General features: G+C 35.2%; 2 protein-coding genes and 4 long non-coding RNA genes across 6 annotated transcripts; 2 read left to right on the top strand and 4 right to left on the bottom strand.

Annotated features, from left to right (window-relative positions):
* Window positions 1-29,394: 29,394 nt before the first annotated feature.
* LOC149786372 (uncharacterized) lies at window positions 29,395-36,245 on the bottom strand. Its single transcript, XR_016424914.1, has 2 exons — window positions 30,449-36,245; window positions 29,395-29,772 (listed from the first exon to the last, which is right to left on the bottom strand). It is a non-coding gene; the product is annotated as an uncharacterized LOC149786372 (long non-coding RNA).
* A 9,623-nt stretch (window positions 36,246-45,868) lies between these two features.
* Window positions 45,869-133,550, bottom strand: LOC149786369 (sacsin-like). Its single transcript, XM_089975930.1, has 9 exons — window positions 133,511-133,550; window positions 115,383-115,483; window positions 114,426-114,535; window positions 107,135-107,262; window positions 100,203-100,316; window positions 87,165-87,312; window positions 66,694-68,271; window positions 53,071-63,926; window positions 45,869-47,999 (listed from the first exon to the last, which is right to left on the bottom strand). The coding sequence occupies exons 3-9, from the start codon at window positions 114,529-114,531 to the stop codon at window positions 47,715-47,717; spliced, it is 13,215 nt and encodes a 4,404-aa protein (XP_089832056.1). The 5' UTR covers window positions 114,532-114,535; window positions 115,383-115,483; window positions 133,511-133,550; the 3' UTR covers window positions 45,869-47,714.
* LOC149786371 (uncharacterized) lies at window positions 90,583-93,574 on the bottom strand. Its single transcript, XR_016424913.1, has 3 exons — window positions 93,269-93,574; window positions 92,395-92,492; window positions 90,583-91,561 (listed from the first exon to the last, which is right to left on the bottom strand). It is a non-coding gene; the product is annotated as an uncharacterized LOC149786371 (long non-coding RNA).
* Window positions 93,737-96,894, top strand: LOC149786370 (uncharacterized). Its single transcript, XR_016424912.1, has 3 exons — window positions 93,737-94,036; window positions 94,732-94,825; window positions 96,696-96,894. It is a non-coding gene; the product is annotated as an uncharacterized LOC149786370 (long non-coding RNA).
* Window positions 133,551-139,780: 6,230 nt separating the features above from the next.
* Window positions 139,781-172,946, top strand: LOC149786368 (uncharacterized). The gene is made up of 7 exons (XR_016424911.1): window positions 139,781-139,834; window positions 158,126-158,281; window positions 158,778-159,007; window positions 159,677-159,791; window positions 161,025-161,161; window positions 166,824-166,931; window positions 169,588-172,946. It is a non-coding gene; the product is annotated as an uncharacterized LOC149786368 (long non-coding RNA).
* Window positions 172,947-192,420: 19,474 nt separating this feature from the next.
* Window positions 192,421-237,945, bottom strand: LOC149786367 (sacsin-like). The gene is made up of 8 exons (XM_089975929.1): window positions 237,840-237,945; window positions 230,429-230,556; window positions 228,145-228,258; window positions 225,834-225,981; window positions 217,223-218,800; window positions 201,525-211,775; window positions 200,478-200,583; window positions 192,421-192,553 (listed from the first exon to the last, which is right to left on the bottom strand). The coding sequence occupies exons 1-8, from the start codon at window positions 237,943-237,945 to the stop codon at window positions 192,421-192,423; spliced, it is 12,564 nt and encodes a 4,187-aa protein (XP_089832055.1).
* Between the last annotated feature and the right edge of the window lie 19,657 nt (window positions 237,946-257,602).

The following is a 257,602-nucleotide window of genomic DNA, read 5'->3' as shown; positions in this document are numbered from 1 at the left end:
TTCTGTCCGTTTCGAGACCAGTTTATGTCCATGTTCTTCTGTGAACAGAGATCAGTGTATTTACTTCTGTAAGTTTACATTTAAACCATGCTTGTGTATAGGGTGGATTCCATGCTTTAGGTTTACCGCCTCTGCCAACTCCAGCTTACACATTCGCTATGAACTGAGCAATACCCTTAGTTTTAATTGTTGTTGTTGTTCTTGTCTTTCTGTTTTAACCATTTTTCATGTTATGGTATATTAAACATGGCATAACAAGCCCCTTCAGTGGTAAATTGGCCATATTCAAACAGACATGACCATTTTCCCTCAATACCTTTCGTGAATCAAATTAAAAAATAGAGGCCAAAATGTTCACTGACAACAAAACATTCCAGAGGTCAGGGTTTAAAAAGTTTCCCATAATCGCAACCAATCAGTAAAGAGATTATTGCACAATCATTTCATGTGCTTATTTGGACCAATCAAAATTAAATAAAGTGATATGTTCAACTGTTATAATATCAAAAATATTAAACTGCACACTGTATAGGCAATAAAAACAATATATCTGCCTGATGAACTTCATTGGGCATGCTAACATCAAACAATCCATGCTGAATCATTTTGGGACGTGGCAGATAAATTTGCCATATGGCCTGTCATGACAACCAATCATGATCAATCGCATTTACCGGAAATTTACCTTGTTTTGGTTGATTTTTTTCGTGAAGTCTAATATCAAGTCAGGTTTCAGGACCACAATAATTATATCCCGGAAGATGATTTTCTCCTGGGTATTTAGCCCATGGTGTTCCTCGTAATTTTCCAAGTGTCATAGCAATATCACCACAATGGATCCCAATGCCACAAACTTATATTTTGTATGCCTCATCTTACACACTTTCCTGTGATCGCTCACGCGTTACTTTTCAACGTGGTTGCACTTAACCCAGTTGTATCCGTGACTGTCTTGCTTCGAACACAGTATGAACTCATAACTATAAATAATACTATATTTGTACAATATGACCATGACTGACTTTTCAGGGACATGTGAGCAGGCACCGGTCAAGTATCATCCAATGTTTTCAAATTATATTTGAGTCGTTATAATTGGTCTATCGGGGTCTGGTAAAACATAGCTCTTGCTCAACCTAATAATGAGGTGGCTCAAATGGGTCAAACTTTATTTAGTAGCGCCATCTGTGGATGACCAGCCATGCTATAATGTTTTTAAATAATTCAGTGAATCGGCAGCCGGTTTGAAAACAACAATGTTATTGAATTTATCAGTGACATAGATGATGCGCCTTCCATCGAGGATCTTAACGTGGATATCCATAATTTTGTGGTTTATGATGATGTCATCCTTGACAAACAAACAATTCTAGCCAAAATATTTTCATGAGGCAGGCATAAAAACACAGATGTTACTTACACAGTGGTACACTCAAATCCCCAAAGTGATCATAGATAACAGTAAGTTTTTGATTATTTTTAATGATGTTGACACACATACGCTGAGAAATCTAGGGTCTATCACGCACATACAAACTAACAGCTAATTCTTCCCCAGACGTATATAATAAATTACCGTCTTGGTCGGTTAGACGAAAACGTATTAGTGACAACGACGGATAATGATATCATAAATAAAGAGGATTAACAGGCACTGATACAATCAAATGACCCGGTGAGACCTTCGAAGAAAAGCTTTCCCAGACGCAGTATAACTACCGCGGTTAATTTTATTTTTCTTCATGATCCAATATGAATATTTCCTCGGTATTTTGATTTAACAGAACTGACACGATTCCGGAAAATCTGTCGGTGGAATGACACCATGGATATCACGTAAATATCCTAAATTGTTCAGCGCTAAACACAGAGACCTGTAAACCCTGGTGACCTCAGCGGTATGTTTGATTGAATTGTTTTGCTGTGACCATGTTACTGATCCAGACCCCACCGTGTATACCGCATTGATGAACGGAGTCGTATAAATTACACCAGTGCCAATCTTTTTCACTTTTTTGCCGATGTCAGCCTGTTTAACGTTGATTACCGTTGGAGCTCCAAAGAATTCATTAGCGATTCTATTTATATTTCTGTAAAAGCTCATAAATAAGCCAATCAGAACATCATACTCAGGTGGCATCGCTGTTAATCTACCACTCATTGGCGTTAAGGTGGTATTGGTCTCGGCGTCTTTATCATCCACGTATTTCTTCGTTTCAGCGACATCGCCCGATTCTAGTCCTCTCAAGATAGAGATTATATTACCGCGCATGAGGTCACCAGTCATTGTATCGCCGTCTTTAGCAACACGTTTAAACATCTCTCCTATGGTCCCTCCGATTGAAACGCTTGAGTCTTGGATTTTTCCACCATCAGTAAATACCACGATGGTGTCGTTGGTCGCACCTGAGACTCGCAGGATAATATCAACCCACTTGATATTGCTCGTCTTCAGCCGCCCATGCTGATCCTGAGAAACAGCCAGAATTTATCTGGATCAAACCTGGCGAAACGCGAAAAGATTAGCAAGTTCATCTCTTGTTGCATACGCTGACAAATCAATGTCACCGTGGGTCTTCCTCTTAGCAGATCTTCCGTAAACATCTACCAGTATAAATTATTAACCTGTTTAAAACGATCCGTCTGATGCTATACTCATGCACGACTTTATGAGGCGGCGCTAATGACCCTGACACGGCAGTAAGTGTAGCAGGTTATTCAGGGCCACATATAGGTGGATTTGTTAATGTCTGTGTTGGTAATGTTGAATACCACACCGGAGCCTCATTATCATTGTTATATTGTAAAAATTCTCTGGGTGGCGCCAATCCATACGAATCGAAATAAACAACACTTCGTGGATCAAGCCACGTGTGAAAACCAGTGAGTATCTGGACCAGAACGGCCATCGAGATTAATGATATCAGTTTCAACATCATTTGGTTTTTTCGGTAACTGATCACGCATTAAAACACGTCTGAAGTTTTTTTTATATTTAATCACCGAGAAGCATCAATGAAATCAAATTTGGACTGTCTCAGACTTTGACCGTACCGTTTTTTGGTAATGTTTGACCCCTTCCCTTTTTTGGGGAGGGGGTTCTTTAGACCGGGTACTGTTGTTGCTGTTTTTTCAGTGGCATACCAATAGCTGTTCCAACGGCAGCAAGTGCAGCTGCCTTTGCAACAGCTGGAGCTTCAGCGGAAATCAGCGCTGGTATCATCACTTGAAGCGGAAATGTTTGGCTTGTCTTTGCTGTATCGCTGATCACATTCGCAGACAGATCAAGTCGCACACCAGGTTTTGATTTATTGGTGTCATTGTAGTGTTTAAGCTGACGTTCAATCAACAATAATTTATTTGGGCCTTGCAAAGCCATTGATTTCAGAGATAGTTTTGTCCTAGAATTCTTCTTTGATGCCGCTTGCAGCTTTCTAATCTGACCTGGTGTCAGAGTAACGTTGACGTGATGCTATGACATCATAATATCATGAATGATCGAGTTACATGTTTGGAAAACATTTACATGTTTTCAAACAGGTGCAGCAATGACCCTCATTTGTCCACCAACACATTCAAGCAACATTCTATTGTCCGATAGTATAACAGTGATTGTAACCGCCAGGACTAGCCAGTATATCATTAACAGGAGCTCACGCATGTATATCAACGACAGATTGTCTGAACAAATCCAGATGTTCCAACGAAATTAAAAGATTGGATACAGCGTTGAGAAATCACTCTGAGATATCTGCAAACCAGAGTCGACATTCTGATCACTCTCCATGAATTTCATCAGACTATGATATGCGCGTGCTACGTTGTTTTGTGCGAAACTCAGAATCATGTCTTCAGATGATTCCTGATGTCCCTTTATTCTGAATGAAATCGTAGACACTGCTAATCTGTCAAACACCAGTTGGTTTCTTTATGATCTAATCTTGTGTTACATTGAAACGCAATGAATATATGTAGTGGTGTGCTGAAATTCTCTGTTAAGATGCTTTCTGCCATGGAAATGAATTTGATGTACTTGTAACTGAGTCTGTGGTCATTGTCAGCCACGACAACGTTGACTTACCACCACTATCCATGAACAATAACAATCGCGTTTCTTCTGTTACTGATCAAGTTAATGTTGGCATCCATAATGCAAGTTTTGTTAGTATTACTTTACCAGCAGCTGAAACATTATCTCGCCAGAATGCATCGATATCGGTGGACTTTCGAACTAACTCAACTGTATGTTTGGCATCAAAAATAACTTTTCTAACATGTCTGCAGAATCCGAAGATATGTGACATCGGTATCACACAGCTGATTCTACCCTGAGTAACAATTTGAGATCGTCGTAATGAAAATACGAGGTTAAATTCTGGATTAGCGCTATGGACTACAGGGGCTTCGTCGGCGTCAGCAGCGTCGGCGAAGTTTCTTGGTCGTCTTATGTTATGCTGTGTATGGTTAGGGTGGTCAGTAATATCCTTTGAGAACATCATTGATGGACCATCAGACCTTGAATAATCACTGGAATACCTTGCCAGACCGAGTATCATCGTAGGAACATCGACATCATTGTGACAAGGTTCGATTTGGCAACTATCAATCATATACACAGCACTTTCAAATAACGCCATAATACCATTATTAATGAATCTGCATTTGTCATCTACAACGTATGGATTATTGTTATCTTTCAAAAGTCTACCCTGAACTTCAATTAATGCCTCAACGGGTAGAAGAATATCTGAGTTTTCTTGGACATGTAGTTCGATTCGTCAGCGTTGGTTTAGTTCTCGTGCCTCATAAGAATAATATTGATAATCACGCACAGACTCATTCTTCAGTACTGTTGCATCCATGTCAGATGCGGGATCAGATACATGCTTGAACATTTGATTGTAATCGTTGTTGTCTAAAACGATGTTGTAGCACCAATCAATATCACCGACGACGACATGCCACACCACTTTCCACTATTAGGTTTGCGGTTATATTTTTTCCATCTGAGCTGTGGCTTGTTTTGTCAGAGATGGCTCTCCAGCTATTTCTTTCAACCGCTCAGCTGCACCTTGATTATTTTACTGACACTTGCTGCATCACTTCGGTGCCGGGTAGTTTTACCGGCTGTGGTCTTCATTGTACTAATCGTGCGAGCCTGTCTTTGATCGCTGGAAATGCTTTACCAGCAACATCACCAATATCCTTGTCACGAACAACTTCGACGGCTTTCGTGCCTAAGTGGTTTGCAATTTGGATGGCTTTTGGGGCTATCCTTTAAACAAACCTTGAATAGCATCGCCGAGTCCAACTCCATAGATCGCTTTATGAAACGGTAATCGTGAATTTATTTACCCTGACGTTTTCGGGTCAACGTTGGGCATTGTGTATAATCATGTTATTTTGTTATCGCCGATTTAATTGATCAATCAGTGTAGTGATCGTAGGTAATCTCATCGATTAGTGCCCGATAGACGCTGATGTTCATGACATTACCGGTAAATAAACGCTGACAAATAGAGGCTGCTTCATTGATCAGCGAGGAAATAAAAGGGACAAAGTTTGTTCTGAATGACCGGCGAGGTTTGTTTATAATGACGTCAATCACAAGTGGCAAGGCCACTTGCGGTTGCCTCTTCTTCCTCAATATTAGATGGTCTGAATGGTGATTTTTCGGACGATACATATCACCAGGTAATGGCACTTTTCTAGCTTGTTTGACTTGTTTATCAAACTTGTCAAATTCTTATACTGTTTAGTGATTTTACTTATACCATGGGATTTTCTAGAAACAAAAGGAACCCATTTTGATTCTGGAATATCAGCGGTCTTTGGATCTAACAGGTCAGGACGATCTGAATACCCTGTTGCAGCAACCGCTATATGGTTTTGTCGAAGTATTTTACGACCTTTTTCGGTAAATTGGACAGGTGTTTTTTTAAAAGCTTCTGGTTCTGGTGCAACAAGATCCCTTACATCATCGATGTCAGCACTGGCTTGATCGATACCCTCTATTGTTTGCTGTATTTCTTCTTATTGTGGATTAATGGTTGAACAGCAGCTGTTTCAGCTGGAAGCTCTCGGAATTATTTTTTTTTTTTTTTTGCTGTTCTTTCTGCTATTTTTCTAGTTGCTTGAGCGGTTTGTTTTAGCAATGGAAGAAGACCTTTAGTGCCTTGTGTGACTGGTTTAAATAACTGTTCTGTACCGTCTGTAAATTCCACTGAGCTTGCTGATGCTGTTGCAGCTGTTGTTTGACAGATTTACAAACTGAAATATACTTCTTAACTGCAGCTAGTCATTGTCAAGCTAATTTAGCTGTATGAGAATCACCCATTATTATACTACTACAATAATTTTAATTACACTTCATAAGTCAGTGAGTTTATAAATATAACGTATTTTTCTTAACCAACAATAATTATCGGAAAAGGGTCTTCTAGGCGCAACTTAGAATAACCTGTCATGTGATTAGTAACAAGTAAACATAAGACATGGCTCACATTACTGAACACCGTTTGGCCGACTAAATACAAATTATACCTGTACGGCGGAACAGGTGTGGTCACGTGGATATTTATAATATCTATATATGTCAACAACTAACATTATTTTATTTTTCTGTGTGAATGACACAAAATTACATACTAGTTATAAATAAGTAATAAAAATGTAAACTTTGATTCAGAAATTCACTTAGTTATAAATTATCTGTAGTCCACAGCGTAAGTTCCACATTGACAGCGTACACTGTAGCTCGCACTTAGCCGAATGAATACAAATATACATAGCAAAACGGGTGTGGCTCCGATATTACTATTTTTTGTGTGTGAATAACACTGCATCTATATATTTTATTTCAGCAGAACATTTTCAAGTAAGCGGATAGTTATAATTAACAGATATCCATCAAACTCGCATTGGTCTAATGGTAACATCGTTGCGTTCACATGTCGATTGTGAATCTTCGTGGGTACAAACCCAGAGCCGGGCATGTTGTCAATAAAGTTACAATAAAGTCACTGATAATTCGTGCACACCGTCCATCACGTCAAGCAACGTAGTGGTGCTGTTTTGCACATCGCAGGTCTCGCCTGACTAGGGAGTGGGTTCAAAAACTTATCATAGAATGGGCACTGGATAGTGCAGGCAGTCGATAGTTGTCTTATCTCGCATAAAGAGGTCCCAGATTCAATGCGAAGCAGAAGCCCAGTATTAAGCGAGTTATTGAATTGCTTGTTTAGCGCTAGGGTGTCCATATGTGTAGTAATCAATGTCCCTATATTCGTCAACCATTGGGACTTAAATAAATATTCTCATATATATATATATATATATATATATATATATATATATATATATATATATATATATATATATATATATATATAGGCCAGTGCTTGGAGTAATGTTACATTACTCCCTTTTATAAATAAACCATATTGATTCATTTTACTTTTAATCGAAAGGGACGTGTTGTTAGTTTGTAATTATTATTTGAAACATATCACTGTCTTAGTTTACAATTTGAATTGGAAAGATTTATATCTGTCCTTGCCAGTAGCTTCCTGTAACTGTATGGTTCTTCCTCCACCAAACTGGCCGTTTATCATGTACTGACGAAATATATACTATGTCGTCCATTTTTCAAACTGTAGAATTTTTTTTAATTCTTTTTTATAACTATGAACGGGATCAAGAGTTTGTTGATGAACAAGCTGCATTTAGGTGCTCAGCTACCCTGTAACCATCGCCACACAGGCACTTTCCCTGCAAGACTTGGACTTTAATGAGACGTGACAGTCTTATGGCAAAAATAGTTCAGTCGACTGAAACTGAAAGGGTTGCTTCAGGTTCTGTTATTATCACCTTGTTTGTTTGTTTTTTGTGGGGTTTAACGCCATTTATCAGCACCAGATAGGCTATACATGGCGGCCAGTATAAATGGTGGAGAAAGAACCCGGGAAAAACCCCGAAAGAACCGCTGACCCACGAAAAGCTACTGGCAAGCTTTCTCACATACCCACATTGGCGGAACCCTAGACTCGAACCCACGCAGACAGAGGTGATATGGCAATGATCTGTAGCGGTGAGCGCTTTAGACCACTCGGCAACACGGGGCCCCTTAACATCAAATTGTCAAATATATTACGCAGTTTGCTAAGCTAAATATTGTTATCAATCGTAATTGTAATCGAACACCTTCACACACAAGGACAGAAAATCTATGCTTGTTAACAATTTCAAGCATTCAAAAGAGAAAGAGACAAGAAATTTATAATGATGACATTAGTATCGTCCTCATAATAATCGTTATAAAATGGTACATATCAGGACCTGCGCCAAACTATCTGGCGCCCTAGGCAAGGTTAGATTCTGGGACCCCCTCCCCCCACCCCCGCGGCAAACTGAAGGTTTCGTATACGCGTGATTCCACGGAAAAACTCGTGGCCTATAAAAACACGCGAATGTAATTACGGCCTGAAAGTTTCGTATACGCGCGATTTTCACTCATTTTGCTTGTTCCGGTCAGCCTGGTGTTTCGGTCAGACTGAATCTACCCGATTATTTGTCCTTGTATGAAATAAACCAGGATAAAAGACGACCCTCAATAAAACTGAAATTTATTTATTTATTTTTCAAAACTGTTGTTGATTTGGAGAAATGCGCCCCCTGAAATCAGCGCCCTAGGCGGCTGCCTTGTTTGCCTATATGGTAGCGCTAGCCCTGGGTACATTAATTTGACTACCTAATCAGTGGCGTCGCTAGGGGGTGCGGGGGGTGCGGACCACACCGGGTGACACCATCTCAGAGGTGTGACACCAAAATGAAAAATTGCAAATTTTAAAGAGCACACATATAAAATAACTATAACTTAACGTGGTTACAGTTCTTAAATACTTTTACCTTCTGACCTTCAATTAATTTGTTTTTGTTCTTGTCATTTTTATACTGTGGACTTATTTTAAGAAGAAGAAATCCATGGTGGTAGTCTGGAGGGGTGACACCATGAGTTTACCGCACTGGGTGACACCAACCCTAACGACGCCGCTGTACCTAATAATCCTAGAGTTAAAGAGAATCTCACAGACAGTATTAATTAATTGGTGCTTATGGATGGAAAAAATTCGCACACATAAAAGGAGTATAAACACCGAGAAAGATGATTTCATTTTCCTACTAAAACTAAAAATTTACAGATATTACAATAACTGAAAGAATATCGTTTAATAGAATCGATTCAAAACTCAACAACTCATCGAATGTGCACGCTAGGCTTACGGCTGACAGTCATTTTAGTGGAAGCCATTGACTGACCTGTATAACTTCGAAAATTGTAATCGATAAAGTTTCCACGTTCACACTTACAACAGCATACGTATCAAATTGCAAGAGAAAGAAAGAAAAAATCGACAATACATTAAACTGCAGAGACTTTCGTGAGGCATAATTGATTAAACAGATTTACCCGGAGAACAATGTGTGTACATATGAAAGGTTGACTGACTTGTGAATATATAATTTTGTCACCTTCAAACGGTTGATATGTATTGCACTTTTGCAGGAAAGCTGACGATGGCATAGTTTATGATATTAGACTCAGAAATGTTTTCAAAATGTTTGCATTCAGTGAGCGTATATTCCTTCACAGATAATAATCAGTATTTTGTTCCGACCTCTAATGTATTTGCCTTTGGACGTGAAAATAATTTGCTCTCTCGCAAGAGATCACCACAATGGATCAGTAAATGTATCCGTATAACTATTCTTACAAAATGCATTGAATAACCTATTCAATTATTTTTTCAGTGGAACAAGTAAGTTGTATTGATAAGTTAAACACGTACTATTGACCAAAATATAAATGCGATATATTTGTTAGAGTGCAATACATGCTGAATGAAAAGTCTATCGATTCAGGTTCTCATGTATTCAGTATTGATAAGATCTACGGGGTCTCTCATGAATTCTATCATATGCATAATTGACAAACTATGCAGGTTTACAACCTAGATGCAACTGAATTCAGTCTTCTTTGTCTGATTACTTCCTTCTTTCATGTGACCGTGGGAATGAAGCGTATAGAGTATGAAATTATAAAATATCATGATATGCATCAGTTTGTAGAAAGATTATTTTGACTGTCTACAAAATTAACAGTATTATAAGCGTAAAGAATAATAAATACTTTAAAGTGTAAAATAGTTTTTATCCTTTATAATGACGTTACCCTTGCCAACGAGAAAGATTTTTGAAAACTTAGAATAAATTCCGTATTACTGCACAGAGCGGAGATTAAAAGTCAACATTGATATCACCCACCACCACCACCTGAAACTTAGCAGTACCTTGCATAGTTTGAATCCAACTGCTTCTCTTGTGTATTTGGAAACGCACCATAATTAGTTTTGCTGTTTAGTTTTACATTGTAAATACAATTGTTCAGTTTATTCGGCAAAAAGAGAATCACTGAACACGCTAAGCTAGCATTGTTTGTCTTACATAAAAGCATAAGGAATATAGTTTTTAATCCACTCTTGGATTTACGATAGAAACCTTTTTGGCAAGACTTCGCTTATGGCTGATGGTTGATGTTTTATGAATGTGAGCTCTAAAGCTTTAGGTATAATTTTGCATTTGAACAAGTACATGATGAATTCAGTAGAATTTTTTTTTAAAAAGAATGTACCCTATTATATACGCTGTATGCATATACGCTGTGTGTGCATATACGCTGTGTACACATACGCTGTGTGCATATACGTGGTGTGTGCATATACGCTGTGTGCAGAGGTCAGGAAGTTTAGTATGAGCATTTTATAAAACAAAATTAGAGCGGATATATTTTGGGTTGCTGAAAAATTTAGTAAAATTTCAATAGTATTATTTTGTATTATGTTACATTATGCTGCTGCTGGTTAATGGATTTTTTAATGGTTTTCCAATATCAGTTATATTTTGTGTATTTATGACAGAATAATTTATGGTTTTCTCAGTCATTCACTTATGCTGATTGACCGAAAGATAAATAAACAAACTAGGCATTATGGTGTTTTTAATTCCTGTTTAAGTTGGACATTCAAACTATTAAAAAAATTAAAATCAGTTTGAGCACATATGCCGCAAATATATATAGTAATTCTTGGGTCATTACTGAAACTGGATAATGTCAAAGTAAAAAATGAAAGCAAATGAGAAGTATTTGGCTCATGATATATAGGTAATACATTTCTCTTTTTCAAAATTACTATTTTCCTGCAAAATCATCACACACACGTATATATATATATATATATATATATATATATATATATATATATATATATATATATATATATATATATATATATATATAATCTCGATAATGTTGATATATTCGAATTCGTTTAGTTGGTCAAATATTAAGGCACATATTAGATTAAACAAGTTTGAAGAACTGATATTTAAATCATAATGTGACCACGCGAATTCAGGATAGTTATGTTTATTGCTGTTTAATCCCATCTTTGTATGATGTCTCCCCGACAGCCGAGTGGTCTCAGGCGTTCGCCCTTACATACTACTGACAGCTCACCTCTTTCCACGTGTGTAAGAGTCTCGGCTTGGCCATCATGGGTATGTGAGAAAGCTTGCCAAAAGCTTTCCGCGAGTGTGTGAGTCTTCACAGGGTTCTTCCGATTTCTTCCTACACAAAACATACTTTCCACCATACATAGGTACCATGAGGTGACAAACGTCGTTAAACCCACAAACAAACACTATTTTGTTATGTATGTCCAAAATACTGATCAGAATACTTGTCTCAGCTCTTCCCTGCTCTACCCACTATACCGACATAATTAATAATTTGTTTTTGTACTTAATATCTTGTCTGCTGTTGGACCAATTACATTTTGTAATTTCAGATAACACTTAAAAACAAAAAATACAGATGTACACTCAGCAAACATAACCTATTATTTCTTATAGTTTTAATGTATATAAACTTGTCAACTTTTCTAGAAAAAAAAGATATGTTTGAAAATTTAACAATTTATTACTTACCCGTGTATTTGTTCGTCGGTGCAACTGGTGCGTATATCTGCAGGTTTACATGCAAAGCAGCGTATACAAATAGCGCTTGTAGCTAGCAACCAATCAGAACTTGGCTGGTTTTACTTTCGGTTTCGATTCCAGAAATCGATATAGTAAGCCTTTCATACAAAATCTCGAGTGCTCGGTCGATTCGACATCTCGACGTGATAGATTGGCGGTCAGTCAATATATTGAAGTTAACGAATGTATTATTTGTTTACCCAAGACCCAAGACTACGGTATTTCCATTTGATTTAAGACTTCGAATATTAACTTGTCCACAAATAGTCGATGTGGCGTGTCAATTGGTGTCGGAAATAGTTCACATGAATATATTAATTGAGCGTGCACAATAAATATTGAATATCAGTCAAAAAAAGTAACACTGATTGAACATCAGTAACATTTATTTTATAAATAAGAATATTTTTAATAAAGTCGAAATCACTGAATATAAATTGAATATTTATTACATATATAATTTGAAAGTAGCGAGTATAATTAATTTATATTCCATTTGAACATATCTAATCAGATTTTGCAAAGTTTATCACGCCATAAATCAATATATGATTTCCTCGTTTTAAGATTACCATGTATACAGGTTTTTGAAATCCGGCCTCACGGGTATATTATAATTATGGGATGCTCTTGTAGATCATTCATTTTATTTTTAATGGGCGCAACAACAAATAAACGTTGATCACATAAATAAGTGTCTACATTTGTTCCATGACATTAGCTTATTAGGAAGATGGAGGAGCTCTTTGAACCTGGAAGTTTCAGTAATTTTAATACTGAACAACTTGGTTTATTTTGCTGCTTGAAATACAGATTGCCACTTATCTGACGTCCATGTTCAGGGAGGTTAGAAATTTGTTCCAAGAAGAGAAATTCGGTCAGGTTATTCTTTCGACTAGGAGGAGAGTTGTACAGGCATAAAAAATGACTGGCCTTACTTCCATAGTGAGTATGGCTTGGACCATTTAAAATAATGTGTAGTCTAAAGTGAATGGGTTTAGTGTCGTTACGACGGTAGAGGATGGAGTTCTTAGCAATGACAGCATTTCCACCGATTTCCACCAACTGATTGGGCTAGTAACAATGCGATGAGCTGTGGTTGTTCAGACTTGAATAGTGACGATCGAAGAGGAATTTAAATTAAATTGTTCAAATTAGTTTTCAAGTCGCTGTGAAGAAAAGTGTGAAAGGGGGGAAAACTGAAATGTTTCTCGTTTCCTGAAGAAGTAGATGGAGAAACACATTGTAACATAACAGCTAATGCATGATGAACACAATAACATTCCCAAAGACGGTTAACGAATACGTATATCATAATAAACAACACAAAAATTGGGAACAGCTGCCTTAAGCCTGTTAGTTGTATGACCGATCTTTATCTTCGGTCGAAATTCCAAATCTGTTTGCAGATTTCTTTCGTGACAAAGTATCAACCATCCGAGATCAAATTGACAACACAATTTCGACCGACTAATCGTCTTCGCACATTTGTGATATAGAAATTATAAGGCAGCCTGAAGTATTTGAGCCTGACAGACATCAAGCTGGTAACTTATTACTTAATAAGGAAGACGTAACTACTAGCCAGTTACTTATTCCCGATTAAAAAACTGTCACATCCAGCTGTCTATTTATTCTTTATTCAGATCCAGTTGCCTACTTTTTCCCGATTCAGTAAGTAATAGGTTACCATTTACTTACTTCCAATGAAAAATCCTACATCAAAGTTGAACACTTTTCAGGACATTCATAGTTATTATTCTAACGCAACTGAAGAAATATAAGTGTTCTTTTCCGTGCCAGACATATGAAGCTGCATACAGAGAGATCACTGATTCTATGAAAATTTTCAATGACGTGAACCCTTCCTTAAAGTATTTTCATCTGAACCCCTCTTTGATAGTTCATAGTTACGGATCATCTGGAATAGTGGGAAAAGTTTACACAAAATTTGCCTTGCCTATTTGGAAAACTAGGATGATAAATACAAGACCTATAAAAAAAAATACTAAAAAAACTCACAATGAGATTACCTCTTAAGTTCACATATGGAACAACCCCTTCTTACAAACCTTTGACATGGAGCGATGGACCGATCCTTCGAAATTTATCTCTTGCGATATTTCGACCCACAAAAGAAGTCTTACATATATTAGTCGAGAGGAATCAAAGAAATAAGAGTGTTGTTATTGAAATGGCTATGTAAAGAGGTGAAAAGTGAACCGATTCTATAATTAAAAAAACCTTGTGCCAAATAAACGCCTACCTAGAGGGCATATTGATTTCAACCCTTCTTTGACAATTTATAGTTAGGGACCCACTCCAAAAGTAGTACAATGTTTAGAATATTACCTCATCCGATTGGGTAAAAATATCGGCTAAAATATATGGAGAAAAAAAAACAAGGCCCTTAAGGGGATTGTCTTATAACGACATATATGCACCCACATATACCCTTCCTTCCCTTAAAAAGTACATTTTCTTCAAAATTCACTCTGATACATTCATAGCTTGTACCCATATACTGCTTCTTATTTCTCTGATTCTTCAATACGAAATTCGTGAACAGATCTTTTGTATGTCGAAAATATCTTAAGAGAAAAAAGTCTCAAAGAATGGTTTATTTCAAAACTCTTTAGCGACTGGGTATATTGCACATGTATTCACCTCAATTTTAATCCTCTTTCAGTATGAGTTTAACCCCTAACCCCCATCCCATTATTTAACCTGCAGTTTCTCGAAATCGGCTGGAGGAATTTTTCATGAACTTTGGCAACCGCTGAAACTGATCCCTAACTAAGAATTGTGAAACAAGGGTTGAAATTGTTATGTGCATCTATACTTTTTGTAGTTTTTATTCGTGACTGTGAATTGTAGAGATTAGCTATAGTTAATATTTTATATACGGGTATAGGTTCTATTTTAAGACATTAAGAGTGTACATTGAGAAGACCTATACATAGCAATGGTCAATTTACTGATAATAATATTAGTAGTGAACACGTTTGGTGTTGTTTCTCTATTGGACAAGTTGACGAGTTCTTAGAAGAGTTAAGTTCTTACCATTGTATGGGTTTGGTCAGCTGGGTTCTTCGATGTTGGATATATGCAAATTGTCACATAACAGTACTAGCAAAATGCGTTTCCACCTTTGACTCTTACCCTTGTAAAAGATTGTTAGGCCTGGAAATTTCTTATTCTTAGTTCTTCTTGTAACATGAAGTCTGCAGACGTATTTTATGATGTATGTAGATATTATCTGAGGAGACATTTGTTTGGCTATTCACTGGAATTACAATGTGCTCATTTGACTAAATTATTATTTTGGGACTGTTGAGAATTATTCAAATGAGTTCTAGACAATACGATTTTGACACATCAGAACTGTTGGCGGACTAGTACATTCGCTGATCTTGAATTAACTGAAACATCTGATTCTTTTGGACTTGAATATATCATTTTTAGGATTATTTTGGATTCAGTTCATGATACTGAAAGTTCCTCCTAAAGTTTGATTTTATAACTTTGATAATTTAATTGTTTGTTATGTTCTATAAAACTCTTTTGTTTTACTTCTTTCTGTTACATTACTTATGTCAATAGGGTCGTAACAAAATCGAAATTTTCTAAGTAGTGGTTCACGCTTCAGAAACGTTGACTACAATCTAATCAAAGACTGTAACGCTCAACAATTTTTAAAACAAATTAACTTTGGCCACTGCTGGAACATGTCCCTAACTAGCAATTGAGCAAATGGCTTTAAAATGACTTTCCTTTACGTAGAGTTTCACTGAAGAGAATTTTTTTTATAGATTCGAAGCTGTCATTTCTCTGTTTCCACTTGAGCGAATAAAACATCTTCGTGATTCAGGATAAAAATCAGCTGTTTCCCCAATTTCCAAGGACTTCAAGACAACAGTCGTTGTCAACTGATACCTTCTTAAACATTATGTAGTACAAACAATTCTCTTCTGACCACATTATGACCACTTCTCACAAAATGTTAATTTCACACCAGTATCGTGTGTTGTTGATCCAAAGTTTTATGACTCATTATTAAGCTTTTCGAAGCCGAGCATAAATACTTAACATCAAGTACCAAGAGATAGAATATAAAACACGTAACACAAAAAAAGTATTCCTAAATCAAATTACAAAACACGTGGACGTAAAAATATCCGGCTTCTTTTTTAAGCCAAGAAATTAGAGTTCATCTTTTTTATCATGCTGTAATAAAGTCTCGTGAATTATGTACATTAAATATGACGTCTGTTCCTTGAATTTTTACAAATTATTCTGTTTGAGAAATATCTTCGCAACACTAAGTCCCCATTAACAAATGACTCCCCACCATGAGGAGTGTGTTCCGATGAAAGGGGCGAAACATCCGTAGAAAGATGGGCATTCGGCTGTTGATGTCTCTTTAAAGCAGTTTCACCAACTGTATAAAATAAAAATATCAAAGAAAAATTAGCTAATTGGTTAGTAAAATCCGCGATGAAAGGTAAATTAGCGCTAGGGGCTGGTAATATATAAATGGAATCGATTTATTATTCACCAATTGGATACTGGAAGGGGTAAAGCAGCAATTAGTAAACTCGCTGATGCAGCAGCGGTTAAACATTCTACTGTTAAAGCATGGTTATCCAAACAGGCAATATGGCAAATTTATCTACCGCGTCCTCAGCAAATTCGATTTGCACATTTCAGTGTCAGTGTTCCTAATGAGGTTCATCAAGCTGATATTCTGTTTTTACCACATGATACTGTACGTAGTAAAACGTACAAATACGCGCTAACTGTTGTTGATGTTGCAAGTAGATATAAAGATGCAGAACCGCTATCATCGAAAACAGCAACTGAGGTAGCCGATGCTTTTAAACGAATTTATCAACGAGATGGTCTACGATGGCCACACCTGTTACAAGTTGATCCTGGCAAGGAATTTCTTGGTCCAGTATCATCGTTGATGAAACAACATAATACTAAAATACGACGAGGACATACTGCAATTCATCGTGATCAGGCAATTGTTGAAAGATTTAATCGAACATTTGCTGAGCGGTTATTTGGATATCAATAAGCGAAGGAATTGATTCAGGATAAAAGATCTCGTGAATGGGTGGTAAGATTACCAAATGTGATAGCAGCGTTAAATAATGAGATTACTCGAACAACCAACATGAAACCTATTAATACAATTACAAGCGCGCACATACCTACACAACAACGTGATCTTTCAGCACAACCATTATTAGGTAATATCACTGTTAGGTATTTATACGAGCCCGGTGAACTTGAAGGCGGTAAAAAAAAGAGCAACTGATCCTATTTGGAGTGTTACCACACATAAGATATCCACCGTGACAAGATCCTCAGGTAGACCCGCAATCTACAGACTGGATTCAACTGCTCCTCAACGTGGATTTGTACGTGAATAATTACAGATAACTCCCGATAACACACAATTACCACCCAAATCACTTAACTAGCACCACAACGTCGATTACATTCAAGACAGGTCAACATGATATTTTCTCGTGTATGACCAAGATTGTTATTTTTTCTATCTGTGGTAAATTGTCTTGGATCATTTTTCAGACACCGCCATAGCATTATACAATTACAACTTGCACAATGATTATTCTGGTGTTGTTTCAGCGCATTAATAAATCAACATCAAGATCAAAGTCGCGTTTGTTTTTTTTATCACACTGTTTATAACCAGATAATTTTTTTCTTATTATATCACCGTCAACATCATCATCTCTAATCACTGACGAGTCCATGACGATTCGTCTCAGTTGAGATATTTTTCTAACTCGAGACACTGCGAGATAAACCAAGTTCGACCATTCGATACGATCATCAACGATCCAAACAACTGTGTCAGTAATAGTTAATCCCTGAGATGAATGAATCGTCATCGCGTATCCAAGCGTCCACGGGGATTTATCGGCACGTAGAGCATCTTCAACAACATCAACATCAACTGCAACAATATCATTCAACACAAGATTCTGTGTCCTCTTTGACTCTCCTGGTATATCAACGTCGATATTTTGCCGTCGCGTATCTGCTGGTCGATAACATAACGGAACTGACAACGTTGGAAACTTTTCTCGTTGTAACTGAAACAACTCCCGTTGAAGTTTATCACGAACTATCTTTCTACTTGCAACTATCAAATCGTTTGGTCGCCACGTTTGCAGAAAGTCTTTCATGGGTGTTTCTGAAATTATCTCGCGCATTACTTCACACTGTATTTTATTCGGTTGTAGTCTGATTAATTTTTTAAATTCCTTCAACGTTGCATCAAGTGCTCTATGATCATTAGATACTTCTTCATAGTAATCAACGAAATTTTTCAGCCAATTATGTGGAGATGGTCCAGCTACGGGTGGTGCTTGACCGTGATCGCCGCACATTATCACGGCAGTTTTTCTTGTTAATAACCAATCAAGAAATGTTTTTAATGTTTCTAGCGGTACAGTGCATATTTCATCCCATATTATAATCCTTGGAATGTATTTCTCGCCCATCCTTAAAGATGTCCATGTATCACCTTTCCATCGGAAAAAGCTGTGATAAGTACAGGAATTAACACCGCGTTGTTTCATTACTCTCGCTAGTCTATGTGTTGGTGTTAGCACAATCATATCTGAATTCTGAAATAGTTCGATAGCTCGAGTGGTTTTACCAGAACCGCCAGGTCCGTTTAGATAAACCGTTTTGTGTCTAGTTATTGGATCGTGTACCGATGGTAACAACGAAGTTGTCAACGTTTGATATTTTTTACAGTAAATATCTTTAACCGCAACATCAGCGGATTCGGAATAATCGAGCATATATTCCTTTTTTATTCTCCACGAACCCCACGAAGCATAAGTGCCTATGTTTAATCCTTCTAACAGTATTGAATGTTTTTTACCTATATAAAACGAATCAGTAGCAACTCTGACGGCATGCGTAGAAACCTTATTTATCATCGATAATAGATTTATTGAAACATACGCGAGCATCGATGATCTTAAATGAGTATACTGAGGTGACTCACCGTCCATGTAGCTCACAATGGTACCTAGTTTGTTTCCATTTGACAAGAAAACTGTTTCTCGACTTATAAACGTGTTCTTGTTCGTTGTATCAGCGGTTATAAAATCTAACTCAGTATCGTCCATGATCAATCTTGTACAATGTCGTCTGTGATCATATGCTCCTCCTTGTGTAAATTTGCCAATTATTTTTCTACCAAGATCCTTCGAATCGGTTTCGTCCGAATGTGGTAACCAAACCTCGGTTTGTTTTCGATATGATATAATTGCTTCACTTACAATCAACTGTGGTAATATCGCACAATCAAGCATATACCGTAATAGTACTATTGGTGTCCACATTTTTTCTGAAAAATGTTTTCCAAACCAAACATAACAAATTGGATGAAGTCCTTTAGACATTTCGAATGACTCGATACGAGCAAATCCAGTTAGGTCAAAATCCGGTAATGGTCCATTTATCGATACTCGTGTCATTTCGTGCGTCGGATGACCGAATCGCTCAAAATACACAGAACAATCTCCGTATCCAAGAAAACTTCCGGGATAACACGCAACCATATCAACTGAAATAACATCTCTGTGATCGTATTTAGTATTCCACAATCCGCCGTGTCCATATTCGACACAACTGGATACTATGTCATTGAGAAAATCAAACCGAGTTGGTTTCCACGAATTTTTCTTTCTAGCAAAATGAGCCGCAACTGACGGAACAGTAAAACAGTTGCTCAATAATTCGTCAGTGTCATCAGTATATTGCAGTGCAAGATTTTTCATTTTCTCGTGAAGAGGATTTGTTCGATAAATAACGCCATTTGGTCTCACAAACTGATCAAATTGATTATTTTCTTCCACGCAAGACTGAAATAACCATACTGACACAGGATCGTTTTTACTTATTTCGTTGATGAAATCAAACATATCTCCGAGATAACATTTAACAGTTCGATCTCGTGGAAATATTGATACTGCTTTAGTCCACGCGTGTGCGTTATGATCAATAATTTCAATCGAAGCTCCTTTTGATGTATATTTTGATTCATACAAAATCTCTCCCGTTATCGTCGCTACGGTTATTGGAAATTTTAATTTTTTTCCTAACTCAGCGACATCTTTAATAGACGCACCGGTATCTTTAACCATTTCCCCCCACGTGTTTATTATTTTACGTCTTTTATCCGTTAGACCGTTTCCACGAGTCGAAACGGTAAAATGTTCTGTTACTCGTTCAGCCACACAATTTATTTTTGAAAATTTCATCGGCGCTAGTTTATCAACGCTAGGTTTTTCATTTATCACATAGATTCCATAAATAACCGCGGTCACAGGATATGCTCGTTCATAATACGGTTTGTCAATGCCGGTCAATAGACCTGGTTTGGAATCTTTACTTAGTATGACAGTTTTTTTATCACCGTGGACAGGATCATATTTGTCACGGATAATCCAATCATCTGTTTCTGTCAACACGACGAATTTTATTCTGAAAAGATACTTGCGATTATCAAGATAGTTAATGATAATTGCTGCTCGTTTGTCGTTCATCATAGCGTTAATGATATTTTTGTTGCGTATAATCTTGAACGTTGACCAGACATGAGATGCACCATCTGTGTAAAATTCTTTCTTGGCGTCGTGAATTTTATTAATCAAACCCTTATTTTTTGGATCAACCAAATCTCGTATCGGTAGGTTAGGAGATCTTCTGTCAAGATCAAATCTATCTCCGCTCAAGGGCTTTATTCGGGATAATCTATCGAATTCGTTCATATTATATTTCAAACAAATATTTAAATTAGAATATTATGTATACGATGTCTCAATGCAGATGGCTCATGGTGGGTTCATTGACTCGTTGTAATAAATCCTGTAAAAAGGAATTCTGCGAACAACACATGCTGTGCGTTCACCGTGGAAGCTTAGGACCAATACCATGTCTGCGATGTGGGCGGAGACACGCCTCTGACGTCCAGTAACCCCTCAGACAGCCACAGAACTCTGGAATTATGATTCTCCAAAACCAATTTTACTTAACCTTACCCAGTGACAATTCCATGGAGGTGTTTCCCCACAACACGTTGTGCTGTTACACTGCCAAATTACCTCAAGCCATCCCATTAGATCACGAAGCCCATCGGGAAGTGGCTTTGGTAGAAATGATTCACCCTACACAAATCCAAAACATCACTGAAAAGCAAAACACTTTTGAGGTCGAAATCCTGAACCAACAATTGCAAGAAACCATGAATGAAATCGGTTTTCAGGCGACGTAAAACCAGCCAACAATCCACTCTTCGGTATCTACATCTTGAAAATTCCGGCAGGGTTTTATTTTAGTGGCCAACATTTGGTGCATACCATTGCTTCCAGGTTCGACTTAGCCTTTGGCAAAGCCCTGAACAGAATCAAAAAAAGTGTCACCCTGGAGTACCATAAAGTGGCTCGTCACTTACTGATGAAATTTCAGGATACCCAAACGTTGTCCATCAGTTTTAATCGTGACTTGTTTGATATTTTAGGTGGAGACACAAAAATGGCTCCAAATTTTAAACCGAAGATCAACAGCAATATGGAATTTTACAAGTTTTTCGATTCCCTGTAGAACTGAACCAAGGACTGAATTTGATCTTTGTGTATTCCGATGTGGTGGAGTACAACGTGGTGGGACACACCTCCGTACCGTTACTGCGTGTCATTCCTTTCAAAGTGGATAGTGCCACGTCCAGTGACCAGGAAGGTGGGAACACTTATCACGTTCACCGCGAATTTGTAAATCCTCACTATTTGCCAGTCAGTAAGTCTTATTTGGACACGGTCAACATTGCTATAAAAGGAGATCTGGGACAAAATATTCCATTCACCAAAGGAAAAGTCACGGTGAAACTCCATTTTCGAAAACGGTTCTCTCACGACTCGTAAGTCATGTATCCAGTGTACCGAGGGGTTGCTCGACAGCGAGGACACGGTTTAGGAGATATGTTAAAATCGGCCTTTCGTTCGGTGGCCCCAGTCTTGAAACCGATGGTGACACGCGGATTGCACGCCTTGAAAGATGCGGCATTGACGCAAGGCAAAGAATTTCTCCAAAATGTCATCATCGACAAACAAAACCCTAAAGAAGCCTTCATGAGGGCAGGCAAAAATGTCTTGCTGCAAACGGGCAAAGACATTTTAGGCCGCCGAGAAACACCTATAAATGCCCTGCACGCTACCGAGTCAAGCATTCAGCAAGGACAAGGCAGAAAGAGACGACGAAGAAAACACCCTTTCAACAGACTTCACACGTCTAAAGCTAGAAAGACAAAGAAAATAAGAACCGTTCGAGACTTAGACGTTTTCGATTATTGAGAAAGAGAAAAAACATGATGCACCGAGAGTCTTGTGCTTGTTCCAAGTCGGAACTGGATCTGTTTGCCATGCCACCCACCATGATGACCATGCAAGAATCCCAATGGGTGGAATTTCATCCCGTCTCCTCACTGACCGATTCCGCTCCCATCGAGTTTGAAATCAAAGGACAGCCCGAAGATTACATCGATTTGAATAGCAGTTACTTGTACCTGAAAGTCAAAGTTCTAGATAAGACAGGAGGTGATATAGACACTGAAGCAGTAGCTCCCGTCAACAATTTCATGCATTCCTTGTTTAGTGGAGTGGACTTGTACTTGAATAACAAACTAGTCAGTAGCAGCATGGATACTTACCCTTATCGTGCCTACCTGGAAAATCTCTTGACGTACGGAATAGACGCCAAGAACACTCATCTCAATGCCTGTGTGGTAATGGAAGCTGACGATGCAGACCAGTTTGAAATATTGGAAACTGATACAAAGAAAGACCACAATGAGGGATTTGTAGAACGAAGAAACAAAATCAAAGATGGAAAGAGTTTAAAACTGATGGATCGTTTGCATTTGGACATGTGGTTGCAAGAAAAGTATTTGCTGAACGGGATGGATGTCCGCCTGAGACTGAATCGTAGCAGTAGCGCTTTCCATTTAATGGCTGGTGCTGACGATTACAAAACCAAAATCCAAGAAGCCAGACTCTACGTACGCCGTGTGGAAGTGTTACCTAAAGTGGGAAACGACATCAGTCAGACGTTGAGCAGAACGACCGCCAAGTATCCCATTAACCACTCAAGAGATCCATCGTATCGAAGCTCTCCTGAATCAGAGTGAGGAGACGAAACGAAGAAACGGTTATTTGTCAGACATTTTCAAGCAAAAAGTCAGGATCGAATTGATGACTTATTATTACCTGTGAAGAAGAAAAAAACATGGATACCTGGGAACTTTATTACCTTTTGAACCACAGTTCGTATACGGCTTCTTGGAATCCTGTCGTCTGTGCTAAAGATGAACTCCCTCATCGCAAACGTCAAGACCATCTAGCTTATGTCATCAACACGGACGACAGTCATCTCCCAGGAAGCCACTGGGTAGCCGTCTACCTTTCTCAAGAAGGATGTGTGGAATATTTTGATTCGTACGGATTGCCCCCTTTGGAAGACGATATCATTGACTTTATGAGAAGAAATGTTCAGATCACCCGATTCAATAATGTGAAATTACAAGGCACAGATTCCTTGGTGTGTGGACAGTACTGTGTGTATTTTCTGCATCATCGCAGCCTGGGCTATTCATTAGAACATTTAGTGACTCATTTTGATCCTCGTTCTTCTTCAAGAAACGATGTGAAAGTAGATCGATGGTTTTGTGACCATTATGCTTATCTTTTGTCTCAAGCTAGGAAACGTAGTGTCCATCAATGGCCTAATGACTTCCAACAGTGGAAATCACAATTTCATTCACAACGTTGTCAACCCTGTCCAAAATAATGTGTAAATTGAAAAAAAAATGTTTGTGATTTGAAAAAAAATGTTTGATGTTATATTGTTAGATTATTGTTTAAAATGTTAGAGTTGTTTGTTAGTGTTAAGTGATTTTGAATAAAAATGTTGTGTTTTGAAAAAAAATGATTTTGTCTTTTGTTTGGCTATAAGAATGTTGATTCATGCTCTTTGACTTCTTACTATCCCTCTCATGACACTCATTGAACGTTGCGGCTCAAAAACCGTAGAGGAATGTTTTCCTTCACGTCCGCGCTTTGACTTTAAGAACCGGGGAAGTTTCCAGTCTAACCATCCATTGTCGACTCATCCTCCTACGAAGATGTGCTCCAAACTAGCTAAGCTAAACAAAGCCTACGTGAATTTGCATAGGGTCAGACACAGTCTGATACCGAAGCCAGAAGAGATAGAGAATGTGAGAATGTTAAAAGTCACTGAAGACCTGATAGAAGAGCTCTTCAGAGAAGAAGTGAACAGGGAGAAAGAAGAATGGACAGAGAAGTACAGACTTCAGAGACAGCAGCAACAGCAACAACAACAGCAGCAGCAACCTGAACCTGACAGAGGCTTTGTCGATTGTCGTATCGACACCAAAGAGTTCTTCTTCTCTTTCCGAAGAAGCAGACCTATCGTCAGAAAGTCTATCCTCAGAGGACGTCACATTCTTAGAAACTAAAAGATTGCCATAGCAAACAAAAAAAACAGCCCTTTTCAGGGCTACCCAATACTCTAGAAAAGAAATAACAATCTATTTGCCAATGTGTGTATGTAGAGTAGTGTGAATATAAACACTAACTCTTTTTTTATAGTGTGAGGGTATGTGTTTGTGTATATGATTGTGTGTTTGTAAGTGCTCACGTACGTTTGTGTGGATAGTAGATTAAGATCATGTTTTTGCAGTTTGACGTGTGGGGAGAGTAGATTTGGGGTTTGATTGCTTTGCGTATGTGGATAGTATATTGAAGTGATTAATGAAAATTTTTAAATTAGTAATGGGTAGTATAAAAAAGTTAGTGAGTGTTTCTTTTAGGTCCGCGCGTTGTTTGGTTATGATCTAGGCAAGATCAATTTTGTTTTAGGGGGATGTTTTCCATCACGTCCGCGCTTTCACTATAAATTAAAAATCGTTCGGCAGTCTAGCTACCCATGTTGATTGATCAACACCACCAGAATGAACACCAGACTAGCTAAACTGCTTGAACTTCATGTACACCTGGAATATGCCAGGCGTATAGTGAATGAGCTGGCTGCAGAGGCCATCGTAGAAGAGGGAAGGATGAAAGAGGAGGAGAGAAGAAACAAAGAAGAGGAGGAGAGAAGAAACAAAGAAGAGGAGAGAGGAAATTTCAGAATCCCAGAGACAGAAAATTGGGATTCTGAAGCCACTTATCCCGCCTCAGTTCTCCCCCCAAAAAGAGTGAAAAGAGACTGGGGAAGAAGATGTGTGTGTGGTGCCAGGCCTGGAAGGTGCCATCATTAACCAGGTGTCATGGAGTTCAAAAAAACAAACAGCCCTTTTCAGGGCTATCCCAATCTCTAGAAAAGGTATAGTAATCTATTTGCCAATGTGTGTATGTAGAGTAGTGTGAATATAAACACTGACTCTTTTTTTTCCTAGTGTGAGGATATGTGTTTGTGTTTGTGTGTGTGTGTTTGTAAGCGCTCACGTACGTTTGTGTGAATGGTAGATTATGGGATTTTGTAAGCGCTCACGTACGTTTGTGTGGATAGTAGATTATGGATTTCGTTTTAATGATTTGCGTGTGTAAATAGTGGATTTCGGTTTTGTTTATTGCTGGTTCACGTATGTGGATAGTAGATCATATGAAATGAGAAAAGTAGGGGATGTTTTCCTTCACGTCCGGGCGTTGTTTGATCATGATCTTGGTAAGATCAATTTTGTTTTAGGGGGATGTTTTCCATCACGTCCGCGCTTTCACTATAAGAACCCACAGTATTCGTCGTTCAAACCATTCTACAGAGAATAAAAAAGAAGATGGCTTCAAACCAACTTGATAAAATGAAAACATTGCAAGACGTCATGGACAATTTGGGTATGATGGAGCAAATGTTAGTGAGGCTAAAGGAGGATCACTATTCTTATAGTCCCCATCGAGTGAAGATGGAGATCAACAATTTAAGAATAGTAAAGGACATGATCAGTGCTCTGATGAAAGAAATAAAGGAGGAGAAGGAGGATGAAGAGGAAAGGATAAGGATGAGAGAATGGAACGAAAAAATTGAAAAAGAAGAAGAAAATGAGAAGAGAAAGAAAGAAGAGGAGGAAAAGCCAAAAGAATAGAAAAAGGAGGAAGAAAAGAAAGAAAAGAAGAGAAAAAGTGTAGGACAGAAAATAAGAAGTTGGTGGAGAAATAGAAGAAATTAGAAGAAGAAACCCAAAGGCCCTTTTCAGGGCCACTCATAGGTCTCGAAAAGAGATTGACTTTCAATTGCCTACCCTTTTTTTATTTTTATTTTTTATTTTTTTATTAAAAATATCCCATGTTAAATTTCCCTTGACGCTATACAGTCCCACCCTGTTTAAATTCCCTTGACGCTATACAGTCCCATATTCCCAAAATCTATTTCCCATGTTAATTTCCCTTGACGCTAAACAGTCCCAGGGGTTTTTGTCCATGTTAAATTTACATAGACACTAAACAGTCCCAGGGTGGTTAATGTTAAATTTCCATTGACGCTAAACAGTCCCAGGGGGGTCTGTAATGCTAATTCCCATTGACGCTGAATCGTCCCTATTCACTACTTATATATATATATATATATATATATATATATATATATATATATATATATATATATATGTCGGAAAATGTTTTAATTTATTCGGATTGTATCATTTACCCTGGTATGAAAGTAGATTATACAAATCCAAACAATTTATAATTTAGAAAGCTATATTACCTTTCATGAACAGAGTGAAATGTATGTAAATCTGGATAACATTATTAAGCTCAGTTTGCAATACTCTAACTCAGAAACGTATGGAAGAAATGTTCATGAAAAGATAAGAAAAGTTTTCACAATGTTGTGGTATTGTCAGTGCTTTGAATGAAAGATGGATAATTCTTCAAAATAGTTGCATTTCTCAAAATATCCACATTCTGTCACGAAATGTAGTTTCAAACAAGAATAATAATAATACTCTCTAGTATTATCTGAAACATTTATATCTTGGTTGTCATTATGTCCTCTTTTTTCCCGATTTAAAGGACAACATAATATAAGAACGCAGCATAATTGATAGCCATCCCATGTACGAACTTGGTTAGAAACTTTCCCAAGAAGGATCTTATCTGGTTCCGACGGAAGAGCGCACCTGGTTCTTCCTTTGCAATAACAGATTATATTTACAATGTCCTTGAAACCACATTATCCAGTCTTCGTATCGTATCGATACATGCTTAAATACCAGACGATACTGATATAACCAAATACACAAAAAGCATTAGTTCTGTTTTGCGCCTCGTGTTTTTATTACACATTATATGTCGACACACTTGAAATTATATCACCACCAATACATGCAGTACTATGTACCACGTGATAAGGACAGCACTTGAAATAACTATGTTGATTCTTTTGATTACTCTTGCTATTATGTGTTGTCGCTTGAAATGGAGCACAATATTCAAATTATGCTTCACCGTGAGAAAAAACGTGATCAATTTTACGAAATATATCAGGAGCTGTCGTCTCATTTGTTCTACACATGTCTAGAAAAGTGCATACATTTTATTACAGCTACAGAGCTCATTTATTCATATCGGCTTTATCGCTTCCATTTGTTGTAAGTGTAAATGGTAATGTCATCAGTTTTTGTTAAATAAGTTCTTCATTCATAATGCAGAATATTTGTTTTGGCGCATTTTGGTACGTTTTAGTAATCTCCTAATCTGCAAAGATGTTTTCCGAAAAGTCGGATCTGTTTATCTAATACTTGTAAAGGCGAATTGTTTTCCACAATAACATATATTATCTTGACTTCAGCCTTGGTAAAATGAGAGGACTATTTCTAGCAACTTAACTCAGCGTCAGCTACCCTCTCCTACTAAATTATTTTCAAGGAGCTGCATTTAAATGTGCCTTTTGACATCAGCCTTACCTTGTTGCGATCATCTTATATCTTCTGCGCATACAGTACAGTAGATGTGATTTACAGAAAGTATTGACTTGACAGGCTGTTGCTCCAAACATTTGCTGCTAAATGTTGGCTTGCGTACATCAGATCGCGATAACAATTTGCTTGTTTTCTCTTAATGGGTGAGATCTAATTTTTACGTGGAAATTTACCAGAGATGGTTAGGAAACCATAAAACATTAGTTCAAAAAACTTCCCTGAGTTCCTACTTTCTCCAGTCAACATCGACATCGCTATCAGTATGCTAAAATTATTCACAACAGTTTCTAATAGTGCCTGTCAACGATTGCGCAAAAAACAGCGTATGAACTGGATACTACCTTACACGCTGAAGCCTTGGCTTTTGGATGTTTTACACCCTGTGGCCTGGGTTTTCAGATGTTTTACACACTGAGGCCGTTATCGGGCGTTAGTTGCTGTGTGAATCGGCAACTGACAGTTCATACCACGATAAACTCAGAAAAAAAAAACGTTAAACTCTTACTTAACGTTGGGGTTTATTCTGAGTTTATCGTGGTATAAACCGTCAGTTGCCGACTCACACAGCTTACATATTTCATCATGAGGGTGTAGTCACAAAACTCATCAAGTACTAGTTGCAAGTTGACTTGGGGACACTAAACAACTATAAATTATAATAATTTCGCATCATTAATTTTTTATGAATGATCGTCCTCACAGTCAGCAAATAGGGACCTATTTCTTATAAACTGGACCCACAGAAAAATAGGGCTCCACGCCTGCCCTATGTTACATATTGGTTCACGAGTTGTCTGGGGGACACTAAAACATTAATGTTGTACACATCTGATTTACAAACAGTTTTTTTTTTTTTAAAAAAATGTCTGAACAAGCTTGGTCTCTATCAGAACTTGGCATGTTGTCAACCAATTATCAGCAAGTTTCATTGACAATTATACATCTTGGCTAAATGAAGTGTCCTCACTTCACTGTACATTAGTGTTGGTTTTTTAAAATCAAAATGCCTTAAATGTTCAGCAATATAAGGAGTACATTATCTATATAAAAAAATGTAAATGACTTGAAGTCCTATGTGACTCCCTGTTATGCGTTGGGGTGGGGTGCTCCCAATATTTGTTTGAATTACTGTGGAATTCCCACCCTGGCTCGTTTTTGTAGGAAGTGAAATTAGTGATAGAGAGAGGTAAAGCTCCGAGCCCCCAGTCAGCAATACCGACAATTAAATTATTAAGAACACAAAGGTGAAATCCAAAAGAATAACAATTTAATACAAATTAAACGATATTAATTTCTCAACCAATCTACTTCCTCTCGACCGTGTGACAACCTACTTCATCACGTGATTATAGTGTGAGATGGCTTTCCCCTGTACTTGGTTTCTACTCATCTGTGTTTACTATGCCAATTGCTTTCCTGCTTCCGGCGTTCTCCGATTCTTCATGTCCTCTTCCCCTTTTTGTCTTCTTTTCTCCTCCTCATTTTTCTTTCTCTCTTTCTCCTTCAACGAGGCTTGTTCTCCGCCTACTTCTATTCTCTATTTCTCCTTCAACGAAGCTTGTTCTCCGCCTACTTCTATCTTGTCTCTCTGAGACTCGGGACTTGACTATTCTGTCCCCGAAAGCTTCCTACGAAAAACACAAGGACGTTACCATTTGTGTTAGCCATCTCGCTCACACTAAATCAACAATCAATCAATCATCAGATCAAGGTTATCTACATCTTTGGTCACGCATTCGTGCACATCGAAAAACACACGTTCTTATAGAAACAACGTTGCAATAAGAGCGGTATCCTACTTATCATACAGAAATCACTAAATTGCGTCACATCAATATATATATATATATATATATATATATATATATATATATATATATATATATATATATATATATATTCTTAATCTCATTATTCTCAACAATATCACAATAATATGACGTATTTCTGTACTTTACACTCCCACAAGTGTACACAAATATTAAAATATCCATATTATTTAAATTTACACACTGCAACTATTTCCAAAATTACAACTTAATTCAACAATTGCAAAATCTAGAATATCACATGAATGAATACACTAGTGTACTACGAAGTAACTAAATAGCGTATTACAGTATCAATTCTGACGAGTGAGCAATCTACATAATCATAGCTCATTTCTCAAGTACGCATGTAAATTAAACAATACAAGGGTAATTCTACGTCCTAACGATTCTAGTAAGTAGATATACATACTGCACTTAATTACAATTACAATGCCGTGACATTCTGCAACAATCGAGCAAATAACTCACTGACCTTTACGAAGCTTTCTGTCCTTAGAATGTACTAAGAGTTTTCCCGCCAAATCACGAGTGGCTCCCTCGGAGTGAGTATATTCTGCTTTACCAGTACGACGGCTTACAAATCACTAATTCGTTATCAGTCCGACTGACTGTTAAGTTCTGGTTCGAATTGATGGCCCCACCCTTCCTCAATTCTGATTGGATATCAATTTTACCCCCAGTTGGTCCAGATTAACAGACGAGCGCTCAGGTCATCTGTCAAAGCGGGGAGATTTACAATAACGTTGAGGGTCCTTTGTTCTTAGAACAAAGCTTCTAACATCTATATGCGCGTGTTAACACCTAACGAGGTGGCTTTTGTACAAACAAAAATCGCCATAACAGTGCAGGGTCGACATACTCATTGCACTAACCCATTCTTTGTTCCTGACTTACGTAATCGCGGGCAGGCAAACGTGACAATGACTATACATTATAATATTTTAGCATCATTAATTTATCATGAATGATTGTCCCCGGCATATTCATGATATATAAATTTGTGAACAATTTATCTTCAATCCCCAATCATAACATGTACAGAGGTGCTACAGTCTGCTAAAAATTTTCAAATGGGGGGAGCTGTCCTCACTCCTATATTTGAGGGGGGCACAAGGTGAATGACAGGTGATATATGACAATATTGTTGTTAATTGTATGAATAACTAATTTAAAACAAGCTAATGACTTTGTACAGATTCTTTGACAATATTAATAGTATCCCTACACCTAATTCAGCTTGGTCAGCTGGTAAATATTCTCCATTTTTCTATTCGTTCTACTTCTACAAATCCATTGGAATGTTATAATCATTTACTTGACCCCTATAACATATTTACCGTCTGGCAAGTATTAGCCTATACCTTACAGTAGTGTGAATTATACTTAGAGAATGGAATCAACTCTTACAATAAACTTTTATATAATGGCAGAACCAATGCAATTACAGTAAAAACTGTTATGAGCAACCTCTGCTATGAGCGACCACCTGTCATTTTTGTCCACAATTGTAATGCATGGATTGATTTTATTATATAAATGCTCTGTTATGAGTGACCTCCTTTAGTATCAGTCTGAATAGATATGGGAACTGCTCCTTCAGTCATCCAAACATAATTTTCCACAATTCATGAATGTAATGATGCCATTCCTAGGATGCATTTGTCCATGGATTATATTTTTTGCAATGCCACTCATAAAGATGCTGTTATCAAAGAGTAGTCTGAAAAAGTGTAGAATCGATTGAGATCATGGAAAAAACAATAATGGACATTGATTTAATAAACCTTAATTTAAAATAACATACAAACAAAAAAGCCACACATTAGATATAACAAAATCATGGAAACTACAGGTAAACTGCACAACCTTCCCCCACTCTGGTTTCCAAAATTTGAGTGACTTTATTGTTTTTGAAAGAAACCTGCAATCTCACAGAATGGCAGCATCTTCAAACATACGCATATTTTCTCTGTAAATCTTGTTACGATTTTATCTTGGCTAAAATTCTCCAATTTACATTAATGTATTATTTATTGTTAGAATATATTTTTCAATACATGAATAGTATATCCCCAATGATTCTGAAAGCAGCAAAAATTAGATTTTATTGTGCAGTTTTGTACACCATTGCAGACAAGAGATGTTTGCTTTTATTAATAATATGCAGTTTATTAATGCCTTTATAATTTATTTGTACAACTAAGAATATAGTCAAAAGTAATTATAGATGTTCAATCTTTTACATGCAAAAAAATTACTGGAAATAGATGTCCAATGTTATGCATGCAATGACAACAAAATTATCTGTAATTATAGATGTTGTGTGTTTTGCATGCAATAACAACAAATGTACTGACAATATGATTGGAAACTTTATTTATACTAAGAATGCAGCAGAAAATTAGTGAATAGGTGAATAACACATTGTTCAAATATAAACTGTGAATCAAAAACTGCACCTACTGCAGACAATACAAGTTTGCAAATTCACTTGATGACCTTTGTAGGATCATGCATGGGGTGTGTTACAGCCATTTAATAGTACAGTAAAACACCAATTATCTGGACTCATTGGATGACAAAATTTGCATCTGAGATGACCGAATTTAGGTACAAAAAAACAGAACTGACTGGAAATATTTTGGATTAAATGTGCCTGATGATAATCATACATTGGACTGTATCTGTAATTAAAGAAATATTAGCATGTTGCAGACATTTGACATGTTTAAAAGCAGACAAAGTAGAAACAATCAACTTAAGTATAAAAGAAATTTGAATAAGGTAAACTTGCTGACATGGATTCTACTCACACCTGCTCTGTAGGTGATTAAACTGTTTTCACTCATTATCTGACATAGGCCAGGGCTAAAGAATGCCTTTGATCTATCCACTATCTCTTTAATCATGCAATGATTGGATTTGGATTTCCGTAGATTAGGTAGTCACTTTGGCATTTGCTTCGGCACAGTTGGATGCAAGAAAAATGCTCTGTCCTTACAACTCTCTCAAATAGTAACATTTACTTTGACTGCAGTCCTAATAACATGTATAATCTGAGATGTATTAAATTGTGTTTGTTTCTGATTTCTGTAATTCCATTACACATGACTGGCAAATTAGTCGGATTTATAGATTCATGTACACTAAGAAGTAAAACTTTCAAGGGGCTTGGTTGTCAGGTTCTGAGTGAATAATCCAGATAATCTGGATAATTGATGCTTTACTGTACTCCTATAACATCAGTTTTAATCTTTTTCTCTGGCAACTAGTTATAATTTTGTGTGTATATATATATATATATATATATATATATATATATATATATATATATATATATATGGAGGCAAATGATCTTAAACCTTATTGTGCCACATACCATAATTAATGACAGGAATGGCTGATAATTTTTAAGTTAAAATTTATATTTGATTTCATTTCAGATATTGGATTGATCTATTAATATATCTACGTTTGTACTATATAATATATCTGTTAGTATGTATACTAAAATAATATGGTATCACAAATAAGTCAAGTACTATTTCATCAACAATTGAACTTGCTCTGGCAGATACCTCCATACATTGGGCACCTGTCCATAAAGGAAAGCTGATACTTGTCCCTTATACTCCATGTTTAATTTTTGTAATCTACACACAGAGGACACCTTTCATACAGGTTTTTTGTGATCCTCTGACTGTCCTTTACAGGTTTCACTGTAGAACTGGTCTCTGTACAGTGCAGAAGATATTATAGTCAACCTCCGTTAATATGTACGACTTGTTCTCAGGGAAACAGCTTTTAATTCTCTGAGTCAGTGTCAACCATTTATGTAAATAAAAGTACTTATCAACTGTTTTTCTAAATTATGAAAAGAGATTTATCTGGACCTGGACAAATCTATTTTATATCACATATATACCAGGATATATTATATGTGAGTACAGGTACATTTAAATTGAGATTGAGTATAAAAGAATATCCTGAACTACACAAAAAATGTCTAAATTACAATGAGCAAATTACAATTATCTATATAAAAAATCATTCAAATTAAGGTCATGCAATTTTTTTTATGTATTCCACATTACATACAAGTAGATCTGAGATAATGAATTTTTTTACATAGGTGTCCAGAGGAATTTTTAAGGGGGAAGAGCAAAACCAGAATCAAAGTGAGGAAAGGCTTGCAGCTATATATACACTGCACAGTGGAATTTTTTAAAAAAGGTGGTGGTCTCACTGCAGATGCCCATGCTCATTTATGTCTTAGTTATTCATGATCTAAACAATTAAAATCCAACACCTAACACCTCACATTTATTTAACATTAATTTATATTATAAACTCTTTCAGCGTACACATTTCCACTAAATGAGGTTTATTCTAAATATTAAGAGCTCATTTGCAGGATGTCATGATTTTACTCTCTACTAACAATAACTTAATTTAATAGAGTTACATTTACATTCTTTTATAAATAAAAAGATAACATACTTTATAATTTACAGAGATTTTTCTTTATATAAATTCTCAGAATATGTGAAATAACTGGATTATTTATGGGTGTACAAAGAATTGCTGAAGAACTCAAATGCACATGTAAAGGAATATAATAAACAAAATTCATATAAAAATTGAATATCCCAATCATCCCCTGCTTATGTAAAGACTCCTACTGAAAGTAGCCTAAGGTCTGGCATGCTACATTTATACACTACTTATGCTACAATCTGTATCCATGGTAACATAAAACATTCTGAAGTAAGGAAAATTCTAAGCATAAAAGACACGTCTACACAACTTGATAGATGTGTACAAAGTTTGGCTGAAATACTTTGAATGGTTTGCAAGTTATATTTAAGAAACTGAAAATTGTTGCAGACAGAGACAATCAAGGTGACAATTATATTCCTCTGTATTGCATATTAGGTGGATAACAAGAACTAAAATCCATGGAGTCATCTACATAACTTGTCTGCCAATATTGTCTGTTGAGACAGAATTATTTGTCAAAGATTTCATTTTAGGAAGTTTGCGTGTACAAAATATACAGGGAAGTGATAAGAATCATGAGTTATGCATCAGAAATAAAAGTGTGGATGGAAGAAGAACAGATAAAGAAGTTAAAAATGTTTAAACTGAAGAATTGTGATATCTTTACATATAATGTGTGCATTAAATGTCATAGAAATATCTTAAATGGTTTTTAGGAGTTTTGCCTCAGAAATAAAAGTATGGCAGGATGGAGAGTAAACAGATAATAAAACTACAATTGTTGAAACTGAAAACTTATTAACAACAAAAGGCAATCTGAACCTTTAATACCTGTACTGGACCATTAATAGCTGTATTGCACCATTAATAGCTGTATTGGACCATTAATATCTGTATTGGACCATTAATATCTGTATTGGACCATTAATATCTGCAATGGACCATTAATAGCTGTATTGGACCATTAATAGCTGTATTGGACCATTAAAATCTGTAATGGACCATTAATAGCTGTATTGGACCATTAATATCTGTACTGGACCATTAATAGCTGTATTGGACCATTAATATCTGTATTGGACCATTAATAGCTGTATTGGACCATTAATAGCTGTATTGGACCATTAATATCTGTATTGGACCATTAATAGCTGTATTGGACCATTAATAGCTGTATTGGACCATTAATAGCTGTATTGGACCATTAATATCTGCAATGGACCATTAATAGATGTATTGGACCATTAATATCTGTATTGGACCATTAATATCTGCAATGGACCATTAATATCTGCAATGGACCATTAATAGCTGTATTGGACCATTAATATCTGCAATGGACCATTAATAGCTGTATTGGACCATTAATAGCTGTATTGGACCATTAATATCTGCAATGGACCATTAATAGCTGTATTGGACCATTAATATCTGTATTGGACCATTAATAGCTGTATTGGACCATTAATAGCTGTATTGGACCATTATTAGCTGTATTTGACCATTAATATCTGCAATGGACCATTAATAGATGTATTGGACCATTAATACCTGTATTGGACCATTAATATCTGCAATGGACCATTAATAGCTGTATTGGACCATTAATATCTGCAATGGACCATTAATAGCTGTATTGGACCATTAATAGCTGTATTGGACCATTAATAGCTGTATTGGACCATTAATATCTCTATTGGACCATTAATATCTGCAATGGACCATTAATAGATGTATTGGACCATTAATATCTGTATTGGACCATTAATATCTGCAATGGACCATTAATATCTGCAATGGACCATTAATAGCTGTATTGGACCATTAATAGCTGTATTGGACCATTAATATCTGCAATGGACCATTAATAGCTGTATTGGACCATTAATATCTGTATTGGACCATTAATATCTGCAATGGACCATTAATAGCTGTATTGGACCATTAATATCTGCAATGGACCATTAATAGCTGTATTGGACCATTAATAGCTGTATTGGACCATTAATATCTGTATTGGACCATTAATACCTGTATTGCACCATTAATACCTGTATTGGACCATTAATAGCTGTATTGGACCATTAATAGCTGTATTGGACCATTAATATCTGCAATGGACCATTAATATCTGCAATGGACCTTTAATAGCTGCAATGGACCATTACTACCTGTACTGGACCATTAATATCTGTATTGGACCATTAATATCTGTATTGGACCATTAATATCTGCAATGGACCATTAATAGCTGTATTGGACCATTAATATCTGTATTGGACCATTAATATCTGCAATGGACCATTAATAGCTGTATTGGACCATTAATATCTGTATTGGACCATTAATGTCTGCAATGGACCATTAATAGCTGTATTGGACCATTAATATCTGTATTGGACCATTAATATCTGCAATGGACCATTAATATCTGCAATGGACCATTAACACCTGTCCCAATATTCCTAGAGATATTTTAAATTATTTTGGATTTATAGTAAGGAGATGTAGGTGAGATTAATGGATGGATGAACAAACAGATACATTTAAAAATATTGAACCTGGAAAACTGCAAACAGCAAAGACACATCTGGTCTATGGTGTGTAGAAAATTGTACAGATCTCTAGACTGGTTTGGAGTGATGCATCAGAAAAAGGTGTGTTTGACAGAATAATGGATGAGCAGACAAGTGGATGAAATTTTTTTTTATAAAAAAGCTGAAACTCAAGAATGATGAATAGCAAAAGGCACACCAAGACCACCAGTCTAATGTGTGTATCAAATTTCATTGAGATATCTGTAATATTTTTAGATCAAAACATGAAACATTTAAACCAAAGTAAATTCAATAGCGCATGGCACATACCGACCATTAAGCCAGAAATGTGCTCCAAATTTCAGAGAGATAAATGGTTTTGAGACTTATGCTTTGGACATTAAAGAGTAGTTAAAGGATGGATGGATGGGTGGACAGAAAATGGTTGAAAACAAAAATAATATTGAAACTTAATAAATATTATGAACGACCAAAGAACTTAATCACATGGTTTTGAAAACCAATTACATTAATTAACTTCTTGGTGAGCTCATCAAATTTACGATACAATTAAATATTGATAAGTTGTTTTTCTTGTAGATAAAAAAATGTGAAAGTTTTAATCTTGAAGAAAATAAAACATAGTGTCTTTATTACCTATCTGATGAATATTTGAAGATATAACTTCAGTCATTTATATATGTCATTAATTCAGACATGTATTCAGATCATTGATATATATATATATATATATATATATATATATATATATATATATATATATATCAGAAAACTATAAGTCAAGTAAGATTTAGGGGCAAAGCATTAAAAATGGGAACAAACAAAACCCACATAAATCGTTCAAACTGGGGACAAACAAACCAACATAAATCATTCAAACTGGGGACAAACAAAACCCACATAAAGAGTTCAAACTGGGGACAAACAAAATACACATAATCTATTATGCCAGTAAAATTTGGTATGTTATCTGAACCATGTCAATATATAGTCTCTCTTAAGTTGGCATCCTATGGCAACCAGCAAATAATGCTTTCAACTCTTGAGCAACACAACAATTAAAAATGGATACAAAACCCATTTTCATATGCACTAAGAAAGATACAGTTACAACATAAATAAAACGGACAGACAAGTATAATAACCAGAATATGATATATTCAACAGTTATTGAGTACAACCTACATGGAGTATAACTGTATATAGGATTGTTAAAAAATATACCAGATCACTTGACCTAGTTATGGTTGAAAAAATATACAAAAGATTGGTCAAAGCTTATGAAAAGTGTTCATTTGTCCAATACTTTATATATATACAGACACTGTCCAATACATTATATGTTTCAGACATGTACAGACACTGTCCAATACTTTATATATGTATAGACATGTACAGACACTGTCCAATACTTTATACATGTACAGACACTGTCTAATACTTCATATATGTATAGACATGTACAGACACTGTCCAATACTTTATACATGTACAGACACTGTCTAATACTTTATATATGTACAGACATGTACAGACACTGTCCAATACTTTATACATGTACAGACACTGTCTAATACTTTATATATGTACAGACATGTACAGACACTGTCCAATACTTTATACATGTACAGACACTGTCCAATACTTTATATATGTATAGACATGTACAGACACTGTCCAATACTTCATACATGTACAGACACTGTCCAATACTTTATACATGTACAGACACTGTCTAATACTTTATATATGTATAGACATGTACAGACACTGTCCAATACTTTATACATGTACAGACACTGTCTAATACTTTATATATGTACAGACATGTACAGACACTGTCCAATACTTTATACAAATCCAATACATAAAGATGATCAAGGAAATATATACTGTACTCAAATCATAAATCTCTGGGACATGTATAGAGTCTTGCCTCATTAATCTGTTTTACACTAACCTTTTATAAAATACTGGGTGGACCAGACTAATGAATTAAGAGGTTACATTTTTGCCTGACAATCAATAATATTCCTCCTACCCTTGTGCCCTTGTTTTAGGACAATTGCTCTATTAACCAGATTAGACCACACACACAATATATATATATACATGTACTTGGAAATTGGATGCAAAGTGAAATGAGTGATCCAGCACTAAACTGCAGTGTTATAAAACTGTATATATTAGTTTTCTTGTGTAACTGCTTTTGAATTAAAAGACAGATATGAGCACAGATTATCAATATTTATAACCTTTCTGATGAATAAATTTGACTATTTTATACATGTCTTTGTTACCTACCTGATGAATAATAGTAAAATATAGACTTGACCATTTTATACATGTCTTTATTACATGTACCTACCTGAAGAATAATAGTAGAATACAGACTTGACTATTTCATGTCTCTTTAAGGAAGACGTATATTCAAATAATTTTTATCTACCATATCTAATGGCAGCTAAAAGGGTCAGAGATAAATTGTGAAATTTGTGTGTGCCTGTTTTAGATTTTTAGCATAGCTTAGCAATTTTAATCACATCACTACCATGTCTGCTGTTGGCAATTTATTGTGATGTCTGGCAGTGGGGCATCATGCAACAGACATGTAACATCATGTCCCACTCAGTCACATTATCCTGACACCAGGTCAACCAGTCCTAACACTTAACACTTTTTTCCAAAAAATGAACACATGATCTCTTTAGCTGGCATTCTACGCCTACAGTGGCATTTGTTGTTCTCAGCATCGAAGTACCAAAACAATTAAAGATTGGATAAAACAATATGAAGATTGATCTGCTCAGAGACAAACAGTCTCAACATCAACAAAAATGGACAGCCAAGTGCAATCAAAAGAATACATGTATGCTTAAGAGATTTTAGGTACAACAGAGACTTGTTCACTTCACTAAACAAAATAATCTTCAGAGATTATAAGATCACATGATATGGTTAAGGCTGATAAAATACACAAGATCACCTGACATGGTTAAGGCTGATAAAATACACAAGATCACCTGACATGGTTATGGCTGATAAAATATACAAGATCACCTGACATGGTTAAGGCTGATAAAATACACAAGATCACCTGACATGGTTAAGGCTGATAAAATATGCAAGATCAATTGGCATGTTTATAAGGTTGAAAAATTATACAAGATCACCTGACATGGTTAAGGCTGATAAAATATACAAGATCACCTGACATGGTTAAGGCTGATAAAATATACCAGATCACATGGCATGGCTATGGTTGAGAAGACGTATGAAATGACTGGTCAGATGACATGTAAATTGGTCAACTATTAATACAAACTTAAAAGATAAATATTATCAAGTCACAATGTGCAAAATCTATGGACCTGTAGTTGTGCATGCCTTCTTAATCTGGCTTATACTGAAACTGAAAATTCTGGATGGAACAGAGTGTTGGATTAAAAAGATTGGATTTGAATATATCATCAATAAACTCCGATACCCTCTCGTGCCTTATATTACGACAACTTTTCGATTAACCAATATAAACACACACACCCACCAGTAAAAAATGGGAACATGGAAACTGAATAATAAACATCAATATATCATTACAACTTTGCAAGCGTTTCCATGAGAACCAACTTAAGTGCTGATTATACCTTAATCTCCAGTTTGAGGAAGGCTTTGTTGTATTGTTACAGTTAATTAAAAGTAGACCTGCTTTATATTCTTATGTCAATTACAACATTTGTACTTGATAAAGAGGTTGAGCCAAAAACGTTTAAAGGCATCACATAAAAAGGCAGGCAAATCCCACCAATGTAAGGGCTAGTGATCATGGTACATTTAGAGCATCAGCTTAACTTATTTCAATTGATCAATGGGACAATGCTAGATATTTATTATTGTGAAAGTAATATAATTAATGTATTTAACATTAATCAGCAGTTTATCTTTCAATTCCAAATTGTGATCAAGGATGACATGAAGTGAAAGGAGTACTCAGTGCATGAAAAGTTTGTTTCAGGTATGTTACATCATGGAGAAGCACATTGCAAAGTTTGTAGTCAACTTGAAATTCTTGAATTAGCACTCAGGGGGTTGCTCAAGGATGACCACTATTTTCATTATTATATCCTATAAAATCAACAATAGAATTTAAAAAAAAGTTTCATCATTGATAGTTGTTGTTTCACAAATTAAACATACATACCTTTTTATAAAATTAAATCTAGTTTCATTGTGAAATAACAATTCCACTCAAATATATCCATGTTCACATAAAAAAATGGTATTATGGAGTTACACATGGGATGTTGGTTAAAACCTCTTAAAGTAATATTTTTTATTAACTTTCAGAGGTTAGTTATCTTGAAAAAATACAAGTAGATAGTTTAAATAGACAAGCACACAACTTAATTAGAAAAAAACAATTATCAACAGTTATTTCAAACACAATTTTAAAAGAAGTATTAAATCATCAAACAGTTCCCACATCTCCTTGCCTTCTCATTGTTGATGCTCAACTGAAATGGCATACCCTTAATTTTTTAACAGTGTCTAGGCAACTTGCATCCTGTCTTATAATGCAGTCTGCTTTTGGACCCTGTAGTGTATGTGTTAACAAGGGAAGGGAAAGTAAGTATATATATCTCTATATATATATATATATATATATATATATATATATATATATATATATATATATATATATATGTATATATATTCTGTGTATGGGCCATAAATCAATCAGATTTAAAAAAATAAAAACAAAAGCAAATTTAAGTATCTTACAGGTGAGGTAATCAATAACATACGAATGTTGTGCATTACCTATTATATTAATAGCTGACAAAACAAATCACAGTTAAAGTATGTAGGGGTTACAGTGGGCTGAGATATGGCTCGTACTTTTGGGGTTACAGTGGGCTGAGATATGGCTCATACTTTTGGGGTTACAGTGGGCTGAGATATGGCTCATACTTTAATGGTTACAGTGGGCTGAGATATGGCTCATACTTTTGGGGTTACAGTGGGCTGAGATATGGCTCATACTTTAATGGTTACAGTGGGCTGAGATATGGCTCATACTTTAGGGGTTACAGTGGGCTGAGATATGGCTCGTACTTTAGGGGTTACAGTGGGCTGAGATATGGCTCATACTTTTGGGGTTACAGTGGGCTGAGATATGGCTCATACTTTAAGGGTTACAGTGGGCTGAGATATGGCTCATACTTTAAGGGTTACAGTGGGCTGAGATATGGCTCATACTTTTGGGGTTACAGCTCATAATTAACATACAGCCCACAAAGAGAAATAAATCAAATTATCATATCTGAGAGAGCACTAGACATATTGACATGACACTCTGCCATGATTCAAACACTAGTTTCACTCCAAGATTCAAACATTGTAGTTTCACTCCAAGATTCAAACATTGTAGTTTCACTAGGGTCATACGCTAATCACCTTCTCATATATCATATTTAAGATACATGCAAGATTTCACAAGAGTCTTGTAGTTAAAATGATAAACAGTAAAGAGTGTCATACAAAGACACAATGATCAATACAAACAAACAATAATCAATAAAAACACAATGATCACACACAATGATCAATACAAACACACAATAACCAAAGACTTTCAAATTCCTGTGAATCACCAACAAGAAATTAAGCAGATCAACAAGCAACAATATGGAGGTCACATTATATCCCAAGGAATCTTCACACAAATCCTACTACATTGTGAGACTTTATCTGAACTCCTAAAATAGGTATAAAATAAAAAATACCTGAAATCTCTTACAATGAGAAAACTATTTTAAAAAAAGAAAAAGAATTTCAGCAAGAAAGTAAATTTGAACACTTTCATTCATTAAAAGTTATGCTAAGTCTTCAAAATATTGAATACATTTTTAACAAGTATTCAATACTGTACATCAGTTTGGACACATGTATCTAGTTTTGGACTCTGTACATGCATATCCAGTTTTGTACATTACCTTTTTTGGATTGGAGAAATGCATATCCAGCTAATCTAAACATTTTGATATTTTTGTTAAGTGATATGCACACTGACTAAATTAGCAAAAGAACCCTCTCCAGAGCCCGATACAAAAAGAATAAAAAATGATGAACAAACATCTTTTCATACACAATAAGAAAAAACATGGAATTTTTTATGTATAAAACTGTCAGCATATTCAGCTGTGATTAAAATATTACTCTTTAAGAGAGATCAAATATCCATCCTATGTTGCTCATTTTAAGTCAAATTCATAAAGACATACAACCTAAATAATTAATAGTCATAACGTCAAGATTATTTCCCCTGCACACTCATTGGTTATCAACATGAAAAGAGTCACTTGGCAATCGTATTCTAACCAGAATGTTATGCATTTACAAAGAGTGGTTGATAATCCTCTGTACATAAAATGTAATATGTGGTGTGCCATCTTTCTTTCTTTAACTAAGTGCTTTTCCTAAGATATGAACAAATATGAAAAATATATAACAATTCCAATTTTTCTATCTTCATTGAATGATACAGTTCTTAAATTTATCAAACTATAATTTATGTACACATCTGCTAAGAATGTTTACAACTGTAATTTTATGTAAACATTTGATAAGAATGTCTAAAAATATTTTATGTACATATTTGATAAGACTGACTAAAACTGCAACGTCATGTCCACATTTATTTAAAATGTCTAAAACTAATTTTATGTACATGTTTGCTATGAATGTCTAAAACTGCAATTGTATGTACATATTTGATACGAATGTCTAAAACTGTAATTTTATGTTCATATTTGATAAAAATGTCTAAAACTGTACTTTTATGTTCATATTTGATAAGAATGTCTAAAACTGTAATTTTAAGTACACATTGTATCTGATAAGAATGTCTAAAACTGTAATTTATGTACATATTTGATAAAAATGTCTAAAACTGTACTTTTATGTTCATATTTGATAAGAATGTCTAAAACTGTACTTTTATGTTCATATTTGATAAGAATGTCTAAAACTGTAATTTATGTACATGTTTGATAAGAATGTCTAAAACTGTAATTTTATGTTCATATTTGATAAAAATGTCTAAAACTGCAATGTTATGTACGTATTTGATAATAATGTCTAAAACTGTAATTTTATGCACACATTATATTTGATCAGAATGTCTAAAACTGTAATTTTAAGTACACATTGTATTTGATAAGAATGTCTAACACTGCAATGTCATGTACATGTTTGCTAAGAATGTCTAACACTGCAATGTCATGTACATATTTGATAAAAATGTCTAAAACTAATTTTATGTACACATTGTATTTGATAATAATGTCTAAAACTGTAATTTTATGCACACATTATATTTGATAAGAATGTCTAAAACTGCAATTTTAAGTACACACTGTATTTGATAAGAATGTCTAACACTGCAATGTCATGTACATGTTTGCTAAGAATGTCTAACACTGCAATTTTATGTACATATTTGATAAGAATGTCTAAAACTAATTTTATGTACACATTGTATTTGATAAGAATGTGTAAAACTGTAATTTTAAGTACACATTGTATTTGATAAGAATGTCTAACACTGCAATGTCATGTACATGTTTGCTAAGAATGTCTAAAACTGCAATGTTATGTACATATTTGATAATAATGTCTAAAACTGTAAGTTTATGCACACGTTATATTTGATAAGAATGTCTTAAACTGTAATTTTAAGTACACATTGTATTTGATAAGAATGTCTTAAACTGTAATTTTATGCACACATTGTATTTGATAAGAATGTCTAAAACTGTAATTTTAAGTACACATTGTATTTGATAATGATGTCCAAAACTGCAATGTCATGTACATATTTGATAAGAATGTCTAAAACTGTAATTTTGTGTACATGTTTGCTAAGAATGTCTAAAACTGTAATTTTATGTACACATTGTATTTGATAAGAATGTCTAACACTGCAATGTTATGTACATGTTTGCTAAGAATGTCTAAAACTATAATTTTATGTACATGTTTGCTAAGAATGTCTAAAACTAATTTTATGTACATATTTGATAAGAATGTCTAAAACTGTAATTTTATGCACACATTGTATTTGATAAGAATGTCTAAAACTGTAATTTTATGTACACATTGTATTTGATAAGAATGTCTAACACTGCAATGTTATGTACATGTTTGCTAAGAATGTCTAACACTGCAATGTCATGTACATATTTGATAAGAATGTCTAAAACTATAATTTTATGTACATGTTTGCTAAGAATGTCTAAAACTAATTTTATGTACATGTTTGCTAAGAATGTCTAACACTGCAATGTCATGTACATGTTTGCTAAGAATGTCTAAAACTATAATTTTATGTACATGTTTGCTAAGAATGTCTAAAACTAATTTTATGTACATATTTGATAAGAATGTCTAAAACTGTAATTTTAAGTACACATTGTATTTGATAAGAATGTCTAAAACTGTAATTTTAAGTAAACATTGTATTTGATAAGAATGTCTAAAACTGTAATTTTAAGTAAACATTGTATTTGATAAGAATGTCTAAAACTGTAATTTTATGTACACAATGTATTTGAGAAGAATGTCTAAAACTGTAATTTATGTACATATTTCATAAGAATGTCTAAAACTATAATTTTAAGTAAATATTGTATTTGATAAGAATGTCTAAAACTGTAATTTTAAGTAAACACTGTATTTGATAAGAATGTCTAAAACTGTAATTTTATTTACATATTTGATAAGAATATCTAAAACTGTAATTTTATGTAAATATTTGATAAGAATGTCTAAAACTGTAATTTTATGTACATATTTGATAAGAATTTCTAAAACTATAATTTTATGTAAATATTTGATAAGAATGTCTAAAATTGTAATTTTATGTACACATTTGATAAATAAAAACTGAAAACAATTTAAAGTCTCATAAAAGGGTCATGTATAAGTCATCACAGCTATTGCACCAGCATGTCACGAACATATGCAAGGCTGCATATCTTGAGCTGAGACGCATCAACTCAGTTCGCAAATATCTTTCAGCTGATGCCACTAAAACACTTGTGTGTTCATTAGTACTTTCAAGACTGGACTATTGTAACTCAATTCTGTCTGGTTCATCTCAATATCTACTCCAGAAACTTCAAAAAGTTCAATACACAGCTGCTCGTATCATACTTAGAGTACCACGATCAGAGCACACCTCCCCGCTGCTCTGTACCCTACACTGGCTATCCATTCAATCCAGAATCAAACACAAAATTTGTTCTCTGTGCTACATTTCACTGTCGGACTCTAGTCCAACATACCTATCTGACCTCACCCATGTGTACACACCAGCAAGATACTTACACTCCTCTTCTGACAATCGTATATTCATTATTCCAAGTATGAAAACAAAGTCATATGCACAGCATTCTTTTGCATACCAGGGCCCAGCAATGTGGAATGAATTGCCCAATGAACTTAGACACAAAGACACAGTGATGACATTCAAGAGGGCTCTCAAAACTCATTTATTTCGACAGCATGAACAAACTTAAAGACTTAATAATGTTTCCTACCTGAAATATTCTCAGCATGTTTTTTATTTTTTATATATTTTTTTAAAATTTGTTTTCTAATTTCATGTTGTTTGTTTTTGAAATAATATTATTATGTTTCTTATCTTATAGGTGTTGTCTAAAGTTGTAAAGCACTTAGAGCTTCTAAAGATTAGGCGCTATACAAAGTCCTCATTATTATTATTATTATTATCTACTTTTATAAAATACAAACAAAACTGAAGATACCTCCTACCCTTTGAAAAGAATTCTAATCCAAACTCACCAAATTCATTTTAAATAAATAACTCTTTCAGATTTTCTCTATAAACATATCAGAGCAGATACGCATACTGGAACACTACTGACCCTTGGATATCAAACATTTTCATGCACTCTGCAGTGCCGGATTACCAAATAGGCAGAGTAGGCACCTGCCTATTGGCCTCATGCCTTTTATGGGCCCCGCAACAATAATTATTTAATAATTTTTGTTTAATATCATAAAATGTTAATTTGTTTAATAACATTAATAATTGTTAATACTTGTTTTGTGTAATAAAATTGGTTTATTAAAATTGTTGGTTGGTAAAATTAAAAACGTATTAGGAGATAATTTGCAAGGGGGGCCCCAAGATTTTGATGCCTAAGGGCCTCCACAGGGTTTAATCAGGCACTGGCACTCTCTCAGTAAAGAATATCCAGATTTTTCCTTTAATGATATGAAAGCAAAATTAGAAACATTCAATTAATCTTACTTAGTTTACTATAAGAAAACATACAGCAAGTAATTTGGAAACAATTTATCTTTTATATGAATGTCATTGATATATGCTGAACATACAATAGTTCTACAATTGCTCTACAACATATGTAAAATATATTTACACTCTCTGTCTTGACACCTTTTCTTCCTAAATATTTGTAATCTTGAGTCCTTAATCATAATACATGTAATGACATTTATGGTTATACTGTACTGTATCAAGCAATCAAATGGAAAGTATAATCTCTCCTGTGTCTATTTACACATATTTCTCTTTCTATATAGCATATTATCCTCATGCTTCCAGTAGTAGCATGTTATACCGAGTTACAATTATCTCAGTATCTGATCTACCAAGTTCAAAATCTGTCTAGTCAAGTCGCATGCTTTTGTTGAGTGCTCACTTGAAAAGAAATCTGCAGGAATGGATGGGATGCAAAATCGGTCTGGATATCTCATACGTGTATGTTCCCCGATCAGGTACTGAAGCTGTCCTGCTAATTCGATGAGGTTAGTATTGCTTAATCCACTGGAAATTGAGACAAGGTCATGACTGTGTTGCATAACATTGTTTCCATCAATGGCAAATCTTGCTGCTTTCAGTGACTTCTCTGCAGCCTGAAATCACAAGGTTTTGTTTTAAAAGTTTATAATATTCTAAATATCAGTTCCTGAGATAGTACAATCCAATGTTCTAGTCTGCCTGAGTTTAGTACAGTCTAATATTCTAAGTCTGCCTGAGTTTAGTACAGTCTAGTCTTCAAAGTCTGCCTGAGATTAGTACAGTCTAATGTTCTAATTAAAGTCTGAGATTACTACCATCCAATGTTTGTAGTCTGATTGAGTTTAGTACAGCCCAATGTTCTAACCCAATGTTCTAAGTCTGAGATTAGTAGAGTCTAATGTTCTGAGATTGTGTCCCATATTTTGGCAGAGCAGGGTAACTTAAGGAGCAGACTGTAGACTTGTTTAAGGTCATGATAGTACATGTACCAGTATTTACTATGCTGTACAAGTTAGATCGCCTAATCACTTTCAACTCTTGTGTTGATGTATAATAGCCAAAACATGGCAATTAGGTAATGGTCTGAAATTTCAAAAGGATGTGCTATAAATATATTTTAAGGCATTAAAATACATGTAACACCAGGAACTAAAACATGCTGAATTGCATATATGGGTATATATGCCATGCTATCATTTTGAAAGTCAATAATAATTGTTGTTGCATTGAGCTCAATGCCATTTTGCAGCACATGGAAGGCAATACATGACGAGCAATATATCTGATGGGGAAAGAACCTGGGAAATCCCCTGAGAAGAACCAATGACCCAAGACTAAGCCCATATGGACTGAGTTGAGATGTCAGTGATCTGTAAAGACGAGGGCCTTAAACCACTCAGCCAACAAGGGCCCTTCAAAAATAATAATAATAATAATTATTATTATTATTATAATAACAACACTGAATTCAGCTGTGTGACAAAAAGAACAATAATGGCAACAGAAATTGCAGGAGCAGAATGATTTGTCAATACATGATGACATATACAAATGTACCTAGTATCACAGCCATCCATCTAAACATGCAAAACCAGTGTCATACAGTGCATTTAGCTGAGACAAAAATGGCAATAACTCTAAAAACATATTGTGGGATGAAAGTAACTGGTTGAAATGTAGTACATCTTTAAATGCTGACCATAACAAATCACCAAATTTCAAACCAATCCATTGAAAACTGACACTGGTTGCATTCACAAGATCCATCACAGACTGTATTTAGATGAAAGTCAAAAAGGATAATAATTGTCACAACAATTGTGAGCATACAAATTTGTCCAAAATTTGGTAATACAAAATATTTTCTTTAATGTTGAACTTGATGTGCTTACAAGATAACTGCAATAGTAAAAAATCCTTGCAATGACCTTTGACCTTGGAGGGATACAACTGAGGCCAATAGCTTATCATAGCTAGAGGTCAAGGGCATGTCCACAAATAAATTGATATTGCCTCTAATATCATCTGGAACTCATGTCAAATACCAAAAAGATTAACCTGTGTGCTAAATTTGGTTTAATATATAAGTATATTGGTTTTAAAAAGATAATGAACTGATAATATCCACAATATTTATATATATCCACAAATCAGGTTTTATTAAAATCCATTAATAACTGTGTCATCATGCTCGCAAACTATCACAAATAAATATCAGAGTCTGGCCCCTTGACTTTAAAATCAAAGACCAATCACAAAATATTGTTAAAAGTATATTGTGAAAATTCCATATTAATGCCATCATAGTAGTTATTCTGGAATTCTATCTGCATACTACATGATACAATGTATTATTATAACAAATAAGTGAGAATCCCATTTGTTGATACAACTGTTCATTTAGAAGTAGCCATAAAAATGTATTCACCATGGCCATCAAGGTTGCTATTTTAGAGGCTAGATCAACATCAATGTAAAATGAGTACTGCTTGAAGTAGTTTGGGAAAAACAGTCAATATGACCAACCAATCTGGAAGAGTAGTCTTAATGCAATTTTCATGATTACCGCTGTGGATTCCATACTGGGAGATTATAATGCAGGACTAAGAACATATCATAAAAGATTTTCAGTGAAAATTCCAATGCACATATGACCATCTGTTTTGGAGAAGTAGCAGTGTCAATATTTTCAAGATGGCCTCCATGTTGGCCATGTTGGATTTCAGATTGGCACCATTTAGAAACACCTGCAAGTAATTCTATGTCTTTTAGTGACAAAACACAGGTAGATATGAGAAACTATTTGAGAGGAGTAAAAATAACATTTTCAAGATGGCCACAATGGGAGATTTATTGGATGTCAGATTGGCACCATTCTCGTTTAAGATCATTACAAGTCATAAGAAGTGAAAACTCCATACTGACATGACCAACTGTTCAGGCAGAGCAGAATTGTAAGTATTTCAAGATGGTCACAAATCATGTGAAGTTTCACTAATTCCTTCAGAGTGGTTACGAGGAGTAGCAATAACAAGCACTCAACAAGGGATGAATGGATAGATGCTGGAGGCAGGCCAATTACATGACCTCTACATGTCAGACTGATGAACAGAAAACAATAACAACTTAAAATAATCAGAAATTCAAAATAGAAGCACGATATTAAATTCCTTGCTCCAAGCTCACCAATCAGTTTCCTTTTTTCTGGTAATGTCTAAACCATACCAATAATATGTGATATTCAGACCCATAAATATGCATCGACAAATGAAACAAAGCAATTTTTGTTTGTTAAATTTTAAAAAAAGTTCTTCTTTTCAGTTGTATTTTTCCCTCATGAACAAACTACTGTTTTTGTTTCCACATTATTCAATAATAACAGATAAAATGTCACAATGTAAACAAGGAAACAAACTTTAAATATAGATACCATGCTATACTGGATATTGAGAAGCTCCCTCTTAATTTAAGACCAATCACATCCTGAATAATATGCTTTTAGTGAAAACATCATGGCAATAAGACCATTGATTTTGAAAAAGAAGCAGTAACAAGATTTTCAAGATGGTCACCTTGGTGGCCATATTGGATGCTAAATTTGAACCATTTGCTCAGGAGATGCAACTGTTTAGACTTTCAAGATGTCTGCCAATGTGGCCTTAAGACCATCCAAATTTAACTTTAATCCAGGGAAGTGATGTAGAACTAATATGATTGCAAGGAAACCATCTTTTTTCAGTCCAATTGACCTTGAACTTTGACCTTTTGACTCCAAAACATTCAAGCTTCTTTCTTACCCACCAAGTGCAAATTATCCACAAAGTTTGGTATACCTTTAGATGCTGGAGAAGTAGAGTTATTGTGCAAAATTGAAATTATCAAAAAGACAACATCAAACATATTACCCATCTTCAAATAGTAGTCATATTATTTACATGTACTAAATTTTACAGATATCAACCAAAACCCACGAGACTTGTCATGCCAACAAGATTTCGTCACACAGTACAACCAGGTACAGTCAAAGAAGGGCAATAACTCTAACAAAATTTGCAGGAGTACAGTGATTTGTGAATATGTGCATCTTCAGTGTGATGAACATAAAGTGCACCAAGTTTCACAGCAATGTACACAACTGTGAGACTACCTTGATAAATCAACCCTCCAAATCTATGTTCATACTGATGGACAGTTTTTGGGTCTGATGTCACATGTTTATTAAAATATGCAATTTTTCTGCATGCAGATCTTTCTGGAACACATCTGTGTACAGTGTAGACACTTACTGGTATTTGGTAATAGTGATATCTAGCTCGAATTTCAAAATGGCCACAGGACAGAGGGTTATGCTGCTCAACATCTATTTACATGTTGCCAAATATAGGAATTTATTTGAAAATATTATGTACATGTAGTCAATAAAACCCTTCAGCTATTGGTAGCTCCACAGCTGTGAGAAATACCGGTAAGTGTATACATGTACACTGAAGTGTGCTGACAAGATTGTCTGCAGATGTTTGCAGATTTTAATGAATAGGTGATATCAGCCTTTAAACCACCAGTCAATGTGATCACAGGCATGGGGCTGTTTTATTGGTCTACTATGAGAGTTGCAGCATTAACAAAGTTGTGTGACAGAAACATCTACTGTTGGAAGGAAAGAAAGATGTACACATCAAAAAGTGACTTGTCCTGACCAATTTTTTAAAACTGGTTTTATTTTTACTATAATTTTCTTTACTTTCCAGTGTCTAACGTCTAAGCTAGACTCTAAAGAAAGTAGCACTATGTTTAATTTAAGTATGACTGTATCATAATCTTAACTTAATTTTATTAGAAGCAGGATTATGCAATGTTTGTATCTGAGATGTACATGTATAGTTATGCAGTTTGTGGTTTCTGTATCACTTAATCTCCAACAGTTATGAAGTCAGAGAGTAAAACAGAAAATGCAAGGAAAACCAAAAAATATTAGCCATCCCTTAATCTTAAATGGCTTAGAAGTTATAGACCACAAAAGAATGTGTGAGGAAAAATTTCAATACTGAGCTTAAAGGTTGAGGTCAAAGACAAGGTACATGGTACACCTAACAAAGATGCAGAATTAAGCCAAGTTTCACTACTCAGTCTAAAATGGTTTTTAGGTTATAAAGTGTGATGAAAGTTGGAAGACAGTATCCAGAATGAGGTATATGCAACACTTACTAACAATAATGTATGAGTATACAAAATTTTATACCTTAATCTCAAGTAAAAGCAGATGCAATATTCCTTTCATTTTTGCAAAATGGCAGGCAACAAAGTTTTATCCCATTAAAAAAATCAATTATTTACACGTGAAATAGATTGGTAACAGATTTCAATAACTGCAACTTTACCACTTATTTCCCAATATAAGCCAAACATTCCCTTTTAAAAAAATGTGCAAATTTTCATATTTTCCCTGATATTTTCCCTGATATTTTCCCTTTTCCCTGTTATTAGCCTAATCCACCATCTCTACCAATCCAAAAATAAAAGCTTTTCAAAGTCATACTCTTTTGATCATAAGGGAAATAGTATGTCTGCTGATTAGCAAACTGTTATGTTTTGCAATAGAAATATAAAATTATCAACACAAACAGTGACATCATTTTCTGCAACTAATTAAGAATATGATTGCTGTGCTCTGTTGTATATGCTTACCTGATGACACTGGTAGCAGACCCAGTTGTGCAGCCTAAGAGCTTCAGCATATACGAGAGTCTTTTCAGCTGCTGAAAGGTCAAACCTCGCTTGTCTCTGCCATCGCTGTGCCTCTCTGGGTTGAGGTGATCGTTCAGAAAAGAAATTTGGACATGAAAAGTCTGCACCACTGTATGATCCATACTGATGTCTGTGTTCCCTGGCTCTCCTTCCCATGAAGTCAAAGAAGGAGTCCCATCCACTATACCTTTGCTGTGATGCTGAAGCATCATCATCATTGTCACTATCCTCAAACTGCCCATTTTCAAATTTGTGGATTAGATGTCGAATATACTGGAAAACTTTAGTGCACAACTTTTCATTCCCAGGATTTTTGTCAGGATGCCATTTCAAACAGAGACGCTTGATAATTTGCCGCCTTTCTGTCTCATCTTTGGTCCATGCCTCCTTTACTGTTTTCCTAATAATACATTTGACCTCTTTCAACAGATCAGATGACTCTGATTCAGATGGGGAAGTTTTAAGTACAACACTCAGACTGTCAACTTCTTTTCGAATAAATCTATATAAAAATGTTGCCATGACAGTCTTTGTCTCACTTCCCAGGTCAATATCATATTTCAAATCTATTTCTGTAGAAGACATACTGGCATCAACCTTTTTCAACACCTTGGCAAACACAAACACTGGGCTTCCAACTTCCCATTTATCCTCAATTTCAAAAGCCACAATTTCTCCCATATCAAACAGAATAAAGCTGTTGTCTAGCATGGCATGGAACTTCTCTGGAACATAAGCTCCTAATTCTGGAATGGTCTCCATTTTTTGAAAACTGTCAATGTCAGCTATTTCATAACTGCATATTTCAGCTTCATCAAGAAGCTTTGCAATTCTCTCTGGGCAAGTGACACATTTAGCTATGGTCGTTAGATGCCCTTGGTCACGTAACAGCTGATTAGTACACATGTTTAAAAGTTTACTAATTGGTGACTCAAGTTTTTCATATAGGTACTGTTCACTACACAGATGCATGGTGAAATAAAGTTTTGTCTGATTCTTTTCTCTGTTTATCTCAACCCAATAAATGTTGTTCTCTCTTGTCCCATTAACTTTCTGATCTCTAAAGTATAAAGATGTCCAAATAGTTTGGACATGTTGCACAGTGATATCAGCAAGATTTGATCTCACAATTCTCTCTTCAAGTGTTGCATTTTCATTTTGTAGCAGTCTCATCAGGCCTATCAAAACTTCTTTGGAGGACAAGAATCTTTGCAATTGTTGGGATTTTTCACTATAAACAAGAGATAGATTTGAATTCTCCAGGTCTAGTCTCTTGGTTACAATCTTTGACAGAAATTCTGGTCTCCACTGATCTGGAAATCTAAACAGTGTTTCTTTTTCATTTTCAACCCCTATATTCATTTGCTTTAAACTAAAGAAAAACATCAAATTCTGACAAGCTTTAATTTTCTTCCTGTAGACAATGTGGTCTGATACAATCAGATCTCTCGCATTCACCAACAACCATTTTTCATTTGGCAAATACAAAGTGTCTACCCTGATAATTTGGTCTCCTCTGTTGTTTGCACTAAGGCAGGATATAAGTCCCCTGATTGCATTCTGAACTTTGTTCCTATCATTTGGCAGTAGTTCATTCATCTTACATTTTTTATGAATTAAGTTTAATACTTCTGCATAGTGATTTATATCTGCCCTCTCCGTTGTTCCAAGGTACCTGAAGAGTTCATAGAAGGGACCATATTTCATGGGATACTTGAAAAGGTATGGTCTAATTTCATCTCCTTCACGAATTACTTGAGTGGCCTGAACAAAACATTGCCCATCAGGAATGAAAAGTATTGGTCTTTTATGCAAGCGTTCTTTCATTACTGTTTCTTGCATACCATGTGTCTGGAGAAAGTTGTAAATATCTGTCATAACTGAGTCAATTTTGTACAAATCATGATGATTTCCATGTGACTGTAGGTCCTCCTGAAGAACTTCACATATATTTTGTGTATGGGTGATAACATCATTCAACTGAGGTTGAGAGAGAATGTTTAGTGACAACTGTAAATTTTGGGATATTGGAAATTTCCAATCTGGTAGCACTGGGCAACAAGTCCAAGCTAAATTGACATATTTTGAATAAACGGAACCTGAAAAGGCAACTGGAAACTTTCCATTCTGATGTTGTCTAAAGATATTTCCAAGTAAATGGTCTACCTCAAAGGGTGGAATGAATTTGATGCATGAAACTCTGCGCAAAATGCTCTCCTCCATCAATACTTCATGTGAAAATAAATGTTCACATAAAATCTTTGATTTTCTTGCAAGCTCATCTGGCAAAGAATTTGATCTCTTGTACTGACTGGAAAGATCTTCTGCAAACTGGCAGAACTGATCAGCAGTTACTCCAGATACCATTCCTGCCAGTTCCATAAATTGTTTCCATTCTTTCCTTTTGAAAGGTTGTGGGGGAAATTCATCATCTTTGCACATTGCCTTGAATACATCTATAAATGGACTGACAAAGTCACTTGCCTTTCTCCTTACACAACCTACAGGAATGAAATCCCATTGTTTCATCAAGGAAATTACTTCTTTCTGTTTTTTGGTGTAACCATTTGGAGACTGTTTCAACAGAATACAATCTCTTATGTTTTCCAAATGTGTTAGCTTATTTTCTTCAGGAACATAAGCAAACTTTGGAATAATGAACTTACAGTAGAATTCCTCATGTGTTTCAACTTCAGTTCCAAGGGTCCTTAGAAGCTTGGACAGTATTTCAATCCTTTTCAGAAAACAGACACCCAGACCAGACATCAGTTGATTCAAGCCATCAACTGGAATGCTAGAAGGTGCTATCACTACCTCTGAAAAGGTTTCTAAACTTGAAACATTTCCTGTATGTGTAACAAAGAGGGGAAGGGATTTCAGTGACTTCATGTATGCAGTGTCATCAAACATCTCTGGTCTCTCCATTTGCTGACAAAAGTACTCCAAAATCACTATGCATTCTTCTTTAGACAAATTGTTTTTTCCAAGAATACTCTGTTTATGAAAACATAAACCTTTCAAGAGCTCTGCAGGTCTCTTTGTTTGTGAAACTAATGTTTGTATTATTGTAACACCTGCCTCAAACTCATCTGCCAATCCAAATCTGCAAATTTTTGGGAGGGACAGTTTCTCAAGTACCTTCTTCAGTTCTGGATTTTCAATGTTGGTGGTATCAAACACAGTAAAGGACAAAAACAAAGGAACCAAAAGAAACTTTTCTGAATTATTCTCCTCTATCACTGCTGGTAAAAGGCACCAGTTTTTGTGCTGCTCAAATTCACTCTTCAAAAACTTAAGTACTGAGATGTCATTTATTGATGGAAATTTTTCATTAGTCTGGATACTGATGAACTCCCAAAATCTAATTATCCACTGCTTGCTGGGAAGCTCCTTTGAATGGTTCCACACAATGTACTTTTGCTGTTGGAAGATATCAGCTGGAAGTGTTTGTTTCAGGATTGTCATGCAGTGTTGAATGTCAAGTCTTTGAAACACTCCTGTTTGCCAGATATCTGTTGAACTTACCAAAGGATTTTGAAATTTCATCTGGAAAAAATTGACCAGCTTTTTATGCAGGAACCTTCCAGCACACCCTTTGTGTAAGTCTGCAAACAGTGAGAAATATACTGGGTTGTCCTTTGAGAAGACATGCAGAGTATTGTCATTTGCTACAAGAAGGGGTAGTCCATCCAGTTGTTTAATAAAGCTCTCACTTTTGGCACAGTAATATAGAAGACTAAGTACTCGTGACAGATTTTTTAGAACACTCTGACTTAGATCCTCTCCAGTGTCTAATACTTTGCAAAGAATATTCATAATGAATTGTGATTTCAAGAATTTGATTGCAATCTCTGGGGTTAAGTATGAATCATTAAGGCCTGAATCAACCATTGACTGATAGACTTCAATATTACTATGAATTAACTTCAATCCCAAATCTTTGAGAACAGATGTCACCAGCTGAAATTCTGGTAAAGTTTTTTCATTAGTCTGGGACTGCTTTCCTGAAATTAGAATTTTCTTTGCTCGTGGAATATTCTCTACATCAAAATAGCTTGGAAACTCTTGCTCTTTTTCTGTGAATGGCATCCATGTTATTAAACATTCCTTTCCTTTGTCCTGAACCAATGGAAACACATCTTCTTTATTATTTATGATGTATCTGTACAAATATTGTGTAAGATCTTTCCAATAATCACCCACTGCATTTGTGACATATGGGAAAAACGTGTAGTAATAAGTCAGATGGCTTTCCATGGTGCTGTTCTGTACAATGTGATCTGGAAAAAAATGCCTTCTCATGAACTGGATAAACCTAACATAGGCTGGGCTCACTGCATGCTGCAAAAGTAAATAGTTCCATGTAGTATTGACATCCATTTTTTCCCGCCTGAGATTCCTCCTACCTTCATCATCCAATACAAACTGTCCATTTACATGAACTGGTAACCCTGTAGAAACTGGCAAGGGAAGATTACAGAAGGCTTTTCCTTCTACAATGGGGGGACAGTAATAAATTTCTGATGTTGAAAGAAGCCCAGCTACTCCACCTATAGGCAAACACTTTATAAATCCTGTTTTCAAGGATTCCACAATTTCACTTGGACAATAGCCAAATCCAATGTTTTGGAAGACATGCCATGTCTGTGACACCCCTTTGGAGTCTTCTATCTTCATAACATAGTCCGTTTCATGTTTGGAGAGTAAAGCATTAGTCACATTTGAAACATTTTGCTTGGCATGCTGGAAAAATACTGTGCGTTTTTCCATATCCTCATTTGATAGACTTGCCTCCACTCCATATTCCATCTCAACTCTTCCATCCTCATTTACGTTTAAAAAAACAATCTTTGTGACATTCTTGATAAAAAGAAATGCAGCAAATATTTCCTTCTTGAAACCTTCCAGTAATTCATCCATTTGTGAAGTTGACATTATGTCTTTTGAAATTTGTGAAACTTCAGCCATCTGTTTATTTCGCAAAGGAAACCGAAATATTGTGCCAATATCACTTGAAAATATTTCATTCTCAAGATAGCCATCAAACACATCCGAGCAAGATTCCCGAATCTCCTCCAATTCAATGTATCGCATTCCTGGGTGTTGCAGGGTGGCATCTGGTATATACAGACACATAGGATCAAAGAAACACAATGTTTCACCAGTTTCTGGACCTTTTGTGAGAAAGGAAGGTACATCTGTCAAGTGATAAACTACATTAAATCCAACTCCATACTGGCCTGATTTGAATCTGTCATTCCTTTTGCTACCAAGACCTAGTTTCTGGATTCCCTCTAAATCAGCTTGTGTAAATGAGCTGTTATTGTAGACACACAGAGCTGGACCTTGCAAAGGAGCAAAACATTCATCAAATATCTTATTTGTTCTTAACTGACGATAATCCTTGATGAAGTGTACTTCAGTTGCACTTGCATCATCAGCATTCTGAAGAAGTTCTCTCAAGATTCCAAAATCACAGGGGTATTTCCTCAATATCCCATTAAGACGAGTCAGAAGATCTTCATGCTGACCAAATTCTATCTTCCTGCTGCAGCTATGCAATACTTTCTTCCTCTTTGTTTTGATACCAAGTGTTTTCCCCTCATACTCTGATATCTCAGGATGGACATAGCTCATCTGCTTCCTTGATGTGATAACTTGATCATCAAAGCACAACTGTGACACTGGTGTTAAAACACCTTCACTGTCCAATGCAATCATTTCCAAATTAGAAATGGTTTCAGTTGTTTCGCACAATAATGATTCAGCCAGGCAGTGAAGAAGATTCAAAGTAAGTTTCAATGTTTGTTCTGGAAGTTGTTTATCTTTCCATTTTTCTTTCATTAAACATAAAGCCTTACAAATATCAATGCAAGAAATAGTAGACTTCACTCCTACTGCAGAATAAAAATGTTTGTACAAGTCAAAATCATTGACTCTGTAAAACTCTGGCTTGCAGTCCCACTTATGCTGTGAATATGATCGGCATGGCATCACAAACTTGTCTTCAACAAACACGACCAGAGAATCCTTAAATCTGGTCAGTCTTTCTTTGGCCCATTCTTTTGAGCTTATTCTGTTGAAGTATTCATACATATATTTGCAAACAAGTTTGGTTTGCATCAGAATGTTTAAATCTCCTTGATGCTCTTGCATGGCTTTTGAAATTTCAAGTAGTTGTTTTTCAATCCTTTCAAAAGTCTGCATGTTTGCCCCAATTTCTTGCAAACCAAGTTTAAGGCATATATTTAATACATCCGACTGCTCATCATCAACATCAATAATTAATTCCAAGCAAGATATAATTTCAGGGCTATGATGGCATTGTGAGAACATTTGGTCTGCTCTAGCAAAAGTAACTGATGATGTTGATTCTCTACTGTTATTATATCCAACCTGCTTCAGCTCTTCATCAGCTTTCCATTTAAAAGGCCATTCTTGTGGTTTGGGCATCACTGGCAGAAAAGCAATTTTACTGATATTGGACAATGTCTCCTTTTCCAATAACTCTGCTCTGTGGAGCTTTTCAAGGTATCTCATCACAGCTCTGTACCTTTGCAAGGATCGCTGTGTATCAGTGTATGCTAACACTGAAACAGAATGACATCTATCCTCAAGCAGCTCTGTAGCTATTTTTGATTTCATCATTCCCCAATCTTCAAGTCCATTTAAAACATCTTCTGTCCTGAACATTTCAACTGGAAATCTTCCATCATCATTTGAGAACATGCTAGCAATATCTCTTTGAGGATGGACCAGTTCTTTTGGCATTCGTAAATCACCATTTGGTTCTGTTGGTATGCAGGCTGTATGTTGTGCTTCCTCATTTATGTCATTGTCTCTTGCACTGAGGATATACAGAGTCATTTCATTTCTTTCTTTCTCCTTATTCTTCCAAAATTCTGACCTAGTGTTTGGGAAGAATATATCTAAGATGAAAGATTTTCGTGTCACAGTCATTTCTGTAATCTGCATCTTGTGGCTTTTTCCAATGAGATCATGGATTTTTTCTGGAAGATTAATGACAACATCAGTTTTTTTCTCCTTGAATTCTGACAGTGTTTTCAGTGATATTTTGCATATATTCTTATGTGTTGTAAGTAATTTGTCCAGGAACAGACAATTTGAAAATCCTACCCAGCCAACTTCACCTCTAAATATTTCCCAGTTTTCAGTTACTAACCTTCTGTAGAAGTTCTCTTCCAGGCATAAGACAGATGATCCAAATGGCCATAGCTGAAAACAATCATAATTTACAGATACATCCGATGCCTTGCTAAGATACTTCAAGAGATATAAGTATGCACTACACACAGCATCTCCCAAAAGAGCATCATTCCACTCGCTTTCAACACTCTTATTTTCATCTTGGGTGGATACTCTTAGCTGCTTTCTATCTGAAGTTACTGCAAATGTGGCATTGATATGTACAGGCAGTGTGGTTGTCAATGGCAATGGAAGAAAGGAAAAGAAATGGCTCTCTTTGTAAAACCCGAAAGGAGACTGATTAACACTTATTGGCATGATACAGTTATTTTCATCCTTGTGAATCAACAATGCAATTGCTCCAAGGGGTACAACACTTTTTTTCATCTTCCCCATTAACTGCAGGCACTTATTCTGTCCACTTGTCCATGAAATCAACCAGTTGGTCTCCACATTGCCTATTCTTTTATCTATTTCTTCTATCACATTTGAAGCTTCCTTTTTCATCAGTGTTTGTATGGAAACTCTCTGTATTGCTTGAAATAGGCTGGTATTTAAATATAAACTGTTCCTACAAAGCTCTGTCATTTTTTGAAGCATTGACTTTTTTTCTGACAAAAAAGGATCTATCTGAACAGACTTTTCAATGGAATATAACAATTTCATCTCTGCTGGATCTGTAGATTCTTTAGGAAGATGGAACAATTTCACCTTAACAACATTCTGTGTAAATAATAATATGCTTCCTCCATATTCCATGAATTTTTTCAGCAGTTCAATGCAGTCTTTTTTCAGGTATGGATATGGTTTTATCTCACTTCTGCTGGTAGTTCTGAGTGGAAATCTAAATAAAGTGCCTTTGTAGGGATCTTGAGCTTCCTCTCTTAGGGTGCAGCCAAATACTTTTTGAAATGGTTTGAACTGATGATCCAGCCTCTTAAGAAGTTTACGGTTTTTTTCAGAATTAAGATTTATCCTCAATCCTGGCCTTGGTCCTGGTAATGCTTTTCCCAGATGAGTCTTGTGAGGATCAAAAATAACTATGTCATGACCCGTGACTAAAATCGGGACATCAGTTAGGTTGTACACAGAGCAAAACCCTAGTCCAAACTTTCCTATCTTTGTTGTGTCATTGGCTTTTGTGGCTCCACTTAGTTGAGTAAGATTTTTCAGGTCTTCAGAGGAAAATTCAGCATTATTATAAGCCCAAAGAGCTGGTCCTTGACATTCTGCCATTCCAACATCTAACAATCTTGTCATGGCATCATGATTTTCTCGCTCATCATAGAGAAAACACACTTCTGTTGCACAGGCATCATCTGCATTTTGTATAATTTCTTTTGGAATAGAAAATCCATCTGCATACCCCTCTTCCAGCAAGTTATGTATCCTTCTTGTCAATGGCTCTTCCTGTCCCCATTCCTCAAAACCCTCAGCATCTGAAACCAGATTCTGTGAAAGGGATTGAATTCCAAGCTGCTGGGCAGTTGTGATGGATACATCTTTATGGATGTGGAACAGACCCTCTTCCTCACTGTATCCAGTTTCACAAAGCCATGTTTGGTCTGATGAGTATATACACTCTGTGCTTGGTTTTAATATTAATTGGGAATCATCTTTTGTTTGAACAGGAAAGAGTATTTTACAACTTTCTTCATCACTCAATTGGTTTGCAAGTTCTTTCAGAATTTCAAGAATTCTTATTATCAGCTGTCTATCATGCTTAACTTCATCACAAATGTATGGACTTTTTCTGATAGTTTGATATTTTCCATTCACTTTCTGTTGAATGTCCAGCAGTACATCAGCTGTAAGATTGTAGTGGCACCCCATCCACTCAAATAATCCCTGATAATGTGACAGTTCTGCAGGCAATCTATACAGATAGGGCCTGAGGTTCAAGTCTGCACTCTTGCTGATATATACATTTTTTGGAAATGTGAACCCTTCACCATGCCATATGCAGGGAAAACTTGGTCTCTCCATCTCTGTTCCAGAACTGCTGTACAATTTATTCAGTTCGGTATAAGTATCCAGAACAAGGTGAAGCAATGAAGGTTCATACTGTTGTTCAATCAAATGCTGAAGGTGTGCATACACATTATGAGCTGGTGGGCTAGTTCTCCATTTGAAATAATCAGCAAAGGCAGGTAAATTTTCACAATCAATAAGTGCCATTGCTGACCCAACACTGCCACTATACTCAATACTTCTGATTTCTGTTGGCTTACTCAACACACTTGCTTGACCATACCATTTTAGGACAGTGGGGTAACCATTTACAGGAGACTTTTTATGCAGTATGCATTTCAAGTTCTCTATATGACATGCAAGTGGCATTCCATTTATCTCTTGGAAAAGATAACCTCCATCATTTACAGTTTCCATAAATTGTCTTGCCTTTTGGAACAAAACTTTTGCTTCAACTTCACCATGGCTGAAAGAGTCCAATACTTTTGCTGTTTCAAGAAGATCTGAGGCCCATATGTCTCGTTTTAATCTCAGTCCAAGATCAATCAATGCTTGCCTAATACTACTTTGAATTATGGCTACATCAATTGGAAATCTATCTTCATTATAGAAGAGTATCTTCAAATTTTCATCCCAAGGATCAAATAATTCATCTGGTTTACAGAGTTTCAAAGCAGAATTTCTCATAAAGGAGATTGATTTTGCAGTACTCATGATCTCTGTGCATTTTTTATATAGACTGATATTGTCAAGCAGGTATGTCATGAATGTTGTAACATCTTCTTGAGAATAACAACCTTCTTGTACAGCTTTCAGCATCTTTTGTACTAAACCTTCCATGTTGGCTCTTTCTAAACCAATCAGCGAAGCAAGGTTTTCTCCAGCACTCTCAGTTGCAATCAATCTACATGGAAACTTCACTGGAAACTCACCAACAGGACACTGGATTCCTATGTCATCAGCAGCAACTAACCCCATATTTGTTGTCCCATGTAATGAATCTCCCTCTTGAAATATCTGCAACTTCCAAACAAACTGTCGGCAATGCTCATTCCATTCAGAAATCTGTGACTTACCAAGATATTCCAAAAGTTCATTTCTGCTCGATTCTGGGGCATTCCTGTTAAAATGTTCAATGCACTCAAGTTTCCTAGATTTCTGAATACTGGTAAAAATATTCAACACTGAGGCCTGAGTAGGTTGTCCAATATAGGTTTGTACGTGTTCAAAAGGAATGAATGCGGGTAGTGATGAAAGCACTATTATGGATAGATTTTCCAAAGCTTCACACATATCTACTGTTAAGGACAATGGTCCAAAACCTTTTCGCAAAAGAAGGTTATCTCTTAACTGATAGAATCTGACAAATTTCATGTCTTTCCAGCACTTCCCCTCTTCCAGATCTGGTACAAGTGGCAACTGTTCCACCAGATTCAATGGAATTTTGTTCTTGATCAGATATCCCCATACCTTTTCAATCCAAAGATGGTTAACCAGTAATTTTGAATCTGATGCATGTATCTCAATTGGATATTTATTCCCAAAGTGTATCTGAAATGCCTCTTGAAGGAGATTTAGGAATGATGTGTCTGGTTCAAGTTGATAAAGCTGAAAAATTTCTGGAAAAAAATATTTGAACTAGTTAAAATCATTTCCCACTGTATTTTTATACATGAGCTAACAGCAAGTTCAATGTGTAAAGATAAAACTTATAATGCACATTTTGCATTTGTGCGGTCATATTGATGACTGTAAGATGTTTTTATCTTGAGAACATGGCAGACTCAAACATGCTCTCTATTACTGTCAAACAAACATTCTGAACAATTAACTTTCATTAAATAAATTCAACAAAATAAATTCAACTAAGTGGTAAAGTTAAGACAGACCTTGAATATAAAGGCAATGTGCTTTTAACCCATAATACATTGCCAAGATATGTGTGTGCAAACGAAAGCAAGAGCATCACAACCAGGCAGATGCTGGACAAAATCCAACTGAAAGATGCTCCTTGTTACATTAGGTCAAACTGATTATGCACTGCTGAGATGTCATTTATTTTTAAAATTATTTTAGCAACACTGGTTTAGTCAAATGATAAATCAGAACCACCAGCAGACAATTTAAAAGTTTATTAGCAGCCATCTGTGATGACACATCAGCACTGCTTGTACAGGCTTGAAACGCTTTTATCTTGGTACTTCCAGAATGCTCTTTTCTGCCAAATAACCACGCCTACTATCCTTATTCATAATTGGCCTGTCAGGCTGACAATATTAGGTACAGGAAGTTTCAATAAACATCCCAACCCAAGATGGCATTATGAATAACTTTACTAGATTTCTTTGGAAGCCATGCCATATCTAGGAAAACTACCCCAGACACAATTTTGGTACATTTAAGGTACATTCTTACCAAATAACCATGACTGAACAAAGTGCTAAACTGTTCTGAAAAAGCTGAAAATAGATTTTTCATTTAGTACCTATGGAGGCCACAATGCTGCTTGGTTAGCCACTAAGCGAATAATTTTAGTAGTCAATGTTCTAACAAAACTTCCAACAAAGTTTGATAAAACTTGACCTGGCCTTTAGGGAATAAAGTCAAACTAGATTTGCCATCTGGAAGGTATGGAGGCCAAACGATTGTTAAGGGCCCACTGGACACATTTAAGTAAACCATGTTCTAGTTGTAAACATTCATCAAAAGTGCATTAAAACTGGATACATCATTGTACAGAAGGAATTGATAATTGTTTTGTCACCTGGTTGCTATTAAAGACAAACTATTGCTAACGGAAATTATACAATTCATATGCAGACAATTTGAATTTGGAAAGTTATTCCACACACATTTTTATTTTGAGCATGCCCTAAAAATACTCCTATACAGTTCTGATCACATTGGGCAAAACCCCAAGTTCCACCTACCTATTATTCATTGACTATCATAATAATAAACATTTCTAAATTCGAATGGACTGCTATCAAGTCCCAAGCTATGTTATGTGTAACAGAAATATAGTAGGCTGTGTGTAATTGCAATGTAAAAACAAGTTGTGCATAACTGCAATGTATAACATGTCTGTAATGAAAAGTAAATCATTGTGATCTACTTTTGCCTGGTGAGAAGTAACCTTTTAAGACCGATGCACTGATTGTTTCATGATTTGCATGCATCATTTTTGAGAAACTACCAGTAAGCCAAATCCCAAACTTTAATGTAAACACCTCAGTAAAAAGGTCACTGTGACCCATATTTGTGTGGAAAGTAGCACTATCCAAGATGATTATACTTATCAAGTTTCATGACTTTAGATGCAATGGTTTTGGAGAAAACACTGACGTCTATGACATTCACAACACCATCACCACGATTATCCGTAAGTTCCACTTAAGCTTTGCAGTTAAAACAATAAATTACATTAGATAAAAAAGTGACAAAACTTTCAAATGAAGGTCTTTAATTTTAGAGGAAATAAGGTGCTGATTGGTAAACATAGTTCTGTCTCTGATTTTGGATTTGCTACCATGTTCTAGATAAGAAACTGAAGTTTTAAGATGAGATCTTCATGCAAATCACATTGCACAAAATTTCTGTAAAGCACAAGTAAGAATGAAAATTTAGCCATACAAAAAAGGTAATAAGAGTCCCTAAACGGTAAATGCTCTACATTACCCCTTCTCCAAAACAAGAATTTACTGACAAACTCCATCATACCAATTCAGTAAAAAAACATTTAAATACAAGTCTAAGCCAACTAGTTCAGAGGATTCCTGTATGTGCAACATAAAATTCTTTGTCATGGCCTTTATTTGTTTTAAAATTCATACATCAATTTTCTTTGATGAGTTCATAAGTTAATTGTTTGCATTCATTTGTCTTGAATGGTACATGATTTATTTATTCTAGGAATTTCATGCATTAGTTTTGATAAGAATTTGTAAGAATTGTGTGAATTTATGTTTTAAATTATATAACTTATATATGTAAAGACTTCAATAATTCCTAGGCTACTGTATTTTATGCCAATGAATTATTACATAGCAAATATTGTAGTTAAAACATGAAGTGAATTTCATTAGTTCATTTATATAATTAAGATGTGAATTCTATAAACCAAGAATCAGATTTGTTAGCATTAAGAATGCCTACCAGCCAACATTTAGTCCAGCTTGTGATTTATAGGCCACAGCAGGGTGTAGTACTAGTTTATTAAGGGGTCTAAGTTATGTCATAGTCCAATTAGGAATGCAACTTGCTGTTATGGAAATAATTAATCTTTTGTACTAGGTTTATGTATCAGCTGTCAGGCTGTGTACTGACCCATATTAGCCTTAAAATGAAACTCAAGAGAATATACACAAAATGATTAACAATATTTACCATGATTAACCATTATCATGAAATGTTCCAAGAACTGGTGTGTTGATTTTCCCACATGAATAAACCTTTTTTCTAGTCCAGGAAATAGATCAATCACATGTGGTTTGTCCAAAAAGATTTTCTCATGGCAATCCTGCCTGCTTGTAAAAGGTACAAAATTTCCATCTTGCAGTGGGAGTAAGTGAAGTCCTTTCAGCTTATGGTAATCAGCATCCTCAATAAGGAATTCTAGTATTGAAACCTTTTCTTCAAAACTAAGCTCATGGTACTTGGGTCTGGTTGTGAGAATTTTACAGAAATGTTTTGGGCTCAAGTCCAAGATTTCTGGTCTGTCTAGGAAATAACCTCCCACATGCTGAGGAACATCCACCCAATTCTGACCATACATTTGAAGAGTTTTCTTGACATTTTCCTTACACTCTTTGGATAAGGTAGGATAATCGTTAAAAGATGAAAACAATGCATCTTTTGGAGTAATCCACTTTCCACCATCACTTTCTGTAAAGAGAATATGCATGTCCCACAAACTTTTAATGACTTTTTCAACCAAACTCCTCCATTTTTCATCAACCAGTGCCATATCTGGAAGTGCTGCATACACTAGTTCAATCATGTTCTTTTTATTTCCAAAGTTAGTGCAGTGGTTAACCATCTCCTGTATCAACAAGCAGTAGGCACTGGGCAGTATCTCTTGTACAAGGTACTGGTTCCACTGGATGGCATTATCCTTGTGAAGGTCTTGAGACTCCTGTTCTGCTGATGACCACTTCAAATGACGTCTATTCCGACTCAGTGCAAATAGTCCATTAACATGCACTGGAAGTCCTGTCAAACTTTTTGATTCCTGTGGTAGTGGCATGAAGCAGAAAATATGGCCACCTTTTTGAAAACCATCACTAAAACTTCCACACATTGCAATGCCTACATATGGGCAATATGAGAGTGATCTGTCACTTGAAAGCCTTTTTAGAGTGTCTGACATTTCCCCACCTTTGTAGAAATCCGCCACTATCCAATCAACTTTAGTTGTCTTTGGTTCTTTCTCTTCCCCAGCTTTTGTTATGCTCACACAAACATGCCTACAGCTGGTTAGATCTCTCTCAGAACAGCCCCCATTTAACTCTATAACCTTTTGGACGAATTTTGTCTTTCTGTCCTGAGAGGCTGGATCCATCTCTACCTTGACTGCAAGTAAAGGATTCACCATTCCATGATCAAAATGTGTCCCCGTGTCTGTACAAAACAACTCAATGCTTGCCAGACTTTTTAAAAATATGAGGATACTGTGAGTTTCTGTCTGGAAGGACTTGAACAGATCCAGGACCTTGTCAGTCGTATATGTTGTGTTAGACAGGACAGTGGGCATGTCACGCAGTGGAAACCAAAATAATGTTCCTTTGTAATACTTCTGTTTTAATACCCTAGAAGAGAATCCAAACACATTGTTCAGTGCCTCTAGACAGTCTACTCGTGTGGATTTTTTCATGTCACTCAGTTTTATTATGCTGCAAACTTGGTCTTCTGTTTCATGTGGGTTCAGTAATAGTAGCTGATCTCCACTTATAATGCATGGATAGTCTGTCAAAAGAAAACAAAATTACACATTCATGAAATTATTCTGTGAATTAACAGACTTTGACATTAATATAAAGCAGTGACCTTTATAAATATTTCCTAAGAGTGTGCTGAGTTCAAGAATGTTAACTTAATTAGATTGGTTCAAACTGTTTCAAGGTAATTGTGATTACATGTATGTGCTGCAAGCACCTGTCTGATGTAGGCATTTCATTTCAAATTGGTCTTCATTTTTGTATGACAGCTAGGTTGATATACTGAGAACAGAACATCTGATACACAATGCAGCTTTTATGAATAAATCAAAAGATAAATTAATAAAACAATTTATTTTGGTGCTAAATGCACATACTTTTACTATAGGTATAATCAAACAGAAATTTATTAAAATTTTTACAGAAAGTATGAAATCTGATTCGAAACACTCCTAGCATTGATATTTTGTCCTAGATGAAGCATAATACATACATCCAAATTTCTTTTGTGTGTCTCTGATGTACAACCAGAAATGTTCAATAATAATAATGAGCTTAGACTGGTGTAAACCATACAATCTTCTTCCAGACAGTCAAGCTTAGGATTTTATGAGTTGTTTTTTAATAACCATTGTGTAATAGTCAAGGGTGACTACAATGATGTACCATATAGATAGATAGAATAATTAATCAAGATTCTCCATGACTATGAATTGTAAATAATTATACTAATAATAACAGTCTTGTAAAAAGAAAAAGAATGTTTTGAATAAAAGTTATTGAACACTTTTTATAGAGCTCCATCTGACAAGACTTCAGAAAACCATCAAAAGCCCCCTCCCCCCACCAACATTTTGAGTTTTGTACCCTAGATCAGACTAAATACAAGCACACTATAGCTAAACATTGATAAAAATGATTCAATTATGTTAAATATTTTAAATTTCAAACCACCATTTCATATCTAAATCCGTGCACTATCATGTCCATTCCCATCCCATAACATAGTTTAATCAAGTACCACTATGCCTTGTTCACCTAATGAAATGTTTGATACTGACACCAGTCAATATGATTAGCAGCTTAATTGTATTGTATAAAAATTATTACTTAATTAAGAAAGTGCAAGAATGTGAAATCAGAACAAGATATTTAGACAAATGGTAATACTCATTTAGGAATGGCTAATGATGAGAAGAAAAGGAAGTTAAAGATCTAATGGTTGCTCTATTTCATTTTACTTATTATATCTATGTTTAAACTTGATAGAAAAATATGGGACATTCTAGATGACCAAAATGTAAAGCACAATATTTTAGCATCAGTAAATATATGCTTGTCTTTAATTTTGGTATTTTAGCAGTATTTAATTTTTGCAGCATACTGATTCCAAAGTGAATTTGTTTTGGTGGTAGTTTTTACTTACCTATACCTACTGTGATAGTGATAATAATGATTTTCACTCAGATAGTGATAATGATGATTTTCACTCAGATAGTGATAATGATGATTTTCACTCAGTGATAATGATGATTTTCACTCAGATAGTGATAATGATGATTTTCATTCAAATTGATATAATGATGATTTTTATTCTAATGGTGAAAATGATAATTTTCACTCAAATAGTAATAATGATGATTTTCATTCAAATAGTGATAATGATTTTTACTCAGTGATAATGATGATTTTCACTCAAATAGTGATAATAATGATTTTCATTCAAATAGTGATAATAATGATTTTCATTCAAATAGATATAATGATGATTTTCATTCAAATAATGAAAATGATGATTTTCATTCAAATAGTGATAATGATGATTTTTATTCAAAAAGTGATAATGATTTTCACTCAAAAAGTGATAATGATGATTTTCACTCAAAAGTGATAATAATGATTTTCACTCAAATAATGATACTCATTTTCATTCAAATAGTGATAATGATTCATTTTCACTCAAATAGTGATAATGGTCAATAACCATCTACAGTCCCACTGTTGTCGGATGATCAAGGAGCCACCACAAATGTTCAGCAACTCAGTCTGCCCAAGAATCCATAAAATCCCCTTGTTCCTTGCAGACCCATTTGTCATAAAGTTTTAGTCCTTCAACATGAGATAACTACTATCTTCCTCTTAGCCAATGTCACCATCAACATATATACCTACCCAACAAGTACCACTCTCAGCATCCAAATTAGCACCACAGCAAAGACCACACCTCCAACTCTGTGCAAACACACATCAGAGACCCAACACACAGCACACATCTACAACATACAGAACAGGTCCAACAAACATCACAGACATAGCACAGGTCCAACACACATCACAGACATAGCACAGGTCCAACACGCATCATAGACATAGCACAGGTCCATCACACATCACAAACATAGCACAGGTCCAACACACATCACAGACATAGCACAGGTCCAACACATATCACAAGCATAGCACAGGTCCAACACACATCACAGACATAGCACAGGTCCAACACACATCACAGACATAGCACAGGTCCAACACACATCACAGACATAGCACAGGTCCAACACACATCACAGACATAGCACAGGTCCAACACACATCACAGACATAGCACAGGTCCAACACACATCACAGACATAGCATAGGTTCAACACACATCACAGACATAGCACAGGTCCAACACATATCACAGACACAGCACAGGTCCAACACACATCACAGACATAGCACAGGTCCAACACATATCACAGACATAGCACAGGTCCAACACACACACATACATAGCACAGGTCCAACACACATCACAGACATAGCACAGGTCCAATACACATAACAGACATAGCACAGGTCCAACACACGTGACAGACATAGCACAGGTCCTACACACATCACAGACATAGCACAGGTCCTACACACATGACAGACATAGCACAGGTTCAACACACATCACAGACAAAGCACAGGTTCAACACACATCACAGACAAAGCACAAGTCCAACACATATCACAGACATAGCACAGGTCCAAAACACATCACAGACATAGCACAAGTCCAACACATATCACAGACATAGCACAGGTCCAACACACATCACAGACACAGAACAGGTCCAACACACATCACAGACATAGCACAGGTCCAACACACATCACAGACACAGAACAGGTCCAACACACAATACAGACATAGCACAGGTCCAACACACATCACAGGTCCAACACACATCACAGACATAGCACAGGTCCAACACACATAACAGATATAGCACAGGTCCAACACACATCACAGCTCCAACTCAGTTAAACAGCTCTTAGCTGCCAGACTGCCTAACACAAGGTACCAATAGAATGCAACATTTAAAAAACAATGGCTTCCCCAACAGCTTTTAGAAATCTTTTAGTGGTGACATGTTTTATACTGTTGATATGATGACCAATTCAAAATGATCTACCATGCAAAAATATACAGTTATGGAATTTCACAAAACCAACACCATCTTACTTTCCAGAAGGCAACAAAAATACATGTAATATGCATATAAAACAACTAAACATATTATCTAACTTAAAGGTAAGTGATTTAATCACTCAACCTCTTAAAGTCAAGTCTTGTCACGAATGTCACAGTCCGAAACACACAAGAAAAACATACAAGACCTATGTAAAGTAGTGTTAGTGCTCCATTTAATATCACACTTCTGACACCATTGTAACAGGATGATCCCAGTTATATATCCCCCAATATACTTCACTAAAACATGATTCTATATGTAATACACTAATTATGTTGACCCCATGACCTAAATTATTTATTTCTTTAAATTATTGTATAGAATTCTCAACAGCCATCAACTGAAAACTTTACAGAAAATTAACTATACTTGATCTGTTCACTGCTGAAAACATGTTTGTACAACCAACCTTTGGCTCTAATTAGTCAATATGGCATTAAATGACTGTCAGATTTTGTAATTCAAAGCTGGCTAAAGCACACCCAAAATTCCTCTGATGAGCCATTATTTTAATTAATCTGCAACAAGTATTGCACAGAACTATTAATGTTGCTCTTAACACTAAAACCACTCCTGACCAGTAGATCAGCAACTTAATCCTTATAAACACACCTCAACAATCATACAGATACACTGACATGCTGCTGCTAATCATTTCTGTGATCTATGGAGTGTTTAACTGCAGCACAGGGCAAAAGTGGTTGAATGATGTCAGCTAAAGGTAAAGTTAGAAAAATGTCAAATTTGCACAAAAGGTTAGGAAGATAAACCCTTCCAAATAAATATAATATTTAGAATAGTGTTATGTATATTTATTTATATTGTTTGTTGGCATTTGTCCAAGTTGATATGCTATGTAGATCTGTATTTTGTAACTAACCTTAGTCCAAAATTAAGTTAATGGTCTACCTGACTAGTGACATTTAATTTGTAAACAATAAAATACATAGCTAATATCTTTCTATGATTATATATTAAATATTCAGATCATTATTATTGGTAGTAAACATGTTTATTTGAATCTGAATCAAGGACATTAGTTTTTCACTTGGAAATTCGTAAACTTGTTGGTAACTTTGAATGATTTAGAAAGAAAACTGACCCACTGGAATTCATTTGAAACTCTATGCATTTGGACTTGTATATAGGCCTTTAGGGCCATCTGGGATTTAACACATTAACCCCTGGCGACGAGTATACTCGTCGTACTTTACACCCCTGATCTCCCGCGAGCCTCGCTAAAGTGGCTGAGTTTGCATAGCTTGTCTCCCGAGCGCCGAGTTTAAGAGGCAGTATTTAGCAAGGCCTTTCTCCCGCACGACGAGTTAACTCGGCGCAAACCATTGGTCGATTTAAAGCCATTTCCTACTAATGCAGGCAGTTTAACCAATCAAATTTTAGCTTACATAGATAGAGCGCACATTGCTGAACAGCGGGAAATTTTTTTCACTTCGATATCAGTTGATTTAGTGGAAATATTTCGATTTCAAAATGATGCAAATTGATGAGAATCAGCCTCTAGGAGCAGACTTTTTCTTGACGGATTCTGATGGATAATTTTCTGGATTTTAATCAGACGAGATTAATAGTGACATCGAAAAAGCTACTGAAAATAACAGCGGTAGTGACGAAAATGAGAATGTTGAAGAAGAAGAAGAAAATGAAAGTAGAGCTGATCGATGATCGTAAATGATAAAACACACATTGACAAGAGGCTATACCAACTTACCAAGGACCAGCAACGGATTTAGACCCTGATGCAAATGCATTTGATTTCGTGGAGCTTCTTTTTTCTTTTGAATAATCGTTGAATAAATGTTTGGGAAATATACGTTGTTAACATGAGTGTTCATAGTTCAAGGTTTGTTAAGTGTTTTATTAGTTTTAAAAATTTCAGTGAGAATTCTTAGGAAGAAAGGTAAGTAAAGAGCAAATAAAATATGCCCATTTGTGTACAGTATTCACAGGATGTTTAGTTTACAAGAGACGGCAAGTGGAATTTTTGTGTACATAAAATATAATTATTTCATGTGTTGATGGTGTTAATAATTCTTTGTGAATTCATAATGGATTTTATCGATTATTCACGGCAAGAGAAGCAAATTGGCAAGTACATCATTTGTTTTCACCATCATGCATTAGTTTTATTTCTGCATGTGGCATGAAATTTATACCATTATGTATGTAAGTTTACTGAGAACTGCCGTGCCAAATTTGAGCTGAATTAAATGAATGCAAATAAAATAATAACAATTTTATTGTAAGTAGCCCCTCTATAAAAATCTGCAATCCAATTGCTGTCAGCTAGTCACAGGGATACAGGCACTGGAAAGGCTAACACTGCTCTAGGTGATCTCTGCAAGTATGCTTCAGGGGACTGCCTAGCTGTTTGGCTCAGGGGTTAATGTGTTAACTGACAATACTGTTAGGTTCATTTTCAATGTTCAATTTGTATTCTGAGGAAAATAAATTATTTGTTAAAGTTGACAAAACTTGTTGGTTTTTGCTCTTTTCTGTTACTTGGTTTGAAACCATTGAGTCATAACAATAGTAAGATACAATATAACATGTAAACATTAAAAAAATTTAAAATCTATATTAAATAACAATGGTAACACATGTAAAATCCTTGAAACATGGCTTAAATTTGCTCTATAAATCATATTCTCTTAAAATGATTTTCATGCCTGGTACACCCTTATACAGTTTCTTCATGCATTTTTTAACAAAATACTTCTGTCTCACAAGTTGAAAATCTACATACTTGACAACAATGTGCTCCATTGTCAGTGCATAACTGCATGATATTCATTCCAGTCTCAAAGTCCACTCTTAAGGAGATATGCACAAGTCAGGTATGTGTGACCAATGCATAATCAGCACAATACCACCTCATCTAATTTACTCTAATGCATGAAAGATGACACTCTATAATAGTGGGTTTGCTGTTTTTAAATCTGTTTGTGGAGTTTTCATCCTACATCCTTTTTTCCTGCTGTGAAGCACATTCTGATTTATACATCATTTGAAGTCGGTAATGCAATCTTCCATTCAGATATGGGTGACAACAGGACAGCTTTGGCTGATTTATCTTCCCTTTTATTACCCTTAATATGAATGTGACTAGGGAGCCAACAGCACAGAATACTTTGCCAATATTGTACAAGAACACCACTTTTCTGTAATAATTGGGATATTAATAGGTTGTCAGATTTAAGATTCTGCAAAGCTTTCAGAGTGGAAAGGGTATCAGAAACAATGCTGAAATATGCTTTTTGAGAAACTGTAATGCACTTCAAAACTTTGAGTATGGCAGCTATAATTTCGGCACTGAAAACTGAAGCTTGATCCAGATTTTGCCTCATAAGATGATTTCATGGTGTTGCAGCTCCACCTAAATCTCCATCTTGCGAAACATCTGCATATGTATGGCTTTTGTTTCATTGATTACATACACTGTCACACAAACCCATCAAATTAACAGCTTCTGCGTAACATGTTACTAAGAGTGAAAACAAGATATAGTCACTGAGTAATACTGTGATTTTAAGGAAAAGCATGTGTTCCTGCAAAATACCTGTACTGCATGGACAGCAAATTATCATGTGTTTTGAGAATATAAAGCAGTCAGATAGATGTAGAAGTGCAGAGCAGGTGACTCCACGTGATGGACCTTGACCCCTCACTGGATGAAATTAAGTGTAAATGTACCAAGAAGAGGGGGATGAACGTAGTTTTGGGTGGTGATTAAATTTTATTTATGTAATACTTAGCTGATATTATTACTTTAGTATCTCTTTTCCTGGTGCTAGTCTACAGTCCAGGATCTAATCCCTCCTTGGATTAGTAATCAGGGGGCCATAAAGCAAAAGAAGATATATATATATATATATATATATATATATATATATATATATATATATATCCAGTCTGATGCCATACTTCAGACATTTGGAATATTGTCCTTCTTTGACGTCTACTGAGATTAATATGACATCAGAGCAGGAAGTGAGGAGGAAAAATATGGTAATAATAACAGGTAAGTAATACATAAACAAAATAGTTTTAACCGCCTCCTCATTGTTACCCACCAACCCCCTTATAATTTTAAAAGCAGCAATACAACACTTCTTAATACATCAAAACTCATAGATTCTACTAATGTTTTCAACCTCAAACAGTCAGTTAACCAACCCATCCATAAACATGGTCACATTTTAGACTGGATTCTTCATAGACCTGATGATAACATTCTACGGTCCTCCCTGGTATCCCATGACCTTGCATCAGATCACCTCTGCATTATATGCCATCTTGACGTATCAGTCCCTAACCCTCCACCTTTATCTGCTACTAAGAGAAACCTCCGTATGATAAATAGAACCAAACTAATGCACGACATCCAAGCTAACCTAACAACTTGCTTACCTCCTACCGCAGAACAACTCGATAACTGTCTGCGTTCATTACTTGACAAACATGCCCCAGCTACCAAGTGCAGAGTATCAATTCAAAAGTGTTCTCCATGGTATAGCAACATTAGGGACCAGCTTCACACTGCTAAAAGAGACGGCCGTAAAGCTGAGAGGCTCTGGCTTTCCACCAGACTCACTATTCATAAGTAAATCTATGAAGTCGCTAAGAAGAATGTCATAAATATAGTCCATGCAGTGAAATCAGCCCACTACAGTACTTAGATCATAGAAAGTTCCAGCTGCAAAGAGCTCTTCGAGATTACTAACAAGCTAATGTCAAGGAACAAATCAACACCACTTCCAACTACCTTCTCTCCAGTCGACCGTGTGGGTTTGAGTCTAGGATTCGGCTAATGTGGGTATGTGAGAAAGCTTACCAGTAGCTTCTCGTGGGTCGGTGGTTCTTTCTGGGGTTTTCTCTGGTTCTTCCTCCACCATTAATACTGGCTGCCATGCATAGCCTATCATGTGCTGAAAAATGGCGTTAAACCACACAACAACAACAACTCTCCAGTCGACCTTCCTGACATGTTTGCAAATTTCTTCCGTGACAAAGTACAAACCATTAGAGATAAGCTTGACACCACAATTTCAATTGACTCGTTGTCACCATACAGTTGGGATACAGAATTTGAGCGGCAACCATTAGCAGCATTTGAACCTGTCTCTATGGATTTTGGACGTACAATCCTGATGAAGAGTGCACCAAAATCATGCGAACTTGATCCAATTCCAACATCACTGCTGCTTGAGTGCTTAGATCCAGTATTGCCTTCACTAACTGATGTTATTAATACCTCTCTCTCATCTGGGGAATTCCCATCATTTTTCAAAACTGCCATTGTAAAGCCTCTGCTGAAGAAACCAACACTAGACCATAACGATTTAAAGAACTACCGCCCAGTTTCTAATCTTCCATTCATTTCAAAAATCTTAGAAAAGGTTGTTCTATCCCAGCTTGTATCTCATCTAAATTCAAATAGTCTTTTTAGCAATGTACAATCTGCATATCGCCCTTGCCACAGTACTGAAACTACTCTTCTAAAAGTAGTTAATGACATTCTCTCTCTGTTGGATAGCAGAAAGATTACAGTCCTCACCCTCATTGATTTATCTGCAGCATTTGACACAATAGACCATGATATATTACTTCACCGTCTCCAGCATGTATTTGGCATTCATGATACAGCCTTACTGTGGTTCAAGTCCTACATGGTCAACAGGACACAAATTGTGTCTGCAAATGGAATACACTACAGCCCAGTTGATCTATGTTGTGGAGTTCCACAGGGGTCTGTTCTTGGACCTGTTCTCTTCATTCTGTACACTCAGTCGCTATCAAGTGTCATAGATCATCATCCAGTGTCTCACCAATTGTACGCTGATGATACCCAAATATACAAATCTAGCCACCCAAATGAAGTTGATGCTACCATCCAAGGTGTAGAGAGGTGCATTTCTAATGTGAAATCATGGATGACTTGTAACAAGCTGCAGATGAATGATGATAAAACTGAGGCCATTCTGATCACAACACAAAGACTTTCTCATTCACATCCTTTACCTCAAACAATAAATATCAGCAACACCAACATTAAATTCACACAATCAGTATGAAACCTAGGTGTTACTCTGGACAGTACTCTCACATTGCACCAACATGTCATGAACATATGCAAGGCTGCATATCTTGAGCTGAGACACATCAGCTCGGATGCATCAGCTCAATTCGCAAATATCTTTCAGCTGATGCTATTAAAACACTTGTGTGTTCATTAGTACTTTCAAGACTGGACTATTGTAACTCAGTTCTGTCTGGTTCATCTCAATATCTACTCCAGAAACTTCAAAAAGTTCAAAACACAGCTGCTCGGATCATACTTAGAATACCACGATCAGAGCACACCTCCCTGCTGCTCTGTACCCTACACTGGCTATCCATTCAATCCAGAATCAAACACAAAATTTGTTCTCTGTGCTACGTTTCACTGTCGGACTCTAGTCCAACGTACCTATCTGACCTCACCCATGTGTACACACCAGCAAGATACTTACGCTCCTCTTCTGACAATTGTATACTCATTATTCCCACTACGAAAACAAAGTCATATGGACAGCGTTCTTTTGCATACCAGGGCCCAGCAACGTGCAATGAATTGCCTACTGAACTTAGACACAAAGACACAGTGATCACATTCAAGAAAGCTCTCAAAACTCACTTATTTTGACTGCAAGAACAAATTTAAAGACCTAATAATGTTTCCTACCTGAAAGATTCTCAGCATGTTTTTTTATTTCTTAAATTTTTTTCTAATTTCATGTTGTTTGTTTTTGTAATAATATTATTATGTTTCTTATCTGATAGGTGTTGTCTAATGTTGTAAAGTGCTTAGAGCTTCTAAAGATCAGGCGCTATACAAAGTCCTCATTATTATTATTATTATTATTATTATTACTTTGCTGACTTTTACAACTTGGAGAGACTCATAATTTTATCCCAAGATAAGCTGTCAAAGTGAACTTGACATCATTCTAGGCTGCATACCACTGTGCCCTACTGCAGGATGGCTTGACAACTTGCTGAGCTGACACAACTGGATCTAATGTTACAAATGTATTTGCTCTGGTGCAACACTGACTCTAGGTAGGATGAAATGAAGATTGAGTGAGACTGCCAAAATGCAATATTCATAACATTATCCAAAGAAGAATGGTTAAGAAAGACCTGAGACGCAGCAATTATAGCACCAACTGCACTGGGTTTGATTCTCAAGAAAGAAAGATCTGTCTCAGTGACAGACTGACAAGCATTTGTGATAGTCATCTCCTTGAGATGGGTGGTGCCAACATAACAGTACCTTTGAGAGAGAAAAAGATGGTTTTGACCCTCTAATTTCAATATGGAATTAACCAAACAAAAACATCAAACCCAAACCAAGCAAAGAAGTCTATCTTGATCAACCCTAGAGCACATAGAACTGAGACTGAAAATTCCCACTGGATTGATGATGACCAAAATGTAGCTAATTCCAGGATGACAAAGAAGAGAAACTGAATCAAGAGTTCAACTGTCAAGGCATGTATTCACTCCTTATCCTTACTGATGCTTGGGAGAGAAGTCATCTAAAGGGTAAGGTTCTACAAGGAACATTCACTCAGTGTTCATAGGAGGTTTCAATAACAGCCAAGGAACACACCAAAGGTTTCACATATGCTCTAAAGAGCACAAGATTGTCCTCTTAAGTCCAATTACTGAATCACTTTTGAAAGATGAGAGTCCAACTCTATGTTGGATCCCACTTAGAACTTTAGTGTATTGGAGAGGGTTGCCCATATGGGTAGAGACTGAGCAGTTTTAACTTCAACAAGAGAAAATCCACTGCTGCAACAAAGGAGGCATATCAGAATAATGTGCTGCTTACTCATCCAATTAAAGAATAGTCTTCACTTGGCATAGTTAGTATGGGAGGTCAATTATTGCCTTCTAGCCTGGACAGAACAATCTGCAACCCTCTTGAAAACTAATCTTGGCTGACTGATTTTTTATATGGACTTGAATAAAGGTGGAGAATCAGTGATTGGATTGTTGTGTACAGGGATTCTGTCTTATCACAGTAGATGCCTGGGTGTGTCTACAAATAGGTAAATGAGAGAGACAAAAAATGATCATTAGGCACACAGGGAGTTATCAGGAAAATCCATGATGTAGAATATCCTAACAGTGTGAAGGACACAGGTGATTTATCTTACAAGCTAGAAAGTACAGGCATAAATTTGATTCTATGAAGTCATTCACTACCTATCCATTCTGATTAGGATCTGGAGATATTAAAAGAGAGGGACCTTGTTAAAACTTGTTGCAAGCAAGGTTACCACTGGCTTCCACCACTGTTGAAAAAGCTTCTGTGCTAACAACTGTTGCACAGGCTGTTATGTAAGGAAGGAACCAAACCTATCTGGCCTGTCTGCTAAAATATTTCACTTTCCTAAAATGTGATAGATTCTAAGAATAATTTCCTCCAAAGATGTCCATGAGAGGATGTTCCTTTCATGTTGACCATGGTGACCACAACACTGCAGTGCTTTCTGGCATTGATACACCCTTTCAGTGATAGGAAATCAGTTCCCTAGGTTGTTAATTTGAAGAGAAGATTCCTTCTGAGAGCACAATGCCTGAAGGACTACCCCTCCAGGCAATATTTAAGCATCCCACTCCAAATATGTGACACTGGTATATGGATAGTGTGAGGTTCTGGAATACATGCTGCCACTCCAGCCAGAAACTTCTCCTGATTTAGCCATCAACTCATGTGGTGAAGAAATTTGTATTCAAAAGGAATCTGAACTGAAAGTGGTATATACAATGCCTACTTTGCTAGCAGCAGAAAATGGAGAGGACTCAGATTCAGTCTTCCTAAGAGAACTAGAATTGCTGCCAGTAGAAGCTAGCAGACAAAAAAAACTCTTCTCAAATGCTCTTTTATAGATAGCATCTGTGTGGCCTGAATTGTCCCAGGATTTGTGATGAAATTCATTCACACATAAATGAAATGTTGACATATTTGACTTCTTTTGGTTGAGGATTAGCTACAGACAAGTCACTTTTTTCCAACAGTGTAATATGTCTCTAGGTAATCATCTTGGACATTCAACCTTATGAATGACACTAATGTCTCCATCTTCAAGTGATCTTCCAAACTATTTTTAAATGGATAAGGGTGATAATTTCATAAAATATGTTTGCTTTATATGAAAACCAGAAAGATTCTGGAACAAAATCCTGGACATTGATGCTGCATTACTCTCTTTATCAATCTTCCAACCTCAGGGATTCCAATTTGCATTACCACATTAAGTCCTTTAAGTTTGATATCATTTATGTGAATCACCTTAAAAAAAAACATAAACAAACACTGAATATGTTTAAATATGCTGTCAGTTTGGATTAGTTCATATCTTAACGTACTTGTTTTGATCTGGAATTATATCCCACTTCAAAGAAATGATCCAACTAGTATTAAATCAGTATAGTTCAAGTGACATACAACTGATTATCTTATACAGCCAAGGGAGCTAATTAAAAACTGCAAATATGCTGACATATCTCAGTTTAGGAGAAATGTTGCACTTAGATCTTATGTAAACAGATGCAATAAGTTTGGAAGCACATTAAAAATATGTAGATCATTAAATAGGGCTAACAGTCACTGCCAAATATTTTGTTCCTAGAAAAAGTAATACTCTTGCTACTGGTGAAATGGTCATACATTCAAACATAAGTCATTATTTCTCATTACATAAGAAATTTAGACATGCCTTTTTGCACAGTAACAGAAACTAATTTGTTATTTCTAATGTTACAACTCTATGGTCATAAACCAAGTAACAGAAAAAAGCAAAACCAAAATGTTTTGTAAAACTTACAGTATTATGAATTAAATCCAAAAATAATCCTATAAAGTTCTACTCAAGTCAAAGAAGAATTAAATGTTCCAAATGAATTCCTGATCCTCGAATATACTGGTCTGTACAATTCTGATGTATCAAAATGGCATTGTCCAGAACTCCATTCATTAAATTCAAAGAGTAATATTTTAGCCCAATGAGCACTTTGTAATTCCTATGAATAATTCAAACAAATGTTTCCTCTCAAATCTGTCTAAACAAAAACATTAAACACATTTGCAGACTGATGTTACAACAAGAACATAGGAAATAAGAATGAAATAATTGTCCAGCTCTACCTATTTATACACAAGCATAGAGTTCAAAAACACATTTTCTGCTACTAGCTATGTGGCACTTCATGCTATCCCACATTGTAAAAGAACTCACCTGACAGACCCATCCAATGAGAAATAACTTAATTCTTCTAAGTACCAAGATAACCTTTCTAGCCAATGAGAAATTACATCAAAGTTGTCAAAAGGTCAATGTCTAGGTTGAATTTGCCACATATGAATAGCTCAATGCCTATAAAATAGAATCTATACCCATGGACACAAATTAGCTATCTATTATCTTAATTATAGATGATCACTACAATGTACAGTAATAAACTAATGTTACACAAAAACAGATACAATTGTGTACCAAAGGTTACACAAATATACACATAGATAACACCAAATTGTTCTAATTTTTTGCTGTTGGAGAAAAACGTTTCAGATATATCATAAAGTACAATATTCTGCCAAAAATAGATGACTGCCATAACCTTTTCATAATAATCATTTTGCCTGACATTAATAATTTGCTTAATTTTTTTTACGATTGAAGTTAGTTATTCTATTTGCTCTATTGGCTTTGTATCCCAAATGTCACTTATCTAACACACAAGTCCATGGCAGAAGCTGTTCTACTGGCTGAAACATTTTTCCAGGAATCCAAGATATTGTTATTTCTTCTGTCTTTTTACTATTTCTGATTGTCAAGAACTGAATCAATCTCAGACATTCTTGAGAAATTACAATATACCCAATATTGTAATGAAATTATTTGCTTACATGTTTCTGTTAATATGTTCAAAGTAACGAAACATTTTCTTACATGTTTTAATTCATATTTTCATAAGATAGAAGTTACACATGCAGTGCAAAATTTTGTTACGACCTTTGACCCTGAACATGATATCACAGATAGTAAATCATTGAACCTGTCTCAGAATATATCAATATACTCACATGCTAAGTTTGGTTAAATCTAGACATGTTTTTAGTTTTGCATACTGGTAGCAGCAAAATTGCTATAAGAAAGAATTGCTGTAAACTTAATGTCATATTAGGGAAACAGTGCTAAACCATGTCTGATTGTCTTTTATAACAGTCTACCAACAGGAAGGAACATAATGAACTCGTGGAAAAACTATAAAATTTTGTCAGCCTTTAAACAAACTGACTATCACTTTGGACTTGTGTAGTAATCACTCATGTGACTTATGCATCATCTTGTGCAGTACCTTAGAGTATGACCACTGGCTATCATGGTTAGAGCATATGACTTGGATGCAGGAGGATGCAGGTTTGAACCCTGGCCAAGTCATACCAAAGACTTTAAAAAATGGTATTAGCAGCTGCCTTGCTTGGCATTCAGCATTAAGAGGTTATTGTTTGTCACGTTTACCCCGACCCAGAGTAGCCCCAGTTTGAAACATGTATAATCAAGGTAATTCTGACAAGCCATTGTTTGATGTTAAACATTGCCGCAGGCTACCACTAATCCCTTACGTAAGATTGCCGTGGCTAGAAGTGGAGAGCCAGACCTAGGAGCTGTGAGGCTGCCAGATAGTCAATTATCACCTAGTTGTGGAAACGTTTGTCCAGAGCAAAAGAAGTTGCCTGAAGAAGTGGGAGTGTCTTAACTTCTTTTCCCTGCAGACAGACAGCCAGGTTGAACTGGCCACTAAGACGATTGGACAGGGTCACAGCGCCACCCAATCAGAATCAAGATAGGGAAGAGACCCTGATTTCGGTAGAATGATATCTCCGCGTCTTCCGGCAAGAATTAGTTTGCTAGAAAGTTTGCCCAGAGGAGGATAGCGTAACTCTGAACAGCTATTCATTATTGGCGGGAATATCTTAGAATAGGAAATTCTAACTACAGACAGTTTCAAATAAGAAGCTTTGAGGGACAGACCAGTTACAGTTTGGTCCCCTAGTCTCAGATAGAGAGATGAAGGAAAGGAGAAGAAAGGAGAGAAGTCAGGAGAAGTTGAAGTCTAGGAGGAAAAGGGGAGAGAAGGGAGGAAGAGGTAATTGGGAGCAAAATTGGAGGAGGAGATAGTCGAGAGGGAAATGTAGTCGAAGGAGGTGTTGGAGGAACAGAAGGAAGGAAGGAATTAGCGGTAAAGAAAGAGATGAGTAGATGCAAGGACAGGGGGAAAATTGAACTCACTCTGTAAATCATGGGATGAATTAGGCTGTCACTTGGTCGAGGGAAAGATGGGTAATTGAGAGTTTATCATTTTAAATTATCGAATTTATTAAATTGTTATTAATTGAACTTCATCTTCATGTTCTCTATAATTTAACCATCAGCATTGCTGACTGGGGGCTCAGAGCTGTAAATCTACCTCACTAATTTAACTTTCTAACCCCATGAGACTGAGTGGAACTTTTATCATAATTTACTTAATATATATTGGAAGAACCCCACCCCAATGCGTGCAACCGTCACATTGTTAGAGCTAGTCAGCCTCAGGTGTCAGGATAAAGTGACTGGGTGCAACATGATGCAATATTTCTGTGGCATGATGTCCTAGTGCTAGACATCACAATAAAGTGCCACAATGCAGACATCACAATGCAGACATCATAGTGATATGACTAATATTGTTGTGATAACTATCAATTCTGCTGATTCAAAAGTAGTGATAACAAGGTATAAAACATGGCCACCATGGCCAGAAAATTGTAAATTTAATAAAGACCATTTTTATCTAGGACCAATGAAACAATATGCAAAATTTTACTGGATATTTGAGTAGCAAAAGTGTCATTAACTAACAAACAGACATCATAAAAGTCTTTTAGTGAAAACCTCATGTTCATTGACTAAACCATTCAGGAGGAAAAACATTAACAATATTTTCATTTAGAAACAACTAGACAATCATAATAAGTGTTTCAGTGAAATCTCATTTAAATTTAACCATTCAAAATAAGTAACAATAACAAATGTTTTCAAAATGGCCATACAAAAAATGTGAGTTACTCAAGCTTTTTGGGACCAACTAGAACTTGGTAAAAAAAATGTGTGTAAATTTTCATGGTAATCCTCCAAGTAGTTTAAGAATAGTGGCAATAACAAACTTGTACTTGATTGAAAACAATGGACAAAAGGCAAATGAAGTTCTTCTGGTCTAAACATGAAACTACTCGCCAAATTTTCAATTGCTACTTGTTGTACAATGCAGTGATTACTGACAAGATTGGTAATACACCTTTGGATGCTGTCTTTAACCCTTTACCTCATACAAGCATCTTTGGATGCCTCTACTCCATTCGCATGGAAGCGCCTTTTGACGCCTCTGCAAGATTCGCATAGAAGCGCCTTTTGACGCCTGCTGTAAACATCAGCCATTTTGAGCTAGTTTTCGTAGCGCCACCTTCGGGGAAAACCCCCCTATTACATACTACATTCATTTCTGCGAATGACAATTACGTCAGATCACGTGGTTGCTATTCATGCACTGGTCGATATCTGCTATTTAAAGTAACTGGGTCGTAATATCCACTCTCCAAAATGGCAGCCGTGGATTTCATTCAGTACGTACGAAGTTTTCACGATTAGAATAACAACCACGAAAGATTCAATAAATTAGGTAAAGGCTCTGATATTAATGTAGGCAGCAATTAGTTTTTATAAATTATCAAATTCAGATGACTTAGTGATATAGACGCACACGAAAACCTTGTAAATTTCGAGTATCGGAAATGGCAGCTACGGTTGGTCACGCGGCCTCACGGACATGACGGTGAACGAGTTCTCTCAAGATTTTGAAGCACATAAAAAAATTCTTCTGTGGAAAATAATTACACAGCTATAACAATCAGACATTGCTCTTAAATTTGTCCACATATAATATATGTGTACCAAAAATGTAAAATGGTTAAAATTGTTGTTAAACGTAACATACACAAAATTGCTTAACAGTTCACAGGCAGGATTTCATTCAGTACTTACGAAGTTTTCACGAGTAGAATCACAACCACGAAAGATTCAGTAACTAAGGTAAAGGCTCTGATATTTATGTAAGCAGCAATTAGTTTTTATTGATTATCAAATTCAGATTACTTAGTGATGTAGATGCAGACAAAAAACATGTAAATTTCGAGTATGGGAAATGGCAGCTACGGTCGGTCACGCGGCCTCATGGACATGACGGTGAACGAGTTCTCTCATGATTTTGAAGCACATAGAATATTCTTCCGTGAAAAATAAGTACACAGCTATAACAATCGGACTTTACTCTTCAATTTTTCCATATATAATAGATGTCTACCTAAAACATAAAATGGTTAAAACTGCTGTTAAACGTTAACACCACTACATTGCTTAACAATTCACAGGCATGCCTATGCGGATGCGGTCTGCTAGGTAACAGGTGTTCTATTTATAGCGTGCTGCACTTTGTCACTATGCTCTATGAGGTAAAGGGTTAAACAAAATCAACAAAATCATGTCTGATCTCTCACTGACATTACATCCATGGGACAACATATTGCTTATAAATCATGGCTACCAATATTTAATATCAATTTTATATACACTTTCAGATCTATTCATCCAGGAAGACATCATATATATGATCTGATCACACAATATAATTTGTTTGCTCATTCAATTTGGCAAGATGTTATATTCTCTATAATTTTGTGATTCATATACATGTATTTTACACTCACACTGTGATCCATTTTTTACAGCATATCAACAGTGCTGTCTCTTGAGTTTAGATGGTGTAAAATGACAGTTTTAAAAAACAAATTTGTAAAGCTTCATTAAAAGTGCTTGTCAATCCATGTCAATTCTCTCCATGCCAGTACATATAAAAACAACCACTGTCCAACACAAAATACTATTGCACACATAAATACCTTTACCCTATATGGATGTAATTTTTTAAAGAATGGGACTGACATCCAAGAGCCTTTAATAATTCATGCACATCAGAATCTTTTATAGGTTTATTATCTAAAACTCCACTGGTGGTGGCTAAGGTTAACAGTAAATATTCTTATCTGCATACAAAGTAAGAATTAGATTCTATGTTACTTATCATTGATTTTTTTTATATATAAAAGTGATTACTTGCATAAATGTAAAGGCTTCAAATCAAAGCACTCCACATTTCACTTCACAATTTGAGAATAGAAGATTCTGAGTGACATAAATTAAGAAATTTTACATTTTTTATTTAAATCTTTACAAATACATACCTGTTAAATGATATACAGACTTGAATCCAAGACCAAACCTGCCAACTTTGATAGGGTCCTTTTCTTTCACACTGCTGTTCAACATCCGTATTCCTTCCCAGTCCTTTTCAGTAAATTCAGCATCATTGTATACACAGAGTCCTGGTCCCTAAGGTGAGATTAAAAAATTTAAACTTAATTTCAACAAGAACAATGCTACTACTACTACTACCATCCTTTATTCATCCACAGTCAACCATGACTGCAATAAACGTGATTTCTTGTACATGTACAACCAATGATTTTTCAAGTTGCAAAATATTTTGTTCTTTTTCATTTTAACAATTATTCTGTAAAATGAACTCTCAAAGAACAAAACTTGTCAGATAATGAGCATAAATATCTGTCCAAATAACTAATGAGTTCAGCAATAATGGATCAGTTGTTTGCAGTGTCATAAATCAGGAGTTGAAACAGCCTTTTTTAAAACCAAATTAGAATTCCACAGAATGCTGTCTTATTATTAAAAATCATGCAAAAATATCAGAGTAGGAAAAGCAGATCACAAGAACTTATTTTGCCTGTGGTGAGTAGTTTTCTCCAAGATGAATACACCCAACTTTACTGTAGATAGAACACTGTCAATAGTCTTGTTAAATCAGACTCCTTAGTGTGGGTTCCATGAGAACTCTGTTATATGTGGGTGGTGTAAAATTTTTAAATGAACTCTGTTACTGATAGAAGCCAACGTTTTGTAGACGTTAAACTACAAAGACATCTATGTAAAAGATTTTTAGACATGTTTTCTATAATTGTTCAAGCTTAGATTAATCTAAAAGCATGACAAAATAAACTTAAGCACTAATTTATAAACAGATGCTGATGCAGAAGGTAAGTTTCAATTGACCAGTAAAAATGACCATGCTTATGTGACTGAAACTCTACTGTCCATTTCAAACGTCCAGGAACTCAAGACAATTTCTTTTTTCTAATGCTGAGTACTGAAATGGCCTCTAATAATCTTGAGTGATAATATTATATCACAAATTAGCAGCTATGGTGGCCATATTGGATGTGTTATGTATATCTGCATAATGTACATTATTTGCAAAATAATGAATTTTATTAAGAGTCAATTAGTTTATGAAATGTTTATGCTTGTATTCTAAAAACTATAGAATGCACTTTAAGGGTGAGTTCACTTCATGTGTATAGCACAACTTCATGTGATTTCCAAGGTCATAAACATCACATAGTCCAGTTTAGACCAAGAGTGATGTGAATGGAGGTCATGCTCATTCCTAAAAAAATCCTTAAAAATATGCTTTTGACCGATTTCTTGACTGGTAACATGGCATCAGCTGATGTGTTGGCAATAATTATTTAAAACTTGGAAAAACCAAGTGGTTTTTTTTTCCTACTGCATATAATAGTGAATAGATTAAAAGAATATTTACATAGCGATCATCTTTCTTAGAATTTTTTTCCAGCTTGGAGGGAGCATTGAAGAAAGACATTGAGATTTGATTTTTTTTAACTAGAATTAATACAAAATGATGGAATAGCAGTGCTGGAAAGAAACATTTATTTAAAGATGAGATATTAATAGCTAAACTGAATTATATTTCAAAAGGATCGAAGTGAAATATTCAAGAACATTGAAACTTATATTCTAACCGATCGACAGAGAAACATTTATTCAAGAATTTGGGATTTAAAACATAGTTATTACTTGCATAGTATTGGTACATAATCAATTTACAGACTATAATTATCATTTTGAATATTTGGATTTCTTAGAAATAATATAACCTTTTTAGGATTTAAGGAACCACTGTAAGTTATTTTATAATTCTTTCCTTTGTATTTCAGGAAAATAAATTTATATTTTTGATTTTACAAGACTTTATGGTTGTCACTATTTCTTTGTTACAGATTAAGCCCACATTTATTGAAACAGCTGTATGATGTGCACCATTTTCTTTTATGACAAACTTGTTATCATTAGAAGACCTGGTGAAAACATTATGCCAATATGACCATCCCCATTCAGGAGTAGCAACAAAATGATTTTCAAGTTGACATCATGGCATGTAGCCTTATTTTATATTAAATTGACATCTTTTGCATTTACGAGAACTAGATATCATCAGAAGTCTTAAAGTGTACAAACCCCATTACTCTATGACCTTAATTATGGAGCTGAAATAACATGATTTCAAGATGACCACCATGGTCAGATCAGAAACATTTTCATTTAAGACCATCTAGACACCTTAATAAATCTTCTCTTGAAATCGAAAGATTTAACTTTTAATTCAGGGTAGTGACATTCAGATTTTTAAGATGGCTGCTATGGCAGCCATACTGTAGCTCATAACAATACCATGTTCATTTCAGACCAACTAGATATCATAATAAGTCTTCTGATCAAAACTCTATCTGAAAATCACTTACTTTCTGTACTGATGACATATTTTTCGAGAAGGCAGCCATGGTGGCCATATTAGATATCAGATTAATACCATTTCATTTGCATCCAACTAGACATCATAACAAGTCTTCTGGTGAAAACCCAATGTCAGTATGACTTCTCATCTTGGAGTAGCAATAACAAATAAAGCTTGCTTCTGTGGTGTCCATACCAGTATACCAGATCTGAATAATCTTTATTTAAAAGCACACAGTCATCATAAGAAGTTTTCGGGTGAAATCCCCATGCTAATATGACTTTTAGTTCAGGAAGAGTTAAGCACAATTTCAAGATGGTTGCTGTGGTGGCCATTTTGTGTCAGATTATCACCATTATCACTTCCCGGCTGTACTTTTTCCATCGTATACTCTGGAAAAGGCTGGAATACGATGGAAAAACATGGAAAACCCTGGAAAACAATGGACAAATGAAATATTCTGCAGAATTTAGCATGGAAACCCTGGACACTGTGCATGGAAAATGCTGGACATGCCTGGAAAATGCTGGACATTTTGGACTTTGAAATTTTTCAGCATGGAAAACCCTGGAAAATGATGGACATTTTGGACTTTGATTTTTTTCAGCATGGAAAACCCTGGAAAAGCATGGACAGTTTAGACTTAGAATTTTTTGGATAAATTTCAGCATGGAAAACCCTGGAAAAGGATGGACAGTTTGGACTTAGAATTTTGTGGATAAATTTCAGCATGGAAAACCCTGGAAAAGAACTTAGTCAATTTTCAAGATTGGTACTAAGAATTATTTTTAATTACCTAAAGAAAGAGCAATCATGACTAAACTGCGCTGTAACACAGATTTTTGAACTTGAAACTAAACTATTATTTCAAATCTATGATAAATTCATACTGAGAAATAGAGGACACAAGTCAAATAAACAAACTAAACTAAACCATACACACACACACACACACTTGACCCCTGCTTTAAAAAGACAAACCACAAGTGTTGAAGTAGTACATCATTTATTGTATGTACCACATATGTAATTAAATGTTCATTATCAAAAGAACATCACTATACAAAAATGTTGGTGTAACACAAACTATACATGTATGAAAAGATATCCTGAAAAATTAGTTAAATCCTGACCAGAAAATATCTGGTGCATATACAATCATAAATATGTCCAAATCTGTTCACCACATGAGCTTGACACTACAGTGTATAAGTATGAAATTCTGCTGTGCAATGGTGAGAGCCATTTTAGTCCTTTCATGATGATTGGGAAGAACAGCACCATAAATGGCATTTCCAATTTCAACAACAATAATAGGTTCTTGAAGACACTCTATCCTATTTTTGATGACGAAAGGAAGTCTTCTTTCTTGTCAGAGCCAACTTCATTCCAAAGAGATGTTTGCTCATACTTATTAGTTGCACCTGTACAGCCCCCAGTTTCACACATTTCATCAATTTTTTGCAGATCTCACAATACAAATTGTATTTGAGATACTCCTTACTGAATTCACATTTTTTCCTTCAACTCTTTGACAACTGTTAATCCTGTGTTTGCTGAAGGAAGATGCAAATGAATTAAGTCCAAAAAGTCACATATTTAGCATTTGACAATTTATGTCTTGTTGGCAAAGCCCCAAGGAAAATAACATGTTCAGACTTTGTGATTTCACTACAATATATATCTTGTTATGGGGCTATGACATAAAGATGGGGATCTGTGACATAGGATGGGTAAGACTGAGTTGCTTCATTCACCTGATGATACTGTTCATCGTCTGAACTTGATTAAAATTCTATACTTTCTTCTGAGTCAGATGGAAAACTTGTGTCACTGTCACCATATCTAGTTGGTTCATCTGTTGATATTCTCATTATATTTGAAGAGTTAGTATTACCTGCACTCGTACAGTCACCAATTTCATAATCTCCAAGACCAACAGAACTGGATTCACCTAGATCAACAACACTGTAATGAGAAATACAAATTTTAGTGAACATTTATAATTAATATTAAAATCTTAACATTCAAACATTATTGTTTTGTTGTGGGAATTGAGTTTAGTTCGACAAATCCAATGTTAATGCATGCATCATTTAAACATGGGTAATGCAAACATGATACACAATGAATGCATGTAAATGACAAGTAATTGATACACAATAATAAACTCAATCATACAAAGTACATGTGATACAACATACACTTCATAAATTTATGTGATGTTTTCAGAAACACAACTCAAGTTTCATAACGTTTCAGGGCATTATAAGAAAAATGAAAGTAAAAATCATATTTAACATTTTAAATAATTAAAAACTGAAGTATGATTAAATCACAATGCATAACAATAAATTATTATATCTTGTTTTGCAAGAATCAATACTGATCAGATATTTCCTGGAATTTCTGTAATTGGCTGATTTGGTTGTATATGGTGTACATTGTGCATATATTGTGTATGGTGTGTTGGATAACTCATACAGAGTGAATGTTCTGTTCAAACACGCACATTGAATATTCTGTCTGTAAATACTGAATGATTTCACCATATACTCAGAATTTGTTGAACTCTGAAAATTCCACTTAGTGTTGTATAGTGAAATTTGTTTATTCCTTAAATTATTGATATGATAATGAAACTGTGTTTAAGATATGAGCCATGTTAAGCTGTGAATGTAATAGGTAAGAACAAATGTATAAAGAATAATGCTTATCTTCACAAAAATAAACAATGTTGTGAGAGACAGCTACAGATATTATTTTAAATGTGAAAAACTCTATACTACTCCTTGAATTACCATTGTTTTCTATTCCTCCAGTACATGGTGCTTTTAGGAATGGACTTTGTGGAATTAACTTCATACTGCTTATGTATTTTTTTCCTGAACGCTAGTACCTGTAATACACAAACAACATTAAAACGCTTACAGACTGTACAGTCAGACTGATTAAAACATTAACATATCGTTCAAAAATCATCTTCATGGTAAAACTTGGGTAAATTTTAATCTTACTAAGATTAATGTGAAATTTTTCAAAATTTCTTTTTCCAGGACTTAAGTTATGATTTTACTTACATATGAAGCAGTCTGAAAATTTAGCAGTAACCTAAAGACCTTTTTGGACTTAGATCTACAAATACTCAATAAATTCACAACTTTATCATAATACCAGAGCAGTCCCTTTTTACATGTATCACTGGAGTTAACATTTCCAAGACTGACAATTACAAGGTTATGGCTGTTAACATAAAATTGCACAAATTAGGTTGCTTTGAAAGTTATATATATATTGAAAAACAAAAATACCTACTCTAATTTTAAAACTGGTGCAAGAGGAAACTTGTTTTTGACCTTGTATATCTTTTCACATTTATTGAAAGTAAATCAGTCAGTTCTTTTAACAACTATTTCGTATAACAATTATATAATGAATTTCAACTACGCAGCTTTGAACACATTTGTCAATTTATACCAATGCCAGGACTAAATAATTAGTGCCAAAAGCCGGTGCTAACCAGTGACTATGCTTGTATAACGTGGGCTTCTATACTTGCTTACAATTTAATTACCAGTCATACATATATAATATAGTGCTGGGCGGTTAATCATACAGTCAGTTTATACTTGGGCAAACGAGATAAAGTCGAGACTCCGTTTATTTCATACTCACCTATAATATTTGGGTGTCCAATTTGTGTTGTTTTTCCATTTGTGTTCCACACCTCGACACGATATTGCCTGCCTCTTGGTCGTAAACTTTGTCTTCTAAAACCAATTTACTGTAAACCGATCCATTCCCCAACATATCCAAATCAAGGCATTGGTATCTGATGTATACATATTAACTCTTTAGATAAATCATAAATCAAAAGAGAACAAAATTTCTGATTTTTCTGTCAAGTATTCGCCTTCATGTATTGGAGTCACGTTTTTGTCACACAGAAATAGCCGAGGTTGTTCCGTATGATGATGGCTGATGAAGCTGACTATGATGGGATATAAAATTATGAACTTATTTTTTTTAAAACCAATTACTTCATTGAAAAAGCCGGCACATTTCGATTTCATGCGTTAGAACAAAATATTCTGCTAAAAGAAGAAGAAGAAAAAAGAAAAAAAAACGTTTCTGTAAATTTTGATTCTAAATTTGGCACCGTAAAAGACTTTGGATAACCAGTCTAGAATTTGGGCGCAATTTTCGATTAGAGACTTCAATGACACTGTCATTGAAATTGTACAATATAAAATATCCCAGGAGTTTAAGATGACGACTGAACCTGAAATATCCCTGGTTATCACATTCAGGGAGGCATAATCTGTATGGCTGATTTTCACTCGCCACGAAAAGAAATGAAGGAATATCACACGGGAGAGAAAGTGATGGCAGTTTGTCATGGATTCAAGGGATACCATGAGTGTGTTATTGTGAAAATTGCAGGTAAGTCATTTCTCAGTCCAAATGAAGCAAAATTATTTGCACGGCCACCAAGTACCTTAGCTGCGAAAGACTTCGCGTGACGTAAATTTACGCAAAGCTATTATGAAACATATCCTATGGAACAATTTCTTTTTTTTAATGATGTTTGAAGACATAAATTAAACGTCAAACCTGTAAGGGTACTGAAGGGTATGTGTTATGTTTTAAGCTTTGTTTACATAATTGGCAATATTTTTTACTTATCCCTAATGGCAATGCACAATGAAAAGTCATCTCATGGCTGTCTTTCTAAAAGTTGGTATATGCCGGCCTTGCGAATATACATTTCCAAATTGTAAATTTCACTTTAAATTTTATTCACCCATGATATTATTAATGATCTGACTGGTATTTGTATTTTTTACCTTTTCGTTATTATTTTCCAGACATTGTACTATTTGTAGCAATAAGTTATATTTGTTTTAATTAATTTCAGACTGTGACTCTGAAATATACCGGTAGATCTCTTTTCCAATTAATCTTCGATTCAGGTTATGGCTTGTTTCTGTCTATCCAATTTATATACAGCCATTTCAGTAATATTTAATAGTAACTTATTGTATAATTAATAAGAATGTACAGCTGTAAACTGTTGCAAATGATTATTAATTTTCCTCACCAAAAATACTTGTTTAGTTTGTGTCCTTTAATTTCAGAAAAAAGTTACAAGGCACAGTTATGCAAACAACTTGATGGCGACAGCTTCATTGAAATTCTTCGATCTTTTAATTTGTATCAATCAAGCGAGAGGTAATACCACATTTGTTTCAAATTCAAATGTCTAGAACATTAGCTATAACCTGGAGTTGTGTATGTAGATAAGTAAATGTATCAGAAACTTAGTGCATATGAATCATCATGGTGAAAATCTGGATTAAATTTTTTTTTCGCACCCAGCATGAGGCAGAAATATGTCAAATTTAGGATTTTAACCAAGCTGCTAAATAAATATTCAGAATGCTGTACAGTTCTGGTGATTATATTGGCAAGATGCTAACTTAGGGCAAGAGCCAATAATAAGTACACACAAGGCCACCTCTCCAAGACCAGTCCAGAATTCAAATAATTAATGGTATATTTTAAATTATTAACCATGCGTTTTAAACTTTGTTAACCTATGACAAAATATATGCCAAATTGTAACAACTTTTTTTTATGAACTAAGGCTGGAACATTATTGTGAAATTTAACATATACATAACTACTACTTGAAACATTATAGTGTAGACAGGCAATATTCAAATGGACAATGTAAATATACTATCAGTTTAAATGGTACAATCACAACTGCATGTATATGGTAGCCAGTTTGTGTGTGCATGATTCCAATGTTTAGTAACGTAGCTTTAACAGATATTTGGTCACATCACTGTAACAATGTCTGCAGTGTGGCAATTTATAGTGATGTCTAGCACTGGGATATCATGCCACAGACATGAAGCATAATGTCTCCCACCCAGTCACATTATCTTGACACCATGTTGACCAGTCCTAACACTAACCGTTTACCTTATATTACAAAGTGCAGCATGCTATAAATAGAGCACCTGTTACCTATTCGACTCCATACGCATAGGCCTTCCTGTTAACTGTTAAGCAATGTAGTGCATGTTACATTTAACAGCAGTTGTAACCATTTTACATTTTTGTACACATCTGTTATGTGTGGAAAAATTTAATATTAAAGTCTGATTGTTATAGCTGCGTAACTATTTTTCACTGAAGAATGTTTTATGTGCTTCAAAATCTTGAGAGGACTCATTCACTGTCATGTCAGTGAGGCCGTGTGACCAATCGTAGCTGCCATTTCTCGTACTTGAAATTTACAATTTCTTCTGCATCTACATCACTAAGTCATCTGAATTTGATAATTTATAAAATCTAATTGCTGCCAATATCAGAGCCTTTACCTAAGTTATTGAATCTTTCGTAGTTGTGATTCTAATCGTGAAACCTTCTTAAGTACTGAATGAAATCCGCGACCTCCATTTTGGAGAGTGGAGATTATGACCTAATAAGGGTTTTTCCCCGAAGATGGTGCTATGAAAACCAGCTTAAAATGGCTGATGTTTACAGCAGGCGTCAAAAGGCGCTTCCACGTCAAAGTAGTAGAGGCATCAAAAGACGCTAGCATGAGGTAACGGGTTAATGCTGAGAACCACGCGAGGCACTAACAGTACCATTTTTTTTATAAGTCTTTGGTATGACTCGGTTAAGGGTTCAAACCTGTGACCTCTCACACCCGCAGCAGGCGCTCTAACTACTTAGACTTAGGCCACAGAAGCAGTTAGGTAGCCAGTTTAATTTATGATGGAAACCACAGGTTTTTAAGCCTATTAAGTTAGTCATCAAGCCAAGTGCCTCATTACAATTACCAACCTCAGGGATTGTAAAAGTACTGTAATTGCATGAAATGTTTCAGGCATAACTCTCTCATTCTCTCAACCCAACCCCCCCATCTCTATCTCTCTCTCTATATATATATATATATATCTATATATATACACACACACACATATATATATATATATATATATATATATATATATATATATATATATATATGGGATTGAAATCTTGCTTGATTCTATTTATTAATATACAATGATTTGTATTTCAGAAATCATCAAGAAGTATAACACTGGAGAAGTGATGGCGAGGCAGAAGCTTTGCTATTTGGTTAAACCATCAAGAGTACCATCACTTCCACAGACTCCAGTGGTGACAACAGAAAAATAAGAAATGTGGTGAATGAACTATGAAACAACACTTGTAAAAAATATTTTAAATTTTTTAATTAAAATTGAGATAGAAATTAATGTGAATTTCTGTTATTTTGTTGTTAAGATTGCTTCAGAATAAATTCAAACTAAAACTAGAGTAAGAGAACATATTTTTAGAAACTTGGATGATGTAAGGAGCCAGTAATCTGGATTTTATGACACACCAGTAGAAGTGTCGCAACATTTATGACAATTTAAGCCATGTTATCTACTGAATACTAGTGCACAACCTATTGAGCTACCAGTGACAAGGATAGTTTTTAATTTTTGTTTCCTTGTTCAAAAGTTACTAAACACCTCAGTCCATACAATGAGTTGGTTGGGGTAATTTGGATCATGTTCTTCTTGAAATTATCATCAAATAAAAGTTGCATCACTGTTAAAAATCTCATTTTCATAAAATATTTCAACAATTTTCAGCTAAATTTTAGTGTTGTCCAGGGTTTTCCAGCCTACCCTGGATAAACACTGGAATATTAGTCCAAATGCTCCAGCATTTTCCATGCTAGAATTGTCCAGGGTTTTCCATCGTTTTCCATGCTAGAAATGTCCAGGGTTTTCCAGCCTACCCTGGACATAGGCTGGAATATTAGTCCAAATATTCCAGCGTTTTCCATGCTAGAATTGTCCAGGGTTTTCCAGCCTACCCTGGACATAGGCTGGAATATTAGTCCAAATACTCCAGCGTTTTCCATGCTAGAATTGTCCAGTGTTTTCCATGCTAGAATTGTCCAGGGTTTTCCAGCCTACCCTGGACATAGCCTGGAATATTAGTCCAAATACTCCAGCGTTTTCCATGCTAGAATTTTCCAGTGTTTTCCATGCTAGAATTGTCCAGGGTTTTCCAGCCTACCCTGGACATAGCCTGGAATATTAGTCCAAATACTTCAGTGTTTTCCATGCTAGGATTGTCCAGCGTTTTCCATGCAAGAATTGTTCAGGGTTTTCCAGCCTACCCTGGACAGAGGCTGGAATATTAGTCCAAATACTCCAGTGTTTTCCATGCTAGAATTTTCCATCGTTTTTCATGAAATATGATGGAAAATCTACAGCCGGGTTAGGACCATCTAGACTTGATAAAAAGCCTTTCAGTGAAAACAAGACTGATATGACAATGTATTCTCAAGATGTTGCAATAGTAAATTTTTCACAATGGCCATATTTAATGTCAGAATTGTATAATTTTCATTTTTAACCAATTAAGAAGCGTTCTGGTGAATACCCTATGTCAATGACTTTCCAATCAGAAAGGTAAGTGATAATATGATTTTTAATTTGGCCTCTACTGTGGCCATACCAGATGTACAGTTGGCACCATTTTCATTTATGACCAACATAATAAAAAGTCAATCCTATGCTAATATGGCTTTCTGTTCAGGAGGTGTAGCAAAAACAATTTTTTAAGTTGGCTGCCATGGTGGCCATTTTGGATGTCAGATCAGCACCATTTTCACTTAGAACCAAATAAGCTTCATTAGAAGTCTTTTAAAGAAAAATCTGTGTTGATAAAAGTAGTAATAGTACAAGTACTGTTACCAAGAATTATAACCCGGTCAATGTTATAGCCATATTGGATACCTGAGCAGCACTATTTACATAGTAGACCAACTTGACATTGTAATGACTTTGTGTGAAAAGTTTCATGGGAATTTGCTGAGTAGTTTAGGAGGAGTAACATTAACAAACTGGTGCAGTTGATACATATTTCAAGTGCTAGAAAACAGCACAGTCATGCTTTAGGCTGTGCATGTGAAAGAAAGTTTACTCCTGATGTTGCAGGCTCTACTAAACTACCCATTCTCCAAGCCTCCAGGTGAGCCTGACAGGAATGCATGTGTACATGAAGGACCGAGGTTCCAAAGCATGTATTGGAACTCCAACGAGAGACCTGTTCTCATTTTGTCACCAGCTCATATGTTGATGGAAAGCTGGATTGTAAAGGTCATTGTGAGGTGTCCTATTTTATAAAAGCAAGAGCTTTAGAGGCTACATGTGAAACCTTTCTTGGGGAAATAATCTGCTGCCACATTCGTATTCTCTATGAAAGAGAGGCAGAGGTGAGTAGACAATAGAGTCTTCTTGCACAATCTTGCTATTACAAACAATATCTGTGAGATCTTGCTGAAGAACACAAAGTGACCCTTGACAGATGTGGAAATTCATCTTCATATAAATGAAATTCTGAGAATGGATCAGATTTGAATCCTTCTGATCGATGATATGGCCAAGATAAGTTACTATCTCCCAACTGAGTGACAGGTTCCTCAGGGGGATAAGTTTTTGATGAACCATTGTAGCACTGGTTCATCATGTTTTATTTTTTACCTGGCTTTTAAAGTAATTAATTGTTAAGATGAAAGGGCCTGAGCTCGGTTGTCATGTACCCAATGAATTGTCAGAAACATATTTTTGAGTCTTGCAGCTAAGGTTTCATTTGGCTAACGGCTACAGTAAATGTAGCAAGAATAAAAATATGAAGATTTTCTCATTTTGGATACTACACTTACAGAAATGCTTTTTGTACAGCATGTTTAAATTCAAATACTTTAGTTAATATAATTATATTTTTTACCAGTCCTTTTAAATCATAGACACTTTGTCAGATAAATATGGGCCCAAGAAGTCTTGCAGTGGGCCAACTTCTGTTAAATGTTATAAATTACATTCATGTCTGTTTATTTTTGTGTTTTATTTTTGCTGACTGAAGTAGTACGCAGTCTGAATGTTTGTTGCATTCAATCTTGCCTACCAAATTTGTATCCTGCAAATATGTTCTTATTTACCATTTTGAACTACAAAGGGTGCATGAAAGATCCAGTTATTACTTACAAGAAACTGAAGTAACCTCAATACATGGTTTTAAAACACCGCAGACAGAAAAAAACAGTTTCAATTCTAGACCTCTAGTATGTCAGAAACTGGGGTCATTTAGTAGAAAAAAACAAACAGGCTGCAAAAATCATTTACTCAAGAAATTCAAACTTACCACTATCACAGGCACTTGGGTCTTGGATTTATTCATTTTTGAAATAAAATAATCACTTTGCCAGCATTATATACTTTGACTGGGTCACTTATGGGTTACAACTTCTACATTCATTCAAATTATCAAGTCTACACTTTTGGACACAGTACATTTGTGGGCACAGGAACTGTCAGACTCAACAGCAATTGATTCAAAGTATCTAATGTTAGAAAAGTGAATATTGCAAGAACTGATAAATCCATTACATGGGTGCCTGTAATTGTTCACAATCTCGACTGTCATCATCAGTATGTATTGCACTGTGTAATTATCATAATCACACAGGTGGAAGGATATCCATCTATCCATATATACACACCTTGAAAAACTTTTTGTAAGGTCTCTGAGCACTAAATTCTTGGTTACAGTGTTTTCCAGAAAGAAGCATTTTGACCTTTGTTGCCCCAGCATCTTCAGCATTCTGCAATAGTTCCTGGAGTCAGAAATAAAGCAAAAGATTATGTCTTGATTATGTCCTAATATGTCCTAATACCATGGAGAGAATAACATTAGTCATGTTCATTCATCAATCTATCCAGGAATTTTTTGGTTACCATGTGACTACTAACTCTTGGGTTGAGGAAAGACATAACCAATTTTGAAGGTTGAAAGACCAAAGGCCAATTTCAATGGAACCCAAATTGTGATACAGCTGACCTTCATATAATAAATCATGTCTGTTACACATAAATCTCTTGAACTTTACAGGTGAAAGGTACATTGGGTGGAAGCGACTCACTACCAATTTAAGTAGCAAAAGGTACACAATCAAGGTCAATAGAGCTTTTGGTTGCAACCTGAGATGTAAGTTTTGTGCAGATGCTTTTTCTCAAACTTTACAGTGATTTGGTATAAGGATGAACTGAACTAAACTGGGAATCAAATAAATGTAATCTAATATAGATGTCACTGGAGTCTAAAACTGATTTTGTTTATGCATGGCTGAACACAGTTCTTGTTAAACTTTACATGTTGATTAGAAGCTTGTATAGTAGCATTTCTATTTATTTCAAGGCAAAGGTTGCTGGGTTGAAATCCATTCTTGCTTTTTTTGCTTTTGCATGGAAAGTTAAAAATTTTTTGGCAACAGATCACATTTAGAATTAGGGAAGGAACTAATGATCCAAGGTCATGAAACCTGTAAAAATGATGGTTGGAGGGATGGTGGATGTATGTTTGTTCTTTTTCAATCATTAAGTTTTAATTTCTCTATAATATTATTAATACACACAAGTGTAAAATCTTAATAAAATATAAGATTATTTATAATATTTATTGTCTATATATGACTCTTTATATGGGTTGGAGTATTCTTCTGATGACTGTTCTTTTTAAATTCAGACTAGAACTAGTAGAGATGGAAATATCATGAAGTGCCACACTCCCTACAGCCTGCTTTTTACAACCTTGATGAAATTCTGGCTGAAAACCAAACTTCATTCAGGGGAAAATGATGTCATGGAATGATGGAAATCCAGCTTCTTCAACATCTGATCAATATAAAAGTGTATGTTCCTTATAAAATTATGCTGTAAAAACCAAAGCCTGAAGGATGGGTAATCAGGGGCCATAACTCTTGCAGATGATACTGTTGAATGATTATAATCATAGTCATAGTTTCATCAATATAAAGCTGCATGCAAAATTTTATTCAAATGTCCCTATGATTATTAAAGTCATACTGAAGTAAGCCATGTTATGAGGAGGGGAGATCAGGGGCCATAACTCTGTTATAGAATGCTGGAAATTAAACTTGCTCAAAACCTTATCATCCTAAATTAACATGACAAATTTGGTTAAATTCCAATAAATAATGTGAAGTTATATTGCAGAAACACATCTTAGGAGGACAAGAACTCTGGGGCCATAACTGTTCTAAATTAAATTAATCTCATAAAAGGAATATGTAAGTCTATGACAGTATTTTCACAATCAACTGCTTAAGAATATGTTGATAGGATCTCAAGTCATACAGGTTACAATCAACATTGCATGTGAAGTTAGGAATAATGGACCCAGATTACAGAACATCAGATTGGAGTGGGAAGAGGACATCCTTGCAATTATTATTAGGGAAGTATTACCTAATTAAAATTAATTTTAACTCCACAAAAATCTATTATTCCTATCTGATTCAACACTATGAGACTGTAACTATCCCCATCCATTCTATTTTCATACTGAAGCGAAATGAATATTGATGTTTGATTTTAAGTTTTCTCATGTAAAAATTTCTCAGCAATGATCACAGAACTCTTCCTCTTTTTTGTTCAGTCAAATCACTTTACTTTTCTTTCTAAACTAATGCCATTTTGCTCTTTTTGCAACAATTTGTTCCTTCATTTGGCTACCAAACCTGACTTTCAAACAAACTTGTATTATGGTATATGCTCTTGTCTACCTACATTGTACAAAATGTTCAGTATTTATAAAGGAAGTGAGCTGTTCAAACAATCAACTCATTATAGTCTAGTAACCTTTCTAAAACATTTGTAATCCAATAGAAAGGAGTCACAATGGCTAACATAATAGTTTTACTTTAAGGTGGCTACATATCTTGCTGACATGTTGAGCTTGATGCTGTGCTTCTTGTCATCTTGATAATTTTAAGTGGAAATAATATTCAATAATTATCAAGGTGATAAAATCTGACATTTGAAGAACACACAGCAGGATTAATTACCTTACTGATTAAAGTCCAAAGTATCAGCAATATACTGCAAACAAAATATCAACGAGTTCAACAAATATTCATCAGATTTCCCTCTGTAAACCAGAATATGTATCTGCTAGTGTGGGGGACTTCTTAATGTAAAGTCAATGGTGCCAAGGGATTTTGGCCATAAAAAGAGGGTGACTTGGACGGGGTGGGTCTAGGGGTGGTGCTGAAGGCATTCAAGAGGGGGACCACTGCACTGACTTTTCTCTTCTTACCTGTAGGAAATTCAACACCATGCCGCCATCTATTATGTACATTAGATGGATTCACCCCCAAAACAGAATGATTACACTCAGCACTAGTGATGGCATTGTTAAAACTGCAAAAGTTTGCACAGATGGTGCATTAAGTCATAGATTTAAATTTGTAATGTATAAAGGGGTTATATAACACTTAGCTAGATCATAACTATGCTGGGTAAAGGAACTTTCCAAGATTAGAGTAAGGTATAATTTAGAATGGGTCAGAAGCTGACTTCAGACAAAAGGTAGTGCAGCAGAATACCACCCTTAAAATAATCAATTATAAGTCAATTAACATTCTGAATTGTGAATTACATCGTTCTGTTTATGACACTCTGACCTCCTGATTATGTAATCTTCACTGTCTGGTATTTCTGAAAATGGGCTTGGTATTATAAATGGTGAAGTTTTCCTTTCTGATAGAATCACACAGAATTGTCATCATCATCATCATTGGCGACTTGGTCTCGAAAGACCATGCGAATAGCGCCCTTGGGGTGTTGGCTGTCTCTGTTAGCAATGTCTGCTGTGGCTGTGCAGGCCTATACGTGAGTGACAGTCCCTACTGCAGTTGGTGCAGACATACTGGGAAGTCTGCATTACTGTGGTTGCTGTTGCGTTCTTCTTTCTCTTACGTTTCTCTGCCACCAACTGGCCTCTCCTCGCATCAGCGACTGATATGCCATTGTTTACCATCAGTCTCCAGGTGCCTCGGTCCTCAGCCAGCTCTTCCCAGCCATCGGGTGAAATGTTGCATGCCTTCATGTCCCTCTTGCACACATCTTTGAAACGGAGTGAGGGGCGTCTGACTCTTCTCATGCCAATGGCCAGCTGTCCATATAAGATGTCCTTTGGCAGCCTTCCATCCTCCATGCGTCGGACGTGACCCAGCCATCGAAGGCGGCGTTTAATTAGCAGGCAGTACATGCTGGGGGTACTTGCACGCTGCAGGATCTCGCTGTGTGGAACACGGTCTTGCCAGCTGATTTTCAGGATGCGTTTTAGGCACCGTATATGGAAGGAGTTGAGCCGGCGTTCTTGCCTCATGTAGGTACTCCACGTCTCACTTCCATATAGAAGGGTGCTGAGAACGCAGGCCTGGTAGACTCGGACCTTGGTGTGCTCTGTCAGCGCGTTGTTTTCCCAAACCCTCTTTGTTAATCGAGCCATGATGGTGTTTGCCTTTCCAAGCCTTCTGTTCAGCTCCATATCAATCGAGAGAGTGTTGCTGATGGTTGACCCTAGGTAGGTAAAGTTGTTGACTGCTTCCAGGGTGACACCGTTGATTTTGATTGAAGGGGCAATGGTGGTATCTTGCACGCTGACATTTGTTTTTTCCAAGCTGATTGTGAGACCAAAGTGCGTGCAGGCAACAGCAAAACGGTCTCCCAGTCTCTGGAGGGCTTCCTCGGTGTGGGCCACAAGAGCTGCGTCATCTGCAAAAAGCATCTCCCTGATGAGCACAGCTCTCACTTTGGTCTTTGAGCGCAGTCATGCCAGGTTGAACAGGCTCCCATCAGACCTGGTGTGTAGATATATGCCATCCGTGGACGTGTCGAAGGCATAGGACAGGAGCAGGGAGAAGAAGATCCCAAAAAGTGTTGGTGCCAGCACGCAGCCCTGCTTCACACCACTGTTAATTGGGAAGGAAGTTGAGGATGATCCATCATACAGGACTGTTCCCTTCATATCTGCATGGAAAGAGATTATCATGCTGAGGAGTTTTGGGGGGCAACCGATCTTACTCAGAAGTTCAAAAAGGCCCTTCCTGCTGACCAAGTCAAAGGCCTTGGTGAGGTCGATGAACATCATGTAGAGTGGTTGACCTTGCTCTCTGCTCTTCTCTTGGAGTTGTCGTAGGGAGAAGATCATGTCTGTCGTCGACCTGCCTGCTCTGAAGCCGCACTGTGATTCCGGGTACACACGGTCTGCCAGCAACTGCAGCCTGTTGAGTATGATGCGGGCGTACACTTTACCAACAATACTCAAGAGCGAGATCCCTCTGTAATTATTACAGTCACTGCGGTCGCCCTTGTTTTTGTAAAGGGTCACAATTGTGGCATCACACATGTCTTGGGGGACTACTCCTTCCTCCCAGCAGCGGCAAAGTAGCTCGTGCAGTGGTTTAATCAATGCTGGTTTTCCACGTTTGATAGCTTCGGGTGGGATGCTGTCACTACCTGGTGCTTTGTCATTTGGAAGGCAGTCGATTGCTTTGCTGAGCTCTTCTAAGGTTGGCACTTTGTCGAGCTCTTCCATGGTGGGCAGATTCTTTATGCTGCTGAGGGCTGCATCAGTGACTGACGTTTCTCGGGAGTATAGTTCTGAGTAGTGCTCCACCCATCTGGCCATCTGTTGCCCACGGTCTGTGATCTTCTCTCCCGTCAGGGATTTCAGGGGAGCGACCCCTTTCACTGTAGGGCCTAGAGCCTTCTTGATGCCACTGTACATGCCTTGGATGTGTCCGGACTTGGCACTTCGCTGGATCCCTTCACACAGTTGTTGCCAGTACTCGTTCGCACACTGTCTAGCAATGCGTTGGGTGTTACTTCGGGCACTTCTGAGAGCAGCAAGTGTCCGTTCATTAGGGCATTTTTTGTAAGCTATGAAGGCTTTTCATTTCTCCTCGATTTGTGGTTCCATCCTTGATAGGTGTGCATTGAACCAGTCCTGGCTGGGTCGTTCCTTCTTGCCAAACGTTGACATAGCTGTACTATAGATGGCACCCTTCATGGCGTTCCACTTGGCTGTAGCGGCTGTAAAGAAGACTCCAGCTCTTCGATTTGCAAGCTGGAATGTGCGCACCATGTGTACAGGCATCTCCGACGACCTCAGAGAAGTGGACAACACCAGAAAGACGGCCATCATCGATAGAGAACTCACCAGACTAAATATCAGCATAGCTGCCCTCCAGGAAACCAGGCTCGCCTCTAGTGGCTCCCTCAGAGAGGAAAATTACACCTTCTTCTGGAAGGGTCGAGAACCTGAGGAGCCCCGTCAGCACGGAGTGGGCTTTGCCATCAAAAACAATCTCCTGGCCTCGGTTGAACCTCCAACAGGGGGCACTGAGCGTCTCTTGTCCATCCGCCTCACCACTACTTCAGGTCCTGTCAACATCATCAGTGTCTACGCCCAACCCTCACGTCATCAGAAGACGTGAAGGATCAGTTCTATGGGCAGCTGGACGAACAGATCAAAGGATGCCCCAAAAATGAACCACTATTCCTCCTCGGCGACTTTAATGCCAGAGTAGGTGCGGACCACGAGTCCTGGCCTACCTGCCTCAGATATCATGGCACTGGAAAGACCAACGAAAACGGCCAGAGACTGCTGGAGCTATGCACCTACCATGGCCTGTGCATCACAAACACCTTCTTCAAGTGTAAGCCACAACACAAAGTGTCATGGAAACACCCCAGATCTCATCACTGGCACCAACTCGACTTGGTCATCACCAGGCGCTCTGCCCTTAACAGCGTCCTCTCCACCAGAACCTACCACAGTGCAGACTGTGACTCCGACCATGCCCTTGTGAGCAGCAGAGTGCGACTACAGCCACATGTGCTACACCGCACAAAACCAAAAGGATGTCCTCGCATAAACACTGCACAGATGTCAGTCCCTGCCAAGGTGGAGGAGTATGTGTCTGCCCTGAACAAGGCTCTCCAGGACCTGCCTGAGTATGACGCTACAGCCAAGTGGAATCACACAGAATTGTGATCAATATAAATTCAAAGTGATTATATGGATCGTGAGTGTTCTTACAGTTATCAAGTACTATTAAATGAAATATGCACAGACATGTAAATTTATTAGTTGTACCAATATCATAGTTTATGCTGATCAAACATGCCATCATAAAACATGGACTATGCCAATATGGCAGGAGTAATATACTTATAATTCTTAAAATTAAGTTGTTTTTTATAAGGTGAATGCAAAATTTGTCAAACATGATGCTTATTGAGAGTACTAGTCAGTGCAAGTGTACACTGCAGACTGTTATGAGTCTGCTGCATCCTGCATTATGCCATGGCAGATCTGGGTAATGGAGCACTGTAGACTGCTGTGTGTCTACTGGATCCTGCATTATCCCATGGCAGATCTGGGTAAGGGAGCACTGTAGACAGCTGTGTATCTACTGGATCCTGCATTATGCCATGGCAGATCTGCATAAGGGAGCACTGTAGACTGTTGTGTATCTACAGGCTCCTGTATTATGCCATGGCAGATCTGGAAGTGTGTTATAAAAAGATAGATACATCAGGATTTCCAAACTAGAAATCTTACTTTGATAATTTGTCCATCATCGGGGTACTCTGAAAGGATATTCTTAAGATCCTGGATCAGTGAAGGTCGTATCATACCAGACTTTGTAACTGGATCAGATCCATTTTCATCCGATGAGTCATCACTCCCTGAAGAAGATTAAAAAACATTTTAAAGTTCTTGTGGTTCAAGTAAGTTCATCTATACTACTAAATTTCTGCACTTCATATTTAGTGTCAATACAGTCAACCATCTCCCTGGAAACAAGATAATCACTTTCACTCAAAGTATTTGCATACATATTGTAATCTGTTATACATCTCAGTATCAAGTCTGAATGTCGAGTCTTAATTTCCAGTTCAATTCCCACAACTGGAACTGCCCACATCAGTTACGATGGTTTGTCTATTTTACAAGGGCCTAGGCACTTAACAGTAATCCACTTAGCATTATGATTTGGTGTACCATAAAACACACCAAAAGTATTAATTTCCAGCATATGTAACTGACTTTTATAAGTCATTTTGATTTATTTGGGTTTTCCAAGTGTGTTTTGTTAATGGGAACAATACTTCCTTTTTCAATCATAATAATGTTTCCATAGTAATGGAAAGGTATGAACAACACTTCCGTTTTCAATCATAACATTTCCATAATAATGGAAAGATCTGGACAACACTTCCTTTTTCAATCATAATAATGTTTCCATAGTAACGAAAAGGTATGAACAACACTTCCTTTTTTTATCATAATAATGATTCCATAGTAATGGATAAATTTGAACAACACACTGGTGCCTAACTATAAAGCACCTCACTATATCATGGTTCCTGATATAACACTGGTCTGGTCATTGATCCCACACTGTAACATGGTGCCTGATATAACACTGGTCTGGTCATGGATCTCACATTGTAACATGGTGCCTGATATAACACTGGTCTGGTCATGGATTCCACACTGTAACATGGTTCCTAATATAACACTGGTCTGGTCATGGATCACACACCATAACATGGTTCCTGATATAACACTGGTCTGGTCATGGATTCCACACCATAACATGGTTTCTAATATAAAAGGGTTTAGTCATGGTTATCCAACTAAAACACAATCCATTATATACATGAACTGGCCATGGATCGCCCACTATAACATAATGACTGATTTAACATAGGTCTTTTCATGGATTCCCCAAAATAACATGAAGTCTCTCATATAGAACACGTTTGGTCATAGTTCCCCCACAACATAATGGTTCCTAATATAACACTGATCTGGTCATGGATCCCACACTGTAACATGGTTCCTGATATAACACTGGTCTGATCATGGATCCCCAACTATAACATCGTTCCTGATAAAACGCTGGTCTGGTCATGGATCCCCAACTATAAATCCAAACATTCTGATACAGAATGGGTTTTGTCATGGATTCCCAACTATAAAACAATTCCCGTTATAACATGGTTCTGGTAATGGAACCCCACTATAACACACTGTTCCTGATATAACACAGGCCTGGTCATGGATCCATTATAATTGGTATATTTAATTTACCAACATAATGTGCTTTATCATAAAATATACTCTATTATGTGTAACTTTGCTTGAAGCATAACCATCATTAACTTGCCAAAAAAGCAATATACTGACTTCATTAACCCACCCTGGGGCATTGCAAGAATTGTACAATAATAATAATAATAATAATCATGATAATAATGCAAGGATTGTACAGTGATAAGAATAATAATAATAATAATAATAATCATAATCATAATCATGATAATAATGTAAAAATTGTACAGTGATAATGATGATAATAATAATAATAATGTAGACTTTGTACAACACCTAATCTCTAGAAGCTCTAAGCACTTTACAGTATTAGATAACACATAAAAACATACACATTATGACAAGACTACAAAAACAAACACCATAAAACTACAAAACAAACACATGCTGACAATAATTAAGGAAGTAAATATTATTAAGTCTTTAAGTCTGGTCTTGTATTTGAAACAGGCAAATTTCAAGAGCACCCTTGAATGAGATCAGTATCGTTGTGTCTAAGATTCATGGGCAATTCAATCCATGTAGCTGGGCCTGGTATGTAAAAAAAATGTGTTCATTTGACTTCGTTTAAACAATAGGAACAATGAAAATATGAGTGTTGAAGGGCATAAGTTTTTAGATTGAGTATACACCTGGATATGGTAAGATAGGTATATTGGACTGTAGTCAGTCAATGAAATGTAGCATGAACTGGAGTCAGTAACTGAAATTTAGTAAACAAATTTTGTGTTTGATTCAGGATTGAATGGATTACAGCCAGTGTAGGTTACAGAGCAGGAGAAGGCATACTCAATTACAATCAACTCTTGTTGCATCCGATTGTAGTCCCTATGACAATCATTAATAATTTTCTTTTGATTATTTACCAGAGATCTGCTGACCAGTGATAAATGTTACATGTACATGTATTTAAAGAAAAAACAATAAAGACTAAACAGGAAATGAAATGTATATCTTTTTAATTCAGCCCTTCAGCTTTCATGTAGTAAACAGGTGTGATACAGCCAGTTTTAGTACTGTCACTTGCACCACTAATTCAAGTAAATTCATCCAAATGCAAAATCAGAAAATGCCACACAAACTATACCAGTGGCATCACTAGCGTCGGTAACTCCAAGTGTGGTAACTACTGGTGTCACCTCCATGGACCTCCTTTCTGCACAAAAATTCAAAAATTGTATAGACAGTCATTTTGGTGTCACCCCATGTGATGGTGTTACCTGGTGTGGTCCACACCCCCAGCACTCCCTTCATGACGCCACTGACCTATATTGATTTTCATGTATGTTATATTCAAACTTTGCAAAAGTATGATTAATTGTCATGGTGCAGTTAAACTTATAACAAATGCACTGGATTTAATTAATTAAAGATTTAATTAAAGATCTAGAAATGAAGCCGTGGCTTGTGTATCAAGATTACCACAATCAAAGCATTACTAAAACAAATTGAGCCCACAATCAAAGCATTAGTGTAAAACAAATGACCTTAACCATTTGGCTAGAAGGTTGAATAAGCGTATCTTGAGCCCATGATTGAAGGATTCCTATAAAATGTGTGCTCTTGACCCAAAAGCCAAAAGGTTGAATGAGCATGTCAAGGAATTGTCTTAGCTTCATAATGATTCATCCAAAACGAACAAAATCACAGGATTTAGGAAATATAAAACTTCATGCAAATTCTCTAGCATTGTGAAATTGACCCATGATCAATGGGATGAGTGCTTGTCACAGAATAAATTATCTCACCTTTATAATCATTCATCCCAATTATGAGCAATGAAAAAACTTAAGCCAAAACCCTGATGCACATTTTCTATGACTCTAACTAAATTTATAGTCAAATTGGCAAACATCATATGACCACATGAATTGTCTTAGGTATGTATTGATTCATGACAATTATGATGTGACTTTAGCATGGGGTTTAAGATACAAGCGAATGAAAAGTTTTAACGAAAACCTTAACAAACTCTTGATGACACCATTGCTGCCATTCCCACCATCATCATCGGAAAGTGAGTAATATGGCTCACTACCCTCTATGCAGGCTCAACAAAAATAAGAAAATACAAAAGGAACTTGAGAAATTGAACTGAAGAACATACTGGAAAAGATCCATAATGAACATGCTTATTCTGTTAATTAAGCATCCTATAATTTTGTTGGTTATTATTTGAACAATGTATTGCTAAAAAATGAATCTTTTCCTATGATACCCGGTATGTAGACAGCAACATAGTTAGTAGAGGTTCGCTGTATTTCCAGTATACCAGTTCACCACTGTACATTTTTTCAGTGGTATGTACCATGGTACTTTTTCACTGTACTGGTATGTCGGTAGTTTCTGTCAGTAAGGAATGTATGGAAGTTCCCACGGAAATTACTCTAATGATATTAACAGCATGTTTGAATTATTCATGACAAAATAGCTTTAAAAAAGTTATCTTTTTTCACAAAATGGTTGCATCTGTCAGAAATTAATGGTGAATATTGCAAATACAATTTTAAGTAGAATCTTTTAATCACAAATTTGACACATGTCATGTGTGCCAAATGGAACGTTGTGAAATATATTCAGTCCAAATCTAACTTTTGGTAAAAAATTTAGATTAAAAAAAGGAAAGAACATAAATCCTGTTTTAGTTACTTACTAGCATATTTGAATGTATTTAAGTATATTCATTCATTGGTAATACTGTGAATTGTCCCATGATTTTCAGGTATTGTACCTCGTTTCTGTCTGAACTTTATGTAATTTCTCAAGTAGACTAAATACTTTCTTTTTTGTTGGGTATTCTATAGCAGACGTTTAATCATCTCACTTTAGTTACAGCTTTTAGATTGCAACTTGTACAACAATTAACATACACATAGCACATTCACCTACTAGAATGTACTGGGAATTAAGTTTTTGGGGAGGGGCTGTGATTTTCTTTTGATCTGAAATACCTGGGTATTTTCTATTTTTTTATCTCAAAATAATATTTTTTTACAAATATCATGGATATAATATTGTTATTTTGATAGAAACCAGAGCAAGATATTTTTCCAGTTACTGATAGACAGAAATTAAACAAAACAGTGCCAGGCCCTTTGCCCAAGAATATTGAATTGCTGGTCACTAATATAACTGCAGTATGCCTTGGTACAAATAGTGGTACATTCTTAGATACTGCAGTAAACCATGGTACATATTGCAGTACATTCTTAAATACTGCAGTAAACCATGGTACATATTGTGGTACATTCTTAGATACTGCAGTAAACCATGGTACAGATTGCAGCACATTCTTAGATACTGCAGTAAACCATGATACATATTGTGGTACATTCTTAAATACTACAGTAAACCATGGTACATGTTGTGGTACATTCTTAAATACTGCAGTAAACCATGGTATATGTAGTGGTACATTCTTAAATACTGCAGTAAACCATGGTACATGCTGTGGTACATTCTTAAATACTGCAGTAAACCATGGTACATGCTGTGGTACATTCTTAAATACTGCAGTTAACCATGGTACATGCTGTGGTACATTCTTAAATACTGCAGTAAACCATGGTACATGTAGTGGTACATTCTTAAATACTGCAGTTAACCATAGAACATCTCAAGGTACATTCTTAGATACTGCAGTAAACCATGGTACATATTGTGGTACATTCTTAAACACTACAGTAAACCATGGTACATGTTGTGGTACATTCTTAAATACTGCAGTAAACCATGGTACATGTAGTGGTACATTCTTAAATACTGCAGTTAACCATAGTACATCTCATGGTACATTCTTAAATACTGCAGTAAACCATGGTACATGTAGTGGTACATTCTTAAATACTGCAGTCAACCATGGTACATGTTGTGGTACATTCTTAAATACTGCAGTAAACCATGGTACATGTAGTGGTACAGTCTTAAATACTTAAGTTAACCATGGTACATGTTGTGGTACATTCTTAAATACTGCAGTAAACCATGGTGCAAAATATTTTATGGTACCAAGCTCTAATATTTAGCAAAGATTTATTCTTTGCAAACATAGCTACAATTCAAATCAATTTGTTGCAAGTTTGCATAGTTCTGCATTTATTTACATTTTATATTGATGTAATCAACATTGTAACTGCATATTTGTTACCCACAGTAATTTGTTCAGCCTTTTGGGTACTGCTGCAGTGTGCATGAATAGGCAAATGTAGCTTTGGTTCTACCAATGTGATAAACCTGTTGTATTTTTTCAAGTCTCGATGACATAATGACAATAATACTGAGTGTGTCTTCACAACAATTATCAATCCAAACATTTCTGGGAATTTCCTGTGGAAACAAGTTTGATTTGTCTTGTCCCTATCAGATCATGCAGTGATCCATGACAAGGCATACAGGATTCTGGTCAAACAATTGTGAAAAATACAATCATTTGTTTGCTTTCTTGGCATTAAATTTAAAATATCACTATTCTCAACAGTTTAAGTATATTTTAACCATATAACAATTGACATACAAATGAGTTCACCACATTCTTTTTTAATCCAATGTATGTATATCAATGTTACATCAATTTCTGTTTTTGTATTTCCAGACATGGTTGTTGTATCTCAATACTTGTATTTCACTTATATGTATACCCAATTAAACTTTCTGGGAACAATTTACTTTAAACACCAACCATCAAAGACTGTCCAAAAATTGTTAAATGTTTTTACTTGAATTTATCAAATTAAATATTAAAAAATACACCATATTTAAACATTAGGTCTTTACAACTGAAATTATATTTTTCAATTAAAAAATTTAAAACTCAGTACCAATCCTCAAGGTCTGATGAGAATGGCAAGTGACTTACTAATGTTTAGACCATGCATTTATTAACTCTGGGTGGTTCGGGGCCCCGAGTGGCCGAGTGGTCTAAAGCGCTGTCCATCACGGATCACTGCCATCTCACCTCTGTCTGCGTGGGTTCGAGTCCAAGGCTCGGCAAATGTGGATATGTGAGAAAGCTCGCCGGTAGCTTCTCGTGGGTCGGTGGTTCTTTCCGGGGTTTTCCCAGTTCTTCCTCCACCATTAATACTGGCCGCCATGTATAGCCTATCTTGTGCTGAAAAATGGCGTTAAACCCTATTAACTCTGGCATCAAAAGACACTCATTTTCATGGTATCACTACTGGATTCGGCCATTGTGGGTACGTGAGAAAGCTTGCCAGTGGCTTCTCAAGGGTCGGTGGTTCTTTCAGGGGATTTCCCGGGTTCTTCCTCCACCATTAATACTGGCCGCCATGTATAGCCTATCATGTGCTGGCATTAAACCCTACAATAACAACAACAAGGTATCACTACACTAATTTAGCCAAAGAGCTGTTACTGAATCTTTCTTAAGGCACTAATAAACTTTTTGCTCTGTTTTATTCATATCTGCTGAATGGTGAAGAATGTTACTTGTATTGTATTGAAAAGATCATTAAACCTAAACAGAAAATAAAATGTTTATTTCTTGGCTTTTGTGTAGGATGATAAAGCATGCACACAGGCATATAAAAGATACTTAGAATCCATTCAGCAGTCAATTTTTACTTATTACTGACTTCAATAATTTTTGGCTTGTTTCTTCTACTTCAAAACCCTCTCAAGGGCATAATATGTGCCCTCAAAAGCACTTGTTATAGGTTGAAAATAATTTATGTACAAGGAATTAAAATAAGCAAGGTCAACATTGGACATTAACCATCAGCACTCTCTTCCATTTCTTCAACCTCATCTGTTTCTCCTACAGGGACAACAGCTTGGCTTGGTCTCTTCCCACTCTGACCAAACTTTTCATAATCCTCCATTGACCTGCAAGATGACATGGAATCATGAATCAGATGATATTTAGTGATCATCAAGTAATGTCACTGACTAACCATTAACCTTGCCAAAGTGTAGGAGACTGACAATGCAAGATGCATTGTATACATAAATGATACTGTTAAATTTTCATTAACATGGTTGACAAAACCCATGCAATCTTGAACTTTGAATGAAAAGTACTTTAGTACATTGAGTACTGAGAATTCATTTTAATTCATAGGAAACCCACTTTTTAGGATTAATTAGTGATTGTTACAAACCATGAACATAATCCATACTTAAGAATTATGAACATGATTAAGAATTAAGCTTAAAATGTAAAAATCATCTTTTTACATTGTACATTTACAATAACTCTTACTTCAATGTTTGGCCCAGGTTTATTTACATTATACATTTACAATAACTCTTACACCAATGTTTAGCCCAGATCTTTTGTTCACAACAAGAACAAATGTTCTTGCACCAAATCTGTATTTCTTCTTTCAGTCAATGACCTTGATCTTGGACCTTCTGACCCCCAAATCAGAAGGCTTCTTACATAACCAAAGGCATTTAAAAATGAAGGTTATTGAAGACAAATGAATTCACAGCATTTGGTACACAAACATACGGTCAGCAAAACCAGTCCCAACAGGTTCATGGAAACTCAGTGTACCTGACATTGTTTACACTCCCCATTGAGTTCTGATATTAGGAAGGTTATTCTACATTATAATATTAGTTGCATGCATTTTATAAGACTAATTACAACTATTAAATTCAAATTAAGTCAATTAAATTTCAGTTTGTTGGAAATACAAATAATTAAAATATAAAACTATGCAATTACTTTGTACTACTTGTCCCAATACATCTGATCTTCAAAAAGACATGCCATGGCTACCCCAAGGTCTGTGGAACATGTTTTCATTTAAACATGGCTTGTGACATCTGGATGAGGAAAATAAACAAAAGTGTTAATAAAATGTGATACAACTCCAATCCATATCAAAATGGATATCATAAATTTCATGAAGTCTAATTAAAAAATTATATCTGGATCTTTAATTAGGAAACAATAGTAGCTGCAAAAGTCACATGATTGCCCTTAAATTAAGAAATGAAACAGGTCAATTTATGTAAGTGTCCCCTACTGCCTTAATGTCAGTAAGTCAAGATAGAAGGTGGACTCAGATAATTAGTGAAAATCACTCTCTTCTGCCAGAAATATGGTGCAAAGAAAATCATATGATTATAAATGCAGAAAAAACTGCTACAACTTATTAAAAAAAAGCATTGTCAGATAGCAACAAATGCATTCTATTTGACAATGTTAACCTTCGTATGACTTCACATGATAAACTTCTTGGTGTATTTGTAGATAACAGTCTAACTTGGTCTATTCACATTAAACATTACAATATATTTCAGAAAGGGTTCATTGTTTTCTTATGCTACCGGTACTTGAGAAAATCAAAACAAGCATTCCATTTCAGTAACAGGTCATATTTTATACAAGCTTTATTAAGCCACACACAGAATATTGTAATGCAATTTGGGATAATACCTCCAATTCAAACATAATAAAATTTATAAGACTCCAGGGTGACGGCATGCAATTCAATTAAATTTATTTAAAAAATTACCAGTACAAACAAGAATATTCCTAAGAAAGGCTAACTTTATGTATAAAAGTATCCAGAAAGCCATTCCTGTCTACCTAATCAATATATTTCATCAAATCAGAAGCTGATAGTACTTCAAATGCAATGTATGTTTTAAGTAAAATTACACTGAACCAAAGCCAAAGAAATTTTTTTAATGCTTTTTTTAAAGCCTTAAATCATTAAATATATCTGTCTGCTGGTATGGAACAACATTCCCGGTGATATAAGGCAAGCTGGCATTTCTTCTTTTCATAATTGATGTCTCATGAATTAAATCTTCAGACATTTGAACAGTTCTGAGTAATATAAATACCTCCAAATTTTATTGGCTTACATCTTTATTTTAATCACAGATGAATTTTTCAGTTTGATATGATATTTCATTTATTGCTCATGAATACTGTGACATGAGCTTGATGAGGTTTGATTATATAATAACTAAATTCTTAGTATTTGCCACATTTATTACATTGTGCTCTATATACTGTATATGTCGTAGTTAACATAAGGCATCAATGTAGATTTGTTCCTATAACTAAATGAGTAACATCTAAATAAAATGGTTATTATTTAATATTAATAATATTATATGATAAAATTTATGCAATTTAGCAAAAGTAAAATTGTCACCTCAATCTAATCTTTTTCATATTTTTAATTCAGTTAATTATGTCCAGTGTGTGCGATAATTTGCTTCAAATTCTGCTATGAAAATTCTATTTTTCACTCGTTTTTCCAGAATCATGTGTACATTTTGGGTGGAAATTCGATTGATAACAATAATTATTATCAACTTCGTATTAGTGATCATCACCAAAATTAACTACCAAAACATACAACTTTCTCCCATTCCACCTTTGTCTCTGAAGGGAAAAGTACAAAAAAATAAGATTTTTTAATCTTTTCAGATCACAGAGTTTGGCCCACCTTCCTAACTTTAATTGTACCCATAGACTGAGTGTATCTGTTCAAGGTGAATGCTATTCATTACATTTTTTTAATTATTGTCTGTTTTCTTTAATATTTTTTCCTAGCTTGTATTTTTGTGCCAGTGTGCTTTCTCTTATTGTATGTTTTGCTTGTTTGTTTGTTTTCTTGAAACTTGCATGGGTTGTTTGAAACTTGTATGGGTTGTTTGTGCCTGTGTTCTTTCTCGTATTGTATTTTTTTGTACTTTTGGATCTGTTTTCCCCCTTATTCATTTTCCAATTCAGTTAGACTTGACATCTCAATTATATGGGGTTTTTTTCAAGGTCAAGTTCCTCATCATATGATAGCTTGGAAATCATTTTCCTTTTCCTTTCACTTTCTTCCATAGTAGTTTTCAATTGTTCTGTTTCGGATTCTTGACTTGTAGATGGTTTCACTTTCTTGGTTCTTTACCTGTTCTTTTTTCTGCTCATTCATTAATGTTTTCTTTGGGTTTTCTCTTTGCTTCTGTTGTCCTATTTCATCTTGTGGTTCTCCTTTCTGCTTCTTTTGTTGTTGCTGTTGTTGTTTTTGCTCTCTTGATTCCATTTGCTTTTGTTGTTGGTTCTGCTGTTTGCTCTGTGTTTAATATTGTTTCTCATTTGGTTCTTGTTTTTGTTGTTTCTGTTTATCTATTGGTTGTTGCTTCTGTTGTTTTTGTTGGTGTAGTTGCCGTTGTTTAGACTTTTTTTGTTGAAGAGGTTATTGTCTGCCTTCTTATAACTCTTTTTCTTTTTCTGGAGATTGTTGTCTTTGTTGTTTATCCTGTTTCTTTTTTGCTTTTTCTATTTCTCATGTTGGTTGTGTTTTTGTCTGTTTGGGGAAGATCATAATCTCACTTCTGTAGTGTAACTGCTGTACTCATAGCTGTTGTTTTATTTCTTCTTGTTGTTCCTTGGCGTGTGTCCCATTTTTCCATATTTATGACATTTTCTGTGGAAAATGCATCATTTATACTAAGTTTTTATAAGGAATCCATGTAAAAAGAAGACCTTTTTGATTGTGTATAATTTCTCATTTTCAACTTCTAGTATTCTAATGTCATTTTTTATATGGTATCCTGGGATTGTATCTATTCTCGCCCTCAAGACTTCAATTTGTAAGTTTTGCTGAAACTTTTTCACCATTGCTTCAAGTGGAATTTCCATTGGTATATCGATAATATGTAGCTCTCCTGTTCTCTTTTTAATTTTTCTATGGAATGGTTTTGGCTCTTTTATTACTATTGTCCCACCTGTGATTTCCATATCTCCATATGGCATGATTTAATCTGTCTGTTTGGGTCTTAAAATGAAGCCATTTTGTCCATTCATGTTCAAACTATCTGTTTGCTTTTTAAATTCTTTTTTCCTCATACTTAAAGCTGCAATCATTGTTCCAACTGATGGTTTTTTGTCTGTTGGTATTCTTGTTGTGTCAATTTCCTGGGTCCCATTTTTATAAGAACACTTCAAAAAAGCTCCCTCTGCTGTTTCAATTCTTTCTGTGTCAAAATATTTCTCAAGTTCATTCATTTCTCTGTACCTCGCCATCTTGTTGGATTTATCGTGTTGCTCTTGCAATGCGTTTAGTGCAGTTTGGATTAACGTTTGATATTTGTAAATTGTTTCAATTGTATGGTTTTATACTTGCATATAATGTTCTTGATTCATCTCCATTTCTCTTTAGAGGTAAAGTTTTCCATGGAGGACTGATATCTTTGTTTGTGCCACTGCCAATGATAAAGTAAGACTTTACTTCTCAAAATGGAGTATCAGAACTTTGCTTTTCAGGCCTGCTTGGTGAACCAACAAACTCCAAGGACGCTATTTGCTAGAATCATCCCCTAGCTATCGACTAACAAGTTATTATCTTTCTTTTTATCCTGCCATTACCGATGACGCCACTAGTAATGTCAGAAAAATACTATTTGCGCTCACACAAGGATATTTGTGAAGAATGTGTCTTGTAATATAGACCATCTGGGGCCATTCAAACCCAGGAATGGGTTCGCGTGACTCGTTCAGCCAATGGAATATAATTTTAACCTGGTGTACGAATATATGAGTCAGCATTCTTAGCATCACTTGCAAAAGAATTCTTGGAGATACGGGTTGTATCTTCAGTAATCATAATTTTTAATTCCCTTCTTTCTTCCTTGCAATCCCTTTACTTCTTCCTGTTTCTTTGCACTAATATTCCTCATAATTGTAAGGATCATTTTCTTGCTCGCACTTTGGAAAGGAGAAGGTGAGTAGATTTTTCTTTTGTACATAGCCATTGTCTATTTTTGGAAGGACAATGACACAAGCACTTATTATGGGTCATTACCTCTGTAAATGGTTAGATCGGTATTTGAGACTCGGGACAGATCTTAAACTAGTAAAGTCTTTCAACGTAACAGAAGTATGTAATGTAAACATGAAGGTGTCGACAAGTTTTTGCGCCATGTCACATGAACGAAGTGGGCTTAAGAAGCCCTCATATTGTAATTCTCCTTATTGGGGACAACGATGTAAACGCCGATATATCACCAGAGGTAAATGCACATAAGATGGTTTCAATGCATGTTATTAAATAACACATAAACATCCAACGATAACTAGGCTAGGCTAGCTCTTGTACTAATTTTTCAATTTCAATTGTATCTGCCCACAAAGGGAGATATCAGGCCATGTCTTGTACCTGTTCGTTTGTTTTTGTAAACATCCTTAGTGTCTGCCATTGTGGAGGCACTGGGTCAGGTCCCGTACCTGATCCTTTTAGATTTGTACCTGGCAAGCCACTCTAGCCTACATAATAGGCAATCCCTGTAATATTTTTGTGTCTCCTCCCCAACAACTTTCATGATCATATACCAAGGTATCATTGTTCTTATTATTCACAATTGGTCTTTTAGCATCGGCTTCACGGAACATGTTCCAATGTCTTTTGTTATCTGCCCACCTTGCCCATCTCTGACATGATTGTGTTAGCGCTAACTCACCGGCTTGCTAGAGAGATAAAAGAGCGTGGTGTGAAATCGTTCATGTATCACAGTTTCTTTAAATGGCGAGGTGATAAATAAGATCCAGCATGTATGGGACAAAAATATATACGGAGAATAATTATTTGGGACGAAATATATACTGTGTCCAAAGACACGCTGAAGACATTCCTTGACTACCTAACGATGAAAAGCATGGCAATTTTCAAGTGCGACGATTGAGGACATCCTCCACCATTTACAGTAGAATCCCCGCATGAACGGTTAAAAAGTTAGCCACTATGAAAAAATACTGTATGACCACTGATCGCACTATGAAACATTATGACGGTTGAAGTCACTAATCAGATTACAGCTGGACAAAATTCAATGTGAAATAATGCATACCATAATTCCAGAGACACCAATGTCTGATTTCTGGAACTCATGGCGACGTAATGATCTGATAGTTGTATCCAGGAAAATTGTACGTGATTTACTTCAGCGTAAATTACTTGAGCTTCACAACAACAACAAAATCCAGATCTAACAGTTCCACTATGTTATAAATTTGTTCAAACACGGCTGCGACTTCAGTTGCTGTTTTAGTTGATAGCAGTTCTGCTTCTTAGTATCTGCTTGCAACATTGACGATAGTAAACGTGTATTTGTAAGTGCACCGTTTACGTGATGTTCCAATGATGTCATGTGGTAGACAGGATCACAAATGGGTAATGATATAATATTGAATTTATGAAGTGAATTGAATAATTTTTCAACGAGTTTCATAATTTAATATTAAGTCATTACCCATTTTAGATTTTTTTATCACATAGCTTTGATTTCAGTGGAAATTATTTAGATAGAAAGAAGAACGAATAATTTCATTCATTCTGACAGACGTTGCATATTTCATTTGTTGTGCGTAAAATAGTCCCAAGCAAAGTAGTATTAGCATTTAAAAGTAGATTATACTTTTCTTACAATCCATAAGTCAAAGAACAAGCGTCCTTCCACATAAACAGAACATTTTACACAGACTAAATCATTTTTCAACACAGAGTGTCCAGTGCTCAAGATGTCAAATTGTTTAATGCAGTACGGATTAGAATGCAGTGGACGGTCCATGTTTACGTAACCTAACCTGTCACTTTCACATCTAAACATTACATTGTTGCAATATTCATTTGACAGACGGTTTTCTGGATGAAGATATTCCCACATTTACTGTAATGAATTTGTGACTTGTGACCTGATATTTGAAGTATTTGACGTGGAACAGCCAACTACAGAATATGTAAACAAATTTCATTCTGAGTCGGAATTGCATCGCATATTTACCGCAAAAATATGAAGTGGTTGAATACATTTCTGTCAGTTTGGAGACCAGTTTATGTCCATGTTCTTCTGTGAACAGAGATCAGTGTATTTACTTCTGTAAGTTTACATTTAAACCATGCTTGTGTATAGGGTGGATTCCATGCTTTAGGTTTACCGCCTCTGCCAACTCCAGCTTACACATTCGCTATGAACTGAGCAATACCCTTAGTTTTAATTGTTGTTGTTGTTCTTGTCTTGCGGTTTTAACCATTTTTCATGTTATGGTATATTAAACATGGCATAACAAGCCCCTTCAGTGGTAAATTGGCCATATTCAAACAGACATGACCATTTTCCCTCAATACCTTTCGTGAATCAAATTAAAAAATAGAGGCCAAAATGTTCACTGACAACAAAACATTCCAGAAGGCAGGGTTTAAAAAGTTTCCCATAATCGCAACCAACCAGTAAAGAGATTATTGCACAATTATTTCATGTGGACCAATCAAAATTAATTAAAGTGATATGTTCAACTGTTATAATATCAAAAATATTAAACTGCACACTGTATAGGCAATAAAAACGATATATCTGCCTGATGAACTTCATTGGGCATGCTAACATCAAACAATCAATGCTGAATCATTTTGGGACGTGGCAGATAAATTTGCCATATGGCCTGTCATGACAACCAATCATGATCAATCGCATTTACCGGAAATTTACCTTGTTTTGGTTGATTTTTTTTCGTGAAGTCTAATATCAAGTCAGGTTCCAGGACCACAATAATTATATCCCGGAAGATGATTTTCTCCTGGGTATTTAGCCCATGGTGTTCCTTGTAATTTTCCAAGTGTCATAGCAATATCACCACAATGGATCCCGATGCCACAAACTTATATTTTGTATGCCTCATCTTACACACTTTCCTGTGATCGCTCATGCGTTACTTTTCAATGTGGTTGCACTTAACCCAGTCATATACGTGACTGTCTTGCTTCGAACACAGTATGAACTCATAACTATAAATAATACTATATTTGTACAATATGACCATGACTGACTTTTCAGGCGAGCAGGCACCGGTCAAGTATCATCCAACGTTTTCAAATTATATTTGAGTCGTTATAATTGGTCTATCTGGGTCTGGTAAAACATAGCTCTTGCTCAACCTAGTAATGAGGTGGCTCAAATGGGACAAACTTTATTTAGTAGCGCCATCTGTGGATGACCAGCCATGTTATAATGTTCCTAAAGAATTCAGTGAATCGGCAGCCGGTTTGGAAAACAACAATGTTATTGAATTTATCAGTGACATAGATGATGCGCCGTCCATCAAGGATCTTAACATGGATATCAATAATTTTGTGGTTTATGATGATGTCATCCTTGACAAACAAACAATCCTAGCCAAAATATTTTCACGAGGCAGGCATAAAAACACAGATGTTACTTACACAGTGGTACACTCAAATCCCCAAAGTGATCATAGATAACAGTAAGTTTTTGGTTATTTTTAATGATGTTGACACATATACGCTGAGAAATCTAGGGTCTATCACGCACATCCAAACTAACAGCTAATTCTTCCCCAGACATGTATAATAAATTACCGTCTTGGTCGGTTAGACGAAAACTTATTAGTGACAACGACGGATAATGATATCATAAATAAAGAGGATTAACAGGCACTGATACAATCAAATGACCTGGTGGGACCTTCGAAGAAAAGCTTTCCCAGATGCAGTATAACTACTGCGGTTAATTTTATTTTTCTTCTGGATCCAATATGAATATTTCCTCTGTATTTTGATTTAACAGAACTGACACGATTCTGGAAAATCTGTCGGTGGAATGACACCATGGATATCACGTAAATATCCTAAATTGTTCAGTGCTAAACACAGACAGCCTGTAAACCCTGGTGACCTCAGCGGTATGTTTAATTGAATTGTTTTCCTGTGACCATGTTACTGATCCAGACCCCACCGTGTATAACGCACTGATGAATGGAGTCATATAAATTACACCAGTGCCAATCTTTTTCACTTTTTTGCCGATGTCAGCCTGTTTAACGTTGATTACCGTTGGAGCTCCAAAGAATTCATTAGCGATTCTATTTATATTTCTGTAAAAGCTCATAAACAAGCCAATCAGAACATCATACTCAGGTGGCATCACAGTTAATCTACCACTCATTGTCGTTAAGGTAGTATTGGTCTCGGCATCTTTATCATCCATGTATTTCTTCGTTTCAGCGACATCAACCGATTCTAGTCCTCTCAAGTTAGAGATTATATTACTGCGCATGATGAGTTCACCAGTCATTGTATCGCCGTCTTTAGCAACACGTTTAAACATCTCTCCTATGGTCCCTCCGATTGATACGCTTGAGTCTTGGATTTTTCCACCATCAGTAAATACCACGATGGTGTCATTGGTTGCACCTGAGACTCACAGGATAATATCAACCCACTTGATATTGCTCGTCTTCAGCCGCCCATGCTGATCCTGAGAAACAGCCAGAATTCATCTGGATCAAACCTGGTGAAACGCAAAAAGATTAGCAAGTTCATCTCTTGTTGCATACGCTGACAAATCAATGTCACCCTGGGTCTTCCTCTTAGCAGATCTTCTGTAAACATCTACCAGTATAAATTATTAACCTGTTTAAAACGATCCGTCTGATGCTATATTCATGCACGACTTTATGAGGCGGCGCTAATGACCCTGACACGGCAGTAAGTGTAGCAGGTACTTCAGGGCCACATATAGGTGGATTTGTTAATGTCTGTGTTGGTAATGTTGAATACCACACCGGAGCATCCTTACCATTGTTATATTGTAAAAATTCTCTGGGTGGCGCCAATCCATATGAATCGAAATAAACAACACTTTGTGGATCAAACCACGTATGAAAACCAGTGAGTACCTGGACCAGAACGGCCATCGAGATTAATGATATCAGTTTCAACATCGTTTGGTTTTTTTCGGTAACTGATCACGCATTAAAACACATCTGAAGATTTTTATATTCAATCACCGAGAAGCATCAATGAAATCAAATTTGGACTGTCTCAGACTTTGACCGTACCACTTTTTGGTAATGTTTGACCCCTTCCCTTTTTTGGGGAGGGGGGGGTCTTTTAGACCAGGTACTGTTGTTGCTGTTTTTTCAGTGCCATACCAACAGCTGTTCCAACGGCAACAAGTGCAGCTGCCTTTGCAACAGCTGGAGCTTCAGCGGAAATCAGCGCTGATATCATCACTTGAAGCGGAAGTGTATGGCTTGTCTTTGCTGTATCGCTGATCACATTCACAGACAGATCAAGTCGCACACCAGGATTTGATTTATTGGTGTCATTGTAGTGTTTTAAGCTGATGTTCAATCAAAAATAATTTATTTGGGCCTTGCAAAGCCATTGATTTCAGAGATAGTTTTGTCCTAGAATTCTTCTTTGATCCCGCTTGCAGCTTTCTAATCTGACCTGGTGTCAGAGTAATGTTGACATGATGCTATGACATCATAATATCATGAATGATCGAGTTACATGTTTGGAAAACATTTACATGTTTTCAAACAGGTGCAGCAATGACCCTCATTTGTCCACCAACACATTCAAGCAACATTCTATTGTCTGATAGTATAACAGTGATTGGAAACCGCCAGGACTAGCCGGTATATCATTAACAGGAGTTCACACATGTATATCAACGACAGATTGTCTGAACAAATCCAGATTCCAACGAAATTAAAAGATTGGATACAGCGTTGAGAAATCACTCTGAGATATCTGCAAACCAGAGTCGACATTCTGATCACTCTCCATGAATTTCATCAGACTATGATATGCCTGTGCTACGTTGTTTTGTGCGAAACTCAGAATCATGTCTTCAGACGGTTCCTGATGTCCCTTTATTCTGAATGAAATCGTAGAAACTGCTAATCTGTCAAACACCAGTTGGTTTCTTTATGATCTAATCTTGTGTTACATTGAAACGCAATGAATATATGTAGTGATGTGCTGAATTTTCTGTTAAGATGCTTTCTGCCATGGAAATGAATATGATGTACTTGTAACTGAGTCTGTGGTCATTGTCTGCCACAACAACGTTGACTTACCACCACTATCCATGAACAATAACAATTGTGTTTCTTCTGTTACTGATCAAGTTAATATTGGCATCCATAATGCAAGTTTTGTTAGTATTACTTTACCAGCAGCTGAATCATTATCTCGCCAGAATGCATCGATATCGGTGGACTTTCGAACTAACTCAACTGTATGTTTGGCATCAAAAATAACTTTTCTAACATGTCTGCAGAATCCGAAGATATGTGACATCAGTATCACACAGCTGAATCTACCCTGAGTAACAATTTGAGATCGTCATAATGAAAATATGAGGTTAAATTCTGGATTAGCACTATGGACTACCGGGGCTTCGTCGGCGTCAGCAGCGTCGGCGAAGTTTCTTGCTCGTCTTATGTTATACTGTGTATGGTTAGGGTGGTCAGTAATATCCTTTGAGAACGTCACTGATGGACCATCAGATTTTGAATAATCACTGGAATACCTTGCCAGACCAAGTATCATCGTAGGAAGATCGACATCATTGTGACATGCTTCGATTTGGCAACTATCAATCATATACACAGCACTTTCAAATAATGTCATAATACCATTATTAATGAATCTGCATTTGTCATCTACAATGTATGGATTATTGTTATCTCTCAAAAGTCTACCCTGAACTTCAATTAATGCCTCAACGGGTAGAAAAATATCTGGATTTTTCTTGAACATGTAGTTCGATTCATCAGCGTTGGTTTGGTTCTCGTGCCTCATAAGAATAATATTGATAATCACGCACAGACTCATTCTTGAGTACTGTTGCATCCGTGTCAGATGCGGAATCAGATACATGCTTGAACATTTGATTGTATTCGTTGTTGTCTAAAACGATGTTCTAGCACCAATCAATATCACTGACGACGACATGCCAGACCACTTTCCACTATTAGGTTTGCGGTTATATTTTTTCCATCTCACCTGTGGCTTGTTTTGTCAGAGATGGCTCGCCAGCTATTTCTTTCAACCGCTCAGCTGCACCTTGATTATTTTACTGACACTTGCTGGCATCACTTCGGTGCCGGGTAGTTTTACCGGCTGTGGTTTTCGTTGTACTAATCATGTGAGCCTGTCTTTGATCACTGGAAATGCTTTACCAGCAACATCACCAATACCCTTGTCACGAACAACTTCGACGGCTTTCGTGCCTAATTGTTTTGCAATTTGGATGGCTTTTGGGGCTATCCTTTTAATAAACCTTGAATAGCATCGCCGAGTCCAACTCCATAGATCGCTTTATGAAACGGTAATCGTGAATTTATTTACCCTGACGTTTTCGGGTCAACATTGGGCATTGTGTATAATCATGTTATTTTGTTATCGCCAATTTAATTGGTCAATCAGTGTAGTGATCGTAGGTAATTTCATCGATTAGGGCCCGATAGACGCTGATGTTCATGACATTACCGGTAAATAAACGCTGACAAATAGAAGCTGCTTCATTGATCAGCGAGGATATAAAAGGGACAAAGTTTGTTCTGAATCACCGGTGAGGTTTGTTTATAATGACGTCAATCACAAGTGGCAAGGCCACTTGCGGTTGCCTCTTCTTCCTCAATATTAGATGGTCTGAATGGTGATTTTTCGGACAATAACATATCACCAGGTAATGGCACTTTTCTAGCTTGTTTGACTTGTTTATCAAACTTGCCAAATTCTTATACTGTTTAGTGATTTCACTTATACCATGGGATTTTCTAAAAACAAAAGGAACCCATTTTGATTCTGGAATATCAGCGGTCTTTGGATCTAACAGGTCAGGATGATCTGAATACCCTGTTGCAGCAACCGCTATATGGTTTTGTCGAAGTATTTTACGGCCTTTTTCGGTAAATTGGACAGGTGTTTTTTTTAACAGCTTCTGGTTCTGGTGCAACAAAGTCCCTTACATCATCGATGTCAGCACTGGCTTGATCGATACCCTCTATTGTTTGCTGTATTTCTTCCTATTATTGTGGATTAACAGTTGAACAGCAGCTGTTTCAGCTGGAAGCTCTCGGAATTATTTTTTTTTGCTGTTCTTTCTGCTATTTTTCCAGTTGCTTTAGCGGTTTGTTCCAGCAATGGAAGAAGACCTTTAGTGCCTTGTGTGACTGGTTTAAATAACTGTTCTGTACCGTCTGTAAATTCCACCGAGCTTGCTGATGCTGTTGCAGCTGCTGTTTGACAGATTTACAGACTGAAATATACTTTTTAACTGCAGCTAGTCATTGTCAAGCTAATTTAGCTGTATGAGAATCACCCATTATTATTCTACTACAATAATTTTAATTACACTTCATAAGTCAGTGAGTTTATAAATATAACGTATTTTCCTTAACCAACAATAATTATTGGAAAAGGGTCTTCTAGGCGCAACTTAGAATAACCTGTCATGTGATTAGTAACAGGTAAACATAAAACGTGGCTCACATTACAAAACACCGTTTGGCCGACTAAATACAAATTATACCTGTACGGTGGAACAGGTGTGGTCACGTGGATATTTATAATATCTATATATGTCAACAACTAACATTATTTTATTTTTCTGTGTGAATGACACAAAATTACATACTAGTTATAAATAAGTAATAAAAATGTAAACTTTGATTCAGAAATTCACTTAGTTATAAATTATCTGTAGTCCACAGCTTAAGTTACACGTTGACAGCATACACTGTAGCTCGCACTTAGCCGAATGAATACAAATATACATAGTGAAATGGGTGTGGCTCCAATATTACTATTTTTTATGTGTGAATAACGCTGCATATATATATTTTATTTCAGCAGAACATTTTCAAGTACACGGATAGTTATAATTAACCGATATCCATCAAACTCGCAGTGGTCTAGTGGTAACATCGTTGCGTTCACATGTCGATTGTGAATCTTCGTGGGTACAAACCTAGTGCCGGGCATGTTGTCAATGAAGTTACAATAAAGTCACTGATAATTCGTGCACACCATCCATCACGTCAAGCAACGTAGTGGTGCTGTTTTGCACATCGCAGGTCTCGCCTGACTAGGGAGTGGGTTCAAAAACTTATCACAGAATGGGCACTGGATAGTGCAGGCAGGCGATAGTTGTCTTATCTCGCATAAAGAGGTCCCAGGTTCAATGCCCAGCAGAAGCCCAGTATTGAGTGAGTTATTGAATTGCTTGTTTAGCGCTAGGGTGTCCATATGTGTAGTAATCAATGTCCCTATATTCGTCAACCATTGGGACTTAAATAAATATTCTCGTATATATATATATATATATATATATATATATATATATATATATATATATATATAGGCCAGTGCTTGGAGTAATGTTACATCACTCCCTTATATAAATAAACCATATTGATTCATTTTACTTTTAATCGAAAGGGACGTGTTGTTAGTTTGTAATTATTATTTGAAACATATCACTGTCTTAGTTTACAATTTGAATTGGAAAGATTTATATCTGTTCTTGCCAGTTGCTTCCTGTGACTGTATGGTTCTTCCTCCACCAAACTGGCCGCCTATCATGTACTGACGAAATATATACTATGTCATCCATTTCTCAAACTGTAGAATTTTTTTAATTCTTTTTTATAACTATGAACGGGATCAAGAGTTTGTTGATGAACAAGCTGCATTTAGGTGCTCAGCTACCCTGTAACCATCGCCACACAAGCAATTTCTCTGCAAGACTTGGACTTTAATGAGACGGTACAGTCTTATGGCAAAAATAGTTCAGTCGACTGAAACTGAAAGGGTTGCTTCAGGTTCTGTTATCATCACCTGTTTTGTTTGTTTGCTGTGGGGTTTAACGCCATTTATCAGCACCAGATAGGCTATACATGGCAGCCAGTATAAATGCTGGAGGAAGAACCTGGGAAAAACCCCGAAAGAACCACCGACCCACGAAAAGCTACTGGCAAGCTTTCTCACATACCCACATTGGCAGAACCCTAGACTCGAACCAACACAGACAGAGGTGATATGGCAATGATTCGTAGCGGTGAGTGCTTTAGACCACTTGGCCACACGGGGCCTCCTTTCATCAAATTGTCAAATATATTATGCAGTTTGCTAAGCTAAATATTGTTATCCATTGTAATTGTAATCAAACACCTTCACAAACGAGGACAGAAGATCTATGCTTGTTAACAATTTCAAGCATTCAAAAGAGAAAGAGACAAGAAATTAATAATGATGACATTAGTATCATCCTCGTAATAATCGTTATAAAATGGTACATATCAGGACCGGCGCCAGACTATCTGGCGCCCTAGGCAAGGTTAGATTATGGGACCCCCTCCCCCCCCCCCCCCCACCGCGGCAAACTGAAGGTTTCATATACGCGTGATTCCACGGAAAAATTCGTGGCCTATAAAAACACGCGAACGTAATTACGTCCTGAAAGTTTCGTATACACGCGATTTTCACTCACTCATTTTGCTTGTTCCGGTCAGCCTGGTGTTTCGGTCAGACTGAATCTACCCGATTATTTGTCCCTGTATGAAATAAACCAGGATAAAAAATGACCCTCAATAAAATTGAAATTTATTTATTTATTTTCCAAAACTGTTGTTGATTTGGAGAAATGCACCCCCTGAAATCAGCGCCCTAGGCAGCTGCCTTGTTTGCCTATATGGTAGCGCCGGCCCTGGGTACATTAATTTGACTACCTAACCAGTGGCGTCGCTAGGGGGGTGTCGGGGGCGCGGACCGCACCGGGTGACACCATCTCAGAGGGATGACACCAAAATGAAAAATTGCAAATTTTAAAGAGCACACATATAAAATAACTATAACTTAACATTGTTACAGTTCTTAAATACTTTTACCTTCTGACCTTCAATTAATTTGTTTTTGTTCTTGTCAGTTTTATACTGTGGACTTATTTTAAGAAGAAGAAATCCATGGTGGAAGTCTGGAGGGGTGACACCATGAGTTTACCGCACTGGGTGACACCAACCCTAGCGACGCCACTGTACCTAATAATCCTAGAGTTACAGGGAATCTCACAGACAGTATTAATTAATTGGTGCTTATGGATGGAAAAAATTCACACACATAAAAGGAGTATAAACACCGAGAAAGATGATTTCATTTTCCTACTGAAACTAAAAATTTAAAGATATTACGTTAACTGAAAGAATATTATTTAATAGAATCGATTCAAAACTCAACAACTCATCGAATGTGCACGCTAGGCTTACGGCTGACAGTCATTTTAGTGGAAGCCATTGACTGACCTGTATAACTTCGAAAATTGTAATCGATAAAGTTTCCACGTTCACACTTACAATAGCATACGTATCAAATTGCAAGAGAAAGAAAGAAAAAATCGACAGTACAGTAAACTGCCAAGATTTTCGTGAGGCACAATTGATTAAACAGATTTACCCAGATAACAATGTGTGTACATATGAAAGGTTGACTAACTTGTGAATATATACTTTTGTCACCTTCAAATGGTTGATATGTATTGCACTTTTGCAGAAAAGCTGATGATGGCATAGTTTATGATATTCAACTCAGAAATGGTTTCAAAATGTTTGCATTCAGTGAGCGTATATTCCTTCACAGATAATGATCAGTATTTTGTTCCGACCTCTAATGTATTTGCCTTTGGATGTGAAAATAATTTGCTCTCATGCAAGAGCTCACCACAATGGATCAGTAAATGTATCCGTATAACTATTCTTACAAAATGCATTGAATTACCCATTCAATTATTTTTTCAGTGGAACAAGTAAGTTGTACTGATAAGTTAAACACGTACTATTGACCAAAATATAAATGCGATATATTTGTTAGAGTGCAATACATACTGAACGAAAAGTCTATCGATTCAGGTTCTCATGTATTCAGTATTGATAAGATCTACGGGGTCTCTCATGAATTCTATCATATGCATAATTGACAAACTATGCAGGTTTACAACCTAGATGCAACTGAATTCAGTCTTCTTTGTCTGATTACTTCCTTCTTTCATGTGACCGTGGGAATGAAGCGTATAGAGTATGAAATTATAAAATATCATGATATGCATCAGTTTGTAGAAAGATTATTTTGACTGTCTACAAAACTAACAGTATTATAAGCGTAAAGAATAATAAATACTTTAAAGTGTAAAATACTTGTTATCCTTTATAATGACGTTACCCTTGCCAACGAGAAAGATTTTTGAAAACTTAGAATAAGTTCCGTATTACTGCACAGAGCGGAGATTAAAAGTCAACATTGATATCACCCACCACCACCACCTGAAACTTAGCAGTACCTTGCATAGTTTGAATCCAACTGCTTCTCTTGTGTATTTGGAAACGCACCATAATTTGTTTTGCTATTTAGTTTTACATTGTAAATACAATTGTTCAGTTTATTCGGCAAAAAGAGAATCACTGAACACGCTAAGCTAGCATTGTTTGTCTTACATAAAAGCATAAGGAATATGGTTTTTAATCCACTCTTGGATTTACGATAGAAACCTTTTTGGCAAGATTTCGCTTATGGCTGATGGTTGATGTTTTATGAATGTGAGCTTTGAAGCTTTAGGTATAATTCTGTATTTGAACAAGTACATGATGAATTCAGTAGAATTTTTAAAAAAAAGATGTACCCTATTATATACGCTGTGTGCATATATGCTGTGTGTGCATATACACTGTGTGCACATATGCTGTGTGCATATACGTTGTGTGTGCATATACGCTGTGTGCAGAGGTCAGGAAGTTTAGTATGACCATTTTATAAAACAAAATTAAAGTGGATATATTTTGGGTTGCTGGAAAATTTAGTAAAATTTCAGTAGTATTATTTTGTATTATGTTACATTATGCTGCTGCTGGTTAATGGATTTTTTAATGGTTTTCCTATATCAGTTACATTTTGTGTATTTATGACATAACAATTTATAGTTTTCTCAGTCATTCACTTATGCTAATTGACTGAAAGACAAATAAACAAACTAGGCATTATGGTGTTTTTAATTCCTGCTTAAGTTGGACATTCAAACTATTAAAAAAATTAAAATCAGTTTGAGTACATATGCCGCAAATATATATAGTAATTTTACGATTCTTGGGTCATTACTGAAACTGGATAATGGCAAAGTAGAAAATGAAAGCAAATGAGAAGCATTGGCTCATGATATATAGGTAATACATTTCTCTTTTTCAAAATTACTATTTTCCTGCAAAATCATCATCACACACATGTGTCTATATATATATATATATATATATATATATATATATATATATATATATATATATATATATATATAATCTCGATAATGTTGATATATTCGAATTCGTTTAGTTGGTCAAATATTAAGGCACATATTAGATTAAACAAGTTTGAAGAACTGATATTTAAACGATAATGTGGCCACGCGAATTCAGGATAATTATGTTTATTGCTGTTTAATCCCATCTTTGTATGATGTCTCCCCGACAGCCGAGTGGTCTAAGGCGTTCGCCCTTACATACTACTGACAGCTCACCTCTTTCCACGTGTGTAAGAGTCTCGGCTGGGCCATCATGGGTATGTGAGAAAGCTTGCCAAAAGCTTTCCGCGAGTGCGTGAGTCTTCACAGGGTTCTTCCGATTTCTTCCTACACAAAACATACTTTCCACCATGCATAGGTACCATGATGTGACAAACGTCGTTAAACCCACAAACAAACCCTATTTTGTTATGTATGTTCAAAATACTGATCAGAATACTTGTCTCAGCTCTTCCCTGCTCTACCCACTATACCGACGTAATTAATAATTTGTTTTTGTACTTAATATCTTGTCTGCTGTTGGACCAATTACATTTTGTAATTTCAGATAATACTTAAAAACAAAAAATACAGATGCACACTCAGCAAACATAGCCTATTATTTCTTATAGTTTTAATGTATATAAACTTGTCAACTTTTCGAGCGAAAAAAAGATATGTTTGAAAATTCAACAATTTGTTACTTACCCGTGTGTTTATTCGTCGGTGCAAATGGTGCGTATATGGAGAAATCCTACTAGTCATTAAATATTCATATATTCAGATATGCAAATGTACTCGCTAAAACAATGGCTTTGATTGGTTGTACAATACATTCCCTCAGAAACAATACCATGAATAAATATTTAATGACTGGTAGGATTCCATTATCCCAAGTGATCTGCAGGTTTACGTGCAAATGCAGCGTATATAAATAGCGCTTATAGCTAGCAACCAAACAGAACTTGGCTGGTTTTACTTTCGGTTTCGATTCCAGAAATCGATATGGTAAGCCTTTCATACAAAATCTCGAGTGCTCGGTCGATTCGACATCTCCACGTGATAGACTGGCGGTCAGTCAATATACTGAAGTTAACGAATGTATTATTTGTTTACCCAAGACCCAAGACTACGGTATTTCCATTTGATTTAAGGCTTCAAATAGTAACTTGTCCACAAATAGTCAATGTGGCGTGTCAATTGATATCGGAAATAGTTCACATGAATATATTAATTGAGCGTGAACAATAAATATTGAATATCAGTCAAAAAAAGTAAACTTGATTGAACATCAGTAACATTTATTTTATAAATAAGAATATTTTTAATAAAGTCGAAATCACTGAATATAAATTGAATATGTATTACATATATAATTTGAAACTAGCGAGTATAATTAATTTATATTCCATTTGAACATATCTAATCAGATTTTGCAAAGTTTATCACGCCATAAATCAATATATGATTTCCTCGTTTTAAGATTACCATGTATACAGGTTTTTGAAATCCGGTCTCACGGATATATTATAATTATGGGATGCTCTTGTAGATCATTCATTTTATTTTTAATGGGCGCAACAACAAATAAACGTTGATCACATAAATAAGTGTCTACATTTGTTCCATGACATTAGCTTATTAGGAAGATGGAAGAGCTCTTTGAACCTGGAAGTTTCAGTAATTTTAATACTGAACTTGGTTTATTTTGCTGCTTGAAATACAGATTGCCACTTATCTGACGTCCATGTTCAGGGAGGTTAGAAATTTGTTCCAAGAAGAGAAATTCGGTCAGGTTATTCTTTCGACTAGGAGGAGAGTTGTACAAGCATAAAAATGACTGGCATTACTTCCATAGTGAGTATGGCTTGGACCATTTAAAATAATGTGTAGTCTAAATTGAATGGGTTTAGTGTGGTTACGACGGTAGAGGATGGAGTTCTTAGTAATGACAGCATATCCACCGATTTCCACCAACTGACTGGGCTAGTAACAATGCGATGAGCTGTGGTTGTTCAGACTTGAATAGTGACGATCGAAGAGGAATTTAAATTAAATTGTTCAAATTATTTTTTAAATCGCTGTGAAGAAAAGAGTGAAAAGAGGGAAAACTGAAATGTGTTTCGTTTCCTGAAGAAGTAGATGGAGAAACACATTGTAACATAACAGCTAATGCATGATGAACACAATAGCATTCCCAAAGACGGTTAACGAACACGTATATCATAATAAACAACACAAAAATTGGGAACAACTGCCTTAAGCCTGTTAGTTGTATGACCGATCTTTATCTCCGGTCGAAATTCCAAATCTGTTTGCAGATTTCTTTCGTGACAAAGTATCAACCATCCGAGATCAAATTGACAACACAATTTCGACCGACTAATCGTCCTCGCACATTTGTGATATAGAAATTATAAGGCAGCCTGAAGTATTTGAGCCTGACAGACATCAAGCTGGTAACTTATTACTTAATAAGGAAGACGTAACTACTAGCCAGTTACTTATTCCCGATTAAAAAACTGTCACATCCAGCTGTCTATTTATTCTTTATTCAGATCCAGTTGGCTACTTTTTCCCAATTCAGTAAGTAATAGGTTACCATTTACTTACTTCCAATGAAAAATCCTACATCAAAGTTGAACACTTTTCAGGACATTCATAGATATTATTCTAACGCAATTGAAGAAATATAGGTGTTCTTTTCCGTGCCAGATATATGAAGCTGCATACAGAGAGATCACTGATTCTATGAAAATTTTCAATGACGTGAACCCTTCCTTAAAGTATTTTCATCTGAACCCCTCTTTGATAGTTCATAGTTACGGATCATCTGGAATAGTGGGAAAAGTTTAAACAAAATTTGCCTTGCCTATTTGGAAAACTAGGTTGATAATACAAGAGCTATTTTAAAAAAAATATTTAAAAAACTCACAATGAGATTACCTTTTAAGTTCACATATGGAACAACCCCTTCTTACAGACCTTTGACATGGAGCGACGGACCGATCCTTCGAAATTTATCTCTTGCGATATTTCGACCCACAAAAGAAGTCTTACAGATATTAGTCGAGAGGAATCAAAGAAATAAGAGTGTTGTTATTGAAATGGCTATGTAAAGAGGTGAAAAGTGAACCGATTCTACAATTAAAAAAACCTTGTGCCAAATAAACGCTTACCTAGAGGGCATATTGATTTCAACCCTTCTTTGACAATTTATAGTTAGGGACCCACTCCAAAAGTAGTACAATTTTTAGAATATTACCTCATCCGATTGGGATAAATATGGGCTAAAATATATGGAAGAAAGAAAAAAAACAAGGCCCTTAAGGGGATTGTCTTATAACGACATATATGCACCCACATATACCCCTCCTTCCCTTAAAAAGTACTTTTTCTTCAAAATTCACTCTGATACATTCATAGCTTGTACCCATATACTGCTTTTTATTTCTCTGATTCCTCAATACGAAATTCGTGAACAGATCTTTTGTATGTCGAAAATATCTTAAGAGAAAAAAGTCTCAAAGAATGGTTTATTTCAAAACTCTTTAGCGACTGGGTATATTGCACATGTATTCACCTCAATTTTAATCCTCTTTCAGTATGAGTTTAACCCCTAACCCCCATCCCATTATTTAACCTGCAGTTTCTCGAAATCGGCTGGAGGAATTTTTCATGAACTTTGGCAACCGCTGAAACTGATCCCTAACTAAGAATTGTGAAACAAGGGTTGAAATTGTTATGTGCATCTATACTTTTTGCAGTTTTTATTAGTGACTGTAAATTGTAGAGATTAGCTAAAGTTAATATTTTATATACGGGTATAGGTTCTATTTTAAGACATTAAGAGTGTACATTGCGAAGACCTATAAATAGCAATGGTCAATTTACTGATAATAATATTAGTAGTGAACACGTTTGGTGTTGTTTTTCTATTGGACAAGTTGACAAGTTTTTAGAAGAGTTAAGTTCTTACCCATTGTATGGGTTTGGTCAGCTGGGTTCTTCGATGTGGGATATATGCAAATTGTCACATAACAGTACTAGCAAAATGTGTTTCCACCTTTGACTCTTACCCTTGTAAAAGATTGTTAGGCCTGGAAATTTCTTATTCTTAGTTCTTCTTGTAACATGAAGTCTGCAGACGTATTTTATGATGTATGTAGATATTATCTGAGGAGACATTTGCTTGGCTATTCACCGGAATTACAATGTGCTCATTTGACTAAATTATTATTCTGGGACTATTGAGAATTATTCAAAGGAGTTCTAGACAACGCCATTTTGACACATCAGAACTGTTGGCGGACTAGTACATTCGCTGATCTTGAATTAACTGAAACATCTGATTCTTTTGGACTTGAATATAACATTTTTAGGATTATTTTGGATTCAGTTCATGATGCTGAAAGTTCCTCCTAAAGTTTGATTTTATAACTTTGATAATTTAATTGTTTGTTATGTTCTATAAAACTCTTTTGTTTTACTTCTTTCTGTTACATTATTTATGTCAATAGGGTCGTAACAAAATCGAAATTTTCTAAGTAGTGGTTCACGCTTCAGAAATGTTGACTACAATCTAATCAAAGGCTGTAACGCTCAACAATTTTTAAAACAAATTAACTTTGGCCACTGCTGGAACATGTCCCTAACTAGCAATTGAGCAAATGGCTTTAAAATGACTTTCCTCTACGTAGAGTTTCATTGAAGAGAATTTTTTATTTTTTTATAGATTCAAAGCTGTCATTTCTCTGTTTCCACTTGAGCGGATAGAACATCTTCGTGATTCAGAATAAAAATCAGCTGTTTCCCCAATTTCCAAGGACTTCAAGACAACAGTCGTTGTCAACGGATACCTTCTTAAACATTATGTAGTACAAACAATTCTCTTCAGACCACATTATGACCACTTCTCACAAAACGGTAATTTCACACCAGTATCGTGTGTTGTTGATCCAAAGTTTTATGACTCATTATTAAGCTTTTCGAAGCCGAGTATAAATACTTAACATCAAGTACCAAGAGACAGAATATAAAACACGTAACACAAAAAAAGTATTCCTAAATCAAATTACAAAACACGTGGACGTAAAAATATCCGGCTTGTTTTTTTAAGCCAAGAAATTAGAGTTCATCTTTTTTATCATGCTGTAATAAAGTCTCGTGAATTATGTACATTAAATATGACGTCTGTTCCTAGAATTTGTACAAATTATTCTGTTTGAGAAATATCTTCGCAACACCAAGTCCCCATTAACAAATGACTCCCCACCATCAGGAGTGTGTTCCGATGAAAGGGGCGAAACATCCGTAGAAAGATGGGCATTCGGCTGTTGATGTCTCTGTAAAGCAGTTTCACCAACTGTATATCTACACATATGTAAGAGTTTTTCTCCTTACGGACTGTGTAATACCCCATCCCTCATATTTAGCCCGTTATTTCTCAAAATCTGTCAGAGGATTTTATTTTCGAAACTATTGCTACTGTAAGAACACGTGTCAAAGAAGGCTTGAAATAACTATGAATGGGCTCACGCACAGCAAAATCTGGATATTACACTGTACTTGTACACTTAAGGTAGGTATACATAAGGACCATAGTGCTTCTGCGATTCTTTTGCTATCGAAGAACTGCGTCGATGCTTCTTTTTTGGGTCAAACATTACACGATTTTTAAAATATCAAAGAAAGTTCAAAATCAAGATCTTTTAAATAGCTGGATTTGTGATTGCATATATAGCTTTAAAAGGTAATCCACTTACAGGCTTTGTTTTTTTCTTCCATATATTTATCCCCTATTTATCGCAATCAGATCAGCGAATATTCTGTAAACTCCTGCTACTGTTTGAACGGATCTATAATGTATCACTGTCAAAGAAGAGGTGAAATCAAAATACTCTCTAAGTAGTATTCAATTGGCGCAGTTTTTTTTTATAGAATGGGCACATAATCCACATACTATATATCGCCAATACCGATAACGGCACTCTTATTTCTTTGATTTCTCTCGACTAATATCGCTAAGACTTCTTTTATGGGTCGAACTATCACAAGAGGTAAATTTTGAGGGATCGGTCCATCGGTCCTTGTCAAAGTTTTATAAGAAGAGGTTGTTCCATATATGAACTTTAGAGGTAATCTCCTTGTGATTTTGTTTTTGTTTTTTTTTTTTTAATTTTTTTTTTATAGCTCTTGTATCATCATAGTTTTCCAAAATTGGCAAGGCAGATTTTGTGTAAACTTTTCCCATTATTCGAAAAGATCCGTAACTAGGAACTATCAACTAGGGTTACGATGCAAATACTTTAAGGAAGGGTTCACGTCATTGAACATTTTCACAGAATCGGCAATCTCTCTGTATACAGCTTTATATAGCTGGTACGGGAAAGAACACTCGTATTTCTCGAAGTGCCTTAGAATAATGTCTACAACTGTCCTAAAAAGTGTTCAAAGTTGATGTATAATTTTTTTTCTTCATCGGCAATAAGTGTTAATCTATATTTATTAAATCGGGAATAAGGAATAAGTAGCCAACTGGATGAGAACATTTTTGAATCAGGGATAAGTAACTGGTTACTTATTCCTCGTTGAACCTATAACTGGTTACTTATTCCTTATTCAGTCGGAAATAAGGGATCAGGAAAAAGTAACAAACTTGATGTCAATTATTTGACATGTCTTACTGATATTTTAGAACGTTATTGCAGCCAGGGCGAGCGTGATTTGAAGGTGGGAGTGTGCTGCCCGGACACCACGATTCAGAAAGCCCAGAAAAACAATTTAAAAATAAATATTACCTTCTCATTGACCAACTGAAAATAAGTTATAAATAAGTGCAGGATGTCATTTTCTTTTAACCAATGAGAGGACAGTATTCCATTCAGCGGGATTTCACTTGCATATTAAGCGGGCGCGATCACGACCATGTCGAGCAGTAGCGTGGAAAAATGGTCTAGCATTCCTTAAAGGTATGATAGTAAGCCGAACTTTGGATACGCATACAAGGTCGAATGCCTGAGCTAAACATCGGTACCAAATTTATTACGCTACGCAAAACGTAGCTTGAAATAACAGCGTTTATTCTTAAATCGGTCGCGTGAGAAAGGAGAGAAGTGTCCTCCCTTGTAGTTATTATATAGTACATGTCTGACAGGTAAACCTTAAGCAACGATATGAGCCCCTGTGCTGTATATGATACCACTGCGTGACACATTTATTACACATTTATAACCCTTTGGCGTCGTATATACAAACTACCTTATGGGTCACTTATGCACATTATGCTTGTTCGCCCAATGGTAAGTCCTATAAATGAACGTAGATCCTTTTACCTTCTGGCGACAATAAATGAGCGACTCAAAATATGTTTATAATTACCTTTGTTTTATCCATTTTTAATGCCTCTTAACATTACTTCCAATATTTCCAACACACGGGTACAATAATAACTGGTACATATATTCACATTACCAGGATGTCGATGAAACGTAACAAATTGTATGATATTGCCTATATATTTATCATACCTGTAGGTTTGATCAGGAACATTATGAGATTTAAAGATACCAAATTTTTGATAAAATGATGGAAGCACAGGTGCTTAACGCGAGCTTGATGTTGAAAAAACCCCACAATAATCTGAAGGAAAAAAAATCATACAGTGACACAAGTACCTCAGCAGCAGAGAGGGTGAACAGACCACTTAAGGGTTAGACCAAAAAAAAATAGTGACCCTTCATAGAGGTCAATACCACGTCTACGATTATTGTTTGTCCCAAACAGAATTGTAGACAGGACCCTCTCTGCTGCTATTAGTCTTGGGAATCTTCATCTGAATCATGGGAATCTTTTGTTTTGTTCTTCAAGTAATATTCAAGTTCTGATGGTGGTTTTTCTATTTTTGGATTTATGTTCTTTCTTTTTCTGTAATAGTTCATTAAACTTCTGTATCGATCTCCACCGCAATTTTTGCAAATCTGATACAATCCTCTAACCCCCATTGTTACATCCAACACAACTTCGTGGACCAGCATGAGGATTTTACTTTAAAATATAATTATGCTTTTTACAATATTCTCCACGACACCTTTTGTTGCATTTATCTGTTGTTCCTTGAATTAACCACGCACAGTTGTTCATTATATTAATGATATCTGTTTAATTAAATTTATTAATTTATCCAAATATTTTATCAAGACCCACACGATATCTTGTTCTAGGATCATGTAAATTTATTGTTATAAATCCATGCGGAGTAGCTTGCGCTCGTGAAAAGAAATTTCTGAATTTAATTATATCCATGTCACCGCTGCACCAAGTTTGATGAATATTTCGCAGCGTGTGTGTGTCTACGCCATTAAACACAACTAAAATATTACAATTGTCCCTGATTGCTTTTGGTATTCGTGTATATCGTTGAGTAACATAGATAACATCTGTATTTTTATGTCTGCCGCGAGAAAATATTCTGGCTGGATTTGATTGTTTATCTAGCATCACATCATCAAAATCCGTCTAAAACATCAGCGGACGGTGCTTCATCAATATCTGTTATAAACTCTATGACATCATTATCTTCGTCCAGAAATCTTGCATTTTCGTTAAAATCTTGTAATACTTCATAACATCATTGATCATCAACGGATGGTGCTACTAAATATAATTTATCCCATTTCAACTATCTCATTATCAGATTAAGTAATAACTGCGTCTTACCCGATCCAGATGGTCCTATGATAATCATTCTGATGGAATTCGGTAGCGCAGGATGATGCTTAACAGGTTCTCGCTGCCGAGTTGCTGAGAAATCAATTATATCCATATATATTATAACATGAATTTATATTGTTTACGCTGTACAGTTAAAACTCCAACTACTGATTTAGCTACAGTTATAACAAAAAATAAAAAAATAGCGTACGGTGGAAAATGTTTTTACCTAATAAGCGCGGTGGTGATATTGCTAATTTGATGTCAAAGTTTCCAGGTACTCCATGGGCTAAATACCCAGGAGAAAAACATCTACCAGGATATAATTATTGCGGTCCTGGTACCAGACTTGATATCAGGCTCGATAATCAGGATCAACCAAAACCAGGCGAGGAACCAGTAAACGCTATTGATCGAGCTTGTCATATTCATGATGTAGCTTATAAAAGTAAAAATCTACAGGATAGGCATATTGCAGATGTGAAATTAATTCAAGCGTTAAATTCCATAAAAAATAAAAATATCAGAGAATCATTAGCTAACTGGTTAGTAAGATCCGCGATGAAAAGTAAATTAGCGTTTGGGTCTGGTAATATGTAATGGAATTAATTTATTATTCACCAAGAGGATATTGGAAAGGCAAAGCAGCCATTGGTAAACTCGCTGATGCAGCAGCGGTTAAACATTCTACTGCTAGCGCGTGGTTATCCAAACAAGCAATATGGCAAATTTATCTACCACCACCGAAACGAATTCAGTACGCGTATTTCGATGTCAGTGTTCCTAATTAAGTTCATCAAGCTGATATTTTATTTTTACCACATGATACTGTGCGTGGAAAAACGTTACAAGTACGCGTTAACTGTAGTTGATGTTGCAAGTAGATATAAAGAGGCAGAGCCGCTATCAACGAAAACATCATCTGAAGTAGCCGATGCGTTTGAATGAATTTATCAACGAGGTGGTGGACCACAACGTGGTCTGCGATGGCCAAATCTGCTACAGGTTGATCCTGGTAAGGAATTTCTTGGTCCAGTATCATCGTTGATGAAACGACATAATACCAACATACGACGAGGTCATACTGCAATTCACCGTGATCAGGCAATTGTTGAGCGATTTAATCGAACACTTGCTGGGCGGTTATTTGGATATCAATACGCGAAGGAATTTATTCAGGATATGAGATCTCGCGAATGGGTTGCAAGATTACCAAGCGTGATAGCTGCATTAAATAGCGAGATCACACGAACAACCAACATGAAACCCATTAGCGCAGTCACAAAAAAAAATACCAATACAACGAAAGGATATTGAAAAACAAAAAATATTGGGTGATGTTACAGTTAGATATTTATATGAACCGGGTGAACTTGAAGGTGGTAGCGCGAGAGCGACTGATCCTATTTGGAGTGTTACCACACACAAAATATCCACCGTGACAAGATCGCCAGGTAGACCTGCAATCTACAGACTAGATTCGGCTGCTCCTCAACGTGGATTTGGACGTGAGCAACTACAAATAATCCCCACGGATACACAATTACCGCCGCGATCACTTAACTAGCACTAGCGCCAAGGGTGCCAGCACCCAAGGCGCTGGCGCCTCTACGTCGATTACACTCAAGACAGGTCAACATGATATTTTCTCGTGTATGACCGCGACCATTATCTTTTCTGTCTATGTAAATTGTCTTGAATCATTACTCGAATACCTTCACAGCATTATACAATTGCAACTTCTGCAATGATTATTCTGCTGCTGTTTTAACTCAATAATAAATTCAACATCAAGATCAAAGTCGCGTTTATTTTTTTTATCAGATTGTTTGTATCCGATTAATTTTTTTCTTATTGTATCATCATTAATGACGTTGAATTTATTAACGATTTCAGGAATTATAATTCTCCGTAATTGAGATATTTTTCTGACCCTCGATACCGCTAAATAAACTAAATTTGACCACTCGATGTGATCGTCTACAATCCAGACTCGTGTGTCAGAAATAGTTAATCCCTGAGACGAGTGGATCGTCATAGCGTATCCCAACACCCATGGAGATTTGTCAGCGTGTAATGCATCTTCGACCACACTGATATCAACAGCGACAATATCATTTAATACGAGATTTTGATTCTCAGTCTGTCCTGGAATATCAGCATTAATATTCTGTTTTCGTGTATCTGATGGTCTATAACATAACGGTACGGGTAATTCTGAATATTTTTCTTTATGCAGCTGAAATAACTGCTGTTGTAAATCGTCTCTGATTATTTTTCTGCTTGCTACGATCAAATCGTTGGATCTCCATAAATTCAAAAAATCACTCATTGAGGTCTCTGAGATTACTCCGCGTATTATTTCACACTGAATTTTGTTTGATTGTAATCTGATTAATTTTTTAAATTCCTTTAAATTTGCATCGAGAGCTCTATGATCATCATCTATTTCTTCGTAATAATCAACGAAATTTTTTAACCAATCATGTGGAGATGGTCCAACAAAAGGCGGCGGTTGACCATGATCGCCACACATTATTATGGCGGTATTTTTCGTCAACAACCAATCAAGAAACATTTTTAATGTATCCATTGACACCGTACATATCTCGTCCCAAATAATTATTTTAGGTATATATTTTTCTCCCATTCGCTCAGGAGTCCATGTATCCCCGCGCCACCGAAAGAAACTATGATACGTACACGATTGTACTTGCCGTTGTTTCATCTCGCGTGCAAGTCTGTGTGTAGGTGTCAGCACGATCATATCTGAATTTCTAAAAACATTAATCGCTCGAGTCGTCTTGCCGCATCCACCAGGTTCATTGAGATATACTGTCTTATATCTAGTTATTGGATCACTCAACGATGGCGCTTTCGACATTTCTGATATTTTATTACACTTACGATAAAAATGTCTCATTGGAACATCTGCTGATTCTGTATAATTGTGTAATATTTCCTTTTTCCTATTTCCATCGTTCATCATTACTTGTAAATTTCATAACAGACTCTAAATATTTACTCGAAATATAAAACGAATCTGTTGAGACTCTGACTGCGGTCTCAGGAATCTATTAATCATCGATAATAAATTTATAGAAACATAAGCCAACATGGAAGATCTTAGATTAGTATACTGTGGGGAGATATGATTTATATAACTAACGATCGTACCCAATTTTGTTCCGTCGGATAAAAAAACACTTTCTCGATTTACAAATATATTTCTCGCTGTTGTATCAGCGATTATAAAATCGTACTCGGCATCATCTAAAATTAATCGTGTGTGATGTCTTTTATGATCATATGCTCCACCTTGAGTAAATTTACCTATAACTTTTCTACCGAGATCTTTTGCGGTTTTGAGTTTAATCTCGAGAATTTTAGGAGCTTCTTTGATAATATCATCTTCAGAAACATCAGGACATTTTTCCTTAAACTCGCTAATAACTTCATCAGCACTGATAGAATCTGACATGGGCAACCAAACTTCGGTCTGTGCATGATATGATATAATTGTCTCACTAACCACCAATGATGTCAGTACCGCACAATCTAGCAAATATCGTAATAATACTATAGGCGCCCAACGTTTTTCACAAAAATGTCTGCCAAACCAAACATAACAAATCTTGTGAAGATTTTCCTTAAGCTCGAATGTTTCAACACAAGCGAATCCAGTCAGATCAAAATCAGGTAATGGTCCATTAATTGCCACTCGCGTCATCTCGTTTGTAGGGTGACCGAATCTTTTAAAGTATACAGAACAATCTCCGTATCCTAGAAAACTTCCTGGATAACATGCAACCATATCAACCGAAATAACATCGTTGTAATTATACTTGGTATTCCACAATCCGCCATGTCCGTATTCGACGCAACTTGCGCGTACGTCCTCGAGTAAATCAAATCGTGTTGGTTTCCATGAATTTCTTTCTCTAGCGAAATGAGCCGCAACAGATGGAACGGAAAGCAATTAGTTAGTAATTTGTCAGTAATTTCCGCGTGTTTGTACTTGGAAAACTTCTCCGCGAGATTTTTCATCTCGTCATGGAGAGATTCTGTTCGATATATTTCACCGTTTGGTCTAACAAACTGATCAAATTCACCTTCCTCATTACTTTTAAATAACCATACCGATACAGGATCGTTTTTACTTATTTCGTTGATAAAATCAAACATATCTGGGGGGTAAAATCTAATAGTTCGATCACGTGGAAATATTGTTACTGCGCTGGTCCATGTGTGCGCGTTATGATCAATAATATTTATTGAAGCTCCTTTCGATTTATATTTCGATTCGTACAGTATTCTCCCATTATTGTCGCTACGGTTATTGGAAATTTTAATATTTTTCCTAACTCAGCAACATCTTTTATTGTAGCACCGGTATCCTTAACTGAATCAGCCCACGAGTTTATTTTTTTACGTCTTAAATCAGTTAATCCATTTCCACGCATCGCGTTTGTAAAGTGTTCTATTACTCGTTTGGCTACACAATTTAACCTTGAAAATTTCATGGGTGTCAGTTTATCAACGTTGGGTTTTTTATTTATCTCATAGATTCCATAAATAACCGCTGTTACATGATACGCTCGCTCATAATACGGTTTGTCAATACCCGTCAATAGACCCGGTCTGGAATTTTTACTTAATATGGCGATTTTATTATTACCAAGGACAGGATCATATTTGTCACGGATAACCCAACTACCTGTTTCTGTTAATACAATAAATTTTACTCTGAAGAAATATTTTTGATTGCCCTCATACTCAGCGATGTAGTTAATGATAGTTGCCGCTCGCTTGCCATTCATTGTGGCGTCCTTGACGGTGTTGCGAATAATCTTGAACGTTGACCACGTATGAGATGCACCATCCGTGTAAAATTCTTTCTTGGCGTCGTGAATTTTCGAGATCAAACTTTTTTTTCTTCGGATCAACCAAATCTCGTACTGGTAAATCAGAAGATAGTCTGTCGAGGTTGAATTTATATTTAACAGGCCTAGTTTGGGATAATCTCTCAAACTCATTCATATAATTAAAACAAATATTTAAATAAAGAAAATTATATATATATATATATATATATATATATATATATATATATATATATATATATATATATATATATATATATATATATATATATATATATATATATATATACAATGTCTCAATGCAAATGGTTGATGATCGGCTCAGTAAATCGATGCAACAAATCCTGTAGAGGTGAATTTTGTTGGATGCACTTACAAAGTATACGACGAGAAGTCTAGGACCAATACCGTGTCTGCGATGTGGTATTGGAGTGCGAGGAAAAACAGGATTATGTGGAAAGTGCGGTAGAAAACGGTTCAGAGAACTTAAAAGATATTATGACAAAAAAAATAATAATAGTGAAAACGCTATAAAATCCGTGGAGGATTATATATCAAGATTTCAGACAAACAATGATTTAAACAAGTAATATTATTGCATATATGGAGCAAAATATATCTGTCCCACATCCCACAATAACAAACTATGAATCAGATCGTAATGGCATGATCAGACACTGCAGGTTGAAGAGACCGGTTGGCGTTGTTTCTAATAGTGGCTATCTTAGATTTACAGCTGGGAAGAAAAGATATCTGTGTCATCGATTCACGTATGAGTGTGTCTTCGGAGTGATCAAAGATGATCTTGTTATTGATCATGTTAACGGGGATCCTCAGAACAACTCCTTATCCAACCTTCGTGTTGTCACACAAAGCGTGAACTCTGCACGTGGTAATACTGGAAGATGTAAAACAATCGCAAAGAGGGCGGTAAATTCCACAAACACAGAAACTGGCGAAGTAATTATATTTCGTTCGATATGTTCTGCTGCGAAATACTTTAATATTAATCCACGTTCAGTACAAAAAGTAGCAGAAAATATATATAAAACCGCTTTCTCAAAAAAATATAAGTAGAAAATCACCTTTCAGTACTGTTAACTATCATCACCACCTCGAATTATATTTATTTTTGGGGGGATCAGAAATTGTCATTATTATACTACTTATTTTTTGACTCACGAAAGGGAGGTAATTTATGGTCATAATCATATACAACATCCAAGGTCTGTGATGCCTGGTGGAGCAAGTTGAACAGTATGCATTACAGAAAGGATTTATGATTTCTAACATACAAAAATATAGAGTTCGTGTATTTTTCTGCCCTATTAGAACAGCGCAACACATAGACATTACATCTAAACTACAGAAAACCGACATGTATATTCCAGCCTACTAAGTGCAGAATCCAGCGTCTAGTCTGTATTGTGTGGCTGGTTAATTTTAGATCCAATATACAATGTACTGACTCGATTACAGAAATAGGTCCACGATAGTGTTTGGAATTAAAAATCAGTTGCATTTTCCTTGTTCAGTGCAGAAATATAATGCGAGATTGTCTATGTATGTGTGATTATTTATTTATCGAGTAAACTCCCTTTGACCAGTCATAGAGAGGATGAAAAAATCTAGCAATTACATGATCTAGACCGGATGTTCTATCATACATGGCGTGGTATAGTAAATATGAAATTCCTTAATTTAGCTTTGTTTGGTGAAAATATATCATATAAACGTATTTCTTGAATTCAGAATTGTATTTTGAGTAAATATATTCGAAATTAGTTCCTTTTCAATGATTATTAGCTATATATTAACTTTCGAAACATGTTTGTAACAAGATTTGATAGCTCAATCGGTATCGTATTGGACTGTGACGCTCGCGGTCCAGGATCGAATCCCCATGGCTGACAACATGTCGGTGGTTTGCGCATAATTGCGATTTTTATAATAATTGGGGGCTCCGCCAAATCCCCCCGCTCAGCAAAACTCAACCACGTATCAACCGGTGGTTGATACATATTTTCGTATCACCCACGGGCTTGATTATTGTGGGTAGGTTTTTTCTGAGCGTATGTCCTTCATTCATTATATGTTTGTACTGTCCTTCATTCATTATATGTTTGTACTGTCCTTCATTCATTATATATATATACCCATTTCATTGATACTTAATGAACTTGCTAAAAAACTCGAATAGAAGTTCATGATATATGTTTGTGCCGTCATTCTTTCATTGTATATATCCATAATCTGAACTCATTCATTGTATATATCCATTTCATTGTATATATCCATTTCATTGTATATCTTCACCAAACACACCCTCTTGGGCCTCTAGACCGTTGTTTGACGGGTTAGGGGCTCTCATAGTGGGGTAGTGTTTCGTGTACCTGTACCTTGAAACATCCCTTTATTTTAAAGATTTGTATATTATATAATGAAAATATCAAAGACATTATTTCTGCTTTTAAAAAACTAGAAGAAAACGGAATTAATATATCTGATGAACTAAATCCTGAAAAAATAATATCTGATTTTGAAACGTTAGAAGAACTTAAAAATGAAAATAAGTATGTTCTATCATCTCAATATAAGTTCATAAAGCGGATTCAGGCAGCTATGTTTCAGTGACTGGCTATGGTGAACGATGATCAAGTAAATGAATTTATTCCTCTTTCTGTTGCAATAGAAAAGATCAGGTCGGGATTATCCAGCGAATAAGAAACAAAAAAAAAACAATCAGTACCCGCATAAGATACTTAAGAAAAATTATGTCATCGGGTAACGACTGAATAGTAGTATAATTTCCCTCACTGTATATCACATCAGAATTAATTTACATAAAAAAATAAAATATTTCAGAATCATAATAAAATATTTTTTGGAAAACTGATTGATTTCTATACTTTTGAGTAGCCACCACTCCATCAGATTGATTCACAAAAAAATAAAATATTTCAGAATAATAATAAAAATATTTCAAAATAATAATACAATATTTTTTTTTGTAGTATTTTTTGGAAAGCTGATTAATTTGTATAATTTTCAGTACCAATTACCCCATCAGAATTAGCAAACTGATTGATTTGTGTAATTTTCAGTACCAATTACCCCATCAGAATTAGCAAACTGATTGATTTGTGTAATTTTCAGTACCAACCACCCCATCAGATTGATTCATTTCAGAATTATTTCAGATTGTACAAAATTGATTAATTTGTGTAATTTATCCCATCAGTGATTATATTTATTTATTCTGAAATATTATTTTTTTAAGTTGATCGAGTTTAATACAGGAGTGTGTATAATTTAGAATCTGATCTCTGTTACAGATGATCTCGATAATATGTTCTCGGCGGAGCTCATCTAACTGTTCTCGCCTCCGTATTCATCAATAACTAAATTAACGCTAAATTGCTCTGTGTTTTGAAAACACTGTTCTGATGGCGTTTTTCAAGTGCTTCTTTGTCATGTATAAAAACAATCACGTGCTGGTACATTATATAACATTTACTGGATTAATTAAGATTTCACATACAGATTTATCACAAGCTCTTCTCCACACATGTCAATTAAGCGATTAAGGTGGTCTGTGAGCTTAAAATTTATTCGTGTTAACATATTATTGTGACACTGCAGATACACAGGATTAGTTGGTTCTTGCACGATTAAACTTCCAGGGGGAACTTGTGGTGTAAATGTATATAAAATATATCCTTGTTGAGCCTGATTTGATTTTCCGAGGTCTATTTGATAGCTACCATCGACTACGTCACAAACCAGATTGACCACAATCGTGCTGGTTATATTAACGATTCCCGGAGAAACGTGCCTGCCGCCGCTGTGTGGATCATTATTATGTCAGAGAACAGTTGGAGGTGGTGTTAGTTTTTCCCATGCATCGAGTATTTTAGGAAAATTTTCGTTGATAAGGTCATTGAGTGATTTTGATAGTTCTCCAGCATTAATCCCTGGTATTACAAATGTTGGTAATTGTTGTTCAGTTATTTTGTAATGATTGAGAAACCATTCTCTAGCGTTGAAATTATTAATAATTATATTACCAAGTTCTTTAACCATATTCACAATGATAGTTTTATTAACATATCTAAGATCTGATATAACCTGATTAAGATGTTTTATCGTCTCAATGATTTGATGTTTCACATCATCGCTGTAGCTATCAGAAAAGAAATTTTGTAGTTTGTTGATTGATTGTTTAAATTCAAAATTAACAGGATCAGAATATGACTGAATAAATTCCTCATTGACGAGTGGAAGTATTACAATTTTTCCATCAGCAAAACGTTGACTATCATCTATTATTTTGGGAAGTTTTTCACCATCATCTGCTGTTATAAAAATGGGGAATCCGGGCTGTTTCCACGGATATTTACCTCGATATTCAGGAACTGTTATAAATTTCCTTTCATGTGTGATAAAATCAGCCCGAGTTGGTTCTGGTAGTATCGGTGTTATCGGTGGTGATATTTCAGGCCAACCTAGTACGGATCTTATCGTGGATTGATAAATATCAACGGCATAATCAGGAGAATGTATCTCAACCGTCGAGGACAGCATCGGTTCATGAACCTTAATTGATATTTTTGCTTCTTTTCCGGTTACTGATTTTATTCTATGTTGAAATTCCTCATTGATTTGTTCGATCTCATAACTACCAGTGGGTATTCCAACATCTATCCAGTCAGGAGTACCATCTGGTTTGTTCTTGTTAGCAAATACAAGCAAATTATTTGCTGGTGTACCATTAAATGATTTTGATCTGATATTTGGCCAGCTGTAATATACCCGTAATTGAGCTAATGCTATTTCTTTTACTGGAATTGCAGTAGGAAAGTTAATACTAAATTCAGGATTAGTTGAACTTACCGAGATCATCGTTATCTTTGGCGGAGTTGTGTTAGTCATGATCTGCTGGAGTAATTCTGTCATTATTAGTATTTATGTCTTTAATACCGATACCCTCATGATATATTTTAGTCATCATTGAAAACTCGAAATCAGATATAATTCCATCACTGAGACTCGCTGATAACAACGAGGACAATTTCGAGTATGCGACCGTCGCTGTGTGTAATTTTATTATGTAATCGGATAATTTTTCGTTCGTGCAAGTACATGTTTTTTTTGCGATGATATTAAGCACACCTGCAATCGTTGTTGCTGCTGAAATACAAATAGTTACGGCTGCTGATGCCATCATTGTCACCGCTGATAATATAACACCGGTTCCAGCAACAACAGTGGATACTGAATAAACAATCACGTCCACGATAACTAATCGTCGTCGATATTTATTTACTTTTACTGTATATTGTTCGACTTGATCTTTTAGCGCCTCCTGCCATTCACGCTCTTGATTGTATCTGTATTGTGCACCGTCCATATATTTTTATGCAGTAACCAATTGAGGTGTTTCAGCTACAAATTCCAAACACCACCAGTAAGATGTTGCAGTTAATTTCTTATCATCTGCTTACAGGATAAAAATTTCTTCAGTTCCGCTATTTAATATAACAGATACAACTCCGGAAAACCTATCTGTTGAATGACGCCATGGATATGTTGTAAATATCTCAAATAGTGCACCACTGAACACAGACAACCTGTACACGCCAGTGACTGTTGCGGTATATTTGATGGTTTTATTTTGCTGCGACCATGTTGCGAATCCCGATGATACAGTGCATACGATGTTTGTGATATGCCCAGGAGTTATTCCGGCTGGAATTTTAATCAAATTGGTTTTATTAACGATCTCAGAAATCCCCGCTACGATGTCTTGCTGTGTTCGTTTGATCATGTCGATGTTCGTCTTGATATCAGCGAGATTTATGTCAACGGAGTGTGGGGTGCCGAAGAATTCTTCTGCGGTTCTTTGATGGTTTCTGTGAAATCTTGCAAAAGCGCCCATGTGAACGTCATACTCGGCCCGCAACGTGGATAATTTACCATCTACGTTGTCGACGTATTTTTTTGTTGCTGCATCTTCGTCGGATGTTGGATCCGCTAAAACTACTATTTTATTTCCGCTCATGCTGAGTTCACCTGTCACTGTGTCACCGGTATTTTTCACGCGATTAGCAACACTTGCTGTAATTTGATCTCTAATTGTTGTAAATGATATACTTGAATCTCTGATTTTGCCGCTGTCAGTAAACACAGGAATATTATCCGTAACTGCACCGAGTACTCGTCGAACTATATCATTCCATCTGATATTGCTCGTTTTTAGTTTACCATATCGATCTTGAAAAATAACGATCTCATCTGGATCAACTCCAGCCACACTCATGATATCAGCAAGTTCATCTTTAGTCGCATACTTCGACGGATCAACATCGCCGGATTTTCTCTTAATGCGGGAAGATCTTCTTCCGTAAATATCAACCATTATATAAAATCCAAGACCTATTTAAAACGCATTACGCGCAACAAATCTGTTGCTTGTATAATCATGCACAACTTTATTAGGCGGTTTGCATGATTTTGATATAGCGTCGAGTACATTAATTACTTCACGGCCGCATATTGGCGGATCTGTCATTGTTTGTGTGGGTAGCGTTGAATACCAAACTCTGGAACCAGAGGTTCTTGCATGAAGTGGTGCGACATACTTGATAAATTCAGCAGGTGGAGCTAACCCATACGAATCAAAATAAACGATTCCACGTGGATCAACCGCGTATGATACCCAATGAGTACCGGGTCCGGAACGTTCATCGAGATTAATAATACCTGTTTCGAGTTTGTTTGGTTGTTTTGTTAATTGATCTCGCATAAAAACACCTCTAAAGGCTTTTATTTTTAATCGTTTAGCAGCATCAAGTAAATCAAAATTTATTTGACGCTAGAACATCTAACGTGGGAGCCTCAGACCGCTTCCCCAGCGAGATCCCGGTAATCTTAGACCGTGTCCCTTTTTTTGTACCCATTTCCTGTTGCTTTCTTTAGAGCCATTCCAGCAGCTGTTCCAACAGCACCTAACGCGGCTGCCTTTGCTACGGCTGGAGCAGCAGCAGCTATTAACGCTGGAATAGCCGCAAGAAGTGGAAATATACCACCCGTTTTAACCATGTCTTTGATGGCGCTCGGAGAAAGACGTAATTGAACTCCAGTTTTTGATTCTAGGCTTTATTGAAATGTTTAATCTGATTATTTGTCAACGATAATTTGTTTGGACCACCACCCATCTGATCTCGTTTTAGTGATATTTTAGTTCCGCATTTGCTGGTGGTTTTTGATTGAAGCTTTTTGACCTGACCGGGAGTCAGAGTAACATTAACATGACTATGCGACATTTTTATATAAATAATATTTTTCTGAATAATTAAAGATTTTCCACTGGTGCATCAACGACTCTCGTTCGACCACTACCACCTTCAAGTAACATGGCTTTATCGCTGAGTATGACCGCGATTGCTCTATAATTAACACCACCTGTATTCAATGTTGCTTTAAGATGTACATCAACGACAGATTGTTTTGATAGATCAAGATGTTCCAGTGAAAAATAATAAATCGGATACAAAGTTCTGAAATCATATTGTGATATTTGCAAACCGGTATCAACATTTTGATCACATCCCATGAATGACATTAAACGATGATATGCACGTCCTATACGATTCTGTTCATAATTTAGTTGTATATTTTCTGCTGGTTCTTGTTGTCCGTTTATCTGTAAAGAAATATCTGTGATACCTAGTTTATCAAATATCATATGAGAGTGAACTTGTGAGCCTAATCGATTAGTTTACTGAAACGCAACAAAAATATGTCGCGGTGCAGAAACACCCTGTTGTGATGCTATATGCCATGTAAACTGACCGTTAACGTTAGTTTGCATACTATCTGTGCTTGTTGTTAACCATGACAATAAGGATTTACCACCAGTGTCCATGAAAGAAATTAATTTTTGTTCTACTGCGATTGTTGGAGTCATTACCGGCATCCATAGTGAAAGTTTCGATAGTACTACTTTACCAGCATCACCAAGAGGCCTCCATAGAGCATCGTTATCATCACCCTTTCTCACAAGAACAACTGTGTGTCTAGCTCCAAAAATAACCTTTCTAAAATTTCCACAAAATCCAAAAATATGCGATAGTGGAATTGCACATGAAAATCTTCTATTGTCTCCTAGTAACATATTTTTACGTGCTGCAAATCCCAAGTTGAAATTTTCGCTAGAACCATGAACCACTGGCCACACATCAGCATCAGCGTTATTGGCAAAATTTCTTGGTTGTCTTATATTATATGGATCGCTTTCAGGGTGATTGGAGTTATCTTTCACAAACATCATTGTAGGACCTGCTGATCTTGTATAATCATCAGAGTATCTTGCTAATCCTATTATTGTTGTAGCAATGTCTACATCTTTCTGAATCGATTCAATATTTGTTCCATCGATCATATAAGTGGCGCTATCATACAACGCCATAATCCCATTGTTGACAAAACCAACTTTTACTGCACCTCCGTAATTAGTATCATCCATTTTTACAACTGTACCTTCTACCTCAAGAAAAGCCTCAGCGGGTAAAAAGTATCTACTTGTATCATGAACTTTTAGTTCAATTCTTCCACGTTGATCTGGTATTCGTGCCTCATAAGAATAAAACTGATAATCACGTACCGATTCATCTTTAAGGACAGATGCCTCCATATCAAATGCTTCATCGGATTCACGTTTAAACATTTTATTATAATTATTTTCGTCTAACACGAAAACCGTGTTTGGAAACTCCACTTCCTGATATCATGCTTGAAATATTAATTCCTGATTCACTGAGTCTTTGATCTATCAAATTTGATGTTATATTTCTTTCTGCCTCTTCAGATAATTCCGCTAGTTTTTTATTTGCAGCCTGATTTATTATTTTACTTACGTCTGTGGGCATAATTTCAGTACTTGCCAGTTTCACTGGTGGTTGTTGTTTTCGTCGCAATAATCGTGCTAGTCTTTCTTCGATTGCCGAAAACGCCTTACCAGCAACATTGACAATTGCTCCAGGAGCTTTTTCATGAACAATATCGATAGCTTTCATCGATATTTGTTTTGCAACAGGTGCTACTTTTGGAGCTATCCTTGTGAATAATCCCCGCACAACATCACCAAGTCCATCTCCGTAAGTAGCTCTGTAGATAGGTAATCGTGAGTTCACCGCTCTGACCTGTACAGGTTTACGATGATTATTATGTATGATCATCTTTTTTAATTTACCATTTATTTAACAACTAGTCATCAACAAGTTCATCGATAAGTTATCGGTAAACTCCAATATCCATGATACCACCTTGAAATAATCGCCGACAAATATCAGCTGCTTCATTAATTATTTCTGGTGAATTATTTCCGGCACGTTTTCCTCCTATGAGAACTTCTAACCGTGACACGTCATTGAGGATATTATCAGGACAAATAAAATTATTTCCTTCTGATGTAGTCAGGAACCCACTTCCTACAGCGCTTGGAGGATCGTTGTCAGGATCTCTTTCTTTACCCAGTGAATGTAATTTCTCCTGTTGTTTAGTTTCTATATCTCTAAATATTTCTTCTTGTTTCCATTTTTCTTCTGCTTTTCGCTTCATTTCCTTTGCCATCTGCTTCCTTTTCTCTCTAGATGGTTTTAACATCAATTGCTGTTGTTCTATTTGTTGTAAAGGTGGAGGAAGTTGATACTGGGTGAGTTGTTCTTGTTTTAGTTGTTTCAGTCTCTCTCTATAAAGTCTTTTTACTTCATTAATAATTTCATATTCTTGACCTCTAGCTTGTTTTTTGTTGTAATATACGCGATATATATATTTAATAAGATTATCATCATTTACTTTTTCATAATGGGGTTTTAAAATACTAGATTTATTAAATAGTATATTTAATATTGCTTCGGGTAATTGTTCTTCTTTAGTATTTCTAATTTCTTCAACAACCCCCTTCCTAAATTTTGCAATCAATTCTAAGTTTTTTTTCTACTAGTTCGGGTTCAGGTGCATGTTCTTTTTGCACGTCGGCGACTCCAGTACAAAGTTTTCCAATACTTTCAAGTATTTCTTCGCCGACAGGTGGAGGTTGAGCCGCAGCTATTTCCCTGGCTATGCCAGGTGGAAGATCTCGTAAAATCTTCTTTGTTTGTTTAGTTCTTCTTGCTATTTTTTCGGTTTGTTCTGCTGTTTGTTTTGATACCAGAAGAAGATCTTCTTTGATGACAGCTGTAACCTTTTCAGTAGCTGCAGTGGCGGGTTTAAACAGTTTTTTAGTTTCTTCTTCATGCTCAACTTGTGCTTCTTGCTGCGCTTGTAGATTTTTTCTAAATGAGTCTCTGACAGAAAGAAATTTTTTAATTGCTTCTAATCGTTCTCGTGCTATTCTTGCAGTATGAGATTCTGAATATACCATTATTTTTAATATAACAATTTTTTAATTAATAGCAGCAGAGAGGGTCCTGTCTACAATTCTGTTTGGGACAAACAATAATCGTAGACGTGGTATTGACCTCTATGAAGGGTCACTATTTTTTTTGGTCTAAACACAAGGGTGACCATTCCCTTAAGTGGTCTGTTCACCCTCTCTGCTGCTACCTCAGATTACCCCCATGACTCGTTCTGACACAGGACCCTGTCTATTATACTATATAAGGTAGAAGGTACGTAACTTCCAAATACTTGGTTCCACCCATGACCCTTGATTTCCTTCTGCTATTTCCTTCTTTAAAGGCACATAGAGTTATGAGTACTTTTGCTACTGTATGAAATGCTGCTGTATTGAACTCTGAGGTATGGCCACTGTTGTTTCTGTATGAAATCTGAGGTATGGCCACTGTTGTTACTGTATGAAATCTGAGGTATGGCCACTGTTGTTACTGTATGAACTCTGAGGTATGGCCACTGTTGTTACTGTATGAACTATGAGGTATGGCCACTGTTGTTACTGTATGAAATCTGAGGTATGGCCACTGTTGTTACTGTATGAACTCTGAGGTATGGCCACTGTTGTTACTGTATGAACTCTGAGGTATGGCCACTGTTGTTACTGTATGAACTCTGAGGTATTGCCACTGTTGTTACTGTATGAACTCTGAGGTATGGCCACTGTTGTTACTGTATGAAATCTGAGGTATGGCCACTGTTGTTACTGTATGAAATCTGAGTTATAGCTACTGTACATGGTGAATCAAACCCATGACCTTTGCATTGTTAGTAGTACACTCTAACCAACTGAGCTATGCAGACTCTTGACAGATGCAGTATTGATAATATATAAAAGTCAGTATAGTCTGTTTACATAGTTTATGTATACACTTTCATTTAAGGATTGTTGTTTATTATGAAACAAATTAAAATTTCATACACGTTATCATCTAACATTTTCCATTTGATCAGAGTTGTGTATGGATGTCAGCCAGTGAGCTTTTTCTTTAATTGGCTGTAAATATATCAGTGGGATTCACTGTTCTGTATTACTGTGCCTCAATGAATGAAATTCCAAATATGATTAAATAAAAGAATGTTATTAAACTATGAGTTTACTAAACTATTTACAGTGTTGAATTTAATTTTAGGGTTCAAATGTTCTTTTTTTAATTCAACGATCATAAAGTTTGCACAACATTTTTTTAGTACATACTTCATTGAATTTAAGAAAATAAACAGTCAGTTCTTAAATAAATCCACACCTGAAACTCTTGATTTTCTTGAGCAGATGAACATCCCAGTGTAGCTTGGACCAAGAATAAGGTACTTGTCCCACTCATTAGGAAGAGCATGTTGATGTACCATCAGGACACTAAACGGTTGGACATTCATGGAATCTTACAAGACTGACTTGCTGTCTATGCTACTATAGAGAACCTACCAGGTGAAATTTGTTCTCAATAATTTAAGGTATTTTTACAGAAGGAATGAAAACTGTAAAAAAAACTCCTCCCAGCTCTTTACAAATATATAAAAAAAATTTAATTTTAGGGACAGAATTTATTCTTATTAATAAAACTTAGTTATATAAAATAGATATTGCATGAAGAAATGGCACAAACTCAGCTGAATTTAGACAAACTTGAGTGACAGACACCTAAATACCTATTTACTGGTATGTTTCTATTATAATATATTACTATTATTGAGTAAAATTTCATAATTAAGTGATCTATTTATTTTTCATAGGAATAAAATTAATTTTGAAACTTGTGATTTCAAGTTGGTGACAATCAAATGTACACTTTTGTTTAAAAATGTTAGGCTACATGTTATTTTGTCTGAGAACTCTTACATGAATGTAGAAACATTTTTAACCTTTCTCAGCTAGGATCTTTGTTTAGGAAAATGAGTGCTTTATAACCTGGTAATACTTACAGGGATTTGTAAAAAGTACTGCAGAATGTTCAAGGAGGAGATGGAGAAGATAGCTCAATAGACTGACTCAAGAGAGTACACAGAAGCACTTGCAGCACACAGTCTTGATTACCCAACCTGCAGAAACTGCTCAGACTGCTCTCTGTTCTTGAACACACCATGGATGAGACATATCCCTTCCTCATTCAGATATCAGCAACTTGTTCTTCACTGATCGAAAACTTCTTGGCTGGTATGTGTTTAGTATATGTTGCAATACTTTTCTTGACTTTTTTAAATGTTTTTATTTTGGAGACCAAAGAGGTCAATCTGGATATAACAATTTCTATCACAGTTTGTGATTATTATATGTAAAATTGCAAATAATAACCCTCCTCCCTCTTGGTTAGGTAACTGTCAGTGATTTTGCATGTCATTATAGACAAGTGCCAGTGATTTCTATGCAGGCATTATTTCATTAATTAATCTCAGATATTCTGTAATTAATCTCACATATAATATAAATTTTAGAGCCTGTACTTAAACTTTATCCATGCTGTAAAATGAGATGCAGCCTGAGTATTCTGTGGATTTTTATTTCTCTGGCTGATACATATGGACATGTAAATTGCCTCAGTATACAACGTTATGTTTGTATTTCCTAAACATAAATTCAGTGTTGTTTGATGCTATGACAGGTATTTAGAACACTTTGAAAATTGTATTGTTTTCTTATACTTGTGTTGTACAAAAGAAGTGCAAAAATCAATTGGCTTATGTGCTTTCCTCACATTACGTTTATTTCATTCAAAACTGTAAAAGAAAATCTAAAATATCAAAACACAACACTATGATTGTCAGATATTAATAGACAGAGTGTTTACTGCAGTTATTATTATTAATAACAGTGTTATTTTTACAGCTGAAAGTGAGACGTTTTATGAGTGTTCACTAAGGATGGCAAAAGAACAAGAACAAGCTAGAGATGAGGCCATTGTCAGGACAGCTGATGGTAGCATGCTTACCAATTCAAAAGTAACTCCTGCATTCTTTTGTAATGATACAAATTTCACAAATAAGCTATCAGTAGATCTCCAGTGATAAGCCCATACTCAATGATAAGACCATACTCCATTATAAACTCATGCTCAGTGATAAACCCATGCTCATGAATAAGCTCATGCTCAATGACAAGCCCATATTCAATGATGAGCCTGTGCTCAATAATGAGCCGATATTAAATGATGAGCCTATGCTCAATGACAAGCCCATACTATTGGATAAGCTCAGACTTCATTTTAAGTCCATGCTCAGTGATAACCCCATACTCAGTGATAATGCTATGCTCAGTGATAAACCTGCCCCAATTTTTTTGTAAATTTGCTCTTTTCCTAAAATTTAATTATATCCAGGGATAAGGCCATCCCCACTTTTCACAATATATAATAGGTGGACTCATCTGAATGAAGGAGAAATACCATAATTTATAAATTTTCCTCAGCTGTACACTAAGGTGCCAAATTGTTTTTTTTATTTAATTTATTTGTCTGTGCTTGCATATATAAAAAATGAAAATAGAGACATAGTAAACCACTGGATATATACAAATGAAACTTTGTACTTTTCCACATTTGTTATGGAGAGTTAATTTTCATATATTTTCATAACGTTTGGTCTAATGATAGGTTGGTTATTGCTTTTTTTTAAATGAATAACTGTTTCTTGGATGTATCATAAAATCTTTGAGAAATACTCCCAGCAAAGGCTATGATCATTCCAAAATCTTAAATTCTCCAAAACAAACTAATTGTAAAACAGAAAAACAATATGTAAATGTTAAGCAATATTGAAAACTTGCAAGGACAATGTTTGCACAGCACAAAATAATTTGCTTTACATCTTTTCTTGAAAGCTGGCCATTGTTTCAAATAAAATATTGTAGGTAAATTCAAGTACATACAACAACACTTTTTTTGTAGATAATATTATTTTGTAAAGTACTGCTTACCGAAACATACAAAGACTTTTGTCATCAAATTCAGTCATATTTTTAAAAAATCGGTATATTTACTGTTTTATATGAAATGTATTACAAGTATATATGCATATTTGTGGTGGTGTTGTAGTTTTGTTACAGGAAAGTAAGATGTACAAAACAAATAAAGCAGTGTTTAATTGAAAACCAAACTAGTTTAAGATGTTTATAATGCATTTTTCATGTTACATATTTAGATTTTATACATTCATTTTTCTACTGACTGTACTAGGGTGACTTTTCTGTTGGAGAGATCCATTATATTGAGGCACTGAAAGTACTAAAGAAAGAGAAGTCTTCAGAGCATGCCTGCCTATACCTCAAATTAGGTGATAACATGTATTTCCAGTGGTGAGGTGAGGAGGCTTACAGGTGAGGATATTTTAATAGTGTATCCTGTATGAGAAGGAGGGTGGGGGGACAAAAATAATTTTAGGTAGGAAAAGAAAAGAAGTTTTTTGTAGCACATCCTTATGTGCAGTATTTCTTGAACAAAAAATTTAAGTTAAAATATAATAATTCTATGTTTTGGATGGGCAATATATCTCTATACTCCATTTTAGTTTCTTGAGAATGGTGTCATAATTGGCATATAATTCTCCTGGTTGTAATTTTTGGGAGCTTTGTAATGTTTTAGTGACTTTTTTATTCTTCCATCAAATGAAAGTCTCCTTAAAGTCTTCAAAGGATACTTAGGTCAAATCTATCAATATAGACTTGCTGTCACGGAATGGTGTAAAAGTTGTTAATTAAATACATGTACTCGGGTTTCGTTTCTTTTTCTCTGTACAACGATACCCGAGGGTGATTATAATATGGTCTATGTATTTCGAAATCGTGAGTACGATTCGTCCTGTGCCACACGTGCAAGGTGCCTTTGATAAAGAATAACGAAAATTCTAAAGGTATAAATACGTCACTACATGTAAAGGACCTTCACAATACTAATGGTTTTGTCAGCAAGCGGCCTGCTAAAAGGATTCGCACAACTCCAGCTGTAGGGCTGAGTGAGTGAGTGAGAGGTTTTGATGGTAGGAATATCCGGGGTGTCCGGTGTTGTCAGAGGGTAGAAACGTCCGTGTGTCCGGAGCGTTTAAGGTGCCGGAGCGTCTAATGTCTAGCGTCCGGAATGTCAAGAGTGACTAAGGTGACCCAGCTGTAGAGCCGTCAAAGGACAGGGGGTCCGGGGGGTCTAATATTTCAAGTGTCCGGAGGGTCTAATGTTTCAAGTGATCATAGTATTCCGAGGGTCCGGAGTCTATATTGGTTGTGAAATTGATTCGGAGGAGCTATGGAGCGGATATGGTGCACGTGTGACGGAGTGCATCTCCACACATGTATTTTTAGCTGTATGCTAATTTTGGGTTAGTAAGACCCAGTGTATTATTCAGGACTGGAAGGATAGATTGTATATCCGTTCTTGTTTAGTGACATAATTTCGCTACCTGAGCGAATACATTATTTTACTATGTGTAAAGACTTACATTGTTTACTATTTGAGTGAACTATATTCATCTTTCCATTATTGAATCATTTGTGAAATCATTTATCCTGTATTTTAGGGTTACTGAACTAAATTTATTTGTATATTTTTTCCATCTTTGAAACTGTGCGTTTTTTTTGTTAAATAGATCCAATATTTGGATTATAAATACACACACATCTTCATAATCCACTACTCATATAAATCGCCACATTAAATCATATATCTGTGTCGTCAAAACATGTTCTGTTGTTAATCCGAAATATCCCACCCGGTTATCTTGTTACACTTGCCAGCCAGGCCACTCCTATTTTCATGGCACTTGATGTTTTCACTTTTATTATACAAGCTGTGCAAGAATTTTGGACTATTTATTAACTTTCAATGAAAACAATACAATATTTTTTTAAAACTATAAAGTTCTGATTTCATTGAAAACACTATCTGATGTCACCATATCTATTCTAAAACAGGGAACCTGTCCAATTTTTATGACACTGAGTGCGTTTAACACATCAAACCAGTCATTGACATTTTCACTAAGTTAGTGAAGGGAAATCCAGAATAATGGGGTATTTTGCAGTTGAATGATCAAATTAAAAATATTAAAACTTTAAATGGCTTGAATCATTGTTCAATAAATTTTGTTACTATAAAAATCTAATTTATTCATGAATTTTCAAATTCTTCCCCTTGCATTATCTTCAACTTGAAATTTATTGTTCTATTTATTATTATATCTTTAACTTATACTGCTTTATACTTCTTCTCTTTGCATTATTTTCAACTTGAAAGTGAATCATTCTATTTATTATTATTACTTTAATTTATACCAGGAAAACATGTGAACATGCATCCGTGTCATCTTCTGAGATATCATCAAAATCCAATGTGATTGCTGATTTTTTATGTACTTTGGTGGATATTGTTATCAAATTTAGAAATTTCCAATATATACTTTTTAAGTTTATCTGTATCACACAGTAGATACTTTCTGGATGTGTCTAAAACAAAAGAAAATCAGTTTGATCTTGCACACTTAAACAAAAAACACAGCTATGCAGACAGAAAACTATATCATTTTAAAGAAATGCATTGATTATGCAGACATACATACAAACAGACAGATACATATTAATATATAAATAGTATAATTTGTATGGTATGCATTAATTATACAAATTGTCATCATTAATCCTTACAATCCTGAAAACAGAGTACTTTAATTTTATACTGCACCTATTAAACAACAACAAAAACATGTTTTACCTTTAATATTTCCCATATGTTCATTTGTGCACAGTTATCAAACTGAATATGGACCATGTGATCAAAGCAGTCATCAAGCCAAATATGAACCATGTGATCAAAGCAGTCATCAAACTGAATATGAAGTATTTGATCAAAGCAGTCATCAAACTGAATATGAACCATTTGATCAAAACTGTCATCAAACTGAATATGAACCATGTGACCAAAGCACAGTCATCAAACTGAATATGAACCATGCGACCAAAGCAGTCATCAAACTGAATATGAACCATGTGATCAAAGGACAATCATCTTGAAACTGAATAATTATTATGTGATGAAAACACAGTCATCAAACTGAATATGAATTATGTTATAAAAAGTCATCAAACTGAATATGAATTATATGATGAAAACAGTCATCAAACTGAATATGAATTATGTGATGAAAACAGTCATCAAACTGAATATGAATTGTGATCAAAGCAGTCATCAAACTGAATATGAATTATGTAATGAAAACAGTCATCAAACTGAATATGAATTATGTGATCAAAACAGTCATCAAATTGAATATGAATTATGTGATAAAGCACAGTCATTAGACTGAATATGAACCATATCATCATAGCAGAATCATCAAAATGAATATGAACCATGTGATCAAAACACTCATCAAACTGAATATGAATTATATGATCAAAACACAATCATCAAACTGGATATGTATAATGTAATCAAAGCAGTCATCAAACTGAATATGAATCATGTGATGAAAACACAACCATCAGACTGAATATGAACCATATGATCATAGCAGAATTATCAAGATGAATACGAATGATGTGATCAAAGCACAGTGATCAAACTCAAAGCACAGTCATCAAACTGAATATGAACTATGTTTCAAAGCACAGTCATCAAACTGAATATGAACCATGTGATCAAAGCACAGTCATCAAAATGAGTATGAACCATGTGATCATTGCAAGCACTGGAAGCATATGACCAGAAGGTGAAATACTTGTGTTAGTAGGATTGTTTTTGGGAATTTCCTGGGTGGTTTTGTGGATGGGTTATTGAAAGGAAATTAAAAATATTTCAGATAGTAAGCCTATACAATCTCCATGTAATTTTCTTACCTGTCTGCTCTGGAGAAATATGCCTCTGCTGTCAAAAAACTCTGACTGCTGCAACAGTGGAAGCAGTTGGAAATGCTCACATTTCTTCAAATTTGGACATAACATGAAATTAGAAAAGGGTAGTAAATTAATTGATCATCAGCTGTTTACATGATCCACACTCTCTTATTTGCTATCCTAATGCCTATACCTTCAAAATGATTCTGTCAGAAATTGAAAATATTTTATGAGAAAAAAAATTAATAGGTAAATTGTAGATATTATAACTGGACAATTTGGAAAAAAAGAGATGAAGTAAATTCAAACACTCACGTAAATTCAAGAATACCACTTTAGTAATAGTTTTCAATGGATTGTTGCATAGTTCATAGATTTTGCACCATCAAACTTCATAATTCTTTGTTTTGTGAAAGTTTATTCTTTGATACCTACTTGGAGTACACTGAATATTTAATAAACTTGAATACATGGATTTTAATTCAATTATTTTTTTTACTATCTTTCGTTGTTACAAGGACTTAAAGTCATGAGTATGGATTGCAGAATAGTCTTATTTAGAAGAGATAAGTTGTCACAAGGTTCTAGTTCTCTCGTTATGGGCAAATGAAGCTATGTACATTGATACCTGTTATGGGAAGTTATTAAAGAAACATCAATGTGGTTGTAAATTATGCTTCACGTTAGACCAAAAACAACTTAAAGGTGTAAACATTGATACAGTAACACTGTTTGACATCCTATTTACATGATGTGGTAGGGAACACATTTGTGGGAATGTACATTGATATGATAACATGGGACTTGGTTTCCAAACATGAATGTGGAGAGAGGAGGGAAATGCAGTAAATGCAAGTAGATATGAAATAAGAAGACATCATTTATCATATGGAAGTTCCAGAATACTAGGATCATGATGTTTTAGGTTAATGGGGAGTAAAATAATCAACATAAAACTAAATCAAGATAATGAAGAAGGTTTAAGCGGTCCTTAAGCATGTTCCTTATTATTCAAGACTTTATGGGCTGTGAAGCTGGTGTAGTCATGGCCAATTTGCTCTGCCCTTTTTCATCAGTACATGATAAATGTAAATTTAAATGATACTTATGAAATAAATTTTGTTACCATAGGCCGTTCAATTCTTCTCCTTCACTTCCTAGTGAACATGCAATGCTGTGCATTATCAGACATTTCTCACGTGTTAGATTTCTCACTTGTTACGTTTCTCATATGTTATTCTATGATGTGGTATTTCAAGGAAACAAAATTGATTAATCAGGGGAGACAATCCTGACTGTGACCTTCAAACCAAGCTGGGATAATGCAGTCAGAAAATGGTCTCAAAATTAGTATTTTTGTAATTTTTTTCTATGTAAGGATTAGTCTTTTTACAGGAAACTAAAGTGGCCTAATAATGACTTTTATGTGACCAAATTGATATGGCTAGGAAATTGTCACTACCCGTTACTGTGTTGTGCATGTAATAGAATACAAATTAAATAAGGCATGGATGGACATGATTTATTGGGGCATATGAGGACTAATTAAAGTAATCTTTTACTAAAACAGCTTGTTTTTATGCAAACAAACTTAACTTTTCTGCCCTTTATTCACCCAAGATTATAAGTTATATGACCTTGTTTGCTGGCCAATACTTGGAGTCTTTGGACCAATTTGTTGGCCAACATTCAAAGTCTTTGACTCTGTTTGGTGGTTCATGCTCAGTTTAGTTTTTTTACTTTGTTTGTTGGTCAGTACTATGACACTATTTGTTTGCCAGTGCTCGAAGTCATTGACCCAGTTTGTTGCCCGATACTCCTAGTCTTGGTAAATAATTGCAAAGAAAGTACAGGTACTTTAATTTAAAATTACAAGTTAACAGAGCCATCATCTGTATAATAACTGTATGAAGATATAATTTATGTATCATCTACCATTAATAATTTATGTATTATCTACCATTAATAATGTATGTATCACACACCATTAATAATTTATGTATCATATACCATTAATAATTCATGTATCATCCACCATTAATAATTTATGTATCATCCACCATTAATAATTTATGTATCATCCATCATCATTGTTACTAACACAACCAACCTAGTCATGACCTGCATGTATTATTATTATTATTGTTATTTCAATTTACAGATATTTGATGGAAAGCCTTGCTGTATTTGAGGGATTTGGTCTGATAAACACAGACATGAATATAGACATGAGTATTCAACCTTCTTGGCCTTGTTCTCACTCTGAATGGTTAGTAGTAAGTTGGACCAATACATTAATTTAGCTTGTCTCAATAACCATTATTATTATTATTATTATTTTATTATTATTATTATTATTATTATTATTATTATTATTATTTGTAGCAGTATTGAAATTCAGTTGTCTGTAGTGGCCTTAGATAGAAATCATTGATAAAGACTGATCATTCTAGTAGATAGGTGTAATAACCAGTAGGTCATCTGGATAAACATAGAAACCTATGTACAATAATCTCATATGGGACAGGATTATGTAATAAATTCTGACATCATGATTTGTCTTGATTATATACCATTCTTTTTTCATATGAAGGAATTACTAATCAATAAACAAGGTCCATCGCACTTAAGTTTCCCCCAAAAATTTCGACTTCTGTGATGACTCCACAAAAATTCACAAATTCTATGTGGAAGTTCCACAGAAATTCACAAAATAAAAAGAATTAAACTTGGTTGCATGCAAGTAAATGCACTTGTTTTTGTGTATCCCACATCAAAAGCAGTGTGTTTTGTTTGTTTTCCATCTGTCTGTAGATTTTGCAATACTGGTAAATGTACCAGTCTTTTTCTTTTTGTATGGCAAGAGCACAAATATTTTTGTCTTCCATTTATCTAGACATCAATAGATGCTGTCTAACATTGTCTATAGTTACCTGAATTAACATCATATTCAGGTTCATAATTTCAAGAAAATTTAAAATCTTTGTTGACAGAGAGCACAGAGAAATAATGATGAAGTTAAAATGAAATGTCATAAATGAGGAGAAAAGTCATAAAAGAATTGCCAGTCTTGCCACAAAGCTACAGGTTCATTGAAAAATGAATAGTTTCTGGAAAACTCTACAAGTATGGTCACCCTGAATACAGAATCAAACATGCACAAGATATATATTAGGACTCTTATAAAATTTATTCTTGTTTATTTTCATTCAGTTCCCTACACACATAAAATGAGAAAGTTAAAAGCAAAGGACCAGTACTGAAGTATACATAAATAAATTGATAAAAAGGTTATTACACATTTTTTTAAATCAAACTTTAACATTTGGCACTTTTAAAATTTAATAAAACATTCTTTTTCAGACTTTAGAAATAGTGATGGTTTCATGACGTCTTGAGTATGTTATAGTTTTCTATGCTTTATTAGACAAGGTGCTATTTGTACTGCTGTATATATTCATGTACAAGTTGGGTCTAGTTGCAAACAGAATAAACCCTGTTCTGATGTTACACAAGGCACTGGAAGATCCATTGTTGATTACTCCTAAAAAGTGCATAGATCCAGATCTGCCAGTGTGGTTGGAGAGCTGGATCTAAATCTATCCAGTTTGCAGTTGGATTCTGCTTGAGTATATACAGGTACATTATTTTTTTCTACAAGCAACTCATTCCTCTTTTTCTACTCATTGAGTTACTCCAAGAAGCGATTAATTATGAAAAAAAGTAAATTTCCTGTGAAGTATGACAACAATTTCAAAGCATTGTTGTTTAGTTCAAGACTCACATCTATAAACTGTTTATCCACGTAGAATAAACTTTTTAAACAGTTCTTTGAGGAGTGCTGATGTGTACAAGTATAAATGGTGATAATGTTAATGTGTCACATTTGATGCTGAAATAAACAATCCATCTGATTTAAATTTTATTTTGGTTTAATATTTCTTTGAAGTACCTTTTCTTTTCAACATAACTGAGATAGAATTGCCTAGTTTATACTATCAACATGCAATGAATCATTGCAGAATAATTGCAGTTTGCAAGGTCCTCTTCTTCAGATCACATGACTCAAGTCATGGAAATTGGTAAACTTAAATGGCTCAGGACAAAATTTCATCACAAGTTTCATCACAAGTAGATATAAACATATTATCACTCTATATACGAATCAAATTTTGGGGTGAAATTTTCATAATCTGCTTAAATCACATCATATTTTATGTTAAAAGGATTTGACTCTGGCCATGCAAGTCTACCTTCAATGTCTGACATATAAGAATTCCCATGCTGTGCAGAAAATATTATTGACTCAATCTAATTCTCACTGTGTGTGGAACATATTTCTGTCAAAAAATTCTACAAGCAAACACAGCTAATTCTATGCACATTACTGTTTCAAGGTAAAATTTCAAAAGTTATGCTTTGGTTAAGCTTACGTCATTGAACACCACCCATATCAATTCTAGTCTCACTAGACATAGGTGTATGTACCAATATTACTTTTCCAATTGCACTGGTTTTGTTGTTGTCTTTGTTGGTGTATTCATTACTTTATATTTTTGCATTTTGTTTGATCTGTTTCTCTAAAACTGTAGTAATTATAGTTATGAAAACTAAATATGTACAACTGTTTCATGGATACCTTCACACTGCAGGAAATGACCATCTCAGTGACCTAAAGTAATTTTCATGCTTTCATGATTAAATTCATATTTTACAGGTAGTTCCATTTCTCTGACACTGTTGCTTTCACATTTACAAAACACAAGTCATTTTGAAGATTAATATTCATGCCAACAATATAGTAGATCACACTGATGAACTATTCTGGCCATTGTGATGATGTTAGGTTGGGTGAAACATAGCATTCCCTCAAAGACTTGTCTAATCAAAGCAACAACTACAAAGAAATCATACTTGTTTTACAGGTAGGTTTGATGAAGGGAAGACTTATCATTTTCAAGTGTTGAGCCAAGGAGAAGAAAAACTAGGCATGGACCATCCTCTGAATTGCAGCACCATGAATAACCTTGGCATTTATTATCAACAGCTGGAAGATATGGAGAAAGGTTTTTTACAGGCATAAGAGAGAAAAGGAAAATCAATGTACCCACAGAATCTTTGTATGCATTCTTAACAAATACTGCACTTCAGTATAGTGAACTTGGTGAATATGCCAAGGCTGAGCAGTTGTTGAATGAAGCAAAAAGTATTCTGTACCAAGGTATTCCAAATATGGCCACATTAGGTGCCGTGTATAAAAATTTTTGACAAATATACTTCAGTCAGAAAATTTATAATAAAGCCATTAAAGGTGTGGAAAAGGGTCTAGAATTTAGACAGGCTGCTTGGCACATTTGTCAAAAAGTTACAATACAATTGGAGGTTATAAATAAACAAAAACTAGTTAAATTACTTTCATAGGAAAATAGTTGTCAATGCATTATAATAATTAATCCAATATTTTGCCATAGGGGTTTTATTTTAAAACTTTGCAGGAGGATTAATCATTTAAATTTTTTAGTTTCTATAAAATCATTTTTTATGTTCTAATCGTTTGTGAATCTCTAACCTATAATCTTTGTATTAATAAGTTGATACATGTGACAGAACCAGGATTTATAACCAGTAGATTTATGAATGTTGATCTGTAGATTTGCTTCTAATCCAGTAGATTTATTTGATTGGCATACTTTTTATATTCTTTAAGGGGATTGAAAACAAAATAAGTGCATTTTCCCCCATAATATGTGTTTTCTTCATAGTACAAGAAATCAGCAAGTTTTGAACATAAATCAGATTCTTAGAGCACTGAAAGATTTAGAGGGTAAAAAACAGGTTGCATTTATTTAAACTTGGCTCCATATCACAATATTTAATTAATGACAGTCATAAAAGGAGAGTGTCTGTCTCTAGGCCAACATTTCTATCCTTTTTGGTGAAAATACATATTTATTGATATATCACTGACATATAAATATTATATAGAATTATAGAGATAACCACTGAAAAATAAATATTATATAGAATAATCAATACAGGACAGTAGATCACTGAGGTATAACCAATAAACAGAATTAAAGAGACAGGACAATAGATCACCGAGGTATAACTTATACAGAATCATGGAGAAAGAACAATAGATTACCAAGGTATAACAATCATACAGAATCAAGAGACAGGAAAATAGATGATAAGTGTTATTGCTGAGATGGGGTCCTGGTGGCTGAAGGGTGTAAGGTACTGGCCTTTATTCATCATTCGAACATCTCACCTTTGTCCGTGTGAGTTTCTGTCTGAGCTCAGTCAATGTGGGCAAGTGTGAAAGCTGGTCAATAGCTTTCTGCAAGTGGGTGGTTCTGCCAGGGTCTGCCTCCACCAAAATATAGTCTGTCATGTGTTGAAAAATGTTATTGAACCTCACAAAAACAAAACCATACTGTTGAGTTGTAACTATTGTATAGAATCAGAGAGGAGACACTAGATTTGTCTGAAAAAATCATGACTTTCATTTTCCCTTCCAAACTTACACTAAGCCTATTCCTCTCAAACATGTTATGAAATGGTATCAAACATGAAACATTTAATAATAATTAACATTATCAAATATTGCAAAATTATAATAGTTGCAAATTAATGAATTATATCAGATTGTCTTGAATTTTTGCACCAACACCATCACACCATCACAAAATTTCTTAGTATGTCAATAAATTTGCAGCAACATGTATTTTTCAAACTCATGCAATTTTTAATAAAATGAAAACTAGTAGACATTTTGTGTCACTCTTTATATGTTTATAAATTCCACTTTTTTTGTCACCATGATATATGTGAATTATGATGTTTTTATGCAATAAAACAGTTTAACAAACTTTGTAATATTACTGTTTTTAGAGATTTTAGTTGAAATGGTCATGTCAGATTTATTTACTTTTTTCCTTTGATAATGATGCTTGTGTTTAGTCAGTAACTGACCTGCCTACAATTTTTAAAGACTGATCTGCATACTACCTTTAAAGACTTCAAAAGACAGACTGTTAAGGCTGCATATTATTTTCCATTCAGCATCCTAAAACAATGTGCTATGACAATAGTGCAGAAACCCATTATATAATATTATGGGTTGTTTATTTAAGTTATTCCATTGAGTTACAACATCTAAGGGTCTAACTTTTTGATAGTATTATTTAAATATACAACAAGCATCATTATATCAAGCTTAATTAATATATCAGTTAATCGTGCTTCTTCAAACACTTTTGCCCCTGAGTCATTCATCAGTTGAACAGGCAAAAAAAAAGGCATTCAGGGATTTATTTTGATACAATTTTATTCCGGATGAAAAATACAAGTACTTTCTCAAGGTTCAGGGTTATTGTGACTGAAAGAAGAAATACAGTTTCTGCACAATGACATTTATTTTATATCACAGACCATGACAAAACTTTATACAGAGCTTGTACTTTGGCTAAGGAAGATATGGATGAGTTATGGTCGTCAACATAGCAGTAATTGAAAGAAGAAAAATGTTTTCCACATAACAAGTTTTATTCTACATTAAGTACCTGAACTAAACTTAGTACATGGCTTGCACCTAGAGTAAGCTACAAGTTTATTTATATTGGGGTCAAACGTTCAAAGGTCAAGGTCACCATGGACAAAAGATGTTTTTTTGCAAAACAGATATAAGTTATTGAAAATACATCTTCACCAAACTTTGCAGATGGCTTTCATGTTAGGGATCAAAAAGTCAATGGACAAAGTCACTATAAGTGAAAGAAGAACAATGTTTTTTGCACCGTACCTTTATGTCTGGCAATACATAATAAAATGTCTGGCTTTGTATTCTAAGGGTGTTTTCCCCAAATTGCAAGGAAATTAATTAATGTCAAGATCTCTCTTTACATCCTCCTTGTACAGATCAAGATTTGGTCTGAAATACCAGTACCTTCATTTGGAGCAACATCTTCAAGAAATCCTAGAGTTTGATTAACAAAACCATTTGTGAGATTTAGTCACTAGCTTGTATTTTATCTTGTGCATCTATTACATGTACAGTCATCAAATTGTATTTTATCTTGTGCATCTATTACATGTACAGTCATCAAATTGTATTGTATCTTGTGCATCTATTACATGTACAGTCATCAAATTGTATTTTATCTTGTGCATCTATTACACATAAAGTCATCAAATTGTATTTTATCTTATACATTTAGTACATTTAGTCATCAAATTGTATTTTATCTTGTGCATCTATTACACGTAAAGTCATCAAATTGTATTTTATCTTGTACATTTATTACATCATTATCTTCATATTTTGGGTTTTTGAATTTCTTTCATTTCAAAACCCTCAACCTCAGCCATTTTTATATTATTTAAACAGCAAAGAAAGGATAAAATCATAATGGCAATTGGAATTTTAATAGATAAAAATAGCAATAACCTCATGTATACAGACATTGGAAAGCACCAGCAGGATTTGAAAACAGCTGTTGCAAATGGAACATACAAAGAGACAACTGGTGAAATTGTAACTGAAAAAGAGTTCATAAAAATGGATCAAAAGAAATAAAGATACAAAGCCTTCTAAATGTGAGAGATGCCAAAATTTCACGTTCACTGTCAGATGTTGTAATTAGTGTGACAGCACTGATCAGCAGATTTCTTGCAATTGTCAACCTTTTACAAATAAACTCAATGATGACTATATGACATCAAGTAGAATTAGATACTTCACTGGAATTGTATCACTTGAATCCAAGGATGACAGGTTACACACCTGCCCAGGAGAGCCTGATCTGGGTGCCTCCTAGTAGCCTTGGGAAATGCACTTAACTTCCATTTCCTTGGCATAATATAGCCATCAATGTGTTTAAAATGCTGTTAAAAGTCCATCAACCAAACAACTAAATGTGAGACTTACTGTGAAGTTGCAAAGAAAACCAATGAGATTAAACTGATTTAATTAAGAAGATCAAACACTATAGAGGTTTTAGAAAGAGATACAAAAATATATACAAAGTTTATAATTTTTGGTGGAGTCAGGTATGGAGACATTTTGAGATGGTATAGGTAGGTGTTTTTTGCACCTCGATTGTGTTTACCATAAATAGGGACAGTTATAATTGTTCCTTTAGCTTGTACTGGTGTTTGTACAACTCAGGCAGGTATAGCTGCAAAAGCTAATAGAGAACAAGTAACTTAAAACATGATAAAAAAGTAACACCTTCAATCATTATGTTGAACATTATCAGGGACATGACAAACTGATGAAATTAACATTCAGATATTTATCTTGGTCATCAACATTAACAACAGATACAAGATATAATCAACAATCAGGAAAAGATTCAATACAGAAACAAAAGACATGTTTTTGTAATCTTGAGGAAAGGAAGAAATTGAAAATCAAGACATCTTGGAGAAACTTATGTGAAATCCTATGTAAGAATGAAAGAGTTTAATTATAGAAGGTTTTGATTTTGGAATATCTATAATGCCATGTGCCTGATAATCAAGCCCAGACAAGCGGATGTCATCATATTCTAGTTTTGGTGGGTATTCTGGCATGTGTTCTCCCAAGCAGAGTGTTCACTTCCAGCTCCTCTATTGCCAGCTTCAGTGCCTTGTTAGCCGTCTCTTTCATTTTTCACAGCTTATCATTTCCTTTCTTGCCTTCAAATTGCTGGCACAGCCCTGTTTCTGACTACATCACATAGCATTAACATAATTATATCCTTCTCAATGTGAAACTTGCAGTACTCATTGGTGCTGAAGTAAATATTATATCCAAAGTGCAGCATGAGATATCAGTTCTGATTCTTAAATTGATCTCAGGAAAAATGAAACAAATTTCCTCTGTTGTATTATTATACATTATATTATATGATTTTTAGGTAAATTTGAAGCCATGATATGGGTCACCATGAGTGGAACATAAAAATCACCCAATAAGTGAACTTTAAAGACAATATTTCAACAAAGTTACTAAAGTATAAAATAAAGCTTACTTCTTTTTGTGATAAGGGTGAAGGAGTTTACCAAGATGTATCCTTTCACCAAATTTCATGATTCTAGATTGGATAGTATGTTATAACATGCCAAAACCTTGCATGGTCATGAACTAAATGCCAAAACTTAACCAAAGCCAGTAAATGATTAAAATATAGGTCATGATGGGCTTCTTTTGCTGTAAGAGTTCGATACTAACATATAGATGCTGATCATCATCAATGTCAGCATTGTAGTATAAACATTGCATGAGAAATGAACATGAAAAACAAAATTTGACCCATTAAGTCAATGAAGCATAAAATATGGACAATAATGACCTTAATTAGTAATGAGGGAGTAGAGCTCATCAACATGCATCCCATCACCCAGTTTAATGATTACCGTAATGATTCTGTGATTCTACATATGATAGTATGTTCATATCATGAAAAAAGTAAAATGTAGCCATGCGCTAAATGCCAACACTTTACTTGAGGCAGTAAAATGTGAAATGTAGGCCAGAGTGACAATTTTAATATGAAGTTGGTGCTAAGAGAGATGTATACATTGTATGGTACTAATCGTGATGTATGCAGTCATCTAGTTCATTGATTCAAGAATGAACAGTAAAAACACAAACAAAGTGAAACTTAAAATATGGGTCACAGTAACTACTTTATGATTCTAGGTAGAGGTACTAATATGAGAGATTTTAAAAAAGAAATATCTGGTTATGAGCTAAATGCAAACACTTATCATAAACCAGTGAAATGTAATGCACAATGATCTTTTGTAGCAAAGATGTATAATATTAGAGATGCATTCTATCAACTAATTTGATGATTCTGACATGAACAGTGCTGGGGTCTGAACCAAAGTCAGGAAAATGTGAAATATTGATCACTATGACCAACCTTTGCATTGATTATTTAGTACCCATCCAAATTTTGTTGACAAAAAAAAACCTATTTCATCATGAATCAAACGTAAAAATTAACCTGAGCATGTGAAATGCAGGTCACAGTGATCTTTGTTGTAACAGTGTGGTACTAGTTGACATACAAATAATCATATACTCTAATACTTCTCATATGAACAGAACTTCACCAAATTTTTAAAAAATGTAAGGATAGTAGGTCTAAATTTTGAACACTAAGTGTGAGAAATAAAATTAAAGCACAACATGTAACCAAATTAAGCGAAACATGAAATATGGGTTACATTGACCTACATGTGTGATTAGGGTGTAATACTCATTAAAATGGATTCCCTCTGAAAATTTCATGCATATTGATGCAACAGTAACTATACTGAGTGCAAAAAACCTATTTGGTCATGAGCGTAAGCAAAAAATCTTAACCTAAATCAGAAATATGTGAAATGTAGGTCACTTCTCTCTTAGTTGTATGGGTGTGTATGATTCTAGTATAAACAAAGTTTTAAAAATTAATAAAAAAATAATATAATCAAAGTCAGTGATAAATGATATATGGGTCACAGTGTTCTAGGTTTCCAATGGGTGTGTAGTATGCATTACCCTGATCATGTTTAATGATTCCATGTATAGCAGCATATATACAACGTGCAAATAACCTGAGCTCAGTGAAGAAACTTCAACAAAACTGTACAAATAATGTACATATCAAAGTTAAACCCTTTAGTCCCCTCTCAAGATGTAGATGCAATGAAACCCACTCCAAACTGCTGCCTTAGGAACTATAAAGAAATAATGGTTGAGATGCAATGAGACTATGCATATGTTTAACCTTTGATCTGTGTGGATGCCAACACTGACATGGGGGTATTACAGTAGCTTTATAGAAATGAGCCAGAAAGAGGTCCATTTGTGTCTGAGATTGTGCACCTTGTGATGTCAGTTCAAGATCCAAAGTGCATGGGCAGTTGGCCAAGACATTTGGTCACAAGGAAGATCTCTAAAGTTTTCTAAAAAAAAGTCGGTTTGAAGTCCCTTAATTTTTCATATCATCAGCCACGTCTGATTTTAAAAAACCTCAAAGCACTTTGGACAATGCTGCTTTCTGTAAAAGTTCTCCTTCTTAGTCGAATGCAGATCTGTACAAGGTTTAGTTGAGATGTGTAAAAGTTCTCCTTAGTCGAATGCAGATCTGTACAAGGTTTAGTTGAGATGTGTAAAAGTTCTCCTTCTTAGTCCAATGCAGATCTGCATTAATTGTATAAGTTCTAAAGACCTATTGCTTGTTAAATATTTCTAAATCAGTTGACAATATTATATTTTCATTCACAATTACCATATTGTATGTTATAGAAGTACTGAAAGGACTTTATATCATGATGCTGTTGGAAACATTGTGTGAAATTCAGTTGAACAGTTGTTTCATGAAATCATTTGAATTTTTTTTCCTTCAGAGCAGCAGTGTCCATATCAGCTGAAAGTCCCCATCATTAGTAAACATTTGACAGGCTTCATGTTAGACTGATTCTTATCAAATTTAACTTGACATTTTTTGAGTAAATATCTCCTGTACAGTTCTGTATTTTAGTAATGGTAGCCACACTGGATGATGGATGATCACATCATTTGTATGATATTGAAAGAACTTATTGTATGCTGAAAATAGTTGGACAAATTCTCTTCATCAGTTTATGAAAAAAGTTGTTCAACAGGTTTCAGTTTTTCTTTTTAGTAGGAGTTGACATATTGAGTTATGCAGCTGCATCTTTTCCATAAATTTAAAGTTTGTTCATGCCTGAATGCATTCTGTTGAATTTGGTCCAGTTCTGCTGTTTTTTCTATTAGTACTATGGCCACATAGGATCAAGATCAACATCAACAATATCAAATTAAAATGTCTTTATCTTAGCAGAATATTATCTTTGAAAAATTATGTTTACATACTTTTTCCTTTTATATGTCTATTAGATGGCAGATTGGTATCATTTGTACAAACTTGGAAGGGATTGATGCCAGAATGTTACCTGTGAAATAAGGTATAAATATATTAGGGGGTGTTAACAAGAAATTTGACAAATAGCACATTTTTTATGGACAGGTAAAGCACAACAGTTGCAGGGCCATACCAAAGCTTTCATGGCCTAATTTAGCCAGAGTTACAAAAATTAAACCATTGTTTGCAGCAGGATATGAGTATGGCCACATACAGCAAAATGAGTTTAGTGGAACTTCTACACTTCTTAAATCAATCACTTTCACAAATGACAATTATTACAGAGAATAGTTTCTTCTTAAGATTAAACATTTAGTCCATTTACATTGCTAGACTCACTATTTCAGGATCAAGAGACCAATAAGGACACGTCTACACAATGTGCTTGGCATGGATACCATTTTTGGTTGAAATGCATTTAGAGCTCATGAAATCAAAATGTTAATGGACTTTAAGACAGATAGCTGTGGACATAGCAACTGCCGTATCCTTCTGATTAAAAAGTGAATGATGAAACAGAGCAAAGAGAGTATTATGAATGGCACATTATTATCCCTGTCCCATGTGTATTAGTCTTTGATGTATGAATGGCACATTATTATTCCTGTCCCATGTGTATTAGTCTTTGATGTATGAATGGCACATTATTATCCCTGTCCCATGTGTATTAGTCTTTGATGTATGAATGGCACATTATTATTCCTGTCCCATGTGTATTAGTCATTGATGTATGAATGGCACATTATCCCTGTCCCATGTGTATTAGTCTTTGATGTATGAATGGCACATTATTATTCCTGTCCCATGTGTATTAGTCTTTGATGTATGAATGGCACATTATTATTCCTGTCCCATGTGTATTAGTCTTTGATGTATGAATGGCACATTATTATTCCTGTCCCATGTGTATTAGTCATTGATGTATGAATGGCACATTATTATTCCTGTCCCATGTGTATTAGTTATTGATGTATGAATGGCACATTATTATTCCTGTCCCATGTGTATTAGTCATTGATGTATGAATGGCACATTATTATCCCTGTCCCATGTGTATTAGTCTTTAATGTACGAATGGCACATTATTATTCCTGTCCCATGTGTATTAGTCATTGATGTATGAATGGCACATTATTATCCCTGTCCCATGTGTATTAGTCTTTGATGTATGAATGGTACCTTATTATTCCTGTCCCATGTGTATTAGTCATTGATGTATGAATGGCACATTATTATTCCTGTCCCATGTGTATTAGTCTTCGATGTAGATGACTCTTAGGAAATTGATGGTAACCAAATGGCTGTAATGACCTCAATCATCTTTTATCATAACTGTGACTTTTAGACACCACGATATACAAGTTTCTTTATTACTATAAAAGCAAGACATCTAAAATTTTGGTTAAGAAACTTTCCCTAGAATAAAATTGCATACCATGACCAAAAGGTTCAGGTGACTGAAACCCAGTGGTCAATACAAGCATAAACAAGATCTCTTAGGTCGATCCCAACTGACCCGATAAAACTAGAAAAATAAATATTGCTATAATAAGATTTTACTGATGGAGAGTGCAACCTTGGATTAATCTATAATTTATTTAATCAATTTAATGCAGTGACAACATAAGTACTGTGAAAGTGATTGAAAACTTTATTTTATAATACGAATGCAGCACACAATTAGTGAACAAGCAAAACAGAATAACACATGTTTAAACAAGAACTATAAATTATGAACTGCACCTATTGCCGACCAATAAAGCTTGCAATTCCCTTGATAAAATTGGTAGGATCATGCATGGGGTATGTTAAGCCATTTGAAAGTACAGTAAAACATCAATTATCTGGACTCATTGGCAGACATAATTTCACCTGGAGAATCAGTAATCCAGATAACTGAATTTTCAATAAAGTTGTTGTTTTGGGGGGTTTAACACCATTTTTCAGTGCATGGTAGGTAACACATGGAAGCCAGTATAGCTTGTGGAGGAAGAACCCAGAAAAATCCTGCTTGGAACTTACAACCCACTGGAAGCTACTAACAAGCTTTCTAGCATTTCCACAGTAGCCAAAACCCAAAACTAAAACCCTTGCAGACAGGTGAGATTGCAGTGTTTGGCAAAAGTGACCCTTTAGACCACTTGGCCATCTGAGGCCTCACAAATATATGTAGAGTGAAAGGTCAAGTTAGGTCACAATGGTAACATGATTCTATTCGAGCTCATGGTGATTGGTTAATCAGGTTTATGGATTTTTATTAGAAACAAGGAAATCTCCAGACACAGTCATAGTTGATAAAGGAGAACAGTAGATTGTCTCCCCTGGCTTGTGGCAATGTAGGTCACAGTTGCATGTAAGAATAAACTTTCTCTATTTTCATTACCCTCCCAATAAAATTTTGTTAACAAGATAATTTTGTCAGTCATAATACCATAGCGATTATAATGCACTAAATTATATTTGTGGTTGTTTTCTCTTGTTTCTAATTTCATTTCCTGTTATATACTGGCATTGTGTTTCACTAGTTAGTTTCATTTATAGTTTCATGTATATTTTAATAGTACAAAAATTGGGGAGGGGGTAAAGTAGTGGTTCATACAAGTGAATAATCCTGATAAATGGCATCTAGATAATTTATGTTTTACTGTATTCCTATAACACGGGTTCTAATCCTTTTCTCTGACAAGCAGTTATAATTTAGTCAATGCCATATATATGTATCTTAATTTAAAATCTAATACAAGTAAAAATTCTGAAACCCTGCAGCATCTGGTACCATAATAATAATCATTAATAGTAATAATAATTTGAATAATTTGATTTCTAAATTTTATGTTTGATTTTAATTTTAATATCGGATTCATCTATTGATATCTCTAATTTTGTACTTTACAAGATATCTCATTTAGAAATATTAACACTCTCTGTACTAAAAAATATGGTATTACTGATATGTCACACATCAACAGTAAAACCTGCTTCAGCAGACACCTCCTTACAAAGTTCACCTGTCCATAAGGAAAGTGGATACCAGTCCCTTATATTGTTTCTTTATGTTTTGAACCTCTTTATAATGTACACTTGTCTAAACACAACTGCATGGTCCCTTAATTGACTTAATAGACAGGTTCCACTGAAGGAGGTCTCTATGCATCACAAGATATTACAATCTCAGTTAATATTTAGTTCTCAGACCACAGTTTTGACTGTATCTCTTTAGACCATAGCTTTGACTGTGTAGTTCTGGGAGCTACAGTTTAAATTGACTGTTTCATGTAATAAAAGTACTATCAACTGTTTTTCATGACTACAAAAGAGCTAGATCTGAACCTGAAATATGCTATGAATACTATGAGTACATGCACTCTATGACTGAGGTTGAGTATAACAGAGTAAAAGTAACCACTGTATTAGGTCTGATGTCAGTATTAATAATTCATCAGCATGATGTTACGATTTTGCTCTCAACTAATGATATCTTAATTTAATATCATTATTTCTACATTTTTTTATTATTTTAAAGATGCAATACTTCATAGTTTACAAAGTTACAATCATTGAATTTTTATATAGTATATTTATAGGTGAAGTACACATAATTGTTCAATAAATAAAAGTCTTCATTATTATTATTATTATTAGTGTACACAGAATTGTTCAATAAATAAAACAAAAAACACAATTCATCTAGAAATTAAATATACTCACGTAAAGGATAAAAAATAAAAAAACTTATCTAGAAATTAAATATCCCATAATTCCCTGCTCATGTAAAGACTCTCACACTGAAAGTAGCCTAAGGTCCAGCATGCTAAATGCATAGACTACTTATGCTACACTTTGTATCCATGGTAACATAAAACATTCTGAAGTACGGGAATTCTAAGTATAAATAGATACACTGACACAACTTGCTTGATGTATACAAAGTTGAATTAAAATATCTTGAATGGTTTGATAATTTTACTCCAGAAATTAAACTGTTTATGGACAGACAGACAATCAGACAAAGCTGAAACTATATTTCCCTGTATTACATATTGGGTGGATACAACAACCCAAGGCTGTGGAGTCTTCTACATAACAGCCATGCCAAAATGTCTTATTGGAAACAGAATTAGCTCTCAAGGATTTCATATGTTGAAAGTTTTTACATACAAAATATACATGGAGGAGATATGCATCATGAGTTTTGTTTCAGAAGTTAAAGTGTAATGGTGGATGGATGCTGGACAGAATTTTTTTTTAAACATTGAAACTAAAAAAAAAACTTGAACAGCAAAAAGCACAAGTACATCTACATTTTCAAGTCAAATAGGTGTACCAAATTTCATAGAAATATCTAAAACAGTTTTCGAGTTTTCCCCAGAAAGAAAGTATGGATGGATGAATAGACAAACAGAAAATAAAATTAAGAAGTATTTCAACTGAAAGCAGATTTGAACCACCAGTCTACTAAATATACCAAAATTCATGGAGAGAATAGGCAAAATATTATTTTGGTATTTTGCCTAGAAATAAAAGTGTGAATAAAGGATGGATACACAGAAAAGTGGACAAAAAGATAAATATTTAAACTGAAATACTGTGAATAGCAAACGGCACATTTCAACCACTTGTTCAATATCTGCACCAAGTTTCAGAAGAGATACCTTCAATAGTTTTGGAAGTTATGATATGGAATTAAAGTGTACATATAAGATGGATGGATGGATGGATGGACAGAAAAATGCATAAAAACATGAAAACTGTAAACAGAGAAAGAAGCCAATGTTTACATGGCTTTGAAAATCAATTACATGATTGAACCTCTAAGAGAGATCAGTATACATATACAGATTTGTTGCCATTAGATGTAAGAAAATGTTGATGAAGCATGAGGCTTCTGTTTCAATTAAAGTGTGTTATTCTAAGTTATCATTACTCAAGTTATGAAAATTATTCTATCCAAAATTGACAATTTCCGAGCATCTACTATAAAGAATAAAATATTGTAGATATTACACATTAGTACATCAAAGTTCAGTTTTTTATGTTCGTATTAGTTTTCTTATGAAACAGTTCTTATAAATTAGCTGATAAACAAAGTCATAAATTATCAATCATTATATGTATTACCTATCTGACCAATAATTGTAGAATACAGATGACTATTTTATAGATATTTTCTTTGCAGATATACTCAAATCATTTATATCTTCCACATTTAATGGCAGTGCAAACGATCAAAGAAGTTTGGAAAAAAATTTACCCTCAACAAATCTACAACCTGAATTACATATAAAAATTTCTTCTTGTTGTAGGTTTAATGGCATTTTTCAGCACATGGCAGCCAAACTGTTCAATACTCCATTCAAATCAAACAGATAAAGATGATGAAGGAAATGGATATTTAACCACTGTGAATAAAATCTAAATCTGTCTTCCCAGAACATATGATCCAAACTACAAAACCCACCAAAAATACTAACAGAAATCCAGAAAATCACAGATGGATCTAAATCGAATCAATAGGATCAAAACAGGAAAAACTTTACTCCAAAACAGCTTTGGGAAACATCTCAGGAAGGAATTGAACCAAACTACTAACTGTCCACATTGCCCTGCTGCAGAAACACTGGACCATGTTTTCAACACCTGTCCCAGATACAGCACCATAATCAACAAGGCAGTTTCCAAGATTAATAAAAGAAAATAATTCCCCTACAACATACCCAGAATTTCTGGACAAGGTACGCAACAAAAACATTGATAGCACAAACATGAACATAATAAGGTACCTCAAACAAATTAACAAACATGGCAACTTATAAATACAACAAGTAATTATAATAACAATTAATAGAAGGGCTAAAGCAGTAAGGTAAGACTGCTAGCTGAAGCACACGCCCATGGTTGTTGTTGTTGTTGTGTGTATGGTTTTTTTTCTCGCATGTAGTTATGCAGCTAAGACAATAATAACCATCATGGTCTGAGAAAAACAACACATATATTCCCAAAACTATGTATACATATTATAAAGGTGGCAAGCCCCCACCATCAGGCCCAGATACACATGACATAAAGAGTGGTAAGATATAAATAAACACAAAACATTCTTAGGCCCCAACCATCTTAAGACTATAAGGTGACCTAAGCCCAGTCATCAGGCCTCCAACACAAGGCGGAACTAAATAAACAACATCAACAACAAAATCCCCAATTATTAACACACGTAAATCCAGCATTGATACTCAGACCAAACATACTAATTTATACAACAAAAAGGGGCACAATATACCTTCCAAATTTAATATAGCTATTAAACAAAGAATCGTGGTGATAAAAGACCAGTCACAAACATCATGGAAGTCGAGTCGAAGCAGAACAGCAAACTCTAGCAAAAGAGCCAAACACTATAACAGCACGTAGAAAAAAGAAAGAGGGTAACACAGAATGAAGAAGGAGCAAAGAAGAAAACAGACACCGACTTTCAAATTGCCAATTTATATGAGGTTCTTCCTTTGGCTGTTGAAGACCTCTTTCGATAAAAGCTCTATCCCCACAACCCTAACTCGATCCTTTGTATACCACCATCAAAAAGGAAAACCATAAGTAAACACAGCATGACCCAAACATGTATAGGGTGCCTTACACCGAACTGATTGACAACATTTTGGAAAATCAAAAGTACACCATGTACACCAAATTCCAACTTTAATTAAAAATAGTAATGAAATTACACAACTCAAAGGATTAGGAAAATTACACGAGTGACTTACACACCATTTGAATAGATTTCTGTCCACAAGTACAACTGGACTTGATTTGATCTTACGTGCTTTGCCGTTTCTGGGCATACAACTTTCTTGTGGTTTTTCTTTTCCCGAGGGCCCCTTGCCTCCTTTCCTCAGCTGGACATGTTCATGAACTTAAAAGTGTGACATTCACATATAAAAGCGGGACTGTAGTGATTCCATTCCTACAGTCCCGATCAATTGAAAATCTTGACCTTCGAGGCTTAACCAGTCAAGAAAGCACTAGTTGAATAGGCAACTTAAATTCTTTAATTGATTGATTGAACACACACACCAGTAAGAAAAATGGGAACTTGAAAATTGAATGAGAAGTGAAAAAAAAACTCAAGGACTATACTATAGTGCTAGAAATCTCTACAAGTATATATATATATATATATATATATATATATATATATATATATATATATATATATATATATATATATATATATATGTATTGCAGGGAAAGTCATCAATAAAATACATACAGCTTTATTTATATTGTACATTGCCTGACATATTAATAGGTGACAAATTCAATCATAATAAAATCCAAATGCATCCTTGTAGCAATCATATGGTTAAGCTTATGATATGTTTGTTTGATGTTTTTAAACTATCAAAGATGTTCGTACAAGCATGTATTAAGCAAGTGTAGACCTTAGCAACCGAGACTGATGTAGTGTTTCAAAAAGTAAAACTAGCTTGCAGCAAGCTTGTTGATACATCCTTTTGCTTGTGTAAGATTGCAACTAGGTCCAACTAGAATGCAAATGTTTCCATGGTAACATATAAAACCTCTATAAATGTGTGTCAGCTTGCAGTGAGCGATTCAAACTCAATCTATTTTGACACTGGAATTTAATTGAAAGTTTTGACTCCACTACAATGTTACTTTGTTTTTATCAAACTGAGTTATTTAATCATTATATATACAATTTACAGGTAGTTCAGGAACATTCAACTTTCTCAGCATTTAATAAATTGTAATGTCCCTTTAAAATACCAAAAAAATCCCAAACTAATCAAAACTATATGTTTTTATCAGCATTAAATTTTCCGAAAGAATTTATTAAATAAAGCATGTACACCTAAGTATATTTATATCATACAATAAAGCATGTACACCTAATTATATTTATATCATACAATAAAGCATGTACACCTAAGTATATTTATATCATACATTAAAGCATGTACACATAAGTATATTTATATCATACAATAAAGCATGTACACGTAAGTATATTTATATCATACAATAAACCATGTACACCTAAGTATATTTATATCATACAATAAACCATGTACACCTAAGTATATTTATATCATACAATAAAGTATGTACACCTAAGTATATTTATATCATACAATAAAGCATGTACACATAAGTATATTTATATCATACAATAAACCATGTACACCTAAGTATATTTATATCATACAATAAAGCATGTACACATAAGTATATTTATATCATACAATAAAGCATGTACACCTAAGTATATTTATATCATACAATAAAGCATGTACACATAAGTATATTTATATCATACAATAAAGCATGTACACATAAGTATATTTTATTGTATCTTGACCTTCTTTACAATGAGAAAATGAACATGGTAGTTTGTAGATGTTACATTTATAAAAACAAAGCTTTGTACACAAATCATTTAGAATCTCAAGATTAAATGTATCACTACAACAGAAAACAAGAATCTCAAGATTCTAAGTATCACTACACCTTGACACCAAGAATTGCAAGATTCAATGTATCAATACACCATGACACCAAACATTTCAAGATTCAATGTATCACTACACCATGACACCAAGAATTGCAAGATTCAATGTATCAATACACCATGACACCAAGAATTGCAAGATTCAATGTATCAATACACCATGACACCAAGAATCTCAAGATTCAATGTAATGTATCACTACATTATAACACAGAAAATCTCAAGACTGAAAGTAATGTATCTCTACATCATGACACCTAAAATCTCAAGATTCAATGTATCACTACATCATGCAATAAAATTAACATGATTCTTTCAAATCTTACTATTAACCTTTGCCTTATGTTCCTGTTAAAAAATAATGCATTTCTAAACTTAAAATCTAGACAGCAGAGTTGCATAATTTTAATGAAGACATTTTTACATGAACAGAAGTATTATGAAAATGTTAGAATTTAACATGATTTTGTTTGTATCTGGTTTTCTTTAATGCAGTTGATTACATATGAATAAAGAAATTTTAATTTTGAAGGAATTCATCAACACCAAATGGTACTGATAGCTAAAATAAAAAATGTATATCAGTTTTTGAACAAATTTGATTGTAGATTACTTTATATGATATTACTGATTATGGGCAATCATGTGTTGGCAATATACAAAGTTTCTAAACAAAAAAAGCAGCACATATAAAAATTGTGTTTACTTGTAAATTATTGCTAGTGACAAACTTTGTACCTTCGATAACTTAAATACAACATGAGTACATGAAGACCAACAATAACACAAAATAAACTGTGTTTGATAATTATATACATAACTTTTGTGAGAGATATAAAGTTTTATTCATATTCTAAACACCTGCATGAAACATATTATCTTTTAATTTCCAATAATTCTATTTTCTTAGATAAAATATTATTATCATCAGGTTTCTAATCTAGTGTTGAATGTGTTATTATCAAAACTTTTAATAATAATAATAATAATAATAAAAATAATAAAAATATAATATTACTTCATTATTCATAAGGATAATTAAATTTCAACTGGTTACATATTCCTTATTGAATCAGGAATAAGGAATAAGTAACCAATTTGATTTCCATATTCACCTGCACACTACAGTGTATAATGGATTAGGCTACAAAATTTCAGTTGATTCAACTGAATGGTAAATATACATTTACTTTTTGAAATGACCTTATTATCTTGCAACACATAAATATTGAATCAATCATTTTCACTTCAGTGTTATGTATTGCTGTGCATGCCAAACTGCAGTTATGTCAGTTGTTGACAAGGGTGATGAGGTTTGCAAAATATGTGCATGCCTACTATCATTTTTTCATTTTGTTTGAGCTGATTTTTAGTTGTTGTTCCCTCATACAATGGGATTTTGCAAATAATGGCACATTTACTCAAAGAAGGTCATATCTCCATACATTTATTTTAAAAGAAAATTACCAAGTTCTGGACTACATACATTAGTACAGACCCACCATTTCATTTTTGGACCTGGGGGGAGGCTGTAAATTTTTTAACAAAACATTTCTGGCCTCAAAGCCAAAAATAGAGTGGTATACCCACTATATTAGTTGAAAAAAATAATTACAAGATGATGAGACTAATCTTGAGGCAAGGCCTTTATAATTATTGTATGAATAATTCGTTGCTTTTGATTGTACCTCCAGAGTTATCTTCCTTAATTACTGTAATAGTAAAATATTCTGACAAAACCTTGATGGTCTTGATGACTCTGAACTCCATTCTTATTTTACAATGTACCTATAGTGTCAAGCCCAGTGTCATTTTAAAGCAGAAATAATACAAATATAAACCTATGATGGGCAAGTGTACAAAACCAGGTAATTTAGTGACTGGCAAATTCATACATCAGTCACTTAAGTGTGGAATCATGGGATATCCTCTAACAATCTGCACTAATGTCATCAAGGAATACTAAATGAACAAAATCTTACATTAAATACTCTCTATGTTAAAAATATGCCATATACACTCTTATGAACAACTGTTTTACAGACTTTAATGTTATCACAAGCAAGGTGAATTTTTCAAAGCAGATTAATTGCTCTTTAGAGGTAAAATTGATTTCACCTGTTCACTTAGTAATCTTTTGTTGACTGTTCACATTAATGAGCACCTAATTATACTTGCTTTTAATTGTCTTTCATTCAAATTTTTATTTGTTTTGATATGTCAGTTCTCAAATAATTATTTAAACATACATAAAGAAAGTAAGATCAGTTAAATTGTATGCATTGAGTCAGTGTAATGGTAACCTCATTTTTTGGGAGTTAAATTACTTCTTGCTTTTAAAATAGAAATATTGTATATATACCACATTTCTTCTTATCTATTTAGGTCACTGTGTTCCTATATTGAAATCTGATAAATGTGATTATAACAACCTGAAAGGATGCATATATTATGCAGGTCTTTATCTGTCACCAGTGTTTGTGCAGTTATACAGTAACTTTGCAACCTAGAGGTCCTCAATGGTAAAACATTAATGTTTAAAACTTATACTTTATTATTTAACTCTATATATAACTTATGATTATATTTATTTTTTTAAATATTTTTTTCACAGTTCTGATGAGACCCTTCCTAGAATATAAAACATATTTAACCCAGGGTCAACAGTTCCAAACTATTCATGCATCACTGAGCCAGCCCCAGAAAACTTACAATTGCCCTGCTTGAAAGCTTCCTTACAAAAGAAATGCTGCCAAAATCAAGTGCAAAAGGGGCAATGAATGCCAATAATGCTACATTTGAAACTAACCTTTTCCAGCCATTGTGATCCAAATTATAAAGGAATTTATTCAGAAACATTTTAAAAAGAATTTAGAAGTGAAATGATGAATAATAAATGTGCTTAACACCTCACAGTGCATCAAATTCAATTAATATCATCTACTGAACTTGTCGACCTTTGCTTTTACTTTCTATAATGCTTAAACCAGTGATATTTCATTACTGTATAATTCTGTTCACAAAGTGTTAATTAGCTTCATATTTTCATACAACAATACCAAAGATATTCTGATTTGGCATGTGGTCAAAAGTTTTATTTCTAAAAGTCTACAAGCTAATGTAAGAAAACTGCACAAATTCACCACATTAGCTAGTTACAAGCTTATGCAATTCTGCAAGCAAGCTAGTAACAAGCTTGCACAACCTTGTATATGCATATCATATTATCTTTTTCAATATGTAATAAGCTTGTGCATCCTTACTGTAACATCTTGTTAAATAAGCTTCAACAAGCTTGCAAAAAGAGCACACACAAGCTTGTTACAATGTTTTAAATCCAAGCTTGCTGTGATCTTTACAAATGATGTGGCAAGCTTGCTATGAGCTTGCAATTTTGGCTTTGTGAGTTAGAATGGGATGAGATGGGTCAGCCTTTTGGATTAGAATGGGACGGGATGGTTCATACCTTTGGGGTTAGAAAGGGATGTGATGGCTCATACTTTTGAGGTTAGAATGGGATGAGATGGTTCATTGTTTAGTGGTTAGTGTAGGGTGAGAGACAGCTTATATTTTACATAATGCAAATTTTAGACATACTTATTGATTATTGCTGCATAATTGGAATATTGTTGCAAGGTGATATATCTCTCACACTTTTGTAGTTATATGATAAAAAGTAAAGAGAATTATTTGCAAGACAACCACACAATTATCAAAGACTGACTATCAAATTTCCACATAACAAAGATAATTAAATCACACAAAAATATATTTGATCATAAAGAAATCAACTTACCAGCTATAGATAACAACTTCAACCAAAGGAGCAACAAACAACAATCTGAAGGTCACATTACATACCAGGGAATCTTCACACATATCACGCTACATTGTGAACTATAAATGAACTCCTAAAATATGTAAGAATTAAAAGATAACTTGACATTTCCGACAATCAGAAACATAAAGATTCAACAACAAAAGCTAAATTTAAACACTTTCATTCATTATGAATTCTCATTAAAAGTCCTGAAAACATTCAAACAAATTTATGACAGGTATTCAATGAAGTAAAACAGTCTGGAGATGTGTATATCCGGTGAACCAAAGCAGTTTGATATTTTTGTTAGGTATTATGTACATTGAGTTAGTAAAGAAAAACAGAACCAGATAACAAAAACCAATCAGAACAATGAAATAAAAAAAGATAATTTTGGTGTATATGTGTCAAAAACAGAGCAGTGTACAATGAGGATCACAGACTGTACAAGACTTATGTAAAATAATATTACTAAAAGGTGTAAAACTATCCAGACGTTCTAACTTAATTTAAATTGTCCTATGCCAATTATCACCTTTTCAGAAAGATCCAACATTCATCTTGTGTTGTTCTTGTAAAAGTCAGATTCATGAAGACAAAATTACATCAATATTAAGTCTGACATCAAGATTATGGCCCATGTAAACTCAAGGTTTATGCATATAGATAGAGTCATTCAACCATCCTATTCTACCCACAGTGTTATATATCTACAGAAAATGGCTGATAATACTCTGTACATAAACAGAAATATAGCTGTTAACCCTATATACATAAATATAAAAATGGTCATTACACGAGTAGAAAAATGACTGTTAACCATCTCATTAATCCTCTATATATAAATAGAAAAATGACTGATAATCCTCTATACATAAATAGGAAAATGACTGTTAGCCATCTCATTAATCCTCTATACATAATAGAAAAATGACTGCTGCTAACCATCTATACAAAAATAGAAAACTGGTTGTTAATCCTCTATACATAGACAGAAGAATGACTGCTAATTCTCAATACATAAATAGAAAAATGACTGCTAATCCTCTATACATAGATAAAAAATGACTGCTAATCCTCTATACCTTGATAGGAAAATATCTTCTAATCCTCTATACATAAATAGAAAAATGGCTCTTAATCCTTTATACAGATATAAATAGGACTGCTATTCCTCTATACATAAACAGAAAAATGACTGCTAACCATCTATATATAAATATAAAAATGGCTGTTAATCCTCTATATATAGATAGAAAAATGACTGCTAATCCTCTATACATTGATAGGAAAATATCTTCTAATCCTCACAAAATAAATAGAAAAATGGCTCTTAATCCTTTATACAGATAGCAAAATGACTCTTAATCCTGTTTTCATAAACAGAAAAACAGCCTGTTAAGCCTATAAATAAATAGAAAAATGGCTGTTAATCCTGTACACATAGATAGGAAAATAGCTTTTAATCCTGTATACATAAATGGAAAAATGGCCCTTAATCCTCTGTAGATAAATAGAAAAATGACTGCTAATCCTCTATACATAAATATAATAATGGCTGTTAATCCTGTATACATAAACAGAAAATGTATTTTATTCCACTATATATCAGTAGGAAAAAAGTTAATCCCTTATACATAAATATGAAAATGGCCTGTTAACCCTGTTTAAATAGAATAATGGCTGCTAACCCTGTATACATAAAAAAAGAAGAGGGCCCAGGAGGGTGAATGGTCTAAAATGATCACCTTTACTAATCACTGCCATCTTATTGCTGTTTGTACCATTTTTCTAAGTGTTTGGTATGGCTCAACTGGGGATGGAACCCATGACCTCATGTGTCCGAGGGGGACACTATTACCACTATGACTAGTAACCCTTTATACATAAAGAGAAAAACTGCATTAACCCTATATAGATAAAGAGAAAAAATGGCTGTTAATCCTCTATACATAAACAAAAAAATGTGGTGTGCCCCATATCTATCCTTAACTGAGCACTATTTCAAAGACATGAATAAATATGAAAAATATAAAAACAGCTGCACACAAAAAATATCTATATGCATATAAATTCCATGGCAACAATATGTGTATATTTGACAAGAAAAAGAAAAACCAATTTAAAGGATCATAACAAGGTTACATAGCAAAGCTATCTAAATTTATATAAAATACCAAAAAAAAACAGAGGATACACCCTCCCCTTTTTGAAAAACGTTATGATCCAAAATCATGGAATTTATTTTAAATTAATAACTCTTTGCAATTTTCTCTCTATACAAATATTGGAGCAGTCACATACTTTAACATTATTGACCTTTGTACATGCACAAATTTACATGAAGTCTGTATGCTTCATAACCTTGATAATATAAAGCATTTCCTTACTAATAAGAAAGCAAGAATACAAAGAAATGAGCAGGAATGGATGGGATGCAAAATCAATGTGGATATCTAATACGAGTATGTTCCCCGACAAGGCACTAAAGCTGTCTTGCTAACTTGATGAGGTTAGTATTACTTAATCCACTGGCAAATGAGACAAGGTCATGACTGAATTGCATAGCATAGTTTCCATCAAATGCAAATCTTGCTGCTTTCAGTGACCTCTGCAGCCTGAAATCACAAGGTACAGTTTAACATAAGTCCATATTATTCTGGATATCAGTTACTATAAATTATTGTTTGTGCATGGTGTACTATTTTTCACATATTTTCTCATCTATATATAATTAATCAAATCAAATATAATATTTACAAGGAATAATTATTTACTGCAATAAAAGATCATTACCAGTATGATTAGGAAGTACATCTCCACACAATTGTCTTCCTAAATCTTTAGTGTACTGCATAAATTTAGGATTAGAACAGTCTACAGTAGCTAAAGTATGGCAATTAGCTAATAGTTTAAAGTGTCATAAAGATGTGCTATATATATATTTTAAGTCATTAAAATACATGTATTATCATCAACTAAAACATGCTGAGTTGCATATATGGGTATAAATGTCTTGCTAACATTTTGAAAGTCAATAATAATTGTTGTTGTTTTGGGCTTAATGCCATTTTGCAGCACATGGTAGGCAATACATGATGGGCAGTATATCTGGTGGAGGAAGAACTGGTGAAAACCCCTGAGAAGAACCACTTCCCCAAGACTAAACCCAAATGCACATAAGTGATATGTAATGGTGAGAGCCTTAGTGCGCACAGCCAATCGGGGTCCATCATTAATGATAATACTAATACTAATATTAATAATAATAATAATATTAGTAATAACACTGAACTCAGCTGCATGACAAAGAGAACAATAATGGCAACAGAAAGGAGCAGACTGATTGGTCAAAATGTGATGACATTAAAATTTAAATGTACCAAGTATCACAGCAATCCATCAAAACATGCAAAGCCATTAATGTACAAAATAATCCATCATACAGTGCATTTAGCTGTGAGACAAAAAGGGCAATACCTTTAAAAACAAATTGTGGGATGAAAGGAACCTGTTCAAATGTGCATCTTCAAATGCTAATATTACAAATATCAATCTGTCAGTCAGTGCAAGTTCAGCTGATAATCATAAAACCAATCCAACAAAATCTGAGACTGGTTGCATTTACAAACTTATGCAATATATTACAACCAGCTTTATGTAAAACTCTAAATAATAAAAAATGGGCAGCATAGTAATTTGTCAATATGTGCATCTTAAGATAAAGATTTGGATTTTTTGGATTTTTTTTTTAATGTAGCTTTAACAATTTTTCAGTCATATTGCTACGATGTCCGCAGTGTGGCAGTTTTTAGTGATGTCTAGCACTGGGGCATCATGCCGCAGACATGTGGCATGATGTCCCACCCAGTCACATTATCCTGACACTGGTCCAACCAGTCCTAACACTAACCTCTTAATGCTGAGCGCCAAGCAAGGCAGCTGTTAGTACCATTTTTGTAAGTCTTTGGTATGACTCGGCCAGGGATCGAACCCACGACCTCCCGCATCCTAAGATAAAGATGATAATATGTACCAAATATCACAGCAGTCCTTAAATAAGCCCTTCAAAGGGACTATCTTGTTCTGCTGTCTGGAAAGAATGTGATGGAATTTACAAGAAATTAAATTATCACAGATATTCTTGAGAAATTTCAACATGCCAAAATTTGGTAATAAAATTGTTTTCCTTAATGTCTGACTTGATGTGCTAACAAGATAATTGCAGCAGTACAAAAATCTTTGCAATGACCTTTGACCTTGAACTTGATATCATGTATAGAAGATCAGTGATATTGCTCTGGTATCATCTTTGAACTTGTGTCAGATTCAAAGTACTTTTGTCCGATGATAACAAGATTAGCTCATGAACTAAATTTGGTTTAATTCTTAAATAAATTGGTTTTAAAAGATACTGAACTGGCATTATGAAAGGTATTCAGATATATCCACAAACAGGGTTTGATTAAAATCCATTAATAAATGTGTTATCATGCTCAAAAATGAAAACCCGAGTCCAGAAGTGCTGACTACAAACTTTTTTATTTAAAAAAACAATGAAATTCAAAGTCTGATCAAAATTCATCGTTATATTGTTATGTATATTTATATTGCATTGTTGTTTGTTAGTTTGTTTTAACTTTTTTCTTTATTTTATTATATGCTAATGTAATACAACATTATATATTGGACTTAACTGAGTCAATCATTAAGTTTATTTTCTACTTGACCTAAATAATTTTGCTTTTTTTAATTTTATTCTATAAACAAATAATACATAGCTAAAATATTCTCTATGTGTATGGGTTTAATATCAGGATCATTATTAATAGAAGTAAATATGTTTATTTGGTTGTGGTCTAGGTTACTGGAATTTCCCAACAATTTACCTGGTATACCTGATATAGTCTATCTAGGTTCTACATTATAATTTGACTGCTCTGGTGGCCTAGTGGTTAGAGCATCCACCTCAGATGCAGCAGGTTGCAGGTTTGAATCACATCAAAGACTTATAAAAACAATACTAACATCTGCCACTCTAGGCACTCAGCATTAAGAGGTTAGTGTTAGGACTGGTTGGCCTGGTGTTAGGATAATGTGACTGGTGGGACATCATGCTGCATTTGTGTGGCATCATGCCCCAGTAACAGAGACATCACTATAAACTGACACACTGCAAACATCATAGCGATATGACTGAAAAGTTGTTAAAGCTATGTTAAAAATCCAAATCACACACACACACACACAGAGACTATATTATAATTTTAGTAGCAGATTTCTAATAAAAACATTTTATTTTGTAACATTAAGAACTATCTAGAAGGTTGTTTTCCATTAGGTAAGTTTAAACAAAAAGAAAAGAAATTGTTAATTGTGAGTTGAGGTCATGTAGAAGACTATATAATCTTGTTAATGACAAGATTATTCATTCATGCTTAGGATCCAGCAGACTCAGTTTGTATTATTGTTGTGTCCAGAAGTTCGTTGGGGCTGGAATGTATTTCTTCAAATTATTTAATTCAGTCATTATTTACTCTAGAAATACAGGATGCTCATAAAAAATATTCTTTGACAGAGACATGCACAGGAATATATAGTGAATTCAAACCTATTACTATGTTTCAACAAAAGACTGTTGGTACATAAATACAATACAGGCACATCAACATCTTCAATGTTTGACTAATTTGGATTTCTACTAAAAGTTTATCCAGAAATTTAAATTATTAGGACTTGTCTCTGTAATTCAACGATAATTTTGGCATTTATTCTGCAATACCATAAGTTATTTTTTTAATTTTCACTTTGTATTCTAGGGAAATAAATTATTTCTTGAATTTTACAATGCTAGTTGCTTTACACTTTTTTCTGGTACTTATTTTAAGAGCAGGGGCTCATAACAATATGTTCAAGTTGCTAAAGTACAAAACTTGAAGCACTGACATTTGACATGTTCTCATTAGTAACGATTCATGGTGGTCAGATCTGTACCATCTTTTATTTGAGACCAAACACATACATGTATTGTAAAAGGTAAATTTGTGAAAACTCCATAATAATGCCACCATAGTAGGGATAAAAATGGTTATTTTGGAATTCAGATATGCATCGTTTATATTTATTACATACTATATATTGATATTACATCTTGAGAATCCCATATTGATACAACCATTCATTCAGAAGTAGTCATAAAAATGTATGAACTTTAGTTAACTGGTATGGCAAACATTTGTATTATGTGTGCTGGGGAAGTGTAATATCCAGCTCCTTCTATGTAATCTATGGGGTGAGGCAGGGAGGTACTCTTTCCCCTTTGTTATTTAATATATACATAGTTGAGTTAAATTATAAACTGGGTCAGTAGCACGTGGGGTTACGTCTGCCACCAAATGTGTCCTTTTTATATAACAATTTTAGTTTTACTGATGATATGTCATTGATAAGTCCTTCTATCACATTTTTAAGGAAATTATTAAAGATATGTGAACAATGTGCATCTGAGAATGATATCATCTATAATGCACAAACATCAGTACACACGGTTTTTCAGTCAAGTTCTTTCAAATTACCATCTCCTCCTCTTGTACATCTTAATGGCCATGGTCTTATGCATGTCCTCATTTGTACATATTTGGGTCACGTTATAAAATCCAATTGGTCTGATGATGAAGATATGCTGAGACATTACAGATTTTTGTGTACTCAAATGAACAAGCTTCTAAATAAATTTAGAAATTATTCATAGAATATCAAAATTAGATTATTAAAATTTTATTGTTGCACAATGTATTGTGCTCCTTTGTGGACAAACTTTATTGAATGTATGAAAAGAAAACCAGTTATTGGTCATAATAACAGTCTTCATTTCTTATTAGGTCTTCTAAGATAGAACAGTGCCTCCAACAAGTTTGTAAATCACAATGTATTAAGATTTGATGAAGGTATGAGAAAGTATGTATTCTCAATGATGACAAGATTATCTAATAGTAAGAACTCTATCTTGAAATCTCTGTGGAACTATGACATTCATTTAAATTGTCATATTATAAGTAGATGGAACAAATTACTCTTTAAATGTACTATATAACTTCATTCTTAACAATGCTGGACACAGTTTGTTGTTGTAGACGTGTCTGTATACTTGTACATAATATATCTATGACTTTTATCTTTAAAATACTTTTATTTTAAATCAATATTTTAAATGTGATGTATTGATGTATTGACTATGTAGTCTGTAATGAAGACTTGTTATCTTATCTTACCAGCATGGCCACCAAGACTGCAAATTTGGATGCCTGATCAACATAACCATAATATAGGACAAACTGAATACTGCCTGAAGTAGTTTGGGGAAAACACAGTCAATATGACCAGCCATCCTAAATGAGCAGTCTTAACAAGAATTTTCCTGATTATTGCTGTGTATTCCATATTGGGAGGTTATATCTGCACCATATTTATTCAGGACTAAGAACTTATATAAGGTTTTCAGTGAAAATTCCAATGCACATATGACTATCTGTTTTGGAGAAGGTGCAGTATCAACATTTTCAAGATGGCCTCAGCACTGCCCATGATATATTTCAGATCGTCACTGTTTAGAAACACTTACAAGACATTATAACTACTTTAGCACACAAAAAACCTGGAAGATGTGATCAACGAATTGAGAGGAGTAGCAATAAAATTTTCAAGCCATAATGGGAGATGCATTGGATATCACCATTCTCATTTAGGATCATTACAAGTCATAAGAAGTGAAGACTCCATACTGATATGACCAACTGTTCTGGTGGAGCAGTAATATAAAGTATTTCAAGATGGCACAATAAGTCATGTGAAGTTTCACTACTTCCTTCGGAATGGTTTAGGAAGAATAACAATAAGAAACACAGGACAAGGGATGAATGGATGGATGCTGGAAGCAGGCTGATTGCATAAGCCATTTATGTCAGACTGATGAATAGAAAACATTTATGACAACCTAAAATAATCAGAAATTCACAATAGAAGCATCATATGAAATTCCTTGCTCATAGCTCACCCACCAATTTTCTTTTTTCTGGTCAAGTATAAACCATACTAATAACATGTGATATTTAGACCCATAAAAATGCATTGCCAAATGAAAAAAAGCAGTTTTGGTTTGTTAAATTATAAAAAAACTGTCTCTTCTTTTCTTTTGTATTTTTTGCTCATGTACAAACTACTGTTTTTGTTTCCACATTTAATTTATTAAATAATAAAACAGATCAACTGTCACATTGTAAATGAGGAAACAAACTTTAAATATAGATACCATGCTATACTGGATATTGAGAAGCATCCTCTTAATTTAAGACCAATCACATCCTGAATAATGTGTTATTAGTGAAAATGTCATGGCAATAAGACCATTGATTTTGAAAAAGATGGTCTCCTTAGTGGCCATATTGGATGCTTAAAATCTAAACTATTTGTTCAAGAGATGCAACTGTTAGATTTTCAAGATGTTTCCAATTTGGCCATGAGAACACCCAAATTAAAGTTTAACCCAAGTAAGTGATGCAGAACTGCAAGGAAACCATATTTGTTCAGTCCAAGTGACCATGAATATTGACCTTTTGACTCTAAAACATACAAGCTTCTTTCTTAAGCACCAAGTGCAAACTATCCACAAAGTTTGGCATACCTTTAGATGCTGGAGAAGTAGAGTTATTGTGCAAAATTGAAATTAGCAAAACGACATCAAACATATTACATATCTTCAATTACTAGTCATATTATTTACATGTACTAAATTTTACAGATATCAACCAAAACCTGTGAGACTGTCATGCTAACCATATTCTGTCATACACTGTATCCAAGTGTAGTCAAAGAGGGGCAACAACTCTAACAAAATTTGCAGGAGTACAGTTATTTGTGAAAATGTGCATCTTCAGTGTGATGACCATAATATGTACAAAGTTTCACAGCAATATACACAACTGTGAGACTAGCCCAATAAATCAAACCCCAAAAAATGGTACTAACAGCTGCCTCGCTTGGCACTCAGCATTAAGAGGTTAGTGTTAGGACTGGTTGGCCCGGTGTCAGGATAATGTGACTGGGTGGGACATCATGCTACATGTCTGCGGCATGATGCTCCAGTGCTAGACATCACTATAAACTGCCACACTGCAGACATCATAGCGATATGACTGAAAATTGTTAAAGCTACATAAAAAATTCAAATCACAACAACAACAACAACATCTTTCTGGAACACACAGTTTAGACAATTATTGGTATTTGGTAATAGCCATATCTAGCTCAAAATTCAAAATGGCCACATGACAGATGGTTGTGCTGCTCAAAAGCAATTTACATGTAGCCAAACATAGGATTTTATCAGGAAATATTATCTACATATATCCAATAAACCCTCAGACAGTAGTGCAACAGTTGCAAGAACTACCGGTATTTAAGTGCATAAAATGTACAGCTCTGAAGTCAAGAGAGTAGAATAGAAAGTACAAGGAAAACAAAAAATATTATCCATCCCTTAATCTTAAAAGGCTAAAAACTTATAGATCACAAAAGAATGTAAAAGGAAAAATTTAAAATACTGAGCTGAGGGTTTGATGTTAAAGACAATACTGTATATGGTACACCTAAAAAGATGCGGATTAGTATGCCATTTAGTTTCACTCCTTAATCTAAAATGGCTTTTTGGTTGTAAAGTGTGATGAGAGTCTGAAGACAGTACCTAGAATGAGATACATGTGACACTTACTAACAATAATGTATGAGTATACAATGCTTTATACCTTAATCTCATAAAAGCAGATGGAATATTCCAATTGCTTTTTTGCAAAAGGGCAGGAAAAAAGTTTCTCCCATTTCAAAAATCAATTATTTGCATTTGCCATATATTGGTAACAGACTGAGTAATGTCAAGTTTACCAAATTCTACCACGTTAAGCCAATCATCCCCTTTTAAAAATTGTTTATCATTTTCAGACTGAGTTGATGTGATGTGATTTTGATTTTAAACATAGCTTTAAAAAAATTTCAGTCATATCACTAAGATGTCTGCAATGTGGCAGTTTATAGTGACGTCAAGCATTGGGGCATCATGCTATAGACATGTAGCATGATGTCCCACCCAGTCACATTATCCTGACACCAGGCCGACCAGTCCTAACACTAACCTCTTAATGCTGAACGCCAAGCGAGGCAGCTGTTAGTACCGTTTTTGTAAGTCTCTGGTATGACTCAGCCGGGGATCGAACCCACAACCTCCCGCATCCGAGGCGGACGCTCTAACCACTAGGCCACCAGATCGGTCAGATTGAGTTGAAGATATTAACCTAATCCACCATATCACATCTCACCCCCTTCCAAAAGTATTTCAAGGTTATACTCTTTATCTAATCATAGGGGAAATAATGTCTGCTGGTTAGTACAATGTGCTGCAATATAGAAAATAAAATTATCAATACAACCAGTGACATCATTTTCTGCAACTAAGTAACAATATGATTCCTGTACTCTGTTGTATATACTTACCTAATGACTCTGGTAGTTGTGCAGTCTAAGATCTCAGCATATGTGAGAGTCTTTTCAGCTGCTGAAAGGTCAAACCTCACTTGTCTCTGCCATTTGCTGTGCCTTTCTGGGTTGAGATGATTATGCAGAAAAGAAATTTGGACATGAAAAGTCAGAGTCACTGTATGATCCATACTGATGTCTGTGTTCCTGGCTCTCCTTCCCATGGAGTCAAAAACAGAGACCCCTCCATTATACCTGACCCATACGAAATCATGAACAGGAATCCACCTGGCTATGGCACAGCTTTGACAAGGAATCCATGTAGATTTTTAAGAAAAATTCATAAACCTGGTTGTGCATGAGCAGGACACATAATTTAAGCATGGATTCCTGGTACTTCACCATGAACAGGATTTCACCACTTGTGTAGAAATCCTGTTCATGACATGGAGATGTGGACTTAGAAAACTTGCTGAAAAGAAGGGAGACGGACTTTTAACTTAGAATTTTGAAGGTCTTGCTTTATGCATTTATCTCCTTGACAATTTCCTTAGAGATTGAATATAGCTGAATATATCCATTAAAGATCAAACGTACTTAGTTATATGATATTGTTAACGTTCATTGTTACATTGGCATCATGTTCAAAACAAATGCCAACTTTTCAACCCCATTATGCCAGCTACAGAAACCCATGTCTGCACCAAGAACCCATGTCTGTACAGGAAGAACCCATGTCTGCACTAAGAACCTGTGTCTGCACCAGAACCCATATCTGCACCATTAGAACCCATGTCTGCAAGAAAATCTGTGTTCACACGGAATCGATGTCCAAAGAGAATCCATGTTGTTATTCTTTGTACATATAAAGACATGGGTTTAGAAAACTCGTACGGGCTAATTTAAATATTTTGGTCAATAACCCATCTCTTAGTCATGCGGATTTCTTATTTCCATGTGGATTTTTCAAAGGCTGTAATATAAGAGTGGGATTTCAAATACATGGATTTTAATAACAAAAATCCATGACAAATCTGTGCCTTGGCCAGTTGGTTTATTTTGTACGGGCATGGTCATCATTGTCACTATCCTCAAACTGCCCATTTTCAGATTTGTGGATTAGATGTTGAATATACTGGAAAACTATACTGCACAATTTTTCATTCCCAGGATTTTTGTCTGGATGCCACTTGAAACAGAGGCGCTTGAGAATCTGTCGCTTTTCTGTCTCGTCTTTGGTCCATGCCTCCTTCAATGTTTTCCTAATAATACCTTTTAGTTCTTTGATGAGATCAGATGACTCTGATTCAGATGGGGAAGTTTTACTGTCAATGTGAGCTGTTTCATAACTGCATATTTCAGCTTCATCAAGAAGCTTTGCAATTCTTGCTGGACAAGTGACACATTTAGCTATGGTCATTAGATGCACTTGGTCACGTAATAGCTGATTAGTACACATGTTTAAAAATTTAATAATTGGTGCCTGCAATTCTTCATATAGTTGTTGTTTGATACAAAGATGCATGGTGAAATAAAGTTTCAAGTGATTATTTTTTTTGTTTGAGTCAAGCCAATAGATGCTGTTCTCTCTTGTTCCTTTTACTTTTTCTTGTCTAAAGTATAAACATGTCCAAATAGATTGGACATGTTGCACAGAGATATTTGCAAGATTTGATCTCACAATTCTCTCTTCAAGTGTCAAGCTCTCATTTTGTAGCAGTCTCATCAGGCCTATAAAAACTTCTTTGGAAGACAAGAATCTTTGTAATTGTTGGGATTCTTTACTACATTCAATAGACAGATCTGAACTCTCCAGGTCAAGTCCCCTAGTTACTATCTTTGACAGAAATGCTGGTTTCCATTGATCTGGAAATCTAAACAGTGTTCCTCTTTCATTTTCAATCTCTATATTCATTTGCTTTAAACCAAAGAAAAACATCAATTTATGACAAGCTTCAATTTTCTTCCTATACACAGCATGGTCTGATACAATCAGATCTCTTGCATTCACCAAGGACCATTTTTCATTTGGCAGATACAAAGCATCTACCCTGATATACAAAGTATCTACCCTGATATTTTTGTCTCCTCTGTTGTCTGCACTAAGACAGGATATAAGTCCCCTGATTGCACTCTGAACTTTGTTCCTATCATCTGGCAGAAGTTCATTCATCTCACATTTGTTATGAATTAAGTTTAATACCTCTGCATAGTGATTTATATCTGCCCTCTCTATTGTTCCAAGGTACTTGAAGAGTTCATAGAAGGGACCATATTGCATGGGATACCTAAAAAGGTATGGTCTAATTTCATCTCCTTCATGAATTACTTGAGTGGCCTGAACAAAACATTGCCCATCAGGAATGAAAAGTATTGATCTTTCATGCAAGCATTCTCTCATTAATGTTTCTTGCATACCATGTTTCTGGAGAAAGTTGTAAATATCTTTCATAATTAGGTCAATTTTGTCCAAATCATGATGATTTCCATGTGACTGTAAGTCCTCCTTAAGAACTTCACATATGTTTTGTGTATGGGTGATAACATCCTTCAAGTGAGGTTTAGAGAGGATGTTTAGTGACTCCCATTGATTTTGGGATATTGGAAATTTCCAATCTGGTAGTACTGGGCAACAAGACCAAGCTAAATTTGCATGTTTTGAATAAATGGAACCTGAAAAGGCAATTGGATACTTTCGATTCTGATGTTGTCTAAAGATATTTCCAAGAAAATGGTCTACGTCAAAGGGTGGAATGAATTTGATGCATGAAACTCTGCGCAAAATGCTCTCCTCCATCAATTCTTCATGTGAAAATAAATGTTCACATAAAATCTTTGATTTTCTTGCAAGCTCATCTGGCAAAGAGTTTGATCTCTTGTACTGACTGGAAAGATCTTCTGCAAACTGGCAGAATTTATCAGCAGATAGATCTGAGACCATTCCTGCCAGTTCCATAAATGTTTTCCATTCTTCATTTCTGAAAGGTGGTGGAGGAAATTCTTCTTTGCACATTTCATTGAATACATCTATAAAAGGGCTGAAAAAATCACTTGCTTTTCTCTTTGCATAACCTACATAAATGAAGTCCCATTGTTTCATCAAAGAGATGACATCTTTCTGTTTTTCTGTGTAACAATGTAAAGGTGTTTTCAGCAGTATACAATCTCTTATATATTCCAAATGTATAAGCTTATTTTCTTCAGGAATATAATCAAACTTTGGTATAATGAACTTACAGTAGAATTCCTCATGCGTTTCAACTTCAGTTCCAAGGGTCCTTAGAAGCTTGGACAGTATTTCAATCCTTTTCAGAAAACAGACACCCAAACAGGACATCAGTTGATTCAAGCCATCAACTGGAATGCTAGAAGGTGCTATCACTACCTCCGAAAAGTTTTCTAAACTTGAAACATTTCCTGTATGTGTAACAAAGAGGGGAAGGGATTTCAGTGATTTGATGTATTCAGTGCCATCAAACATCTCTGGTCTCTCCATTTGCTGACAAAAGTACTCCAAAACCACTATGCATTCTTCTTTAGACAAATTGTTCTTTCCAAGAATACTTTGTTTATGAAAGCACAAACCTTTCAAGAGATCTGCAGGTTTCTTTGTTTGTGAAACTAATGTCTGTATTATTGTAACACCTGCCTCAAATTCATCTGCTGATCCAAATCTGCAAACTTTTGGGAGGGCCAGTTTCTCAAAGATTCTCTTTAGTTCTGAATTTTCAATGTTGGTAATATCAAAAACTGTGAAGGACAAAAACAAAGGAACTAAAAGGAACTTTTCTGAATTATTCTCCTCTATCACTGCTGGTAAAAGACACCAGTTATTATGCTGCTCAAATTCACTCTTCAAAAACTCAAGTACTGAGATGTCATTCAGTGACGGAAATTTTTCATTAGTCTGGACACTGATGAACTCCCAAAATCTAATTATCCACTGCTTGCTGGGAAGCTCTTTTGAATGGTTCCACACAATGTACTTTTGCTGTTGGAAGATATCAGCTGGAAGTGTGTGTTTCAGGATTGCCATGCAGTGTTGAATGTCAAGTGTTTGAAACACTCCTGTTTGCCAAATATTTGTTGAACTGACATAGGGATTTTGAAATTTCCTCTGGAAAAATTTGACTAGTTCTTTATGCAGGAACCTTCCAGCACACCCTTTGTGTAATTCTGCAAACAGTGAGAAATATACAGGGTTGTCCTTTGAGAAGACATGTAGAGTATTGTCATTTGCCACAAGAAGGGGTAGTCCGTCCAATTGTTTAATAAAGCTCTCACTTCTAGCACAGTAAGACAGAAGACTCTGTACTAGTGATATATTTTTCAGAACACTCTGACAAAGGTTCTTCGTACTGAATTGTGATTTCAAGAATATGAGTGCAATCTCTGGGGTTAAGTATGAAACATCCAGACCTGAACCAACCATTGACTGGTAAACCTCAATATTACTCTGAATTATCTTTAATCCCAAATCTTTGAGAACAGATGTCACCAAATGAAATTTTGGTAAAGTTTTGTCATTAGTCTGGGACTGCTTTCCTGAAATAAGCATATCCATTACTCCAGGAATATTTTCTATGTCAAAGTAACCTGGGAACTCTTGCCCTTTTTCTGTGAATGGCATCCATGTTATTAAACATTCCCTCCCTTTGTCCTGAACCAATGGAAACACATTTTCTTCATTATTTATGATGTATCTGTAGAAATATTGTGTAAGCTCTTTCCAATAATCACCATCTGCATTTGTGATATATGGGAAAAACTTGTAGTAAGAAGTCAGATGCGTCTCCATGGTGCTGTTCTGTACAACATTATCTGGAAACAAATGCCTTCTCATGCACTGGATAAACCTAACATAGGCTGGACTCACTGCATACTGCAAAAGCAATGAGTTCCATGTAGTACTGACATCCATTTTTTCCTGCCAAAGGTTCCTCCTACCTTCACCATCCAATACAAAATGTCCATTTACATGAACTGGTAACCCTGTATTAACTGGCAAGGGAAGATTGCAGAAGGCTTTTCCTTTTACAGAGGGGGGACAGTTATAAAATTCTGATGTTGAAAGAAGCCCAGCTATTCCACCTATAGGCAAACACTTTACAAATCCAGCTTTCACGGATTCAACAAGTTTACTTGGACAGTTGCCAAATCCAATGTTTTGGAAGACCTGCCATGTCTGTGATACCCCTTTGGTGTCTTCTATCTTCATAATATAGTCTGTTTCATGTTTGGAAAGCAAAGCATCAGTCACATTTGAAATACTTTGCTTGCATTGCTGGAAAAATACTGTGCGTTTTTCCATATCCTCATTTGATAGACATGCCTCCACTTTATATTCCATCTCAACGTTTCCATCTTCTTTTACTCTTGAAAAAACAACCTTTGTGACATTCTTGACAAAAAGAAATGCAGCAAGTATTTCTGTCTTGAAACCTTCCAGTAATTCATCAATTTGGGAAGCTGATATTACGTTTGTTGAAATTTTTGAAACTTTAGCCATCTGTTCGTTTCGCAAAGGGAATCGAAATATTGTGCCAATATCACCTGAAAACATTTCATTTTCAAGATAGCCATCAAATACATTTGAATAAGAATCTCGTATCTCCTCTAAGTCAACATATTGCATTCCTGGGTGTTGAAGGGTGGCCTCTGGTATATACTGACACATAGGATCAAAGAAACACAATGTTTCACCAGTTTCTGGACCTTTTGTGAGAAATGAAGGAACATCTGTCAAGTGATAAACTACATTAAATCCAACTCCATATTGGCCTGACTTGAATCTGTCACTCCCTTTTGAACCAAGACCTAGTTTCTGGATTCCCTCTAAATCAGCTTGAGTAAATGAGCTGTTATTGTAGACACACAGAGCTGGACCTTGCAAGGGAGCAAAAGATTCATCAAATATTTTATCTGTTCTTAACTGACGATAATCTTTGATGAAGTGTACTTCGGTTGCATATGCATCATCAGCATTCTGAAGAAGTTCTTTGAAGATTCTAAAATCACAGGGGTATTTCCTCAATATCCCATTAAGACGAGTCAGAAGATGTTCCTGCTTCCTGCTGCAGCCATGCAATACTTTCTTCCTTTTTGTTTTGATATCCAGTGTTTTCCACTCATACTCTGATATCTCAGGATGTACAAAGCTCATATGCTTCCTTGATGTGATAACTTGATCATCAAAGCACAACTGTGACAATGGTGTTAAAACACCTTCACTGTCCAAGGCAATAATTTCCAAATTGGTTTCAGTTGTCTCACATAATAATGATTCAGCCAGGCAGTGAAGAAGATTCAAAGTAAGTTTCAATGTTTGTTCTGGAAGTTGTTTTTTGTTCCATTTTTCTTTCAATGAACAAAGAACTTTACAAATATCAATGGAAGGAATAGCAGACTTCACTCCTACTGCAGAATAAAAATTTTTGTACAAGTCAAAATCATTGACTCTGTAAAACTCTGGCTTGCAGTCCCACTTGTGCTGTGAATATGATCGGCATGGCATCACAAACTTGTCTTCAACAAACACGACCAGAGAGTCCTTAAATCTGGTCAGTCTTTCTTTGGCCCATTCCTTTGAGCTTATTCTGTTGAAGTATTCATACATATATTTGCAAACAAGTTTGGTTTGTGTCAGAATGTTTAAATCTCCTTGATGCCCTTGCATGGCTTTCGAAATTTCAAGCAGTTGTTTTTCAATCCTTTCAAAAGTCTGCATGTTTGCCCCAATTTCTTGCAAACCAAGTTTAAGGCATATATTTAATACATCCGACTGCTCATCATCAACATCAATAATTAATTCCAAGCAGGATATAACTTCTTTGCTATGATGCCGTTGTGAGAACATTTGGTCTGCTCTAGCATAAGCAACTGATGATTTTGATTTTCTACTGTATATATATCCATCCTGCTTCAGCTCTTCATCAGCTTTCCATTTAAAAGGCCATCCTTGTGGTTTGGGCATCACTGGCAGAAAAGCAATTTTACTGATCTTGGACAATGTCTCCTTTTCCAGTAACTCTGCTCTTTTGCGTTTTTCAAGGTATCTCATCACAGCTCTGTACCTTTGCAAGGATTGCTGTGTATCAGTGTATGCTAACACTGAAACAGAAAGACATCTGTCCTCAAGCAGCTCTGTAGTTATTTGTGATTTCATCATGCCCCAATCTTCAAGTCCATTTAAAACATCTTTTGTCCTGAATGTTTCAACTGGAAATCTCCCATCATCCTTTGAGAACATTTCAGCAATACCTCCTTGTGGATGGACTAGTTCCTTTGGCACTTGTAAATCACCATATGGTTCTGTTGGTATGCAGGCTGTATGTTGTGCTTCCTTATTTATATCATTATCTCTTTCTCTGAGGATATACAGAGTCATTTCATTTCTTTCTTTCTCCTTATTCTTCCAAAATTCTGACCTAGTGTTTGGAAAGAATAAATCTATGATGAAAGATTTTCGTGTCACAGTCCTTTTTGCGATCTGCATCTTATGGCTTTTTGCAATGAGATTATGGATATGTTCTGGAAGATTAATGACAAAATCATTTTTTTTCTCCTTGAATTCTGAGAGTGTTTTCAGTGATATTTTGCAGATATTCTTATGTGTTGTAAGTAATTTGTCCAGGAACAGACAATTTGAAAATCCTGCCCAGCCACCTTCACTTCTAAATATTTCCCAGTTTTCAGTTACTAATCTTTCATAGAAGTTCTTTTCCAGGCTTGAGATTGATGATCCGAATGGCCATAACTGAAAGCAATCATAATTCACGGATACATCCGATGCCTTGCTAAGATACTTCAACAGATGTAAGTATGCACCACATACTGCATCCCCCAAAAGAGCATCATTCCACCTGCTTTCAACAGAGACAATTTCATCTTGTGTGGATACTCTTAGCTGCTTTCTATCTGAAGTTACTGCAAATGTGGCATTGATATGGACAGGCAGTGTGGTAATCAAAGGCAATGGGAGAAAGCGAAAGAAATGGCTCTCTTTGTAAAAACCCAAAGGAGACTGATTAACACTTCTTGGCATGATACAGCTATTTTCATCTTTATGAATCAACAATGCAACAGCTCCAAGGGGTACAACGCTTTTCTTCATCTTCCCCATTAACTGCAGACACTCATTTTGTCCACTTGTCCATGAAATCAACCAGTTGGTCTCTACATCACCTATTCTTTTATCCATTTCTTGTATTACATGTGAAGCCTCCTTCTTCACCACCATTCGTATAGAAACTCTCTGTATTACCTGAAACTGACTGGTAGTTAAATATTTGCTGTTTTTGCAAAACTCTGTCATTGTTTGAAGCACTGACCTATTTTCTGAGACAAAAGGATCTATCTGAACAGACTTTTCAATGGAATATAACAATTTCATCTCTGCTGGATCTGTAGATTCTTTAGGAAGATGGAACAACTTCACCTTAACAACATTCTGTGTAAATAATAATATGCTTCCTCCATATTCCATGAACTTTTTCAGCAGTTCAATGCAGTCTTTTTTCAGGTATGGGCATGGTTTTATCTCACTCCTGCTGGTAGTTCTGAGAGGAAATCTAAATAAAGTGCCTTGGTAAGGATCTTGAGCATCCTCTGTTAGGGTGCATCCAAAGACTTTTTGAAACGGTTTGAATTGATGATCCAGCCTCTTAAGAAGTTTACGATTTTTCTGACAATTAAGATTTATCCTCAGCCCTGGCATTGGTCCTGGTAATGCTTTTCCCAGATGAGTCTTGTGAGGATCAAAAATAACTATGTCATGACCTGTGACTAAACTTGGGACATCAGTTATGTTGTACACAGAACAAAACCCTAGTCCAAACTTTCCTATCTTTGTTGTGTCATTGGCTTTTGTGGCTCCACCTAGTTGAGTGAGATTTTTCAGGTCTTCAGGGGAAAATTCAGCATTATTATAAGCCCAAAGAGCTGGTCCTTGACATTCAGCCATTCCAACATCTAACAATCTTGTCATGGCATCATGATTTTCTCGCTCATCATAAAGAAAACACACTTCTGTTGCACAGGCATCATCTGCATTTTGTATAATTTCTTTTGGAATTGAAAATCCATCTACATACCCCTCTTCCAGCAAGTTATGTATCCTTCTTGTCAATGGCTCTTCCTGTCCCAATTCCTCAAAACCCTCAGCATCTGAAACCAGATTCTGTGAAAGGGATTTAATTCCAAGTTGCTGGGCAGTTGTGATGGACACGTCTTTATGGATGTGAAACAGACCCTCTTCCTCACTGTATCTAGCATCACAAAGCCACATTTCATCCAATGAGTACACACACTCCATGCTTGATTTTAAAATCAACATAAAATCATCTTCTGTTTGAACAGGAAAGAGTATTTTACAACATTCTTCATCGCTCAACTGGTTTGCAAGTCCTTTCAGAATTTCAAGAATTTTAATTATCAGCTGTCTATCATGCTTAACTTCATCATAAGTGTATGGACATTTTCTGATAGTTTGATATTTTTCATTCACTTTCTGTTGAATATCCAGCAATACATCAGCTGTAAGATCACAGTGGCACCCCATCCACTCAAATAATCCCTGATAATGTGACAGTTCTGCAGGCAATTTATACAGATAGGGTCTGAGGTTCAAGTCTGAACTCTTGCTGATATATACATTTCTTGGAAATGTGAACCCGTCACCATGCCATATGCAGGGGAACCTTGGTTTCTCTATCTCTATTCCAGAACTGCTGTACAGTTTATTCAGTTCAGTGTAAATATCTAGAACAAGGTGAAGAAATGAAGGTTTATACTGTTGTTCAATCAAATGCTGAAGGTGTGCATACACAATGCCAGCTGGAGGACTGGTTCTCCATTTGAAATAATCAGCAAGGGTAGGTAAGTTTTCACAATCAATAAGTACCATTGCTGACCCAACACTGCCACTATACTCAATACTTCTGATTTCTGTTGGCTTACTCAACACAGTTGCTTGACCATACCATTTTAGGACAGTGGGGTAACCATTTACAGGATACTTTTTATGCAGTATGCATTTCAAGTTCTCTATATGACATGCAAGTGGCATTCCATTTATCTCTTGGAAAAGATAACCTCCATCGCTTACAGTTTCCATAAATTGTCTTGCCTTTTGGCACAAAACTTTTGCATCAGCTTCACCATGGCAGAAAGAGTCCAATACTTTTGCTGTTTCAAGAAGATCTGAGGCCCGTATGTCTCGTTTTAATTTCAATCCAAGATCAATCAATGCTTGCCTTCTATTACTTTCAACTATGGCTACATCAATTGGAAATTTATCTTCCTTGTAGAAGAGTATCTTCAAATTTTCATCCCAAGGATCAAATAGTTCATCTGGTTTACAGAGTTTCAAAGCTGAGTTCCTCATAAAGGAGATTGATTTTGCAGTACTCATGATCTCTGTGTATTTTTTATACAGACTGATATTGTCAACCAGGTAGGTCATGAATGTTGTAATGTCTTCTGGAGAATAATGACCTTCTTGTACAGCTTTCAGCATCTTTTGCACTAAACCTTCCATGCTGGCTCTTTCTAAACCAATCAGGGAAGCAATGTTTTCTCCAGCACTTTCAGTTGCAATCAATCTACATGGAAACTTCACTGGAAACTCACCAACAGGACACTGAATTCCAATGTCATCAGCAGCAACAAACCCCTTTATCTTTTTTTCATAAAATGAATCTCCCTCTTGAAATATTTGCAATTTCCAAACAAACTGTTGGCAATGCTCATTCCATTCAGAAATATGTGACTTGCCAAGATACTCCAAAAGTTCTTTTCTACTTGATTCTGAGGCATTCCTGTTAAAATTTTCAATGCGTTCAAGTTTCCCAGATTTCTGAATACTGGTAAAAATATTCAACACTGAGGCCTGAGTAGGTTGTCCAATATAGGCTTGTACGTGTTCAAAAGGAATGAATGCAGGTAGTGATGAAAGCACTATTATGGATAGATTTTTCAAAGCCTCACACATATCTTCTGTGAAGGACAACGGTCCAAAACCTTTTTGCAAAAGAAGGTTGTCTTTCAACCGATAGAGTCTGACCAATTTCATATCTTTCCAGTATTTCGCCTCTTCTATATCTGGTACAAGTGGCAACTGTTCCACCAGATTCAATGGAATTTTGTTCTTGATCAGATATCCCCATACCTTTTCAATCCAAAGATGGTTAACCAGTAATTCTGAATCTGATGCATGTATCTCAACTGGATATTTGCTCCCAAAGTATATTTGAAAGGCCTCTTGAAGGAGATTTAGGAATGATGTTTCTGGTTCAAGTTGATAAACCTGGAAAATTTCTGGAAAAAAATATCTGAACTGGTTAAAATCATTTCCCACTGTATTTTTACACCTGAACTAACAGCAAGTTCATTGTGTAAAGATGGAATCTATACTGTGCATTTTGCATGCATGTGCTCATGTTGATGACTAAGAAGTTTTTATCTTGAGAACGTGGCAGACTTAAACATACTCTCTATTACTGTCAAACAAACATTCTGAACAATTAACTTTCATTAAATAAATTCAGATAAGTATTAAGGTTAAGATAGACCTCGAATATAAAGGTGATATGCTTTTAACCCATAATACATTGCCAAATATGTGTGTGCAAGGAAAAACAAGAGCATCACAACCAGGGAGATCCTGGACAAAATCCAACTCTTGTTACATTAAGTCAATATGATCATGCACTGCTGAGATGTCATTTATTTTTAAAATTATTTTAGCAACACTGGTTTAGTCAAATGATAAATCAGAATCACCAGCAGACAATTTAAAAGTTTATTAGCAACCATCTGTGATGACACATCAGCACTGCTCATACAGGCTTCAGAAGCTTTCATGTTGGTACTTCCAGGATGCTCTCTTCTGCCAAATAACCATGCCTACTATCCTTAAAAAAAATTGGCCTGTCAGGCTGACAATATTAGGTACAGGAAGTTTCAATAAATATCCCTACCCAAGAAAGGATGTAAATTGGCTATGGCATTATGAATAAGTTTACCAGATTTCTTTGGAAGCCATGCGATATCTAGGAAAACTACCCCAGACACAATTTTGGTGCATTTAAGGTACATTCTTACCAAATAACCATGACTGAACAAAGTGCTAAACTGTTCTGAAAAAGTTGAAAATAGATTTTTCATTTAGTACCTAAGGAAGCCACATTGCTACTAGGTTAGCCACTAAGCGAATAATTTTAGTGGTCAATGTTCTAACAAAACTTCCAACAAAGTTTGATAAAAACTGACCTGGCCTTTAATGAATAAAGTCAAACTAGATTTGCCATCTGGAAAGTAAGGAAGCCAAGCCATTGTTAAGGGCCTACTGGACACATTTAAGTAAACCATGTTCTAGTTGTAAACATTTATCAAAAGTGTATAAAAACTGGATATGTCATTCTACTGAAGGAATTGATAATTGTTTTGTCACCTGGTTGATATTAAGGACAAAATAATGCTAAGCAAATTTATAAACAATTCATATGCAAAAATTTGGAATTTAGAAAGTATTCCACACACATTTTTATTTGAGCATGCCCTAAAAATATTCCTAAACAGTTCTGATCAAATTGGGCAAAACCCCAAGTTCCACCTACCTATTATTTACTGTCGCATTGATACTGTTTTCTAAATTCCAATGAACTGCTATCAAGTCCCAAGCTATGTTGTGTGTAACAGAAATATAGTAAGTTGTCTGTAAATGCAATGCAAAACAAGTTGTGCATAACTGCAATGTAATAACATGTCTGTAATCAAAAGCAGATGATTGTGATCTAATTTGCCTTTTTCATGATATGCATGCATCATTTTAGAGAAATTAAGCCAAATCCCCAACTTTAATGTAAACAACTCAGTAAAAAAGGTCACTGTGATCCATACTTTTGTATGGAACGTAGCACCATCCAAGATGACTATACTTATCAAGTTTCATCACTTTAGATGCAATGGTTTTGGGGAAAGTACTGATGTCTATCACAATAACAACACCATCACCACCATTAGATATATGTAATCCATAAGTTTCACTTAAACTTTGCAGTCGAAACAATAAATTACATTAGATAAAAAAGTGGCAAAACTTTAAAATGAAAATTTTTGATTTTAATGGAAATAAGGAGCAAACTGGTAAGCTTAGTTCTGTCTCTGATTTTGGATTTGCTACCATGTTCAAGATAAGAAACTGAAGTTTTAAGATGAGATCTTCATGCAAATCGTATTGGACAAAATTTCTGTAAAGCACAAGTCAGAATACACCTTAGTCATATAAAAAAGGTAATAAGAGTCAGTAAATGGTAAATGCTCTACATGTCCCCTCCTCCAAAAAAAAAGAATTTCCAGGAATCTGAGAAGTCTATTCTCCTGTCTTTTTATTCATTTAAGTGGTGAGTAGTAAAACCATTGCTTTGATATTACTGGCAAACTCCATCATACCAATTTGGTAACAAAAATACATGTCTAAGCCAACAAGTTCAGAAGATTGCTGCATATGCAACACAAAATTCTTCATCATGGCCTTTGACCTTGAACTTGATGCCATCGACAGAAAATCCAAAAAACTTTCTCAAACAATGTTAAGATACTCATTCTAAGTTGGGTTAAATCTATAAATAGAAATTGTTTGGAAAACACTGGTATTCTTCTTCTATATCAATACAATGAGATTCATAAAATATATATTTATATGTTATTTGTGTTTTTATCTCACATCTAGCTAAAAAGTCAAGATTTAATATGACTGTAAGAATGTTAGTGCCAACTTACAACTTGTTCACTGGAAACCAAGGAGCACTTAGACTGGTCAAAACTGAAATCATTGTGCCCTTAACCTCAGCTCAGAAAGGTGTACTAATGCAACCAATGACCTTTTATTTGAATCCTAGGTCAAACTAATTGTACAGCTGATGCAGTTTATCATTTATCCACAGTGTGGTGGTCAGTCTGTGCCATGCTTGCACTGCATTCCAGTGGGGGGTGGGCAAGTACAGTCTGCCTAGCAACTCACCACCATGACTTGAAATATACATGTTGCAACCACTGTTGAAGGAACTTGGGAGACATTAGTGATTGACATTCAGGTCCATTCCAAATTCAGTTTAAACAATGCAACCTGCTAATTTTTGATCATGATCAGTAAAAAGTAGATATCACTCATGTCTCCACTGTTAGAAATGAAACATAATCAAATAAGATATGCAGATTTAAAATTCATAATGACAGCCACTGATATTAAAAATAAAGATAAGAACACACAAGCCACATAATTTACATTGAAATGCAAACCATGTGCTTAGTCCTTAACAAGTAATGGCTGTGAACAGCACTTTTCAATAGGGCCGACTGCATATGTGCTGTCATTGGGACCTGACTTCAGTAACAAAGGCTTAAGATAACAATTGTCAATACTTTAATAAAATAAGGACAAGAATTAGAATACAAGGAGGATGGCAATTTCAAATTCAGGGCTTGGAAAAAAGTGTCATTTATATGACATAAAGCCTTCTGGTCTAGAGTGTCATATATTCAACATTTCTTTTACTAAATATATAACTATATATAGCTGAAGAGTTGAAACTTTAATGTGGTGAGATGATGAAAGTGCAAACTTTTTGTCTGATCAATTATGGTACAGACCAGCAAAAATACAAACTCCCCCATCACATACTCAGAGCTAATTTTTGTTATGATTTTCCCTGCTTTGATGTACAGACATGGTGCATAAATTTTGCATCGTTTTTACAGCAATTATCTGTAATTCACTCAGATAATGAATTAATTTAATGTCATCATTTGTAAGCAAATGGTAGCTGGCTGATTAGTGTTGTTTTGTTATCTTCATGCAACAAGTACTAGAAATATGTGTAAGTCTCTATTACCTTCCTTAATGATATTATTTTCATGAGAACTAGCAAATGTATGCTTATGATTAAATAAATGATTTTCAGTATCAAAATGTAAGCGAATTCCTCCTGAAGGAGAAAAAATTCAGAAAGTATTGGAACGTGTACAAATTTTCTTCAACTTGGTTCCAGTGTGAATGCAATTTTTCAATCTCAGTTTCAAAGTGGTAGTATATCAGATCACCAACATTCTCAAGATAGTTTCTTTTTATATATCACACAATCTTCAATGGAAATAAATACATAATGCATCTGTACATCCAACAAAAATATTTGTTTTAAACAATTGACATTTAGATGCCTTTATGCAATATACAGTGGTAATGAAGTTCATGTATCACTGGCTTTATGTTCATATTATCTAATTTGTAATTTCAAAAAGAAAAATACTGATAGTTTATAAGGACAATGATGTATATAATTCAGTGGCCCACCATTATCTTGCTTTCTCCCTCATAGCCTCAATGAAATGAAACTCTTTTGACATAAATGGTCAGTAAACCACACCCAGAGCTATATTTTTCATAGACATTTCAAGTTTTAAATTATCTCCAGATGTTTTCAAGGAGTGGAGTTTATTTTCATAACAAAACCGAACTATTTTCATATGTTACTTTTTATCAATGTAAAAATAACTAAATAAAAAAGACACAAAAGTAGAAGCCAGGAAAATAATTAGGTCAACATTACAGTCGAGGGATGCTATGTCATCTGGTAATGGTGTCATTTGATCCACTCAATTTTACTATATTTGATTTGCTTATCAGTTTGGGGGTAAATTGCTTAAATAAAAAAATTCCTAATTTAAAGTGATATATTTGATTCAGTTTAAATTTTTGTTATTAATCAGAAAATTAAGAACGTTCATGAAAATGTGACGTTATTCAATAAATTCAATGATACTTTATTAATAAAACCAAACTGTTCAAAATTCAAGGTGTTTTTAAAGCAAAACCTAAAATTCAACTGTTTTCCAAGGTTGTAAGGACCATGAAGCTAATTACATTTGAATTTATTTGTTTAAAAATTCATACATCAATTTTCTTTTGATGACTTCTTAAGTCAATTGTTTGCATTCATTTGTCTTCAAAGTTATATGACTCATTTATTCGAGGCATTTCATGCATTAGTTTGGATAAGAATTTGAGAGAATTGTGTGAATATATGTTTTAAATGATATAAATTATGTATAAAAAGACTTAAGTAATTCCAAGGCTACTGTATTTTATGTCAATGAATTATTACTTAGCAAATATTGTAGTTAAAACATGAAGTGAATTTCATTAATTCTTTTGTTTAATTAAAATGTGAATTCTTTAAACCAAGAATCAGTGGTATTAGCAACAAGCATGCATGCCAGTCAACATTCAGTCCAGCTAGTGATTTATAGCCCGTAACAGGGTGTAGTACTAGTTTTTTAAGGGGTTTAGTGTGTGAGATTACGATTTTTAACATAGCTTTAACAATTTTTCAGTCATATCGCTATGATGTCTGCAGTGTGGCAGCTTATAGTGACATCCAGCACTGGGGCATCATGCGGCAGTCATGTAGCATGATGTTCCACCCAGCCAAATTATCCTGACACCAGGCCAACAAGTCCTAACACTAACATCGTAATGCTGAGCACCTAACGAGGAAGCTGTAAGTACCATTTTTGTAAATCTTTGGCATGACTCAGCCGGGCATCAAACCCATGAATTCCCGTTTCTAAGGCAGACGCTCTAACCACAAGGCCATCAGAGCAGTATTAATTAGGGGGTCATCTGTCAGGCTGTGTACTGACCCATCTTAGCCTTAGAATCAAACTCAAGAGAATATATACACAAAAAGAAAAACATCATTTACCATGACTGGCCATCTTCATGAAATGTTCCAAGAACTGTTCTGTTGATTTTCCCACATGAAGAAACCTTTTTTCTAGTCCAGGAAATAGATCAATCACATGTGGTTTGTCCAAAAAGATTTTCTCATGGCAATCCTGCCTGCTTGTAAAAGGTGCAAAGTTACCATTTTGTAGTGGAAGTAAGTTAAGTCCTTTCAGCTTATGGTAATCACTATCTGCCATAAGGAATTCTAGTATTGAAACCTTTTCCTCAAAACTAAGCTCATGGTACTTGGGGCAAGTTGTGAGAATTTTACAGAAATGTTTTGGGCTCAAGTCCAAGATTTCTGGTCTGTCTAAGAAATAACCTCCCACATGCTGAGGAACATCCACCCAATTCTGGCCATACATTTTAAGAGTTTTCTTTACATTTTCCTTGCACTCTTTGGATAAGGAAGGATAATGGTTAAAAGATGAAAACAATGCATCTTTTGGAGTAATCCACTTTCCACCATCACTTTCTGTAAATAGAATGTGCATGTCCCACAAACTTTTAATTACTTTTTCAACCAAACTCCTCCATTTTTCATCAACTTTTGCCATATCTGGAAGTGCTGCATAGACCAGTTCAATCATGTTCTTTTTATTTCCAAAGTTAGTACAGTGGTTAACCATCTCCTGTATCAACAAGCAGTAGGCACTGGGCAGTATCTCTCCTACAAGGCACTCATTCCACTGGATAGCAGTATCTTTGTGAAGGTCTTGAGACTCCTGTTCTGCTGATGACCACTTCAAATGTCGTCTATTCCAACTCAGTGCAAATAGTCCATTAACATGCACCGGAAGTCCAGTCAAACTTTTTGATTCCTGTGGTAGTGGCATGAAGCAGAAAATATGGCCACCTTTTTGAAAACCATCACTAAAACTTTCACACATTGCAATGCCTACATATGGGCAATATGAGAGTGATCTGTCACTTGCAAGCCTTTTTAGAGTGTCTGACATTTCCTCACCTTTGTAGAAATCCACCACTGTCCAATCAACTTTAGTTGTCTTTGGTCCTTTCTCTTCCCCAGCTTTTGTTATACTCACACAAACATGCCTACAACTGGCTAGATCTCTGTCAGAACAGCCCCCATTTAATTCTATCACCTTTTTGATGAATTTTGTCTTTCTGTCCTGAGAGGCTGGATCCATTTCTACCTTCACTACAAGGAAAGGATTCACCATGCCATGATCAAACTGTGTCCCTGTGTCTGTACAAAACAACTCAATGCTTGCCAGACTTTTTAAAAATATGAGGATACTTTGAGCTTCTGTCTGGAAGGACTTGAACAGATCCAAGACCTTGTCAGTTGTATATGTTGTGTTAGATAAGACAGTGGGCGTGTCACGCAGTGGAAACCAAAATAATGTTCCTTTGTAATACTTTTGTTTTAATACCCTAGAAGAGAATCCAAACACATTGTTCAGTGCCTCTAGACAGTACACTCGTGTGGATTTTTTCATGTCATGCAGTTTCATTATACTGCAAACTTGGTCTTCTGTTTCATGTGGGTTCAGTAACAGTAGCTGATCTCCACTTATAATGCATGGATAGTCTGTCAAAAGAAAACAAAATTACACATTCATGAAATTATTCTGTGAATTAACAGACTTTGACATTAATATAAAGCTGTGACCTTTATAAATAATTCCTAAGAGTGTGCTGAGTTCAAGAATGTTTACTTAATCAGATTGGTTCAAACTGTTTAAAGGTAATTGTGATTATGTGCTGGAAGCACCTGTCTAATTTATGCATTTCATTTTCAATTACATAATGCAGCTTTTATGCCTAAATCAAAAGAAAAATTAATAAAACAATTTATTTTTTATTTTTTGCACTTGCTAAATGCATATAATTTTACTATAGGTATAATCAAACAGAAATTTATTTAACATTTGATAGAACGTATGAAATGTGATTAAAAACACTCCTAGCATTGATATTTTGTCCTAGATGAAGTAAGTATATAGACACATCCAAGTTTCTTTTGTGACTTTCTGAGGCACAACAATAAATTGTTCAAGAACAAACATTTTTTACATGAGAGGTATTGGAAATTTACAACAACAAAAAAATAAACAGAAAACTGAAATCAAAATTTTTCAACATAACAATCAGTTTTTCTTGCATATGGATAAAGGAATAATTATATGAGACTGGGGTAAACCATGGCCTTCTTCCAAATAGTCAAGGTGAGGATTTTATGAGTTTATATTTAATAACCATTGTGAAATAGTCTAGGGTGACTGCAATGATGTACATACAGATAGATAGAATAATTAATCAAGTTGCTCCATGACCACAAATTCTAAATAATTATACTAATAATAACAGCCTTGTAAAAAGAAAAGAATGTTTTAAATAAAGGTTGCTGAACAATTTTTATAGAGCTCCGTCTGACAAGGAGTAACCCCCTCCCCTGTCAACATTTTGAGTGTTGTACCCTAGATCAGACTAAATACAAGCACACTATTGCTAAACATTGATAAAAATGATTCAATTATATTCTGTAATTTAAATTTCAAACCACCCTTTCATATTTGAATGCATGCACTATCATGTCCATTCCCATCCCAAGACATAGTTTAATCATGTACTACTATGCCTTGTCCACCTAATGAAATGTTTGATACTGACACCAGTCAATATGATTAACAGCATAATTGTATTGTATAAAAATTATTACTTAATTAAGAAAGTGCAAGAATGTGAAATCAGAACAAGATATTTAAGCAAATGGTTACACTCATTAGGTATGGCTAAATATGGTAAGAAAAGGAAGTTAAAGATATCATGGTTGTTCTGTTTCATTTGACTTGTTATATCTATGCTTAAACTTGATAGAAAAATAAGGGACATTCTAGATGAACAAAATGTAAAGCATAAGATTTTAGGATCAGTAAATATATGCTTGTCCATGATAATGGTATTTTATCAGTATTTAATTTTTGCAGACTACTGATTCCAAAATGAATTTGTTTTGGTGGTAGTTTTTAATTACCTATACCTACTTTGATAGTGATAACAACAATTTTCACTCAAATAGTGATAACAACAATTTTCACTCAAATAGTGATAATAATGATTTTCACTCAAATAGTGATAATAATGATTTTCACTCAGATAATGATAATGATGATTTTCACTCAAATAGTGATAATAATGATTTTCACTCAAATAGTGATAATAATGATTTTCACTCAAATAGTGATAATAATGATTTTCACTCAAATAGTGATAATAATGATTTTCACTCAGATAATGATAATGATGAGTTTCATTCCAATAGTTAAAATGATGATTTTCATTCAAATAGTAATAATGATGATTTTTATTCAAATAGTGATAATGATTCATTTTCACTCAAATAATGATGCTGATTTTCACTCAGATATTGATAAAGGTCAATAACCATCTTCAGTCACACTGCTGTCAAATGATCAAGAAGCCACCACAAATAGTCTGACCCTCTCAGTCTGCCTAAGGATCCATAAATCCCCTTGTTCCTTGAAGACCCATTTGTCCCAAAGATTTAGTCCTTCAATGTGAGATAACTGCTATCTTCCTCCTAGCCAATGTAATCATTTACAGCAGCACACTGGGTATATATCGACACATCAAGTACTATTCCTCAGCATCCAAATTAGCACCACAGACAAGACCACACCTCCAACACACTGTGCATACACACAGCAGAGCCCCAACAGACATCACACATCTACAACACACATAACAGACATAGCACAGGTCCAACACACATCAAAGCTCCAACTCAGTTAAATAGCTCTTAGCTGGCAGACTGCCTAAAAAAACAATGACTTCCCCAAGAACTCTATGAGATCTTTTAGTAATGACATGTTTAATACTGTTGATATAATGACAAATCCAAAATCATCCACCATGTGAAAATAAACAATTACGGAATTTCACAAAACTGACCCCATCTTACTTCCCAAAGGCAATAAAAATATATGTAATATGCATATGAAACAACTAAACACAATATCTAAGGTAAGTGAGGTAATCACTCAAACTGTTAAAGTCAAGTCTTTCCTGTAATGTCACGGTCTGAAACACACAAGAAAGACATATAAGACTTGTTAGTGCTCCATTTAATCTTATCCCATTTCTGACACCATTGTAACAGGATGATTATATATTGTGAAGACACTAAGACTGATTAAAACAAGATGATTATATATATATATATATATATATATATATATATATATATATATATATATATATATATATATATATATATATATCCCCCACTAAAACATGATTCTGGATGTAATGCAGGAATTCAGTCAACATATATACATGCACAGAGTTTATAAACACATTTTCTGCTATTAGATACGTGGCATTTCACACTATCCCAGACTGTCAAAAAAATCACCCAACAGGCCCATCCAATGGAAAATAACTTAATTCTTCTTTGCACCAACCTGACCTTTCTAGCCAATAAGAAACTTGTCAAAAGCTTCAATGTATAGTTTAAATTTATCATATATTAATAGCTCAATACCTATAAAATTAAATATATACCCATGATCAAAAATTAGCTATGTATTACCTTATTTATAGATGACCACTACAATTTACAGACATAAACAAATGTTACACACAAAACAGATACTATTATGTACAAGACATTACAAAAAATATACATATACATATGACCAAATCGTTCAAATGTTTTGTTGTTACAGAAAAACATTTCAGATATATCATAAAGTACAATATTCTGCCAACGATACATGACTGCCATAACCTTTTCATAATAATCATTTAACCTGATCTTCTACGATTCAATAATTAGTTTAATTCTTTTACAGAACTGTCTCATAATTAAATTTAGTTATTCTATTTGTTCTATTTGCTTTGTATCCCAAATATCACTTATCTAATACACAAGTCCATAGAAAGGGCTGTTCTACTGGTTGAAACATTTTTCCAGAAATCCCAGATATGACTATTTCTTCTGTCTTTCATTATTTCTGATTGTCAAGAACTGAATCAATCTTTGACATTCTTGAGAATTTCCAATATACAGTTACCCAATTTTGTAATGAAATTGTTTGCCTACATGTTTCAGTTAATATGTTCAAAGCAACAAAAAAAATTCTTACATATTTTAATCAATACTTTCATAAAATAGAACTTACACATGCAGTGTAAACTTAGTTATCACCTTTGCCGCTAAACCTGATATCACAAATAATAAATCATTGAATTTGTCTCAGAAAATGTCAATATACTCATATGCTAAATTTGGTTAAATCTATACTTGTTTTTAGTTTTGCACACAGCACATCATCTGCCATTATGGTAGCTATAAGAAATAACTGCTGTAAGCTTAATGCCATATTAGGGAAACAGTGTAATCAATGTCTGATTGTCTTTTATAACAGTCTACCAACAGGAAGGAACACAATAAACTCATGGAAAAACTACAAAACTTTGTCAGCCTTTAAACAAACTGACTATCACTTTGGACATGTGTAGTAATCACTCATGTGACTTATGCATCATCTTGTGGGGTCCCTTAGGGTATGATCGCTGGCTATAATGGTTAGAGCATATGCCTTGGATGTAGGAGGATGTGGGTTTGAACCCTGGCCAAGTAATACCAAAGACTTATAAAAAATGGTACTTGCAGCTGCCTTGCATGGTGCTCTATATTAAGAGGTTATTGTTAGAACTAGTCAGGATAATGTGAGTGGATGCAACATGAAGCTACATTTCTGTGGCATGATGTCCTAGTGGTAGACATCACAATAAGCTGCAACACTACAGACATCATAGCCATATGACTAAAACTATTAATTCTGCTTAAGCAGTGATAACAAGATTTAAAACTTGGCCACTATGGCCAGAAAACTGTAAATTTAATAAAGACCATTTTTATCTAGGACCAATGAAACAATATGCACACTTTTACTGGATATTCAAGGGGCAAAATTGCCATTAGCTAACAAACAGACATCATAAAATGTATTTTAGTGAAACCTCATGTTCATTGACTAATCCATTCAGGAGGATAAATATTAACTTGATTATGATCAGCACCAGTTTCATTTACAAACAACTAGACAATCATAACAAGTGTTTCAGTGAAAACCTCATATCAATTTAACCATTCACTTGGAGTAACACTAACAAATGTTTTCAAAATGGCCATACTAGAAATGTGAGTTACTCAAGCTTTTTGGGAAAACTAGAATGTAGTATAAAAATATGTGTAAATTTTCATGGTAATCCTCCAAATAGTTTAAGAATAGAGGCAATAACAAACTTGTACTATCAGATGGACAACAATGGACAAAAGGCAAATGAAGTTCTCCTGGTCTAAACATGAAATAGCTAGCAAGGTTTTCAAATATTACCTGTTGTACAATGCAGTGATTACTGACAAGATTGGTAACACTGGTAATACACCATCAGATGCTGTCTTTAAGCAAAATCAACAAAATTATGTCTGATCTCACATTGATATTACATCCATGGGACAACACATTGCTTATAAATCATGGCATAAAATTAATTATAAATTTCATGTACACTTTCAGATCTATTCATTCAGGAAGACATCATACAGTGTGACCCTGCTATAGCGCGCTCAGTTATAATGCAAATTCAGATATAACGTGGTCGTGATGTGGCTCGCGAAATTTCATATACATGTATTTTTCTTGTGTACAAAAAATTCTTAAAAAGTATGGAAAAAACGTAAAAATTGCTTATCATTTAGGGAAGAGATCACATATTAATAATACAAGATGATCGTGGCCTGACTCCTGAAATTTTATGTGGCTTTATTTATTTGTTGGCAACATTGTTGGCTGCTTAAACTTTTATATACAACAATTGTTTTGGAATGCAGAAATTCAGAGGCCCCATGAAAGGAAGCTGCAAACTGGATATAAAATGCACTGAAATTTATCTATTGTTACATAAACAAATTCTTTGTCCATACTGACAAACCATCTAAACAATGCATTGTTATAGCATAATCCACTTATCCTGACATCTAGCATGAATTCTGTATGTTGTGAAATATCCACTTTTCTGTTACTGACAATGGAGATCAAGCGGACATTGTCTCGTAATCTATCTTTCATTGGATTTTTGGCCGCTCGCTAGTAATTAATATATTTACAAAGACTGACATTTGTATGTGAACGGTAAGTAAAATTCCTCTATATTTCACTCAGAATTAAATCCTTCAGAATGCTCTAGTTTTCTGTAATAATCCCTGTCATCAGAACACCTGCATCTCTATCGTCCATTGACCCTTTGTCAATTTTTAGACACATGCATAGAAGGCAGCATCACACTACTACCACAAATGTAAAAAAAAAATTTTAAAAATACATCTTATTGGTTTATTCAGTAGGCATAGTCTAAACGACAGCCAATTTCTTTTTAAAAATGTACCGAGATAAAATTTGCTGAAATTTAAAAGGAAACAGATTACCTTTGAAGTACCGACTGTTATGAAAACGTACTAAGCAAATGGAAAAAATACCCGTCTCAATCATGCAATACTCTTATTTGATGTTGCCACCACTGGTGAGTACAATGTGTTGATAATCTATTCATACTATGCATTAGACATTAATATATAAACAGGATTCACGTATATGTACCAATTCATGTTTCTCTAAATAAAGTAAACTATTATATTATTTATGTCTTCTCTGTTTTCACTACCGGTGTATTTCCCATTTAATATGCATCAATTCAAGATGGTAATTGTGCCAACAAAGCACGTATTTTACCGCCCGCATTTATTACCCACACACCCCAACAATTTTTTTTGAGGTGGTGGTGTACATTTTCTTCAGCTAACTGACTTGGTTGCATATGACACCGTTCTGTATATAACGAGGTCAGGTTTTATGGCTCCCAACTACCGTGTTACAGTGGGGTCACACTGTATATATGATCTGATCACACAATATAATTCGTTTGCTCATTAAATTTAGCAAGATGTTATATTCTCTATAATTTTGTGATTCAAAGTAAAATTTATTTTCCATTCACATTGTGATCCACTTATTACAGCATATCAACAGTGCTGTCTCTCAAGTTTAGATGGTGTAAAATGATAGTGTCAAAAACAAATTTGTAAAGCTTCATTAAAAGTGCTTGTTGATCCATGTAGATTCTCTCCATGCCAGTAAATATAAAAACAACCACTGTGCAACACAAAATACTATTGCACACATAATTACCTTTACCTTATATGGATATAAATTGTTAAAGAATGGGACTGATACCCAGCAGTCTTCAATAATTTATGCACATCAAAATCTGTTATAGGTTTATTATCTAAATCTCCACTGGTGATGGCTAAAGTTAACAGTAAAGATTCTTTTCTGCATACAAAGTAAGAATTAGATTCTATGTTACTAATATCATTGATTTATTTTTTCATAAAAGTGATTACTTGCATAAATGTAAAGGCTTCAAATCAAAGCACTCCACATTTCACTTCACAATTTGTGAGAAAAGTAGATTTTGAGTGACATAATTTAAGAAATCCTACAAACTATATTTAAATCTTTACAAATACATACCTGTTATATGATATATAGACTTGAATCCGAGACCAAACCTGCCAACTTTGAAAGGGTCCTTTTCTTTCACAATGCTGTTCAACATCCGTATTCCTTCCCAGTCCTTCTCAGTAAATTCAGCATCATAGTATACACAGAGCCCTGGTCCCTAAAGTTGGATTAAAAATATTTAAACTTAATTTCAACAAGAACAATGCTACTATTACTACTACCATTCTTTATTCATCCACAGTCAACCATGACTGCAATAAACGTGATTAGTCTCATTAATAGTCAATAGTCTCGTTAAATCTGACTCTTTGGTGTGGGTTCCATGAGAAATATGGGTCTGGTAAAATGTTTAAATAAACTCTGTTACTGATAGAAGGAAAAGTTTGATTTCTTTTACTGGAATAAATACAAACTGCTGCAACAGCAATTCTTTTTTTTAAAGATGGGATATTAATAGCTGAACTAAATAAAAAGGATGTATGTGAAATATTCAAGAACATTGGAACTTATATTCTAACCAATCAACAGAGAATCATTTATTCAAGAATTTGGGATTTAAAACATAGTGATTACTTGCATAGTGTTGGTACATAAGCAATTTACAGATTTTAATTATCATCTTGAATGTGTTGATGTATCTGGATTGCATGGAAATAACAGAACATTATTAGGGCTTAAGGAACCACTGTTAAGTTATTTTATCATTCTTTAACCTGGATTTTAGGGATATAGATTTATATTTTTGAATTTACAAAACTTGTTGGTTGTCACTATTTCCACATTTATCCAAACAGATGTATAATCTGTACCATTTTCTTTTACGACAAACTTGTCATCATTAGAAGACCTGGTGAAAACCTTATGCCAATATTACCACCCCCATTCAGGAGTAGCAACAAATTGATTTTCAAATTGACATCATGGCATGCAGCCTTATTTTATTAAGACTGATATCTTTTGCATTTAAGACAACTAGATATCATCAGAAGTCTTAAAGTGTGCAAACCCCATGACTCTATGACCTTAATTATGGAGAAGAAATAACATGATTTCAAGATGACCACCATGCTGGCCATACTTGATGTCAGATCAGAATCATTTTCATTTAAGACCATCTACACACCTTAAGAAATCTTCTTTTGAAATCCAAAGATTTGATTTTTAATTCAGGCTAGTGATATTCAGATTTTTAAGATGGCTGCTATGGCAGCCATACTGTAGGTCATAACAATACCATTTTCATTTCAGACCAACTAGATATCATAATAAGTCTTCTTATGAAAACTCTATCTGAAAATCACTTACTTTCTGTACTGATGACACATTTTATAAGATATCAGATTAATACCATTTCATCTGCAACCAACTAGACATCATAACAAGTCTAATTATAGATCTCTACTATGTCAGAACTGGGGTCATAGAGTAGAAAAAACAAAAAAACTTCAAAAATCATTTACTCAAGAAATTCAATATTATCACTATCACAAACACTTGGGTCTTGGATTTATTACTTTTGAAATAAAATAATCACTTTTCCAGCATTATATACATTGACTGGATCACTTAAGGACACATGGTACTAATGGTATGGAAAAATGGGAACCAGTCTGGAAATGAGTGAACCTAAAATAGAGTATATATGGGTTAGGCTGACCAGGATTGGTTAATAATGTAAGTTATGGTGTAGGAAAAAGAATCTTTTGAGAGCTTATCCTAGTTGTAAGTGAAAAAAAGATAGAGACATTGTTTTGTTGATGGAATTTCATTCCTTTAACAGTCTTGAGTTTGGAACACTCATTACTAAAATTAGCACCTGATTCTTTGGTGCGGAATTGAAAGCACATGTTTCAAACACATGCAGGTCCAGAAAATGCAGTGGCTCATATCCTTTCCTCCACACAGAAGCTGACATCCAGGTTTCACCTGATACATATAGGTTTTATCATAAGCACTCAAAAATTTTAAGTTATTGAATTTTTAATATCATGATGTTTGCATAGGTTTACTATGGGAACTGAATTAGTATCGTGAGTCCTTAAGAGTGAGACTGCAGCACAACTTTCTACAACTTCTACATTAATTCAAATTATCAAGTCCACACTTTTGGACACAGTACATTTGTGGACTCAGGAATTGTCAGACTCAACAGCAACTGATTAATATCTTCTAATGTTAGAAATTGCAAAAACTGATAAATCCATAACACGGGTGCCTGTAATTGTTCACAATCTCTACCTTCATGATCATTATAAATTGCATTATGTAATTATCATAATCACACAGGTGGAAGGATATCCATCTATCCATCTATACACACCTTGAAAAACATTTTGTAAGGTCTCTGAACACTAAGTTCTTGGTTGCAGTGTTTTCCAGAAAGAAGCATTTTCACCACTGTTGCCCCAGCATCTTCAGCATTCTGCAACAGTTCCTGTAGTCAGAAATAAAACTCTGTTATAGAATGCTGGAAATTAAACTTGCTCAAAGCCTTATCATCCTAAATTAACAAGACAAATTTGCTTAAATTCCAATAAATAATGTGAAGTTATTTTGCAGAAACACTTGTTAGGAGGACAAGCATTCAGGAGCCATAACTGTAATAAATTATTTTAATCTCATAAAAGGCATCCATAAGTTTATGACATTATTTTCACAATCAACTGCTTAAGAATATGCTGACAGGATCTCAAGTTATACAGGTTACAATCAACATTTTGCATGTGAAGATAGGAATAATGGACCCAGATTACAGAACATCAGAGTGGGGTGGGAGGAGGAAATCCTTGCAGTTATTATCAGGGAAGTATTACATAATTAAAATTAATTTTAACTCCACAAAAATCTATTATTCCCATCTGAGTCGACACTATGAGACTGTAACTATCCTCATTCATTCCATTTTCATACCGAAACAGAATGAATATTGATGTTTGATTTTATCTTTTCTCATGTAAAACATTTCTCAGCAATGATCACAGAACTCTGCCTCTTTTTTGTTCAGTCAAATCACTTTCACTTTTCTTTCTAAACTAATGCCATTTTGCTCTTTTTGCAACAATTTGTTCTTTCATTTGGCTACCAAACCTGACTTTCAAACAAACTTGTATTATGGTATATGCTCTTGTCTATCTACCTGGTGCACAAAATGTTCAGTTGCTATAAAGGAAGTGAGCAGTTTAAACAATCAACTCATTATAGTCTAGTAACCTTAAATTCTAAAACATTTGTAATCCAATAGAAAGGAGTCACAATGACTAACATAACAGTTTTACTTTAAGGTGGCTAGATATCTTGCTGACATGTTGAGCTTAATGCTGTGCTTCTTGTCATCTTGATAATTTTAAGTGGAAATAATATTCAATAATTATCAAGGTGATAAAATCTGACGTCTGAAGAACACACAGCAGGATTAATTACCTTACTGATTAAAGTCCAAAGTATCAGCAATATAATGAAAACAAAATATCAACAACTTCAACAAATACAAATATTCATCAGATTTCTAGCCGTAAACCATAATATATATCTGCCAGTGTGGGGGACTTCTGAATTCAAAGTCATTGTTGCCAAGGGATTTTGGCCATAAAAAGTGGGTGACTTGGATGGGGTGGGTGATGGGGTGGTACTGAAGACATTCAAGAGGGGGACCACTGCACCTACTTTTCTTTTCTTACCTGTAGGAAATATGACACCATGCCACCGTCTTTTATGTACATTAGACTGATTCTCCCCCAAAACAGAATGATTACACTCAGCACTTAGTGAGGGCATTGTTAAAACTGCAGAAGTTTGCACAGATGGTGCAAGGTAATGGATTTAAATTTGTAATGTATAAAGGGGTTATATAACACTTAGCTAGATCATAACTATGCCAGGTAAAGGAACTTTCCAAGATCATAAGTAAGGTATAATTCAGAATGGGCCAGAAGCTGACTTCAGACAAAAGGTAGTGAATAATTAAGCAGCATGCCACCCTTAAATTATAATCAACTATCAGTCAATCAAACTTCTATGAATTGTGAATTACATCATTCTGTTTATGACACTCTGACCCCCTGATTATGTAATCTTCACTGTCTAGTATTTCTGAAAATGGGCTTGTTATTATAAATGGTGAAGTTTTCCTTTCTGATATAATCACACAGAATAGGGATCAAGATAAATTCAAAGTGCATTTGATTATATGGATAGTGAGCATTCTAGGTAACAAGTACTATTATGTACAGACAGAATTGTACTGATAACAAAGTTTATAATGATTAAATGTGCCATCATAAAACATGGACTATACCAATATGGCAGGGGTAATATACACTAATAATTCTTAAAATTAAGTTGTTTTATATAAATTATATGAATACAAATTAAAAAATATTATTCACTTTGTGTCAGATGTGATACTTATTAAGAGTTCTGTTACTCATCTTTGCAAGTGTACACTGCAGACTGCTATGAGTCTGCTTCATCCTGCATTACGCCATGGCAGATCTGGGTATGGGAGCACTGTAGACTGTTGTGTGTCTGCTGGAGCCTGCATTATGCCATGGCAGATCTGGAAGTGTGTTATAAAAAGATAGATACATCAGGACTAGAAATCTTACTTTGATAATTTGTCCATCATCAGGGTACTCTGAAAGGATATTCTTAAGATCCTGGATCAGTGAAGGTCGTATCATACCAGACTTTGTAACTGGATCTGATCCATTTTCATCCGATGAGTCATCACTCCCTGAAGAAGATTAAAAAGCAATTTAAAATTCTTGTGGTTCAAGTAAATTCATCTATACTACTAAATTTCTGCACTTTATTTTTAGTGTCAGTACAGTCAACCATCTCCCTGGAAACAAGATAATCAGTTTCACTCAAAGTATTTGCATACATATTGTAATCTGTTATACATCTCAGTATCAAGTCTGAATGTCAAGTCTTAATTTCCAGTTCAATTCCCACTACTGGAACTGCCCACATCAGTTATGATGGTATGTCCTTTGACGAGGCACTTAACAGTACTCCACTTGTGTGTTGGTGTACTATAAAATACACCAAAATTATTAATTTCCAGCATGTGTAACTGACTTTTATAAGTCATTTTGATTTATTTGGGTTTTCCAAGTCTCTTTTATTCATTAGAACAACACTTTCTTTTTCAATCAAAAGAACATTTCTATGAAAAGGTCTGAACAACAGTCTGGTGCCTAACTATAAAGTACCCCACTGTAACATGGTTCCTGATATAACACTGTTCTAGTCATGGATCCCACACCGTAACATGGTTTCTAACATAAAAGGGTTTAGTCATGGTTCTCTAACTAAAACACAGTTCATTATATATATGAATTGGATTCCCCACTATAACATAATTACTGATTTAACACAAGTCTTGTCATGGATCACCCACAATAACAAGGCATCAGAGACTGGACAAATTTGGTCATAGTTCCCCCACAACACAATGGTTCCTGATGTAACATGGGTCTGGTCACAGATTTGTCAGTATAACATGGTTTCTAATATAACACAGGTCTGGTCATGGATCCCCAACTATAAATCCAAACATTATGATATAGAATGGGTTTTGTCATGGATTCCCAATTTTAACAAGGTTCCTGTTATAACATGGTTCTGGTCATGGAACCCCATTATAACACACTGTTCCTGATATAACACAGGCCTGGTCATGGATCCATTATAATTGGTATATTTAATTTACCAACATAATGTGCTTCATCATAAAATATACCCTATTGTGTAACTTTACTTGAAACATAACCATCATTAACTTGCCAAACTAACAATATACTGATTCCATTAGCCCACCCTGGGGCATGACCAGAATGCAAGAATTGTACAATAATAATAATAATAATAATAATAATAATAATCATCATACTCATCATCATCATCATCATCATCATCATGATAATAATGCAAGGAATGTACAATAACAATAATAATAATCATAATAATAATGCAAGGAATGTACAATAACAACAATAATAACCATAATAATAATGTAGACTTTACAACACCTAATCTTTAGAAGATATATATAGCCTGTAAAAACATATCCATTGACAAGATTACAAAAACAAACACCATAAAATTACAAAAACAAAAACATGCTGACAATAATTAATGAAGGAAATATTATTAAGTCTTTAAGTCTGTCCATGTATTTGAAATAGCTGAGTTTTAAGAGAACCGTTGAATGAGATCACATTGTCCTTGTGTCTGAGATCTATGGGCAATTCATTTCACATAGCTGGGCCTTGGTACACAAAAGAATGTTGTCCATTTGACTTCGTTTTAAAAATAGGAACAATGAGAATATGAGTGTTGAAAAGCCTAGTTTCTAGATGGGGTATACACATGGATGTGGTAAAATAGGTATATTGGACTGTAGTCAGTCAATGAAATGTAGCATGAACTGGAGTCAGTAACTGAAATGCAGCAATTTTTCATGAACAATCCTTGTGTTTGATTCTGGATTAAATGGGTAGCAAGTGGAGGTTACAGGCATGCTCAATTACATAATTAAATACATAATGAAAATGTAAAACTCAAAACCTGAATCTAAGACTGTACGACTAAAACTTATCTACATGTACTTCTTGGCCGTACTGTCACATTGACGACTGTCATGTTTACCCTGACCCAGAGTAGCCCAGTTGAAACATGTATAATCAAAGTAATTCTGACAAGCCATTGTTTGATGTTAAACATTGCCGAAGGCTACCACTAATCCGTTACGTAAGATTGCCGTAGTTAGAAGTGGAGAGCCGGACATAGGAGTTGCGAAGCCACAGATAGCCAATTATCACCTAGGTGTGGAAATGTTGTCCAAGATCAAAAGAAGTTGCCTGAAGAAGTGGGAGTGTCTTAACTTCTTTTCCCTGCAAACAGACAGACAGGTTGAACTGGCCGCTAAGACGATTGGACAGGGTCACAGCACCACCCAATCAGAATCGAGATAGGGGAGAGACCTTGATATGGGTAGAATGATATCTCCGCGTCTTCCGGCCAGAATTAGTTCGCTGAGAGAAATTACCCAGAGAAGAGGTTAGCGTAACTCCGAATAGCCATTCGTTATTGGCGGGAAAATCTTAGAGCGGGAAATTCTAAGTACAGAGAGCTTCAAATAAGGAAGCTTTGAGGGACAGACCAGTTACAGTTTGGTCCCGTAGTCTCAGATAGAGAGACGGAGGAAAAGAGAAGAAAGGAGAGAACTCTGGACAAGTTGAAGTCTGGGAGCGAAATTGGAGGAGGAGATAGTAGAGAGGGAAACGGAGACAAAGGAGGAGTTAGAGGAACGGAAAGAAGGAAGGAATCGGCAGGAAAGAAATAGATGAGTAGATGCAAGGATGGGGGAAAATCGAACTCACACTGTAAATCACGGGATGAATTAGGCTGTCACTTGGTCGAGGGAAAGACGAGTGATTGGAAGTTATCATTTTAATTAATCGAATTTATTAAATTGTTATTGATTGAATTTCATCTTCGTGTTCTCTATAATTTAACCGTCAGCATTGCTGACTGGGGGCTCAGAGCTGTAAATCTACCTCGTCACTAATTTAACTTTCTAACCTAACGAGCCAGGGTGGAACTCCCATCATAATTTAATTAAATTATATTGGAAGAACCCCACCCCAATGCGTGCAAACGTCACAACGACACAGGCAAGAAATCTACAGTATGAAAAAAATGTAAGTCATTATAGCATGTCTGAAATATGAAAGTACCACTACACTAAGTAAGCAAATCAACTCTTATTGCATCCTATTGTAGTCCCTGTGACAATCATTAATAATTTTCTTCTGATTATTTCTGGACATCTGCTGACCAGTGATAAATGTTACATGTACATGTATTTAAAGAAACAACAATAAAGACTAAACAGGAAATGAAATGTATATTTTTTTTTAATTCAGTCTTTCAGCTTTGATGTAGTAAGCAGGTGTGACACAGCCAGTTCGAGTCATGTCACTTGTACCACCAATTCAAGTAAATTCATCCAAAAGCAGAATCAGAAAATGCCACATAAACGATACCAGTGGCATCACTAGCGCTGGTGTCACCAAATGTGGTAACTCATGGTGTCACCCCCATGGACCTCCTTTCTGCACAAAATTTCAAAAACCGTAATCACAGTCAGTTTGGTGTCACCCCATCTGATGGTGTTACCCAGTGTGTCCACACCCCAAGCACTCCCCTAGTGTGATACAGCCTTTTACAGAAATTTCACTTGCAGCACCAATTGCATTAATTTCATTTGAATGCAGATATTTTCAGAACATGCCACATAATCTAGACTGGGTTTTATGCATGTTATATCCATGCTTGCACTTTGCATAAGCATGATTGATTGTCATGGTGCAGTTAAACTTATAACAAATGCACAATATTATTGCTAGAATGTTCAATTATAGCATATCTTGAGCTGACAATCAAGCATTAGTGGAAAACAAATGGCTTTAACTGTTTAGCTAGAAGGTTGAATAAGAGTATCCTGAGCCCATGATCGAAGGATTACTATAAAATAAGTGCTCTTGACACCAAGGTCAAAAGGTTAAATGAGCACGTCAAGGAATTGTCTTAGCTTCATAATGATTCATCCAACACGAACAAAATCACAGGATTTAGGAAATATAAAACTTCATGCAAATTTTCTAGCAGTGTGAAATTAACCCATGATGAAAAGGATGACAGTGCAAGTCACTGAATAAATTATCTCACCATTACAATCATTCATCCAAACTACGAAAAAAATCAATCAAAGGTTGAGCAATGAAAAAACTTAAACCAAACCCATGATGCACATTAGGTGGCGCTCTACAGTTTCGTATTTTGCATAGGGCTAGGATTTTAAAGAAAAAGAATTTCCCCGGCTTTCCTCACTGGTTATACTGGCTATTTAAAAAGGACCTTGTATATCTTAGGTATAATTAAAAGAACCTTTAATTCCCTTTATTTTGATGTATGATTGATGGGTGTACTATGGGTTATAGAGTATACAGCTTGGCCTTACTTCAAATGTGAACCTTTCAAAAAAGTGCTAGCCCTACTTGGTCATTTTCACTTCCTGAACTTCAGAGGTAAATTGTATAAAAAAGAGCCGATAACTTTTCTTACATTTTATATATCTGGTAATTCACTCATTGCACTTTCAGAAGCTGGTATTGTCTAGTTTGGCAAAATTCATTTTCCCTATTTTAATAGCTGCTATGTATAGTGTACTTTAGACTAATTCAGGCTGATTTTTTAACACAAGGGAGCAGTCACTTTAGTTAGCAGTGTGCTTAAATCATGTAAAATTTCCAAAAGTACAATATCCAAAATAAATATCATCCACATTACATTAATGTAGCATAGAGGTATGCCAACATTCTCTCCATTGTGCATGTTTTAAATGTGAACTACTTCACCTTACATACGTCACTCTCTCAAAAGTACATATTATCTGTTGAGCGCCCCCTTATGAAGGACTCTGACAGGCTTTATAGTCAAATTGGAAAGCATGCATATCACCAAATGACTCTAACTTTATAGTCAAAATGGAAAGTATGCATATCACCACATGACTCTGACTGATTTTATAGTTAAATTGGCAAGCGTGCATATCACCACATGAATTGTCTTAGGTACATATTGATTCATGCCAGTTATGATTAGACTTTATCAAAGGGTTTAGGATACAAGTAAATGAAAAGTTTTAACCAAAAACATAACAAACTCTATGACACCATTGCTGCCATTCCCACCATCATCATCGAAAAGTAATATGACTCACTACCCTCTACGCAGGCTCAACAAAAATAAGAATATACAAAAGGAACTTGATACAGTGAACTGAAGAACATACTGGAAAAGATCCATAGTGAACATGCTTATCCTGTTAATTAAGCATCCTATAACAGAAAAATAATTTAGTTGGTTATTATTTGAACAACATAGTGCTAAGAAATGAATCTTTTTCTATAATACCCGGTATGTAGACAGCATCATAGTAGAGCTTTACTGCATTACCAGTATAGCAGTTCACCAATGTAATCTTTTAGGGATTTGAAATATTTTCCTTTCTTATATCCCAAGATAATATTTTTTTGCAAATAATATCAGGGTTATAATATCGTGTTATTGTTCTAATAAATCAGAGCAAGAAATTTTTCCAGCTACTGATAGATGGAAATTAAACAAAACAGTGTCAGGCCACTGCCCCAGAATATTGAATTACTGGTAACTAATATATTTACAGTATACCATGGTACATATTATAGCACATTCTTAAATACATCGGTAATCATGGTACTTATAGTGGTACATTCTTAAATACCACAGTAAACCATGGTACATATCATGGTACATTCTTAAATACTGCAGCACACCATGGTACATAGTGTGGTACATTTGTAAATACTGCAGTAAACCATGGTACATATTGCAGTACATTCTTAAATGCCACAGTAAACCATGGTACATATTGCAGTACATTATTAAATACCACAGTAAACCATGGTACATATCGTGGTACATTTTTAAAATATTGCCACAGTAAACCAAAGGGAAAATATTGTTTGGTACCCAGCTCTAATATGTAATAAAGATTTTTCTTTTTTACAAACATACCAACTATTCAAATCAGTTTGTTGCAAATTTGCATAGTTCTGCATTTATTTAAATTTTTTATCATGTATCAACATTGTAAATGCATAATTTTTACCCAAGGAAATTTATTCAGCCTTTTGGGTACTGCTACAGTCTGCATGAATAGGCAAATGTGGTAGCTTTGGTTCTACCAACGTGACTGACCTGAAGTATTTTTTCAAGTCTCGATGACATAATGACAATAATGCTAAGTATGTCTTCACAACAATTATCAATCCAAACATTTCTGGACAATTTTCTGTGGAAACAAAGTCTGATTTGTCCCTACCAGATCATGCAGAGAGCTGTGACAAGGCATACATTTAGGATTTTGGTCTACCAATTGTGAGAAATATAATAATTTATTTGCTTTGATGGTATTAAATTTAAAACTTCACTATTCTCAACAGTTTAATTATATAATGACCATGTGAAATTATCATACTTATGAGATAATCTGACATCCATTTTTAATCCAATGTGTGTATATCAATGTTGCATATCTACATCTAGGCAGTTTTGTATTTCCAGACATGGCTGTTGGATCTCAACACTTGTATTTCACCTTACTGGTAATTATGTATTAAAGAAATGTATATTTTCAAATTCATGGGCTGCAGCATCAGAAATACCCAATTAACCTTCCTGGGAACAATTTACTTTAAACACCAAAAATCCAAGACTGTCCCAAAATTGTTAATTTTTTTTACTTTAATTAATCAAATTAAATATTAAAAAGTACACCATATTTAGACATTAGGTCTTTACAAGTGAAATGATATTTTTCAACAAAAAAATTCAAACTAACTCAACAGTACCAATCCTCAAGGTCTGATGAGAATGGCAAGTGACTTTGTTTAGACCATGCATTTATTAACTCAAAAGACACTCTACTCTGGTGCAAAGTATAACAGAGCAAATGCAACCAAACTTCCGAGTTAGGCTCTAATATCTGCTGCAGACACAGAAAAAGAAAAGATATTTGATAGGTTTCATATTCGTTATTTTCAAGGTATCACTACACTAATTTAGCCAAAGTGAGCATTAATGGATGCTCCTTAAGGAACTAATTGCATTTTTACTCTGATTGTTTTCTTATCTGCTGACTGGTGAAGTCATTAAATTTAAACAGAATATAAAATGTTTATTGAATTCAACTTCTTGGCTTTTGTGTAAGATGAAAAAGCAAATACACAAGCATATAAAACATATTTAAAATCCATTCACCAGACAATTAATCACTTATTATTGACCTCAATAATTTTTGGCTTATTTCTTCTACTTTAAAGCCCACTCAGAGCACATGTAATGAGTTGCAAATAATTTCTGTAAACGGAATTAAAATAAGCAAGGTCAACATTGGTAACTAACCATCAGTGCTTTCTTCGACTTCTTCAACCTCATCTATTTCTCCTACAGGGGCATCAGCTTGGCTTTGTCTCTTCCTGCGCTGACCATCTTTTTTACAATCCTCCATTTACCTGCAAGATGACATGGAATCATAAATTGAATGATATTTAGTGATCATCATGTAATATGTCACTGACCTAACATTAAACTTGCCAAAGTGTAGAAGTCTAGCAATGCAAATTGCATTGTAAATACAAATGATATCCATGAACAACAAGGTTGACAAAACCCTTAAAATCTTGAGCTTTGAATGAAAATTACTTGTGGTTGGAGCTCTGACAGAAACATTTAAAAAAAGCCAAAGGTGTTCAAAAGGTTGATTGTGCATAAAGATCTCAAACACAAACTGTAAATGGAATTGTGAATTCGTGCACACACCACAAACATGTTCCAATCCAAGAACCATTACATGGGTGTATACCAATGCACAAAAGTGAGTTTGTCCCACCTGGATACCAAGCGATGGATACTCCCCAATGGAATCACCACTTATGCATTTGGTCATAGTGCTATTGGTAGCCAACTTATGATTGATTTATGTCCATTAATGCATTAACATATCAAAACAAGTCCTGGTGGCAGTTCTGTATCTGCTGGAATGACTTTCAATTCCTCTCACACAAATGTATGGCTCGGTGGACTAAGTCCACTAGGCTTTGGTCCAACAGGTGATGATAGCCTCAACTGGTAATATGTTGGTTGTCTTGGAGTATCAATCCATTCTGAAATCATAAACACATCCAAGGACCATACTAGGTCAGTTGCACAATGTTATTGTCCACCTTCCAACTCTCTAGGTGCACACAAATAATAAAAATAAATCGTCTCCAGGTGGCTGTAATAGTGCTGGCTTTGAGATCATTTTCTGAGTAACAGAAAGTCTTTTGTCAGATCACATTAGCTAGTTTTAATAAAGTCCTGCATATTACTTCATTGTTTAATCCTGTTATAAAAAATGGAAGTCATGCTAACCAATCCTGAGTCTGCTGGACTCATTAGTAATCAGTAATTCTTATGCATACTGATGACAAAATAACCATTCTGCAAGAGTGCAATTAAATTGTTCCACAACAGCTTGGTCAAGATGCACATGACATGCCTGACATGTACCCGCACATGGTGTTTGGCCAGCATCACAGCCAAGATTGAGAAATTCTTTGCCAGGATCCAATGTAACAATTGTGTACATGTGAGAGGGCCACGTGCAAAAACATGCTCAAGTGCATCTGTCAAGTGCATCTGCAACACTGGCAGAATCTTTTGATCTCAGCAGATCACTTCTTTGTACCTGACAATTGTTAATGCATATTTGTAGGTGCGTAAATTACTTTGTTTATCACAGACACGACAGTGGTGGAAGAAATGACAAATACGTTGATGAACTTCATTTGGTGTTTTGACATCAAAAACCAACAACGTGAAATCTTTCTTGGTACTGGCAGGTAAACATGCCACAGCACTTGTTTGGCCAACCACGTTCAGGCAATCCAATAATTGACTGGCTGCACTGGCTCAATGTTCCACTGGGGCTTCACCTCTTCAATACCCATGCAGACTGCAGTATAATGTGTCTGGCTTTTAATCCTAGTCTGACCCTTTCCACCCCATTTGTGATATTTGGAGATTTATGTTCGAGTTTAAGGTCTAAGTCAATTGCCAATCAAAAAAATTTAATTTGCTGCCACCATGTGCTGGTGGCAAAGGGCACCCACTTACAAGATGGCCTAGCAAACTTAAACGATATTACATCTAGTAATATCTTCATGAAATAAAAAGGAAAATTATTTAATTTCTGAGAGTATTAAAATTGTTATGTCTTTAATCGGCTTACAGATGAGATTAAACTACAGCATCGATGAATTTTGTCCTGGTACTCGGCTTTTGAATTGCTAGTCGCATGACTATGCAAATCTCTCAACCTAATGTCCATATAGTCATGTGATATCAACTATAAACCCCTTTATCATAGGTAAAATTGTGATTCATTTTGGATCACAATGTTGTTACACCAAAATTCCAAAATATTAAACTAAAGCCACATATATTGTTTGTAAAAGAACGAAAGGATGCATAATTCTCAACATATTTATTCCTTGGACAACAACCAGAAATCTGTTGCTGTTGCAGCAATTTGGAGAAAGTAAGATTCATCAAGAATGAAGCATATGTCAACAATGGTTTTGTTGTATCCATGACTACCACTGTGACATATTCTCTACCTGCATTGTGGTGGTGAATTCCAACTTTTTCATATGCAAGTGACTCTGACCCTACACCCCAATATAAATGTAAAAATATTATAAATGATACAAGAAGGATCAGAGGAAACTCTGATTAACATTTAGGTGCTACTAACAATAGCCCTATGGAGCTTCTTTCCATATACTAATTATGCAAGGTCAAAAACAAAAGCTGACTGTCTTCTGATCTCAATCATTTTGAGCAACGGCTGAATTCATCAATTGTTTGCAGTGTAAATGTGTTTTCATGCCTAACCAAAAGTCAGTCATGTGTTTCACGATTACAGGTAAACTGTCAATTAATAGTTTGATTTAGGAGCCAATTCTACTTATAATGAGAAAAAAGTTTTTGAGTGAGAGAGAGAGATTCATTTTGGATCACAAGTACTCATTTTTTGGCATCATTTTTACTTACAAAAATGTCTCAGTTCTAGGTAATAATGTGTGACAATAAAGATGGATGCAAATGAGACAGTCAAAACTATATGCATCAGAAATGTTACTGAGAAACGGCTACAAAACATTGAATTCAACAAATATACAACACTGAATTATCCCAATAAAGAAACATAAAAATCTGAGTTAAAAAGAGAAAGAGATAAATAAGTGCATGTATATAATAATGTATGCTGTACAACAACACTGATTAGGAAAGGACCAGAAGCAACCAGGTTATACTGACATGCTGGCAATTTGAGTTCAATCATTCATTCGATTACATGATGAAATTTGTTTTGTCATTACAACAGAATGGCTAATTGAATACTGCATAAATTTTGTAACTTTATTTTAAAGAGAAAGTGAATCATTCAAAGGTCATGATCAGTTTTATTTGTTTATGTATTTTATTCAATTATTATATTTACTTATGGCAGTTTGTGTTGTTCTATTCTGCATCCCTGCTTAGATCACTGTTATTCCTTCCATTAATTTCATATTTTATTTTATTGTTTACTTGATCCAGGAAATAACACCTTGATATATCATCTCCTAGATAACAATCAATGAACCATAAGAAATGTGGATCACACATCTCCCACCTCATACAAAGTGGGTTGCTTGTCCTTGATTTGAACATTTTATATGAGTCCGAACTAATCTAGAATAGAATGCAGTTTATCAAAAACTTTTAATTCTTTATTGCTTGTTAAAAAATATCAATTAGAGCTACTCAAACCATTCCCTGTATATTTGATATGTTCAGTGCATGCAGTTTCATTGTCATTTCTTTCCATGTTATGATGATAACATCATAAGGTATTGAGACATTCTTTTGCTGTTATTCATTATTTGTGGGAGAAATGATTGTATTCTGAATTTGTGAAATTCTGGAGGGAAATTTGCAAGGAAAGAGCTAGGGAATGTGAATAAATGTTAGCCATGGAGAGGCTGAGGATCGAAGCCAAGGCAAGAAGGAGTGAAGACTTGAATGATCGTTCAAGACCTACAAGTAGGCAGTCAGAAGACAGATGACCAATACAGATCACCATTCCCATGTTCAACGACAAGGAAAAAATCATTGACAATGTTTTGATGCAATTAAAAAAGTTGGTACTGGTTCATCAGATATCCAAAGAGCAGTGGGCTATAAACTTCTTTGCTTTCTTGACATTTACCATAATATGACGCCAAACAACATAAATGGCTATGACAACCTGAAGAAAGCAATGCTATGGCACTATAAGCTGTCAGCTGAAGGTTTCTGAAAACCCTTCAAAGACTTGTAAAAACAAACTACAGAAATGCACGTGCGATTTCATGCATGCAAACAGGCACCTTTTGATAAGTAGATCAAAATGGCAGGTACAGCTTTAACATATGAGGGTATATGCAAAAAAAGATGTTGAAAGAGCACATTTTAAGTATATATTGGAAAGATTTAATCATGTTCTTAGCAGAGTGTGAGTTCTCAACCTTGGGGTGACAGGAACTGACCATGCATCAGCAAAATGTGGAAGACCACCATGGGGGCACCCCAAAGACAAAATGCTCAGAATGTTGGAAGGTCAGGAGGCAGTAATCCCAGTCATCATCATTTCCATGGGACAGAGAAGATCCAGGTGGCAGTTGAGGGTACCCTCAGGCGCATAGATCTTGACAATGCTCTGGCTGCAACAAACCAGGCCATGTTGTTAAGGATTGCACAAAATGTGGTCCAACAATGATTGACACAGTAATTCCTTGTACTGTTAAGAAGCGAAAAACAGTAGAGTTGATGAACAAAGCAGTAGCTACAGTAAATGGTGAGATGGAAACCACGCTGTACAATACCAGCCATAGTTATCTGCCCTTGGTAGATAGTAAATATGTCAAGACCGGAGATTACACAAACTCTTGTTTAAGTGGAAGTCCAGCTTGCTAACAGGACTAAAGATTCATTCCCAGTCGCAAACATTTACCTAGACTCACCATATGTAACGGGGAACTGAAGCAGCATGTTTGTCGGGGTTATCTCACTTTGTGGACCGCTCTGGTGGTCTAGTGGTTAGAGCGTCCGCTTCAGATGCGGGAGGTCGTGGGTTCGATCCCCGGCCGAGTCATACCAGAGACTTATAAAAATGGTACTAACAGCTGCCTCGCTTGGCACTCAGCATTAAGAGGTTAGTGTTAGGGCTGGTCGGCCCGGTGTCAGGATAATGTGACTGGGTGGGACATCATGCTACATGTCTGCGGCATGATGCCCCAGTGCTAGACATCACTATAAACTGCCACACTCCAGACATCGCAGCAATGTGACTGAAAAATTGTTAAAGCTACGTTAAAAAAATCCAAATCACATCACATCACACTCACTTTGTGATCCTAGGGTATAGGTATGTTGCCACAGGCTAACCCTGTGACCTGCACACCTGTGCATATGTGGTCCACCCCAATGATTTATGAGCCTTTCACGAGGGTAGCGATGAATCTGAATAGTCTGATAAAGCCTACGTAGGGGAATGGAAATCATTGTGTATTAATGATAGTCAATTACTCCACCTGATACCCAGAGGCAGTTGCATTTAAAAACATTGACTCAGTTACAGTGGCTGAGGCCTTGTTAGGAGTTTGTTTGAGAGTTAGTGTTCTTGAAGAGATTCTTACTGACCAAGGGACAGGTTATGAGAATTGTGATGGATGACGTAAGCCAGTTACTGTCCATTAAACACCTGACTACCACCCCATATCGTCCACAATGCAATGGTCTAGTAAAGCATTTTAATGGGACCCTGAAGTAAGCTCTGAGAAAGATTTGTGAAGGTCAACACAGGGATTAGGACTAACATCTCCCTGCAATACTTTTGGCATACTGTAATTATACCACAGTCTAGTTTAGGATTTTCACCTCTTGAATTAGTTTACAGAACAGTACGGGAACCCAGGCATAACTATATTGAAAGAATTATGGATGGATGAACAGGCACTCAAGGAAGTAAGCACAACATATCAGGTTGGTGTTGATAATCCACAACAAGTTGGAGAAATTTAGTAACTTGGCCCAGAAAAATCTCCATGGCGCGGTGACTTCAGGCCAAAGTATTAAAACAGGAAGACAAAGGAATGACAGTTTCTGGTGGGTCCAAAGTGTCGCTGTTGTTGCCGTTAGAGTACAATAAACTTCTAGTCTCTTGGTGGGGACCATTAATTGTAATGGAGAAGAGGGGTGGACAGAACTACTGTATCCAGTTAGGAGATAAAGAGAAACTGCACCATGTCAACTTAAGCATTATCACGAAGAGAAACACCCAGAGTTTGTGATTGCTACATCTGTGACCGAAGAACCCAACAACAATGGGGAAGAGGTGAATTAAGTACTTCCTAGTTGTTCTTTGACAAGGGAAGAAACCTACATTAACATCAGAGCAATGTAAGGAGGTAGAGTCACAGAAAGTTAAATTCCTGATTGGCTAAGCTACACAAAGGGATGTATTTCCCAGAAGAAAAATTCAATTTTTAATTCTCTTCTGTTATTAGTGTGTCCAAATTTTCTGCCGAAAGGGAAGTCTGAGGAGCCTGAAGAGTAGTAAAAGGTACTTTTCTCATTAAATTGTCAAAGGATGAGTATGTGGAAAGTAGAGGATATAGAAAAGAGAGATTCAACTTCATAGAAAGAAAGCGAGTCAAGAAAGCACAAAGGTTAGTCTCATCACCTACAATATGTTCATTGATATAAGTATGTTATTATTTGCTGAATTCATATGCTTTAAATTCATACATCAATTCTGAAGGAAAAATAGCTCCATACCCATACTGAAAAGTGGAAAAAGCACAGTCTGCAGCCTAGTTATGGTTGATGATACAAAGAGGCTGGAGCGAAAGAGAGAGAAGGAAAGAAATACAGCAATGCTGACTTTTCACCAACAATGATTTGGAAAGGACCAGAAGTGTCCAGTTTATGCTGACATGCCAGCAATTTGAGTTTCCATCATTCACTCGATTATATGATGAAATTTGTTTTATTGGTATAACAGAAAGGCTAACTGAAATTTGCTTAACTTTTGTATCTATTTCTAAGAGAAAGTGAATCATTCAAATGTCATGTCCAATTTCATTTTGTTTATGTAATTGGTTAAATTATTATATTTTATATACGGGGGCTCATGTTTTTCTGTTCTATATCCCTGCTCTGTTATTCCATCTATTAATTTAATATTTTATTTTATTGTTCACTTGATCCAGGCAATAACACAGTGGTCGATCATCTTCTAAATAACAAAAAACAAAGCACCATAAGGAGTGGGGATTACACATCCCCTACCCTTCACACGTATTCTATTGATGGGTGATACTGTATTGAATTAAATCATATATCTAACAGGATTGCTGTTAAGTTTTAGCATGTGTGTGTTACTTAGCACCAATAGTATATAATACAATGTACAGGATAAAGATAAATTTTAAATAATTTTAAACAGAAGCATTAACATACTCAGACCAATTACATATATAGAAGAAATTTTTTTTATGTACGTGTCCTGTTTTCACAGTTTTTCTCAGAGTTTGTAATTTTTACTATTTCACAATAAAATAAACAATTTAATTCTGCACAACGGTGAATGAGCTTTGAAAATATTTAACTATCATATGAAGGATAAAATGTCATCTATTATTTATAGTGCTCAAAAAATCTGATAGCTTGATGCCTGGGGCCCCTCTGATTTCAGATTGGGACCCTCCTGTATTCTAAGTGAGGTACCTGTCAGTCTTGTTGAAAAAAATGTAATTTGTTGAGAAAACTTCACTGTGCTGATGAAAATTTGCATAAATTTATTTTGGATATGTTGAAAGAAGTAATTATTAATATTAATTCTGATTTATGCCCTTATGAAGATCACCTACTTATACTTCCACCGAAAGCTGCAAAATCTGCCAGCAAAGTATGTGATTTATGAATGGGGAACAGACTGCCTGGGTTACTATAACTATTGCTCACATGGCTTTAAAATATATGTGATTCTAAAATACTGTTTTGCTTATTTACGTGCTGGAATCAAGAAAGAACCAGTCTAGTGGGTACCAGAACTGTCTGGTAATTGTTGCAATCAGTGCAGTGATGCATGGCCATTTATGCAACCGAGGTTAGTGTGTTTACACAAGCTGTTAATTTATTACTTTACTGTTGTAATCTGGAGAGTTTAGGCCAAATGTGGGATGGGTTGGGTTTATTTTTAGGTATTATAAGCAATAAAGGGATCAAATGTGGTTGTGTTGGCTTTGGAATCATTGACTAAAAACCAACCATCCTTTGGCTCAGTCGAGATAAAAAGGAAACCCGGGTCATGTAAGCACATTTTACCAATATAAATTTTTAAAATAATTTTCTTTTTAAAATTTAACTGTATAGTTATAACAAAGTTTATTCAATCAGGATTTTTGAGTGATCTACACATTAATTGTCATAACAAAATTTCCAGATAAAAATTATTGATCTCTATGGACTTTTTCAATGGCTGTTTGGCACTACACTGGGTAAAGAAAGCTGATATTGGATTGAACTATTATTAGTGCAGGGGGAATCAAGGTACAATCATGTGAACAAGAAGTCACATACATTTTCATACATCTCCTGTATGGATGTTCAACTTTGAATGGGATAGAGAAGTAACACACGATAAGATTTATTCTTAGCTTGTACATATGACATTTCGTAAAAATGATAATTTCACATGATGTAAAATTTAATGAAACTAAATGTGAATTGACAGTGATGTTTCTAGTCTTTTATGTGTGTAAAAGCACATATTGGTATGGGAAAAATAGGCATTATGTATGAATTGAAATAAAAGACATGATATACCATACGGAAGATATGTACAAAGTTATATTGTATTATTGGTATTACACAACATACTCCAAGCGCTTTTACTATATTAAAAGTGAGAGAATAAGTATGACAATCCTAGAATTGTCATGTTTTATGGTTGTACCATATTTTTAATACATGCATGTAATTTGGGCTAATGGCCTATGTTACAAATAAAGATTATTTTTATTATTATAATAAAATTTTCAACAATAATAATAAAATTTTCAATAATATTAATAATATTAATAATAATAACAATATTAATAAAGACTTTATTTAGAGAAGGTAACTCAATTAGTTACAGAACTAATCTACCTTGAGGCCTTCTATCTGTTATGTACAATATATACAGTATATACAACATGATGTGAAGAGTCTGGCTTGACACTAAATAATTAAGTAATTTTAAAATTCAAAGTATCAAGCCTGGAACACATGTATAGGTATCAGTGAAAACATAAATATATATAAAACATAAAATATAATCCTGCATTGCAAAATTCAACTATGAAAATGATGCAAAATTACAGAAAAGCAGGCAGTATTTTTTGTACTAAAACTTTTCAATTTTCAAAAGATTTCATCCATTTAAGACATTCATTATGAAGAGAAGGAATGCTAGAAGCCTACGTTATGTCACTGGGAATGTTGTCCCATACCAGTGGACCAGTATATTAAAAACTTGTTTTTAAACAATTATTTCTTTGGCCTTGGTATAATGTAATTTTTACTTCTTATGGACCTTAAATTTGGAGTACCATCAGCATCTCTTTGGAGAAAGATATTGCTTAGATAGACAGGAATGGCTTTTCTGGATACTTTATACATTTATACATTAATCTGACCTTTCTAAAAAATATTCTTTCATGTATTGTAAAAACCTTTACATTATTCATTGCATCCTGAAAATTGTCTATACATTGATCTAGAATTAAATGGTTTATATGTTCAGGATCATAAATAATGACAAATTAATTTTTTTAATCTGATCTAGATGAATTATTTACAGAAAAATAGGTTATACAAAAAGGTGGACAATTACTTCAACAAAATATTTTTTTAAAAAGAAAACAAAATTACCAGGTGTATCTATGAGATATTTGTGAAAATCAGGTCACGTCACATTAGGCCATTTTACTGAATTATTTATTCAAATAATGATTGAAAATTTCAAAGGACATTCTTTAATTTCCGCAACATTAATTTTTTTTTAAATTGCAGGCATAAGCATCTTTTTTAGTAACTGCAAGACAGTAAAAAAAACAACTAACCAATATTTTAATCGCTGTGTTGATTGTCATTTTTATTAATGAAAACTATACAATATACCTAATAATATACTAATACAGTCTTCAAACTGTTGTGATGCTAATTGATGGATACTGTCATTCATAAAAATACACATGTGCGCAACACATACTCTTGAACACTGTATTATCATGGTACATAATGTTGGTATCAGTACGTATTAAAACCAATCTGTTATTGCTTTCCCTCTATCTCTTTCTATAAAAAAATCTCTGTCAATCCAATCACATAAATGTAAATAAAACCATATATGGCAGCTGACCCAGATTACCGTACAATGGGGGAACAACTCTATATTATCATGGTATTTAACTAACTAAAGTATGGTAGCAGGCATCTATTATAATAGACATAAATTTCAACTTAGTGATAAGATGGAATGTCCAAGCTTTGACTGGCTGAATAGTACCACCAAAATAAAGGATCCAATGACTAAATTGAATACACTAATGCCAGTTAAGATCAAATCCATGATAACAACAATCAAAATTAAAAATAACAAAATATATATCAATTTATCTGAATTTTAATTGCAATTTGGACAAATAAATCTGTATATACAAATGAATCTATTATTAATATTATTATTATTAATACTTAAACAGTACTGATTTAAAAAATAGTTTAACTATTATTGCTTATGTATGATAAGTAGGATCATAAGCAATGTTGTCAGTTTTGGTCCATACTGTCTACCATGGAATGAAATTCCAAGCATAACCTTGTAAGGACATGTATGTCATTATCAGACAATACACTGAATGCACTTTACCAAAATGTGATGTTCATATCTTTTCACTGTGGATGATAAAAAAAATGTTGACATTTTAGAGGAGATTGTGCTATGAGATATTTGCATCCTTACTGGCTACAGCTTTACATCTGTAAAAAAAAAAAAAGCTAAACGGTGTGTTTCCAAAATTAATCAGAAAATCCTGTTTGCCAGTTATTATGTACTTTTTGAGAGGGATGTAAGTAAGGTAAAGTTGTTTGCATTTAAAACACGCACAGTGGACTGTGGAGAGAATGTTGGCATATCTCTATACTGCTCTGACATTTCTTTGGACATTGTACTTATGGAATTTATACATGATCTAAGCACACCAGTAACTAAAATGACTGCTCCTTTATGCTAAAAAAAATCAGCCTGAATTAGTCTTAAGTACACTATCTTTAGCACCTATTAAAATAGGAAAAATGAATTTTTCCCAGCTACACAATACCAACTTCTGAAAGTGCAATGTATGAATTACTACATATATAAAATGTATTAAAAAAATTATATGCTCTTTTTTGTGTGTGTGCAATATACTTCTGAAGTCCAGGAAGTGAAAATGACCAAGCGGAGCTAGCAGTTTTTGAAAGATGCGCATCTGGAATAAGGCCAAGCTGTATGCTCTAGAACCCATATTACACCCATCAATCATACACCAAAATAAAGGGAATTAAAGGTTCTTTGAACGTATAGTTATACAAGGTCTTTTCTACATAGTCAGTATAACCAATGAGGAAACCCGTGGAAATTCTTTCTCTTTAAAATTGTACCCTATGCAAAATGCGAAACTGTAGAGCGCCACCAGTACAGCATTAGAGTATACACACCACCGCGGTCCCACACCTTCTCAACTGACAATAATAATCAGATACACACACATTTGTGGTTTTATATCCAGCTTTTAGAAAAGACTTTGCAGTAGTTACTAACTGAAAAATAGTAAACAAAATAAACAATATTTTTTAAACATGTATAGCGCTACAGAAGTGTTACTAAGAGATTGTTTTCACCTAGCAATATGGCGGACAGTGGGTCGCTAAGCGAGTGACGTGTAGTCCCAGTGCCAATAACTGAAATGCAGATATTTCAATAGAGGAATTTTTTTCACTTATTTATTTATTTATTTATTGTTTAATTGTACCAAACCTGTCAACAAAACTTTAAAGTAAACCAGTGCAAGCAATAACTCTCATTGTCTCATCAGAAGTTGTCACACATTTGATAATGCGTCAGTGAGAAGATATTGCTTCGTTTCCTCTTGGTACCCGAGTGGGAAAAGTAGGGTCACAAAATGACTGACCAATAATGATTTTGTTGGTTACTGTGTGTTCCTTGAAACCTTAACAATTACGTATTAGTCTTTGTATGTGACCAGTTAAGTCATACAAGTCATTCGAAAGCGAATACTTATCACGATGTGATTATACTCAAAATCTAAATTTCCATTTGGCAGATACATTAACTCCTAAATTATAACACACGTGTATCTCTTAAAGCGTTTCCTGTTCTCACATGTGCCCGTAAGACCAAAATACATTATTTATAAAGTAATAATTATATCTTTCTTTAAAACCACGCGAATATTTGCCTATACTTCTGACACGAAATAAGGAATTAAAAAGAAGGAATGCAGTGAGAAATTTACTCTGGTACTTACTTTTACCAAATGCTACCTAAAAAAAAGCTAGCGTTTAACAGAACTGCGTCTAAGTAAAAAATATTAATGGGGTTAGTTTGTTTCACGTAATGTGCGTGTACATCCTTAAGGTTAAGGTGAACTTTAGTTCATAGTCAAGAATAAATGACAGCTCGTCTTTGCTGATTAGCACAATATAATCTATTCCAAAGTATTAAAATGTGTGACACTTTCAACACATAAGGTTTTATGTGTAAGAATTGAAAAATATATATTGAAGCTTTATTCCAGCAATTGTTTCTAAAAGAATTGTTTTTAGTTTAAAGCTGGAGTTAGTGGTTTATAAATTGGGATTAATATACTAAATAATCATTCACTGAAAGTAGCGATAATACTCTGTAAAATATATCCAGTTTGTCACAATAGCATAATGACATTTTCGGACACATTTATATTTGTTGTTGTTGTTGTTGTGTGTCTGTCTGTCTGTCTGTGTGTGTGTGTGTGCAGAGACAGATTCAGATTGACAGAGAAACACACATTATTATCTTTATGCCGAGATAGTTGAGTGAAAATGTTATTTCAGATGTATGAATCTACTTTTTGGTGAAATCAAGTGTAGCGAGACAGAGACAGAGACAGGCAGAGCGGGAGAGATGAGTAAATTTTTGTATCCGTTGGCCTAGACATTGGATAAAAATGCATGTATTAGCATGTCAGTTACTTGTTCATAAATATGCATTCATGTTGATATTCAGACTTTTGAAGAGTTTCAATTTTAGAATATCAAGAGAACGAAACACATGTACACAATGACACATATTATTTTATCTTGATTTTTATGTCTGTAAACATCCCAATAAGTATTCACCAGATTCAGGGTTCTAATACTTAACTTCAAAAGACCAAACAGTCACATAAAATCGACAAAACAATGAAATATCATATTTAATATAGAATAATAATTTTTAATCTGAATAATATGTTATCTTTTATCTCTCTTGTCTGAAATATGATAAATTTCTACACACATTTTTTAAACCTTGCAGGTAAATTGTTTCCCATAAGCAAATGAATGCATGTTGTAGAGTCCAGAAAAATATGACATATATGCAAATGTCGTTTTCTTAAATCGTCATTTGTGGTACAAAAATTAATGTATTGTATTAACCCCGCATGTCAGCCTATCTTGATTCTACACTTTGTGCTTTCCTTAAATACAATGACATAATTACATATTATTTTTCAACGTTGAAGAAGGTTTAAAGATATCTACTGTATCCACAGCTATTAGATTCACTGATATTAGAAAGTAGAGGTGCTCGGTATTATAAGTCTACCGCTTTGAAATGGTATTTCGTTCCGGTGGTACGTACTATGATACTTTTTCACTGTCTCGATACTTCGGTAATTCCGCCAGTAAGGGAAATGTACGGAAATTCCAAAGTTGTATTTGTCAGAAATTGGTTTTAAATATTGCATGAACCTTTAATCACATGTTCGATTCCAGTGACGTATGCCAACATTATGGCCAAATTGGATTTTGTGAAAGATATTCGGGCTAAATCCTGAGAATTTCATGACAGCATTTTTTAATTTATTTTATTTATATATTTTATTTTTTTAATTTATTTTTTATATATTTTTTGTTTGTTTTTGTACTTGAATTAAACATAATTTCTCAAAGTCTACTAAATGAGTTCTCTTTGGCGAGTGTGTTTAGTGTTTACTGGCTCTCTGTTATAAATATCTTACCCGTGAGTAGTAAATGGGGGCACCCTAGCGTCAAGGGGAATTAGCATTACAAGACCCCTTGGGCAACTCTAGCGTCAAGGGAAAATTAACATGGAGAAAAATCGTGGGTCAGATTAGCGTCAAGGGAAATTAACATGGAGAAAAATCGTGGGTCACTCTAGCGACAAGGGGAATTTAACATGGAACTATAGTGTGGGTCTGTCTAGCGACAAGGGGAAATTAACATGGGAATAGAGTTTGGGTTTGTCTAGGGACAAGGGGAATTGAATATGGGATTTTTTTTTAAATTTAAATTTAAATTTAAATTTAAAAAAGGGGTAGGCAATGGAAAGGCTATCTCTTTTCGAGAAATATGGTTGGCCCTGAAAAGGGCCTTTGGGTTTATGTTAATATTAATATTAACATAGATGGCATCTGTCACATCTTCTTCTTCTTCTTCTTAAACTCCTTCTAACTGCCGGTCCATACACAAGTACTCTCTTGAGACATCCTTGTCTTTCTATGTAAACTCTCCTCATCCATTGACTAGTATCTGTCCTATCAACAACAGTCCACTTGGACCTGACATACATGAGCATGTCCGTCCTAAACATCATGGAAGACACAAGGGTGGATGACTCAACTGTGGTCCACATCTTGAAGCGACGAGAATAGGTGAATCAATGCAGTGAACTGCGCTTATTTATAGGTACAGGAAGGATTGAAAGGGATTGAATTCATTCACCAATCCGAACACGCGTTACAAAATTCAGTCAGCTCGCATCCAATCCGAAGAGAGCAGTCTGTGACGTCACGTGGTCTATATAGATTCGTTAGCGCTTGTGTGCAGTCAATCTATGCGACAGTGATTCAACATGACGGAAACTCAGAAAACGATCCATTGGGGTGCACCAGCAGGGGAGACTGCCCAAGGGAACCCGGACTTACTTTCAGAAGAGGTACATTGGGATTTTGTGGATTTTCTTACCTCGCAAGAATTTGTTCCGGAACCTTCGTTACCTTCTTCATTACCGCAAGTGGAGAATTTTAGACAGAGACAGAAAGAAGAATTGGAGAAATTTATGCAAAAGGAAGCGGAACAGGCTTTTCTCCTACAGCAACAGCAACAGCAACAAGAAGAGGTAAGAAAAAAACAACAGCAACAACAGCAAGAAGAAGTAGCAGCAAAGAAACAAGAGGGTGAAAATCAAACGGCTACGGTACTGTTGGACATTTTAGCGGAGTTAAGAAGTCTGAAACAAATGTATCAGACCTCTTTATCACGACCGAAGAGAATACGACCTTTCCGAGCTAAACACGCCAACCCTGTGACTAAGCCTATCGTACCACCCTCAGTGATTTCAACCCAATCATCAGAAGTAGGCCTTGGCCGTGGCAAAGGCTTAAGGCAGTTAAAGTTGATTGGTTAAACTCACCCCTACACCAAAATAAAAAGGCCCTTTTCAGGGCCACCCACATTTCTCGAAAAGAAATACAATTTCAATTTGCCAATAACTCAAAAATAAACCCCACCCATTTTACCCTTATAGTACGTGTCTGTGTATGAGTGCGTGAGTGTAGCTTCTTATTTTAAAATCAAAACTCAAAGACACTTACCTTATATCATTCATGTATTCTTTTATCCATTTTTTTACAATCCAATTCACAGCACAACACTTTAATTAAAAGTTCATTGACTTCTTCTTTCTCCTTGTTTAGTCTCTCTGTTTTTTGAATTTCTTCACCGTTTTTTCCTCATTTTCTTCCCTTCTTCTTTTCTTCTCCTGTTTCTTTGCTTCTTTTAAATAGAATTGTCTTCTTTCTTCCTCTGAAGAATCCCTCTCTTCTTTCGAAGAATCCCTCTCTTCTTCCGAAGAATCCCTCTCTTCTTCTGAAGAATCCTTCTTTTCTTCTGACTCCTCTTGTTTCTTTTTTGGGCAATCTGGAGACCAATGTCCTTTTTCTTTACAATAATAACAGGTATCTTTACTTTTGTCTTTTTTAGCCCCTGTTTTTTTTTCTTTTTTGACGGTCTGGACACTCTGAAGACCAATGCCCTTTCTTCTGACAGATATAGCAAGTATCCTGACTCTTATCTCGAAAGGAAGGAGAGTAGTCTGTCGGCTGGTCTGAAGAGAATTTTCTAATGACCCCTCGCAAAGCTCTGACGAAACGTTCGATTTGGCTAGTCTCTTCCATTGTTCTCCTCGGTTTGAGAGTGAAATGAATAGTGAAAGGACAAGACACACCGTTTTTATATACTCTGGTTTGCCATGACTATAAATTAGTCTATGGTGTTTGAACTTGAGTCATTTGACGTTTTGCACTCAAGATGAAACGATCCTATTCATTCGAGAAGAAAGAAGAAGAAAGTAAGAGGCAGAAACGTGATCTATCGCCTCGTACCAGGGCTGAAATCTTGGCACAAATTCTTGCCAGTGATTTTGAAAAGGACATGAGTGAACCAGAATCCGAACCCTCTAAACCAAGTTCACCACCCTTAGTCAACCCTGAAAAGTACTATTCCATTCGAGAGACGGAAAAGCGCTCCTCTAGAAAATTTAGAACCACGGCTTACACCTACACGGTGAAGTTTAAAGATTTCAAGGCCGACGTACCCTTGGAGAAAGCAGAAGGGTTTATCACCGAGATGTGGGATTCTTTGCTCACCGCACTCAAGCGACAATGTCAACCCAAAGAAGACGATCGCTTGACACTATCCATAGATCACGACGGTTTGAAATCCCCTGTTTGGACCGAGTTTAGCAGACCCGCAGAACTAACCCCTTCCAAAATCATGGACAAGATTCAACACGTACAACAATCTAATGACCAGCTTGACATCACCGATGGTAAAGCCACACTGAAAATGGCCCACGTCTCTCTTCCTCAAGGGACAGGACGCAAAAAGATGTTATTGGTGGACAACCTTCGCAACACCAAAACAAGTCTCGTCCGAATTCACAACCCTCAAGACCAGATGTGTTTAGCCCGTGCCATCGTGGTGGGACGAAGCTATGCCAACAAGAACGACACGGTAGAATGGAAAAGAACCTGGAAAACTATTCAACAATCCGATCGAGCCAAACAACGAAATGAAGCAGAACTCCTGTTACAACAAGCCGGACTGTCCAAAGACACACCCTGTGGCATTCCTGAGATGCAAAAATTGCAAGATGCCCTAGCTCCACGCTACACCTTGAAAGTGCACCCTAAAGAAATGCGTGGAACTCTGTTGTTTCGAGGTCAAGATTTTAAGGACGGAAAATACATTCATGTCTATTATCACGATGAACATTTCGATACCATTACCAGTATCACTGGATTCCTGGGATACAGTTATTATTGTGAGAAATGTGATTATGGTTATAACAATCGAGAGCAACACAAGTCTTGTGGATGGAAATGCCCAGGATGTTTGGCCTCTCCACCCTGTCTGAGCGAAGAACCAGTGCCTTGTTCAACTTGTCTGCGCACGTTTGTCAGCCCTACCTGTTACCAGCAACATTTGAAAACACAAGGTTCACAGAAGAAATGTGCTTGTCAACTCCTGAGATTGTGCCCTACGTGTGGACAAGTCATACGTACCAATAGTACCAAGGCACACGTATGTCGAGGAAAGAAAATATGTCACATTTGTCACCACATCGTGGACTTGGAACACGAATGTTACGTGCAAAAATACCAACCCCCACCAGAGGAAGAGGACGGTCACAAGAAGAAAGGCAATTTCATCTTTTTCGATTTCGAATGCATGCAAGAGACCGGCATTTACATTCCTAATTTCTGCGTGGCTCATCGAGCGTGCGAGAAGTGCATTCAAGAACCTATCTTCAGTCATTGCCCTCACTGCAGCAAGATTCCCGGAGGACGTGAAAAAATCTTTCGAGGACCAAACACGTTAGCCGATTTTGCCCAATGGGTCTTAGACCCCATCGACAAGACATGGAGCAAAGAGGACATCGAACGTTACGGAGATTGTCATCGTCATGCCACGGTGATGGCTCACAATTTCTCCGGATACGATGGACAGTTTCTTCTCAGATACTATACGGAACAAGGCACCGAACGTCCTAAAGTCACTTTGAACGGAGCCAAAATCATTTTCATGCAAGTGGGACAAGTACAGTTTAAAGATTCGATGAGTTACTTGGCCATGCCTTTGAGTCGAATGCCTAAAACGTTTGGAATGACAGAAATGGCTAAAGGGTACTTTCCACACTTTTTCAATACGGAAGCCAATCAACATGCCGTTCTACCCCATTTACCTGAGGCTCACTATTACGACCCCGACAACATGCGTACCGAGCAACGAGAAGCTTTCTACGCTTGGTACCAGGCTCATGCCTCTGACCCCTTCGACTTTCAGGAAGAAATGTTAAAGTATTGTCGTTCCGACGTGGACATTTTACGACGTTGCTGTGGAAAATTTCGAGAACTGTTCATGGAACACGGAGGGGTCGATCCTTTGAAAGAAGCTTGCACCATTGCCAAAGCGTGTTCCTTAGTATACCGCCAACGATTCATGCCTGAAAACACCGTGGCTGTCATCAGTCCTCAAACGACCCACTATGTCAAGCGTCAATACTCGGTCAAAGCCCTACGTTGGTTACATTACTTGTGCGACAAGGAAGACAAATGGATTCAGCATGCCCGCAACGGAGGAGGCGAAAAGACCATCGGAACGTATTCGGGAGATGGCTGGGACATAGAAAACCCCAAGATCGTGTACGAGTTTAACGGTTGCTTATTTCACGGATGTCCCATCTGTTACCCTGACCGTGACACTAAAAATCAGTTTTTGCAACGAACCATGGAAGACTTGTACCAGGACACTTGTCAGCGACGCCTAAAGTTAGAACAGGAAGGATACCAAGTGGTGGAAATGTGGGAACACGAGTACGATCACCGTTTGAAAACCGATCCCGAGTTTAAACGCCTCGTGGAAAGTTACCAGTTCATGGACCCGCTGAACCCGAGGGATAGTTTGTACGGAGGAAGGACCAATGCCACCTGTTTGCTGTACCAAGCCGACGAAGAGAAAGGAGAAGAAATCAAATACTTGGACGTGTGTTCGCTGTATCCCTACGTGTGCAAATATTGTCGCTTTCCTGTAGGGCACCCGCAATTATTCACGGAACACATCGACCTGAAAAACATTCGACAATACGAAGGCTTGATCAAGTGTAAAGTTTTGCCTCCCACGAACCTATACCATCCCGTCTTACCTCACCATTGTCAAGGCAAACTGATGTTTTCCTTGTGCCGTACTTGTGCCGAAACGTGCAACCAGGACCAACCTTGCCATCACAGCCAGGAAGAACGTGCCTTGACGGGAACCTGGGTCAGCGTGGAATTGTTCAAAGCTCTGGACATGGGATACCAACTGTTAGAAGTGTACGAAATTTGCCACTTTCCCAAGACACAACAGTACCACAAGGGTGACCCTACTCAGAAAGGCATTTTCGCCGACTACGTGGATGCCTTTTTGAAACTGAAACAAGAAGCCAGCGGCTATCCTTCCTGGTGTCACACTCCCGAAGACCAAATACAATTCAAAGAGAAATACTACGCACAAGAAGGCATCTCTTTAGACCACATCGAAAAAAACGAAGGCAGGCGATCGTTTGCCAAAGTGATGTTAAATTGCTTGTGGGGTAAAATGGCACAACGACCGTGTTTACCCAAGACGGAATATTTGACAGAACCTTCCCGCTACTTCCAGATGATTCACGACAAAACCAA

The sequence above is a fragment of the Sinohyriopsis cumingii genome, chromosome 12, assembly GCF_028554795.1.
Source record: "Sinohyriopsis cumingii isolate HCF-2022 chromosome 12, ASM2855479v2, whole genome shotgun sequence".
In the NCBI taxonomy this organism is placed as follows: domain Eukaryota; kingdom Metazoa; phylum Mollusca; class Bivalvia; order Unionida; family Unionidae; genus Sinohyriopsis; species Sinohyriopsis cumingii.
This window is presented reverse-complemented; position numbering and strand designations above follow the sequence as displayed.

What these genes read in the sequence shown, in the direction of transcription:
- LOC149786369 (XM_089975930.1), bottom strand. Translation starts at nt 114,531, where the DNA reads ATGGAGGATTATGAAAAGTTTGGTCAGAGTGGGAAGAGACCAAGCCAA. An exon ending in ATGATGGACAAATTATCAAA is followed by an intron (nt 100,317 to 107,134) that starts GTAAGATTTCTA and finishes TTCTGACTCCAG; the next exon opens with GAACTATTGCAGAATGCTGA. An exon ending in CTTACAAAAAGTTTTTCAAG is followed by an intron (nt 87,313 to 100,202) that starts GTGTGTATATAT and finishes ATCTCACCTTAG; the next exon opens with GGACCAGGACTCTGTGTATA.
- LOC149786367 (XM_089975929.1), bottom strand. Translation starts at nt 237,945, where the DNA reads ATGGAGGATTGTAAAAAAGATGGTCAGCGCAGGAAGAGACAAAGCCAA. An exon ending in CTTACAAAATGTTTTTCAAG is followed by an intron (nt 225,982 to 228,144) that starts GTGTGTATAGAT and finishes ATCCAACTTTAG; the next exon opens with GGACCAGGGCTCTGTGTATA. An exon ending in CATGAAGATGGCCAGTCATG is followed by an intron (nt 211,776 to 217,222) that starts GTAAATGATGTT and finishes ATTTTTTTCCAG; the next exon opens with AAATTTTCCAGGTTTATCAA.